A 263,078-nucleotide genomic window follows, 5' to 3' on the forward strand; every position below is an offset into this window, starting at 1 on the left:
AGCTGTAACCGGAAGGTTACAGATGCGATCCCTGGGCTCTCTGTCCTGGTCGTTGTGTCCTTGGGCAAGACACTTTACCCTACTTGCCTACTGGTGTTGGCCAGAGGGGCCGATGGCGCGATATGGCAGCCTCGCTTCTGTCAGTCTGCCACAGGGCAGCTGTGGCTACAACCGTAGCTGCCTCCACCAGTGTGTGAATGTGAGAGTGAATGAATAGTGGTATTGTAAAGCGCTTTGGGTGCCTTGAAAAGCGCTATATAAATCCAATCCATTATTATTATTATTATTATTAAATAATTGTCCTTGAACTTTCTATCATTATTATTGTTGTTATTATTTTATAGTATTGTTCTGTTTATTTTTATCCTGCTGCTAAACTAATTTCCCCTTGTGGGACAATAAAGAAATTGAATTGAATTGAAATTGAATTGAATAAGCTAATATCCATCATGAACAACACCTCCCACCCCCCTGCATGAGACTGTACGAGCACTGAGCAGCTCGTTCAGCAGGAGACTTTTTCACCCACAATGCAGGAAGGAGCGCTACCGCAGCTCATTCTTAATTGCGATAGCAGTAGTTGTAGATTAGTAAACGTAGCATCAGCACCAAAATGCACTTGAACAAAGTAACTTGTCTATCCTTTATCCTTCCAAGGATGCAGCCCAGCCCCCGAGTTTGGACACAGCCCTTATAATCAGCTCACAGCTCAACTGTCAATAAAGTTTGTAAAACCTTTTGACGTTTGTACGTTGTGCGCATGCGCCCTCGCACAGTACTGCAGAGGGCTCGAGCAGCTACAGGAATGTCGGTTATTTCAAACACTGACTCAGTAGGTCCCTGGACTCGAGCTTCTGTTGGGGAAATGGTAGTTTTTGCGCTCTGTGAATGAAACCGTGTAAGGTTCAGGGAATTTATATCACTCGGGTTGCCATGGCCTCTTTAACCGTCACTTCGGAGGCTCGGAGCGTCGAGAAGCATCGAAAGTCCTTCTCGCTGCTCTTCTACCGGGCCGTGCGGGACCTAAAGCCGGTCTGGATGTTGGAGGACATGCGGACGATGGAAACTTTTTACTTGGACGAGGACTCTGGCCAGAGGATTTACAGCCCGTCGGAGGCGTTGCTGTACGCTATAGTTCATGACCACCAGGCGTACGCTCAGTACCTCCTCAGCCGATACACGGATGAAGCGCTAGCAAAACCCGGGGAGCGCTTCTGCCCCTGCCCGTCCTCCGCGCCTCACCTCGCTATGGCTGTTCGCTACGACAGACGCTACATTCTCTGCCTCATCTTACAAGAAACCCACCGTATAGCCATTACCCCGTCCTACACGGACCGAGCCGGGTGTTTTCACATCGAGGACGGAAGAACCCCGCTACATCTGGCTTGCGAGCTTCTGCGTCCCGAGGCGGTCATCTTGCTCCTGGGGAGCGGGGCGTCCCCGTACGCCCAAGACCACAACGGCCTGACCCCGCTGGACATTACTTTGGAAAAGCTCAGAGACTCCACGGTGGTCAGAAGTGGGGAGAAAAGGCGGTGTCTGGACAACCTGCTCCTGTTTATGCCAAAAGTTCGCTTCAAAATGAAGGAAGCTCTGGTTGGAGAATCGGAGCGCTGGAGCAAGATGCTAGGCGAGGAGACCTACCTTTACCTGTCGGGAAGGAGCCCGGCGCCGTTGGTTCTCAGCGCCATGCAGACTGTTCTGCAGCAGCTGAGCCCTGCCAGCTTTCCGGACAGCCTACTCGAGCTGCCCATTCCCTCCTCCCTCAAACCACCGGGACTGCCTGTGAGCCAGCGGGACAGGCAGAGGGTGGTGTAGCATCAGTGACACATGCATGCCCTGTTTGGATACTGCTGTTTTAGCATGCTGTGTGTGAGCATTTGAAGATCCTGTATGGCTATTATAGGCCTGAACAGATAAAACACTAACAGTCAGGGAACAAATAGACTAAATTAATGTGATCTAATGATGCAACATAAGCCACGCTGATTCCACCGGAAGGAATAAAAAAGCCATACTGTAGCGTTTCACATTGATTCAGGTGCCATGAATCATTTATGTGTCTATGAAATGTTGTATCTAGTAATGATACAAGTGTATTGTATCAAAAGGACGGACAGACACTAATACTGACCTGTGTTACTGATTAATTTAATTTATTAAAATTATAGTATTTATCAGCAACATAAAGTAGTCATAAGAAAATGATCAGGTGACTTGAAAACATTTTGGATCTCTGTCTTTGAATAAATAAAAATTTAAGTGACTGTCTTCCTGGGCCTTCATTGACAGAACATGTTTGTTGCTAATGGAAATGAAGAAGGGGGTGCATACTGTAAGGAATCTAAGGAGCTTGGAAAGGAAGAAGCTTCTCCAGTTCTGAAGAAACTGAACTGGAGAAGCTTCAAGAGGTGAAACATCGTCAAGAAACTTAAAGAAGTCTAGTTGCTTTTCTTTCCAAGCTCCTTGTTTTACTATAGCCTGGGTGATTGAGAACCTACACAGACAGTAAGTTAAATATAATTATTAGTATAACAATGATTATTAAAATTAAAGATTTTAATATTTAGTAGTATTCGGTTTGAAAAGGTTTTCTGAAACTTCACTTGTTGGTACACAGAAGGTCTGATGCAGTTTGTAGATAAGGAACAAATTCAGCCTACACTCTAACAAATGAAACATGGGGTTTTTAAAAATTAATTCTTAGTTTTATGTTCAATATACTTAAAATTGTTAATCTTATGGGTGTAATTAATATTTTTAAATTTGATTTAATTAATTCTATACCGTTTTAATGTTAAATAATATTGATATTTCCAATTTATTGAACACATTTAATTAAATCCAAAGAGCCCTTTCCACATCCTTTCGGAGCATGCGCAGAGAATGAAAAAACTGAATGAAAGAACTCTGAATGACCTATTAAATAAAAGTGTAATATCTTTGACACCTAGCGATACAAACGATGATTTTACCAGCACAAACCGACAAACGGAGCACTAACCACCCAGTATACTTGATTTTATTTTTGGGGGCAAGTGGGTCACGTTCACAGAGTGGGCTGTTCCGGTATATAATGGTAAACGTGCTCACAGGAACAGATTTATGAAATGAGTAATAGAAATTTTGGAGCATTTGAAATTTAACTTGTATTATTAATACATTTTAAAAGAAATAGGAGTGTTCTTAAGTTTAGACCATCTCTGTGCTACCCCTTTGCATGTGTCTCACTGTAAACGATTAATTTTTTCTGTTTTTCTTTTTCTCTCAGGTTGCTGGTTGTGGAATTTGGAGCTGCGGAGATTTGAGCTGTGCTCCAAAAGTTCATGTTGAAGGTACCTAATGCTTGCATATTATTTACTTTTTCCTTAATACGCAATTTTACATTTTGAATTCTCTTATTTGGTCTTTTAGGTTATCACCACAGTTCCACTGCTGTCCACATTCATGAGCAGTCTTGACCAGTACTCTGACCAGTTGATGAAGATTCTACGAAAAAAAGGAGGGGAAACAGCGCGGCGGATCACAGCAGCATTGTCTACAATTCACAGGTATTCTGTCTTGTTATAATGTTCTGTAACTAATAGATTAGTTGCAGGTTGATCTCAGGTCTGGTTATTAACCTGTATTTTTAACTTTCTTGGGTCATTTTATGCTTGTTCTCTCCTGCGTTATACTTCTCATCTCGCTTTTGGCTTATATTCTGGACTTGGTCCTGACACAAAGCAGAACTAAGTAACTCATGCCCCTAGAGGCCATAAGTGCCGCTGCTGGCATTGTAGCTTTTTTCTTTTCTTTTTTTTGTTACTCATTAATTGTCCAAAGGAATAATTAGCTACACTGAGAAAAGACAAAGGCAGACAACATTTCACATTTCGCCACAACTCAGTGACACAATAGATTATTTTTTTTCACTCAAACTTGGTATAAATACTGCAAATGTGGTGGTAGCCCGCATACCTCATATTAACGTGACAGTGTGTAGTTTTTGTCATTAATTTTTGGAAATCTCTATCAAAATGTTTTTGATTCCTTTGAACAGCACTCCTATGCAACAACACTTTTCGGGTGGTACACCACGCTAAAGCTGCATTTTCCGCGACCCAATGTATCGCAATCAGTGTAATTGGACTCATAACTTATAATCTTTATGGGAATGAATTGGTAAGCTTCTCATTCTCTAACACAAAATACTACTTGCTTGCAAAAAGCATGTTTAAAATTACTTAGAAACAATTATGAATTGGTTAAACAACAATAAAAATTGACTTAAGTTCTGTGGGGGTCTCTAAAAACTTCAAAAAAGTAATTGCGCTGCATGTGTTGTTTTGTTTAGAGTTCCCGAATCGAAGTGAAGCGTGAATGCATCCTTAAAGCTGTGATTATATACCTGAATGAGAACCCTGAAAATCTCATCAAAGAGTACATGGTAAGTTTATTTTTAAAGGGATATTCCACCCCTCAGTAAAATTTTGACTGTCATAATTCCCAGAGTTTTGTAAGTTGAAAAATGTATTTTCTAAACAAGCCCAGGCATTCTCCTGTTCTGGCAGCAATCAGTTTTCTTTAAATTAGCTTACAACAATAAAGTGCATGGGAAATACTAGGATTTTGTTTCCATTCACTTACATTGTTTTATGCAAAACTAAAGAAAATGACCCTGGTCAGCAGAATATTGATAATATTATTAATGTATACTCCTTCTGCCCTCTGTCCATGTTTCATGTATCTTCTTCTTGGTCTTTATTGGTGATTGTCTTAAATCCACATTTTTCTTTGGTCTGTTCTCCTCAGTCTCATTCAGGGATATGTGTAATTAGGATAGTGTGGACCATTTGAACTAAAATGCAGTGAATAGATAGATGATGCAATGACCAAAATACAACAGATTTAAAATATTTCTGTCCTTTTCAGGATTTCAACGTGATGGAAGCTGAAGAGCTTGAGAGGATGGATTTGGCGTGTTTATAAAATAATCCATGAAGGAGCACAGCCTGATGACTCCCTTGAAGATGTTGGCATCATTATCGAGAGATGCACCGTCTTGCAGGATCTTCACGATGTGGCGAGCGGGTGTGCACTTTTGTTTGGGCTAATTTACTGCCTCAATCTGAGTTACCCAAAGCCACTTCGCATTTGAGTTCTTCCAGAAGGTGCTCATGGGACTGGAAGACAAAAAACTGTCTAACAAAATACAAGTGCTGAAGAACAAACTCTGCCAAAAGGAGACGCAATGACTCTTCTAGATCGAAATGTCTCCCAAAATAAGTGCTCTGTTTCACTGTTTAAAAGTTCATAAATATATATATGTTGATCTTTGTTTGTAAATATTTTGTCATAGCTTTAATATTTAAGAGATTTACTGAATGCCATTTTTCTTTTGATTGTGGAAAAGAAAACATAATTCAGAAACTTGAGTTTTTGGAACTGGGGACAAAATTACGCAGATGGATATATTTCCTTGTTTCACAACATTTTCTTCAGTTTGAGTTGCTGTGGTAATTCTGCAGACTGTAGCCATTGCAGACCTACAACTGTAGATCCTGAAATCATTCTGTCAGGTTTGACATCCTACTCCTCACTACACTGTCACTTAGTTGAAACTGGAAAGTTGTTTCAGATGTTTACATTTTATTTTACACACTTCATTTAATGTTGCATTATGCAGTGTTGTTTCCCTGTTTAAGCTTTGCCTCGTTGAAGGCTTTTGTTCAAGTTGTTAAAGCAACACAATTTTTTTTTTTTGTATTTACACTTCATATTAGTTCTCGTGTACCAGGTTTCCATTGTAGGTCAAGGATCTTGAGTGTTATAAATGTTAAAGTGTATGTGCAAACAAATGTGAAAAGGTTCTAAGGTTGTCACCTGTACTCAAGTTAAGTACTGGATTTTTGGTCTTAGCATTTAATTAAGAATATTTTGAGATTTGCTATATGCATTTTTTAATTGTAAAATTTATTATATAATAGAAAACTTATAATTCTGAATCAGATTTTTGTAACTGGGGACTAAATCGTTTTTACCTTTGTGTCACTTAAGTATTTTCTGTAATTGCATTATACAGTGATTTTTAAGTTGCTGTGGTAAATCTGCAGATCTGACTATAATCACAAGTTGTATTGAATTTGACATCTTACGGCACACTACAATGTCACTTTGTTGAAACTCGAAAGTTGTTTCCAATGTTTAAATTTTGGTCATGCACTTTAAGCATTTAATATTGCCTTATGCAGTGTTGTTCCCTGTCGAAGCTTTGCCTTGTTAAGGCTCACCGTAAATAAAGTTGTTGATGCAGCACCCTTTTTTTGCATTTACACTTTATGTAAGCTTTGGTGTAAGAGTTTTCTATTGAAGTGCAAGGATCTTGAATGTTATAAATGGTAACGTGTGAGCAAGTGTAAAAAGGTTTTTGAGTTGTCACCTGTACTCTGTAGTTAAGTGTTAGACCTTTGCTGAAGACCTCTGAAAGGTCCAAACACCTAATTACAATGTATAGATGACAACTCAGGAACCTTTCTAGACTTGTTTTGTTGATACCTAAACATTTACCATATAGATGAAACTATTAATTAAATCATAATTAAGCAAATTAATTAGGTCCAAAACTCAATCTAAATGGTGCCATTAAATTCAAATTAATATTGTCAATTGAACCTAAAGCAATACAGTTAATAAAATTAACAAAGTATTTAAATTCTATTTAATGGTGTTAAATAGTAACAATGAAAGGAAAGCTGTTGTTTTTATAGAACAATTTCACTTCTGATATACATCACCATTGAAATTGCAGATAATAACCATATTGATTTATGTTTAATTGACCAGGTTTTGTGGAAAAGATTGCCTTAACTTTGTCAATTAAATCCAACGTTTTATTTCTTAGAGTGTAGAAAACATTTGTATATACAGTGTACACAAGAGTTTGTGTGTATAGACTAACCAATACTAAAACTGAAGATATTTCCTCTATTTGTATTGTATTGTAGCTTAGTGATCCAAGCTCACAAAATTGTTTCCAATTAAGTTTGTTTTGTTTTGGGTTTTTCTTGGTCTGGTTTTCATTTAATATTTCTATTTCATATTTATGATAACCTTGGTTTTGAACCTGCTGAAGGGTTTTCAGGAGGTTTTACCTGCAGGTGGTGGGAAGCAACAAAGTAGAAATACTTTGTTAGCTTTTGAATAACTTTTGATTTTTGCCCCAACAGCTGAATATAAACACCTCCTTTCTGGTCATTACATTTTCAGAATAGGCTTGTTCGTTGGGTTTAACACATTTGAGGGTTTTGCTTTTGTTTTGTTTTTTTCCATCTCTGCATGCCTTCAAACATCAGACTTATTTGAGCCAAAATGGAAAAGCACCCTTCAATTATTATCACGGGAAACACAAGGTCCTTGGGCAGTGAGATACAGTGGCTTGCAAAAGGATTCTGCCCCCTTGAACCTTTCCACATTTTGTCTGACTGAGCTGGAGTTGTTTTGCAAAGAAGAATGGGAAAGGATTTCAGTCTCTAGATGTGCAAAGCTGGTAGAAACATACCCTAAAACACTGGCAGCTGTAATTGCAGCAAAAGGTGGTTCTACAAAGTATTGACTCTTAATAATTATGCACACCCCACTTTTCAGTTATTTTTTGTAAAAAAATGTTTGGAATCGTATGATTTTCGTTCCACTTCTCACGTGTACACCACTTTGTATTGGTTTATCACGTGGAATTCCAATAAAATTGATTCATGTTTGTGGCTGTAATGTGACAAAATGTGGAAAAGTTCAAGACGGCCGAAAACTTTTGCAAGCCACTGTACATAAGCTTGTTGCTGCAAGTCTACTGCAGAGCATGAACAGGTAGAAACAAAGGCTGCTACTTTTTGCAGCTCTGTTTGCTGTAATCAGGTTGCACAGTTGTTTTCATAATCTTGTTTAAAGCCTCAGAAAATCTGAAGATGACCATATAATGCAAAAAAAGCAATTTGCATAATGCATCATTTCCAGCTTTAACTTTGGATCTATCCATTATAAATAAGATTAATGCTTATCCAATTCAAAGCAAACTAGAAAAATTTGCATTTCCTGCAAAAATGCAGTGTGGATGCTTTAAAGCTGAAGCTGTATGCAAAAACTAGCTGAAAAAGCTGAAAAGTTGCAGAAATTGTAAAAACTTTGCAGAAGCAAAGGAACTTTGCTAAAATGGAATAACTTAGCAGAACTGCAATATCTTAGAGGAAACATAATACTTGGCAGAAATACAATAGCATAGCAGAACTTAACAGAAATATTGTAACTTACCAGAAACATGATAACTTCTCAAAAATACAAGAATTTAGGAGAAATAGTATAAGATAACAGAAAGAATATATTTAGCCAAAAACACTTAAGCATTACAGAAACACTATGATTTAGAAAAATAGTACAACAGAGCAGAAATACTGTGATTTACCAGAGACACTGTGATGGACTATGAATATTGTAATTTTAAATCAATACTATGTTTTAGCACAAATACTATAATTTGACAGAAATACTATCATTTGGCAGAAATACTATGTTTCAGCACAAATACTCTGGTTTAGCACAAATAGTATAACATAGCAGAAATACAATTATATAGCAGAAATGCTATATTTAGAAAGAAAAATATAATATAGTAGAAATAGTATGATTTAACAGAAATACTACAATATAGCATAATAACAATGATTTAGAACAAATACTATGATTGAGCAGAATAGTAATAACTTAAGTGAAAATACTGGAAAAGTAAGATGACAAGCTGAAAAAAAAAACGGAACATGGTTAAGTTCCCTCAAAACTAATTGTTGTTCACCTGTGAAAAAAAATTAAAGAAATAAAAATAAATTTAAAAAACAAGAAGGACCAGCCAACAGATACACACGAAATCAAGTATGTATACACAAATGCACAGAGAGAGAGACACACGGAGGGTCTATGCCAGTCAACCAGTCTGAATATATATTTTTTTTTTCCAACAATGAGATGCTGCCCTAAAGAGGGTCTCTCTCTCTCTCTCTCTCTCTCTCTCTCTCTCTCATGCACACACACACACACAGGGAGAGAGAAGCATGTTTTCAGTCAAGCAGCCTGGGAGCTGCTGAATTTGAATCCACAGAGGCTGTGTACTTTTTCCCGCCAAAACAGGTGCACATACGCAGCACAGAGACAGGATTTTTGTAGTCTATTTCTCGTAGTGAGGATTCCCCTCAAACAAATGACCATAATTTCCTAACTGTATTGGCCAGAACGGTCATTCTTACACCATTTTGTTCAGAAGAGATGGGGGAATCTTAAAGTGTTGACAATTTATCATTAAAATATTAATTATTAAAGATATTTGACTTCTAATGCACCATAACTGAGTAGAGCAAAGCAAAAACTGCCTTGACTTGCCCTCAAACAACGCTTTCTAACTCTAAATCTACTTGGAGTATCAGTATCATTCTTTCACCGTAAGAGACAGCAGGCTTTGGTGAACAATCATGGAAATTTCCAGGTCTCTGTGGAAATCCAACAAAAAGTTATGACGAGAGAAAAAAGTGGTTCATTTCCAGAGTTTGAAATCTGAAGAAATCTGAGCGAAGGACAAATTTCCTACCCTCAAACAAGTCCAACTCATTTCAGAACGGTAATAGGTGAGTAAATAATTCTTGAATTGTGAGCGTCAGGAGTGTCTGAAGATATACTGGGACAAGCCTTATGTCTTAACTTTGCTTCGTTAAGGAGATATGACGATTCGAATATGCCTCTTATTACAGAAATCAAGCGGTGATTTTGAACAAACTCTCCATTGACTTTCTATGGAGAGTTTTGCAACTTTGTGTTGGTCTGAGGAGATTTGCCAGAATTCTATAAATCCCACAACAATGATAGTGACATTTTCAGAAAGCCAGCAAAAATACCTACGTTTTGATGTATAATTTATGGAAGTTGAGTGAAAATTGAGCAAGTAGCAAGAAGTTGTTCGGACATGAAGAGAAGACTGCAAAACCTTCAGTGGCACACTGGAAGCCAAGTGCAAAGCAACCATAACAACACATGTATTTTGTGAAAAATCACAATTTTGCAACTGAAAACTTTAAGAGGCATAAAAGTAAAACGGTAAAAGATTTGAAAAAGCTGATTTATACCTGAATAGCCCAATAATTTGAGAACATTTTAAAGTTTGAATGGTTGTTCTAGGTGAAAATATGAGGAAGTAGTTAAGTTTCAAAAACAAGCAAATTTTAGCAGAATTGCAGAAGTTTCCCATTCATTTCAATGGGACAAATTAAGCTTAATATTTTAAAAAGTATAATAGTGAAAAATACCAAAAGACTAGAGATGGCACGATACCACTTTTTTATGTCCGATACCGATACCGATATCATAAATTTGGATATCTGCCGATACCGATATGAATCCGATATAGTGTTTTTTAATCAACAAAACTGTTTTTTAAATATCTTGCTGCATTTTGTATAAGTTCATACTCAAGTTTAAAACAACAACTACACTAAAGCTATTCTGTTATACCTGTATGCAAAAAAAAATATTTCATAGTTCAGCAATACTGATCAATCTAATAAACTTAAACCTACACCATCCTCCCTATTCTGGTATTTTAAAGAGTACTTAGCATAAATATTAAGCAACCTAACTAATAGGGTTCCAACTCCCAGCAACGACAAAAATAAATAAATAAAAAATAGGGAACCACCCCTCACGCTCCACCTCATGATGCTTAATCAACGTAATCAACCTTAATTTGATGCAGTGTGAAAAAAAATGCACAGAAATCAATTATTTTTCAAGAAATATTAAATAGATTCAACATCTTTCTTCAACAAAATTGCAGACTGCACAGATGGTACCTTCCCAAAGGAAAAAGTACTATAGCTTACTAGGGTATATATATTAGACTTAATAGTTACTATATACAGTAATTGACTTCTATTCATTTTACATCAAATTGAAACTTTGGGTGTCAGATAATTATTTATTAAAAGCTAGACATTTTAAATGAGAATAAGAAAGAAAAGTATGTCTTTGTGCCCCCTTTTCCCTGTTAATGCCCTATCGGCCCCCCTGGCTAAACTTTGCTAGATCCGCCCCTGCACAGTTACCAGCGTCAGCTACGTAGAAAAAGATCCTGGTGTAGAAAGTAATATTAAATACATTCTAACAACAGCTGATCAAGCTTAAACGTGCTGCTGTTGTTCAGCCCCTGGTTTCCTCTTTCTGGTGCAAAGTGGGCCAAAAGCAAACAAGAGACACGGACTCACGACAGAAAAGCCGATCAGCTGATCGTTAAGCAGTTTCATGATTGAAGTAGCAGCAGGAGAGGCAGTCGCTTGTTAAGCTTAACGCAGGAATGCTTTACAAACATTCAGAGATGGACTTACACACTTGCTGTACTTCTCTCGGGATAACTTTGTCGGAGATGAAATGCCGGGTTGCTAGCGAAGCTCCAAATGCTATCCAGACCACCGACAGGTCCCGCATGCCACAGCCGCTCTATCACGTGATGCATACTGCTCCGACGTGCTAACGTTCTGAGGTGAGTTACGGCGTGTTGCAAGTTTTGTGAGGTGCTTTCGTGATATTTAATGGATCGGATTACATTTTTTATTTTTCTCCGATATCCGATCCAGTAATTTAGGTCAGTATCGGACCGATACCGATACGTAATATCGGATCGGTCCATCTCTACAAAAGACATAGCACACATTAGCAGAATTAACAGAATAGTTTAAAATTTGAACGGTGAAAATCGGCTGAAAATTGTGGAAGTAGTTAAGTGCCAAAAAGTGTACGGAAGTCCCAAGAGGAACTCAATAGTGTGGATGCTTAAAGCATCCACACAATGATAGAAACCAAAGGAGTGCAGGCATAGTGATCAGATTGATAGCAGCAGCAAAGTGAAAGGTGTATTTTACTATAACTGCTGCCAAAAACAGCCAGGGGGTCGAGAGGTGATGGTTATTCTTTTTAATTGATTATTGCCATTTTAGTCACTACTCAACTGCAGCGCTCGCCTGCCGTCTGCTGGCCAAGGAGCAGTCACAGCAAGCTGGAAATTAGCACTCCCAGCAATATATTACACCCTCCCTTCTTCAAAAGAAACACAGACCAGAGCCCTGATATCCACAAGCAACACAGCAAGTCTTTCAGGTGGCTTCAATGTTCTGCCTTACTTGGTGGTGTATGGCACTGAAACTTGAACATTTTCGAAACAGACCTGTTACTTTAGGTTTAATAACTCAGTAAATATCAGGGAACATACAAACTGTTTGTGTACAGTCTGTTGCACTGTGTGTTGCTAGCTAAAGATTCACCTGCTGTATTTCCCAGGGAGATCCACAAAGACGTAAGCGAGACAGGAGAGGAAAAAGAGATATATTTAAAAGATATATTTAATAGTAAGGACTGCTCAGTGACACTTGATAAACTGTAGATTTAAAGATTACATGTAAAGTCATTATTAAGGGGTGGCTGTAACTCAGGAGGTAGAGCAGGTCATCTGGTTATCTACTCATGTGCATGCCAAATATCCTTGGGCAAGATACTACTCAAGATAGAAAGCTTAGAAAAAGTGCTTGCATCAATGGGTGAACAAGGTAATTTGTATCAAGCACTCTGAGTGCTCAGGTGCTGAAGAAGTCTATTTACCATTTTGAATTACATCTGTAAACAGTCTTTAAATGAATTATATATTTTCATATTGTGGCGTTTCCTGCAAAACAAAGTATACTAATTTTGTGTTATTGAAATGTTGCATGAAAATGCTCTGTAGTTTTGTACGGGATAAACGGGTTAGCTGGCAGTACTGTGGTGAAATCACAGTAAGACACTGTGTGGGTGGGACTGGTGCTAATTGGCTGCGGAGAAAGAAGACCCAATTTGAGGTCTAATTGATCTGTGACAAGTAGCAGGGCAGACCTGCAACAGGTCACTAGTCTGTCACTTTAACTCATAAACATCAATAATTAATTACTTAAACTCAAATTGCTATTTTTTCATGAATTTGTTTAAATATTATGTGTGAAACCAGATAAATAGTAAGGTTCATGGACACCACATGCAGTCAGACGAAGAAGTCTATTCTAGTCAAGCAACTTTGACTACAAGCCTCATGCAGCCTTTCACACAGCACTCTTACTCTATGCTTTTAAGCACTTCATTTTACATTAATGCACACGCACTCGCTCTGATGGATGAGTCACGGGCACCTAGGGGTTCAGTGTCTTGCCAAGGATATTTCAACATGCAGACTGGAGGATCCAGAGATCCAACCACCAATTTTGTCATTAGTAGACAACGCGGTCTATCTCCTTAGCTGCTTAGTCTGGCACCCCCTACCTTACAGACCCAATACATGTCCTCAGTGTGTAGGGGTCATGATACATTTAGGTCTGAGAATATGTTAAATGATAATGTAGTAAAATATTTTTATTGACCTTATCCAGCCAACTTACACATACAGTATGTGTTGCCAACTTGTTACATGGTTGGTCTATGAAATTACAGTTGCCAATTCTCATTTTTTGTCACACATCTGTGAGGGTGGATCCTCAACAGGTGACACAATAGTGGTTGCTGTTTAATTTACTGAGCTAACTAATGACATCAGATTTTATTTGAGTGTATTAGGATGGAGTGAAGGTGAAATTTCAGAAAATGTAATGCAACTTTACATAGAAAAAGAAAACAGCTATTTTATTCTTGTGAAAAACAAAGAGGAAGTATTGATTTGCTACCTTTTGAATACATATGCACACTTTCTTACATGTACAAGTGTTATTTCATCTTGTTATTCTGATGCTTTCTTTACTGCCGTCCTGAGCATCCTTTATTAAAACAACAACAAAAACTCTTTCTTCTTTGTTTGCCTCAGTTATGCAGCACACAGATCATTGCTGTCATCCATGAAATTAAGCAGGTAAATACAACTGGCTTACTACCTGGAGTGCACCTACATACATGATGTGTAACGCAAGCTCACATGCAGGCAAAGCATTGCAGAAGTAGGGCACATGCTTCTTGTGCACTAATAGAATTGTATTACATGAATATAGCTCAAGGTTAAGTTAGCATTACACAAAAACACCTTATAGAAACATTGCCAGGAGTTACTTTTTTACTGTTTTTGAGTGGCTAGACTGATGAATGCGTACACAGTTCCCCTGTAAGCCAAATACTTACTTAATGGCAAATACATTTTACGATGATGGCAATTTAGGGTTGTTCTTATTTTAAACCAGTGGAGGTGGTGCAATCCTAATTTATCTTATTTTATCCATCCATCTTCTTCCATTTATCCGGGGCCAGGTCACGAGCCAGCCAGGCACTTAACTTATTTTAACAAAAATAAATACATTTATTGTAAGCTTAGTCTTTTTATCCTTCCAGGGAAATAAAACCCCTAATACAATGCTCTAAAGGTAAAATCAGATTTACAACACTAAAACATTTTTTGACAAGAAACCACATTATTTCGTTTATGTACACATTTCTAAAATAACTGGTCATATTTTATGTATTGTCACTTAGTGTGGTAGCTAGAACATATAAATAAGATGGTTTTGCAACATTTGGAAGGCATAGCCTTCTAGTTCAACTCTTTGAACCTGTTTTTCAGTGAAGTGGTAAGAAATCAAACAAGTCCCAAAACGTTGATTCTGCTCGTCGCTCATCCAAGTGATGAGTGACTGCAGGTTTCCCCAACCACTTAAAGAGTACATTTGCACAATGACTAAAACTAGCACCACTGGCGAACAATAGGAGGTTGGTTTCTTGCATATTGTCGTGACCATTGATCAACAACCACTAATCAAAGACCACTGATCAATGGCTACGAGTACCATGAGTTGAGGAATGGCTGCAATCACAGCATTGTAAGATGGTGAAAGATGTACCCTTAGCCCCCCTCCTCGATTCAGAGAAAGTTTTTCCCTTTTCACGTACAGTGGGGCAAAAAAGTATTTAGTCAGCCACCGATTGTGCAAGTTCCCCCACCTAAAATGATGACAGAGGTCAGTAATTTGCACCAGAGGTACACTTCAACTGTGAGAGACAGAATGTGAAAAAAAAATCCATGAATCCACATGGTAGGATTTGTAAAGAATTTATTCGTAAATCAGGGTGGAAAATAAGTATTTGGTCAATAACAAAAATACAACTCAATACTTTGTAACATAACCTTTGTTGGCAATAACAGAGGTCAAACGTTTACTATAGGTCTTTACCAGGTTTGCACACACAGTAGCTGGTATTTTGGCCCATTCCTCCATGCAGATCTTCTCGAGAGCAGTGATGTTTTGGGGCTGTCGCCGAGCAACACGGACTTTCAACTTTTTGGTATAAACTCAACTCGTCGTGTTTGGAGGACGAAGAATACTGAGTTGCATCCCAAGAACACCATACCTACTGTGAAGCATGGGGGTGGAAACATCATGCTATGGGGCTGTTTTTCTGCCAAGGGGACAGGACGACTGATCCGTGTTAAGGACAGAATGAATGGGGCCATGTATCGTGAGATTTTGAGCCAAAACCTCCTTCCATCAGTGAGAACTTTGAAGATGAAACGAGGCTGGGTCTTCCAACATGACAATGATCCAAAACACACCGCCCGGACAACAAAGGAGTGGCTCCGTAAGAAGCATTTGAAAGTCCTGGAGTGGCCTAGCCAGTCTCCAGACCTCAACCCCATAGAAAATCTGTGGCGGGAGTTGAAAGTCCGTGTTGCTCGGCGACAGCCCCAAAACATCACTGCTCTCGAGAAGATCTGCATGGAGGAATGGGCCAAAATACCAGCTACTGTGTGTGCAAACCTGGTAAAGACCTATAGTAAACGTTTGACCTCTGTTATTGCCAACAAGGGTTATGTTACAAAGTATTGAGTTGTATTTTTGTTATTGACCAAATACTTATTTTCCACCCTGATTTACGAATAAATTCTTTACAAATCCTACCATGTGGATTCATGGATTTTTTTTTTCACATTCTGTCTCTCACAGTTGAAGTGTACCTCTGGTGCAAATTACTGACCTCTGTCATCATTTTAAGTGGGGGAACTTGCACAATCGGTGGCTGACTAAATACTTTTTTGCCCCACTGTAAATAGCCTCCTTCACTCCCCGCTCAAACCAGTGTTCCTCCCTGTCCAGGATGTGTACATCCTTATCACTGAAAGAATGTCCACTGGCCTGTAGGTGTAAATAGACTGCAGAGTACAGAAAATTATCGTTCTGATCTGATATCTTATCAGAGGCAGCAGATGAACCATCCAAGCTAAAGAAGAAACAGTAACGGATGGTTTAAAATTCAATGTTCTTTATACAGGCACATGTTGTACATGGTATGTGCTTTATATTTTACTGTGATTTACTGTGATATTTGTTACCTGATGTTCTGAGCAGGAATGGAGAAACGGAATAAAGGGAGATGTGTTCACTGTCGTCTCATGAAGTGTGTAAGTCTTTATTAATATTTACTTGCTTGGTTATTTTAGGAGTATTTTTTTCTAAACATGGAAAAAAAAAGGGAAGAAACTGATTTAAATTTCACATTTCCTGCTACAGATGATCACTGTGACCTCAGAGGCCAACTGGTCTGCAAAGCTGGAACTGGAGTCAGGGAGAGAGGAGTCATCATCCAGCTGCAAAGAAAACATCCAGGTAAAGTGATTTGGATCAGTGGATGAACCCGTCTCCACTTTCAGAGGAGATACTCTAAGAATGAGACTGTCTGAGCCATTTTAGCCTTAAATTATAGTACAGGAACATTTTTAAAGGACAAAATTAACATCCAACTTTGACAATAATAATAATAATAATAATAATAATAATAATAATAATAATAATTAAGCCCTGAAGACTGTTGATGGGCTGCTTCTGTTCGTAACCACTGCCTGTTTTTGACTAAAGGTTTGGATTTTTGACTTTGAATCTGTCGGGGCGTGTGGGAGAAAAGGGCCCAGGCGCAGAATGCAGACAGTGCGGTTTATTTACATTGCTCACAAATGACAGTTCCAATATGAAAAAACAGTAGTGCACAAAGTCCCCGTTAGCGTTCTCCTCCTTACTCCCGGTGACCGTGCAGTTCGGTTTCCAAAGTGATTATCCAAACTGAGCTTCTCTTCTCCCGACCATCCACTCCGTCCTCCAGCTCCTAGGAAAAGCGAGCGACAAACACAGGTGAGAAAGCTCCCTAGTCAGCTAAATGCCCTTAACACAGAGCATCCAGTACTACCAGGCTTAGAGTACAATCCAGCGTCGACTGCCGTCTGGACACACCCTTAAATACCTCAGCTTCAACTGTAGGATAATTAGCGTCAACTGGACGGACGATTAGGCACAGGTGTGTCGGCTGCCGAGCGGAGGTGCTTCCGGGTCAGAGGCCATTACGCGCTCAGTCTCCCGGAAGTGTGGACTTTCAAAATATAGCCGCCAGCGGAGGACGAAGAGAAAGCGGAGAGAAAAAAAAACCACACAAACCACACAAAAAGCAGGTCGTCCAGGGAGGACCGTCCGACCGTGACAGCATCTGCGTGTCCTCCGTTTGTGTCCTCCGTTTGTGTCCTCGTCCTCACATGTGACAGATTCATTTTAATAACACAGCTTTCCCACAGTGAGTTGCAACAGTATTTATTCACAGCATATTTGAGAAAGATTCAGATTAAAACAGTGATATTAAAGTCAGAATTATACTGACAGTGTGCCACTGTGAATGATTATCTTTCATGAGGTAAATTTTAAAGTTCAATGTTTCAAAGCAGGAGCTATTAGGACTGCAACAATATGAAATTTTCACTTATTTACAAAGTCTAATTTTTCAAATTATGTGAGAAAATTGGAAGAAAAACATGCAGTTAATAATTCTGTTAGTCAAATTCTGGTATAACTTTTAGTGCTTTTTGGATATTAATTATACCCAAATAGACATGGTGACCTTAGTAGTACCTTAGCATACTGAGCAACTGACAATCTCCTCAATCACGATGTCATAAGTCACTGGACACTGTGAACATCCACGGTCACCACTTCATGCATAATAGACCTTCCATGTGTATGGACATGTACAGGTATATATGTATGTATATGTATACATATGTATATTTAGTGTGTACGTGTGTGTGTACATGTCTATAAATAGGAATAGTAGTGGTACAATAGCTATATCAAGCTATATAGTTTATGTCTTCCATATTTCCAACCATATCCATAATCACATACTGTGTATGCTACCACTGTATATAGTGTATTATCTTACCTTTTTTCATTGATTGTACTTTATTTGTATTTTTGTATTTCCTTCTGATATCTGTGAGCTGAGGTGACACAAAAATTTCCCCATTGTGGGATCAATAAAGTCTTATCTCATCTCATCTCACCTTATCTAACATACATTATTGGCCCAAGCTGTGAGCCTGATCCTTTGCTGTGAGAGAACGACAAGTTGTTTCTTTGTTTTTCTTTTGGAATGGGGGGGGGGGGGGGGGGGGGGGGGTTGTCAGTTTATAAGAAATGACCTCACAATGTTATTTTTTTTCTATTTTGCTTTTTGCCTGTTTCCTTTTCTTTTATAATTGAAACTGTGATCCGAGCTACAGGGCTCTGTCCTGGGATCCTTGAATAAAAGGTAGTGTACACTGTGGGCAGGTATCCAGTCTGTCAGAGTCGTATTCAATATTTGGTTCAGAAATATGAATGAAAACAAAAATCCAACTAGGATTCTAGCAAATTGAAACTCTGTCTTTGACTGTATTGTCCAACTGATCAATCAAACCTTCAGCAGGTAAACCTTATTCATGACATAACAAGGTAAAAAAAAATTAAACAGTAACAGTCTACCGGTAAATGAATTATATGAATGTGCAAAGAGTCATTCAGGATTGTAAAACGTAAACTACAGACCCCCAGAGTCTTCATCATTAAACCTCTGGTTGCTTCATTTTTCTATTTTATATCAGACACTTCAAAGGTAAAGTTGCATCCTGTCATGGTTAGGCAAAGTGCTTTGTGTGTGTGTGTGTGTCATAAACAGCTATGAAAGGCCTTTTCTTAAAGACCAAAGTGGAGTTTGAATTCGAGTTACAGCAGACTGTCGCCACTTTGAAACAGGAATCGAACGCACCGTCCACCCTAGTCCACAGCAACCACCAAAGCAACCACCTGGCATGACCTATAAACATATGCTTTTTTCATAACTATCAAAATATGAAATGATTTGCAAACAGTGAAAGTGTTACAGCTGCAGAGAGCTATGGCAGTATCTTTGGAAGCTGTTTACATTGCTAATAATGTACGATATGATGTAACCATGGAGACAGAGTCAATCATGTTATGTAGCGGTGCATGTTTACTACAGTGAATGAGGTGATTGCGTGCACAGCGTCCACACACTGCACAGGGTAAAGACATTGCTTGAATATTGTACATACATACATACATACATAGCTAGTGGATCTAAGGGCTAGTGGATCTGAGGCATATATATACATACATACGTATATGTACGTACGTATACATACATACGTACGTACTGTACGTATATATACGTACTGTACGTATGTATATATACATACATATATATGTATGTATATATACACATATGTACGTATGTACGTACGTACGTATACATACGTACTGTACGTATGTATACGTACATACATACACACAATAATTCAAAGCAATGTCTCAGCGTAGTCCGTTATAACTGTTAATACAAGCTCAGTATAGTCAACCCAATGTCAGGGAACTCCAGTGTGAGAACTAGTGCCTTTTATGTTTTTATGTTTGTAGTCATTTAACTTCTATCCATCCATTCATGACTTGGTTCACTTTGTGGCTGGGCTTTATGTGGGGTTATATCATGTTTTGGGGCTGGAGTACCTGTCCCCTGATAGGTTTAGCAAGTTTCTCCAAGAGTTTCTCCATGAGTAGCACTTCTAGCTCTTCTAGCTTCTAGCACATCTGTGGCTGTGCAGGCTGCCAGTTTTTTGGTTGCTCATTTTACTCCACTGGCCATGAGTGTGTAAATACCCCCACTAGTTATCTTGGGCTGCAGTTAACTCCAGAGAAAGGGGTGGGTCTCCCATGACAAGATGAAAAACAATTATCTGGGATACATAAATTTCACAATGCATGCATATATCTCTATCAATTAAATCTGACCTGAGGTCTGCCATTTTTCAAAGATTCTCTGAAACATTTTTGTAAATGAATGAAATGAGTTCTTCAGGTCACTCAGCAGTCCCACAGTGACAAATGAAACTTCTGTAGATGAAAAAACTGCCAGATACATCCTGCAAAATGTTTAACAAATACAAGATCGCTATATAAATGATTACATTAAAAGCAGATATTAAGTATTGTTGCTCACCTATGTTTCTGATAATGTTACTGTTAAAACAATCGTAACCTATGAGCTCTCAGGGGTGAAATTTGGCTTTGAGGGTCAGGAGCAGAAAAAGCTTTTAAGGACCTTTTGATTTCCAATCCAGTTCTGCTTTAAAGCATAAAAGATGAAGCAACAGTGCTTCTCTGTGCTCCTCTGAAATCTGTGTTAAACAACAACAAACATAAATTAGTAGCAAAAACACAGTGTAGAAGGTAAGAAGAGGTTTTACACCACCATCAGCCATAATGCTAAATTTGCATCTTCAATCTGTTTTCAACAGTCCCACACTCAGTGCAGCCTGACTGCAATCCTGATTATAAATGTGCAGCACACACAGACAGAGAGGTACGGTTTAATGTTTATTGTTAACCTAAGTTACTGATCATTTACAGTATTACAGAGTCTTTGCATGATGTAAAGGTTACTTTACGTTTATAGCTGAGTCTCAGACGTGACAGGTGTGACAGCAGGAAAGAGGATCAATAAACCTGCATCAACCTGCATTAAACGAGCAGGATTAAAGGAGCCAGACTTTGTTCACACAGGTAGGATTGTATTTTACACTGACCCTGGGTCTGCATGAGTACCATACAGTTTAAGTGAAGCACTGGAACTAGTACATATTTATTATAGATGCACTGAAGCTAATCGGGATATTTACTGTGAATCTAGCCAACAGAACTGCCGAATACTCTTAATGTGTCATGCAGAGTGTGAGAGGGATTCCCTAAGACGTATGTGTATTTGGCCAACATCCTCCGAGAAAAAACCCACCACAGAGCGAGCACTCCTGACAAGCTGGTTCGGTGTTTTGCTGTCCGTGGTAGAGGACCTGAGCTTAAATGGAGGGAATTGAGATGGAGTTTTATGTACTGGCTCTGACGTCTTTAATAAACCAAAGAAAGAGATGGCAAACAACTTACCTCCAACAGCTTAAGCTCCATCTGCTCTAATGACCAGCAGCTTGCCTGGTTCGTGTTAGTGTGGTACACCTGGATGTGAGTCAGGGATTAGAGCTGGGCTCAGGTTTTATGATATTCTGTGCTTCTGGTCTTACCCCTGTCTGGGAATCCAGTTCTTAATGAACTATATATTTAAAAAGTATGCATGAGAGATTAGAGAGGAATAATAATCACAATAATAATGATCCTTGATGCTTGATCAAGAGGCAACTATTGTCTGCTCTCACTACTGTAATGGTTTTGCTTTAGTTATAAAGTTTACATACAATATACAGTGGGAGAAATAATTCTTTGGTCCCCTGATGAATTTATAAATTTGCTCACATACAAAAAAATGAACAATTTCTTAATATTTATCATAATTTAATTTAATAGAGAAAGAATATCAACCAACTATGCAAAAAAGGCCTGCACATTACATAAAAGTCATAAATGGATTGATTGTAAACCCCCAAAAAGATTCAAACTAATTCAATCAGATCTAGTAATATACATTGTGAAATCTTTGCTTTGTTAACTTGGTTTTCATTTGTGATTTGAAGCTACATGAATAGCCCCCTTCCCCTTTTATATTTTTAATTATTTTCTATGCAGCATTATTCAGAGACTGAAAACCTTTTAAAAGAAAACACAAAGATTTTGAAAGACGGTTGTTTAAACATCCAATCAAAATCTCCTGTTAAAAAATTGTTCCAAACTGAAAGTACAGGTGATGTTCAAGATGGGACTAGTGACCTCCTGAAGCTTCTAGATGGAGGGAGCAAGAAGATTACACTTGCAATCCAACTCTTACAAATAGCCTAGTCTACTTAGCTAGCACAACACACACCTTATGCTTATAATAGAAGGGAAGATGGGTGATTGTAATGTACTATAACGGTCCTGAGCCTCACACAAAAAAGCTTGCCATCCAACTCAAGATGGGACAAGGATCTAGTTTACATGGAGATATACATAATGCCACTCCTCACTCTTCTAAATATGCTTTCCAAAACCTAGTCTTTTAATGTCGTAGTCCCACAGAGTTGTTTCACAAAGGGATTGACATGTTCTTTATGTCCTAAATGTATTTACACTTGGCACATGTGTTGCCAGCTTGGAATAATTAAAAAAAAGATGAACAGTTTGACTGTTACTATATATTCATTGTGATTGCTTTAGAAGGGTAAAGCTAAACTTTTTTGTGTACCAAACATTTGAGTATTAAGTGAACTTACACTGCAAAATATCAGTAAACAACCTAAAAACCTATACAAGGATACTTGAAGATACATAAATATAACCTTTTCAAGATACGATGAACTCAGAGAATGTGGTTTCATAGATTTTTGTAAGTCATTGTATTGCAAACCATTTAAATCTAATTTTTTTCCTACAACTATTGCTAAAATGTCCTGTGGCCTGACATTGAAGGTCTCAGGTAAACAGAGCTTTTGCATGCAAACCTTGCCAGTGGGTGCGGCTAAAAACACCACCTGACAAGTTTGTCTCTGGTTAATCTGATGAGCTTAAAGTCTTAAATGGAAATGCCCGAGTGTGTACGTGTGAACAGGCCTGTGTGTTTTTATTGATGCACTTAACACAGCCATCTGTGCAAGCTGGCTAAGGGAGAGAGAGGGCAGAACCAATCCGTATTCCCAAACGGTCTTATGCATACCACGTTAGTAGCCACCTCATCAACAGGTTATAGGTATCTTTGCTGCACTGTTTGAGCATAAATTTGGAGAGAATGCCTGAAATGACTGAGGAACTAGAAGTTATCTAGCACATACTGGACAGACAACAAAAGTCGAAGCTGAAGGACTCCAGATAACTTTGCCTTCAAGACCGCCAGACTCCTGGATTTACAATTTTATTTCCTGGCCTGACTTGTTTTTCCTTGAATCCTTAAATCACTTTGAATGCAACAATGGGCTGTTCTCCATCTAAAGGAAAGTTATTTTCAAAGCCAGAAGGATCTCCAAAAGCTTCTCTGGGTGAAGTACCACAGGATGTTAATAATTGTAGACCTGTAGAAGTTGAGAATACATGTTTGAAAACCGAAGTGACCGAAAATGAACTTCCACTTCCGAATGAAGGATTTCATAGCGAAGAGACTGAATTATTTCCATTGGTCTCTGATGCAAAGACTGTACCAAATCTGCAGGACACTGATGAAACAGAAGTAAACACGATGCCCCAAGAAATAATCACCGATGTGGAACAAACCAAAGGAATTAAAAAGACAGCAAAGCAAAAAAGAAGTAAAGGCAAGAAAAGGTCTTTTGAGAATCACAGGAAGTTCTGTCATGTACAGACAAAGGTGGACTTCCCACCTCACATGCTGAGAGCTCACCAGGCAGCCTATAACTTTCTGAACCCAAACATTTCCAAATATGAAACTCTTTTGGGTCTACTAGATCAGGCTGCCCAGACACAGCTGTCCCTCCAGCCCATGATGTCTGCTTTAGTATTGCGCTTTGAGGAGATCAACCAAGCACTAGAGGATATGGCTGATGAGGGGGAGCTGATGTTGAAGGAGCATGGTGAATACATGACCTTACCTTCTGGGATGATTTGCTCAGCTAACCCTAGAATGAATACAACATGTCAAACCGATCCACCTCCAGATCTTTTACAGCAACTACTCCAACAGTCAACTGAAAAGATGAAGTTAGTGGGAGGATCAGTCCAGGCACTAGGTGACACTACACTTGAGGAGGCAGTGGAATATTTTTCTTCTGTCTATAAACTGCTAAATAAGAAGCTGCAGACGAAGCAGACGGCAGAGAAGAGGCTTTTTCAAGTGATCGCACAAGTAGAAAGGGCAGCCATGAGGAAGTTCAACTCAGAAGATTCAACACTGCATAGTGAGGATAGTGGTATCGGAGGAGAAAATGAGAGTCTGACGGGTTCTGAAAGGCATCGCCGGCATCGTGGAAGTGCTGGATCTGAAAGTTGGGGGTCTGGAGTCAACATTCGGAGTACATTTGATAGTCTCCCCAGTAATTCGACCAACCTTGGAGACCATAATGAAGATGAGGATGAGGATGAGGATGATTATGATGACGATGATAAAGAGAATGAAGAGGAGGAAAGTGATACACGAGGAAGGAAGAGGTCAAACTCTTCCCCACCTGATCCCAGTCAGGCCATTCATTATATGTTCACAAATTACAATCGAGATCAGCAGGCAACAGTCAAACAACCGCTGATTGATCCTGTTATTGCAAAGCCTGAACACCTTTCATTAACTACGTGTGGAATGACAGAATTACAAAACAGCCAGTGGGTCTTGGATGATAGAATAAAAATGATGGCTGAAATACAAGGAAACAAGGAATTACCAAGACCTCATTGCAAGCTGGATAGAGCTGAAGTAAGACGGCATTCATTAAATGGATTGTCAGGTTCACACAAAGGCGTTGTGAGACCAAATAAGACAAATTGTTCTGTAACAATCTTAGCAAACCAACCACCAAAACGCCACTCTGTCAGAAGGTTAATTCATACCTTTAGCAAAGTAGCTGATGGGAGACCTGAGCAGAGTCTCACTAATATTCCACCTCATAACAGGATGCCCAGGAAAAGTGGCTTACTTCAGTTATCTGACGCAGTAAATGACAAGGAAAGTTCAGTCAACAGTGGCAACAACAACAACAGCTGGCCTGATAGCAAGGACGAGCTGGATATGGACAACCTACCACCGCCCCCCCCAGAAGTTCTGATGGACAATTCCTTTCAGAGTACTCAGGTCCTAGCAGGAACTGAAGTGGGTTTGCAGAAACCTTTTAGTTCTCAAGTGATAAACCCCAAGATTGGAATCTTCCATCGCCTGAAGGCATCTATCCACAATGTAGAAGTGTTACCAAACCGAGCATGTATGAGGCCAAGGTCGATTGCTATCTCTCCTGCCCATCCTGTTACACAGGATGGTGTTACGGGCACTCAGGATGCAGATCAGCTGCAATCAGAAACAGATCTGAACCTGGAAATTAAGAATAATCTCTACCAAAAGGCATGTAAGATTATTCACCTGCGTGATGCAGCAGAATCTTCTGATAAGAGAAATCTTGTTGAACCAGGCATCAGGGCAACTTCTCCTCTTCAACTCACAATAGATCGGAAATATAACAGCAATGAATTTTATGAGGGTGAATTATCCTCTTGCAGTCTGACTGTGATAGCACCACCTGTATCTAGAGTCCGCCTTCCACCATCTTGTCCTAGTACATGCAAAAGATTTCCAAGTCCCCCTGTAATTAGACCTCAGTCTACATCTAGGCACTCATCTCGTCCTAGTTCTCCCAGAACAGTGACACGCTGTATAGATAACAAGACAGAAGAAATCATTCCATCTGTATCCTTTCGCGACGCACGCTCTGTTTTCTGTCAAAATGAGTTTCAAAACTTGAAGACCTGTTTGCCCCCTGAAAGGTCTGCGCTTCCCAGACAAGGGGGAGAGGTCTCCCGAGGAAGACTACTGACCAGAGCAACAGACACCTCTACTCGTCGCACCCAATCAGACCATAGGCCTAGTGGGACTCTTCATTCAGAGTTTCTAAAGGATGCCAGTTTGGCCTCTATGCAGGAGAAAAGGAGTAACCTATTGCCACAAAATACAGGTAAATATTACAAAAGATTGTTACGAGTTCAAAATTGGGGATGGAAACAAGAGAAAAAAACCACAATAACAACACTGGTCCGGTCGGGTTGAGTCAAACGATGATTTTAATGAACACACGCGTGGGAGATGGACACTGTATGCAGACAGCCTCAGATCTCAAAATGGTGGAGCATTGCTCAAACTCTTATAGCTTCTGGTGCCTCCACCTTATCATAAAAAGCCTAAACATTTACATGCTTTCTCTCACACAGCGCCTAAGCTACGACCTTGGCTCCCTGCTTATCTGCTCTTGCTGCGATGGGGCAGAAAACTCCAGCATATTCTGTTCTCTTCTAATCAGACAAATAAGACAATAACTCTCTGTGAACAGTATTTCTTATAACTCAGCAGTATAATGCATCATAAAGCAATATCCTTCATTCACAACAAGCCAGCAGTTTAATGTAATGCAAATCAGTTTAACTAATGCAATAGTTATCAGCTTCTTCTAATTCAGGAGAATAATGCAAACTAAACTACATAATAATTCACAATCTTCAATTCGGGGTATAACATGGCATAAAATAACACTACAATCCAACAAGATGAAATATGTGATTACATATTTTTTAAAAATGTGCATTTCAAATTGTTTAAAAGTAGCTCACCAAATCTTTATGTCACTTCTGAGTCAATTTTGTGATCATATTAAAAAATGTAAACTACTCAACACTTAAATTACACATCATAGCCTAATGGATGAAACATTCAAACTGAAAATCTTGACTGACATACACTGTAATTTGCTGAGAACAAAATAATGTTACAGCGGTTAATTGAAACCAAAATCATCACCCCTTTGAGACCTGGGTTCAAAATCAAATCAAAAATAAAGTTAACATTTGTTGTTAAAAGTCTTCCCTTGACTTTTTTAATAGCATATATTGAAAACAAACAGATTAGTTTGACATTTGGTGACTGTTTGCTTTGAATCTACCCAGATGGTTTTTGACTCAAACAGCTGTCTTACTTTTCTCTGAATGATATCAGCATATCTGGCAATCTGAATTTCCAGATCTGATATGCAACTGATTTTTCTGTCTTTGTGTCATACTCTTGAGTCTTGATGTCTCACAATTTCTGGAAACCAGCATACTCCAGCAGTACCATACTCGGTTGCCATGAAAGGTGAACTGCAAAGCCACTGCATGTTGAAAGAGAAGCAATAGTGAAAGCAGGCAAATTCCCCACATTCTTAGCAATTATGCACCAATTGTCTACACAGTTGGTGGTGCAACTGGTTACTCTATGAGTTTCTTAGTTGAAAATAATACTGCTATGAACACTTTGCTATGCACTCTTATTTAGGCACCAGTCACACATTTGCCTAGAGAACAGTGAGCAACCATGTGGCCACTAAGGAAAAGTGTATATTCCACAGCTGGTTGGTGAATGGTTGCTGCCAGGTTACTGGCAGTCACTGGCGATTAAAACTGGTTGCAAAGAGGTATGCAGTACTGCACTGAAAACCTACATGCGAGTGTTTTGATTTCTAGCAGGTTGCTGGGGTTACCTATAGCTTGCATAGAAGACATAAACTTGTCTGCAAACACACAAACTGTCACGATCTGGTACAGGGATTCAAACGCAGAGCGGTAAGGTATCTCCAAGGTGTAGTTTATTTACAGTGCCAGTGCAATATATGTACAGTGAAGGGATCCAAAACTCCGGGGGAATCACAGGGTAACTCGCTCACGTCTTCTTCGCTCACACTCACACACGTTCCCGCAGCAGGGAGGTCGCAGGTCCCGGGGGGGGGGGGGGGGGGGGGGGGGAGATCTGAGGCAGACGAGAAGGCAGGTCACCAACTAATCACAAATCACGAATATGAAGCACAAGAGCTGTGAGAACACTAACGTTAGGGGTACAATCATCCAGCGACGAGAGGATCTGTGTTCCAGCCTCAAATAGTGCTCCCGGTGATGATGGGTGAGTGTGTGGGCCAAGGGCAGGAGCCCACAGTGAGCTCCGCCCAGGCAGAGTGGGAGAGAACAGAAACAGCAATTGTAGCCTTGTGGGGCCGACCGGGCAGGCACGGAGACCATGACAGTACCCCCCCCCCCTCAACGGGAGCCTCCCGGTGACCCACCAGGCTTACCTGGATGCCTGCGGTGGAAGTCCCGGAGCATGGCCCCATCCAGGACAGCAGCTCGAGGCACCCAGGAGCGTTCCTCTATCCCGTAGCCCTCCCAGTCAACCAGGTACTGAAAACCCCGACCCCGGCGCCGGGAGTCCATGATGCGGGTGATATTGTAGACCAGCTGACCATCCACGAGCCGGGGGGGCGGCGGGGCCCTGGAGGGAGGGCACAACGGGCTGGAGAGCACCGGCTTGACCTGAGACACATGGAAGACATTGTGAATGCGCATGTTGCGCGGCAGCTTGAGGCGGACAGACACAGGGTTCACAACGGCTTCCATGGGAAAAGGGCCAATAAACTGAGGAGACAGCTTCTTTGACTCAGTCCGTAGCGGCACAAAACGGGTAGCCAGCCATACCTGTTGACCGATGGTGTACACGGGGGCCGGTGTCCGGCGACGGTCAGCGAGGGTCTTGTTCCGCTCCTTAGTACGGAGTAGGGCAGCCCGAGTCGCTCGCCAGGCACGACGGCACCCGCGGAGGTGAGCCTGTACAGAAGGAACGGAGTGCTCACCTTCGATGGCCGGGAGCAAAGGCGGTTGATAGCCCAGGGACGCTTCGAAGGGAGACTTGCCCGTGGCGGAGGACGTGTGGCTGTTGTGGGCGTATTTGATCCATGGAAGCTGTTCACTCCAGGTCGATTGGTTGTGCGAAGCGACACAGCGGAGGGCAGCTTCCAGCTCCTGGTTGGCCCGCTCCGATTGCCCGTTACTCTGTGGATGGAAACCGGAAGACAGACTGACCTTGGCCCCCAGTGCGGAGCAGAACTCCCTCCAAACACGGGACGTGAATTGCGGCCCTCTATCCGAGACGATGTCCTCGGGGATCCCGTGAAGACGGAACACATGGGAGGTGAGGAGCCGGGCCGTCTCCAAGGCAGAGGGGAGCTTCGGGAGGGCGACGAAGTGTGCAGCTTTGGAGAAACGATCGATAATGGTAAGTATGGCGGTGTTACCAGCGGAGGGCGGCAGCCCCGTGACAAAGTCCAAAGAAACATGGGACCACGGTCGGGCTGGTGTAGGGAGAGGCTGCAGAAGACCCGGTGGAGGGTGGTTCGAAAGCTTATTCTGGGCGCAGGTCGAACAGGCCGCTACGTACTCCTTGGCATCCCTAGCCATAGCAGGCCACCAGAAGTAACGTCGGAGGAACGAGCAGGTGCGGAGGACCCCAGGATGGCATGAAAAGCGGGCGGTGTGAGCCCACTGGAGAACCTGAGAGTGGACGGCTGAAGGAACGAAGAGGCGACCAGGTGGACCAGTGCCAGGATCCGGTTCGGTCTCCTGCGCCTCTTGGATGAGCCCCTCGATCTCCCAGGAGATTGCTCCAATTACGCAGGCGGCCGGGAGGACAGGCTCAGGGTCCGAGTCCTCCCCAGTGATGGAGAATTGCCTGGACAGGGCGTCTGGCTTTACGTTCCGTGTTCCTGGCCTGTAGGTGATAGTGAAGTCAAAACGAGCAAAAAACAGCGCCCACCTGGCTTACCGGGAATTGAGACGTCTAGCCGAGCGCAGGTACTCCAGATTCTTGTGATCCGTCCAGACGATGAATGGTTGTGCCGCTCCCTCCAACCAATGTCTCCACTCCTCCAGGGCCAGCTTGACGGCCAGAAGCTCCCGGTCCCCGATGTCATAGTTACACTCTGCTGGGGAGAGACGGCGAGAATAAAAGGCACACGGGTGCAGCTTACCGTCCAGCTGTTGAGACAGAACTGCCCCAACCCCGGAGTCCGACGCATCCACCTCCACAACGAACTGCCGTGTAAGGTCCGGTTGCCGGAGTATGGGAGCAGTGGTGAACCTGTCCTTGAGCAGGGCGAAGGCTCGCTGAGCGGCAGAATCCCACTGGAAGGGAACTTTGGGAGAGGTGAGTTTAGTGAGAGGGAGAGCGATTCTGCTGAAATCGCGAATGAACCGTCTGTAAAAGTTGGCGAATCCCAAAAAACGTTGCACTTGGCGGCGATCAGGAGGAGTAGGCCATTCCACCACAGCCCGCACTTTCTCCGGATCAGTCCGCAAGTCCCCCTTCTCGATAATGTGGCCCAGAAAACTCACTGACGCCACGTGGAAATCGCACTTCTCCCCCTTCACAAAGAGCCGGTTCTCCAGAAGGCGTAGCAGGACCTGCCGGACATGGACCTTGTGCTCCTCGAGTGTCTTAGAAAAGATCAAGATGTCATCCAAGTACACAAATACACAACGGTTAACAAAATCACAAAGGACATCATTAACCATCGCCTGAAACACTGCGGGGGCGTTAGTCAGCCCAAACGGCATCACGAGATACTCAAAGTGGCCCCGATGCGTATTGAACGCGGTCTTCCACTCATCCCCCTCCCTGATGTGCACCAGGTGGTAAGCGTTGCGCAGATCCAGCTTGGTAAAGACGGTCATGCCTTGAAGCAGTTCAAAGGCGGAGGAAAGCAACGGCAAAGGGTATTTGTTCTTAACAGTGATCTGATTAAGGCCCCGAAAGTCAATACACGGCCGCAGCGAACCATCCTTCTTATCCACGAAAAAAAACCCAGCCGCGACAGGGGAAGAGGAGGGGCGAATCAACCCTGCCGCCAGCGACTCCGAGATGTAACGCTCCATAGCATCCCTCTCAGGCCGGGAGAGGCTGTACAGGCGGCTAGACGGCAGCGGAGCTCCAGGAAGAAGATCGACGGCACAATCGTACGGGCGGTGCGGGGGAAGGGACCGCGCCCGATCCTTACAAAAAACATCCCGCAGATCATGATAAACCCGCGGAACCATCGAGAGGTCCGGGGCGTCCGACGGCGAGGCCGTGGGTGGGAGCGAAACGGGGGAAGCCGCAGCCCGGAGGCAGTTCATATGGCAGGCCACACTCCAACCTAGTACGGCACCCTTCTCCCAGTCGATATGCGGGTTGTGGAGGACAAGCCAGGGGTGACCCAGAACCAGCGGAGTGAGAGGAGCCTTAAACGAAAAAAAACAAATCCTTTCTGCGTGATTGCCAGAGAGAGATAATGAAAGGAATTCAGAAACATGAGTGATGTCAGGCAGGCGCTGGCCCGACAGTGCGTGAACGCGGAGGGGGCGTGACAGAGGCTCCAAGGCGATGTTCAGTTTGGCGGCGAGTGAGGTGTCAATAAAGTTCTGCTCAGCCCCAGAGTCAATGAGAACGGAGAGAGAATGAGAAACAGTCCGAACACGCAGAGTAGCCGGCAAAAGAAGCCTGGGGAGAGGGCTTTCACTCGACAGATCGCCCACCAGCACCCTCACGATCACTGGTGAGCGCGCCCTTTTGCCAGCGTTGGGCAGGAGGAGACAGAGTGGCCTTTACGGCTGCAATAAACGCACTCACCGGAGGCAAGACGGCACTGGCGCTCCGCAGGCGACAGCCGTGAGCGCCCAAGCTGCATGGGCTCTTCCCCATCCCCGGTGTCGGCGTCACACGACCCATGGGCTGCAGTAGGGGTCCCACAAAAGTCCAGCGGGGCATGCCCCGAACGCACGCGTGCGCTCCGATGTGCGCGCACCTGATCGTCCACCCGCATACACAAAACCAGAAGCGCATCCAGGGAGGAAGGCAGTTCACGGAGCATTAGTTCATTCTTTATTTCCTCATTAATATTAGTGAGCAATGCACTTTTAAGGGCCTCTTCCCCCCATTTCGCCTGTTCAGCCAAGGTAGAAAAGTCAATAGAAAAATCAGCCATGCTGCGTTTACCTTGTTTAAGCGCAAGCAAGCGCTGGCCGGCGGTGGCAGTTGTGGCTTTCCTGTCAAACACACCTTTAAACTTAGTAAGAAAGTCAGAAAAGGTGATGTCCGGCTCCGCCTGAAGCGCAGCTTGAGCCCAGGTTAGAGCACGGTCCTGGAGTAACTGGACGATATAAGCGATTTTCGCACCATCAGTAGAAAAGGCTTGCGGTTGCTGGCGAAACTGAAGGGCACACTGAGTGAGGAAACCAGCACATTTATCAATCTCTCCCGTGAAAGCCCTGGGAGTGGGGAGGAATCTGTCAACGTGAACAGGTGAGGGAGCAGGTGGCGCGACACTTACTGCTGGAGCTGGCGCCTCCGACGGAGGAGCGGCGACCAGTGGAGCGGCCGGTAGCGGTGTTAGCCGGGCCACGGCCTGTGTGAGGTTCGCGAGCTCTGCTCGAAGGTGAATGAACATCTGCTCGTGGCGTGCCAGCATCGCGGCCAAAGTGGCGAGGGTGGGAGTCGAGACCGCTGGATCTGCTGAATCCATTTCCGTGGCTGGATGATTCTGTCACGATCTGGTACAGGGATTCAAACGCAGAGCGGTAAGGTATCTCCAAGGTGTAGTTTATTTACAGTGCCAGTGCAATATATGTACAGTGAAGGGATCCAAAACTCCGGGGGAATCACAGGGTAACTCGCTCACGTCTTCTTCGCTCACACTCACACACGTTCCCGCAGCAGGGAGGTCGCAGGTCCCGGGGGGGGGGGGGGGGGGGGGGGAGAGATCTGAGGCAGACGAGAAGGCAGGTCACCAACTAATCACAAATCACGAATATGAAGCACAAGAGCTGTGAGAACACTAACGTTAGGGGTACAATCATCCAGCGACGAGAGGATCTGTGTTCCAGCCTCAAATAGTGCTCCCGGTGATGATGGGTGAGTGTTGTCAGGTGTGTGTGTGGGCCAAGGGCAGGAGCCCACAGTGAGCTCCGCCCAGGCAGAGAGGGAGAGAACAGAAACAGCAATTGTAGCCTTGTGGGGCCGACCGGGCAGGCACGGAGACCATGACACAAACTACTTGCAAAGACCTAATAAAACTTTGAAAAGTGCTACACAAAGCAGAAGTAGAGAACCTTCAAAGTAAAAATTACGCCTTTTCAATCAATCAATCAATCAATCAATCAATCAATCAATCAATCAATCAATCAAGGCTTTATTCGCCACGTGCAGGTTTCCCTGCAGTGAATTCCCAGAAGGGAACAAGCATCGAAGGCGTTTGGAAAGGGAGGGGGGATGAGTGTGTGCATGTGTATATGTATGTGTGTGCGTGCGTGCGTGTCCAGAGTTCAGCTGAGACATTGGAACAGACTAAACACAGTCGTTATCAGGGTGTTTTTGTTCGGCTCCAGCCTTGCGACCGCAGCTGGCGCTGAAAAGGTATCCGCATGAAGTGATGGTGCTTTTAACTTTTAACTTTAGTGCTAACAGCTCAGATGAATTTCAAAGCTGTTCTAACAGTCCAACACTGGTCTCTCAATCTCCCGTTGGAGAGCCATGAGCTTCCCCAAGATGTAATCCAATTTGCGCTCAGAGATGTTATTCCGAGCAAGCCCTTCCAAGATGTAATCCAGTTTGCACTCAGAGATCTTATTCTGAGTATTCACGGCAGCCGTAAGCCTTTCCAAGATCTTGTCCGTGCTGCGCTCAATGAGCCCATTTTGAGAAACTCACGCCTCTTCCCATCGTTTCAATCCCAGCGGGCAGTCTTGTGGGGGTTTGAACAGCCGGTTCTGCTTCCTTAATTCTTCGATAAGTCAGCGTCAAGCCAGCTCCGATCAGCAAGAACCCTGTTACCATGGTTCCGAATAGGTAGATATCTTCAGCACTCAGGCTCACCCAAGCCCAAACTTCTCATTGAGAAAGGGGTGTCAATTGCATTTAGGGACCAGTTGATCCAATCCATAATTCCTCTTTTAGGTTTTAGAGAACAGACTGTGAGAGAATGTTCCAGGGAAAAGTAATACAAAAAACACGAGACTAGACAAGGACACAAGAGGCTAAGCAGGGAAGCTAAGGGAGAGGATGAGAAGAGAAAAATGCAACCGCCTTCGTCAAAAGCAAGAGCAGAGAGGTGTTGGTTGCAGTCGTAAAGAAACAAAGTCCTTCATTTCAAGAGTAAACGGTGAGTGTTTGCAGACAAATTTTATCTTCAATATAAACAGTGGGGAATTGCCCAAATCTGCTAGCAATTTTGTAAGCTATCTCACCAGCAACAGCCAGCAACCACTTGCCAACCAGTAGGGGAAGAAACATTTTCGCCCTCACAACCAGTGGATGCTAGGGCATCTCCATCCAGTATAGGCCCATGTGACTGAGGCCTTAACAAATTTTTTATTGTTTATGAGAGATGTGGAGTGTATTATCACTTAAAAGCTGGAACAATAGTTTTAGTCCCCATCTTGTAGTCCCCCTCGCATGACAAATTAACTGCAGGATATATCAAAAAGAATCAAGTCTTCTAAGTCTATGAACCCCCCCTAAATTAATACAACTTCAAGGAACTGAAAAGTTACATTTTTATCCTGATACAGTCTAATTAATGCCCCACTAGTCTAATTAATTTCAGGGAAAATGACTGATTCATCTTTGAAAAATCATCAGAATTTGATATCTGACAAGATAGTAGTTTTGTTAAGGAGCACCAGCCAAATGATATTTAAAATATTGTCATCGTGCACATAATCTAACTTTTAGCATTCCTGTAGTGCTCATTAAGCATTTTTATATAGATATATATATCTATAAGAATATAACAGAATATATCAAGAATATATCATTTATTGGTTAACAAGTGATTTCCATAGTAATAATTCACACATGCAACTAACTAGGAGTACTACCCCAAGATGTAGTTGAGAACTAGAAAAAGGGATTACATCAAACAACTTCATTTAAATTGTAATTTTTGATAACGTAAACTGAGTAAATGTACTTAAATACATTACAGCATTTGCTTTGTCTTAGCCTTCTTTATCTAGAACTGTGCTTGTAGAGTTTTACTTCTGAATAGATTAACATGGAGGATTTAGTCACTCTGGACACATGCAGTATAATCTTTTTCAAACAGTTTAAGTCTAATTCATACCTACAGCTCCTGTGCTCAGATATATGGTACCAACCTGCCTCTAGGAAAGACACCTAGCTTAATCCACATTGGATTAACCCTCCTGCCCTACTCCAGTTATGTAAACTCCCCAGCAAGCAAACCCAACATGATCTACTCATGCACTAAATTTACCCCCCATTATTTCTTGTTCTCTTGCAGGCTAGGAAGCCTTCCGATGACAGGAGATGATGACACCCTAAAGTCCAGCTGTGAATGGCCAGGGTTTCTAAAGTAAAATATGAGTCGGGAAGAGAATAATGAAAGAAGTTGTATATTAGCAGGGACTGGGGTTTTTTTTTTTCTCTTTTCCAGTTAGACTTTTTTTTTTTAAAAGACTGCAGTAATACATGTAATTAAGGATTAAAGCATTTTTCTACTTTATACTGAACCCTGAGTGATAAACCTCAAATAGTTTTAAAGATACATGTATTATATGTGTTTTGTTAAAACAACTATACTTTTAAATCCCTCACAATCAGGGAGTTGTTTTGGGGTTCAATATCAAAATAATGTAATTTACATGATCATTAAATGTACTCATTTGTTGTTGTTTTTTTAAATAAATGGATTCAATGTTGTGTTTGGGTGATTTAATGATGTTTTCTATATCTAAATAAAATAGGAGAATCAAAACCAAATTCATCTTTCAAAAAGAAATCTTAAGGGAAAGTCGAAAAGGACTGATATCCTGTTTTGCAAATAAAGAGCAATATGTCAAGATGACTTGCCTGTGTACACCAAGCTACACATACAGTTGTGGGCAGATGTTTACATTCACCCATGACGGGCATAAATGTCATGGAAATTTGGGGCTTTAAATTATATCTTTAAACTGTTCTTTTTTCAGGTTGGAATGAATGGAATTATTTTGGATCTTCTGTAATCCACACAGGGTCGAAATCATACATATAGCATGGATACATACATAAATATATGTATGCATACATGACAAGCTCAACGCCTAATAACTTCTAGTTAGTGATCATGATTGTCTAAAATTAGCTGATGCTCTTGTTAGCATTAAAAGGATTTAACTGACCACATTAGTTGGACTAACCAATACTCAGATTAACAGCAAAGTCCAAGGAACTCAACGAAGATCTAGGAATTTGATTTGTCAGTTGCTAATTTGGCTCATGGGCTGACCAAGTGACCCAGCAGCCTGGGTTTGGGTCTGACCTGAGGCCCTTGCTATGTGTATTACATTACTCTTTGCCCCTGCTTTATTGTCCACTCTACTGCAAAAATCCCTCTCAACAATGTGAAGAGTAGATTGGCACAAGTTCGGAAGCTTGGTTGCTGGAGCCATTCCGAAACAACTGAAGATTCCAAGATCTTCTGTTCAAACAACTGCACATAAGTACAAGTTATTCTGATGTGTTACCGTGTTGCCAAGGTATGGAAGAATACCCCAACTGTTAGATGAGAGGAAATTAGTTAGGATGTTCAGGAATAAGGCAGAAACCTCCAAGGCTCAAGTCTGCTATGAACTAAAAACTGCAGGAACAGGTGGGGCACTGATCAGTGAGACACCGCTAGTAAACCTTTTGCATGTATGGGGGTTCTCAGCCAGAGCTGCATGGACTCCACACTGGGATGAGGAGAGGCCTGTTGTTGCTGTGTGTCACTGATTTTTCTGCTGCATTCTGTCTTTTAGAAAATAAATCCAGTTTTCCAACCAGTCTCTGTCTGTCATCACAATGCAGTCTTCCATCTGAAATCTTCTACACAGAGGAGGGATATGGTAAATGAACTGGTTCATCTACTCTACCTAAGCACGTTTTTAATGCTTTTTCTACACAAGTGTTTGGAGAGCAACCTGTGGTTAGGTATCATGCCCAAGGATATGCAGACTGGAGCAGCCAGGAATTGAACCACTGACCATTTGATTAGTAGCTGACCTGCTCTACTTCCTGAACTGCAGCCAACTCATGTATAAGTATTGGACAAAGGATGTTGAAGATGGAAGGAAGAAACGAGGAACTTCCGAGAAGATTCATGGATTTAATGCAGGAGGATCAGAGCGACAGAAGATGATATTAGGGATAGGATGAGATGGAGGCATATGATGTACTGGTTTAACCTCTTAATGAAGCAGCCAAAAGAAAAAGAAGAAACGAAATCCACAGTGAGTCTGGCTTGACAAAATCAGAGATTTTGAGGGTGTTTTATTTGAACCTACTCTCGCAAACTAATTTTCGCTAAGTAGCAGGAACTCACATGACAAGCTGCCATCACAACAACAAAGCTGAAATTTTCTGTACGTGCTGACGGGGGGGGATGACGTGAACTCGTAAAATGTGTACTTACGTGATTACGTAGCAGTGGTTACGCGCAGAAGCTGGGTGTGAAGATGGCGGACGAGGAGGCCGAACAGGATCGTAGTCCTGCCATTGGTATCAGTGAAACGACCGAGGAACTTAAAAAACGTTTGCAAGAATTGCAAGAAATCTTGAGTAGAGAAAGCATCGACTCTCCAGAAGAATCATCTTCGAAGTATTGTCAAGAGTTTTGTGGGGTGAGCTGCTTTTCTTTACGCTTAAGCAAACAAGCTAATCAGCTAGCATTGATAACAACGCTACACACATACTGATATTCCTGAGAAAGCCCTGCTTTCAAAACTGAGTAGTTCTTGGAAGCACTCGCTAGTTGTTGTTGTTTTATCTATGTCCAGAATAGAAGCGTGTCTAGTAGTCACAAGTTGGTGAATACACACAGGCTCGTAAACTTCAGCTTAAATGTTGAGCATCTGAAGCAGACGTTAGCTTAAAGCTGTGTCTGCATGAGGTAATTACCTTTGGCAATGTTGGTGTTAAGAGTCGTTCAGGTAAAATGACCTATACCAGCAATAATAAAATGACTTGTTTTATTTACGGTGGCTTCCATTGCATTGATACACTTAGCGCGTCTGGCGGATATGGGTGCCTAGCATCAGTTCTTTACCCTTGTATGTTTGGCTACATGCTCGTGCACGTGAGCGTAATTTGGTCGCCTGTCTCTCGGTAACAGCCCTAAGGCCAGCAAATTTCCGTTCGGCTGGATTTTAGGAGCAGCTGCAGCACATTTGGTACGATTGCACCTGGTAAAAGAAAGGAGTTGTCAGTTAATCCCGCGATAGATTTCTCCTGTGTACGTGCAGAACGGAACGCCCGCCTGCAGAAGGGCGCACGTCGTTTTCTGTCTCAGTTGCACGCTGAAGACAATGCAGCATAAATTACCAGCAGTCTCCCTTGGAGCCTGACCAGTGGCCGTTTGTGAGCTTGTGCACCGGGTGGAGTCTACAGAGGTGTGCTTGTCGTTTTGAGAGCGTGAGAGAGCGGGGATGGGGACTCTACGCGGAGTATCCTCGGGCTCATTGTGGTGGTGGTCTTCAGTGTGTTCGCCTTGTCCTGAGTACAGTGGTTACGTCAGGAAGTGCCTGTGAAGTCAGGCTGCTGATGGTGATGAATAGAAATGCTTTTGCAGATATTTGATGAACCTAATCAGTTTTATCACGTGTCAGCTAACCAGTGACAGAATCAAAAACTGAGAGAAAAGTAAGGACACTAAAATTCAGTTGGTCAAGGGGTTCACTCTAGTGCTGCCCCTGGCTGGAACAATGAGTTTTATGTTCAAACTAAGTGAAAGTGGAAAATATATCCTATCTGTGACTTTAGCAGTAAGCGGCACTACTTTGTTTGGGTAGCTGCTTTTAAAAGTCCCTCCCCGAGCCTTTCCCCCACTGTCACCAGAGTTCATAGGTCATATGATTGCTGGGGTTTTTGCTGTTGTACTATTGTAGGGTCTGCCTTACAATATATAGCTCAATGGGGCAACTGTTGTTGTGATTTGGCGATGTATAAATACAATTTAATTAACATAAAACTCATTGTGGGTAGTAGAAAAGTGGTCCCCTAAACTTTTTAGTGTTAGTAAGTCTATTAGCTACAACCAACTACATGATGTCATGTGGACTTTAGGCACATAAACTTGTGTCATAACGCGACCTCGGGAGGGAAACAGTGTTGTAGAAAGAACACTCTTCACTAATGGGAATAGTTCCAAAGCTTTCTTTTTTTATGTATGAGAGTAGGGCTGCCACAAACGATTATTTTGATAGTCGACTAGTCACCGATTATTTTTGCGATTAGTCGACTAATCAGATCATCATCCATTGGACGTAAAACGTACAGCATATTGCACCAGCAGCATCTGCTCATATATAACTATCATTAGCTTACAGCTTTAAGTGTTTAAGGTATGTGCTAACTAAAAATAAAGACAAGATGATAGTTTATTAAATTTTAATGAATTTTACAGATTGTTTCGGTGAAGTTTAATAAACTCCTTGCTATCTAAAATATAACAGGACACCGGAGTAAATTCTCGAGCATCTCACACTTCTGATAATCAGCTGTCTGCTTGACGTTTATTCAGCTGTGTAAAAACTAACTTTAATCTCAGCCAAACCGATTTACTCAGGAACAAATAAAATACAAAAAAAGCCAAACAATAACATGTTTAAGTTATCTAAGTGACTTATGTATGTTTAACCTGAGTAGCGAAAGACAGCGGTGGGTTTGAAAACGATTTGCCGGGAGTCCGGTGTTCTCACGGGCTCTAGTGAGCCTAGCTAGCTATCGAGCTAGTGGGTAACAGACGTCTCCGAAAACGTCGGCGCGCTTTTGAAAATATGTGGCGTCTTGATAAACTGAGCAAATATTTGAGGTTTACACAGCTACGTTTATTTTGTGACCCAGAAAAGAATAATAAGAGTAATTTTAAAACTAACTAGCTGCCGCCGTTGTTGGAAATTGAGCTGGGCTGCGCTATGAATTCTGGGACACAGCTTCTTCTTCTTCTTCTTCTTCTTCAGGGTTTAACGGCAGCTGGCATCCATGCAGTGCTGCCCTCTTCTGTTTCAGTCCGTTATTACACTCTTAAATCCTACTACTCATTCCTGCGTCTTTTGTGATCTTACAAAGCTTCAAACGACGCGTCGACTATTAAATCAGTCGTCAACGATTTTGATAGTCGACGTAATCGTGACTAGTCGACTAATCGTGGCAGCCCTATATGAGAGATACATACTTCTGAATGACATGGAGCAGGTGCATCTAGTACGCGTGGAGTGGGCACAAAACGGTGACATACAGACATGTAAAAGGTCCTTAACAGGAATGACTCAGGCCAAACTTATGGTCCCACATATGTCTGCAGACGGAGAGCAGTGTGCTCGTCTGCAGTGTCTCTGTGCCACCTCTGTATGTGACACAAACAAAACAAGAATGTACGACATCGAGCCGATTGTGTACCAACTGCTATACCTATCTTAAAAAAAACAGCCTTAGCATCCACTAACCACACCAGGTTAGGAAAATCCCAAGTGATAGTTAATTGTGCTGCTTTTCGTTTGAGGCTAAAACAAAGAGATTGAGGTTTCTATAAGCAGTATATTGTGTAGGATATATGGCTGCAGCAGTTCATTGAGTAATTGGATTATAAAAAAGTTCTCAATACAATTTTTTTGCTTTGCTTTGATGCTTTGTTTAAAGCACAGCTCTGCAGCGTGCCATTGTCACCATGGAAACCCACATTTACAACTAAAAACATACCTGCAGTATAAACTGGGAAAAAAAACTAGAGGGAATCCCAGAGCAAAGTCTGACGTGAAGAAAAGCAATCTTTGTAGCTGCTCCATCCACTGCCAATTGTTTTATACTGAAAAAAATCTGCTGTAAGACTCCAGAAGTTGATAAATACAACAAAATAAAACCGGTACCGGTACCCAAAAAAATATGATTTATTCATAACACATAGGAAAAGACCCAGGGAAACAGAGTTAACGATAAAAACAAATAAAAAAAATGTATATTAAAAACCCAGAAAGCCATAAATTTCACACCCAAGCCTGAACTCTCGCGGCACGGTACTAAACGACTCACGGACCGGTACCGGGGTTGGGGACCGCTGTACTAGATCATATTATTTGAAAGTTCTGTTAAATATTTCAGATTAAAACTGAAATAATGCATTTTGTTAATTAGATTGCATTCATATTTAAAATATGACAAACATCTTTTTCATAAGCCACTTGTAAAACTGTGAGCCTTTGACCTGAGGGTTGTTATTTTGGACAATGAATTATTATTGACATCTACACCATCATAATGCCTGTTTTCAGCAGCACAAAATGTTGATCAGAGAAAAGGGTAAATTACCTCCAAAAACTGTTATTTTCAACCAGATCGTGCTTAAAATTGCACTGGTGTACTAACTCAAATCAACTTCTACATTTTTTTTTTTCTACTGTGAATACAAAAAAATCAGAATGAATTGAACCCATTTTTTAACCTTCAGTTGCAAGCAGAGGTTTTTCACAAATGATGATACTGTCACAGTATGTCTCTTTCTGTGGTCAACACTAGACCTTTAATAGACCTAAATAGTGTCTATAAAAACTACTGGTCAAGAACAACCACAGCTTGTTTATTTAACAAAGCTTTGTCAGCTAGTCAGTAATGAGTTGTTGCTGCTGTGAAGGTCCCTACAGCAAAGATACCCCCTTTGAACACAAGGCAGACCAAGTTTTTCTCGGTAGCTATCTGTGAATCACCTTGTTGGTGCTGTCAAACTTTGCTATATAAAATTCAGACGCTTTCTGGCCTGAAAGCAGAGCTGCACAGGGAAAGCGCTGCAGACTGAGGTGACAGAAAGGCTGTAGGCCGATGTGGATGAGATGAAAAGTTTGAACTTTTCTACTTTTACATTCATTTAATAAAATGCTTTTCTTATTTTATTGTAGCTAGCTGTGAGATCATGATCTAAATCATTTGTAAAACTAGTAAAACCTCTAAATGTGTATTCTAGGGCTGTTCGATATAACAATATATATTGGATGACGATATAAAAACGTCTATCGTTTCATTTTACGGTATCGTTTGTTTCGTGGTGTTGCAAAATAAACTGTTTACGGCAATATTTTTTCATTATTTTGATGGTCACTGTAGTGGTTATATTAATTTCTTCTTTCTCTCTTTCTCTTATATTTAATATAACCAAACTACAGACAGACAAGCGCCTGTTTTTATGTGTTGTCATTAGCAACAACGACGGTGAAAGCGTGTCCGCTTGTTTATGTTCCAGATAAACCTTTCACAATAAAGCTCAAGATCCTGTTCAGACTTTTCAAAATAAACTGAATCACGTGAAAGAGCAGATTATTTACGGATGAGAAGTAAAAAAGAGCCGCCAGGTGCTAAAAAATAAACCTTAGACTCAAACGTTAGAACAGGCTTTTCCCCGCAGCACGCCGTGTAATAAATACTCACAAAGAAAACAGCGGCCGTTACAACTTATGTCTAAAAATGTATCGTTTCATGCATCGGTTAAAAGACTCGACTCCAGGTACATGACGCCCAGCTGCAAACACTTCACGCAAGTCGAGCTCCCCAAGATTCACAGAATTTACAGAAAATGTTACATTTTTGTGATTTATATCGTTATCGGACGATAAATGTCTCATATCGGGATATGAGATTTTGGTCATATCGCACAGCCCTAGTGTATTCTGTTAAATGAGTACACTAAAATTGGATTTCGCGGAAGCAGTTGATTACAATAACAAGTGCTGCTGGTCGCTCAGTGGTTTGCACTGTTGCCTGCTGGTATCAGGTGTTGTACATGAGGATGGAAGCCTGTCATCATGTCAGAAATCTTTTTGTTTTGTTTAACTCTCGTTTCAAGGTTCCTCTATCACATTGTCTGTGACAGGCAGGCTTTTGGGCCATTATCCTGAAGCCTGCCTGTCTTCCCTGCAGGAAAATGAGACGGGAAGATGAGGAATACTTTATTTAAACACCTGTTGTAATATTATTGTCTCTAGAAAAAGCTGCATTTCCTGCGAAAATGCAGTGTGAATGCAGTGTAGTGGAATCTGCTGAAAACAGCTGAAAAGAGGTGTAGAAGCAGAAGTGCTTGCTGAAGATGGCTGTATGTGAAAGGGTACACTGAAGAGTGTCAAGAAAGCAGAGTGCATGCAAGCGGGAAAGATGTGTGGCAACTATCACAGGTAGGGTTCGAACCTTTACCGCCGCGTCTCATGGCAGCTGCTCAACCCACTGAGCCAAACCAGTTCTGGTCCTATGATGAGAGAAAAAATGTGCACTGTGGAGTAGAAGCTGAAATTTGCTGAAAGGAGGTGAAGAAACTGAAATTTGTGCAGAATAGAGTTAAAGAGGCTGAGATTTGTGCTGAAAAGAGGTTAAGAAGCAGAACTTTGCGCTGAAAACAGGTGAATCAGCAGAATTTGTGCTGAAAAGTAGTGGAAAAACTTAAAATTCTACTGGAAATAGGGCTGAACGATATATCGCATTTGCGATAATATCGCGACATGATCAAGTGCAATTTTCTAACCGCAAAGGCTGCGATTATACTCTGGACATGTCCAAATTCATGGGCTGCATCCTCCTGAGGCCGCATTTGTAGACCGATTACGTCACAGTGACGCGCCGAAGGCTGTCCAAATTACTACCATATCCCAGAATTCATAGCGCGGCCCAGCCAAACTCCAGTTTCCAACAATGGCGGCCGCTACTAAGTTTTAAAATTACTCATACTAATCTTTCTGGGTCACAAAATAAACTTTTAAAATATTTTCAGGCGAGAAAGTAGTTGTGTAAACATCAAATATCTGCTCGGTTTATCAAGATATCCCATATTTGCAAAAGTGCTTCGACGTTTTCAGAGGCGTCTGCTACCCACCAGCTCGACAGCTAGCCGGGAGCTCGAGGGTTACTGATGCGGCCGAGAACGGCACAACTCCCGGCACATCATTTTCAGATCACCGCGGAGTTTCGCTGCTCGGGTTAAACGTAATATATAAGTCACTTAGACAACCTAAAAATGTTATTGTTGGGCTTTTTTCAGTGTTTTGTTTGTTTGTGAGTAAATCGGTTTGGCTGAGATTAAAGTTATTAGATTAGATAAAATAAAACTTTATTAATCCCCCGGGTGGGTTCCTCCTTGGTTTTCACACAGCTGACTAAACGTCAAACAGAAAACTTATTAAACAGAAGTATGAGACAGTCGAGAATTTACGCCAGTGTCTGGTTATATTTTAGATAGCAAGAAGCAGACGGCCGAGTTTATTAAACTCCACCGAGACAGCGGTGACGCTAATCAGAACTAGCCTTCTGATTCAGAAGGCTAGACCGTCCAATTTCACGCCTTTAAATTTTAAAGGCGTGTGTGTGTGTGTTTATACAATTGCTATTATGTTTGCACTTTATGTGTAATGTTACTGACTGCAGAGATCAGTAAGATGTGTGTATTTTTTATTTATTAGTTTTATTTATTTAATATTATTTTTTAATTGAATGACTGTCTAGTAGTTCACAGATGTCGAAAAACTGAGTGTGGTAAAGCCACTGATTTTGTTTATGTATATTTCTGCAATCTGCACATTGTACTGACTTTCATTTTAATGTTTACACCAGGGTTCCTTGTCAGCACTTTATGCTCAGATGTTTGTAAGCTAAAAATAAACTATTGTGTATGTTCAAATATACTGTTGTGATTGAAGAAGTTAAATAAAAATGTCAGTCATCAATTCATGCATCACCTCATGTCATCATAACAGAGGTCTGTCTTCCAGGAAAGAACAGTTTAAAATTAATGTAATATAGTATTGGCCATACTATATGATGTATTGCTTGTCTTTGTTTAATAATACAGAAGACAAAGACCTTAAAAAATAATCGCATATCGCATCGCAATCGCAATATTGGGGCAAAAAATCGCAATTAGATTATTTTCCATAATCGTTCAGTCCTAACTGGAAATAGGTGAAAAAGCTGAAATTTGTGTTGAAAAGAGTTAAAACAGTTGAACTGTTAACTGAAAAAATTTTTTTGTCATAAGCGGGATTCGAACCCGGGCCTCCTGCTCTGAGAACGGCTGCTCATCTCACTGAGCTAAAACATGGCTCAGCCTGGCAAGCAAAGCTGGTGATCACACTGATAATGTGGTCCCATTCAGCAAAATGGGCCAAAAAATGGCATAAAAAGCTTAATAGCTCAAAAAGTATAAAAGTTATGAGCACCAAAAGATATAGCAGGCATTAGCAGAAGGAGCAGAACGGTTTAAAGTTTGAATGGTGAAAATCGGATGAAAACTGAGGGAGTAGTTAACCAACCAAGGTCTGAGCAACTAGAATAAGGTGGAAGAATAAAGAGAAACAGGATCACTATAGTGTGAATGCCTCACACAATTAGAATTAAACTGTAGTGAATGGACTGCCTGTTTTCAAACTGCTGGTAGGTTTTGTTTTTTTTGGTTGTTGTTGTTTTTTTTTGTTTTTTTTTCCATTGTTGCTAAGTGAGTGACTTTGGTTCCCCTTGCAGACATTGTTGGAGTACGCAGGTCGGTGGAGGGTGGAGGAGGAGCCTTTGCCTCTGGTGAAAGTGTACACGGAGGCCCTGGTGAATTATGCCCGTGCCTCTCCATACCTCTCTCTGCAGTGTGAAAATGTTTCTCTTGTAGTTGAGAGACTCTCACTGTAAGTATAACTGCACATACACACTTTACATTCATGGAACATTTGTTGGATACTGTCCTGTAACAACGTTGAGTTACACATTTTCCTGTAAAATCAGTCCATCAGAGGTCAGTTTGCTGTTTCTATGGTTCGGTCTACAGGAGTTTCCTCGAGCTTTTACTCTCACTGAAGGATATTCCACATGCCGCATGGAACGAGTTGAAGTCATGTGTTCAGGTAAAGAAGATTTCAGCTTTCCAAATAAAGTATTCAGAATGTCGGCTCTAAGCTGGACTTCATAAGCATGCTTTTGCTACTCACATTCAGACCTCATGGAGTTTTCCTGTTGTGTACAGTTTGCTCACAGCAATCTTAAACAGAATGGAATCACTCAGCTGTCCCCGTTGTCTGCTTTGGGCAAGTATGACGGTGTTTGGTCCAACAGGACGCTGCAAGGCCTTCTGTCCAATGAAAACCTTCCCACAGAACAAGGTGAGTGCAGGCCTCTTTTTCACATTGTGTTATTTGGAAAGATCCTGTGCTTTTAATTAAATACTAGTAAAAATAACAATAATGTGCTTTGTGCAGCACCTTTGAAAACATAGTGTGCTTTATAGAACTGAAATAATGGTCAGAGTGATTAACACTGCAGGTTAAATTAAAAAAGTAACAAAATGTCAGAAGGAATAACAAAATATTTCCTGTTAAATATGTTTGGAGCAGTGATTGAACAGTAAAAATTGAAGTTCACAACCTCAGTTCTTATTTTTCAATTCAAATTAGAGAGTAGATAAAACTTTATTAATCCCTCAGGTGGGTTCCTCTGGAGAATTCAGTAATTTGAGTAACTTCAAATCATCAGATCCAAGCCCAGCGAGGGGCAGCCATTTATTGCAACAACTTAAGCACAGCAGAGATCAGACTTAAGTTAGTGACTGGTGCTTCACCAACTCCAAACAATAAGCTTCACCAAAAAGAAAATTGAAGTAGGATCTTAAAAGAACAGGTGAATACTCTACCTCCCGTCCTGTGCTCTAAATCTCTCCATACATAAGGTGCATGCTGACGGAAGTGCTGTTTGGAATTTGTTGTCAACTTCTTGTGCATTAGTCGAGCCTGGAAGTAAGACTACTTCTTCTGCGTCATTGCGACAGGAAGCTCCAAATTTTGACAGTATTGCTCAGATGAAAGTGTGTAGTCTGTTTTGCTTAATATGAGAGGTAAAGGACATTTCCTGGTTACAAATGACTTTAAGATTCCTCACTGTCGCTGGAGGCCCAATTAATCACAATAAGGGATCTGGTTGGTCCCTATGTTGCACGTCTTCAAGTACAATAAGTGAAAAGGGTTTAAAGTAGATTTTATGCAGCCTCGGCATTAGCAATACTGTGTTTAAGATTTTACTGGAAAGAAAATTGTTGAGCACTTCCATTTAAAAAAAATAAAAATAAAATTTAGATACTTAACATGAATTTTAAAAAAATGCATATTGAATGTTTCAGTTGAGGAATTCCTAGCACAGGAGGGAATCGTACTGTTGGGGATGAGGGTGAAGCAGCTGATGAAGGAGAAGAAGCTAGAGAAGGCTGCACTGCTGGCAAAGACCTGCTGCCAGTCCTCAGCCTTCCAAGTGAACGGATCCTTCAAGCAGCTGTATCTTGTGTGCCTCTGTGGTACTGCAGAGCAGAATCAGCTTATGGAGGAGGTGAGTTTCATTGGGTTATTTAATTATGCATAAAGTGCTGTGGTCACACTTAGTAGCGGGTTAAGTTTTATATGTTTTCATAGACTTTCAACCTGAGGGTTTCATCTGTCATCTGCTGTTTATCCTACACAGGCCAGCAGTTGTGTTGTTGGACTTCGTGTTTGTGTGTTAGGAATCGGGGGTTTGTTTGAAAAAGCAGGTTTAGTGGGAAAACTGAGATTTTATGTGTAAGGTAAGGGGAAAGTTGTACAGAGAGCACTAACTTAAGCTGGTTGGTTCCCTGCAGCTCAAGCACACTTGGGTTATGCATCAGAACATCTATAACACATCAAGTCAGAAAAATAAAGTGCAGGTTTTGGAGTAATCTAGTCACAGTAAGCCCAGTTGAGATGATTTGGCATGGCCTTAAACAGACAGTTCATGCTCAAAACCCCTTCAGTGACCGAAAATGAAAGCAATTCTGCAAAGAACAGTGGAACAAAATTCCTCAACAATGATTTGAAAGAGTAATTGGCAGTTCCTGCAAATGCTGGAGGTTTATTAGGTTTATGGGGCATAAATAAAAGTGCATTATGTATTTAGGCAGGTTATCTTTGTCTGATACTAAAGTGTAACAAATATGCCAAAAAAAAAGGGCAAATAATGTTTTTACAACATTGTATTAAAATTGTGATAATGTGAAAGGTTTCCTGTGTGTGACTATCTAGTATGAGCCTTTCAAGTTTGAGTATTTTCAAACACATTTTCAAGCTACAGTCACTGAATGCTGTCGAGCAACATTTTGAAATGTCTCTAGTTTAGCTCTTAGCTCCCTTGGTATTAAAAAGGTAACTTAGCACATCATGATGTCACTTTGCTGCTAGCCTTATTTGTGCCCTTAATCTATTGGTGCTGTTGTCTTCTTATGTTTTCTTGTAATAGGTAGGCAACATTTAAAAGTTTCTGAGACCTTTGATATTGGAGGGTTGCAAAATTACTGAACGATTGGTTTAATCACTTGGGTGATTCAATATGTGGTTATGTTGTTTCTATCTGTAAAGCTTTCAAAGGAGGACTGCCGTGATGCATTAGAGATGATTTGCAACCTAGAGTCTGAGGGAGACGATAATGCAGCTTTCAGTTTATGCTCGGCCTTCCTGACCCGGCAGCTTCTCCAAGGAGACACATACTGTGCTTGGTAAGAAGAAAAGTTCTCTGATTTGATGCTGACCACTATTTTATTTAATTTTTTAGAAAAATAAGTAAAGTTATAGAATCAGCATACTTTTTTCCCTTCTCTTTTCCTCCATATTGTTGGGTACTATTAAGACAGCGGTCCCCAACCCCCGGGCCTCGGACCGGTACCAAGCCGCGAGAGTTGACGCTCAGGTGTGAAATGTATGGTTTTCAGGGTTTTTATCGGTTTTCAGCGTTATTTTGTTATCGTTTTTATCGTTAACTCACTTTTCCTGGGTCTTTTCACGTGTGTTATGAATAAGTCTTCTTTTTTCGGTACCGGTACTAGTTTTATTTTGTTGTATTTATCCGCGACACGCGACAAGGCCGGTCCGTGAAAATATTGTCGAGCATAAACCGGTCCGTGGCGCAAAAAAGGTTGGAGACCGCTGTATTAGGAGGTTGGTGATGTAATCAGTATTGAGCAAGTTGTCTTTCTTCTAACCAGGGAACTCACACTGTTTTGGAGCAAGCTGCTGAAGCGATTGGAACCATCAGAGCAGGCCTTTCTTGACAGATGTCGCCAGATGTCTTTATTGTCAATTACTGTGTACCACATCCTGTTCCTCATCAAGGTCATTCAGTCAGAGGTTAGTGGAAAGTCATCTGCTTCAGTATATTCAAACATTTGGACCCAAATGATTGACTGCAACTGTTATCTTTTGCCTTTGAGCTATCCACACCATATTGCCAAAAGTGTTCACTCACCCATTTAAATTGAGTTCAGGAGTTCAGATCACGTTTGTAGAATGAAGCACTTAGGCATGCAGACTGCATCTACAAACATTTGTGAAAGAACGGGTGGTTCTCACAAGCTCAGTGAATTCCAGCTTGGTATCGTGATAGGATGTCTCATATGCAATCCAATGTAAGGCCAGTCGTGAAATGTCATTGCTACTAAATATTCCACTGTCAGCTGTTACTGTAACAAAGTAGAAGTGATTGGAAACAACAGCAACTCTGCCATGAAGCGGTAGGCCACATAAAATCACAGTCAGCATATAGGTTGCCAACTTTCTGCAGAGTCAGTCAGAACAGAACTCCAAACTTAATGTGACCTTCAGATCAGTTTGAAAGAACAGTATGTAGAGAGCTTCATTGAATGGGTTTCCACGGCCGAGCAGCTGCAGTTCTTCTGATTAATTGCTCCTTCCATAATTCCTCTTCTAGCCCACTGCTATCTGGAAATATTGAATATTTAGGTATTAATGTCTCTCCTAAGCTTGCAGATTTAACTAAATTAAACTACATCCCACTAGATGGAAATCTCTACCCATATCTTTCATGGGAAGGGTCGCTTCAATAAAAATGATAGTCTTGCCAAGAATCAATTTTGTTTTTAATGATCCCGAGTAAACCATCACCAGACTGGTTTAGGTCTCTAAATTCCTTTGGAAAGGTAAGCCCCCACATATTATCTTAAAAATGCTACAAAGGAGGACTAGATCTGCCTAACTTTCAACACTGTATCTTAGCCAACAGGTTATTGTAGTAACTTAATAACCAAATAACGTCTTTTTAATGAAATGGGTCTTCTTTATTAATATAGCCAGAGCAGTTCAGAATAAGTTGAAACATGCTTAAAATAATTTAGCTTTTTTGTGTGTGTGTGTGTGTGTTTGTCCCCTTCACAGATTGACCGTGTTGGCCTGCCAGTGTGCATCGAAATGTGCATCAGGGCTCTACGGATGGAATCAGGTGATGGGAACAGTAAAGCCACTGTGTGTAAAACAATTTCCTGTTTGCTTCCATCTGACTTGGAAGTGAAGCGAGCCTGTCAGCTGACAGAGTTCCTCCTAGAACCCACTGTTGAGTCTTACTATGCTGTGGAGACTCTTTATAATGAACCTGATCAAAAACTAGAGGAGGAGGATTTGCTGGTTCCCAACTCGCTGCGATGTGAACTCTTGCTAGTGTTAAAAACCCAGTGGTCCTTTGACCCAGAATTTTGGGATTGGAAAGCGCTAAAGCGTCATTGCTTGGCACTAATGGGCGAAGAAGCTTCCATAGTGTCGTCGATTGATTTGCTGAATGATACAGAGAGCCCTGAAGAAGAGGACGTCATGAGCCTAAGGGGGTTTAATAATGTTCCAGACCACTTAGTTACTGGCACCTACGAACTCAAAGATGTTACAGACAAGAAACAGAAAAACAGAGAAATGAAGAAACTGAGAGAAAAAGGTTTTATATCTGCCAGGTTCAGAAACTGGCAGGCCTACATGCAGTACTGTGTGCTGTGCGACAAAGAGTTTCTCGGCCATAGGATTGTACGACACGCACAGACTCATCTAAGCAAGGGAATGTACACCTGCCCAATATGTGCTCAGACATTTACCTCAAAAGACACATTAATTCCCCATGTAACATCACATGTGAAACAATCGTGCAAGGAAAGGCTGACTGCACTGAAAACAAGCAAAAAACTGGCTAATCCCAAAACAGCTGCCCCTGTTATTGCAGCCTTTGAATCCAAAACGCAGCACAATCTTTCTGTAAATGGTGACCCCTCAGGGTGTAACCGGGGGTTGGCTTACAAGGGTCAGACCAGTGGGCCTAGGCTTAATGTGGACTGTAGTGAGGACAACATGTGCCCTGTTGGAAAATGCAGGAGGAGCTTCAAATTTTTCAAAAATCTTATTGCACATGTCAAAGCTCATGGGGATAATGAGGAAGCAAAGACGTTCCTTGAGATGCAGAGCAAAAAGGTTGTTTGCCAGTACTGCCGTCGCCACTTCATTAGTGTCACTCATCTTAATGATCACTTGCAGGTCCACTGTGGTGTAAAACCTTACATCTGCATACAGTTGAACTGCAAGGCAAGTTTCTTGTCCAACACTGAGCTCCTAATACATAGGAAAACACATTCTGTGTTTAAAGCTAAATGCATGTTTCCAAACTGTGGAAAAATTTTCAATGCAGCCTTCAAACTGTATGACCACGAGGCACAGCATTATAAAACTTTTACCTGTAAAGTTGTGGACTGTGGAAAAGTATTCCATTCACAACAGCAGCTGGATTTACACCAGGACAGGCATGTGACTCAAGAAGAGGAAAACCAGTCCTCTGAACAAACCCTACAAAATGGGCAACCCAGCCCTTCACTCGCTGAGCAAATGCAACAGGAGAACTGGAGCACTGAAACGGAGAGTGTTGATCAAGATCGTGGACGGCTGCCGGTACCCACTGAGACTTTGCTGACATCTTCAGAAGAACCTGTGGACACATTAAAACAATATACAAGCGAACATGAAGACAAAGCTTTTTCAAGCAGTCATACACACAATTTAAGCAATTCTGTGATTCAGTCTGTCTGTTCCAGCTTGTCTGAAACTCAAAGATATAGAGATAATTTGTCTGATTATCAAAGAGCGCCCCAACAGAATCAGTCTGTACCTTCATTTGAAGCCAGTTTAAATAATGTCTTACATAGCCAACCGCAGATGTTCTCTAATATTCAGAATACTGATTCAGTTAATTACAACTCTAACTTAAATTTGCCAGTAAAGCAAGAGCCACCGTCTACTAGCAACTGCTTAACAGTACAGCTGCCTCACAACTCTGTAGAGCCTGCAGTTTTGCAGCCACTCCCTCCAACAGTAAGTCCTCAGCAGCGAGCTGGGAACAGAGCGGACAACTCTCTAGAACAGAGAGAGCGATTTCATTGCGCATTAGAAACCTGTCCGAGGCATTACAGCTCCTACAGGAGTGTCACCAAGCACATGAAAGCGGTTCACCCAGATTTCTATGAGCAATGGAAAGTTGCTCGAACTAACATCAAAACAACCTATGCTCCAGCACAGAGCAAATCGTCTGTGGAGCATCTCAGTTCAGTCTCGCAGCTTCAGAACCAGCAAAACGGTAGAGTAACAATTCATGGAGTTCAGAGACAGAACGTTATCCAATCACCTTATACCAACATGGGTAACAGTTTAAACTATTCTGACCTGCACTCGCTTTCTTCACCAGGCCTCACCCATAATGGTTCGCTGCTAATGGCAAATGTTTTGAATCCCATTGTTCTCTCTCAGTTAGGGAGCAATAGAAATCCCACAATTGAACACGCTCAAGCTTCAGGCAGTCACAGTTGGCATACAGTTGCTGGAAGTGAACAGGTTCAAAACTGTGGTTCTTCTCAAGTCTATCCACCTAGCCTGCAAGCGAACCTGCAAATGACTCCTAATAGTTCTGTTGTGTCGCTTGGTGTCCCATCCTGTTCTGTGATGGGATCAGTTACGGAGAGACCAGCAGAGTCCTTGCAGTCACCACAGAACAGTAGGCCCCAGCCAGTTCGTCCCTCGTACGTGAATGGTGCAAAGGAAGTGTTGGAACAAACTGATGCCTGTCCATCATATTCATCACAGATTCAAAGCAGTTTAGCCCCTGGTGCCAAGATACCTGAACAAACGCAAACTGTGCAAAATCATCTACAGATGAATTTTCCTTCTGCAAACAACGAAATCCAGAAGAGTAGTACGGTCCTTCCTATAGATGGCCCTATTGTCGCCGAAGATGAGGTGCGACGCAGAAAAAACAAAAGGATTAAATGGCCAGCGATTATTAAGGATGGGAAATTTGTTTGTCGGAGGTGTTTTAGACAGTTTGATAGTCCTAAATCCCTCGGAGGCCACTTGTCCAAACGAACAACTTGCAAACCCTACAATGATTCAGAACTGAATGCAGATTTGCCAAGATCATTCCTTGATCTTAATTCAGAGCAAACAGTTGGCACCCCTCAACTTTCTTATAACCCTGCTGCTGTGTACCAGGAGAAGCAGCATCAATCTTCAGCAGCTACAAAAGATTACCCCACACGTAATTATCCACCAAATAACTTGCAGACATATGGCAGCAATGAGGCAAATGATGATATTCTTAAACAAATTATGACTGAATCCAACATGTCTGATCTCTTTGTGCACACACCTGCCCCACAGACAATGTTCCAAAACCCCTGTGTTCCCCTAGGAGCTGGTGAGCGTTTGACAGGTAGCTCAGTAATACAGCACACAGAAAATGTTCAGGTGAAGCAAGAATGCTCATACAGTTCAGCCCATTATCCTCAGCCAAGTATGGATATATTTTCTGGAACAGAATTCCCAGACCCTCTGTTTTCACAAATCCTCACAAAAAACCCTTCTGCGGCTGTCCCCAGATCTGCCCCTAAAAACGAGACTGCTGGGGAGATCCACAATGAAGGATATCAGTCTGACAATATCCACACACCAGATCCAGATTTAAACTCAGTGACACACACACTGATACCTGAAAATCAGCTTAGTCCAGCAGCAATAAGTAGCAGTCAGATTGAGGTGCAGAGAAAAGCTTTTGACCAAGGCATTAAAAAGAGACTGCGTGAGCAGATTTTGGCTGGCGACTTGCAGCGTCGGAACAGCACGTGTAACTCCTCCAACGCTGATGCTAAAGCCATATCGCTCGATCCAGCAGGTACCTCTTCCAATAATTCTGGATATAATCCATTGTCTAATGATGCAAAGACAGATTTTATTAGTCAAGGACAATTTTTTGAAGAAAATTCTGTAGTTATGCCACAGACCTCTGATGAAATTAAACTATTGCTGAACACACAAAGTTTTACTTGTTTCAGAGATACTGTTATACCACAACAGGAGGTACCAAGTCCCAGAGTCATTGTGGCAAATGATCCAGAGCCTGAACCATACCAACTGTCAGCCAGCCAACAGCAGTACATGACCGAAATTCAGAGTGCATTTGAAAGGCTCAACTTGGTCAGAGAAGTTGCTGATCAAATGTCAAATGTTTCTGTGCAGCAAGCTGCAAACAACCAGACCAAATGTGCAAAAGTCAAATCGCGTAAGTCAATTTCATCAGCCTTGATTAAGCCATTTGCTTGTGAGAAGGAGGACTGCACCTTTAGTTCCATTTCCAGTGAAGCACTGTGGAAACACCTCTCAAAAACCCACAGCTACAAAATTGAGATGGTGAATGTGGTTAAAAAACGATATGGCCTATATGCTCCTTTTAAATGTCAGAAATGTAGTAAGGCATTCACTCGAAACTCAAACCTCAGAGCTCACTACCACTCAGCTCACAAATTATCAGCTAAAGAAATTGCGGATTTAGATTTGAAGCGCAGGCTGGCCAAAGATGCTGCGTCCGCTGCTATTCAAAACCAACCTGTGGGTATAAACTCTGCTCCAGAGGCTCGGTACCACACGACAGTGGAGAACGGGACACATATGTGTCCGCTCAAAGATGCCACACAACGGGATTACCCATCACAGGTTCTGGGGCCCTGCACTAACACAGTCATAACGAATAACAAGTTTCAGCAAGACATTCGCTCCACAGTGATCTGTCCTTTGCAAGCAGCTCACACGCATAACCAACCAGTGACTCCTTCGAGACAGGCACAGACTTCAACTACATCCTTCCCGTCAGTAAAAGCAGCAGAACAATGGTTACATGAACAGCAAAGAAACTTGCCTTTTCAGCATCCAGTGGTTGGCGACTCCTTACCTACAGTGTCACCTTTGCTCACCCAGGCTCTCTTGGGCACGGCTCAGGCTAAGGAGCCACAGTCCTCCAACAAGCATTCAGCTTTCAATAGGCACTCAATAGTTCAGCCAAGTACAGATGTTACAAAGAAGACTAAAGAGAGGAAGCCCAAGTTAGGTGATGCAATGAGTCCATACAGACCATATTGCTGTGTTCATCAAGGCTGCGTGGCAGCTTTTACTATCCAGCACAATCTGATCCTCCACTACAGGGCTGTTCACCAGTCTGCCCTGTCGGCACTGGAGGTAAACAAAGAGCAAGACCAGTCTGAGGCTGCGAATGAACTGGACCACGAGGATGAGCCAGAGGCAGAGTTCCCTCAGGTTTCTGAGTTCAGATGCCAAGTCAAAGACTGCTCCCGTGTTTTCCAACAAGTACCCAACCTCTTTCAGCATTATGTCCAGCTCCACGAATTTAGTCTAGATAAAGTCGGCAGTCTGTTGTCCAGCGTCAGGCTCGGCAAGTTTGCTTGTGGCCATCAAGGATGTAAGGAATCCTTCACTGCTTTCAGGAGTTACGTAGCTCACATCAAAGGTGAGCACAAAGATATAAAGCTGGCCAAACCAGAACATTTAAATGGTTCTTTCAAGTGTGAAATTGAAGGCTGTGACCGTTCATATGCCACAAAGTCAAATCTGATCAGACATATGATGAAAAAGCATCAGGATCTGCACCAGTCTAAATTAAAGAGTCAACAAATAAAAGATGGCACAAAACAGACTTCAAAGACACTGCATTATCAAATTACTAAGACAAGTAATGGGAAAGAAAACATTGAAACGAATAAAAAGTTTTTGAGAGCAAGTGACACAAAGAGGGCTAGCAAGTCAAAGAACAATCACTGGGTTAAATATGGAAAACCCTCACTGAAATCTAAACTGGAGGCGTCCGCTTTGTGCACGAAGAAATTACCTCTGCAGTACCCCTGTATGATCAAAGGCTGCGAGTCTGTAATGAAGTCAGAGCGGAGTATAATGAAGCATTACATTGGCCACGGACTTTCAGAAAAGTACCTGGAACAGCACAGAAGTCACTTTATCTTCTGCAAAAAGTTTCCGCGGCAGAAGTGTCGCTCAATCAGGAGTGACGACTCCAAATCTGACAACACCTCAGACATGTCAGACGTCGAGACGGCTGCAGACGCCAGCCTGGAGGGTAGAGAGTATGGATGCTCAAAGCCGATCCTACGCAGAAGGGCTGCAGCAGGGATCCCTGTAGCATTGTTTGACAGCAAATTATCAAATGATGGCATCTCTGATGGTTCTGTGATACTCAAACGCAAGCGAGGGCGTCCACGAAAATACATTGAAAAAATTGTGAAAGGCAAGAAGATTCCACATCCAACCAAGGCGGACGTGGTTTGCAGCCGTTCCAATGAAGCTGTCTCCTCATGTCCCGCTGTAATGCAGGAGGAGAGGACTGAGCAGAGCGTGCCGCTGGCTTCTTTTAAACCAATGGGATTTGAAATGTCCTTCTTAAAATTCCTAGAACAGTCAAATAAATCTGAGCACCCGTTGATGAGGAATGTCTCGGAGGCAGTAAAGTGCAGGCATCCGTTCAGCCTGAGCACCAAAGGCAACTGTGTCAGGTTCAGCAACCGTCAGAATCTGAAATCACTGAGCAAGGTGAAAATATACCTGGACACGGCCTTTTCATCGTCTGTCTCTGACCTGATGTTAAAACAGCTGCAGGACATGCGCCCTGCTGTGTTGTTAGAAAAATATAATTAACACTTTTTTCCTTTTTTTTTTTTTTTCTTTTGGAAGCAGAATCTCAGGATTTGAATGAGTAAAATCTGCTGCACACTGGTGGCCCTACATGTAAAATGTTTTTTATACAGCCATCTATAAACACTTGTTACCTGTACATGGTTGTCTATTGTTTTTTAACTAGAAAAATGTAAAGCATGTTTTTAAATACAAAAAAGAACATTCGGGTTTAGTAGATATAGGACATCAGGTTAGGGTGTCTTGATTATCCCTGTGGAACTTGGAGATTGGTGGACTGAAATTGACTGTGTAGTTTGTGGTTGAAGGTGTTTGTGCTGTGTATAGTTTGAAATTACCCACTGCAGCCAGCAGCCTGATTTTTTTTTTTTTTTTTTTTTTGTAACGTATGTGTGTTGGGGGTGCAAAGAATTGATGCCTTTCATGATGTAATGTCTGGAGCTCCTGCATGCACACTGATGATGATAATGATTTTGTGGAAAGGTTTTTTGAATGACAAACAGATGTTCTCATATTAAATATTCACCAGTGTTTTGTAAGTGTGTGTGTGTGTGGTTGGTTTTTTTGTTTTTTCCTGCATTCACATATCTTGCATAATGCAATTATTTGAGTAGGAACAAATATTTAATCAAGCAGTTTATGGGTTTAACTTTAAAAAAAAAAGTGGAGTTGCAGCTGTTTTTATAAATTACACATATATAACACACATATAGGCCCAAATGTAATTGGACAATTGCTTGATAAATTTTCATGGGCAGACAGAAAGCAAATTCAGGCAGCAAAGAACTACATCCCCATTGTATGAATACTGGATTGAACTGTATGTTCAATTTCAGTTTTATTTATACAGCACCAAATCACAACAACAGTCTCCTCAAAGCACTTGATATTGTAAGGTAGACCCTACAATAATACATGCAGAGAAAAACCCAACAATCATGACCATCTATGAGCAAGCACTTGGCAACAGTGGGAAGGAAAAACTCCATCAGAACCAGGCTCAGGGAGGGGTGGCCATCTGCCACAACTGTTTGGGGAGTGAAAAGGAAGACTGGATGAAAGACATGCTGTGGAAGAGAGCCAGAGATTAATAACAGGTATGATTCAGTGCAGAGAGGTCTATTAACACATAGTGAAGAAGAAACATCCAGTGCAAGCTGGTTCTATAGAAGAGGGGCCTTTAAACTGAAGGCTCTGCCTCCCAGAGGCACTGGTCCCATTTAAACTGAAATAACTATGCGCTTAACAATTTGAAAATTGTTAAAATGGAAAGTTATTTAGTGTGTCACTTTTCATTTGAACAATTTTCAAATTGTTAAGCGCATAAAGTTATTTCAGTGCAAGTCATCTTATCCTGTGTTTCAAATGCTATACTTTTACTGTGACCAGTGCACTGGTCAATTTTAAAAATAGATGATATGGCCACCTTGTTTTAGAACACACTTCATAACTGTCCATCAAAGCAGGGAATCAGAAGGAGCAGACAGCAGACTTTGTTCAAGGGTCTTCTAATCATTCTTTATTTCACTTCAAATGTTCATAAACAAGTATAGCATTTTATTCATACAGATTTAAAGAAAAAGAATAAATTGTTAATGTTATCTATGCTAGCTAAGCAAAACCTGTCAGTGTTAACTATTACTGCAGGGGGTTTCAGTTGAAGTCATCCTCTCAAACATACCAATAAAGGACGTTCCTGTGGAATATTATCTAAAGTGCTTGTTGATATCAGTTCAGTTACAGAAGGACCGTTTAGAAATGTGAAAGACTCCCCCCCCCCCCCCCCCCCCCCCCCCACAGCAGACATCATAGCTTTGCAGATTGAGAAAGAAAACAAAAGACAAAGCATCGTAAGTTTAGCATGACAATAGCAGCAGCCACAACATTGTCAGTATATGGAGAACATTCAAAATTCCTCAAAAGAGAATAGGGATGTACCACCTCATATCCCTTTTCTACAAGAACTAGTATATGTATTTAATTAAACCATGCAAAATGTTATCTTCACACTATGAAAACATTTCAAGAACAGAGGTGGAGGTCACATTTGGTTATTTGTGAGACCTGGGAGCATCTTTACGGAGGTCTTTAAATAGAGTAACAAACAATTCTTTCAGGCTAAATGAAGATTTTCTAAATTAGTGAGATGCCATTTAATGTCAGGTTTATGGGTTAAAGTGCACGTTTGAGAGTTACGCCATGGAATCCAACTTATGATATGAGGCTCTCTATTCTCTGGAGCATCCAGAGTCATGTGCAATAAGGATGTACCACTATTAACAAGGTAATTGACCTCTCTGGGAGTAGAGTGTAGTTAGCTTCTCTGTACTGTGTTCAGACAGTGATTCCAATAACAGGAGCAAATCTACAACAGACTGGCTGAAAAAGAAAAGAATAAATGTTTCACAGTCCAGACCTAACCCTGACTGAAATGATCTTAAGAGGGCTGTGAGAATATAAATGCCTGTCAACTTCACTTAACTGGGGGAAGAAAAAAAAAGAGTTTGTCAGTATTTTCATATAGAAAATGTTGCCTCCAAAGGTTATTCTGCAAACTATGTAATCATGGTTTGTAGTTTTTCAAGGCCTGTCACAACTTTTGAGATTACCTTTCTCAATCACTATACACATCTATACATACAGCAGTTAAATTAAGTAATAAACATGTCACCAGTGAATATATTTTCAAACTTGCTATCAACATGAAATTCTCACCAGATGTCGATAACAAACCCATCCAAAAACAACAAAAACAAATGACACACATGGTAAATGGACTGTTTGTCATATAGCACTTTTTGACTCTCTCGGAGCGCTCATACTGAAATTTATTTAATACTTTTGACAGCTTAAAGACACCTCCTGTATGGAGAAACTAGTTACAGACTTTGCTCGGGTTTAATTTTGGCCTATTCTTCCACACAAACTGTCTTCAAAAATCCTGAAGTGGGCCCCTTCTGTGAACTCTCAGCCAGGGGTGTAATTTCCAAGGGGGTTAGGAGGGTTATGTCCCCCCAAAAATCAGACCCAACCAATATAGCCCCCCAATAAAATTATGAATTATCTTGCATAAATAGGCTGTTGATTTTCTTTACTCATTTTAGGTATTACCAGCAAAATAGTTGCATGTTTAATCATCTGGGAATCTAATTACTGATAGATTTTAGCTGGTGTCATGACTGTCCATGCTGTTTTTGCACTTATCTTACCTATCTTCAATACTTTTCCCTGTGTCATTTCTCATTATTATACATAATGTATGGACATCTGTGCTTTGATTTCTTTGCACGTGTGGATTGGATGGTGTGACAGAGCTGTGGTCTTTGACTCAGCAGCAGGGGAGAGGTGGTGCAGCTGGCTTGAGGGGCTGTGCCAGCTGCAGCTCATCAAGCGATCACAACTGTCTGGAACAAGAGTCAACAACAATAAAAGCTACTGATAAGCACACTGTGTTTGAGTGTTGTGAGTGGTGACTGGGGTTTGTTACCTTCACCCTCCACATCTTCTCAAGCTCTTCTATGAGTCCTTGGTACTTCTCCAGCTTCCTTTTTCCTGATGTTGCGGTATTTCGGTATTGCTACCTCTATCACTACGGCCGTCTTCCTCTGCTTGTCCACCACTACTATGTCCGGTTGGTTAGCCATCACCATTTTGTCCATCTGTATCTGGAAGTCCCACAGGATCTTAGCACGGCCATTCTCGACCACACTAGGGGGCGTCCCCCAATTTGATCTCAGGGCTTCCAGGCCATACTCGGCACAGATGTTCCTGTATACTATGCCGGCCACCTGGTTATGGTGTTCCATGTATGCCCTGCCTGCTAGCATCTTGCACCCTGCTGTTATTTGCTGAATTGTCTCAGGGGCATCTTTGTACAGCCTGCACCTGGAGTCTGTATGGCTCTTGTACTTAGAGCTTGTTCATATGCTGCCATAATTAGTGCTACTGTGCTCTCTTTCATTCCAGCTTTGTCCAGCCACTGGTCGGATTTGTCGATGTCAGCCACTTCCTCTATCTGCCAGTGGTACATTGTGTGCAGCGGCCTGTCTTTCCATGATGGTTCCTACTCTTTCTTGGGTTTCTGCTGCCTGAGGTATTCATTGAGCACACGGTTGGTCGTGGCCATCTTCCTTATGTACTTGTGGATGTTCGTTGTCTCATCCTGGAGTCCGCAGCCTCCTTCCTTACACATATCATACAGTCAGGAGCTTCCTCGTGTTGATGTCAGTGACTTCTATCTCCTCGTTTGGCTAGCTTATATATATATATGTGTGTGTTGTGTGTCTGTGTGTGTGTGTTTGTATTGGGTTTCATTTGAGGTTCTTTCAGTGTCAGATGTTGGCAGTGTCCCAGCCCACTAGGACTGGTCAGGCAGGTTTTCCTGAGCAGCTGCTGGCTGTGTCATACACACCTCTGTGTTTGCTGTGGGTTCATTTGAGGCAGACTTGTTGACAATGGAAACAGATGGCTGGCTGTGGCTGAACATCTTCTTTTCCATGGGAATATACTTCCTCGTTAAACATTTCCAAAGCTGTTTCCACACAATGTACATGAGCTCAGTGAAGTTCAGAACAATGCATAGTACGGAAGTGCAACCCATGATGTAGAGGAAGATCTTCTTCTCTGTGGCTTTGGCAATGAAACAGTCCACTGTGTTGGGGCACGGGCTCTGGCTGCACTGCAGCAGCATCGGGACCTCAAAGCCATTATACAGGAAGTAGAAAGCCAGCAGGGAGCCCACCTCAAAGGCTGTCTTGAAGATGAGGCTCACAGTGTAGGTGCAGAAAAGACCTCCATCGATGCGCCCCTTGTCCTGGTACAGTTTTCGCTTGTGTTTAGCCTCTCGGTACTCCCGGTAACCCACATGAAGGGCTACTAGCAGTGAAGGGGTTGACACCATGATGAGCTGCAGAGCCCAGAGACGTACCTGCGAAATAGGGAAGAAGTGGTCGAAGCAGGCGTTCTCACAGCCGGGCTGCTGTGTGTTACAAACAAAATCCTTCTGCTCGTCCTTCCACACCTGCTCAGCTGCTGCCACATACACCAAGATCCTGAAGAGGAAGACCACAGAGAGCCAGATTCGCCCAATTCCAGTGGAGTACTTGTTGACCCCACTGAGGACATTCTCTAGAAAACCCCAGTTCATCTTTGATCTCCTGTCAGGGAACAAACCAGTAGTCATGTACAACCAAAGTCATAGGATGTCAACTTAACTTTAAATCACATGCATTATGTATGCAGTTTCCTTGTTTCTTTTCATTTTGCAATATGTATTATATACATACGTTTTTGGACAAGCATAATGTATAAAAATGGCTATAGTTCATGCAATCGTTTTTATTTAAGCTAAAGTCTGTACTTCAGGCATGATTTAGTATAAGATCCACTGTAAAGCTTGCCACACATCAATTCACCAACTTTAGAGCAACATTACAGAAACTGTGTCAAAGTACCGATGGATCTAACTGCACTTTGATTTGGACCAAAAGTCACCATCAACCTGACTGAACCCCAAGGGGACATTTTGGACCAACATATTAGTGCTCTACCATCATCCAATAATCAAATGAGAGAGCCTCTGGTTGTCTCTCCTGTACAGTTCCAGACGCATGAAAGATCATTGCAAAGAAGCGCTGAGGCTGAGGCACCTTAGAAAAACATGATTTTTACCGATTAATTGGTCTGATCTCATCTGTATGGGGCTAGATTAATTACAGGAAATTACAAGATCATTTATGGTAAAAACAAATATTTATAATTGATATTAAAATTTTCACCCAACTACTTGTGATACATGATTCTTATATAATAGTAAAAGTAGCTCTGTGATCCACTGAAACTAATTTGCAGTTATTCAAAACTGCACAAAGCTTCCCTACGCCCTTTCCCCAGCTGGTTATCCAGCCTTGGACACTGGCAGATTCTATACAGGCTACATCAAAGAAGGATTACAAGATATATTGCAACTGACAATTTTTGGTATCACACTTTGTCACAGATGCAATATTCTATTCTTAAACACGAAACAACAAACACACATACATACACATACGTGTGGAAATACAACCAAGTTTCTTTTTCTTGTTTCCGAACCTGCTAAAGTGTTGTCAAAGTCTAATAACATATTCTCAAAGGTCCTTCCACTTTTCTGTAGTGATCCAAAAAAGCTTTTTACCTTTTGAATGCCCCCAAATGTCACGTATGATATACTCTTATGGTATTGTATAACTGTCCAAACACAGAGAGTAACATCACCCACAGACACAGTGAGGAGGTTGTATTTCTGTCATACAGTAAAGAAACAGCAGATAGCTTACCGGTGGTGCTGGAGGGCGTTCTTCTCTCTGGTAGCGGATTGTGTCGAGTATCAACTACGCGTCCTTCACTGCTTACTTGCAGGTAAGAGCTCAGTGCCACACCTTTCCAGGAAGACATAACAGCAGCCTGTGGCTGGCTGGATCACACACTTTTTGTTTTGTTTTCCTACCTGTGAGTGTCTGTGTTTGTGCAGAGATAGACACCATCACCATGGAGCTGTCTAATGTAAATATATGCTGCCTGTTCAAGCTCATTGTGGGGGGGAAACATGCACCGTTTCAGCTGTGTTATCTTTCTATCCTCTTCTATCTGGCAGGATGGAAACATGCAACTTTGATGAGAATGCGATCTCCTTACCTGCTGATAAATTAATCATACATCAAACCTAAGGCCTGAGTCTTCAAGCTGCCATTTTCATGCCTCATTTTCATTTAAGTTTATTCATATAGCACAAAATCACAACAACAGTTGCCTCAAAGTGATTTATATTGTAAGGTAAAGAGTCTACAATAATCCAGAATTATACAAAGAAACTCCAACTATCAGATAATTTCTGAGGCTTGTTCAAAGGCAAGTGCAGTGGTAAAGATTTCCCTTCCCACTGTTGCCAAGTGAGGGTCAGGCAAAGGCAGCCATCTGCCATGACTAGTTGAGTGAGAGTATCGTTAGCCCCCACTATACTTGGGCACCCAAAACCTAACCAGTGACTCAACTGCATGCCAGCAGTCAGCACCTTGTCACGTATGAATGTTTTCTACAGCTGTGAGCTTGAACTTTGGGTGACTTTTGTGTTGGTCAGTTGCAGATGTTACAATAACCTGAGCTCAGGGAATAATAATGTTGAATTAAGTGAACAACATTAAGGTCTTTATGTCTTTAGTACTTCCTTTACCACTAGGATCACAGGCGACAGGATGTATCGTAGCTGTTCTCGTCCTTTAGTGCTCTAACAAATGTAGATGTAAATGATTAATAATCACAGTAAACAAGACATGTTGGTGTGCCATCCTTACTTCAATACTACTGAATACTACATTATTACTCTACTACTTTTAAAAAGGTAATTAAATCAATAAATTAATAATTTTTCTGAATTACTAAACTTCATAATATTCTTTTTGTTATACTTTTTTCTGGGTAGAAATCCCTTAGAAGATGTGGCGTAGAATAAATATCTTGAGATCAGAATACTTTGTTAATACCAGAGTAAATGATGTGGTCACAGTTGCTCCAAGACAGTAACTAACTCTAAATTAAATAATGCAATATATTCAAAAGTTACAAAATATAACAAACAGCTCTAATTATAAATATCCCAGTATATTACACAAATTAGATACAGGTACAGGTGTTCCACCTATAATGTGAAGCCAGTATATAAAAAATGTTTTTGTCACTATGTAACCTCAGCGACAGTAAAACTCAGTTATGCTGTCTGCAGTCTTTGGTGTTATGTAATTTCCGTGAAAGTGTCCTTGGAAATGTTTTAGAGGAACTTCAGACACTATGTCCAGTCGCATATTTAGCTGCCTTGTTTTTGAGAAAATGCAGTGCAGGCTGAAGACGCGTGTAAGAAATTATGCCATTTACCAAAAAGTTATATGGCAGAATTAATAATAAATAAACAGCTTACTCAATATGACACAGCAGTTTTGTATATATTACTGTATATATGGCATGTAATATCATCATGCTTTGAGTTCATTCAAAATATATTGATAGTATTTTGCCCATGGCATAACAAAGTAAAGAACATAAAGAACAGCCTAATCTGGCCCTCAGTGTAACATTCAAGAAGGCCTCTCTTAAATCATATGTTTGTGGTGGTAGTCCTATGAGGCCCACATATCTCTGGAAAGAATCTGTTCTTCATGGATTCAGAAACACAAGCCTAAATTTTGATATTTTTTTAAAGTATTTTAAAATATATAATTAACAAAAGAAACAGCTCATGCAAATGCTTACACGTATCAATATTATCTTGAGACAAAAATGAAAATTATTTGAATTTATAAAACAAAACAAAAAGCCTTCCGCCTGGTCTCACACCTCTGCGTTTCTGTAACATAAATAACGAGTGACTGATCTGACTTGAAATTAATGAGTATGAGCTTTTTTTTAAAATACTTTCTCTTTATTGATTTTCATCTTATTTTACATACAGAACTAAAGAGGGCAAGGGAAACCAACACATTCACATATGTTCACATATTCCAAACTACACATCGCCTTGTTTTACTTACACATATTACATATTACACAGGTGTATGTTGCATTCAAACAAAATCACGACTACTCCTCTGCATCACACAGGTATCAGTTTCTAGTCTTTTAACATATAACGATCCCATCTTTCCCAAAGTCTCTCTCCTTTCTCCAGCGAGTACGGGCTTCGAAGGAAACTGTCCGTGACTCGCTCTGCTCTGTGGTTGTGAATGGCAGACAGCGGGGTGTCCTGCTTTCTGATTGGCTAATCTCCACTCCTGTTCCTTCCGCCCCATCCTCCTTCGCTTATAAGTGCGAGTTTCGCAGCTAAATTCGGAGCGCAGGAGGCTGCATACAAGCAGTGTTGGTCAAGTTACTTGAAAAAATTAATCAGATTACAGTAACGCGTTACTGCCCATCTCTGTATACAAGTAGTTAAAATATAGTAAATTTTGAATTACAAGTTTGCAGTTTTCATTTGTGTAAATACAACTCTTATTATGACAGCCACACAGATACTTCCGGTCACGTGTTTTTTTTTTTTTTGCCTGGACTTTATTTATGAACATCAGCATAAACACAAATACACTAAAGAACGCACTCAAGAAACATATGTCCACAAGGTTGAGCATTAAACATCAGAGCCTCCCTTTCAGTCTCTGTTTCCTGAATGCGTCCTGCACATGTTTTTCCCGCTCACACCCACAGAGAGCGCTGTGATTGGAAAAGCGCTACACTTGTTTTCCTGGCTGTCTTTGACTTTCAATATGGCTGCGCTTAGTTAGCTAGCTTAGGTGGTTTAAGTGTACTGTACTCTGTTTTTGTGTGTGTAGAAGTGTAGGTCATGGCGGACAAAGAGGCTGGAGCAGGGGTGGAGAGTCACGGTGAAAAAGGGTTCAGGACACCTGGGCTGAGGAGCGTACAGACCACCACGCTGTTCCGGGCCGTGAACCCCGAGCTCTTCATTAAGCCCGTGAGACACACACACACACACACACACACACACAGAGAGAGAGAGAGAGAGAGAGAGAGAGAGCTGCAGGCCAATGAGTTGTTATTACCTTGGAATGTGAACTAGCTCTTCTCCTCTAAGTGACACGGACTGTGTCCGGCCTGCTGCACTGCGGGGGGGGGGGGGGGGGGGGGGGGGCTTGGTGGTGAGAGAGGCTGGAGTTGTGGATCGATGCTTTGTTTCTATTATTTAAGCTCAGTTTGGAGCCTCTGATTAGTTTTAAATACACAATTTTGTTTTTGTTCATAAAAAACCCCTCAAACATCCACTGCGAAAAATGTCCTAAGATTTTTTTTTGTTGACAGGCACATTCAGAGTCCAAGTAGCCATTAAACCCAGTTTCAATACAATTTTAAAATGTGTTGAGAATTTGACAAATTGACTATGATTAAAGTATATTTGTTTATAGTACATCTGTATATTTGCTCTCTGTATAGTAATGTACAGATTATCTGTATATAATCTGCTCTTTGCTCACTCGTTACCCTGTGTTTATACATGTGTAATGACAATAAAGTTGAGTCCTAATCCATCTCTTAAACCATGACACTACTCTCCCTTACAGAAGCTCTCTTCATAGTATAAAGTATTGGTACTGGTATCAGCAGTATTGGCCCAGTATTTTCAAGGTATCGATACCAACAATTGCAGTACTAGACTACTGTAATAAAGGTTTCTCCTGTTGTTTCTCTACCAGCAGTATGAACTTCAGCCCTCACACAAAGCATGGACTGGAGCGCGCTCAGTAACATCTCTATTTCACTTTGCAGAATAAACCTGTGATGGCCTTTGGACTGCTGAGCATCACGCTATGTGTGGGCTACTTGGGCTACCTGCACGCAATGAAGGAAAATGACCAGCAGCTGTATGAGGCCATCGACAGCGAAGGAGAGAGAACCACGAGGAGGAAATCATCCAAGTGGGACTGATAGCACAGCCTTCATCACTGAGTGTGTCTGTGTGGGGACATCGCATTTACTGGACTCAAACAAGGACACCTGTGTGTGTGTGTGTGTGTACATTAAAGTGTGTTATACATACATCTGCTAGTCTTTGTCCAGTCTGTGCATATATATGCATTTCCTCATTGCCTCAAATATTTGTTTGCAACCACATCTAATTGCCCCCTGGTGGCCATTAGAAAGACTGCAGGTTTAATGCATTACCATGTGCTACAACAATATATTGTATAGATGGCAAACACATCACATGAATCATTTCGTTTTATTGAACATTATGGAAAAACTGGATAAATACCCCAAATTACAAATGACACTTCTGAATTTCAGCCGTTTCCCTTTTATTAGTATATTATACTTGTGAAAAGGGGCATTTAAATCCATTGATTTGTATAAAAAGAGCAAAGAGAGCTCGAGCTCATATTTATATTCCGTGAGCACTGAGCTTGAAAGGCATTAAGAGAGAATTTCAGCCACATTGAAACTAAATAAGATCAACCTTTACAGGAAGTATAATGGCACTTTTCTACATTTAATGTGTTCCAATGCACACAGTGCCATCTACCAGTGCACGTGGATGTTATGAGGATAAGATTTGTGGGTCTGCCAGTAAATCGACAAGATTATAATTGAAGAATATATTAGCAGCTCCCAGCCAGCTTTGACCTACGATGCATGTAATTGAAGCAGCTCTTTTGGTAGAACAGTGTCACATGTTGGTAAACTGCAAACGCTGAGAACAGCACCCTGATCCATCCTCCTGCTCAGATTTCTGAAGGTTTTTTTCCAGGTGTGGTCTGATATACAGCAGACTAACAAGCCACGTCTTTCAGTTCTCTTGGCAAACTCTTGAAATGGTGCATGTTTTATCGCCTTATAATTCCTGCTTCTCTTCAAAGTCAGCATGTGTTTATGGATTTCCAGAAGACTACATGGCTCAAACATGAAGAGTGCTCATGAGACAGCGAGATGTGATGTCATTCTGTGGATGAAATGCGCCGCAGTAAAAGTCCTGACGTGTGTGAAGCCAGCATCATGGCCAGACATCAGCTGGCTCTCTCCTCCTGTGGGCAAACAAAGGTACAATTAAAACAGCGTCTCTTTGTGCATTTTAACGTTTAACAAATTGGTTGAGGTAGCACCTTGATGACATCAGCCAGCTTCTGCAGTGCCTTTTCATATTGGCCTTCCATGCTCCTCAGGTTCTCCGGTTTAACCACCTGCTTCTGAATCCCAGGGCTTCCTGCTTTCACCACCATCTGCAGGAAGTTTTTCTCCTGTGTGCAGCCACAAACACCATGAAACAACCCGCACCTTTGCTACTTTCATCTCATCATCTCAAAGAACGTTATGTACCTGCACTCTGAGCAGAAAGGTAAAGGCCAGGCCTGTTTTCCCCGCTCTCGCTGTTCTTCCAACTCTGAGGACAGACACAGGGTCAGAGCACGTCAATGAGGGCAACAGCGAAGCATTACTCACGGTCTGATGGGCCTCACCTGTGAATGTATGTTCTGATGTACTGCGGTGCATCATAGTTAACCACACATTTGACCCCGCTGATGTCGATGCCTCTGGCCACCGCGTCTGTGCTGATCAACCTTCCAAAAGACAGTTTAAATGTGGTATATCACATCTTAACATGGACTTGGTCAGTGAGCACAGATCTCAAAGCCAATTTAGAAATATGCGCCTGGTCAGCAGTTCCTTTCTGCATGGAGCCTGGATGTTCTTCATGACGTGGCCCAAAGGCACGCACATTAGGCTAACTGAGTGTGATCTTGCCAGCTTTGTGAGCAACGCTTGCCACCAGGAAGGACTACTATATCATATGCTTCCTGCCCACTGGCACACTTAAAACCACATTCTGAGTCTGAAAAATTTCTTTGAGCGCCAAACTTTTTAGGACCTGCATTTTGGTCCCCACAAAGATATGAATACAAGCTCACACACACAGACACAGACTTACAGTTGGATCTTTCCCTGTTCAAATTCCTTCAGGGTCTTCTTCCTGTCACCTGGGGAGAGTTGAGAGGAGAACTCGGCAGCCTGGACTCCACCAAAGAGCTGCAGCAGCAGGTGAAGCCTGAGGAGGAGGGAGGTGGAATCAGCACAAGAAGCCTTCAGTCATGTGATTTCAGGAGCTCTCCTACCTGTGCGCAGTCTCTCTGGAATTGGTGAAACAGAGGACTGGGTGGAGCTTCATGCGCAGGATGAAGTGGAGGAGTAGGAGTGGCTTACTGCTCATGGTGCAGGGAACATAGTACTCCTAAAACACAAAGCCACATCAGTCTGTACAAATCAAATTCTGGTTTAGTTCCACTCCCTGCTAAAGGTCAAAAGGGCAGCCCTCACCGTCAAACCCTGGGGGAAGTTGAAGCGGTCATGCCCATGGGTTGGCGAGGCTGCAGCGCTGTCGGCGTGGCCGTAGGTGGAGCTGAAGAGTCGGGGCTGGTGAAGGCCCAGCTGCTGCAGTTTCTCTGGGTTCTGTGTGAGCGTGGCGGAGAACAGCAGCTTCTGCAGTGGCGTCTGAGGTGGAGACAGACTACAAGGACAAGGCGGTCAGCTGAGCACCGACCTGGAACCTAAGTCCTGGCTGCAGAATTGGAGTTCTTCTGTTATGGTTGACACCACCGTGTCTGGTGAGCACACTGACTCTTTTTTTATTTAAAAACTTCTGCATCATTCTTTTCAGTTAATTTCTCATTTTGACAAACTGTATCAACACAAGAGACCTTAAAATCCCACAAAAACATTAACATAACACTATGAAAACCTTCCCAGCTGTCTTTTTATTACTTAACTGTAACCTTTAAGCTTTTCTTCGCCTCTGTCAGTGCGCCCCAGGGCAGCTGTGGCTACAATGTAGCTTGCCATCGCCAGTGTGTGAATGTGTGTGTGAATGGGTGAATGACTGAATGTAGTGTAAAGCGCTTTGGGGTCCTATGGACTAGAAAAGCGCTATACAAATGCAGGCCATTTACCATTTACCATTCTGCTGGCCTGAGTTTGTGGCCAAGTATGAGACTGACATCATCTCAATCACCCCACAGTAGATAACACACACACACCTGGCTGATGTGATGCACGCTGCTTCTGTCCTTCTGAACACTGACCCGGGTTCAGCTCTGGATCGGTACACTGCTCCCATCACCTGACTGAGCCAGGACTGGTGCATGCTGTCGATCATCCTGTCCGCCTCATCGATCACCTGAGCAAGTAGCAGACACACACTGTGTGACACACACTGATGAGTGAACTCACTACTGCAGCTCGACAGATTTCAACAGCACTCACCAGAAACCGCAGATGTTCCAAACATAAGCCTGAATTCTTGGTCATGTGGTCAATGAGTCGTCCTGGAGTGGCCACAACAATGTCTGCTAGACTACGCCTCATGTTCCACCTGCACGGACATGACATAGATGCTGAGCTCAGCCTTTTCCCCACTGCACATGTGCACCGAGGACTCTGACAGGAGATGTGCCGCTGCGTTTCTGTGAAGCTTTGTTAGAGCCAGCTCGATTTCTCACCTGTGTTCTGACAGTGATGCCTGTTCTGCAGCAAAGGACTTCTGACCTGCCAGCATCACCACTTTGAGCGTGGTTCCCTCGGCATACGATGCAAACACCCTGTGAACCTGCACAGGAGACAATGTGAGCTGAGTTTCGGGCTCTGTGGAGCACTGCTGGGACGCAAACAGCTTGAAAAGGGTCTCACCTGCTGGGCGAGCTCTTTGGTCGGCAACACGGCTAGAGCCCGGACTTCACACACCACCCTGTCCATCAGCACCTGATCACAGAAAACACCCTCACTGTCTGTGTACTCCAAACAGGCGGCAGACAAAGTAAATGGTAAATGGACCGGTTCTTATTTACACAACTTGTACATTCACCCAAGTGCTGTTTCTAAGTGTTTCCGATCTAACATTCAGACACATTCATACTCTGACGGATGCATCGATGGGGTGGGTTTCCAAGGATACAGACTGGAGCAGACTGGGATCAAACCACCACCTACTAACCACCGGTTAGTAAGTAACCTCCTCTACCACCTGAGCTACAGGTGCAGCAAAGACATGGCTCTCACCTGTATGATGGGGATGACAAATGACAGAGTCTTGCCGCTGCCTGTTGGTGCAGACACACAGATGTCTCTGGGCTTATAGCCCCCTTGCCCAATCAGCAGGCCCTGCTGGGCGCTCTCCAGGATGGCTGGGATCACCTCTGCCTGCACTGTGGAGGAACATTTAGTCTCAGGTTAAGTGTGTGTATGAGTGAGAGCTGACACATGGTTGTGGAGACCTGTGGAAGTCAAGACAATTTTCAGTAATACTGCAAACTACTGTACAAAGAGCCTCCTTGGCACGGCTCCATTTGAATCAAAGGCTGTGCTCTAACGTGGCTGCACAGCAGACACATTTACTAGCCTCACCTGGAAAGAAGTGCTGGATTCCATTACTGTGCAGGTTTTTCAGGAGCTGAGCACATAGCCCTGGGACATCAGAGATGGAGATTAGGTTGTTTTTAATGTCTGTGTGAATGACGTGAGGCTCAGCAAGCCACTGGGGCAGAACTCTGTCGACCTGTGAAACGAATGCAGTGTGAGGGTAAGTAAAAAGCCCTGTGGCGCTGCGAGTAATCGTGCTTCTCTTTACCTTTGGGACAGGTTTGCTCTCAAATCCTCCTATGAGTGTGAACCCAGGCAGAGTGTCTGTGGTAGATTCAGGCGAAATATCTGCAACCCAGACATTTAGATGTAAGCATACCGACCATCTACAGAGACTACAGCATGAACTAGGTTCTTTTTATCCTTGCGCAACTTTTTACTGGCTTGATCGTCACAGAAAAAGTCTATTGTCAAAAGTCGTGGATTACTTGTCTGCACACTGCCCATCTCTGCTCCGACCAGCCGGCTGTCGCGTTTGTGGCGCTCCAGACACGTGTTGCACAGCATAGCAACACGTTATTTTTGACCAGGAAATAAAAAGCAGGATATATACCATATAGCCAAAAGCAGTCCCTTGTCTGTCTTTATATTTTTGGTAATATAGTGTATTTTACAGCATATGTACCAAATGTGTGATAAGCTGATAATACCCCCAGGCTCTTAGACAGGCAGAATGAAAGATTAACTCAATGTCTTCAGACCTACATCACATGTGAGCATTGATAATTAAAAGAACCACCTGACTGGATCTCCTCCTGGTGTTGTATATTTGTCTGTTCAACAGGCTCCACACTGCATGAAGCTACTGTTTCTGAGTGCCTCTTCTTGTGCTGCTGAGGCTCTAGTCCACCATCTACGTCAGCCTTTCTTTTCTTTTGGGCATCCACCTGCTCTGCTGGGTGTTCATGGAGGGGTTCTCTCTGCTTAGCTGAATGGCGTTTCTGCTTTTCTTTAGCCTTCTTCTGCAGTTTAGCCAGTAATGCCTTTGACAGAGTCTCTTTTGACACACTCCCATCTTCCTCCTCTCCCAGATACCTGAGAGTAACACACATCCACAGTCACAGGTTGACAATTTTTGGTCAGTTTAGAAACAGGCAACATTCAAGTTATTAAAGCTCCCCCCCCCAACAAGAACATTATGCAAAGCTAAAGAAATGCAGCAAACAGAGGAACGCAGCAACAGAAAGAACAGCTACTGTCATTTTCCTGCATTGTTCGTATGGTCAGCATCCTGGAGATCCGGGATGACCATTCTAGGGATTTTCTCTCTGCATCACGTTATAGGGTCCGGGTTCAAAGCAGTCTGAGCTCAGCGTACTTAATGTGACCATTCAGCACTGGAACACCTGATATATGACAGGACACCGGTGTTCCAGATTAACTGGTAGACTTTTAAGGAGCCGATACTAACAAACCTACTAATAAGCACTGAATACTTCATCTATTACGTTTGTGAAGTTACCTTAAACAGTACACGATTGTCCCAGATGACTACAGTTAAACATATATGATATCCAAACTCACTACGTCATCATTACAGATGATTTTCAAACTGAATTCATTTCCAGAGAAACGACAGAGGCAGACTATGCTAACGGGATGTGATGTTACAACACTAGTCTAATATTAATGTGTAATATTTGTTCAAGACGTATTTCTTTGTTATGGAAAACAACATTAAACTCATCATGAACAATAGGAGTGGGGATTTCTGGAACTTTGTGTATATCATTTGGCACTTCTTACAGGTGTAGACTGAAAGTAAACACGCAATAACATTTAATTTAATTTAAAGGTTTATGTGCAAGACGCGGCTGCCTCGTGCATGGGAATATCACCAGGTAAACTCGAGACAGTTTTTAATATTTTATTGTTCAAGAGCAATAAGACTGACGGAGTGTGTTTCAGGTAACCTCACAAATGTCACAGATGAAATACTCAGTGTTTATTTGCTGGCTTAAATGCATGTGTGGCAGACTTGCATTCCTTAAATGCAAGTCTGCCACACATGTGTTTGACCGTCACTAGTTATTTGGCGACACCGGTTAAATCTGGAACACCGAAAGCTTCCACAGGCCAGTTTTATTTACTCCATCAAAGCGAGACAGAGTTATAAAGTGGGCTGTGACAATGTTCACATCTATCTGGATATGTCCGTAAAGTGGCACACATCTGGATAAAAACTTTGTAAATGAAATAAGATCTGAAACTGGCAAAGCAAACCTACCTATTCACGAGAAACAGAGACATGTTAGCAGCAGAACAACGCGAACTTTATCAGATCTCCCATCCAAGGGTTTCCAAACGTGACAAACACCGAACCCAAAACACCGAACCCAAAACACCTCCACTCTCTCGCGTGGTTCTGCACAAGGTGCAATTTGATGACGCCACCAAGGCCGGGCGCACATGTTTGTCGTCAGTCGGGCACGTCAATGTTGGTTTTATGTTCAGTCTCTAAAACTAGACTACTTTAGTCTCATTGAGTGTCATATTCAGATCCATCACCTCAAACTCTCAGTTAAGATGGATTTGTAGAAGCACAGCATTAACCAAAACCTAAGCCGATCATTTATCGTCCTCGTTTCACAAACACAAATGGTCCAGTCCACGCGGAGATGTTGGCCAATCAAACGTCAGGAGCAAAAATTCAAACTGAGAAAAGCGCGTTGGTCTTCCTGCTCGCATTTTGTGTTGTTTTTGGAGATAGACCGAAGGAGCGAAGATGACAGAGGAGTCAGCGGTAAAAGTCTGCGTTCGAGTCCGTCCGCTTATTGCGAGGTGAGCCTGGACGGCGGCGCCGCCGCCGCGTTAAAAATTCCCGTTAACTGTTGACATTGCCCCGGTAGCATTTTGAGCTCGTCAGTTATTTCAACCTCAGAGTCGGCTCTGGCGCTAAAGTGTTAGCAGTTAAGGCAAGTAAACGTCGCGTCTCTTTAATGAAGTTTCACAGAACCAGGAAAAAAAAGTGTTCTTTGTTTCCACGGTGTCCCGACCAGAACAGACATGTCATACTATTACCACTATCAAGCACGAAAAAAGGAAAAAGGTTTCTGAGCTGAAAACGAGTGCGAGGCAGCTAGCAGACTGCGTTACCGGGGCTAAAAAGTGATTTCCGATGTTGCTGTGTGTTGTTTTGTGTAATATCTTTACATCATATCAGAAAATAGACTGTAGTGAACAGGATTTCTGAATGGATTATATATAAAGTAAAGAAACGAGCTGTTTTTCATCTCTATGACTGGGCTTCGTTGTACCCACATTATAATCAAGTCTTTTTTTGCTCACTAAAATATGCTTATAGAAATGTGATGTAATATTTCTTACAATTTCTGCTGCCCTCTTGGCCAGATTAAATCTCTCTTGAAAAACGTATTTTTAATGTCAGTGACATGTTTTACCCGGGTAAATAAAAGATATGTAAAAGACACTTGCCAAATATTGATTGATCTTGTCTGACTCAAAATACGTTTGATGTATTTTTGACAGATTATAGGTCAACAAGTGTTTTAAAATAGTTTAATTCCCACAATCGCTTTTTGCCACAACACTGGAACAGCTGGCTGTGAGCTGATTCAAGGAGTGCCAACTTTGGGATGCTCAGAAGGATCAGGGTGGTTTTCATATCATCCGCAGTGAAGTGAGAGTTCTCCGTCACTGTAAAAATGCCTGTTTGCTCCCAGCCTGTTCCCTTTGCTGATTTAAAAGTAGACAACAGGTGGTTAAATCACACTTGACTAACATTGGTTATGTGACAGATGCACAGTTTAGACAAAAGACAGCAAATACTCTTGGCAATGGGTTCTGCACAACCCTCAATGCACCTCTTGCCTCAGCCCTGTCACTTACCTGGGCTCCAGACTGACACTAGCAGTAGATCAGCTTGTGACCCCTGAGGCTGGGTTTGTTTACTCCCAGACGCAAACTGTCGATGTAAGACAAATGTGTTGACCACTACAACATGAAGCGATCCTGATTTTCTTTAAGATAATGCTTGCCTTGCTGATTGAAAGCAACAACAGGTTTGTCAGTGCAGAGCAATAGTAACCTGTTGTTAAGAAAGCATCTCACTGTTTGTGCTTATGTGTGTGGAATGTGTGTCTTTGTTCAGGGAAGAGAGTGCATCCGAGAATGCGGAGCCTGTCCAGATTTTCTGGAAAGCTGACGAGAAATCAATTCACCAGATTGATGATGGAAATTCCACCAAGAGCTTCAGCTTTGGTCTGTATTCAAACATACAGAAAAAATCAGCGATTTATTTTGGTTTTGTTTCACAGTAATGGGAATGCGAACACTAACCTTTCTCTGTTAACAGACCGAGTGTTTGCCGCTGATGAAACGACCAGTCAGCTGTACAATGGCATTGCAAAGCCTCTGGTTGTTTCCACTGTCGAGGGATACAATGGTATGTGCAGGAAACGATGTTTGATCCCTCGTTGGGCGGCATGGTTTCTTCTCTTACTTTCTGTGTTTGCTGTACAGGAACCATATTTGCTTACGGGCAAACTTCTTCTGGAAAGACCTTCACCATGATGGGGACCAGTCGCACCCCCGGAGTGATACCTCAAGCTGTGGAGGATGTCTTTCAAAGCATTAAGAATGTAAGAATGGTGACACATGTTCGAAATTTGTTGCGGTTGGTATCAGTCTCTTTTCATCCTAAAGGGTCACTTCTCTTTCAACCCAAGTTTCCCAAGAAGGAGTTCCTTCTCAGAGTGTCCTACATGGAGATCTACAACGAGACTGTGACGGACCTGCTTGTCGACAGCTGGAAAAGAAAACCTCTAGAAGTCAGAGAACAAATCAATGTAGGTTGATCATTTAGATGACTAGATTCAGAACGCTACTTAGAGGTTTGGTTCTCAGCATTTCTGTGTTAATTCCAAATCGCTAGCAGTGACGTGTCTCAGACTCTAGGAGTGCTGTAATGCTATGAAGTGTAGTGTGCTGTTTTACATGAGCTTTGTATGTTAATGATTACTGTTTGCAGAAAAACATCTATGTGGCTGATTTGACTGAAGAGTTGGTTACATCTCCTGCACAAGTCCTAGCATGGATTCGGAAAGGAGAAAGTAAGACATGCGATGAATTCCAAGAGTTTTTTGTTTTTTTTCTTCTTAGTACAGGCCATAACAAGCAATACATTTTCTGTATCGTCCCTCTCCAGAGAACCGACATTATGGCAAGACAAAAATGAACCAGCGGAGCAGCCGATCGCACACTATTTTCCGGATGGTAAGAAGCATATAGCTACAGTCATGTGGGAGTCTATGGAAATGCATTTCTCACAATGGACTTTTTCTTAGATCCTGGAGAGCCGGGAAAGGAGCGACCCAGCATCAGGTGAAAGTAGTGATGGAGCCATCATTGTGTCTCATTTGGTAGGCTACCTCTCTTTCATTGTTGGCCTGGTTTGTCTTCTTTCCTTTGTTTGGTAGCTAACGGTTTTGCTTCATCTTGCAGAATTTAGTGGATCTGGCCGGATCTGAGAGAGCAAGTCAAACTGGAGCTGAAGGTAATGTGGATTTAAATCCAGCATTTTTTGTTTGTTGAATATGGTTGGATATCATTTTGGGGTAACCTTGCAAGTGTATGCTGCAGTCTACACATTTTTGAGCAATCCAGTTTTCTGCTTTATGTTCTGTGTCCTAGGTACACGTTTCAAAGAAGGCTGTAATATAAACCGCAGCTTGTTCACGCTCGGCCAAGTGATAAAGAAACTGACCGACGAAAACCAGAAGTAAGTAAATAATTGAGCTGACGTTTGGTACTCGATGTGGGAAACGCCACACACCCTGCAAATATGATATTGTAACAGTACTGTCCTTCCCTCAACTGCAAATTATTTCCTATTTTTTCCAATAACAGAGTTATCTTATTTCATTCATATTGAAAATGTGACTGAACCATTAGCTTGTGGTAGCTTTGTCAAGATAAGTTGTCCCGTGTTGGATGGTTCTTTGGTTGAGCCGATTTAATGCAAGTTTGTTACCTTATCTCAGGATGGTTATGCGTGAGATGAGTTTGTAGCATTTCCAGAGTATTTTAATGGTGCCCAAGTGTTATGTTTTCATACTGTGTACTCCCAGCCCCCCCCCACTAGCAGATGGTTCTGATGGAGGTTTCTTGCTGTTAAAAGGGAGTTTTTCCATCCCACTGTCGCCAAAGTGCTTGCTCTTAGAGGGTTGTCTGATTGCTGCCTTTTTCTCTTTTTTATTGTAGGGTCTCTGACTTGCAATATAAAGAGCCTTGTAGCAGTTGTTGATTTGGTCCTATACAAATAAAACTGAATTGAATATGGCATTCGGTATTGCAGCAGAAATCAGGCAATGTTTTTCCAATCTTCTATTGTCCATTTTTACTTTGAGTTTTTAAACCAGTGGCAACCAGTCGGAAAACTGCTTCTCACTGAATATTTCCTTTTGAGATCTTTCTTTGTAAAACCTAGAAAAACGAATGAAGTACTCTGACCAGCTCATCTGGCCATGGTCAAAGTACTGAAATCATTTTCAAATATAAGCGGCGTCTCTGTGAGCAATGAGCTGTAGTTTTGTCTCATCTAACCAAAGGATGTGCTCCCAGTCCAATTTTTTTCAAAGGGCCAAAGAAGCCTTTAGAGAGCACGATTTCAGCCACAACAAAAATTAAGTGTGTATTTGTGTTGAACACTAAATGGAAAGTGCAGATATTACCTAAATATTTTCTCTTCAGGGGTTTCACCAACTACAGAGACAGTAAACTGACCCGCATCCTGCAGAACTCATTGGGTGGGAATGCTAAAACTGTCATTATCTGCACCATCACCCCGGTCACTCTGGATGAGACCCTCAGCACTCTACAGGTAGGGAGAACATGACTGACTGTTATGTAATCCATTTGAAAAATGCTTTCAGACGAGAAATTGTGTAGTACAAACTTTATTGTCTTACACAGATGATAAAGTTTGTGTGAAATAAAAGTTAGCTGAAGCTTTGACGTGTGAACCACTGAGAACATAAACTGCTAAACACTTTAACCCACCTGCTGTGACTTCTTTGCAATAGTTTGCAAGCACAGCAAAGAAAATGAAGAACGACCCTCACGTAACAGAGGTGTCAGATGATGGGGCTCTGCTCAAAAGGTATCGCAATGAAATTGCAGAACTCAAGCGACGACTTCACGAGGCAAGTGTCTCCACTTTTCCTCTTCTTCCTCCAGCAGCACTGATCTGCACACACTGACCCATGCACATCTCATGCAGGTTTCTTCAGTCACGCAGACCACTGTGACAGAGAAGGAGGTTCTCTCCCAGCTGCTCCAAGAGAAGGATCAGCTGCAGAGAGAAAAAGAGGGCCTGAAGAGAAATCTGGCCAATCTCCTTGTGACAAGCTCAAATCTGGTCCCAGTCCAGAAGGTAACTGTGCTGAACCATGAGCTGCAGTTCTCTGTATGTTCGCTTTAATCACAACATGTGTTCTTTATCAAGATTCCAAGCCGCAGGGTTACCTGGGGAGGAAAGATGGTAAAACTTGGCCATCCATCTGGCTGTGTGGGGAGTTTCTCTGATCTCAGCTTTGCAGAATCTTTCACTCAGAAGAGAACTCAGTCAGATTTCTCCTGCCTGATGGAGCTGGGTGAAGGTAACGAGGAGCACAAAGGATGAATATTCATGCCACGATGGAATTTTGCTGGGGTGTTATTTTTATTTTTTTCATATTCTTGCTCTATTTTAACAGACGATGAGGACTTTGACTCCAACTGGGGAATTCCAGATGAGCCGTCAGATGAAATGGAAATGAGTCGAAGCTCTGTGACTGTTCGTAGCTTGGGAGACAGGTACGTGTCTGAGCAGTTCTGTCACCAATGAAGCCTCGCATTCTCAAACTTAAAAGCCATATCAGACACCAATCATTTATTTGTATTTATTATCGAACGTGCCTGTGGGTTACCCTCAGTCGTCCAGAATTCACTTTACCCACTTGAAATGAGGAAAAATGCTCCCTTGGTCTGTACTGCTGCATTGTATCGTGATGGGTTAGGGGCCTTCTACGGCCTGTCTTCTTGAGATTGTGCTGGGAGACACAGCAGCTGTTCAGGCAGTGACATGTATTGATGTGCCAACCTGGAGGAGTCAGACTATCTGTGAAACCTCTGTGGGGTCCATGTATTCCCCTGTGCTACTGACTGTTGCCAAATGAAAAAGTAGTAAAGGAATGTTGTTGTTGAGTCAAATGTGTTGCTTATGAGTGGGTGCTGGTATTCCTATTGTGTCCTTTAAAAGGAAAAAGGTTTTTTGTGCTCACCAGCTGAACTTCGTTGTGTGAGTGTTCGTTGCTTCTTTCACCTGACTTTTTTTGAACTGTTAGTCTGTTGGTTGCTTAATGGGCAATCTTCTGAATTGTTAAAGGGCTTTGACAAGTCAGTAAACAGTTTCCATGGTAGCAGCAATGACTCTTGACTCTTTTTTTTTTTTTTTTTTTTTTTTTTTTTTTCTGGTGTTTTCTTAAGCTGCAGCAAATTTACTTCTCAGAATCACTGTAGAGAGGGTGAGGTGCAGAGTGGTGTAAGTGGACTGATTCTTATTTAGCACTTTTAACTCTCCGGTTTATACAACATGCCACGTTCACCCAATGCATTTTAAGTGCTAACATTCCCACACATTCATACTCTGATGGATGCATCGGGGAGCCAGGGATTGAACCACCAACCTTTCCAGGCAGTAGATGACCTGCTCTACCTCCTGAGAGTTTAGCAGGACTCTGGGTCTGAGTTAGACTGTTGAAAAAATTGGCGTATCCATTTCCTAGTGTCAGAGGTTTATGATGTCTGTGGTCTTCACTGGAATGTGTTTGAGCTCATGTGGTCCATGAAGAAGGACACTGTAAAGTCCAGTCTACCAACTGCATGACTTTGAGAGGTCTGACAGATCTGTGTCACCCCAGCCCCAAACATTTGTGTTGTTCATCAAATAGATGGCAACACATTTTTCTTCACCTACTTCTAAGGTGCACGGAGAAGAGAAAGATCTGATGATGTGAAGACTCCTTCACATCATTCTCCTTTCTACGTCTTAAAGTAACACATACTCAAAATTACACACAAAATGCAAATAAGCTAATATAAAGTAAGTACAGGAACATTAAAAGGGGGAGGTCCACCTGGACCCTGATTAAGGCCACAAGCCGGAATGCGCCGGTCACTTAATAAAGCTGTTCCCTAATACTTCAAGTGCCGCTGGAGTCGTCGCATCATGCGCCATCACTGTGTGCTGGTGTGTAACATAAACATGTCCCGGTTGCTTTTTTTTTTTTTACAGTCCCAGAGACTTCATGTCTCCTGATCGTCTGCAAGAACTTTCAGGCAAAGTGTCCAGTCTGGAGATGCAGCTGGAACAGGAGAGTCAGGAGAAAGAGACGGCCCTGTCAAATTTAGATGTGTTAAAGGGCAGAGTGGCAGAGCTGCAGCTGGAGCTGGAAACGGAGGTGCAACATAGACAGGAAGCACTGGAAAAAGTGCAGACTGGAGAACAGAGGAGAGCAGCGCTGGAAGCGCTGCTGCACACTGAAGCTCAGCAGAGGCTGGAGGCCACACAGAAAGCTGACACGTTGGAGCTGAGAGTGATGGACTTGGAGAAACAACTGGGAGAACACAGTGACGTGGACACTGAGACAAATGAACAGGTATGCTGTGTTTGACTCGGGCTCTGTCTGCCAAGCGTCACATTATCATCACTTGTCTTAATCTTCTGTTTTTCAGATGAGAAAAGAGTTTGCTGAGACCATCCAGCTTTGTGAAACTTTGGCGTCAGAGAAGGTAAGTGTAAGGTGAAGAGGTTAGAGCAGTTACAGCAAATATCCTATGCTTTCTGTAAAGGGGCAGACGGATTTTCAAACAAAGCCCATGCTGCACACTGCTCTAAACTCACTCTCAGCTTTCTTAACACTGGAGTGTTGAAAGCCCTCAGTGCAGTCGTCTGACGTGGAAACTACAGCGGTGTTAAACTGGATGATACTGTTACAGGACTTGGTGGCTGCAGAGCGAGACTACCTGAAACAGGAGCTGGGCATGTTTATAGAGCAAATGGAGCGTCTGGAGACAGAGAAGGCTGCTGTATTACAGGAGCTAGAGGAGAAGAGGGAGATGGACGAGTTCAAATCTCTAGAAGAGGGGTGCAGGAAGGAGAACGAGGTAACGAGGAGAACTTTCTCAGATCCACTGACAACAAAGTTTCACAGAGCTGTTTATCAAATATGTTTTCAGCTCACTATGTTCACTTTGCTTCTGGAAACTTGCAGAAAGAGTTAGAAAATGAAATTGTAAGCTTGAAGAAAGCTGTTGAGTCCTCTGAACTCCAGCGTATGCAGCTCCAGGTAAGATGAGTGGACGTGTAGAGTTTATTGATCCGAAACATTTTGATTTGATTTGTCTTTAAGCTTTTGTTTCTTCTTTTGAAAGAATGAAATCAAGACTCTGACTGAACAGCTGAAGAAGAAGGAAACAGAATTTGCACATGAGATGGAGAACCTGGTACGGCCAGTATTTCAGTCACGTGACGTGGAACATCATGTAGATGTGACACTGTGGAGTGTGCATCTGTCACATGTTAGAAACCAGTAGCACCTCATGCTCCGAGCATCCGTCTGTCTGGAGCAGTAGATGGGCCAACACTGCAGTCTTACCGATGTGTGTGTGTTTGTGCTTAATATCAGTTTATGTCATTAACCTGGAATAAACCAGGCTGTTCTCACGCAAAGTGTGCTTGCTTACACTTGCTTACAGTCTTAGCAGGCTAACATGTCCCATCTGAGCGCTGACAGGGTGCTGAAAGCAGCAGCAATCTAACGACGGCACAAGCTAACTGTTTCATGTTTTCTTGTTTCAGGGCAGTAAGGACTTGGTGCAGGAGGTGCTGAAGCTTCGCCGCTCTCTGGATGATGCAGAGCTGCTGAGCAGAGACACAAGGAAGGAGTGGGCTGTCCTACGCAGTCGCAGCATTTCTTTGGAGGAGACGAATGTACGTAATCAAACACTAAAATGACAAAAAATTATTTTTTGCAGCACATCTATCCTCATTTTAAAAATATTCCAGGAAGTGTGAGCCAACAATGGCAGCTGTAAGCGATTAATGCATCTCCTGCTTCTTGACGATCTCGTCCAGGTGACTCTGACTGCCAGCCACGAGAAAAGGGAGGCGGAGGTGAAGAGTCTGCGTTTTCAGCTGGAGACGGAGAAGTCGCGTTACAGAAAGATGCAGAGCGATCTCCAGAAGGAGCTGAATGTCGCATTTGATGAGAACACAAAGCTCACCACTCTGCTAGATGGCAATGTGCCTAAAAGTAGGTTTCCACGTGTTGCATTTATAGACTGTAGCCCATCATATGAACCTGCCCCTCGTAACATTTGCTCCTTCTCCAGATCTGATTGACAGCATAGAGCTTGAGAGAACTGTTGCCAATCTAAATAAAGAGTTGATGGCATCTCGTCAAGTGGAGACGGCCTTGAGAGCTCAGCTAGATGAGCTGGCTGTATGTCAGACTCTCCCAGATAAAGTGGACGCCTTGGTAAAGCAGGTGAGGCCCAAATATCCTCTAAAGCCAATCTGACATCATCCAGTTGGGGGGGAGGGGAGCATGAGCACGTTTGCAGAGGGTCATAACTAGCACCAGAGGTTATTCAAATAGAAAGTGAAGCAGCTACTAGGCTCTTCATTTGCTGCAGCTGCTGAGACAAATGTGAGGACAGGTACTTGTTTGGTGTACTTGGTGGAAACATTGGGAAGTACAGGCATGCTATAATATATATGATATAATAATGAGTCAAAGGGAAAGCCTTTCAGTGAGGCTGAGGGAAGTGTCGGCTTAGTCGTCCAGGATAAAAATCTCTGGATCGGGCTTAAAATGATATCAAGTTTAATAGTCCTCCAGAGTGTGTGCAGTTATGTCTGAAGAGACAAAACATTTATACGTACGGCTTTCCAAACAACTGTTGTCATGTTTTCCTTCAGCTTGAAGGAAGTGAGCAGAAGCGAGGAGCTCTGGAAGGAAAACTGAGCGACGTGCAGCAGCTGATCAAGGATTTGGAGGAGAAGCTTGCTGACAGCGAAGCTTCCAGAAGCACTGAGGAGGAGATTAGCAGAGAGCTTCAAGAACAAGTATGACACTGATAGCTGCTCTTATTACAGCTGAGCACATGTGCAACCATTAGCCCATCAACAGAAAAAGAGTTAAAATCATTCGATAATACAGTTTTACAGTTTAGCTGATATCATTCAACTGCACATGTGAGTGTCTTGAAGACTGTGATTCGTATAGCTATGACAAAAACAGAATTGTATGTATTTATTTAGATCAGCCAGTTAAATGAAGAACTTCGGTGTGTGCGAGCTGAGAAAGCCGAGCTCCTGTCCGAGCAGAGCACTGCTGATCAGAGGTTTGCAGAGGAGACGGAGAAGCTGCTCTCTGCTGTAACATCTGTGACCGCAGAGAGAGACGAGCTCAGGTTGAAGCTGCAAGAACACGTGGACAAGGTGAGAGAGTGGTCAGTGTTTCTGTAAGAAATGTAGGACAACCAGATAACACTGGAGTATCTGTGAATTGCCCCTTTACTGCGGTGGAGGCGTTTGTGGGTCGCGGTAAACTCAGGGGCCATGTTGTCAGGGGTCTTAGAGATGGGTTGAGAAGTTCAGTCACTGGGGTGGAGTTCAGTAGAGCTGCTGCTTCTCCGCATCAACAGAAACCAGCTGAGGCACTTCAGGCATGTGACAAGGATGTCACCTCAGCTGGTCTGGGTCCTACTGAGAGGAAACCCAGCGTGTACCCAGGACACGCTGCAAAGGTTCCATCTCTCGACTGGCCTGATCTGACCTGTGCTACCCTGCATAAGTTGTAGGGGGAGGTCTGGCTCCTCTGCTTAGACTGCTGTCTCTAACCTCACCTTAATGAGCATGAAAAAAACAATTTTCCGTTTTATGAGGCCTTCTGCTGACATGTTTATCTGTTCGGATATGAACTGTGTCGTACTTGAACTTTGTGACTTTTATGTGTGAAAAGCGATACACGAATAAGTTGTTACGTGATGTTTGCTTGTTTTCCAGGTTGCTGAGATGCAGGTTGTTCTACCGTCTGTTCAGGATGAGCTTCAAACACAAAAAGAAAAGAATTCAGATCTCGTGAAAGCTCATGAGCAGAAAGAGTCTTATTTAGGGGAGAAGGTAAGTGATATGTTATTTCAGGCTTGTTGCTCAGTGTGTGGACTCTAAATGAGTCCTCGAGTCAGAGTTGTGACAGCTGGAAATGTGACAGATGCTGAAGCTATCACAGGAGCTGCAGTGTGTGCGAGATGAGAAAGAGGCTCTCCTGATGACGACCTTTCAGAGGGAATCGGAGGATGTGGAGAAGCTGAGCGCTACCTTGGCTTCTCTCACTGCTGAGAGAGACCAGCTCAGGACGGACCTGCAGGAAAATGTGGAAATGGTAAGTTGCTGTTTCTACTCTTCCTTCGTGCTACTGTTCTTCTATCAGGTTTGTGTCAAAGCAAACTTTTTTTTTTTCTCTCTTTACAGATGATTGTGAATCAGGAGGAACTGAGGACGGCCCTGGGGCAAAACTGCGAGCAAAAGAAGCAGATCAAAGAGCTAGAAGAACAAATATTGAAGCTGGATAGGCTTCCCAGTGAGCACAATGATAAGCTGGTGGAACTGCAAACACATGTAAGACTTTCGGGGTGCTTTTCTCTGTGTAGCATACATGGTCAGGAAGACGTGCCGATCTAATGTCATCTCTAACCACACCCAATTATAAAAGTCAATTTTTCAGTGACTGCTGCCTCTTTTAAGTAATAAAGTATTAAGCGCATGGGAAGAGACACATTGCAGCACTACAGAATGCACAGATGAAACTCTTTTGTGTGCTTCAAAATGCAAGTGGAGCTTGTTGGGGTTGTTTAGATTTATGTTTTCACTGACAGGTAAAGGCTTTGACTGAGGAGCTGGAGAGTGTGAGAGCAGAGAGAGACAGTCTGCTGTCTGAGAAGGAGCTCAGCACTCAGACCTCCACAGAGGAGATGGAGAAGCTGCTGTGCAGAGTGACGTCTGTCAGCGAGGAGAGAGACGAGCTGCAGGAGATCCTGGAGGGTCTGACGCAGGAGAAGCAGCAGCTCCGGGCAGAGCTGGAGGACAGGGTGGAGATGGTTTGTAATCAGTCCATTTATTTATTGATTCCACCCCCTTTTTAAACACAGGCATGTGTTTGCTTAGCAGTAGACTGAAACATTATCTTGAGATTTTTTTGACAATAAGAAAAATGTCACTTAGCAAACAGCATGCAAACCTGCCTGTTCGGGGGCAAGAAATAAACAAAAACCTTGCTCTTTCCTTTCCCCGATTGAGCAGCTGCAGGGTGCTCTGCAGGCTGTCACAGAGGAGAAGAGCCAGTTGGAGGGTGATCTGCAGCGTAGTACAGTCACGGTGAGGGTTTTGTTTTTGGTCACACTGGGAGTGTCAAACATTTTGTCTTTCATTTGTTGAACAAATACCTTATTTTCCCCTTTTATTTTTAGGCTGCTGAGGCTCAAAGTCTCATGCATTCCCTTCAAGAGCAGCTCAAAGAACAAAATAAAAACTGCGATCTCGAAAGAGTTGGTCAAGAAACGCAGGCTCAGCTGAAACTACAGGTTTGTTCCCTGCAACATGTTTCACTAAGCTGGATACCTGCTGTGCCTTGGAGGTAATTGTCCATGTTTTCTTACTTTCAGGTCGAGGAGACCAACTGTCTACTTCAGTGTCTTCAAGAGGAGCTAAAGGAGCAGAAACAAAAGCTGTGTGATCGTGTGCAACTCTATGAGCAAAAGGAAGTGGACTTTACACATCAGGTGACTTACATTGAATAACATTCATCATTAATGAATGAAGTTTTTAAATTTGCTCTTTTGTCTACAACAATAATTTGGGTACCTTCCCTTTAACAGTTAACGAACCTCTCTGAGGAGCTTGACAGCGCCCGAGCAGAGAGAGATGCCCTGTTGCTTCAGAAGGAACAGACAGAGAGCAGACCGAGCAGTGGCAAAGATGCAGGCAGTACCCTCCAGTTACAAGAGCTCACAGACCAGGCAGGACTAATTTTCTATACTTGCTTTATTCTAACATGTGTACAGTCAGCAGTTTTACTGTGTGCATCCCTTTGTTACATTCAGCCACCATTTTCATGTCTTTCACTGTTTAAAGTCACAGTTTGGACTGACCTTTGTGTTTCTGCACAGATTCAGAGACTGACTGAGGAGCTGGAGAGTGTGAGAGCAGAGAGAGACAGTCTGCTGTCTGAGAAGGAGCTCAGCACTCAGACCTCCACAGAGGAGATGGAGCAGCTGCTGTGCAGAGTGACGTCTGTCAGCGAGGAGAGAGACGAGCTGCAGGAGATCCTGGAGGGTCTGAGGCAGGAGAAGCAGCAGCTCCGGGCAGAGCTGGAGGACAGGGTGGAGATGGTAAAAGCTTAACCAAAATCAGAATTTCAGTATTTATTTTTTTAGCCCGGTTGGGTTTTCTGATGAGTGCACACAGTATGATATTTGCCCTGTATGCCATCACCATCATGATCCTAATTGTTGGATTTTAAATCAATTTTAAATTTAAAGATTGTTTTTACTCAGGACCTTCTTGCTGTGCGGCAACAGTGCTAACCACCGTGCCACCGTGCACAGCAAGAAGGTCCTGAGTTCAATTCCACCATCAGGCCGGGGTCTTTCTGTGTGGAGTTTGCATGTTCTCCCCGTGTTTGCGTGGGTTCTCTCCGGGTACTCCGGCTTCCTCCCACCGTCCAAAGACATGCAGCTTGTGGGGATAGGTTAATTGATTAATCCAAATTGTCACTAGGTGTGAATGTGAGTGTGAATGGTTGTCTGTCCCTGTGTGTTAGCCCTGCGACAGACTGGCGACCTGTCCAGGGTGTACCCCGCCTTTCGCCCTATGACAGCTGGGATAGGCTCCAGCGCCCCCCGCGACCCTGAAAAGGATAAGCGGAAGCGAATGGATGGATGGAAGATTGTTTTTACTGGCCTGGGTCTGCTGGAGGTTACTTCATGTTAAAATAGAAGAAACCTCCAGCAGAGCTGTCACCAAAGCGCTCACTCATAGGGGGTCATGTGATTGTTGGGGTTCTCTGTTTTCTTTGTATTATTGTAGAGTATTTACCTTACACTATAAAACAGAAAAGCGCTATATAAAAACAATTTGCTTTTATGTCAAATCAACGTGCACTACTTTTGTGTTTGCATTTGACTTACAGCATCTCACTGGATATATTGTTTGTTTCAGTAGATTCATACTTGGTATGTCATCAGCAAATGTTAAATGGACTGGTCCTTATGTAGCGCTGTTCTACTCTGAGCACTCGAAGCGTTTCATACAACTTGCCTCATTCATACAAGCACTTTTTTCTTTCTATGCTTAAGTGCTGTCTATCTAATATCCACATGTATTCATATAGCAACTTCTTGTTGGTGTCTTGCCCAAGAATATCTGGCATGGAGAGAAATGCCAAGCTGCAAGCGTCAATGCTCACAACGAGATTGCTCCTGGCATCACTAGAATACCCCTCTACCACGATGTGGTGGTGGTCATTCACTATTTGCAGCAGTATTGAAATCAACTGTGTTGCCTTTGCCTCCTTTAGCTGACACACAAGTTCACACAGACACAGAGCTCCTCCCCTCACTAACTAATGAAGTAGTTGACGTTTGTCAACACTTCAGGAGGAATTTTAGAGATCAGTAAAACTAAGCTAGTAACCTATTAAGCAGTTGTCAGTCAGTTATATATGAGCCTGTACATTGTTACGTTGCTCCGCCTATCAAAAAGTCTGCACCTGCACAAGTATATCACCTATCAACGGTTATCGGACTGACGATTGTCAATTGGAAAATTTTTACATATCGCCCAACCTTAATTTAGTGAGTTCTCTGATATCTTTATCGAGTTTGAATTTCTAACATCGTGACGGGATATCAGATTTAAAGAGATCCATCCTAAACCAGAGCAGTAGAGCCAACTGCATCACTGGTCTGTGATGCCCTTAGATGTCCGGGGCTGCACGCGCGCCACACTGAGTGGATCAGCATGTGTCTACCCTTCGCCGAGAGGCGTGGGTAACCCGTTGAACCCCACTCGTGATACGGATTGAGGATTGCAATTATTTCCCATGAACGAGGAATTCCCAGTAAGCGCAGGTCATAAGCTCGCGTTGATAAGTCCCTGCTCTTTGCACACACCGCAGGGTGGCTGTAGCTCAGGATGTAGAGCAGGTCACCTACTGTCGGTGGTTCGATCCCTGGCTCCTCCAGTCTGCATGTCAAGTATCCTTGGGCAAGATACTAACCCCAACTTGCTCTCCGATGCATCCATCGGAGTATGAATGTCGTTAGAAAAGCACTAAGTGTAGATAAAGTGCTTGTGAGAATGGGTGTGATTGGGTGAATGAGGCATATTGTCTTGAGCGCTTTGAGTACTCCGTGAGAGTAGAGAAGCGCTATATAAGAATCAGTCCATTCAACAATTCAAACCAGTGTTTTATTCTCTGCAATATCGTGATCAATAAGGCATATTAACTATTATATTAAAAAAACTTAACAGAAGAAATTTTAATGTGGTTTTTCTTAAAACATCAGTTATTCGTGGCAAAAATTCTAGGAATCTTGTACAAAGAAAGAAATTATACCATAGCTACGGCATAACCACAAACCCATTAATAAAACCCTTTATTTGTAACCTGCACCTCCCTACAAGTGTCACACACGGCCTGTTCCGTGCGTTGAGTCCTCGCGTGCATTTCTAGCCAATGTTTTACAGAAGTTTTTGAATTCATCAGTGAGAGAAAAATACTTCTCTCTGTGTATGGAATAACCGTAGCATTGCTGAAACTATCAGAGTCGACTTGTATAGTCATGGTGGGTAAAACTTTTCAGATGACTGAGAACCAGGAGGAGCTGAGGGTTTCTCAGGAGAACATCAGAATCCTACAAGATGAGATCAACCTGCTGAAGAGTGAAAAGGCAGACCTGGAGAGCAGGCCGAACAGTGGCAAAGATGCAGGCAGTACCCTCCAGTTACAAGAGCTCACAGACCAGGCAGGACTAAGTTTCTATACTTGCTTTATTCTAACATGTGTACAGTCAGCAGTTTTGCTGTGTGCATCCCTTTGTTACATTCAGCCACCATTTTCATGTCTTTCACTGTTTAAAGTCACAGTTTGGACTGACCTTTGTGTTTCTGCACAGATTCAGAGACTGACTGAGGAGCTGGAGAGTGTGAGAGCAGAGAGAGACAGTCTGCTGTCTGAGAAGGAGCTCAGCACTCAGACCTCCACAGAGGAGATGGAGAAGCTGCTGTGCAGAGTGACGTCTGTCAGCGAGGAGAGAGACGAGCTGCAGGAGATCCTGGAGGGTCTGAGGCAGGAGAAGCAGCAGCTCCGGGCAGAGCTGGAGGACAGGGTGGAGACGCTGCAGTCTGAGGTCTGATTGACAGCTCCAGCTTTTCTTCTCTCCTTCTCTTCCTTACCACCAAACAAGTGGCAGCAGATGGTCGCCCCTTGCTCAGCCTGCTTCTGCTGGAGGTTTCTTCCTGTTAAAAGGGAGTTTTTCCTTCTGTCCTTTGCCAATTGCATGTTGATAGCGGCTGTCTTTATGGTACAATATGAAGCCTCTTTTCTACACAGTGATGTGTGTTATATAGACCTATATTACTGTCCACATCAACTGTGATGAAGAAGTAAATTCAACACATGCACAGTGATGAGGAAAATGTGCTCCTTCATAGAAAAACAACATCTTTGGTGTTTTTTAGCTTCATCAGATTTTCAGACTCCGTACTGTTAGTTTCACTGATCCATCTACATAATAAGTGTAGTGATTCTCCCAGGACTGATACAGGTGTAGCAGTCCAATAGTAGCTTTCTACTGTACTTCATGTATTTGTTTATTACTGTAAGACTCGCTGGTATTCACCTTGTCCACTGGATTGATGTCTTTCTGTCCTTCCAACCATCCATGTGACCGTAAGGAATAATACTGGTGACGAACGTGTCCCTGTCTTATTCCACGCTGCTAACAGCAATACAATACTTTCTGACCTCAGGAGGTTCTCAGTCGGTCTTCTAGCGTCCGTAGATCCTAGTTTTCACTGGGAGGTGTTGTACTGCAACGTTAGCTGCGTTTCTGTCTCATGGACTTGTTGTGTTTGTGCAGAAAGACAGGGTCATTGATCTGCCTGTGTTCTTTAAATCAGCAGGTTCATGTCTTATCTTGCTTCTTTAAATATCAATGACATTTCATTTAAGTGAAAAAGCCAATCGTGTCTTTTACAGATAAGGACTCTGACCGATGCATTGAAAATGGCTGAAGCAGAAGGAGCACGGCTGCTGTCTGAGAAGGAGCTCAGCACTCAGACCTTCACAGAGGAGATGGAGAAGCTGCTGTGCAGAGTGACGTCTGTCAGCGAGGAGAGAGACGAGCTGCAGAAGATCCTGAAGGGTCTGAGGCAGGAGAAGCAGCAGCTCCGGGCAGAGCTGGAGGACAGGGTGGAGACACTGCAGTCTGAGGTCTGTGATTGACATCTCCAGCTTTTCTTCTCTTCTTTTCCCCTCACCCCTTGGTCGCCCCTCCCTCAGCCTGCTTCTGCTTTCTTCCTGTTAAATGGAATTTTAACAAAATTTATTTATTTATTTTTGTTAAGGTCTGGTTACAAATACAAAGCAAAAAAACTATATGTGTAAAACTCTGCACTCAACTTCCTTGGCTGTGTGTGAGTTTCAACTTACGAGTACAAATTTTGACCCAATTTTTCCTCCTTTCAGCTGATTGGGCAATGTCATGTAAATCACAAACTTAACAATCCAATCAGAGAACAGATGAGTTTGGCTGTTAGTGGGGTGCTTTACTGCTTTACCTCAGGTCCTGGTAGGGTAAATGCCCTTTCACGTGCCAGCGTTTTCCTTCATCACCATGAATGAAAACATTCTGTGTATGTCAGAGTTCAGTTAATTTTTATGTCACAGGTTTACGTGCTTACACAGGGACCTCCAGAGCCTTTTCAACAGCTCTGTGGACTTCAGAGGGAAAGCTGTATTGTGGAAATGACACACTCTTCACTGGTCGGGATAGTTACAAAGCTTTCTTCGTTGTGAATGTGCAATACATGTTTTTATTGAACATTTAAAGATAATACAACACAAACTCTTGTAGAGGATATAAAGTCGGAGAGATCCATGCTTTGAAACGACAAGGAGCAGGCGCATCTAGTACACTTAGAACTGGTGCAAAAAACGACAGAGTGCAGCGGTCAGTGCAACAAATTTTGGATCCTTAGCTGCCACGTCTGTTGTCAAAGGGCCTTTATGCTGCGCAGTGTGACTCGCAGCAATGGTCCCTGGTCAGCCCTGACTTTGTGTTAAAGTAGTACTAAAGTAATAATAGTATTTCTAACCACTGGTACACCACAACTTTATCCGTTCAACAGCTACTGAAGTTGTAGGGGGAGGTCTGGCTCCTCTGCTTAGACTGCTGTCTCTAACCTCACCTTAATGAGCATGAAAAAAACAATTTTCCGTTTTATGAGGCCTTCTGCTGACATGTTTATCTGTTCGGATATGAACTGTGTTGTACTTGAACTTTGTGACTTTTATGTGTGAAAAGCGATACACGAATAAGTTGTTACATGATGTTTGCTTGTTTTCCAGGTTGCTGAGATGCAGGTTGTTCTACCGTCTGTTCAGGATGAGCTTCAAACACAAAAAGAAAAGAATTCAGATCTCGTGAAAGCTCATGAGCAGAAAGAGTCTGATTTAGGGGAGAAGGTAAGTGATATGTTATTTCAGGCTTGTTGCTCAGTGTGTGGACTCTAAATGAGTCCTCGAGTCAGAGTTGTGACAGCTGGAAATGTGACAGATGCTGAAGCTATCACAGGAGCTGCAGTGTGTGCGAGATGAGAAAGAGGCTCTCCTGATGACGACCTTTCAGAGGGAATCGGAGGATGTGGAGAAGCTGAGCGCTACCTTGGCTTCTCTCACTGCTGAGAGAGACCAGCTCAGGACGGACCTGCAGGAAAATGTGGAAATGGTAAGTTGCTGTTTCTACTCTTCCTTCGTGCTACTGTTCTTCTATCAGGTTTGTGTCAAAGCAAACTTTTTTTTTTTCTCTCTTTACAGATGATTGTGAATCAGGAGGAACTGAGGACGGCCCTGGGGCAAAACTGCGAGCAAAAGAAGCAGATCAAAGAGCTAGAAGAACAAATATTGAAGCTGGATGGGCTTCCCAGTGAGCACAATGATAAGCTGGTGGAACTGCAAACACATGTAAGACTTTCGGGGTGCTTTTCTCTGTGTAGCATACATGGTCAGGAAGACGTGCCGATCTAATGTCATCTCTAACCACACCCAATTATAAAAGTCAATTTTTCAGTGACTGCTGCCTCTTTTAAGTAATAAAGTATTAAGCGCATGGGAAGAGACACATTGCAGCACTACAGAATGCACAGATGAAACTCTTTTGTGTGCTTCAAAATGCAAGTGGAGCTTGTTGGGGTTGTTTAGATTTATGTTTTCACTGACAGGTAAAGGCTTTGACTGAGGAGCTGGAGAGTGTGAGAGCAGAGAGAGACAGTCTGCTGTCTGAGAAGGAGCTCAGCACTCAGACCTCCACAGAGGAGATGGAGAAGCTGCTGTGCAGAGTGACGTCTGTCAGCGAGGAGAGAGACGAGCTGCAGGAGATCCTGGAGGGTCTGACGCAGGAGAAGCAGCAGCTCCGAGCAGAGCTGGAGGACAGGGTGGAGACGCTGCAGTCTGAGGTCTGATTGACAGCTCCAGCTTTTCTTCTCTCCTTCTCTTCCTTACCACCAAACAAGTGGCAGCAGATGGTCGCCCCTTGCTCAGCCTGCTTCTGCTGGAGGTTTCTTCCTGTTAAAAGGGAGTTTTTCCTTCTGTCCTTTGCCAATTGCATGTTGATAGCGGCTGTCTTTATGGTACAATATGAAGCCTCTTTTCTACACAGTGATGTGTGTTATATAGACCTATATTACTGTCCACATCAACTGTGATGAAGAAGTAAATTCAACACATGCACAGTGATGAGGAAAATGTGCTCCTTCATAGAAAAACAACATCTTTGGTGTTTTTTAGCTTCATCAGATTTTCAGACTCCGTACTGTTAGTTTCACTGATCCATCTACATAATAAGTGTAGTGATTCTCCCAGGACTGATACAGGTGTAGCAGTCCAATAGTAGCTTTCTACTGTACTTCATGTATTTGATTATTACTGTAAGACTCGCTGGTATTCACCTTGTCCACTGGATTGATGTCTTTCTGTCCTTCCAACCATCCATGTGACCGTAAGGAATAATACTGGTGACGAACGTGTCCCTGTCTTATTCCACGCTGCTAACAGCAATACAATACTTTCTGACCTCAGGAGGTTCTCAGTCGGTCTTCTAGTGTCCGTAGATCCTAGTTTTCACTGGGAGGTGTTGTACTGCAACGTTAGCTGCGTTTCTGTCTCATGGACTTGTTGTGTTTGTGCAGAAAGACAGGGTCATTGATCTGCCTGTGTTCTTTAAATCAGCAGGTTCATGTCTTATCTTGCTTCTGTAAACATCTATGAAATTTCATTTAAGTGAAAAAGCCAATCGTGTCTTTTACAGATAAGGACTCTGACCGATGCATTGAAAATGGCTGAAGCAGAAGGAGCACGGCTGCTGTCTGAGAAGGAGCTCAGCACTCAGACCTCCACAGAGGAGATGGAGCAGCTGCTGTGCAGAGTGACGTCTGTCAGCGAGGAGAGAGACGAGCTGCAGAAGATCCTGAAGGGTCTGAGGCAGGAGAAGCAGCAGCTCCGGGCAGAGCTGGAGGACAGGATGCAGATGGTAAATTAGTGCTATTCTAAAGTGACCGAGAACAGGAAGAGCAGCCTGGAAACTTGATCACATTTTCTCATTCATCTGCAGATCTCAGCCATCCAGGACAAGCTGAGTCAGCTGAACATGCAGCAGCAGCCTGAGAGAGGAGAGCAAGAAGCCAAGCTGCAACAAGACGTAGGTCCCAGTCATTTTCTGCTTGTTTCGACTGTGGATGCTTACATTAGTATGAAAGCTGTGGGGAAGCTAGCCCGACCACCTACCACTGACACACATTTAATGTTACAAATGCACGTCGGCATTCCCTGCATAAGTGTATCCTAACCTCTGCAGCCTTGCCTACACCGAAGAAGTGCATGTCGATTTACTGAGTGCTCTCGGTTTTTGATCCTCCAGCTGGTGGTTTTTGACAATTTTTCTAAACATGGATGAGCCCCACTTTCAAAACCTTTTCCATTGGTCTAAATGGGTTCCATCCCAGTTAGCACTGTTGTTAGCTGTGTTGCATGCTCACACCTCGACCTGCTCTGTTTTTGTCAGATACTGCAGCTTAAAGAGCAAGTTCAAATGCACACAGAAAGACGCGCTCAGGCTGAAAGTGAAGCAGATGCAGTGCAGCAGGTGAGTCTTTGCTCTCATTTGTTTCCTCTTTTTAGAACCATAATTTTGGATTATGATAATGCAGTCCACAGCTCCTCTAATCTGCATGCTGAATTATCCTTGGGCAAGACACTGAACATAGTGTGTGGATTACTGAGACGTGTGATGTAAGCACCAGTCCATTTATGATTAAAAGCTGAGGACTGAGTTGGAGAGTGCTGATACTTCCTGTCTTGTATGGCAGGGACACAAACATGGTGCTCTGTTCAGTATTGCTGTAAAACAGTGGTTCCCAAATTGTGAACTGAGGCCCCTAGTGGGCTGCAGTAATAATGCCCCTTTTCCATTATTCCCGACTTGGATTGACTGGTGTGAACGTGTGTGAATGCATTCATCAGAGCTCAGGTAAAGTAGAAAGGCACTATATTTAGGTGGACTGGAGGGAATCTCATATTTTAGCTAGCTTGTCAGAAGTGACATTCTTTAATAGAGAGTTTCTACGCAGATGAAAAGCTGGAATGTCAATTACACGCAAGAATAAATCGCTGGCATAAAGTTGAGGATGGCTAAATGCTGACTGTGATTTTATTTTCATTTCCAGTTGCTCAGCGAAGCGAACGCAACCATCTCTGCTCTCAGAGAGCAGCTCAGCAGGTCAGAGCTGAGCACCAGCGGGGCTAAGGAGCTGCTGTCGTCACAACTGCAAGACACACAGCTTGAGGTAACGGCTTCACTGACTGCTCTGCAGCTCAAATGTCTTTCTAGCATGCAGTGTGATCATAACTCTGATGCTACCTGGTTCTTGTCATTATAGGAGTCCTTCAAAAGGTTCCAGCAATTCATAAACACTTGTTGTAGTTATGACAATATAACTCAGGACAAGGGCCTGAGGGAGCGGCGTTCCCTGAAGCATCCTCTTCCCAAGGCCACCAAGGATGCCTATGATGCGGTCTTTCAGCTGGGACAGTCAACTGATGAAAATCTCAGAAAAATTCAAGTAACTGGCTGTAGTTTGACTGTACTACAAAATTTCCTAAATATGCTGGTCTTTGAATGAAGTCATCTCTGGTCCTTTTCCCACAGGAGCTGCTGCGTGTGAAGGCACTTGGCTACAGGAACATTTTTGAGGAGCTGGTGAAAAACGACTTGGCCGTCTTCGAGGAGAGACGGCTGCAGGATGTGCTTCTATGCAGAGCGCAGGCGCCCAGCCACTCTGTTCAAGTCGAGGGCTTTGACGCACTGTGGCAGCAGAGACTGCCTGAGCTGCTGGACAGGAGGCAACTTTACATGGAGGTGAGCCTTCTGCCCTGCCCCCTGAAACACTTGGACGCTCTCTCTGTCCCATTCAAAGAAACCAGCTTCTGAGAAGTTGAGAAGAAGACTGTACTTTTCTGGTGTCTACTTTATCATTATTAGTCACGTGGTGTATAACAAGCTGTATTGTCAGTCTTGCAACAAAGGTTGTTACTTGTTGAAGCTGGAGATAGATTTGATTTTACTCCCTCCTGTTCATGTGCATCCACTTCTCCATCACTGGTACTTTATGGTGACTTTGCTGATTTTTGTAGAAAATGAGCAGCATTTTGGACAAGCTCTGGGACCACATGACCTCCTACCTCCATGAGCTGAAGGATGAGATTCAAGAACGATTCAAGTTCAATAAGCAGCTGCAGGTCCTGATCACCAACCAGCCAATTAGCTTCAGTGGGCTGGACAGCATCCTGGAGCTGGAGTCTGACCGCAGAACGGCGGGGATACAAAGCAAGAAATGTCTTCTGCAGGTCAGTTGACGTGTTTGACAAAGATTTCTCTGAATGGATAATTCCAGCTCTCAGAATGAATCAAATGATTGGCTCTTAATCTAGATGCACATCACAGACTGCTTGGGGGGATTGGTTAGTTTGGATTAGAAGAAATCTTTTAAATGATATTTACCGCATTGCTCTTTTTTTCCACCTACCTCCCATAGAGTATCACTGATGAGCAGAAGGGTCCGTTTGAAGAGCTAAAACAGCTGGAGGCTGAGGCAGCGTCTCACCTTAGGGAGGTGAAAAGCAAAAGTTCCACTTTGCTGCAGGCGCTGGAGGAGGGAGCGCTTCTGACAGTCGCAGCTCTGCTGAAGGAAACCCAGCAGCTAGCTTCTCAGCTGAAACACGCAGAGGAAAAAGTGAAAGTGTGTTTGCCACACGGTTTCTTATTTCTTTCCTTCTCTTGTTCAAAGCAGTTGAAACATCAGTTAGTACTGGGTGATGTGTTCCTTCATTACCATGAAAACACACAGTCTCTCACACACACACACACGCTTACAGACACCAGCTTGCTACTAGAAATCGGAGCATCCAATGGTGGATTCATTCACCACCCAAACTAGTCCCCGACCAATGCACTGTTTGTTTTGGTGAAGTTGAGAGCCACAGATAATAATGAAGAATGTGTTTCACTTTCAGGCTCTGCATATTCAAACTGAGCAGCTGGAGGAGGCACGCATCAAAGCTGATGCCAAAGTTTCCAACCACAAAGAGGCAACACAACTCCTGCAGACTGAGCTGCAGGACAACCGTGCACTAGTTGAAGAGAAAGAGAACGCTATACAAGCTCTGAAGAGCAAAATTCGAGAATCTGAGGTTTGTTGGTTTCATATAACAGCGCAGCTGCACTTCAGTTTGGTTATCTGACGAATGAGTAGCTGGTACGATGATCTTTGTCCTCCTTGGTTCAGAAAAAATCATCACCCAGTGTGGCTGAGCTGGAGAAGCTTCAGACCAAGCTGTTGCAGTTGGAGATGAAGCTCAGCTCAGCATCCGACGAACACAAACGAGAGTAAAGAGCTATTGAATTCGTTCTTACACTTTTGTTTGTTAGTTTTTCTCCACTGTGGTTTTCAGGGTCAGTGGTGTCAAGACCTGTGGCCTGCTGCAGGACTGCTGACTCTAATGACCGGCATTCTGTCTTCCAGGATCCAGGCGATGAACACACTGTTGGAGGAAAAAGAAGAGTTACTGAGGAAGCTTAAAGAGACTTTGAGAAAATCCCAACAGGAGGGAGAAGAGTCATGTAAGTGTCAGCGCTGTGCATGTATATCTGCTAACAAACAAAGAAATCTGACCGATGAATAACTAATTCAGGTGTAACCATTGAAAGAGGAGCATGTTTAAATGATGCATTCATGTTGGAATCAGTCTTGCAGGGTAAAGACCTTCATGCCAGACTGACCAACCCCAGGAGTTCTGTGGTCAGCAGCAGTATTCTGATGGAGAAATCCAAGCTGGAGAAGGAAGTCAGCCAGCTTCACATGAAAATCACAGAACTGGAAAGGTAACGGCATCAGCACTGTCTTTGCAACCGATACAATCGCTACGTGTGTTTAAAGTAGAAAACACTTTGAGTGATGTTTACTGCTGTGGAATCATTAACATTCTACACACAGCTTGTGTTACTGTGGCTCTTCTTCCAGCTATCATGGACATGATGACTGAAATGCCCGTCTTAGCAACTGTTATTGGTTCGAGTTGACTGTAACAGTGTTTGGTCGGCTACAACATCAAACATTTTAGCCCCCTCTTTGACTCAGAAACCCACTGAGTGATTAACAGCAATTCCTCTTGCTGTGTTTTCTTAATTTCTCTTCTCTACTATCAGCAGATTGTACTACCATCTGCATACGTTGCAGTGCCTTCTTTAGCACACGCAGCAGGTCATTTGTAAATCTGACATACAGTAACACTCACTCTGAGGAATCCTACATTATAATGATTGGAAATTTGATGGTGAACTGTAAAAATACAAATGCACTGCTGCCTGTTTGATAAATAACCACCCATTTGATTAGTCATGCTTTAGTGCCATATGCAGACATTTTGTCTGCATATGGAAGCAGCATTAAAACTTAATATAATAGCATCAGTATAGCATTATTAACCTTCAATCATCTTTAATTAGCTTAAAGCTGACTGACCCATTTTAAATGCATGTTGAAGTTCAGAGTTTTTATTATTTTACCGTGAAATGATATCAAATCTGTTTGAGTGTAAATCTCCATTTGTTCCAATAAGACACTTTTCTTTTTTCTTTTTTTTGTGGTAAAGGAGTAACATTTGTAGAACAACTCCCTCAAACAGGGAAACATTGAACTGGTATAAGATCTTGAATCTAAAATGCTACTTTCCATATTTACTTCTGTACTGTCTATGCATATGTCCCTGTATTGCTCCATCAATATCATCTATACCTGCACTGTGCTGTACTCGCCCATCCAAATCACTGAATTCAGGTGTTCAGTCATTTCCATGGCCACAGGTGTATAGAATCAAGCATCCAAGCATGCAGACAGCTTCTACAAACATTTGTGAAACAACGGGTCGCTGGTATTAACACAAAAATGGGGAACGACATCAACTCTGCCATAAAGTGGTAGACCAAACTTCATGTGACCTTCAGATCAGCTTGAAAGAACAGTGCATAGAGAGCTTGAGAGCAGCTGCATCCAAGCCTTAGATAAACAAGCACAATCCAAAAACATTGTTTGCAGTAGTGTAAAGCAGCGGTCTCCAACCTTTTTTGCGCCACGGACCGGTTTATGCCCGACAATATTTTCATGGACCGGCCTTTAATGTGTCGCGGATAAATACAACAAAATAAAACTAGTACCAGTACCGAAAAAAAGAGAATTTATTCATAACACACGTGAAAAGACCAAGGAAAACAGAGTAAATGATAACAAAATAACGCTGAAAACCGATTAAAAACCCTGAAAACTATACATTTCACACCTGAGCCTGAACTCTCGCAGCCTGGTACCAAAGACTCACGGACTGGTACCGGTCCGAGGCCCGGGGGTTGGGGACCGCTGGTGTAAAGCACGTCGCCACCTTTTGCATTATATTTATTTATACAACAAGGATGATTCATATTAACATAACTGCTGCATTAAAAGCTAATTTGAAGATATCACATCCTTCTTTGTGGCGCATCGGCCGATCGTGCACCTCTTGATTTTTGTAACTTGGTGCGTTGTACGTGGCTGTCGCGTGGGCTGAAGACGTGTATGATCGTGTCCACCCTTTAGGAAAATATTGCAGCTGCTTCTTGCATCTTTAATGGCAGGCAAGAACTGAAAAGGCTCGCCTGACCTCATATCAAACCTTATGGATTAAAAATGGGATGACACTCAAGTTCATATGCATTTTTTTTGCTGATTAAGCATTTCCTTAAGCGTGAACAATGTTACAAACTGTGTCTCAATCTCTCACGTTTCTGGGATTTTTGTTGTTGTTTTTTTGTGTTATTTAAGTTTTCTCTTCTGTTTCTTTCTAATTGGTTTTGCCGTACAGTTATCCTCTGAAACTGGTTTAGCAACATTAATAGTCATCAAATTATTTCCAGTTGATAGACAGTGCTATTGTCTCCCAAGACAACAATACAAGTTGTTGTGTCACTAGGATTAAGATCTGATCAGATATTTAGACAAACTGTCATTCAGATGAAGCCCGTTGCTGTCCTGATGGTGGTTTGGTTTGAACGCTCACTGCACAAACACAGATCACATTCCATAGTTATCACTTTGTGACATAAAAATTGAAGTCGAGCTCTAATCACAGACTTCCTTTCTCATCAGTGTGGTTGCCAGTCAGCAGGCTGAGATTACCAAGTGGAAGAACAGAGCCATCAAACTAAAGGTGAGGAACAAAGTGGAAGAGGACAAGCTTCAGTCACCTAGCACTCCCACCAAGAGGGGCTTTCCCATGACCTCTGACTCCTCTAACCTGCTGAGCTCACCTAAAAAGTTTTTGATACCTGCCAAGAAGCTCCTGGACACTCCCAGGAAGGGTTTGGAGTCACCCAGAAAGCTGCTGGATTCGCCAAAGGCCTCTCTCCTCGAATCCCCCAAAAGCAGATTCTTTGATGTGGGCGGAAGCTCTGAGACACTGTCCCGAAACTGTCCCAAGCAGTTCTTCGACAACTCGAGCCTTGGAACCATTCCAGGTAAACTGCAGCGTAGGCTACTTTGTCACATTCTTTCAAAAGCTTCAGAATATCATAAAGATGTTGGCCGTTTGTTTTGTCAGAGGTTTCCCGTGTTCCTGAAACAGCAGCTCCAGAACAGGGTAACAACGTACAACATGTGGGGATGTAGGGTTCAGTCACTTGGGGTATACTAACAGAAGCACGGGTTAATGGCACTTCACCGGTCTTCTCAGAATCACAGTAACATGTTCTTCTGCCATGGCCACCTTGTTCAGTGGGGTCTGGTCCCTTTCATTTGAGAATAAATCCAAAATAATAGCAGGAGGAATAACGCTACTCCTGTTATTTTAGTGTTTTAAAACATAGAACTCTATATTTTAAAGTGTTCCATAGTAGAGATGCAGTTTTTGTATTTGTAACAAGCAAAAATCAGCCTTGTCAGAGACGCATGCATTAGGAGACCCAGCTCCCTGTGACCAGTATAGTAACTCTTACAGCTGCACTTTAGTGGGTTTTGTGGTGACTCAGTGGCTTGAATGAGGAAACCATTAACAGAATTTCAAACCTCGACTTCAGGCAGGTGCTTTATTTATGAACATGAGTTGGGTACACTCTTTTTTTTTTTTTTTTTTTTTTTTTTTTTTCTTTTTTTGGCATGGAAAAAAATGATTGAAAACCATCATTAACAACATTGCAGCGTTTTAGAGTAGGTTTCAGGGTTGGTCTGCAGTTTTCTTGCAGACAAACAAAAGCTAAAAAGTCATCCACACAGAGATGCACCATGTATCTTCACCTGCTAATCGCATGTTTGAAGTCTTTTAAGAGCAGCAAGTTAGCTGTTGTTCACTAACAGCTTGCTGTACATTACAGCTATCTGTAAATCAGTGGAGGAGTGTGACATCACTGGGTAGGACTGTATGATGTCACTAGCCTCTGCACAAAAACAGATCTTTAGAATAAATATAATAATATTTCTAAAATTCCCATTAATGCTTCAGTATTTGTTTTTCATTTAGTGGTGTTTGTCTTGTGTATTTACAGATGTTACTGTGGACACGGACAAAAACGAGTGGTGGCCAAAGTCTCCAAAACAGGAAGAAATGTGTAAAACACAATAACGTGTTTGTAAAGAGCAGTATTTTTACCTTTGTTTGTAATGTTTATGTACTTTTATTTCCCACTTTCATTTTTCCCTTTTCATCCTGTTCTAAGAAATTTAATAAATGTGTTTAATAAGGTGCTTAAATGGTGTCTATGTTACATTTCAGTCAACTGACCTTGTTCCAACAAATCTACACTGTGAACGATGTATCTTAGCTTAGCTCTAGTAATGTTTTAGATTTATCAGCTTCTTTAGGTGCTGTGGTTTTAAACAAAAGAACCTGAACATTGATCAGAATATGAGTCAGCAATGGCAAGTTTGATTTGCTCCACTAAACCCAAACAATTGCAGAACCAGATTTAGAGTGGTCCTAAATGTGTCTTTGTGCGCTGGACCCTAACAGAACATGTCTTTCATCTGTGGTTTGCCATTCGGAAAAACCCCCTTTTAACAGGAAGAAACCTGGAGCAGAACCACTGCTCAGGGAGGGGTATCCATCTGCGTCAATTAAAATGCAGAGTTGTATATCAAAGGTTTCAGATTTGCACAGCAAACGTTTTTTTGTTTGTTTGTTTTTTCACTTCACTTTTGATGGCCTGTCACTTACAATTGGCATATTACACTGTTTACTCTAATATTTCCAGAGTCATTTTCAAATTCAAAAGCATTCTAATGCCCTACTGGGTATAAATGTACGCTGTGACCACAGACCCCTCTGAAACCTGTGCAGCCCACAACTACTGTAAGTGCCCTTTTTAGTATTGCTCTTAGCAAACGGGGAACGTTCCCCAAAGGTTCTCTGACAGTCACACTTTTGTTCTAGGAACATTGGCTGAAGGCTGAAGTGTAAAGCCCCCCGCTCCCAAAGCTTTCCCTCCATGATCACTTATCCATGTGTTTATGGATCATCTTAATGGCTGAAATGGACCTTTTAAACACAGTTTGATCAATTAATATAACTTTATCTGAAAGGAACACTCTTCCTGCAGGGGAACAACTTGACAAGAAACAAATTTAGAGGTTCAAAGTTCAGCTGTGTGTTAACAGGCTGCTATTAACATTAAAACATATCATGAATATGAAAACAAAACATGAACTGGCCACCTATGGCGGTTTTGACCCCGTAGAACACCGTATTTTACGCCAGAGAGTTGCGCCTTGAACGCTCCTTCTGAATGGCTGAAAAAGCGGCGTTTTTCCCAGGCGTTCAAGGCGCTACACTTTGGCGTAAAACGCTGCGTTCAGTCGGGGACAAGTTCTGACTTATTAAACGGCGATTAAACGGTTACGTAATTTCGTAACCAGAAGCGTTAAAAAAGTGGTGAATTTTGTCCTAGACGGTTTGCCATACTATGGTAATAGCGGGGTCACGCACCTACTTCCGGTTCCAGTCTCTCACGACCCTTCTTTCACGCGCCCATTGGCTCCGTTTACGTACAACGTCATTGAATCTGAATGTGCGCGCGGGAGCTTCACACCGAGGAGTTTGAGGAAAACAAGAAAACTGCAAGAAGGTAAGGGCCGAAGTCGCGTAGAAAGGACCGCTTTTAGCCCAGTAACTGTAAAAACTAACAGCAACTGTGACAGCAGAGTGCGCGGGCAGCTTCACGGTGACAGCGCCTGGGCTGTCGGTCACATAAATAATGGGCGAATTTGTCGCTAAAGTGTGTTAACGTGAATTTGTCGATTTACTGTGTTAGAAAAAAACGTTACATTTTTACTGGGTATTAACAGTGTGTAAGTGTAGATGGAATAGTCTCTTAGATGTTTTAAATGTGAAAAAGACTTAAGTTTGGTTTTAGGGTAGATGAAAAGGTAAAGTAAAAAACCTGCCGTGTGACGATCATCATGAAAACATAGTTGTATCAATCAGCTTTTCCATGCTAGCTCTCTGGCTTAGCTTTCAGTATTAACCGTCAAACAATCAGCAAGCCGAGCGGAGCCGATCTGGTTCTCCTTGGATCATGGCGATGAGGAGCGAGGCCAGAGTGGAGGTGGAGGAGGAGGAAAACTACGGGCCACAGCCTCTATCCAGATTGGAGGTACGTATCCGTCCTTAGTGCACTGTGGTTTCTGTAACATCTGATTTTGTGTGCTATAGAAGCTCGGAGCTGTGGGTTCGCTAATCCTGCTCCTCTTGGTCAGATCACTGCCAACTGCTGTTGCATTCAGTTGGGAAGAGATGGGATACATGCACTGCAAAGACCAATTTAACTGATCCACAGATCGGCGGGTGCGATGGTGCTCATTGGTTTCAGTCGTTTTTGTGGCCAGTATGGCTTCATTTAGTGTGTGTGATCAAAAATGACTTCATTCACTAAACTTAAATGCAGATGGACAAGTGTACTTGCTCTTAGTCTGCCGTCTAAACTCAATTTAATACTTTTCTATTACTATGTCACATTCAGGTACGAGGTGAAATTTGGTCACCTTATTTTTTGTATGACCTTAAGTACAGAACTATTTAAAACGATCATGGCGTGGATCACAGAGGATCTCAAATCCACCGACACACTCAGACTGCAAGGATTAAAAAAATATGAGTATGGTATGTTCAAAGTATTATGTGACAAAACTGACAACGTTCAAAGTGTAAAGGAAGGTGGCTTCATTACATATACTGAAGTAATTGTAAATGACCTGATTCTTCTTCTACAATGAGCAATAAGCTGATTCTTGGAGCACCAGGTGGAAACCATTGATTGATTCATGGAAGGATCCACCCGTCTTTGAACTTGGCCCTTTTTAAAAAAAAAAAAAAAAAAAAAAAAAAATCTGACTGCAGTTTGTATGCCTATAGTGTTACTGATAGTAAGCTCTGCAACTGGTCAGTAAGACCGAAGAAGCACTTTAAACATTAAATGTATTTGAAGCTTGGATTTAGAATGGGCTGATATGTCAGACAGCATTAGATAATTTCTGAAATATCACTATTGCCATTTATAACGACTGATAAATAAAAATGTAAAAAGTAAAGAAGAGGAGGTAGAAAACCCCTTCAGTGAGTCGTGGTTAATGCATAGATTGTCCACTAGAGGGTGCTCTGCAGCTGCACTGTTTAATACAAACACACCGCTGATATGGAAAGAGCACAAGTGAGTAATCCACAGCTTTTTGTGACAGTGAAACCCATTGATTTCTAAGTAGTTGGGTCTTATTGTGTTTGTAGGGATTCATAAATAACCACATGTAACGTGTGTGTGTGTGGAGGAAAAGTTATCCTGATGCATCAGATTTTTAAATCACCAATTGTTTGTATTGGTTTTAATAATCCTATATCAGTCAGGCTCTAATCAGAATTGAGTGGTGGCATTAAAAAATCCAGATTGTGTCATTTCATTGACTTCCTAAAATTACCGCCCCGTGACACAGGTAAAAAAAAATTAAGCCCCGATTTAATGACATTTCTCCTGTTGTCCTCTATGCCTTCACTGCTTGGTCCCTCACCAGGCTCGTATATTGTGTTAAATGAAACTGTCAGTGACTTTGTTCCTAAAATTCTGTATTTCTTACTAATGCCTTTAAAAGCCAAAAGCCCTCTCTGCATGATATCTCATAAATGGCTCAACTATGTTATTTATTTTTTAACTGCTCTATCAAAAATTAAACTGGCTTTTAATCATGGAGTGTGCAAGACCCTCCAGCTTCTTGAAAAACTCTTTCTATGAATTTAGCTTCAGCTCTTTGTTTTGATGCCTCTGCACACAGCAATGCGGAATCAGTGCCAGTGACATCAAAAAGCTGGAGGATGCAGGATTCCACACCATTGAAGCAGTGGCCTACGCTCCCAAGAAGGAGCTGCTCAACATCAAGGGCATCAGTGAGGCCAAGGCTGACAAGATCCTGGTAAGGAACGACAGTCGTTTGATTCGGTATCTCAGAGGAATGTGAAAGCTGGGATTGTGTGGAGGAGACTGCATATGGTCATATCTGATTGACAGATAAAACGGATACATTGTAGAGGCACATCAGTGTGCTTCTGTACTTTCTCCAAGTGCTGCTGGTTTGAACATCAGTGCATGCTGTTAAAGAAGACATGGTTTCCACTCAGTAGTAATATCCATGTCGGCCTTAATGGATGTTTTAAAACAGGAAATGAGGAATTCTAATATGAAATGCATCATAGGAATTGAGTTCTTCATGGTCTTCAGCCAGAAGGCTCACAGCTGTTTGGGAGGCTGCAGGCAAAAGTGCCGGAAAAACCAAAGACATGCTTCCTCAAAGAGCTGCGTCTACACCTGCACATCAGTGCTCAGCCCAAGTGGGCGTGGCCCATTAAGAGGGTCACTGAACCACTACTAAGGTTAGGTCTCACAAATGAAACAGCTGTGAACAAGGTGGTACAAAAATGTAGCAGTGAGAAACATCTGATAGGTGTGTGTGTGTGTGTGTGTGTGTGTGTGTGTGTTGTTTTTTTTATTGGGGGGGTTTCTTTTAAAGAAAGAGCTTCGGATAAGAAGATCTTGAGCCCCTGGTATAACTCTCAGATGTACACTTTTACAGTAGATGGCCTGTAAGCTGGAAAGGAACTGGCATCTCACTAATTTAGAAGATTACCATTTAGCATTGAGCCACGCATTCCTTTAAGGTCAACTAGTAATAACTTCAAAAATGGTCATAACCATCTGACAAAGGTAACATTATGTACAGCTACTTTCAGTACTGTTAATCAAAGAAAAAGAGTTAATAAATATTTATACACACCTCTCTGTATTTGGATAGGAGTTATTATTCATCTCTAGATCTCTTCCACAACGTCTTTGTCCCGTCTTCCTCCCTTCAGCCCCAACCGGTCGCGGCAGATGGCCACCCATCACCGAGAGTGTTTCTGCTGGAAGTCTTTTCCTGTCAAAAGGGAGTTTTGCCTTCCCCTGTCACAAAGTGCTTGCTCATAGGGGGTCATCTGAACGTTGTGGGGTCTTTACTCTCCAAGATAAAGTGTCTCAAGGCCACTGTTGTTTTGATTAGGCCCTGTATAAACAAAACTGAATTGCTTTCATTTACCTTTTCCCTCAGACTGAAGCTGCCAAACTGGTGCCAATGGGCTTCACCACAGCTACTGAGTTCCATCAGAGGAGAGCTGAGATTATCCAGATCTCTACAGGCTCCAAGGAGCTGGACAAACTCCTGCAGGGTTAGTCTAATGTAGCTCATGCTTCATTGAGATCTCCCTGATTAGCAGTTCAGTTATGCAGCAAACACAATGCCAGTGATGGTTATGTGCCCTAAGCTGGTTTTATTAGATTTAAACTAGGGATGTTCCTCGTGACCACCATTTAAATAAAGGTGCAAACCAAAACAACAAATCATGCAGCCATTTTTTGTTTACTTATCAGAACTCGGGAAGCAGCAGGGAGGCCCAGTCTCGCACATCAAATTTAAACCTTTTTGCTCTCCTACAGGTGGGATTGAGACGGGTTCCATCACAGAGATGTTTGGAGAGTTTCGGACGGGGAAAACCCAGCTGTGCCACACACTCGCCGTCACCTGCCAGGTACAGTGTGTTCAACAAACCGAAGTGGTCCCAGAAGAAGTTAAAAAGCCAGTTTCTATCCATCAGCGTGTGTTATGGAGGATCACAAGCAGCTCGCTCAGAAACTTTTAGGATTGCTTTACAAATAAGTTGTTGATCTAGAGAGATGTAACCATGGTGACCGTCCACAGCTACCCATCGATCAGGGAGGCGGAGAAGGCAAAGCCATGTACATCGACACAGAAGGAACCTTCAGACCAGAGAGACTGCTCGCTGTTGCCGAGAGGTGAGATGGTGCTCCTTTGTTTTCAGCATTCAGTTCAGAGGTCAAAGAAGAAGTAACTGACGCAGAATAAAAATCTATAAACCTGTCATTTATTTCCACGTTGTTGATTTTATTACTCTTATTGGAGCTGTATGTGTTGTCTGTCTGTGCTGTCAGGTATGGGCTGGTAGGCAGTGACGTTTTGGATAACGTGGCCTATGCCCGAGCCTTCAACACAGACCACCAGACTCAGCTGCTCTATCAAGCTTCTGCAATGATGGCAGAGTCCAGGTTAGTCACAAACTTACAGACCGTGTAGAAGTGTTCAGGTGAATCATTGAAGGATAGTTATTTTTATTTTTTTGCCTAATTTCACTTAACCAGAAACTAGGAAGTGCAGTGAGAGGACATGTGGAAACTTGGCTCCACGGTAGGACTGAAAACTGGATGTAAATGTCATGATTTATGTAAGATGCACAGAGCCTATATTGTATAATGGTTTCAACGTGGAATGTCTTCATGTTTGTCCATCAGCTCGAGTGAATTTCTGAATTCAATTTTGAGTTTTAGTTAACCCTAGCTGTGATGGTGAGTTTGGACTGACTCGAGAAATGAAATTGCTTCTCAGTCATTTCTTAAACATTAGTCAGATTAAAAAACGAGAAAAATGCTGAGAAAGTTCACGTTTGATTTTAATCAGATTATAAAATGTCTTGAATCACAAAATCACACAGACAGATTTAATATTTTCCAATGATTGTAGAAGTAACGAAGTAATTTCTTATCCCGATAATAACGATCTGTATCATAATATAGTGCCTTTCTTTGTAAATTCAGTTCATACTTTATACTAATAAACAATAATACTGTTTTCTTTTTTACGTTTAATTGAAATAATCAAAAATGAAATGAATATTGGCCTTAGTGATACACACTGGCTGCCTCTCCTATCATCACTGCTCCTGTACGGTCGTCAGAAAACCAGCCTGTGTGCAAACGTCAGAGTGTGCCGTCTCTGATGAAGTGCACCGTTCAGCTTGTCTAGATATCTGTTGTCGCAGTGAGTGCTGGACAGACACTTGTGATATAAATGTGGGAACCCGACTTGTCGAGTGTTTCGACCAATGTATAAAATTGTAATGGCTGCAATTTTCTCAATGAGTCTTTATTCTATGATGCGCCACAGGTACAACCCCATTTAGGAACAGTCCCCATTTGTTTTTGCTGGTGGTGACTATTGCAAACTGTCATCTTGCAGTAAACGCTGTGTTTTGCAACACCACGAAATAAATGATAGACGTTTTAATAGGGTATCATCATACAGCCCATCTTAGCTGGTTTGTCTTTTTAATCAAGGAAACTGACTAAAGAGTGTTTTTTTTCATGTAGTCTGTGAAAAGCATGATCTTGTTTGTTGTAGCTTGCCATCACCAGTGTGTGAATGTGTGTGTGAATGGGTGGATGACTGGATATGTAAAGCGCTTTGGGGTCCTTAGGGACTAGTAAGGCGCTATATAAATACAGGCCATTTACCATTTGTTTGAGTTGTTTCATCATTTATGTATCATAAAGGTTTTTAAGCCCGACTAGGGTCTGACATTGGCATGTCACACATACGATAAAAAACTGTAAGATCTGAGTGTGAACGTGCAGGCTAACACTATTTGTCCCTGTGTTTGTCAGGTATGCTCTGCTGATAGTAGACAGTGCCACAGCTCTGTACAGAACCGACTACTCGGGCAGAGGAGAGCTGTCAGCCAGGCAGGGACACCTGGGCCGTTTCCTGCGTATGCTGCTCAGGCTGGCGGACGAGGTCAGCTCTCACACCCTGACAGATTCTTTAGTTTGAATTGTACACTCCACGAATCAGTGATCGCCTCAGGTGCCAGTAGTGTACAGATACTTGTGTTAACTATACTGTGGTTAAAGTTAAAGTACTAATTGAACTGATATAATAAAAGTAGAAAGTAGGTATTTGGGGCACATCTTGCCCAAGAATATTTGGCATGCAGACTGGAGCAGACGAGTATCAAACTACCAACCTTTCAATTAGTAGGTGACCTGCTCTACCAGCTGAGCTACAGCCACCCCCAATATATAATAAAATCCTATTCAGATCTAATATTATGGATCCCAAATCCGCTGTAGCAGGGTCTCTGTTCACACATGCTGCTTATCAGGCACCTGACTGTCAGCACCTGGGGTATCATGGGCGCATCCAATATGCTCAACTCTGCTGCTCAACCCACAAATGCATTTTCCTTACTAATGTGGCACCTTTTAAAGGAAACTAATAAGCTTTCTAATGGTATACGATTTGTCATCAAGAAGAATTGTTACAAAGAAAGACCAAACACAAATTAGCTTCATTTTTCTTAATCATAAGATCAGTTTTAGTGGTGCAGTGTGGGGAATTAAATCACTTGGAATAATTTCTACTGTGAGTACATTTAGTGTTTAGGATTTAATCAACTGAATTTAAGATGATGTAAGCAGACATTCCCTGAGTTATAAAGGTGGAATTCAGTGAGTAAATCTAATCAGCATGATCTCTGAGTGAACTTAGTTGGATCAGATAAAAACATACTGTCTATACTCTGCATGGAGCTTTTCACCATTCTGCGCTTGTGAATGGCTGACAAATTTTAAAACATTGCTTCTATAGTTAAATATATGCTGCATTACCAAAAATGATTACTTTTAGTGGGCAGAGACATAAATCACTCTTTAGGAAGAAAAGCAAGAAAACGCCTCAGTAAAATAAATTGATGTAACTGGAAAATATACATCAATGAAAATAAATGTAAAAAAATATTTAGAAGTAAAAATGTTCAGATTAGTGTTAAATGTATGTAAATGGTTGAGCTCATTTTAAATAATTTATATTCTGCTAAATATACAGAATCACTCTATAAATTACGTTTGCAGCAGCTGTCCTGTGAGGATCTGTTATCAATCTATTTGACTATTTTTAGTTTTTGTCAAAAGAATGATAGTGAAGTCAGTGAAGTGTGTGTGTGTGTGTGTGTGTGTGTGTGTGTGTGTGTGTGTGTGTGTGTGTGTACACAAAGTTTATAAAGTGTGACTGTTGACAGGTGTTTAAATCTACAATGGATGAGCTGAAGCTGCCTCACTCATGTATCTAAGACATAACTTTTGCCCGACCTGTCAACAGTTTGGCGTTGCTGTGGTGATAACCAACCAAGTGGTAGCACAAGTGGATGGAGCAGCCATGTTTTCTGCAGATCCTAAGAAACCAATCGGCGGCAACATTCTGGCCCACGCTTCCACCACACGGTGTGTTTTTATTCACGATGGAAGTATGATGTCACCACAGGAAGATGACACTAACAGTGCTCTCTTCTTCACAGCCTGTACCTGAGGAAGGGCAGAGGAGAAACGAGGATCTGTAAAATCTATGACTCGCCCTGCTTGCCTGAGGCTGAAGCCATGTTTGCCATCAACGCTGACGGAGTGGGCGATGCCAAGGACTGAAGCAGCAGGATGTGAGGCGCACCTGCTGGATCTGCGTGTGTTTGTCTCGTCACACTGTCACGTTTTATTTAATTGTTTGAGAAAGACGATCTAGACAGTCTGTGGCGACAGACGCATAACTGTATATATCTATAAAACGTAGGCTGCTCCTGATCTGATGGGACATTTTTATTCTATAACTGCATCAACATGAAGCTGACTAAAGATGAGTCATGAATAAAGAGTTGGATGCAGGAGAGGTCAGCAGTCATTCCATGTAAAGTATTTCAAGTAGATTTTCTTTCTTCATTTCAGATTTAGCTAATGTGTTGCCATAAATGGAAAAAGAACTTTATTAAACAGTATCTGCATTTCACACAGTGCATAATAACGTCTCTGAGTACTGAGTCTTTGTCTCACTCCAACAGCAGACACTGCAAAATGGACATGTGATAACATAAACAGTTCAAAAATATTCAACTTCATACTGATGAGCACACAGGGCTCCATGCACTTACAACAAAGACTTCAAACAAGTGGTCCATTTTAAACTACATGTTGCACCAGGGAGTCCATAAGGTTTGAAAGAAGCCAGTGTGCTTCACCTGATCACACCTGAAGGCCCAATCTTTACACAACAAGCATTATAGTACAGAACCGAGTGAAATGGTCTTATTCCAGAGCTTCCTCCTTCCCTTAAAGCTCTGCACGTGTCCCGGGATTAGTAGTTTCAGTCATCAAGCTTGAGTCAGTCGTTTTTCAAACCAAACACAGCATGCCCGTTGAATTCAGATGGGAGGTGCTGAAGAACGTTAAATATAGCAGGTTGAATACATGGTGATGCAAAGAAGTTGACAGAAGACAAAAATCACACTCATCCATCAATGAAGGAAAGTTTTTCTGCAGCTCAGCTGTTTCTGGCAGTTAAGTCCTGAAGCTCTGCCTCCAGTTCACATGTTTCTTGATCCTTTGAATAGAAAAGGCATTGTGGTGAAAATGCTGCAGCTATGAATTCAAATGTGGACAGGATGTGTGCTCTTACATTCTCAGTATTTCTAGGCATCTTCAGAGCCAGCTCAGCCCAGTTTGTGGCTTCGGAGATGTTCCCCAGCTCTTTGTGACACTGTAAACCAGACCCAGCCACAGTGAGTTTCACAGTTCCTGATATGACCATCAAAGAAAAAGACCTGACGGCAACAACTGTGCCGTGATTATTACCTGCCTTTTGTCATTTTCAGTTCAGTGTTTTTGGATGTAAATGAACAGATGTGTCAGTAGATATGGGACCTATTAACTCGCATCATCGTCTTTTAGGCATTACAAACATTTCAGTCTCTTCCGGTCCCAGCTTCACTAGCTTTAAAGATTCAAAGTGAACTTCCATTTTTCACAAAATAATGAGGACATCATGTTAACTCACATGAATGCAAACATGTAAAAGTCACTGACAGATGATCCCAAGAGTCTGCTGTAGGGTGTGAGTTTGGACTTTAGCACTTTAATGTGTGTGAACCATAAATCGTAACTGTACAGTGTGAGATCAGCTGATCTGATAGTACCTTGGCGATGTAAAGTCTCACAGTCTTGGAGATACCTGGACTGAGCTCCTCTGCCTGCAAGTTAACACAAAAGCATTTCATCCATCAAACATCGTGTGTGTGTGCAGTCACACATCTGCTCAGAAATTGACACAAAATGAGGCTAACTAAGATTTGAGACATACAACATCTACTTTTCTTATTTCCCAGGCCGCACATTCATCTTAAAGAACTGAAGCAAGTGAATAATAAAGACGAGTTGTTCAGAGTCATCCTCTCTCAGTGGTACTGCACCTGTGCATCCTTTGATTATAGCTCCTTCTATAAGCCTATGAGATTCAACTGATTTCTGAGACACGCCCAGTCTGTTACACTGATCCCTCCTCCATCCTACTCCTTCACACTGCCAGTGTGTCCTTATTAGATACAGCACATACTGCACATCATTGCTATAAGCCACGAGGAGAATGTATTTTGGGTCACCAGTCTACCACCGATTTGAACTCAAAAGTCAGGAGATTCATACCTTGAGGAAGCTCTCAAGGGCATCATGCAGGGTGGAGGTGGGGGTGCTCTGGTAGTGGGCAGCAGCTGCCTTCTTTTCCAACCAGTCCAGAGTGGCTACCTACAGACACACAGACAAAGCACTGAAGCGCGCAGAAATCTCTGACATCAGGAGGGTAGCAGGTGCGTGCAATAACTTCAGAGTCACCTGATAACACCATCTGCCAAGCAGGTAGAAACACATGGGGTCATCATCTCTGAGAGCCAGTGCTCGGTCCAGATGCTCCTAGACGGGGGAATAATGATCACAATAAGTCCAGCTGCTCTACGCCTACACTGCTGCCGTGCAGCAGGTCTGCCTTTCTTACCTTCAATATGCAGCTACTCTTCAGCTTGCTATGCATGCTCTCATGCTGTGAGGTCAGTCCAGCCAGCATGGCAAACCTGGAGCCACAAACAGAAAAAGCAAATGCTCTCTGATGGGAGCTCAAACCCACTGCTCGCTAGAAGCTCTGTGTTCACAGGGATTTACCATTTGTGACACTCTGCATTCAGGCCATTCTTCTTCAGGGCCAGCTCTGCCTCATCTCGACCTGCAACATGAGCTCACAGGTTAACAACAGCCTGTCTATGAAAAATCAAAGAAAGCATGTCAGGAAGAGTAGTTGTTGTGGTCTGATACGGCAGCATGGTTTCCATCAGTTTGAAGGAGCACATGTAAACTCCTAGCAATGATTCACCCAGTCCACCGGACGGTTAGTATATTACTTAAACACTAATATAAAGGTTTTCTACACCCAGACATCTCTGAACACACAACATGTGGAACCTTGAACCAACAGGTTAGGGCAGCAGAAGACCAGACCAGACCCCCCTCCTGTCAGCTAAGAACAGGGAACTGAGTCAATTTTTGCTGCAACATTCAAATGGTACTTGGTGGAAATGATGCTATGATATCGTTATGAGAGGCTCTGTAATACTGTACAACAGATTAATGGGACAGCAGCGCAGAGGCTTCAGAACTCGCCTTAGAATCCTCTGGTTTCCATTAAATAATCCAGTGACAGTTGTCAGTATTTTATTTGCTTTCGTTTGATAACTAGAAACATTTCAGCAAATGCTTTGTGGCAACTGTCATGTTCAGGCTTAGATAGAATCTAAGAATAAGGACATTTAGCCCAAAGAGCCAAACTTCAGAGATTCCTCACTAATAGTATTTGAAGCTTTTTGTAAGGTGCAGTAACAGTATGTGTTTGTCCATTACCCTGCTGTGCATAGGTCTTCTTCTCCTGTTTGTCTTCAGTGGAGTCATACATATCCCTGTAGGCTCGAGCCAGTCGCCATAGAAACTCCCTGCTGTCTCCATACTGCAGACCCAAAAAGAGGAAAAAAAGAGCTCCTCATAGACGAGCACCAGCTTACATCAGTGAACTTTTACAGACACACGTTTCCAGCAGGTCGCTGAGGTCATGTAATGTGGGGCCTACTCGTTGTGCATCATACGAGGATTAAAGCTGACGGTGACAGAGCTTTTTGTCACCCTGGTTCCAGAAACTGAAGCTCTCTCCCTCTGAGCTTGAGATCTGTTGACTGACTGGTCTCTTTTAAGAAATAACTAAAAACTCACCTTTGAGACATACATTTAGTTAACTCTTTCTTTTTTAATACTCTGATATTTTTGTTGTGAAGCACTTGAGTACGAGCTCAGTCAGACTGTGTTTGTCTGTAGTTCTGACTCGGGCGAAGATCGGAACACATTTTATTGCTAAAAAATTCCAAAGTGTTCCATAGTTTTCATACATGTATATTTTATTTTAATTTTATTTAAGATATGAGCAGTGCCTTTTCCCTTTGAGACCATTATTTGATTTGAATTTTCATTGGTTCACTTGATATATTTATTCTTCTATGTCTGCTCTTTGCAATGACCCATTGTCACAAACAACACTCATATCAAATCAGCGTTAATGGTCATTACACGCATCATTAGCTTCTTGTCATGTGACCACCAACAAGCATCCTGTTACTCACTTCTGCTCTGTTGTCCATTAGTAGTCGAAAGCCTTCTGCTTTTAAACTGGCATCTCCTGTGTGGAGGATGTCACTCTGAGCCAGGAGGAGAGCCAGCTCCCCACTGGGAACCTCGCTCATTAGCTCCTCCTCCTCCTCATCTTCCAGCCCCCTCTCTTCAAGCTCTTCCTCTTGGGAGACATCCTGGCGGAGGGTAAGGACTGTGGCACAGCTCCTGTCCTCATCCTCAGACTCTTGCTCAGGCTCCTGCTCACCCTCCTCTCTGTCCGTGTCACGATCAGTGTAGTCTGATTCGGCATAGGCCGTGGAGTACCTGGGATACAGCGAAGACCACCTCATATTTATTTGGTGACTATATAAATATGTTCTCAAGGGTTTCATCCAGGTTTTATGTATTCACTATTTCTGTAGATAGTTTTTGTTTCACAGCACGTTCTGAAATATAAGTCTCTGACATTTCTGCCACTGTTCCAATCAGAGGTGATCCGGTTGAGGTATATGTTATTCCAAACATTGAAAGTCTATATTTTATTTTGAAAGGTCAATGCTGCCGACCTTCCTGTTTCCTGTCATTGTCAGCTAGCTGTCAATGAATGGCAGCCAGCTGACAGGAGACCCTGAGAACCCCTTAACAGCACCGTGCGAGCCTGTCTTCACATAGGGAAACACAGAAAAGGGACCATGCTGCCTCGTTAGCATGTACCAAACGCTGCATCAAAAACCTGAACAATAATAATAGTTTGATGAATTAGTCCCATTCTGGAAAAGAACACAACACTGTTTAAGATACGAGCTGGAGACTCCAGTGAGAGTTAGCATCTCTAATTGTCTTACAAATTAACAGCAATAAGCTTATGAAGCCTGCAAACAAACCCATTTAAAAAGCCACACACTTGAATCCTTGCCCGACTAAAGCAGCGTACTACAAAGCCAGATTATTGGCTTAGTGAGCTCTGTCAAGTTTTCTGTGTCATGAAAGTGGCTGTTTTACCTGGTTCAATCACCATGGTAACTTTGGCTAAACACTAACATGGAGAGGAGCAAGTTTCTGTTCAGAGTGTGGATTTAAAATCGTCTGGAAGCGCCATGTTTTCACTGATTCTCATTGAGCTTGCAGCATGTTTTCAGTGCTTTTAAGTAAAGAGTCTCTGCATCTATGCAGGTTTTAGTCATCCCTGACTACAACCACTGAATGGAGCTCAGCATTGAGCCAGGAACTCCTCGTGGCCCCGGGAGCTAATTGTGGCTCCATGAGCTCCTCCTGTATTACTTATTCATGCATTGTCTAAATAACCTGTTGTGATAAACGATTCTAATCTGCTGATCAGCCTCTTTTACTCTGCTGGAACTGCAGCTGCAACAACACAGAACACATGTTCAATGAATCTCATTCATTTCACTGTGATCTACGCCAAACGTCAGTGATTTCCATGTCTTCTTTATCAGGCTTCTGTAAACTGGAATTAAAATATTTATTTTACCACTCAGAAATCACCAGATTAATGATTTTCTGCAACATTCATCTCTTGCCTGATTTACAACGCATTTTAATTTCTTTCGAGATTTTTCATCACTATCGCATCACCATCACCAGGCAACATCTCTGATTGGAGTAGGTGACACTCGGAGGGATCATTTAATGTGGAAGAAGAGTTACATGAGCCTCAGAAAGCCCAATTTCATTGAGACAGCTCATGACCACTGTTGTGACACCTGCTATATTTTACAGAGCAAGCCTGGCTATGTTGACCTTTGTTTGTAGAGTACCCCTCAGAGACATTTTATCACATGGTTTGTCCAGAAGATCTTATTCAGCTATCCTCTTTCAAGTCCTTTCACTGAACAGAGTCTGGTGTAAAGCTGAGAGCCGTCTTCATGGTAAGCTGCTAACTACATTAACCATCATTTAAGATCCTTCTTACACCTTCAGAGCCTTTACCTTAATAATGTTCAAATAGAGTGAAAACAAGCAGAACATATATCATTTCCTTTTCAAACAGGGACTGAAACACAGTGAGCTTCTTAGTGTTTTCAGACTGAAGGGTTTCTGTTTTCTTGTCATGTGACTTATGTTACCTAGTTCACACTGCCTGCCTTGCAGAGAGACAGCATATCTATGGATCTTTGCTGTGCAGAGACAGGAAGAGAGCACAGTGTCTGTAGTTGAAACAGTCATGCCCGATGCCCATAAACTACTTGCTGATCAAAATCAAAGTTCACACAGGCCTCTGGGAAATATCCTGCTGCTCCCAATGAAGGTCTGTGTACAAAACACCTGACGCATAATGTAAGAATTTATCAAAAGTGAGTAAAGCATACTGTGCTGAGCCAATGACATACCCCCCTTCACTGGTCTCTCCACAGGTGCTGGCCATGCCCTGGCTGGCAGTGAAGTAGGTAGAGCTGGACGAGTCGGCACGCTCTCTGTGGACCGCATGACGCCGCCGCCGTACACGCTGGCTGTCCTCCACTCCCTTTCTGAATGGGAGGAGGATCATTACCCAAACAGCCCAAACAGTTCTCATATAAGCACTCAGCCCCCTGATATGCACACTTAACAATGTGATGCACCTAAATTACTTTTTTGAAACTGAAACCCACATATGTATTTGTGCAGATGGAAAATCCAACTGGAACGAGCAAAACGCAAACTTTGGGTTGATTCTGTTCACCTGCACGTGGCGTTCCCAGTCTCAGCTGAGTGCAGGTTTCCAACCTTATAAACAGTGAGTGACGAGACGTTTCTCCCACTGAAAACGTGACCCACAGCTGAACAGAATCCACCTTTTGGGATTTACATACCTGGATGATTGTGCATGCATCAAGACACAAACTTTGGAACAGTGTTTACTAAGACTGAAGATTTCCAGGGTCCTCATTTCAATACATTTGACTTCCAGACTTTGTCTTTTTTAAAGCAGTCTTGTTCTCCAGCTTTGCAGATCCTGTTTATTTGTTTGTTAAGCTTCTGTACTCTGAAATATGAATCATTAAAGCATAAAAAGAAACCTAACTTGAGGGATGAACCAGTGTTGTCTCACATGTACAGATGACTTAGCAAAGAACCAAGTTTGATGCAAAAAACAAAAACACATTATTTGTTCCATTACTTTACTCAAATCGATGAAAAATATCAAAGATAACACAGCGTGAAAGACACTAAACAGTTAGTAGATGGAGGATTTGGATTCTTGATCCAGTGTCATCTGAAAGTGTCTGCTTGGAAACACACTGATAATGCAGTAAAAGCAGACTTGGATACAAAAACATGCAGTGGAGAACTATCAGTCATGGATGGGCCTCCCCAGAGCCCTACCTCAATATTATTGAAGCAACGTGGAATCATCCACACAAAGAAGAGCTTTGTCCTTCAGGAAGCTAGGAGTGCTGTTCCTGAAGACTACTTAAAGAGATGACAGAAAGCTGCCTCAGCTGAAGAATAAAGGTGCTCACACCAAATACTGACTATGGCCCAGTAAAGAACTGAGGGGCGACACAAGACCTCTGCACAGTACTGCAGGACAGATTCTATGTAGCTCACCATAGTTCAACTCACTTGACATCCTGAATGATCTGCCAGGCAATGTCCTGTAGACCTCCCCTGAGCTCAGCTACCTCTGAACGTAGAGACGCCACGCAGTTTAGCACTTGGTCCAGCTGGTTTCTCAGCTCCAGTTGCTGTTCTGGGGAAAGTCCCTGAACCACAGCCTCCACTGCTGCCAGAGCCTGCTGCTGGGCCTCCATCTCTGAAGACGGAGACAGGAGTTACTTGTTTCAATTTAATAAGTACTGTACCCATATCTCCAACCTGCCTCCAGGTTGCAGTGACAATGATACTTGTGGCCTGGGCTAACTGGAATACCTCCACTGGGAGATTTTAGTCAGCACAAAAGACATTACAACTTAATATACAGGTACAGTTAACCTATTAATAAGTTTATAACAATAATGTAAATCTTATTTTTAAAATGCCAGTCTGAAAAGGAGACGTGCTATGATTTGTTTTACACTTGAATACATGGAAATAAAAGCCAGTCTCAAGTCCAAAAGTCATATCCAAAAGTGTTTGGCCGGAAACGGTTGCCTTTCTTTAAACTATTGTAAATGAGTTCTTACAGTGTATCCAACATATCCACTCTCATGAATGACATCAGGCCATTCTGAGCCAGAAAGAACATTCCCATCACAAATAAATAAATATATATATATATATATATATATATATATATATATATATATATATATATATATATATATATATATATATATATATATATATCAGAAAACCTGTTGACTGCAGTCTCCTTAAAGGTCCTACACATAGAGCATCCTGAAAAATGGAGACGTCCCTTTCTGGAACAAACACTAGCCTGGCCATCACCGCGATAAGAAAGACGTGATACTAAATATTCAGTGACGTTGCCATGTTAAATTGAATCCATGGCAACCATGTAGCTCATGGTTATCCTGGGCAGTTGAGGTCAGTGCCAGCCTACCCTGGGCATCCAGTGTGTCCCCCAGCAGCGCTCCTCCATCCACCCCGATGAATAGCCGGGCCGCTGGCCGTGTCTCCAGCACAAGGCTCTGGGACCTCCTCCTGCTGATCTGCCTGTAAACTAAAAAGGCAATCAAGCCCAAACCGGCCGTGGCCCCGACAGCCAGCCCGACTAACCCGTTCCTCCCGAGCGGCACGCTCATGACTCTACACGATGCCCATTCCTACGCTGGTTCCGAACAAATAACCACTCTTACGTCATCAACGTAGACGCCTTGGAGTCAGAATAGCGCTTCAGAATCTGAGACTGCACACGCACACACGCACGACTGAGCGTGCGTAGCTTCACCTTCCTCGGAAGGAAAGCCTTAGCTGTGTGTGCCCAAGGCTCTATCGCTACAACCTGGACCACACAGTCAACATGCACCGCTGTGACGTTATTGAAACACAGCAGCCGTATGAGCCCACAGCAGGGGAAAGGAAAAGAACTTCCGGTGACACCTTACAAAATAAAGTGTGTTTGAGATGGAGGCCTACAAGAATACCTCTGAGTATGAATGATTGTGTCTAAATTCTCTCTTAAATTCTGTAACGGCACAGTCACATAATATTGTTGATCATTTAGGCATTTGAATATAAAAATACATCAATGACACAAAAGGCTTCCCAGCAACAGGAACCTTCAGGGAATGTTCCTGACATGGTTATGAAGGTGGGGCATTAGGGAAAAACATTCTCTGATAGTTATTTTGTTGAAACTTTACATATTTCACATAACACAGTAACTAAATAAAAGTCTGTTTCCGAGTTAGTAGTATAAAATGCTCATTCTCAGCATTTGTTTCATCGTAATGTTTTGATCTCCAGTTCAAATGATGTTGACATCCTAATTATATAACTGAACTAAACTGAAAGGTGTAGGGCTGGATCAGGTGCCCCTGAATCCTCCTTTAGTTATGCTGCAATAGGTGTTGGCTGCTGGGGGATTCCAATGATGCACTGGGTGTTTCTTCTTCACTCACTATGTGTTAATAGACCTCTCTACACTGAATCATATTTGTTATTAATCTCTGGCTCTCTTCCACTGCATGTCTTTCATCCTGTCTTCCTTCTCCCACCCCAACTGGTCGTGCCAGATGGCCGCCCCTCCCTGAGCCTGGTTCTGCCGAAAGGTTCTTCCTGTTAAAAGGGAGTTTTTCTTTCCCAAAGTGCTTGCTCATACGGCGTCATATGATTGTTGGTTTTTTCTCTGTATGTATTATTGTAAAGTCTACCTTACTATATAACGCACCTTGAGGTGTCTGTTTTTGTGATTTGGCCCTGTATAAATAAAATTGAATTGAAATTAAAATGTATATAGACTACACATTTCAGTTTCGTTTTTTTGTTTGAAAATGTTTCCTTTCAGTCTTTAGTAGCTGAGTAGTTTTTCTATATTAACACTTGCTGGGTGGGATGATAACTGAATGGTTTTTGTAGCTTGAATTGCGCAAGATTTGTTGGGTGCATAAATGAAGAAGTTCATAAAAGGAATTATTATGCAAACACAACACTTGTTGAAGGCATTCCACTGGCAAATATGAAGTCATCACAGTTTCAGTATTGAGTAATAAATATCCAGGCTGGTTAGGCAGACACATTTGACCAAACAGCAAACACAGGTACATAAGAGTTTTCTTTGTTTGTTTTGTATTTTTTTCCCCCTGTACAGCACAACGGATGATTTTAAATCAAACAAGCAAGATGTGTGAAAAAGTGTGACTAGTTTAGGATAAAGTTATGATAGGGTCAAAATTAATGGAATGACTGCACGAAGAGCAGTTTGCTAGCCTGATGATCCCTGTTCCCTTGTTATTGTGTGATGAATTCATATAAAAGATCTGGAGTTGATTCCAAAAGCTGATCTTGCATTTCATAGTTTTTAACATGAACTCTTTAGGCCCAAAGAGTTAATGCAAGTGAAGGATGCTATAATTAAGCTGAAAAACTATAATAGCAAAAAAGCAACAAATTTACAATTGTGAAAATTCATATTAACATTAATAATTAACATCCTGAATTACATTAGTCCAGCCAAGAATTAATAAATGCATGAACTAGTTTTTCAGCATCACTCTGAGACAGGGTATTTCTAATTTTAGAGATGTTACCCAAATGGAAGAAAGAATGTGCATTGAAGGACATGTCCTGGTCAAAAATGACTCCAAGGTGCCTCACAGTGTTACTGGAGGCCAAGGTAATGTCATCCACAGTAAGAATCTGGTTAGATACCATATTTCTAAGATTTTCAGGGCCGAGTACAATAACCTCAGTTTTATCTGAATTAAGGAGCAGAAAGTTAGCAGCCATCCAGGTCTTTATGTCTTTAAGACATTTCTGCAGTTTAACTAATTGGTGTGTGTTATCTGGCTTCATAGACAGATAGAGCTGTGTGTCATCAGCATAGCAGTGAAAATCTATGCTATGTCTTCTGATGATACTGCCTAAAGGAAGGATGTATAATGTAAACAGAATTGGTCCTAGCACTGAACCCTGTGGAACTCCATAATTAACCTCAGTGTGTGAAGAGGACTCAACATTTACATGAACAAATTGGAGTCTACTAGATAGATATGATATAAACCACTGCAGTGCAGTACCTGTAACATGTACAGCATGCTCTAATCGCTCTAATAGAATATTATGGTCGACAGTATTGAATGCTGCACTGAGGTCTAGCAGGACTGAGATGAGTCCACTGTCAGAGGCCATAAGAAGATGATTTGTAACCTTCACTAAAGCTGTTTCTGTGCTGTGATGAGCTCTGACACCTGACTGAAACTCTTCAAATAAGCCATTCCGCTGCAGATGATCTGTTAGCTGTTTGACAACTACTTCTTCAATGGTTTTTTATATGAAAGGAAGGTTAGAGATTGGCCTATAATTAGCTAAGAGATGGCTAGAGATGGCTTTTTAAGTAACAGTTTAACTACAGCCAGCTTGAAGGCCTGTGGTGCTTTGCTGATTATTAGAGATAGGTTGATCATATTTAAGATTGGCAGGACTTCTTTGAGCAGTTTTGTAGGAATGGGGTCTAAAAGACACGTTGATGGTTTGGAGGAAGTAATTATTGAAGTTAACTCAGAAAGATCAATTGGAGAAAAAGAGTCTAAATGAATATCAATTCATGAAAGTAGCTGTAGATAATATTACATCTGTGAAATGATTATGAGTAATTTTTTCTCTAATGGTTAAAATTTTAGTTGTGAAGAAGTTCATGAAGTCATTACTAGTTAATGTTAAATGGTTGATTCAACAGTGCTCTTACTTTTGTCAGCCTGGCTACAGTGCTGAAGAGAAACCTGGGGTCGTTCTTATTTTCTTCAATCAATGATGAATAGTAAGATGTTCTGGCTTTGCGGAGGACTTTCTTATAAAGCAACAAGCTATTTCTCCAGGCTAAATGATGATCTTCTAAATGTGTGACATGTCATTTCCTCTCCAGCTTACAAGTTATCTGCTTTAAGCTATGTGTTTGAGAATTATACCACGGAGTCAGGTACTTCTGATTTGAAGCTGCATTTTTCACAGGAGCTACAGTATCCAGAGTCATACGTGGTGAGGAGGTAAAATTATTATTAACAAGATAATCGACCTCTGTTGGAGTAGCATTCGGGTAGCTGCTCTGCTCTGTGTTGGTACAGAGCATTGACGATGATAACAGTGGGTGGATTATATTCTTAAACTTAGTTACAGCGCTTTCAGAAAGACATCTACTGTGATAAAGTCTACTCTCCACTGCTGTGTAATCAATTATTGTAAATTTAAATGTAATCAGAAAATTATCCAACAAGAGTGGCTTCTCGGGAAACACTGTTAAATGTTCAGTTTCTATGCCATATGTTAAAACAAGATCTAGAGTGTGATTAAAGTGGTGGGTGGGTTCTTTTACATTTTGAGAGAAACCAATTGAGTCTAATAACAGATTAAATGCTGTGTTGAGGCTGTCATTTTTAGCATCTACATGGATGTAGATGCTAAAAGGAAGAACAGACAGAAACTCTGTGTAAGGCCCAGGTGGACGATAGATGATAACAAATAAGACTGGCTTTTGAGTTTTACAGCTGGGGTAGACAAGACTAAGCATCGGGCTTTCAAACAAATTAAAAGTCTGTCTTGGGCTTTGGCTGATTAATAGGATGGTGTGGAAAATTGCTGCCACACCGCCCCCTCAGCCTGTGCTTCGAGGTTTCTGATAGTTAGAATGACTCGGGGGTGTTGATTCATTTAAACTAATATAATCATCCTGCTCTAACCAGGTTTCTGTAAAGCACAATAAATTGATTTGTTGATCAATTATTAAGTCATGTATTAACAGAGACTTGGAAGAGAGACACCTAATGTTTAATAATCCACATTTCACTTTTTTACTCTTTGGTGCAGAAAATATTGGAGAGCAGTGAGATCTAGCTATCACCTGATGGGGCAGAGACACCAAAACGGAGTATAGGGTTTCAGTATCATTGTAAGCCTGTCATCATGAACTATCAAGTCATGCAGAGCACACTGAGTTCACTATGCACAACACCAATTGGGTCCTACCCAGACAATACCATCTTTTTGGCATGCTTATTCCCTACACTGCTCTGGCTTAAATAAAAAAAAGTAAATGTTTAAATAAAACGTGGCTTAAACACTGGTGAAGAATCTCTGGAGCTAGAGAAGAGCGAAATGGCTCAAACCTGCCACACGACTTGCTCCAGCTGTAGCACACCTGGGAGAGTGAACTTAAACTGCTCCATGCTCTCCCTCTTCGAAGATGTTATGTGCATCCCAGACCTGTCAGACTCCACACACAGCATTCATATCTTTTCAGATGCTACAGAGAAAGCATATGGGTCCATAACATATATTATTCACTACATTACCCCTGACCCATTTTCATGTAATGCCAGTGTACTGCAGATTGGAGCTACAAGTTTAACTCTAACAGCAGATAACCACAAGCAAGGTGAACTATATCACTTCAGGAAAGTACAGAAAGACTGAAGTTTCTGTCCTCCTGTCATCACTAGTACCAATACTACTTACCTTTACTTCTGTGTATGACCAAGAAACTCAGCTGACTGGAGTTGCACTTGGTGAAAAGGGGTGGGCAGGGGGAGGTTCCAGATCCCAAGCTGTTGAGGTAAGCTCAGTTATATCTAGCCAGTATTTCTCAGTCTCAATCACCAGCTCAGATCCCTTCCCTGCCAGCGATGGACAGATCAGAGGCACTTTAGATTCTTTACTTCTTCCACCAGATACGTGATGTCATACTCCATGCCTCCATCATCCTGTTTGTGGGAAGGGCATGGGCCTAGGATTCTATCACAGACCCAACAGTGGCTTTCCCTTTGAGCTGGAGTAGATGCACCAGCATCGGCTGCATAATGGCCTGGATCATTTTTTCCAAACCAATTTGAAGGCTGGCTGTAGCTCAGGAGATTTGGCAGGTCGTCCACTAATTGGAAGGTTGGCTGTTCTAGTCTGCATGCCAATGTATCCTTGGGCAAGTGTTCGTATAACATTGTAGCCCCAGGGTGACTGTGGCTACAATGTAGCTTGCCATCACCAGTGTGTGAATGTGTGTATGAATGGGTGGATGACTGGTTGTGTAAAGCGCTTTGGGGTCCTTAGGGACTAGTAAAAGCGCTATACAAATACAGGCCATTTACCGTTTACAGGCCATTTAAATGGGTAAATGGGATAAAACATTTTGAGTACTCCAGTAGAGTAGAAAAGAACTAATCCACTTACCATTTACAATCCAAAGGTAGATTTGTCAACCGGAGGTTGGACCACAGGACCTCTGCCCCTGACCACCGCCCAACCCACAAAATAGACCAATCCCACTGCAATGTCTCCAGAAACTGCATAGTTGAATGGTGCTGTTTAGCTTGACCGTGTTAAACAAACACTGCCTATCATGAGACATACAGTCAGACCAGTCAAGTGAGGAACAATGGAACTTGTTCTTACACAAAAGGAAACACTTGAGGCATTAGTGGCCTGCTCTATGGAGGTAAATAGTTTCAGTTCAAGCCTCAAAGTGATGAAAAATATTGTATCTGCTGATCCAGCTTTCACATTAGTATTTGTACATAATATGAGGAGGGATGGGAATGTTGTGCAACAAAAATTTAGAACCGGATGCTCTGAAGTTAATAGTCTCTGAATGATTTTTGTTTGTTTTTTGTCTATTTGAGGTCTTTTGGTGTCTCTTTATTGTGTGTCTTTTTGACTTTTCTCTTTGTGGTCTTTTTTTTTGGGGAGTTGTGTTCTGTCTGAGTCTGACTGTCTCTGTCGGATCTATTTGCAGTCATTTTGTGTTGTTTGTGTCTCTTGCCATTATGAAACAAGAAACGTTAACTTCAAACACATATTTCTCACGGGCTTAGTGCTGTATATAATAATGACTTGCTTGTTGAGCAGAGTCGGTTGGTGGGCTTCACTTTTTGTCCGTCCTTCTCGGCGTTTCCTCCGCCCTCCTGGTTTATAAAAGAAGCGAGCAGCCCTCAATCATTGGAGCTGATTCAGTCAGGTGGATTGGGGTGGCTGTGAGATGGCGGAAAGAGGCAGAGAGCAGCCGGGGTTAATCCGTCTTTGTTTTGCTGCCCCGCAGTAGAACTTCTCAGTGTCGAGTCCGGTTCGGAGACACACAGAGAATTCGCTTACGGCGCAAACATGTCCTGGAAACGAGCCAGGAGTGGAGAATCTCCGATAAGCCGACGCGCAAAAGGTAGGAGAGAGACCAGTGTCGCTCGGTGAGGGTGAGCCGGTCAGTGCTGCTCCCATGGAGCCACAGCACACAGACACCTCGCTGGGTTCATGACTGAAGCACTGATGAACTTTTTAGCCAACTTTTTGTGTGGAGCTGAGGAATTTGCTGGAGCGGTCAGATATTATGGACTGTTGGAGTTTTCGGGTGTGAGCCAATAAAAATAATTTCTTCCCAACCCTTTCAGACGTCCCGGAGCCGCTGCAGGAGAGTGCTCCCTCCCCGACCCTGCCTGCGGATCATGTGCTCAGCTCCGGAGCGGTGTTATTCCCTGGTAGCTATTAACCCACATTTGTGTATCATGTGCCTGGTGTATTCATAAATGTTTGAAAGTGTGAGACCTAAGAGAGCTTGTGTGAAGGCTTTAGAACTCCTCCACTCCTGGTGATACTCATTCTTTTTTTAAATGTTTCATTTATTTTGGCAAAACTGGCAGCCACATGAAAATGTCCTTAACTCGGACCGGATGTCTAGGCCTCTTTCATTTTATTTTCCTTCTTCATCCCTAAAATTTGCACATAATGGGTTTATCTGGCTTTTTAGGTACTTTTGATCAACATGGTTGCCCTCTGGTTATGTTCCCAGTGGATGGGCAATACAAACTCTCCTCAGACCTCAGCAAAGCTGAAGTGGTGGACTTCATAAATTACTTTCAGTATCAGCACAAGTAGGTGGAATTCAACAAACACGTTTTTTTGCACTGTGTTTGTGTGTACAGTGATGTTTGGACTGTTTCTCTCTGACAGTAAGAAACTGGAAAAGCAGAGCATGGTGTCAGTCGTGGCTGATCTGAGGGATGTCTCACTCTCTACCATCAGTTTCATTGTCGAGACTCTACTGCTGCTTGAGGTATTGTTATGATGAAGTGGAGTGTGTGGCTACATTGTGAGACCTTTTCAAGATGATGGTTTACTTTTTTTAGACTGAAGTTCTATGCTGAAATGCTTTTAGACATGATTTTATTACCCAGCAGGCTGCTGTTGAATTGTGATGAATATGAATTGTATTATTTACTTTTTTGTGAACAAAGTATAAACCCCAAAGTACTCTGAAGAATTTGAGTCCCAAATAATAATGAAATATTGTTTAGATGTCAGCTGTCTAACCTGTGGAAGGACAAAAATGTAGAAACCCAGAATGAAGGTTTTCATTTAGCGATACATTTTTTACATTTTATGTGTTGTTGCTTTTGGGGAGTCAAATTGGAGAAAATGTTGCATGAATCTAATGCCTGAAGAATTGAAGATGAGGCAAAGGGTTTCAGAGATGTTTGCGTTTACTTAACCAATGAAGCCATTTTAAAAACTCTTGCTGCTGTGTGATTGAGTGCTGTATGAGCAACCATGTGTTTTCATTGAGGAAAACAAAGAATAATTGTTGGTGCAAATTTTTATTTTCCTTTTTTTTTTTTTTTTTTTTTTTTTTTAGCTACAAAAGCGCACAGTCCACACTGTGTACATCCTTCAGCCCAAAAAAAAGGATCTTGAGAAGCTAATGCTGAAGCTGCTGGCTCCATCGAAGGATTATCCTGCTTCTTTCAAAGTGAGTATATCAAACTGTTATGCACAGACTTTGTTGAGATTTAATGTACGTGAGCAGTTCTGATCTCCTTTTATAAACATTTTGTAGAGGGTCCTTCTGAGAGAAATCCCAGAGCTCCAGAACTACATTGATCGAAGCCAGCTACCATGGTCACTGGGTGGATACCTCATGTACCGTCATCAGAGCTGGGTTGCCTTCATTAAGGTAGTGATGCTGCTTTCTGCGAGACCAGTTTCATTTAGAAAGTGTAGAAAAATCACTGTGAAGAGGATACAGAGGGTAAGGGCCTGTGGTCTTGATCACATATCTGTGGTGATATATGGGACAGAGGGAGTGGACTTTAACCAGATGGAAACAATCCCAGAGAGTAAGTGTGCCAGAGGAATGTGATGTGCAGTTGATGAGCCATACAATGAAGATATGAAGGAGTTGCTGTGAACAGCAGCATGCTGAGAAAGGGCACTACAGATGTGATGTTTGCTTTGAGAATATTGATGGAGAAGTTCTGAAGGAGCTTCACTGTGCAATTGTGGATCTACACAAAGTATATGATAAGGTGCCAAGATGTGGTACTGTATTAGGAAGTTAGGAGTGTCAGAAGAGGAATGAAAATCAGATGATTAGAAACGAGTCCATCAGAGAGACGGCTGAGATGGTTTGGACATGTGCAGAGGAGGGATAGTGGGTAAATTATATAGAGGATGATGAAGATCGAACTGCCAAGCAGAAGGAAAAGAGGAAGACCTCAGAAGATTCATGGATGTAATGAGAGGGGTTGGGGTGACAGAAGACAATACTAGTGATAGAATAAAATTGATGCAGGTGACAATTGTGAGCCCAAAAGGGATCAGCTGAAGGAAGAGAGAAACGCCTGTATTAAAATGCTGCTGCTTCTCTGGGGAACAACTTGTCATGCACCAACTGTAGCAAAGGTAGCTACAAATATGGAATTTAACATGAGCTTTTCTACTTGTAATGTGTGCATCTATAAAGAGGTATGAGTAAGATGAAGAAATGAATGTCTGTCCTGCCTGTTATTTAGATGTATGACGATGTAGTCATGTTTCCTTTCCAAAGCTTTTGGTCATAGGAATAAGCTGGAAGAGCAGCTGAAAGTTCAGTGTTTAAGGATACTTTTTTTTAATGGGTGATTATGTTGATGATTGTCTGCTCCAACCAACTTTAAGCCAACCATTCTAACTAATTTGTTATATTTGTTTAACACAACCGTTAGTCTGATAGCAAGACTTAAGAATCAGTCTTATGATTAATCGGGGGATTTGTGTGTATGTTGAAATGTTTCTGCTCAAGTGTGACGTGAGAAACTGTCTCTCTGGTAATCCACTAATAACTAACAATAGGTCAGAATCCATTGAATATTTATTGCGAGCATAGATGCAGAGATCTGTTTGAGCAGCCAGCACCTCTTATTGGTCACCACCATGAAGCTTGTGCAAATGCCTTGCATAATGAGCTGATCTTATTAGCCATTGAAAGGAGCCCTCTTTCCATTAATTATCCATTCAGTCATATTCAGCTGGGCCATGACTGTTAACTGTGGCACCTCTTTGCCTGTGGGGAAACCTATTTAGGATACTACTTGGGATACAATCCCCATAGACTGAATTGGGATTTGGTTAACTTAATCGACTGTTGACATAACTAAATCGGGAAAATGAGTAGCCTTAAACTCATGCTCACCTTAAAGCTGTCTAAAATAAACAGTAGTGAAGTCTCATATTGTGAAATCCTGGGTGCACAGATGTATTTTGATGATCTCTGACTCATGCTGCTTCCTGCAGGAGATTGATGCATTTGTCCAGGAGTTTGTGTCTGTAGTCCAGCGGCTGCCTTCATGCATCTCTGCACTGCAGGCTCTGTCCAGGCTGCCACTGCCCACCACCGTCAGCGAGCTCCGGCAATTCTGCTTAGGCACTGAAGCCAAGTTTCAGCAGCTCAGGAGGTTAGAATTGCCCCTTCTTGGTTATGATCTTATCAAGCAGCTGCAGTCTAAAAAAGGGTGTGGCACTTTCTTGTCTGCAATATTTTTGTCAATCAAATATTCACTGAAATATAAACCTTATAGCAGCAGGACGGCAGAGGGGGATGTGCACAGATGCTTGTTTGGTGTAACACTTGTTTTGTCTTGTATTCATGGTATAATATTAGTACCATCAAGAGTAAATAATGTGCTCTAGTTGCTAATTCGGGCCCTATACTAGGAAACTCATTCAACGTGCTGTGGGTATCTTTCTGTTATGTGAAGCGGCTTACTCTAACACTGTCGATCAGGATAAACTGTTTCAGAAAGCTGGTTATCAAGTTAACCCAGGGTTACCCCTGCACGTTCAGATGAAAGAGGTGGTGTTGGCAGCTTCTGACCAATCTAGGGGCGTTTCACAGGTAAACATTAAAGCTTACAGTCCCACATGTATGATGTGATCAGGGAGTTGGGGCTGGAGGAGCTACTGAGGAACTGTGAGAGTTTGGTGGGGAAGCTGCGTTGGCCTGACAGGGAGCCGTGCTTCCAGGATATGGCTGGAACTGCCCTCTTCACTCAGATGGCCTTTGATATGCTCCAGAACCACAGCAGGTACTGCAGGCAGCCAGATCTCTGTGTCAAGTCATGAAAATGGGTTCTTTATCTTAATCCACCAAAAAGTCCATACAGCAGTTTTGTAATGATCCCATTTCACATCAGCTAAAGCAAAATGCCAGTATGACTAAGGATTATCCAAGATTAATGTTTTTTGCTACTCTAAGAAACTGTATCGGACGCTTTTAAGAGTTGATGTGCCATTTAATTACAGGATAACTGCTGCTGTGGAAAAAGTGGAGTTGCTGTGGCAGCAGCTGTTTTCTAAAGCTCGTTTAAGGCTACGTGTGTTCCAGTTGCGTGATAATGCGCTGCAGGTGGGTCTAACAGCAAGTCCACATGTAATGGTTTCCTTTAAAAAAAATTTTAAACCTAGTGGTCTAAACCAAAACCTAAATGACCTGAGTCACTTTACTCGGGCTGTTTTGGTTTGAGCAGAGTGGGGAATGTTTGACCACAAAACTGAGTATCCACAGGAAAAATGTGGCTTTGTACATCTGGATAACCTTAAAATATGAACTATTAAATCATTTTCTGATTGTGAATTGTCAAGGGTGCGGTTCTCATCTTTAAAAATGGCCTTGGGCGTGTAGCTAAGTACAGAACTAGATAAAAGTACAGATAATCGTGTTGGTATAAACGGCTCAGTGTTTGTGGAAAACTACTTTGAGTGACCACTTGAAGAAAATTATCAGCTCCCCCAGTAACTGGGGAACAACAACCGATCCGCAAATAAAGGCAACCGGATGTTGGGTTTTCTTGACGCTTGCTTACAGGTTTCTGAGAAGATTGAAACTCTTCTTCAAGAGAAGATCCAGCCCTTCAAAGTAGAGATTGCCAAGGACCCTACAAAAGCTGTGATTCTGGTGTCTGAATTTGAAGCATCCATCCACACTCCTGCTATGGTATGGCTTTAGCTTGCATGTTATGAATCTTACCTTGCAACATAGATCGACCTCGATTAGATTACACCACGGTTTAGTTAAATCCTAGTTGTTTGTAACATTAGTGTTGCTAACTGTGTTACGGATGCTGTTAACTTATGCTTGAAGTAAAGGTTACCTCTCACCTACCAGGCACTTGTTCGCTGGGCTGAAGATGTAATCCAGGCTTCAGCAGAGATTCTCCCCTTGGACAGTCAGCCCACAGGGAGCTGGGCTGCAGATCTGGAGAGGCTGAAGGACAAACTTGACTCTGCCGTGAACTTGATTCTGCAAACCCTCAGAGCAGTTTCCAGCTACCATCGCTACTACAGCAAGGCAAGTTGTGGAAAACTTACAGACGCGGTAATACCAAGTGCTCGTAACTGTGGCATGAACATCAGCAGCGCATTTGATTCATTGGAAGAACTTTTGTTTTGGAACCTAAGCTAACCATCAACAGCTTTTTGTCTTGCTCTTGTGAGGTAATGCTTGCCACGTTAAACAAAACAACAAAAATACCTTTACTGACTGTAATCACTGACAGTAGTTTTTATTTTTTTCACTCCACATGTGCCAGACATCCTCTTTCAAATCACACTGACCTATCATCCAACTGGCTTACTAACATTTTTCTATCATCCTGTGCTGTCTAATTACAGCCGGTGTGCATTTTTAATTTCAAGGACAAATGCTTTTTAACTACTTAAAGATGATGTTGATCAAAAATTTGAGTCTTTGTTATTGCCATACCTGGTTACTGTTGTCTAAAATAAATTGGCCCCACCCCCAAGAATAGCAGAAATTATGCCGTTTACCTGTTTAGGCCAGCTGCTGGTACAGTCTGGTCCTTTGCCAGAACTTCCTCCAGGAGCTCCTGTCGGGTGTTCGTGAAGAGGCTTCCTCCATCCAGCTGCAGCAGAAGAACTGGGGGATGATGCCTGGGTGGAGATGGAGGCTGTCCACTTTTCTGAAGAACAATCCCCCTCCAGAAATGGAGGAGCTGCTCCATCTGTCTCATTTGGCAAATGCAATCCCAGATGATGAGATCCAGCAGATGGGGAAACAAATGTCTCAAAGGTGATGTGATTGATTCCATTTCAACTGTTGTGTACAAAGTCGTACCTTGAGTGCAAGCAAATAAGGTGTGCGTGTGCATCAATTATCAACTTTCTTGCAGTTTTGTGCAAAAATTTGTTGAAAAGTAGCAGCTTTCTGAGACATCAGACATGTCAACCACTGCCGTTACCAAATGTCATTTATGGGCTGTTAGCAGGAAGCTTGGTCCTCTTCAGGAAAGCAGACTTGGTTAAAAACTGAATATGTATAAGTATGTTGTCCTTTCATAAAAGATCATCCAGTGTGTACTCTTGTAGGAAGGGTAAGGAATGAAGCACTCAAGTGCAGCTCCTCATTTTGAGAATTTGACCTGCTATGATGCTATGAATCAACTTTATTTTTCAATAGTAATTTACTCAAACTTGAATGAAATATTCTAATTTGAGCTGCTGAATTTGTGATTTGCATGAGTTACAAGCCACAAAAAGAGGTGTACCAGAGATGAAATCAATTTCTATCAAAGTTTAACCTTTTAATTAAATGATGAGAAACAAACATTCATCCATTTTGTTTAGTTTTTTATTTTTGTTGACACTTGAGTGACTTTTTGAAAGATGAAATGTCTTCACTTGGACTCAGAATCGCCAAAATGAGTCTTTGCTGGGTGAAATATCACATCTATAAGTTGTGTCCGTTGTGTGATCTATATTTTTATCTTCAGTTGAACAACTGATTCAGCAATCAAATGCAAGTTTGACAGATGATGGCAATTTAAATGGTTTTACTCCAGTGTTGTTGTTGTCGTCGTCTGTATTCATTGGTCCACTGGATTCTTTATTTATTCATGCTGTCACTGAATCATATAATTTATTTTCTCCTTTAGCAGATGGAGTAATATTTGGAATAGATTTAATCGGCTGATCAGCGTTTGTAGCTTATGGCTGCTCAATTAGTTTTGATCCCATCACCCATTCAACCCAAATATTCAGTATGTCAAATAACATTTGACAGTTTGGCTGAGCAGCCAGCCACACCAGTTTACCACATTAATTTTTTTTTTCTGGTGCCATTATTTCATTTTCTATTTATTTTTTATTCGCCAGGTGCTTGACACTGAGGAAACTTCTAAGCTCTTCAGGACCAGTGGCTGTCGAACAACTCCAGATGGCCCTACAGTGGCAGTATGAGTTACTGAGGGGCAACCATGTGAATCTCTTATCTGCTGATTCTACCACGTCAAAACCTGTGCCACACCATGTTTCAGAGTCAAACCTCGCTAAATGTAAAGGTGGTAAAGAAGTTGCCCATGTCTTTGGAACATCTCCCTTGTCCGGAGGTTCAGGGTTGGTGTCAGCTACGGGCAAACCGTCCTCCCCGTTTGCTGCAACCAGAGACTTTGCAATACCTGCCTCAAGCCCGCCTCAAATCCATGACATTATTTCCAGTGTTTCAGATAGGGCTCACAGAGAGGAGCATGACTTGGGCTCTATAGGAAGCTCTCCTAAAGCTGATTTGCTGAATCAGTTTGAGATCAAAGTAAAGCGCATAGCTGCTGTGTCCAGTAACCCTTGGCTTAGCTTGCCGGTAGAGGATTTGGAAAACTCTTACACTGTCAGCAGTACACAAAATCCAGCACCTCAAAAAGTTGATCACGATTCTTCAGATGAGCATGTCAGTGGCACCCAGGCTAGCAGGTCTCAAATTCAGCCTACACCGGAGGTTTTAAGGAGCACAGAACCCAAAGGATCACAGAGCAGGGACTGGATATTACATCCACAAAGTTGTGTGGAACATCCTGAACTAAGTCCCATTTGCAGTGTTCTCTCCAGCACCATTATTGAAGGAAGAGACAAGTCCATCTGTTCCACAGAGGGGGTTCCCACTCTACTCTGGGATTCTTATGACCTCCATGACCAAAATCAAGATGATGATGACGATGATGATGATGATGGGTAATTTGTTTGGCTTCAAATGTCAAAATGTCAATCAGTATGTTGCTTCTCCTACAGTGTGCTATTCTCAAAGAAATTTCAGCAGTGGTATTGAAATTTCAGTTGTTACACAGATCCTACACGAGTAATCTTTTTTTAATTTATATTTTTTATTGTTGGTCACAAGTGACAAAATAATTAGATTTGTCACATAAGGGGACTCTGATTTATTGCAATTTATGATGAGGACTGATCAGGCATGATCACCTGCCAAACTGCATTCTGAACCAGTAAAATTCCTCCAGTGGCACCTACTGTTACATTTCATCATAACATACAGACACTGTATTGTCTACTTTGATTCCTTATGGCAGCAAATTAATGAGGGTCAGATGAAAGAGTTGAAGGAAGGATGGTAAACTGGGAAAAGGCAAATTGAAGAATTGCCTAATGCCTTATTTTATTTCCCCTCGCAACTTTTCAGCGAGTTGTCCATGAAGGACTGGGATGTGAAGGAAGAGGACGGTCTGAGGGAAGTGGAGAATATCTTGGACAAGGCTGATGAAATATTAGAGGTGAGAGGGGGATCGTTTGAGAAATGAAGACAGTGCTGGTTGTTGTGACTTCTGGACAGAACGGATTCCCTTTCAGTCGATTCACTTGGTACAACGCATAAGTATGGGATATCACGCCCTCGCGTGTCCAGTGTACCGAGTGAATCAACTGAAAGGGAACAGAAGTTATAGACATAACTATTCGTTTTTATTTTGCAGGAGGAGGAAAATGTTCTGGCTCAGGAAGCTGTGCTAGATGCACTGCTGAGGACAGAGGACAGGCAGGGTGTCTGGCGATTGTGTGATGGTGAGGACCAGCTTGATACGGTGGGTGAAGCATCTAGCAGATCAGTTCTTTGTTACAGATTCTATTAATTTTCGATATCGGTTTGTTTCAGTTACTCTATGCCTCTATGGCACGGAAAAAGAGGTAAGTTACACAAGGCACAGGTCCAGGGATGTCTTTGGACTGTAAGAGGAAGATGGACAAAATGTGAAACTGATGTGTGGTTTATAAACTATTGGGGGAAACCTGGTCTTGTTAGGAGAGACGGGATTTATCCCACTTTGGGAGCAACTCTCCTTTCTGGGAAATCTGGCTAAATTTATTAAACGATCCAAACGGGAACCCAAGTTGCCGTCTTACACGCCTCTCTGCAGCGTCTCCTCTTCTGTCATTCCCACAGACCGTCTACATTCAGATGATCAAAACACACTTGCAGTTTGTTTTTTAGGATTTTATATCAAAGGACTAAATAAGATCCTCTGAAAAAGAGCAGAGTTTATTGAACAGTCATGCAAAAACAAAGGAGCACATAACTACACACAGAATAACGAGACAAAGCAACCCTAGGGTTTAGAGCCTTAAGCATATGCACACGTAGCAGAAAGCTAGAGAAAAAGACAGAAAAAAGAGTGACAGACTAAAGTAAGAACTCCTGGATCCTCTTTAGGGTGAGGAGCCTCTGACTACTCCTCTATGAAGTATAACCCATGAGTTGTACAGCTTTCAGGGTATTCTTTTCAGGTTTATATTTATACTCTCCTTTTTGACAGATCTGTTATGCCAGCCTTTTATAGTAAGAAGTAATTAATCTACTTGATATTTTTATTACCCAAAAATAAAAATTTATTTCAGTAATTATTGGTTTTCTCCAACTTCAGCCATGATTCATAGTAATCACCAGGTGGACCCCTGGATTTTTAACCATTAGAGGAAAATTTAATTGGTCATTCCCAGATGTCATGAAGTACAAGGACTTTGGAAACTGCTGTATAGTCAGCTCAATTATTGACTCAACTTCAATAATTTTATTTCCTATGATTTGCATTTGCCATTCTTTCACATATAGTGTAATATTACTTTGTCCTGGCATGTATTTAGTTGGCAGGTAACGGTAAATAATTTTGCTCTTCACCAAGAAGATTGTCCGGCCATCAGTTTACGCCCTGAAGTTAAAGTGCTTTGGTTAAATGATCTGAATTTGTCTGGCAAGTCTACGTCTGCAAGTCAAGTCGGCTTTATTTGTATAGCACATTTAAAGGACCTCAAGTGTCGGCCAAAAATGAATGAATAAATAGGCTTTTCTCATAAAACAAAATTCCCCAGTAACATGAAAGACTCCGTGCCAGTTCTCCCAAACACTTTACTGCAGTTGTTACAGCCAGTGGCACAATGATTATTAGGTATGTGAGGCAAATACTTTTTTACACAGAGCCAGGTGGACAACTGTCATCTTTTGTAGCCCGGTTGTATTGAGCTTGTTTCAAGTAGTGAAACAAGCTTGTTTCCAGTTTTGGCTAAAATATTTTTCTTATGTAATTTGCAAAGTACTGTGCTATGTTGAAATGGCTAAACCCTCATCAGAGGCTGACAGACATGCTGGGGTTTGTCTTATAAAATGTCTGACTCAAATAGATGTTGATTCAAATAACTTTTCATATTAAATACAAATGTCAGTAATCCTTAGCTTGTTAATGTCTAACTCACTCCTTATAATTATTGTGCTGATGGTTGTTCTGAAAATAATTCCAGAATAGAGTAGATATCAGCCCCTGTTAAGGCCTGATATCAATCTGAGTCTTACCTGTTCAAACCTTTAAACCATGTTTAATTTACTGCTGGTTCCAAAAAATGGGTAGATGATGGCCAGAATGGAAAAACTCAGTTTGCCTGAAGGGAAGCCTACAAACCAGTGGGTAATGTGACAGTAGGTTTGTCAGCTTGTTTTATAGTCCCTTGGTATTCACTATATTTTTCCTTATTCTTTTAAGATGTCGTCCTACGAGCTGGCTGAAGCTGGTGTTCTTTGTTTCGATGACTGCGTTGACTCTGCAGAATCTGACGGTTTCATTGACCTTGTGTCGGCTGGGTCTGCACGTGAAACTAAAGCTAATGCGGATGGGCTTTACAGTGAAGCTCCAACGGTATCTGACAGCAAGCCAGACCTGCTGATGGAACTGAGAAAGGTTCATATCCTGGACGGGTTAATCATGGACGAGAACTTGCAGATCAACAAGTTTCGATGCAGTAAAGAGAAACTCAACACTGAGCTCTGGGAGAGCAAACCTGTGGGTACAAATGTGTTACTGACTTCACGCAATGAGAGGGAGGCTTCACATTTGCAGCTGGAAAAGGAGAAGAGGGAGGTGGAGGAGCTGGAGAAACAGAATGAGGATATTGATGAAAGGTTTAAAAAATGTTCTATAACTGAAAGGCCTAGAAAAGAACATGATGATCGAGTGCTCTGTGATCTCTTTCCCAATGGTTCTGGAAGATCAGTCGCCAGCCTTGCCATGGATGGGTCTGTGAATACACGTGTGACTAAAATTATTCAAGATGTTTCAGACCTTAAGGTAACCAAAGGGGCTTCACCACAAGATGTGGCTCAACTGCCACTTCCCCAGTGTCAAGATGCTAGTGGTTGTACAACTGGTCTGTCAGTATATTACAAAATTACCTTGAACAATGTATTTGATTTACAGGAACCCTCAGAAGAGGCAGGTGTCCAATCGCAATACATCGATGGGAATGAATTGGCCAGGTCTGCTAGTTTATGCAGTCCAGAAGCATCTTTAATCCCTGAAATGAGGGTAGATGATGGCACCTTTGACCCAGGTGGAAAATCACTCCTTCCCCCTGTAGCTAAGCCAAGAAAGTCTTTGCTTCCTGTGAATGAAGCCCGTGCTGAACTTGAAGCTCCTCACTCCACAGAGGAGTCCTTAGATCATTATTTTGTAGGTGAAGGCCAACTTCATCTACAAAATGAAGTACTTGAAGAGCTGCCAGAGAATGTGCCTCCAGACACCAGCCACAGCTTGGTTTCCAGTCCAAATGTAACACAACATGAAAACGATAACCATGTACCCCCAGAGAACTGTTGGGCATCATTACAGCGCTCGTCTGAAATAATGACTAAAAATGAAAAGATGCCCACATCTTTACTCAAACTACATGTGCAGTCAGCAGAGGAAATCCACACTTCACCTCCTGCAGATGACCACCAACTCGAACAGTCTGTATCCCAAGTGACTGCTGATCAGCCTCTAGAGTTTGACTCGGGTGGAAGAGACGAACCAAATGAAAAGCTACTAGATGGCGTTCAGAGCTCTGAGGCTCTGAGAATCTCTGGGTCACCTGAAAGTCAGATCCAGTTTTATAGCCCCATGACGGAGGTACGTGGGCACATCCTACTTCAGCTGTCACCTTTTTGTCTTCATTTAGAACATCAAGTATATCTCGTATTTAAAAGCCTAACATCAACATTAGTTTTTAGTTCTTATGAAAGCTTTCTCCCAACCCCAGGCTTTTAAATTGCTGTGTGCCATGTGTAACTGAGCGCACATACTTTGAATGTATGACTAAAATGGGGCTTATAGACTAAAGCGCTGGCCAGACTTGAAAACAAATAAAGTTGTAGTCACAATATAAACTTAAAAGATCATTTCAGTGCTTTTGAACCTCTGGAATTTTATTTTTTTTTAAAAAAGGAAAAAAAAAAAAGCTTGTGTCTGTATCTCTAGATTGCAGATTTCAAGAGTCCAATTGTACTGGATTCAGGCTCTGGTTTGATAAAGGCAGGATTTGCAGATCAAGACCTACCAACCATTATATTCCCCACAATAATTGGGGTGCCAAAGTATGAGGTAAGTGCATTCGTTGTTAGAAGCTTTGATTTTAACTCGTGTCCCTTAGGTTGGCCCCTACATGTTTGAACATATTTATGGAGCGTTTCTTTTCAAAATATTTTCAGTAAATGTATTCTATAAATTGCCTTGGTCTTTGCATCCTTTGTCTGTTCATTGCAGCAGCCTCATGATGTGTGTTTATAGTTGGTTGGCATCTGCCTACAGCTACTTTGAGCTATAAGGAAAACTATGGGGATTTAAAGTGTGGGTATAAATATACTTTTTTTTTTTTTTTTTTTTTTTTTTTTTTTTTTTTGTCCTGTCTTTGCAGGAAGTACTGAATGGTAACCTTGAAAGAGAGGCCTACATTGGTCACGATGCAGAACACATGAGAGGGGTTCTGACTCTGAAGCACCCCATAAAGAATGGAATCATTCACAACTGGGATGAAATGGAAAAGGTGAGACTCGTGTTTGCATAACAACTAGAAAATGAAAAACTCATGTCGGAATCATTCCCCTTTAGTACTTAAATGTTACGTATATTGATGTGTCGTCTGGAACTCGATTACTGACTACAGGTTACAGCTGTTCCACAGACCCAGCTGGCTGAAGATGTTGGATGTCTTTTCCAGCAATATGAGGCTTAGTTTGAAAGAGGCACGACCCAAAGCCTTTTTGTTTGTAGTACTTGACATGTGAGGAAAATGTGTACATTCAGTTTAAAAACATGTTATTGTGGTCCTGCTGTGCATATATCCATAAATGGACTAGAAAACTTTACACTTAATATGCTGTTTTATTTTGCTACTGCACTGGTTTTAATATTTTTACCCCTAAGCCATAAAAGGCTGAGGGGGTATTGTTGTCATCGTGTCAGGCCTGCGGGTGGCGTGTACACCCAGCTTTGTGAACACAGTAACCTGAGAATGAGGTAACATGAGGTGCAGCTGGTAGGAGGCTGAGCAGTAGTGATGGTGGCCGTCAGTATTTTTATCTACTGTGTTAAACAAAGCGAGTTTACACGTAATAATGAAATGTGCTGTATAAATAAAATTGCTATTGGCATGTGGGAGAGTCTGTACAGCCTTAAAGGCTGCAAAAGTTTCATTTTATACTTGATCGTTACAGGTACATTTGCTCATCTATCATACAGTCTCTGCTGCTTGAAACTTGCTGGCAAAGTGGAAAGGCACAAATGGTTTTCTTATGTTCAAGTCTCAAATATAACAAATCCGTTCAGCAAATACCCTGGTTTTATCCCATCATTGGTCACACAGTGTATATGTGTTGATGCTGTCAAAAGCCTCACTTCATAGGAATATGTTCCTGAGGCTTAGAGGGCAGCTGCAGACCTATTTGTCCCTGTGGATTACCGGTAGTCTAGTTTGAATGTCTGTGTTTTGAGAACTCACCCACTTTGCAACTTCCCCACCCATTAACATGCTTCCCTCAAGAGAAATAAAGTATTGGTGGTTGTCCACAAGCTCATTTACTCTTGGTGCTTGACTTTTTGTCTCTTAGATCTGGCATCATACGTTCCAGCAGCTGCGTGTGGAACCAGAAGATCACCCGGTTCTTTTGACGGAAGCGGCCATGAACCCTCTGAAGAATCGGCAGCACGCGGTTGAGATCATGTTTGAGTGTTTCAACGTGCCTTTCACCTATGTAGCCATGCAAGCAGTGCTAGCGCTCTACGCAGCGGGAAGAACCACTGGTACTGTAGTCGCTCGTCTTCCCGCACTGATTGATGCACACGGATGATGGCTTGTCTGAAGACTTTGTTCAGCTTGGTGTATTTAAACCACTCAAATCTGATCCTATGATCCTACTTGTGCGTATTTGATATAGGTGTGGTGTTTGACTCTGGGGATGGAGTGAGCCACAGTGTGCCTGTGTTTGAGGGATACTGTCTACCTCATGCTGTGCAACGCTTTCCCCTGGCTGGATTAGATGTTACACTGCATCTTAAAAAGGTATTTAGCACTTCTGTTAATGCTCCAGTGTAGGAGCTATGTTATTGATTGCTTGGAAGGCATAATCCCTGGATGGTTCCTAACTTAGTTTAAAGACGAGGCAAAACCAGCTTGCTGTGCTTGTTCTTTAAGCTTCTCCGGGAACAGGGAGTGTGCATGCGTACCACAGCAGAGGAGGAGATAGTGAGGGAGATGAAGGAGAAGTGCTGCTGTGTCTCTCTCAACTATGAAGATGAGCTAAATCGGGGGCAGTCATCCTGCAGAGAGATGCATTACACCATGCCAGATGGGCAGATTATTACCCTCAGCACAGAGAGGTTCAGGTAATGTTGGGGGGCTGCTTCCTGCTTTTTACCAACACTTAAGTTTTAGAAATGATCTTGTGGTCACCTTGCTTGTTGTATAGCACAGACTCTTTAGCAGAGTGTACCCCCTGTTCATCTAGGGCACCTGAGATTCTGTTCAAACCTGAGCTGATTGGACGGGACCATTATGGGATGCACGAAAGCATCTACAGGTCAATCCTCAGCACAGACATTGACCTGAGGCGCTGCTTCCTGGGAAGCATTGTACTTTCAGGTAACATTTGGTTCTTGGTAAGGTGTTGCACTACAATCTGAAGTACAATGGTTTTCCAAATTCTGCTTCCATTTGTTTTGTCCTCTCTTCCTGAAGGTGGGAACACTCTGCTGCCCGGCCTGCCTGAGCGACTGCAGGATGAAATCAAAGGCCTGCTGCCCTCAGACATGGGGGGCAGTGTTTGTGTAACCAGCCCCAAAGATAGAGACTTCTCAGTGTGGAGAGGAGGAGCAGTGTTGGCAAATATGCCTACCTTTACCTCTGCATGGATCAGTCGGGACGAATACGAGGAGTATGGACCGCAGATAGTCTTCAGGAAGTGCTTCTGAATCGACTGAAAGGTTGATGGCTCATTTCATCAACAGTGCTGCTGGCTGCTGAGCCAGCGGGACTCAGCTGTTGTCCCTCTCTGTGGAATCTTTTGTGTTTTTCTTAATTTTCTCTCCCCTGTTCTTTAGTGGAGGTTTCCTGCTTACACCTTATGCACTTCCTATACAGCCCACTAACACGGCAATAAGGAAGTTGATCAAAACGTTCCAATCATTACTATTGTCATTGCTATCACTATAAAACCTCTAAGTGTGCCTTAAATTCTAAATTTCTGTGTCCCAAGAACTTAAGCCTAAATATATTCATGTTCTGTGATTAAGGGGCTGAAACTGAAGCTGCCCTTTAATTCATGTCTGTCTTTGTTTCAAGAATATGCAATTGAGAAACATGAAGAAATTTTGATGTGTCAGCTTTAAATTGTGCATTAATCTGATATTGTCAAAAACCTTATTTATTGTTTTTGCTTTTATGTGAAACATGATACTTGCTTTTACACATGGTAGTCCAGCTGTAATCTGCTGTGGTTCTTTATGCACTGAATGTTGAGTATTAAGGGCTCTGCAGAATTTATTCTTAAATCTTCTGCAATAATGGATTTGTCACAATGCAACTTTCAATGATTCCTTTAGTTAATACCACATTTTCGTTGTAATATGACTCAGATTGTCATCATAACACATGACAGAATATATTTGTTTTTAATTTCTTTTTCTGTGCAGAATCCTTTGAATGGAGTGGCTCCTAATACTCATCAGATGGGTGCAGTGTACATGAGTTTTTCCTGAGGTCATTGTTGGTTCTTAGACCTCGTTGCACGTGTTGCTCTGGTACATTGTGAACTCTGTATAATTTTTCAGTGTGGAGGTTTTTTTTTTTTGGTTTTTTTTGTGTAGGGGACCATTGTGTGTTTTACATGCATTCTTGCACAAGTTATCCTTTTTGTGGACTCTGTTCCAGTGATGCCAAACTGCTCAATTCCTGTTAAATTCTGAAGAAAAACAAACAGTGGCAGCCCGTGCTGTTAGACTTGGTGAACATTTAAAGATTTTTATTATTTATTCTGTGCATGAAATTCAGTTGCATGAGTTTGAATTCCACGTGTGTGTCTATGTTGTTTTGGACTTGTGTGTGTACTTTGCATGAATTTTGTATTTTTAAGTGTCTGTCTAAAAGCAGAGGGTTTGTCATGTGGCCTAGAGCTCTGCTCTTATGGGGAAATTACTGAGCGGTGACAGCAGAAGCTGCCGTTTCAGGCAAGTTTGAAGTGAACAGGCTCATGGATTGTGTGGTTCTTCTAATTGTAGTTAAACGGCTGGGCCGAGTCCAGCAGTGTTTTTCCTGAACCATGTCTTTTTTTTTTTTTTTTAAATAAATATTGTAATCATCATCCTGCTGTGCTGACTTTGTTTCAGTTGTAGACGTCCCTGAATGTTGAGACTAAAACGGAAATGGATCTGCTTTTTCATATTTGCCTAAATGTAACCAGTGTGTTCCTGTGTTGTATGATGAAAGGTAGGGCAAGTTTATTTATATAGCACAATTCAACAACACGGTGATTCAAAGTGCTTTAGAAAAAAAAAAAAAAAAAAAAAGGAACAGTAGATAAAATCAGTAGTTAAAATGTAAGTTTAAGAATTTAGGCTTAAAAGTAAAACTGGATTTGGTGCTTTATTCAAATGCAGCTGGGAATAGGTGAGTCTTAAACCTGGATTTAAATAAACTGAGTGTTTCAGCTGATCTGAGGCTTTCTGGGAGTTTTGTTCCAGATATATGGAGCATAAAAGCTGAATGCAGCTTCTCAGTGTCTGGTTCGGACTCGGAACTGATTTTAAAAAAAAAAAAAAAAAAAAAAAAAAAAAAAACTGGCTCCAGATGACCTGGGGGATCTGGAAGGTTCATACTCGGTCAAGCCTACTAAAGATGAATGCATGGACTAATTTTTCCAGGTCCTGTTGAGACATCAGACCTTTTATCCTTGAAATATTCTTGAGGTGATAGTAAGCTGATTTTGTTATTGCCTTAATGTGTTTTTCTAAGTTTAGGTCTGCGTCCACTTCAGTTTTGTTTAGCTGGAGAAAATTGTGGCACAGCCAGTCATTAATTTCCTCAATGCATTTATCAAGAGCCTGTACAGGGCCTCAGTAATATATCTGTGCTTATCTGCATAGCTATGATAGTTTATTTTGTTCTTTATAATCTGTTCCAGTGGGAGCATGTAAATGTTAAACAGAAGAGGTCCCATGATGGAACCTTGGGGAACTCCACATGTGATACTTGTCTGCTCAGATGTGAAGTTACCTATTGATACAAAGTATTTCCTGTTTTCTAAGTATGTTTTGAACCAGTTTAGTACAGTTCCTGAAAGACCTGCCCAGTTCTCCAGTCGTTTGAGTAATATGTTGTGGTCAACTGTATCAAATGCTGCACTGAGATCCAGTAAAACTATAAGACTGACATTTTTCCACTGTCTGTATTCAGACATGTGTCATTAAACACTTTGGTCAGAGCGGTTTCAGTGCTGTGGTTCTGTCTAAAACCTGACTGGGAGGCATCATAGCAGTTATTCTGTTTTAAGAAGTAATTGAGTTGTTAAGAAACTTTTTCAATGTTCTTACTTAAAAATGAAAGATTTGAGATCAGCCTGTAGTTGTTCATTTGTGTCTTGTCAAGATTGTCCTTTTTCAGTAGAGGATTAATTTCAGCTTTTTTTTTTTTTTTTTTTTTTTGTGCTTCTGGAAACACACCTGACATTAAAGAAAGCTTGACGATCTGTAACAGGTCTGACTCCAAAGTCTTTGAGACCTCTTTGGAAAAAATCTGTTGGCAGGACATCTAAGCAGCAGGAGGAAGAGTTCAGTTGACGTTAAATTTCCTCCAGGTCCTTGCTGTTAATAGGGTGAAACTGTTTTATGGTGTTTAAACAGTTTTTCGGTGGACACAGTACATATCCTAAATCTGCTGTGATGTACCGATTGCTTGTCTAATCTTTTGAATTTTGTCTGTGAAGAATTTGGCAAAGTCATTGCAGGCCATGGTCGAATGAAGTTCAGCTGCCACTGACACAGGAGGGTTTGTTAGCCTGTCAGCTGTTGCAAATAAGACCCGAGCATTATGACTGGTTTTGGTGACGATGTCAGAGAAGTAGGACCTCCTTGCACTCCTCAGTTGTAAAATATAATAGAAGTTTCTCTTTATAGATGTCATAATGAACCTGGAGTTTTATTTTTCTCCAAACAGTTCGGGTTTTAGAACACATTTTGTGTAATTACAACAATATGTAACTTATGACCTGGTTGCATAAAGAAAACAGACACATGCATGGCCTTTTGCCACGTTCTATGGGAACTGCAGAAGACTGTGTCTTAACACCGATACTTGAGGTTTCATCTATGGACTAAAGCATTGTTTAACTGTAGCGCACTCTAGTGGACAAATTTGCACCGCTACTATGGCAACTGCTTATCAACAATCCACCGTAGGTCCGGCGGTAGAAATGTCTCAGGCTGGTGCGGAAACCCTGCTTAAAACCGTAATCGGGCACATTGTGCACGAGTGCAGGCTGAGGGGAGATGCGGTGTCGGAGACGCTGGCAGCTTTTATGGTCGGTAAAACGAAGTAAGTACTTAGTCGTTAAGCTAACGCTGCTGCTGCACACGTTCACGATGTTCTCAAACATCCACAGGTGTCTGCTGTGGTGCTGGACCCAAGAAATGGCTTTAATGTTGACAGGACCCTTACTAAAGATGATGTTCAAAAACTCGAAGAGGTGAGCTGCTTTATTTCTTTTTCTAATTGGTGTTAGTGGTTCTGAAAATCACTGTGTATGTTTGAGTCGAAATTCTGTTCTGTTACAAAATTAGGAGGTAGAAGGGGGCTTCCCATGATGCACTGCATTTCTTCTCCATTTAGTGAGGTTATGGGAGAAAGGCCAAGAGTCAGACGTTTCCATTTAACAGGAGGCAACTTCAAACAGGGAGTGGCAGCTGCGCTCTCCTCTTCTGAGTCCTGATTTTTTTAGATCCTGGTTTTTTTTTTTTTTTTTTTTTTTTTTTTGTTTTGTGGCTATTTCATTTACTTCTGTAGTTTCTGTTTTGTTCCCTTGTCTTTGATTTCTCTTTATGACTACTATTGTATGACAGTAAAGCCCATTTTTATTAACATATATTACACTTGTTACACTTGTTACTGCTGAATCTGAGTTCACCCCTTCTTCTTTTGGTGTAAGACTAACACAAGCAATGATGGTAATCTATTCAGTTCAATTTATTTTTATTCATACAGCATCAAATCACAACAGAAGTCGCCTCACGATGCCTTATATTGTAAGGTAGCCCCTACAATAACACATACAGAGAAAAACCCAACAATCATATGACCCCCTATGAGCAAGCACTTTGGCGACAGCAGGAAGGTAAAAATTCCCTTTAGCAGGAAGAAACCTCCACCAGAACCAGGCTCGGGGAGGGGCGGCCATCTGTTGCAACCAGTTGGGGTGAGAGAAGGAAGACAGGATTAAAGACATGCTGTGGAAGAGAGCCAGAGATTAATAACAAATATGATTCAATGCAGAGCGGTCTATTAACACAGAGAGAGTGAGAAAGGTGACTGAAGAAGAAATACTCCATGCATCATGGGAGTCCCCCAGCAGCCTACACCTATTGCAGCATAACTAAGTGGGGATTCAGGATCACCTGGTCCAGCCCTAACTATATTCTTTAGCGAAAAAGGAAAGTTTTAAGCCTAATCTTAAAAGTAGAGATGGTGTCTGTCTCCCGAATCCAAACTGGAAGCTGAGAAGAAGAGGGGCCTGAAAACTGAAGGCTCTCCCTCCCGTTCTGTTTTTAATACTCTAGGAACAACAACAACAAGTAGGCCTGCAGTGCGAGAGCGAAGTGCTCTAATAGGGTGATATGGTACTACAAGGTCATTAAGATAAGATGGGGCCTGATTATTTAAGACCTTGTATGTGAGGAGCAGGATTTTGAATTCAATTCTGGATTTAACAGGAAGCCAATGAAGGGAAGCCAAAACAGGAGAAATATGCTCTCTCTTTCTAGTCCCTGTCAGGACTCTTGCTGCAGCATTTTGGATTAGCTGAAGGCTTTTCAGCAAGTTTTAGGACATGCTGATAATAATGAATTACAGTAGTCCAGCCTGGAAGTAATAAATTCATCAACTAGTTTTTCAGCGTCACTCTGAGACAGGATATTTCTAATTTTAGAGATATTGTGCAAATGGAAGAAAGCAGTCTTACATATTTGTTTAATATGTGCGTTGAAGGACATGTCCTGGTCAAAAATGACTCCAAGGTTCCTCAGTGTTACTGGAGGCCAAGGTAATGCCATCCAGAGTAAGCATCTGGTTAGATACCATATTTCTAAGATCTTCAGGGCCGAGTACAATAACCTCAGTTTTATCTGAATTAAGAAGCAGAAAATTAGAGGCCATCCAGGTCTTTATGTCTTTAAGACATTCCTGCAGTTTAACTAATTGGTGTGTGTTATCTGGCTTCATGGACAGATAAAGTTGTGTGTCATCAGCAAAGCAGTGAAAATGTCTCCCTCTGCAACATGTCTTCCAGCTGTGTCTGGATAAACTCACAGAAAAGTGCAGCCCATCCCTTGACACTATCAAAATGCAGGTGTGCTTTGACATGAATTATACCACGAAATGTAAGTATAACCTCATTCTGATTTTATGTGGCACCAACACATGTATGTAATGTATGCTAAGCTTGCTCGAGGTTGTTCAATTTTTTTTATTTTTTTTTTAGATTTATTTTGCTATACAACATCTGTCTAGTCGTCTACAAATGCCAATGACCAATTATTAGCATCCATCTAGTTTCATCTGCTTATCTGGGTTCGGGTTGCAGGGGCAGCAGTCTAAGCAGAGAAGCTCAGCCCTAACTCTCACCAGCTACTTTTTCAAGCTTATCCAGGTTACATAATCTTTTCAGCGTATCATTGGTCTACCCATGGTCTCCTCCTAGTGGGACATGCCTGGAACACCTCACCGAGGAGGCATCCTAGCCAGATACCTGACCCACCTCAGCTGGCTAGTTTCGTTGTGGAGGAGTAGTAACTCTACTCTGAGGCCCTCTCAAATGACTTAACTCCTGTTTCTAAGGGAGAGGCCAGCCACCCCTTGAAGAAAGCTTATTCCTGTCGCTTGTATCTGCAATCTCATTCTTTTAGGCCCTACCCAGAGCTTGTAACCATAGTGATGAGACTGTAGATTGACAGGTAAATCAACAGCTTCGCTTTTACAGACCAATCTTTTTCAGCAGTAGGTTTTCAGTACGTATGCAAGGAGAGGACGTAATGCTTTCCATGTCTTCATGTGCAGCTGCTTTGTAACAAATAAATGGCATACCTAGTGCTGCAATCAATAAAATCATCACATTGTTGCAGTCTTGTCCTATTTGTAGCAAAAGTGTTGCTTTTTGCCATTATATATTTTTTGTTCTTTACAGATCAAAGTAGGCTATGCTAAGTTGGTTCATTTTTGTGTCAACCAACGAGTCCAATCAATTGATAACCACTGTTGCATTTCCCATTATCTCCAACTTGGGTTTTATGTTTAGATGAGCTGTCTAATGCATAGAAAGCCTGGATGTGTTAAACTGCAGTTCAGCATAGCCATGCTGAACTTGTTTAACAGAGGCACTAGAGGTCATAAACCCCGATCTTAAATGATACATTTCCAGACTAGTTAAAACGTGTGTTGGAAGCTGATTATCTGAAGCTGTCATATGTGGGTTTATTTAGTCTTGTTTGTGCTATTGCAGTGCTCTATTTGAGTCACGTACAGACTTCAGACTGCAAAACCTTGCCACAATGACTTTTGGTGATGACCATGTGTGTTTGTGTAGGTGAGTTTCTTGAGGATATCCACCAGTCAGAAGAGTCCAAGCTGAGTCCACTGTGCAGAGAGATCACTGACAACAGGGTGAAATCAAGGAAGGAATTGGATGGCCTTTACCAGAAAATCACCACTTATATCCTGCAGCGCTCTGCTATGGGTTCGCCTACAGATACCAACACTATGGAAGAGGCTACAGGTCTCATACTACTTTTCATTGTTCCAACTACAATGTCATGTCTGCATACTGAAAATGTAATGCCACGTTACACCAAAGGCTGCGCTACTAATTCTAACCCCAGATCATCCAGACAGCACTTTTTGCTATTCTCAGTGATTCTCCAACATATGTCTTGTGAGCTGACTATGAACTTCAAAACATTTCTGATGAACCACAAGTCTGTTCATATTATGTAACATCAGACTTCCAGTTAGAAAGATCAGGTTCTGAAAGGGAGCAAATTGTCTGCAGTTTCCTGAATGGAATCTCTTCTATTCACAAAATAAATGAACAATTTTACATAATATGGTGCAGAGGTTCCCGGGGGGGTATAAAAAAAAGAAAAAAAGAAAGCTTGGACACTGGCTTCACCTGCACAAGTGCCGAGGTAGGTCTCTGCGACAGAATTAGTTTCCCTTGCATCGGCAGCACGCGCTGGGTTGTCCAAATCACGGACAAACAGTATCCCACATTCTTTATTTTTAGTTCACAAACACTTGTTGTAATAAATAACTACTCCTGACAGTTTGGAGATGTTAGCTCTTTACAGTGGGGCAAAAAAGTATTTAGTCAGCCACCGATTGTGCAAGTTCCCCCACCTAAAATGATGACAGAGGTCAGTAATTTGCACCAGAGGTACACTTCAACTGTGAGAGACAGAATGTGAAAAAAAAATCCATGAATCCACATGGTAGGATTTGTAAAGAATTTATTCGTAAATCAGGGTGGAAAATAAGTATTTGGTCAATAACAAAAATACAACTCAATACTTTGTAACATAACCTTTGTTGGCAATAACAGAGGTCAAACGTTTACTATAGGTCTTTACCAGGTTTGCACACACAGTAGCTGGTATTTTGGCCCATTCCTCCATGCAGATCTTCTCGAGAGCAGTGATGTTTTGGGGCTGTCGCCGAGCAACACGGACTTTCAACTCCCGCCACAGATTTTCTATGGGGTTGAGGTCTGGAGACTGGCTAGGCCACTCCAGGACTTTCAAATGCTTCTTACGGAGCCACTCCTTTGTTGCCCGGGCGGTGTGTTTTGGATCATTGTCATGTTGGAAGACCCAGCCTCGTTTCATCTTCAAAGTTCTCACTGATGGAAGGAGGTTTTGGCTCAAAATCTCACGATACATGGCCCCATTCATTCTGTCCTTAACACGGATCAGTCGTCCTGTCCCCTTGGCAGAAAAACAGCCCCATAGCATGATGTTTCCACCCCCATGCTTCACAGTAGGTATGGTGTTCTTGGGATGCAACTCAGTATTCTTCGTCCTCCAAACACGACGAGTTGAGTTTATACCAAAAAGTTCTACTTTGGTTTCATCTGACCACATGACATTCTCCCAATCCTCTGCTGTATCATCCATGTGCTCTCTGGCAAACTTCAGACGGGCCTGGACATGCACTGGCTTCAGCAGCGGAACACGTCTGGCACTGCGGGATTTGATTCCCTGCCGTTGTAGTGTGTTACTGATGGTGACCTTTGTTACTTTGGTCCCAGCTCTCTGCAGGTCATTCACCAGGTCCCCCCGTGTGGTTCTGGGATCTTTGCTCACCGTTCTCATGATCATTTTCACCCCACGGGATGAGATCTTGCGTGGAGCCCCAGATCGAGGGAGATTATCAGTGGTCTTGTATGTCTTCCATTTTCTGATGATTGCTCCCACAGTTGATTTTTTCACACCATGCTGCTTGCCTATTGTAGATTCACTCTTCCCAGTCTGGTGCAGGTCTACAATACTTTTCCTGGTGTCCTTCGAAAGCTCTTTGGTCTTGGCCATGGCGGAGTTTGGAGTCTGACTGTTTGAGGCTGTGGACAGGTGTCTTTTATACAGATGATGAGTTCAAACAGGTGCCATTCATACAGGTAACGAGTGGGGGACAGAAAAGCTTCTTACAGAAGACGTTACAGGTCTGTGAGAGCCAGAGATTTTCCTTGTTTGAGGTGACCAAATACTTATTTTCCACCCTAATTTACGAATAAATTCTTTACAAATCCTACCATGTGGATTCATGGATTTTTTTTTTTTTTCACATTCTGTCTCTCACAGTTGAAGTGTACCTCTGGTGCAAATTACTGACCTCTGTCATCATTTTAGGTGGGGGAACTTGCACAATCGGTGGCTGACTAAATACTTTTTTGCCCCACTGTATATAGTAAAGTTACAGTGGGATACAAATAATATCCGGCCTGTCCTACCACGATTTGTTTCCCCAGTTCAAATCAAGGACAAACAGTATAACACAGTTGTTTATGTTTTTGAACCCATTTTGCACACAGAGGCATTTTTTGAGAAATGTATTGATAGCAATGTTGAATATTACACAGGAAAAAAAAACAACTACACGTAAAATAATTACACCGTGACGCCTCTGCCTTTCTAAATGGAGGGACAGTAACTGCGTGTGTATACGTAAGCGTGTAAAACCTGAAGATAGTAAGATTAACAGTATTTTGTCTATCTGCCATTCTGCAATTCATCTCATGTAAACAACGTGGCGCACAGCGTGACGTGAAAAAAGGCACCACTCGTTGCGTGACTAACTCTGTATTCCTTGTCCACACGTAAACGCAAAAAACGGCGTTTTTTTAAAAAAAAAATCTGTTTTCAGTGATTCGAAACTCCGTTTACGTGTGGACGAAATGTCCAAACGCGTAGAAACAGCTGCGTTTTCAAAAATACCCGTTTAAGTGTGGACGTAGCTTAAAAGAGTTCTGAGATTATTTTATAACTACCTGTAATTTATTGCAGTTTACTTGTATTTGCTTAATTGTTTACTAAATGTTTGAGGTGTGAAATAAACCGCAACGGAGTTTGAAAACAAAATATGGGTGTGTGTGGTTGGAGGATATGTTTGTGCGGGGGGGGGTGTTTAGTTGGTGGGGGGGCCCGAACATTTTTCTTGTAAAACAATGGGGGGGCCCAGCAAAAAAAATTTTGGGAAACACTGATATAGTGTAACAATTAGCCATGCAGTGAATGATGGTGGTGGTGGTAATAATGATTATACATGCAGTGTGTCTAACGTTTGACTTCTCTTCTTCCTTTGCCATAGCTGTCCTGCAGAGCGTCTTCCCTCAGGCTGAACTGGGAAACTTTCGAGTGGCCTTAAAGAGAGACCAGGAGCAGCAGCTCAAAGAACTCACCATGATTGTTACTGGGATCCGACTCTTCAACAAAGCCAACAAGAGGGGTGAAGAGGAGGTTGACATCCATGAACTAAGTACAGTTTTTATGCTTATTTTTCACTTTGCCAGCTTGAGATTGATTGTTAGAAGACCTCTACTGTAGATTTAGCTCAGTGACTGTCTCTTTGCTATTTGAAATTATAAGCAGTCGCATGCAGTTAAAATACTTTTAAAAACATTTGTAGGCCGACCAACAACATTGGCCGACAGTTCACCAAAATGAAATGAAATGTCTTCATGAACCAAAAAGTCCAGCTGTTTTTGTTTCAAGCCTGTAACACTATAGACCTTGCTCCATAATGGTGGTTTGTGAGTGTTGTACGACTGGGCAGAGGGGAGGGAGAGGGGACACCTCTGCAAAACGCAGTTTCAGTTCAGCAACATCCACTCTGTAAACCTGTGACAATCTCCCCAGTGTGTGTAGCTTTGCCCTGAGGGTTAGAACGTACACATCTTTTTTTTTTCTTGGTTGGGCTTGGACCTTTTTTGCAGTTTTCTTTAATCAGGTTGACAACTTAAGTGTCCGAGACATGAATGAAGTGTCCTGGTCAGTCAGTATCTCTTTCGATATGCCGACTCTGGAGATGACCTGAAACTGTGTCTACACGACACTCTTTGGTAAAGTGGTGCACAGCAGCATTGCTTCAGGTTATCCTGTTGCGTAATCCACCAGAACTAATACAAAGTGATATCCCTCTGCACTCCAGTGAAATGGCTTCATGGTATGTGGCTGCAGAATGTGTGAAGTGATGATGAGGTGGACCCAAAAGGAGAGAATCAACAGACGTGAAACTGGGACTTCACAAAAACAGAGCCGTTTTATTCATAGATTGCACGAAAACACAAACAAGGAGATAGGACTAAACTAGCAAGACAGTTAAACTCGGGAAACTAAACACTAGGAACCTAAAACATGAAATGCACATATGGGACAAGACGGGCTGGTGAGAACACACGTGGATGCACATGACAGACGGGGGAGACAAAGAATAAAGCACAATGAGAGGAACACGTGTACAGAAAAAGGAGACAAAAACATAACGACTGGACACACAGAGGGCGAGGGAGCTATATGCACAGAAACGTAAACACAGACAACAAGACAGATTCTCACAGGAGGCACAAAAAGGACCTAGCAGACGAGAGACTAAACTGGGAACACAAGAAAACTCAGAAACATAGAAAGAATAAACTCAAAACGAACTAGAGAAACTTACATCATCATTATAATACAAAAACACAATAAACTCAAAATGCTGGGTCCAACACCTAGAATTACAAATGGCCTGATGAGGTTTGCACCAGTGTGCTCAAACGGGACGTCCATTAACAGGAGTGGGTGCAAGGGTGCTTTTGGAAAGGGTGGCTGGTTCACCAGCTGACATTCTGGGCAGGGCGCACGCTATTGGTGCATGTTTTCCTGTGTTCTCCTAGTAGTTTTCTATCTGTTTCCCAGTTTAGTTCCTTAGCTTCCCAGTGTCATAGTGCTTTGATTTTAGTTCATATTTCTAGTTCCTCGCTTTTGGCTTTGTTTGTTGTATGATTAAAGAGTCATTTACAGCCAAAATAAAGCTGCCACTTTTAGTTCTCACCCTTGCGTTTATGAGTCCTGCATTTGGGTCCTACATCCTGCCTGCCACACAGTGAGCCTTGACATGTAAAGGCACTCAGCCTGGTCTTGTAGCCAGTTGAGCTGCTGTTGATGCACCAACACCTGCTCCCAATGCATCAACTCCACCACAATATCTGCCAGCGTCACTCAACTGCGTTAGTCATAGGCCCATCATCCCACAACTGGATTTCGGTACCAATCGTGACAAAAAGATCCAACGCACTCAGCATCACAAAGTAAGTGAACGTTTTTTTGTGGTGCTTCACACTCTTTAGTTTCTGCAGGCCTCCAGCTGCCTCCTTCAGCACAGCACACAGCTCTGGCATCAGGTAATTTTGTCCAACTCAAATAGGGGAGGCATGATTGATGATGGAGAGCTGCTGACCACACCCTGAATCTATCACTCCACCCCTCCATTGCAGCTGAGCCACAAATCACACCCCATTACATATGCATATGTGCACCTTAGATGTTGAGGGTTTCTGTGGGGAGGTTTAACTGTGGACAGTACTGTTTTAAAGAATCTGTCAGGTTCAGCCCCTGACACAAGTTGTTACATCAAAAGAGGAAACAAACAGGTTACTCACAGGGCTGGGGGAGGCTTCAGGCTCTTACCCAACTCCACTCTGTCAGGCCTCTTTCCAGTGGTGATGGCAGCCAGCTCCAGCTCCAGCATCTCCCACATGTCAGCTTTGTGTTCTGTGTCCTGTGCTGTCACAGGGCTATCACGCCCTGACTCGGGTCCTCTCTTCTCTCCAGTTCTCCTCCTCCTATTCTTGCTTTCTAGTTCCCCTGCTGGATTTTCTCTTCCAGTCTTTCTTCAGCCTACTCAATCTTAATTTGGGGCATGATAAAGTCCAGCTGAATGTATATAGATTCACAAAACACACAGATCTAACAACAGTGATATTTATACCTTTTTGTGTTCTCCTTGCAGTGCCTGCAGTTCTTCAAGAGGCTCTTCCAGTCACCAGTAAAAGCATAGCAAATGAGCTGTGTGTGACACAGACTTTGGTGTTCAAGTACACTGTTGTGCTGGAGAAGCTAACAAGCTCTGATGTTCAGCTGGGACATTCTGACATGCCCGTTATTCTCCTCAAACAGGCTTTGTACAATGCCAGACAGCATGAAGTTTTCCTAAAAATGTTACTGGTAAGGTGGCAGTAACTTTAAACAAAATGTTAAAAACATGGTATTTACATGGAGACTACACCTGTTATAACAGTGATATCAGTCATTTAATAATAACAATAGTACCAACTTTTAGTGCTTTACAAAAGTCTTGAGCTAGGAAAAAAGAAATGGGTGCAGTAATTAATTGAAACATGTGTACTACAGTATATTAAGACAGTGTTTTAAGCTGTGTACACACTGAAAGCTATTTGATCACCACATGATCATCATGAAGCTGACCACTGGGTGACTGGCCTGAAAGTTGAGCGAAGTTTATCTTGGGTCACGCCCACTTTCTGACTGGAGAGGTTCACCCATAGACGGCTGAAGCCACCGAATGTCATTTGTATGATCTCTCGTAGTGAAATCACTACAAAAAGCATCCAGTGCGTACATAGATAAAAGCAAAAACTGATTGTATAATTCTGAATTTAAAAGTCGGCAGCATTTAAGAGGATAAATAAATTTTTCCAGTGGGCGACTATCACGGACTAATGTGAAGTGTGTATCAATTAAAGCAAGATGCCTGTATAATTATAGAGTAGTGGTAACAACACAACATGAAGTGTACATTTTAAATACACTTATAAAATAACTGCATAATACTTTAACAATAACTAAACTAACAACCTTAAATTGCAGCTGAATAATATTGTCAAATAATAAAACTGAAAAATATTTTCTACCTGGATGTTGCATCCTGGGTCGAGCGCTTTAACCAGCTGTTTTACCAACCATATGGTCACAAAAGTGATGATCAGGCTGAAATAATTGAATACTGTTATTTCAGCCTTAGTCTCATTTTGGTTATTGAGTATTTTTTCCTTGAGATACTCACTATTAAAAGTTTGGACAATAAAAAAGCACAAAACGAAACAAAGCATGCACAATGTTGTGTGTACACCCACTGCTATTTCATATGTACCACTGGGCATTTTAGGCTATTTTCATCTTATTTAAGGTGATTTTTTTTTATATTAAAATATTTAGTGAAATATTAATTTTCCTGTACCACCAGGCTGATGCAAATTCATGTGCTAAGCATGTTGAAACCCTGCTGAGTGACGTCTCATCACAGATGAAGATGCTAAAAGAAACTGTGCAGTCAAAAACAGCAGTACCAGCTGCAACAGTTTTCGTAAGTTGCTTTGTTTTGAAGTGTTCTTAAGTTGTTACAGTTAATGTCTTTTTATATTTCATCTGAAGGAATAGATGGAAGTGTGTACAAGATTTTCTTTCTCCTTGATTCTTATATTTGTCTGTAACTAGAGTCTTTATTTTGTCATTTCTCATTATTCAAGATGCTGTCAAAGTTATGGTTTGAACTTCGGGATGAGGGTGAGTTCCTGAACATGCTCAATAAAATCATGCTCAGACTCCAGCCCTTCTCTGCCTCCCAGGCCAGGATTTTCTCTGAAGCATATCTAGAAAGTCTGTTGGAGGACTCAGAGGTGAAGACAGACGAACAGAGAATGCTTGAGTCTTCAGGTATGGCTTTGGTCACCCACAGAAACAAAACTGCATTTTCCACAAGAGTTACAAAAAAGAGAAATTAAGATCTATGCTTTTGCCAGTCTTAAATGTGGTTGTGATTTATTTTGTCTTTCAGATAACTGCGTTGATCCAGCTTCCCTGAAGACACAGGAATGGCTTTTTCCTGAAACAACAGTCAATTTTGAGGAAATGCCCCTACAGTATAATGGATTCTGTGGCTACACACTTGTAACCAGAGATGGCCTTCTACTTCCAGGTACGATTCCAGTGTGATGGTTTTTTGCTTAGGTAAAACACATTTAGGTGTGTGAGTAAAGGTGTCAGCTTTCTTTAAAAACACTCATGAAGTTGCAGGGAATTATGAAGTTGTTCTCTGAATGGTCACAAAGGTGGTGACCAAAGCCTCTTCATAGCTATAATTATACTGCCTTCCTGATCCCATCCATTCCATCCATCCATCCATCCATCCATCCATCCATCCATCCAGAATTTAGGCTAGTATTGTAATTAAAATGTTATATTATAAAATTCAAAAATGGAATGCAGTCAACTGTGTCTGAGACACCTTTTAGAAGCTCTAGTTAAGAATGTGTAATGCCTTTGATTTTCCAAGTATAACGTTTTATTGTTGATTGTGAAGTCACGATTATTCCAAACTGGTGAGTGAAGAGGACGAAGCTGCTGACTTGGTGCTCAGTCATGCTGACAGAGTTGATGCTATAACATATATATATATATACAGTGATGTGTGTTAATAGTCTGCCTACTAAATATAGGTTTGATAACAGTATGTCTTGGCATAATGCTTGTTCAAGTTTGTAACTAGAATTAATCAGATTTAGGTTTATTGAACCAGGTTCAGCTGGACAAAGGTAGTGATATTTGGGGTGGGGTTTGGAAGTCATTTGCCTTCTGTGGGTGGTTGGAGAGCTGTTTGAATGGTCACCTAACATGTGTAATACTAATGATAGTCTGGACTCTCTTACCTGTCTGTAAAACTTGCTTTTGGCCTTAAATGTACTGCAGCTATTTTCCACAGATTTGTTGAATTTGCTGTATTTTAAAAGAATGCAATCCCTACAATCTACGTAATATATTTTACAAATCGTGTTTTTCAAGTATTTATTTTTTATTTTATTTTTTTATTCCCTACACTTCGGTTGAGGGATCATATGATGATACTGCTTTAATTGCACAGAATCAGTATAGAAATAATATCAGTTGTTGATCATTCTTAGTAGTCTGTGGGAGCGCTGTTTGGCGTCACTCATTAAGACCAGGCTGAATGCTAACAACGTGTTAATTCTCTCCTACATGTCAGCACATCAAATTTTTCCACCTATGACTAACTAAATAAATAAATACTGCAGTATTAGGTTGACACTGATTTACAGGACATGTACCTGTTTTTGCAGCTGGACTGTCTCTTTCACAGCCCTGAATTTCTGAACCAGAGTATTAAAATTAATCATAAAGGTGATATACTAAGATTAGCAGCAGACAACTTGAGTAAAGCTGTCCATCAAGTAAGCAGGCATGGCTGTGATTGTTGCCACTATGATGTTATTGGAAAGCATAAATGGTGGGGATTACCAATAGTTTTTAAGTACAGTGTTAGCCAATACAAGTCTTTGATGATAAGGCTAATATGAGTGTTTATCTTAGTGAAACTTCTCACCTGTGTAATTAGATACATTAATCGGTTAGTTAACTGGGCACTCAAAGCACTTCATCACATAAGACTTCATAGAAGCACTTTTTTCTATACTTAAGCACCTTGTCTAACATTCAGTCTCCTTCTCTGATGGGTGGATCAGGGGGAAGATTGTTTCATTAACTTCAAATTAAATGAACATAGAGTAGATCAAAGGGAGGCTGTAGACCAATATTATATTAATGTTTATCTCTTGCAGGTAATCCATACATCGGAGCCCTGAAACACAAGGAGAAGCTCTATGTTTTTACCTCCAAAGAAGCTGCCATGAAGTTTGCCCTTAGTCCAGACAGCTTTGTTGCAGAGGTTGCAGAAAAAGCCAAATACTCCCCTGAACTCATTCAGCTCCTCAAACTCCACCAACAGTTTTCCTGTATTAGTCCATACTCTGATGTGAGCAGACTCTCACAGGTAACTTTCTAATAGCCACAACACACACTTCAAAAACATTTAATGAAATTCACAGGAGCTTTTAAAACTTTCTTATGTTTGGACAATCTGTTGGTAGTAACTGATTTCGACTTTTGGTTTGGCAGACCCAGCCAAGAAAGGGTTTACCGGTGAAGCCAGGTATAAAATGTGAGTGTGGCACTCAGACTGAAATTCACCCTGTGGAGAAAAACATTGTCAAGTCATATGAGTGGAATGAGTGGGAGCTTAGACGAAAAGCTCTCAAATTGGTGAGACACGTTCATTTATTTTTCTCACTTTGTAGTCTGATGTGTGCTAAGTGTTGAAACCTATAGTAATACTTAACGGTGTTATAACTTAAAAGTATGACATTTTCTACAAACAGCGTTAGGTAATATATTAAACTTGGGTTGCTTGTAACCTTTTTCAGAGAGAAGTGTTTGTCATTCATTTAAAATGTACAATGTAAACTGTTCTGTTTTTGAATGATTCATGAATGTGAAAAGACTTATCAGCAGTAGCAGAATATCAAAAGTCACAGAACAGAATAGTAGTATTGGAACAGTTGAGAGGCCACCCTGCCTGGAGCTGTCCAGTGGATTGCACAGATTTGTCACTTCCAGACAGGTTCAGCCCGTTTAATCACTTTCCATAAGAAAGCCACAACTCAGGGTGGAAAAAGCCATAAAGTAAGCAGCGGATCATGGCCTAGACTCGGCATTGTTTATCCCACTCAGTGAGTCTACAGGTTAGATTAGTCTCACGTTTGTGAAAGGCATTGGAGGCAGACAATGGAGATGGAGAACCTCAGGAGCCCACCTGATGGTGACGAAGACCCTCAGGAGACCCTGGAATTCTCTGTCAGCCACGGTCAATTCTGACTACCTTCTTTCTGGCCCATAAAAAGGGAGTAAATGGGCTAAACCTTTCTGGAAGTGGCAAATCTGTGCAATCCAACTGGACGGCTCTAGGCAGGGCATGGAAGTAAGTGTCATGAACGAAAACAAACGCGCATATGCAGGGTGGCCATCCGACGCTCACAGTTATAGTAGCTTTTTGTTTGATGTGTCCTGATGCTCTTTCTTTCTGTCTCCATGTTTTACAGTTTTACAATTTGATGTGGTTTTATCAGAAGTTACATTTTCCTTCATAAGTGTCTTTTCTGATTGTGCTTGGATTATCTTTTCAATTACTGTATGTGCTATAGTGTTTTTTTTCTTATATAATTTTCTTGTGTACTTTATAATAGAACTTCATAGACCTCATAGCACCCCAATGACATGCAGAAATGGTCACATTTACACGTTTTAGCAGATATTAGTTTACTGTACATTTATACTTACTATAAATGCAGTAAGTTTATAGTAAGTATTTTAAGTGCTTAAAGTCTTTGTAGTATTGTTGACCTTTCCCATCCCTTTATAGCCACAGTGTAACCACCTTCAGATGGCTTAACACATCCTGTTACAAAGCTTAAATCATCTCAAAAGGATTTTATGAACATGACAATGAGTTGTCATTGTAGCACTGAAATGGGCTTCACAGTCACCATCGCAGTCCAACAGAGTACTTTTAAGAACTTTTATAGTGGATTATATAGGATAGGATTTCGAACGGGATTTTCATCATGTATGTGGAAGCCAATGAACATGTAGCAGCTATGTGATGCTATTGGACCAAAATCCTAAAAGGATTGTTTCCATCACCTTGTTGAGTATATGCTACAAGAACTGAGGGAGTTATGAAAGGCAAACTCTAACCTGGTACTAGCAAGATGTAACTAACAAAGTTAACTGGACCTTACTGTATTACAGTGGTTTCAAGAGTTGGGTTCTGTTTTGTTTGTCTCAATGCACGACTTTATTTACTGACCTTTCATTTCCATGCTTCATATCTCTAGGCCAATCTTCAGACCAGAGTTACCGTTTCAGTACAGACTGACCTGAGTCACATGAGGCGGGAAAATGTCACTCAGACCTGGCTTCCTAAGAATGCTGCCTGTCAAAGCAAGAGAGATGGTGCAAGCCAAGTGCCTAAACCTCAAACTTTTGTAGCAGGTCTGAGAGGACAAAGGGGTGCACATGTTGTCAAAGCAAACCTGACCAGATCTGTGGATGATTAAAGAGAAATAGTTAACAAAATAAAAGTTGATGTAAGAATCTTCTTGTTGTTTTTATCCTTTTTCTTTTATATAGCCTATACCCTCTGGACACACCACCTGCAGTGCTTTTGTTTACAGCACTTGACCCTAAAATTTTAAACCCTGGAAACATGATTCCTGGACTACACCAGACAAGATGCCTAGCTCTAGTTTGAAGGTATGATTCCGTGGCACTATGCAGATCAGCATCCACTAACCCCGCTCTGTGATTTTACATGCCTAACAAGCCTAGGTGCTTGATTTTATACACCTGTGGCTGTGAAAGGGGCCATTGGAAGACCTGAATTAAATGATTTGGATAGGTGAAAGCTCTCATATCTCTCTCTCTCACTCACTCACACACACACTCACACACACACTATTAATAAAGTCTGTGTGATTAGTTTCAGGTTCATGCTCCGGTCACAGCTGGCTTTTTTGATACACCTGGGGTATTGCATGTCATGTTAAACATACATTATATCTTTGTTAAGAACAGCAGAAACTGATCCAACATGCCCCAATTTCTCCTTGTTTATCTGAATGCAAGTAGCTACCCTTTGTAACCAAAGAGTCAGGAAGTGTATCTGAAAGTGATGCAGGTCTGTGGTGGATATTTTTCAGAAACAGACACAGGAAACAATAACTAAAACTAAAACCAGGACAAATTGAATCTTGACATTTGCAAAATCATAAATAGCACTCATTTAGTGATCTTTAATTCCAAAAGGCAATCACTACCTTTAATGTAATGGTTGCACAGGAGATACTGTGAGCAGTGTCTAAGTACATAGCTTGTGCATCTTATTAACACAGGCAGTTAAAAACGCCATCCTTTGAAGCAAGTGGTCGTATACAGTCAACATCATATACATTATAATAATCTGTAATACAGCATGCCTTATTCCATGTCTTGGTTTTCTTTGTAAGCTTTGCATTTTTGTATCACTTGGAAGCATTTTAAAACACACCTTCTTGCATTGACACTAGCCTAGAGCTTCACTTAATAATGTGAACAGTAAGATAAGACAAGAGTGCATACACAGATAGTGACTACATTAACATGAGGCTAGGAGCGGTGTTTAAAACAGTATGAGCATCATAATATCACAGTATGATTTAAGCACGTTTTCTTTTTCCCCCCTTAAAAGGTACACAGTGAATACGAGACTATTTTATTTTGGGGGAAATTATCTGCTCAAACAGCCAATACGATGGCTGAAGCTGCAGCCGATGCACAAGTTCATGAAGATGGAGTACTGGCAATGGCCATCAGATGCTGGCTGCACAGAAATCTCCAACTGCATAGAATTTCATTGATAATGTCCCAAACTGTCCAATCCCATGTTTTTCACATCAAGATTGATTCTCCAGAGCTAAAATCCATCAAAAAGGTATTAAGGCTAGAATTGTATGTTTTGGACCACATTTACTCGTTTGACAGGTGTCACAGCCTATCAGGTGTCAGTCCTGGTGGATCAGTGTTCCACTGACGTCCATCCATTTGAATTTTCCAGACTGCAGGCGAAGGGGTAAACCCAAGTCAAATCAAGATCTGTAATGTCACTGCCACAGACAATCTACACCTCCTAAATATGTTCGTTTAAGGTACAATAACAAGGGCACGATGCACACTGACAGTAACAGCAGTCCATTTTATACTCTCAAACCCATCGTCTCAAACCATGTTTCATGGAGAATATGCAATAGACATTCCTCTTTCATTATGGCTCTTCTTCCATTCTATTTTCATTCTTTCATTGAGAACAGGTATAGTTACTGACCCCTCATTCAATACTTAGGAGACAATATCAGGCCCTGAGATAGTGTTAAAAGAGGTCAGACATTGTACAGAGACAATGGCTAAGGTTGGGGATCATGCACAGACAACATGTGGCATGTTTTTAGTCACATTTCAATGCACATTTTAAGAATCAATTTTTAATAGGCAACATGACAACTAACACATCATAAGAAAGTCAGGCCTTTATGTTTTAATGTTCCACACAGCATTTTTTTTTCTGTTTTCATATTTATTATGCTTGAGACACGGATGAAGTCACAACAAAGTTGTACGTCTGTGTGTACACATAAGACCTCATTTAAGACACCTCCAATTCTGTCACTGACATCCAAACTTTCATCACACATCTAACAGTGCCAGTTCTCTTTTTAAGTCTAATTTTTTAATGCTAACACTTTTGAATCTGGAGAGTGATCTGCATCAGCTTATTTTTTACAATTTCATTTGGTTCTTTACAAACCACATCATCTGCATGGTTGGACACATTGGTAATTGCTGCCATGTCTAAATGTTTCTGGATCATTTCTAAAAGCGGGGCCCCGTGTAGATGGTCAGAACAGTTTCTTGTAGCTCCGCCCATGCCAAAACTTTATATGTTTGTTTATATTTCATTTCAAATTCAAGTGAAAGTGCAGTGTACAGAAGAAACAGTGCTGACTAACAACTTGTGGTTGTATATGACATGTACTGTATACTATGACAAAACAGAAAATTCCCTTTCCCACTTGGACAATTGAAATCTCTCCATGGGATACGTGTGTATCTTTATAGATTATAGCTGAGTACAGTACAATTGAGAAAAACAATGGACATAGCTGACAACTTTTACTATAACTTAACAATCATTTGTCAAAGAACAATGACAGAAACCCTTCCAGGTCTTGATTTATAGAAAGTAACATCTATGCCTCAGATCCATAGAGCCCATTGAATATGTGACCATTACTGTATATATCAAAAAGGAAAGGTTCTGTCCTTGCTCAAGCACACACAGGAATAAGGGAGAGGCACTAATGGTGGTATTTAAAAACCCATCTGTAGGATCATGCAGAGTCTATCTTAATATGGAGATCTGTATCATGGGTTTTGTCATCCTCGTTCTCTTTGGTGTGCTCCTGTATAAGCCCATTTTGCAGCTTGCAAGCTTCCACAAACAGTGGAAAATCCGACAAACTGGTGTTGCATTCCTTGTCTTCGTTTTCATCCTCTCCTTCGTCTTTTCTTCTTCCTTCATCTGTCGTAGGTATGCTGCAGTCAAAAGCAGGTATGCTGTAACCGTACGCTTCACTATGAGGCCGGCGAGTTTCATCTGGGATGTTTTTCTTTAGGTCTCTATTCCTGTTACGCTTGGCTAGCTTGGTGACGGAGCCAAGGCGATTAAAAATGTTGTCCTCAGACATGGTTTGGGAGCTGGAGCCTCGGTCACACTGTTCGGCCTCTCGCAGTCGAAGGTTGTTTAGCTTAGTGTCGATACTTTCCTGGGAAGAAGTCTTATAGTTGTTGGCATCCAGACTGTTGAAGATGGCACGCCGTTCTGGGGAAAGCATGTCCAGGGACACAGCACGCTGGTCCAGGCCTAGCTGCCGTCTCTCCATGCTTCGGATGGTTGCAGCTCGCTGTAACTTGTCGTGGACTTCTATGCTCATGCGCCGGCGTGTCTCTCTGAACTCAGCTCGAACATTTGCTTTCCACTCAGCTGCATGAGCTTTGATCTCTCCAACCTCAGGAAAAGAATATTGTCAGATATAAGGTTTAGTAAATATACTGCACTAGGTTCCCTTTACCTTATTGTGTGCACCCCACCTGCAGAGCCCCTGAAAACAGAATGTCTGTTTTCTTATCACATGGTAATCAGAAACATACTTCTCTGAGTACTTGGAACATGAGACAAATTAGATTAGATGTTAATTCAAAACAGAAGGGATTCTCACTGGAATATGTCACCAGTCAGAAATAGGTTGAACTGTAAGGATGAATAACTTTGGCAGGCAAAATCTGACTAAATACAAATTAATGTATATGACAGAATAAACAGCTGTATAGTAAAATTATGGCAATTTGGTGGCACCCAGATTAGAGGTTTAATGTGAAAACGTACCTCTTCTTTTGTCTTTTTGGACAGCACCCTCAGCCAGTCACTGATCATGTTCAACACTGCAGCAAAATAAGCCAGGCCACCCAAGATCCAGAACCACACTAGCGGTCTGTACCACTCCCGGTACTCAATTCTCCGGTCTCCACCTGATCAGGAAAAAACAAACAAACTTGTAACTGCCTGCAGGTGTCCTCTCCCGAACCTTTCAGGGATTGAAAGGGGGGAATTCATGTATTTTGTTTTATCTGTTTTGGGTCCACAAGCACAGACAAAAACATAACTGGCATAAGTATTTGTTATAGGAGCAGGTGTTGTTTTTTTCTTTATTAGGAAATGTCACAACAGGACCGAGGCCTTCATCCATTACAGGTAAACCTGTCCTTAATGGAGAATTGACATTTCAGTCCAGGGCTGATTTTAGTCTTTGCACAGAATAAAGACAATGCTATCTGACAGTTATAAAATATGTTGAATTACCAATGTGCAGAAGACAATTTACATACTGTTACTAAAAATTGTGGTTGTAAAGCAATCTACATATAAAAACACCAAAGCAGTGACTCAGTTACTCATTACAGTACTTCAGGCTTCCCAAAGTACTTGAAAAACTAGGTGAAGAGAGGAGCTGAGCTATTGCTTGATCACCACTAAGTACACCAAGTGAAGGTGTACTGAGAGCATCTGGCAGAGGCTTTGGTCCACGAGATCTTCGATTCCAGTCTCCAGGAGTGCTTCAACAGCATTCCTGGAGGGAGGAACCAGATGGTGGACAGTGGAGTTGAAGGGAGCTGTCAAGCTAAAGCGTGAGTCCACAGGCTAACTGTGCCATTCCAGGAGGCAGCTGACAGGTACTGGCAGGCCAAGCACAGTATGGCTCTGGCAGTAGCTGAGGAAATCTTTGATCCAGGTGCAGGTGGCATGGGGGATGTGGAAGTGGTCCAGTTTGGTGGTGAGGATGTCTTGTATTATAGTATTGAACACTGAGCCGTAATCCATGAAGAGCATCCTCACCATAGCTCTTTCTGTCTGTGAAGGTTCTCAGTCATCCAGGTTATCGTAGTCAAAGGAGCTCTCATCTGAGAAGCTTCTTCAGTTCTGAAGAATCTTCTCAGATGAGAGGTGAAACGTCTTCAAGCAACTCAAAGAAGTCCAGACGCTTTTCTTTGCAAGCTCCTTTGACTACGATGACCTTCACAGACACATGTCAAGTGCATTTATACACTCTGAATATAAACAATACTATGCTACCCAAAAGCACAATGTACATTTGTAGATGACACTATATATTTCTTTATTCTTTTTTTATTCCACTGGTTCTAAAGTTGTTCTGGCCTAGAGTGCTTTTGATGTGTTATGTTATGTGTTATGTTAAACTCTGCTGAGTGTTAAAAATACTCAGGACCCTTGTTGGATGATAGACTCACTTTTAAAATCCAAGAGGAACACCCTACAAGAAACTTTTCATCAGATTTTCATATAGAAACAAATCTTGTTTCTCATTCACAAGTTGTAAGATCTTGTCTGTGCTTGATTATGAGATATTGTTAGTGGATTACCTGCTTTAGATTTATCCAAAACAACCTAATTGTTGGGTGTGGTGTTCTGTGTGAATAACAGAGTGTGAATGACAAGGACTTACCTGCCACATAGTCACCTATTCCAACTGTTGTCAGAGTAATGACGACAAAATAGGTTGACTCCAGAGCTGTCCAGCCCTCAATGTGCTTGAAAATCACAGCTGGGATGGTGACAAACAAGATGCAGCCAGCCAGGATAAAGAGCAGCGTGGATGCCACACGGATTTTAGTCTGACTGATTTGGTTTTGTTTATTCTGAGAGGTAAAAGCAGGAGAGGAGAGGGAGAAAGAGAGACATACACATTCTATCAGGAGTATAAGTTATTAAACCAGTCTCATTTTCAGCAGGGCTCTAAGTGTGACTGTGATCTGACAGAGGATTTTGTTCCTCATCTCTTCCCACCTTAGATTAAGATGCTTCTCGGACGATCACCTCAGCGTGGGAAAAGGCAATCTCGATGAAAGGGGTGATGCTACTTTTGTGGCAGCATCACCCCTGCTCATCGAGATTCCTCGTTCACCTTTTGGTTTCCCGTGCATAGTCCGTGAATAGTCATAGTCTTCCCGTGCATTTGTGTGGCTTATATTCTTCACTTCTGCCAGCCAGCCATCTCCCATTCAAGTCCTCCAATGACTGCGTCTCAGGAAACTTCCTAACTTACCTCTCAACATATTTCTGTCCATCTTTGAACTTTGTCAAAAACCTTAAATTGTTTCATGGACAGATATATCCTGCATTTGAGTCTGCCCGTTTTTGTGAATCTATTCTACATGGAATAAATTAAAGTATCTTAATAAGAATAAGTTGAAATGATTTTGTAAACCGCCAAACCAACACATTATTGCATAAAACAACAAGGTTTCAACTTTTTTAGTTTAGACAATTTATGTGTTAGGGTCTTGGTCTGTTACCCAGTTATTTTAATTGAGTTTTGTGGGATTTCTGGTCTAGTTTTCTTTATGTAAACCTGCGATTCTTGGTTTTCTTTTGATTATATTAATGTATATTTTTCTCTTACTGTATCAATTCTGTTCTTGTTCCCTAGTTTTGTATATTATATTTTCCCTTAGTGTTCCATCCTTTTATGTCAAGTCTTCATCAAGGATTTCCCGTTGTTTGGTTATTTCGTGTTTTATTTATTTTATTTATGTTTTCAGTTTTAATTTTGCTAGTATTGTTTTCCCTCATGAGTTTAAGCTGTGTTCCCAGGTGCGGCGGAGGTGTGGTCCCGGGCGCGGCTGCAGGGGAGGAGTGGTGCAGTGAGCTCAACTGGGCGGTGCTGGAGACGCAGGTGAGAACAGCTGATGGCGTTTGGACTGATGATGGTTTCCTTCCCCTTTTATAGTGAGACGGGAGAGGAGCGGAGGCAGAGCTGGAAATCAGCTGAGACCGGAGCTGTCAGACTGTGGACGGTCATAACAAATGAAAACTAGAAATAAACGTGGCATCTGGCGACAAACAACTGTGCGTGTGTGTACGTGTGTGAAGTGCATTTCACACCAGGTGTCACCACTCTGCCTTAACCACCCTTTTGTGTATTTATAGTTGCAGTCTTCCCTTTTATCTTTGTCTGATCAGCTGTTGTTTATCCTTATTTTTACTGTGTTCCTGCTCCCGGCTTTGTACCTGTTCTCATCCCTTCTTATTCTGCAGTGTAGATTATTATTAGTTCCTGGTTTTCAGTGTTTGACTTAACGTTACTTTTTTGGATTCAACTACTAATCTGATAATAAACAGCTCACTTTAAATTTACCTGTGACTGACTCACACGCCTGCTTTGGGTACATGCATCTCTGGAGAATTACAACCCTTAAAAATACACAGCAGCTGTGTATTTAAACTGAACATAAATAAGTAGCATTTGAACAAATTCTACCCAGTGTGTTTCATTTTCATATATATATATATATATATATATATATTTCAGTTTTTTATGTTAAACCAAGGACCCCACATGAAAAACATCTTACTGACGGCCATTTCATTTTAAAAGGCAATAAGTTACATAACACAACAGGACCACTGTGACTCACCCGAAACATTTTTTCCACTTTGGCAATGCTTTTGACAAATATGGTACCTAGCTGGTCCCCAACACCTGCGAGGAGGAATCCAAACAGCGGGATCCCAAATATTGCATACAGAATGCAGAAAATCTTCCCTCCCTCTGTGCTTGGAGCAATGTTACCATATCCTAGAGGGAAAAATGGAGATAGAGGGGGCTATATAGATCTACAATATGCAGGAAAAAAGCAGTTAAGCAGTTAGAAAAGAAGTTAGTGAGACATTCTACTTTGTATGTAAAGTTCATAGCAGGCATTGGGGTGGTTTACTAAAGACTGTTTAAACCCCTAGATCCTCCAGTCTACTGTACGTGTGAATACATGAATCCAGCTTATAGTGTAACACTCGGTAAGTTGGATGAAGTGGGAGAGTCTTCCCGGGGGAGAGAGCAGTGATTAGAGCAGACAACAAAGGACATGTAGATGAAGGGAAGAGAGGTGATGAGAAAGTGTTGTGTAGATATGGTGTTAAGGAGAGAAATGCAGATGGCAGTGGATTTTGTGAAAATGATGGAAATGACTGTGGTCAACACATACTTTGAAAAGAGTGAGTGACAAGCAGTGACATACAAGATGGAGGTAGCTGTAAACACGCACACTACATCTAATGCAGAAGGTACAATTTGGAAGTGATAAGAGACTGCAACGTGGTGTCAGGGAAGAGTTGCCAGAAGACTGGGAAAGTACAGCTGTAGGGCTTAAGGAAACTACTAGCATGGTGTTTGATGTATCCACTGACAGAGGAACGTGGACAAGGAGACCTGGTAGTGCAATGAAGAAATTCAGGAGTGTATTCAAAGAAAATGTGAGACAGTCAGATGAAGTACACAAAAGCACTGGGAGGCAAGGTGTACAGGAAAAGAGGTGGCAGTGGCAAAGGAAATGCATTATAGTGAGCTGTATGTTAAGGTGGACACTAAGTGTGAAGGACTACTTTGAAGAACTGATGAATGAAAAAAATAAGAGCACAGAAGACAAACGGAGGAAAGTTATTGAATCAGAAGTGAAGGGGTAAGTTTAGTATGGAGTTAACTTAACGGTGAGGCATCTATGAGGAGAATGAAGAGTGAGTTCGACCAGATAATGGACTGAGAGGATACCTGAGGAATGGAGCAGCATGTGATTGTATTGTATTGAGCTAGGTTAAGAAGACAGGTGACGATCAGTGAGCAGTAGTATGACTTCATGCTGAGAAAGAGCACTACTACCAAGGAGGCTGTGTAGCAGGCAGCAGTAGGACCCAAATACAGGACTTGAAAACACCAGGGTTAAACAACAGGTGGTTTTATTAAACTAAAACAAAGTACAAAACAAGGAAATCCAACCTTCAACTCCACAGGGCAACAAACGGAGATTCAGACAGCATACACACCAGGTAATTAGGGTGATTGGGAACATAGCTGATTGGTATCCGACTAACAAGACAGGGGAAGCAAAACTGAATATGACACAAATGAGACGGGATACTATCAAAATAAAAGAGGATGGAACCACACCCACAAACTGAGTCCAAGACTGAAACACGTGAACTTGACACAGATACTGGAGCTAAACAAACATGCACATATGACTGACCGGGGAGACAAAAGCATAGCAAAACACGGAGACTACACAGACTACAACATGAAAAGACACAGAGAGGAGACTAGGAACAGACTTAATTGCCCCTTGGGGATAAATAAAGTCTCTCTGACTCTGACTGCCTGGATACGAAAGTGAGCTGTAATAAAACAAGAGCCAGGAACTAGAAATAATAAACTCAAGACCTACTAATACAAAGATTGAACTTAAATTCAAAGAAGTGAATCAAAAGTCATGAATAAACCCAAAATGCTGTGCTGAAGACAAAGGACCATACCAACTAAATATGCAATGTGTGCTTTGAGATTGTTGATGAAGAAGTACAGAGAAGGTCAGAAGGAGCCAAAGTGTGTATTTGTGGATCTAAAGAAAGCATATGATAGGTTGCCAAGAGAGAAACTGCATTAGGAAGTCTGGAGTGGTAAAGAAGTATTTGAGAATGGTGCAAGACATGTATGAGGACAGAGAGACAGTGGTGAGTTGTTTACTACAGATAGGGTCAAGGTGGAAGTGGGATTACATCAGAGATCAGCTCTGGGCTCTTTCTTGTTTGCATTAGCGACTAACAGACTGACAGATAAGGTCAGTGTGATCTCTAATGAGAGTAGGAAGCAGGTGGATGAGAGCACGAATAGATGGAGGAATGAAATTTTGTAGAAGCAAGACAGAAGATATGTGTGTGAAAGAGAGGGAAACTGGTGAAAAGGTGAACGAGATGGTAGTGAGGCCTGCTATAGTGCGATTTGGCGACTAGCACTGACAAAAAGACAGGAGACCGAGCAGGAAATGGAGCTGAAGATGGTGAGGTTTTCATCGGGAGTCACCAGAATGGATGAAGAAGATTAGAAATGAGTACATCAGAGGGACGACTCAGGTTGAGTGTTTGGAAGATAATGTTAGAAAGAAAGCCTGAGATGGTTTAAGCGTGTGAGGGCAGGGATAGTGAATATACACTACCAGTCAAAAGTTTGGGCACACCTTCTCATTTAATCATTTAATGGTTTTCTTTTTTTACTACTTTCTACATTGTAGATACTGAAGACATCAAACATATATAGCAAGATATATGGAATTATGTAGCAAAGAAAGAAATGATAAATGCGCCAGATGGCCTGGCCTCTACAGTCACCTGACCTAAACTCATCGGGATGGTTTGGGATGAGATGGACAGCAGAGTGAAGGCAAAAGGACCAACATGTGCTCAGCATCTCTGGGAACTCCTTCAAGACTGTTGGAAAACCATTTCAGGTGACGACCTCATGAAGCTCATCGAGACAATGCCAAGAGTGTGCAAGGCAGTAATCAAAGCAAAGGGTTGCTATTTTGAAGAATGTAAAATATAAAACATGTTTTGAGTTGAATTATTTCACACTATTTTGTTTACTACATAATTCCATATGTGTTCATTCATAGTTTTCATGCCTTTCTTGACTGACTGGCATTTGTATCCAGGAATGAAAATGCTGATTTTGTATGGAATTTATCCTTATATGTGGTGGGTTACACGTACACTGCATCCAACTTCCTTAAGTGGAGAGTTATTTCTGTTTACTTTTTTATGTAAAGAGTCAAAAACCTCTATATTGCCCATGGCTTCCATATGCTTACATGCAGTTATACAGGCACAGTACTGAAGAATCTATTGAAGGATAAACTCTGGTGTATATTCAGAGGTTAAAGGTAATACAATGAACTATGCATTCCCTACATTGGACCATATTAAAATGTTCAGTATGTTCAGTTCAGTCTTTCCAAATTTTTATTACCTATAGTGGTGATGACAGTTCCAGCAAAAAAGAAGGCACTACCCAGATCCCAGTGGCTTGAGTTGTAGGAGGTATCACCAACAGGATTCACTCCAGCATTCACAGCCTCCACAGAGTGCTGAGAAGATAAGATAAGGAGAGAGAGAGAATCATGAAAAATGCTGACTGTGCTGTGGTGTTGATTCAGCTAAGTCTTCATATTTTAGTTCACTCTGAGGAGACAGGTTACACACAAGTGGCAACAAGAACGACAAGGCAAGACCTAAAAAGGGAATTGTTTTGTAGATTGTGGCACTTCACCAGTCCCTCACCCAGAGCAAACACCAACAGGCCTAAGGTCAGGGACTCAAAGTGCTACCTGCAGCCTTGCACCCCTGTTGTACCACCAATTCAATTCAATTCAATTCAATTCAATTCTATTTATATAGTGCTTAATCTAAACAGTTGCCTCAAGGGACTGTAAGTAAGGCTACTACAATAATATAATAATAATAATAATAATAATAATAATAATAATAATAATACATTTTATTTAAATAGCGCCTTTCAAAGCACCCAAGGACACTGTACAACAGATAAAAACTGGAAATATACACAATGATAAAAATAGAAGATAAAAGTTAAAAACATACAGAAATTTAAGAATAGGCAATTTTAAACAGATGAGTTTTGAGGGTGGACTTAAAAAGAGAGAATGAACTAATATTTCTGAGGTCCGGGGGTAGGGAATTCCAAAGTCGAGGGGCAGAGCAGCTAAAGGCCCTCCCTCCCATTGTGATCAGACGAGCAGAGGGAACAGAGAGAGAAAGAGAAGATGAAGATCTGAGGCAGCGGGATGGGAGCTTCATCTGTAATAAGTCAGAGAGGTACGGTGGAGAGAGAGAATGAATAGCCTTGAATGTATACAGAATTATTTTAAAATGGATGCGAAATTTGACCGGGAGCCAGTGAAGTTGCTTCAGGATTGGGGAGATGTGGTGGGTAGAAGAAGTCCTAGTAATAATACGGGCAGCAGAGTTCTGGACACGTTGGAGCTTGTTGATAGATTTTTGTGTAAGGCCAAATAATAATGAGTTGCAGTAGTCAATTCTAGAGATAACAAGATTATGGATGAGAATGGCAGTGGCGTGAGGTGTGAGGAAGGGGCGGAGGCGATTAATGTTACGGAGTTGGAAATATGCTGCACGTGTAATATTATTGATATGTGAGTTAAAGGATAATGTGCTATCGAGAATGACACCCAAGCTTTTCACAGAGGGAGAGATAGGGACCAGCGAGTTATTGATGGTGAGAGAGAAATTGTTAATTCTGGATAGCAGTCGTTTAGTGCCAACCAGAAGAAGTTCCGATTTATTGCTGTTGAGTTTAAGAAAGTTGGAGGAGAACCAAGAATTAAGTTCAGCTAGACAGAGGATGAGGGAGGGTGGAGGAAGAGTAGAGTCAGGTTTGGTAGAGAGATAGAGCTGGGTGTCATCGGCGTAGCAGTGGAACTGAATATTATATTTACGAAAAATATGTCCGAGTGGAAGAAGGTAGATGATGAAAAGAAGGGGCCCGAGGACAGATCCCTGGGGCACCCCAGTGGATAAAGGAGAAAGCTGAGAAGTGAAGGATTTTAATTGAATGAACTGAGTGCGGTCAGATAGGTATGATTTAAACCAGGCTAGTGGAGTGTGAGAGAGACCAATAGAAGCTAATCTGCTAAGGAGAATGGGATGAGAGATGGTGTCAAAAGCTGCACTCAGATCAAGAAGGATAAGGATGGAGAGGAGACCAGAATCAGCTGCTATAAGAAGGTCGTTTGTTATTTTTACAAGAGCAGTTTCAGTGCTATGTAGAGGACGAAAGCCAGACTGGAACTGTTCGTAAAGGTTATTATCAGTTAGGTGAAGATGGACTTGTGAAGCAACTATTTTTTCAAGGATTTTTGAGAGAAATGGTAGATTGGAGATAGGACGAAAATTATTAAATATACAATACAACGCAATAATAGAAAACAGGGAAAACCCCAATAATCAGATTACCCCTTATGAGCAAGCACTTTGGCCACAGTGGGAAGGAAAAAGAATCCTTTTTAACAGAAAATAACCTCCAACAGAGCCAGGCTCAGGGAGTGGCAGCCATCTGCCGCGACCATTTCAAGGTTCAAGGTTCAAGGTTCTTTATTTGTCACATGCATAGTTATACAAGTATAACACACAGTGAAATGTAGCCTGACACGCTCCTCGACATGTGCAAAAATTGGGGGGGGGTGTAGAGGAAGAACATTATGTATATATATATATATATATATATATATATATATATATATATAGTATATACACTGGGTGAATGTGCAGTAGTAGCAGCAAGCAGGTGAATTCTGTACATTAATATGAATAGACATCTGACTATTTTACAGGATAGACAATATAAACATATTTAAAATTAAAGGAATTGAAATGTACATTGTGCCTTGGTTTAGAGTGTCTGGAAGAGAGTCCTGTCTCAGTCAATTATAGATGATGTGAGAGGGCGGGTGTGTGTGTTTAGGGCACGGATGGCTTGGGGATAGAAGCTCCTCTTGAGTCTCTCTGTCTTTGCCCGGAAGATGCGGAACCTTCTACCAGATTGCAGAAGTTGGAACAGTTTGTTGCCAGGATGGGACGGGTCCTTCAGTATCTGCGCTGCTCTAGTCCGGCATCTCCTGGTGTAGGTGTCCTGAAGCGGGGGGAGAGCAATCCTGCAGCAGCGTTCTGCTGTACGGATCACTCTCTGGAGAGCTTTTTGGTCCTTCACACAGCTGTTCCCGAACCACGATGTCATGTTCTGTGTGAGGATGCTCTCCACAGCGCCTGTATAGAAAATCCTGAGGATCTTTGGAGAGACCCTGAACTTCCTCAGTTGTCGTAGGTGGTACAGGCGCTGCCTAGCCTTTTTGGTCTGGACCTGAATGTGGGCAGCCCATGTCAGGTCTGAGGAGATGTGGACACCAAGATACTTGAAGGACTGCACCCTCTCCACTGGAGCTCCATTGATGATAATGGGCTTGTAGTCTCTGTGCTGACCCCTTCTGAAGTCCACCACCAGCTCCTTGGTCTTGCTGACGTTCAGCTGGAGGTGGTTGTCCTGGCACCATGATGCCAGATTCTTCACTTCATCCATGTAGGCCGCCTCATCGTTGTTGGAGATGGCACCCAACACCACTGTGTCGTCAGCAAACTTCACAATGGTGTTGGAGCCATGGGTGGCCACACAGTCTGAAGTGTAGAGGGAGTAGAGCAGTGGCGAGAGGACACATCCCTGAGGTGCTCCTGTGTTGATGGTGATGCTGTTGGAGAAGCACCTGCCCACCCTCACCACCTGAGTTCTGCCAGTGAGGAAGTCCAACACCCATGCACACAGACGGCTGTTAAGTCCCAGATCCCTCAGCTTTGTGAACAGTCTGCAGGGCACTATTGTGTTAAACGCTGAACTGTAATCAACAAACAGCATTCGCACATAGTTACCCTGTTTCTTGTCCACGTGGCTGAGAGTGGTGTGTAGGACGTGGGCGATGGCATCCTCTGTGGATCTGTTGGATCTGTAGGCGAACTGCAGTGGATCTGTGGTGTCTGGGATGGAGGAGGAGATGATGTTCTTCAGCAGCCTCTCAAACACCTTCATTACTACCGAGGTCAGTGCAACTGGCCGGTAATCGTTCAGGGATGAGGGTTTGCTGTTCTTGGGCACAGGGATGATGGTGGATCTTTTGAAGCATGTGGGGACCACAGACTTCGCCAGGGACTCGTTGAAGATGTAAGTGAACACACCTGCTAGCTGGTCAGCACAGCAGCGCAGCAGACGGCCGGTGATGCCGTCTGGCCCCGCCGCTTTCCTTGTGTTCACTCTCCTCAGTGCCGCTCGGACGTCATGCTCCGCGATGCTGGTCACCGGTCTCTCGCTGATGACGTCACTGTCCTCGGTAGTCAGGCGGTAGATAGCATTAGCCGCCTGGCTAACCTCGAAACGGGCGTAGAACCGATTCAGCTCGTTGGTGAATGCAGAGTCGGCGTTGATCGGCGCAGTGTCCCTGGCTTTGTAGTCCGTAATGGTGCGTAGTCCGTGCCACATACTCCGTGCGTTGCCCTGGTGGAAGCGGGACTCCACACGTTCCCGGTACCGGCGTTTGGCATCTCTCACTGCGCGCCGCACGCCGTATGAGGCCGCTTTGTAGGCGCTCATATCGCCAGTGGCGAGACCCGCGTTGTAGGAGGCGGTCCTGGCGTTTACTGCAGTGCGGATCGATCTGTCCATCCACGGTTTCTGGTTTGGGAATGTGGTGACTCTCGCAGTGGGGATAATCTCCTCCGCTAGCATATTGACGAAGCACACTGCTACTTCCGTAAACTCGTTGATGTCGACTGCGCATGCTCTGAACATGTCCCAGTCTACGTCGTTGAGTGCGTCCTGTAGCGTAGCTTCTGATTGGGCAGTCCACCGTTTTACTTCCCTCTTGGTCACGTCTTCCCTCCGTATGCTTTGTTTATACTGGGGAATGAGGAAGATGGCGTTGTGGTCAGACTTCCCAAAAGCCGGGTGTGAGACAGCTTTGTAGCCTGCTTGTATGGCGTGTAGCAGGGATCCAAAATCCGATCCCCTCTCGTTGGACACGAGACAGGTAAAAGTTTGGCATGACTTGTCTGAGGTTCGCTTTGTTAAAGTCTCCTGCTACAATGAGGGCTGCGTCCGGGTCCTTGTTTTGAAGCGAGCTCAGCACATCATGTAATTCGGACAAAGCCATACCTGTGTCCGCTTGGGGTGGGATGTAGACCGCCGTGGCGATGACTGAGGTGAACTCACGGGGCAGATAGAAAGGGCGGCACTTAATGCTCAGGAACTCCAGATGTGGCGAGCAGCCGCTGGAGAGAGTAGAAATGCTCCTGGCATCACACCACTTTCTGTTTACCATGAAACACACTTTGGGGGTAAGGGGAGGAAGACAGGACAAAGACATGCTGAGGAAGAGAACCAGAGATTAATTATACCTTTTAAAATGCAGAGTGAAAAAAGGTGAGTGATGAAGACACAGTCTGTACATCATGGGAATGCCCCAGCAGCCTAGACGTATTGCAGTGTAAGTAAGGGAGGATTCAGGGTCACCTGATGCAGCCCAAACTGGTTTGTGAAAAAGGAAAGTTTCAAGGCTATTCTTAAAAGTAGAGAGGCTGTCTGCCTCCTGAATTCCAAAGGGGGAACTGGTTCCATAGAAGAGGGGCCTTGAAACTAAAGACAGTGCCTCCCATACTACTTTTAAATACCCTAGAAACCACAAGTAAGCCTCTAGTCTTAAAGGGACATGCTCTAACGGGGTGATACAGTAGTATGAGGTCTTTAAGTTAACATGACATAACTGATTATTTAAAACCTTGCATGTGATGTGAAAGATTTTAAATTAGATTGTGGATTTAACAGGGATCAAAGGAAGAGAAGCCAGGATAGGAGAAATATGCTCTCTCTTTCTAGTCCTTTTTCAGCATCATTCAGAGACAGGGTATTTCTAATTTTAGAGATATTGCGCAAATGGAAGAAAGCAGTCCTATTTTTTTAATATGTGCATTGAAGGACATATCCTGGTCTAAAAAACAACTCCAATATTCCTCACAATGTTACTGGTAGTTAAGGTAATGCCATCCAGAGTAAGAATCTGGTTAAATGGACTGATTCTTTTATAGCACTTTTCTACTCTCCTGGAGCACTCAAAGCACTTTATACAACATGTCACATTCACCCATTCACACAAGCACTTTCTTCTATGCTTTCTAAGTGATTTCTACCTAACATTCACACACATTCATATTCCGATGGATGCATCAGAGAGCAATTTGGGGTTAGTATCTTGCCCAAGGATATTTGGCATGCACACTGGGGGAGCCATGGATTAAACCACCAACTTTCCGATCAGCAGATGACCTGCTCTGTCTCCTGAGCTACAGTCACCCCAATGGTAGCCAACCCAATAACCTCAGTTTTTTTTCTTATGTCTTTGATATATTCCTCATTTGTAACCTTCACTCTGAAACCTGACTGTAGCTCTTCAAATAACCCACTCCTCTGCAGATGATCTGTTAGCTGTTTTGCATCTACTCTTTCAAGAATGTTTGAGATGAAAGGAAGGTTGGAGATTGGCCAACAATTAGCTAAGACAGCTGGCTTCAGTGATGGCTTTTTAAGTATCAGTGTTTGTATTATTGTAGGGTCTTGAGGCAACTGTTGTTATGAATTGAATTGAAATTAACTTTTTCTACCACCTTGAAGGCCTGTGGTACCTAACCGATAAATAGAGATAGGTTGATCATATTTAAAATTGAAGCATTAATTAATGGTAGTTCTTCTAAAAGACATGTTGATGGTTTGGAGGAGGTATACGGCATATCTATCTTTAATATTATCATCACAATCTTCTAATAATTCACTGTAATACTGGTTTTTACAGTGTCACAAAATATTAGTTAACTTATATTTCCAAGTTCTTTTGTTCAGCAATTTATAAGTTCTCTATATAATCCATGACATTATTATGTGATATTTGTTTTCTACTAAATTATTTTATTGGGCAATTTTTAATCATGCAATAATTTAAATACTTAAAAAAAATGTATTGGCATCTTTTTCATTCCATTACCTGTTCAATTCTAACCCATTTACAAGTTTGATCCTTATCTTGAAAATCTTTCTTTGCCATAACTCCCATAATAAACTATAAATACTGGAAGGTGGTCGGTGATGTTCTCTTGATTCCTGGTAAATATATAATCAATCACTGTTGAATAATGAGAAGTATAATAACTGGGTTTGATGATTTTGGGATATATACTGAGGCTGTATATGGTGTTGATTCATCTTTCAGTTTGTGCTTATTTCAGGTAAATATTGATATCACTATGTCAGAGGCTGGGTCTGTGACCAAGCGTTTTCAGTTTGTTTTGATCTATTTTGTGGTATTTTGAAGATGATAAGATTTAGGATTATTATTAGTTTGCCTCAAGTTTTAGTCTACGCTGTTTCACCCAGGCCTTCTGTGTTAGTCGTCATGTATTTCTTGTGTGCGTGTTTCATGTGTCTTCATCTCTACATCACTCCATGTTTCCTGTTTTATTTTGAAAGTTTTGTGTTTCTTCGTTCAGTGTGTTTAGTTTTACGCTTCCTCTGTGACGTCGTTATGTTCATTTGTGTCAGCTGTTTCCCCGTGTGTTTCCACTTCCCCTGATCACCTCCTGTGTGTATTTAGTCTGTGTATTTTCATTCATTCTTTGTCAGGTTGTTTGTCTCCCTCGATGTCACAAATGTTCTTTTTCGTGGTCGTCACAGTCTAGTTTTTCCCAGTTTAGGTTTTAGTTTTCGCCATTGTTCATTTTTGCCTTTTTTATTTTCATGTTTTCAACCCAAATAAATGGCTCGCTCTTTGTTTAAATTTAGTTCAGTCTTCTCTCGTGTTCTGTCCTCCTTTGTCCTCCTCTCTCACACTACAGATAATACCACAGATAAACATTATTTTTAGGTTGTTTTTTTACACCACTACTGACATTTCTTCCACCACACTTATAAAATTACCATCAATAAAGACAGCAACATCACATTCAGTTGTGTTTTCTCTGCTCTTGGAAATAATTTCATAAGTTGCTTCACCCAAGTCCATACCTGTCTCACTTTGCTTTATTGAAAGGGTGTAAGACCTGACCGAGGCAATGTTTGATCTTGTGAAAGTTGGTATACAAGCTTCTGCTGTTAAAGTGAATTATTGAAAAATGTATCTTCTGTCCTAACAGTACTTCAGAGCCCATATACTCCTTCCTTTTTCTCCTCAGTACATCCATAAAAGCCTAATTTATGAATATTTTAGATCCTTTGAGAAACTTTGCCAATTGGAGAATGGCCATTCTGTTCTTGTACCACAGTTCTTCCATCTTGATCTCCCGCTAAAGTTATATACCTTTTTCAAGAGGATTTTCATCACTTTCTTCTCTGTTTCCACCTAGGTCTCTCTGTCAAATACCAGGTTTTTAAGTTTAGATTGTGCTTCCAAATATTCAGTTTTGTCAGTGCACCCAGCAGAATGTCACACGCTTTTAAATTGTTTGTAATGAGTTGTTGCGTTCAGTGTGTTTAGCCCTTTCAGCTTTTATGGACATCCTTTTTTGTGAACTAGAGGTTTGTTTTAATGTCTTACACCTCAATTCTAGAGTTTTGAATGCTTCTTGTGGTTCAGGAAGTGTTGAAAAACATTTATTTTTGCTTTTGCAGCAGTTTATTTACTTAAGTAACATTCAAATAGTCCTTCTCCGATTTGACCTCCATTATTAGCATTTTACAGCTGTTTGCCATAGCTTACCAAATTTTGTGGCTCTGTTTGAACACACAAGAACAGCTCGTGACACCTTCTTTGGCACATTCATGCCCAGGATGACTGTATGTAAACGTCTTACTACAGCTTCATGTTCTCCTTTTGAATGATAGATTGATAGATAGATAAAATAAATACAACACAAAACAAAATATATCAAGTACATACAAGCTCATGAAGGTATAAACAAATGTTTTGTCTGAAAAAAAAAATAGGTCGAATTTTAACATTTTCCCTACAATCATGTAGCTATAGATATGTACATAACAATAATAATGGAAAACAGTGGTATCTCAAGGGATTCCAAGTGTTCCAAGTCCCATCAGCATCTTGGAGGGGGTGCAGAGAGAGGTTGAGGCCCCTCAGACGGAGTTCCCCGTCTCGCTTGGGAATCAACAAATGGCGAGAGAAGAACCCAGCTTGGTGGTCCCCAGTCTCGAAAGGTAAGCAACATAGCATTTCCACAACACTGCTCTTATTGTTCATCTTGGTGTGAATAGGAGTTATAAACTGTAAATTCAAAGAGTGAAAATTCGCGAAGCGAGAACAAGTTAGGCTCCCTTAGCAGGCCAGAGACGCTCTTGCTTGCTGAGCTAATGCCTTGGCTAAAAGGACCCGGCTAGCTGGACTGGGGAGGCCATAGCAAGGATGGGTTAGGTGTGTGAGCCCACAAGAATGAAAATAACTATGTAAAGCTGTAGTTGAACTGACAACCTTCAGCTTTCAACAGACTGAAGTGGAGGAACTAACCCACTAAGCCAAACAGCAACACACAATAAAAGTCAAGCTTGCATGTCACACATGAGCCAGTGGTAAGTGTGAGCCTGAGGCCAAAAGCCAAATCAGTCCTCAAATGATATTCAAATGTGGGAGGCATGACATGAAAAAAGAGCCCCTTTTCTCTCTGTCATGTCTGTGAAAGAAGCACTGCGCCATATAGTATAAATTACCTTGCTGCTGCAGAGTTAAAGAAAGTGTACTGTTGCGAAATCAATTTTACCCCTGTTCTTTTATTCGTCGAGGCATCCAGAGACGGCACCGGACCTCAGTAGTTATTTCACAAAACCTTTATTCATCTTTATTCATCTTCATTTAAGCATGCACTTCTAGAAGGGAAGACGAGGCCGGTGTGTCCTTCTGCAAAATCTTCACTCCGTCTGTGAAACACAGTTTTGTAGGGGCGACCCTATCATTTCTCCCATGAAAACGCGACGTCCAGATGTACAGAATCAACTTTTTTGGGAAAGGCGTCATCAGTGTGTCTAGTACAGTGGTTCTTAACCTTGTTGTTGTTGTGCGCTGCGCTGTTTCGCAGACTTTTTTTGTGCAATTTTGCTTTTTTTAAAAAAAAAACACAAAACAAAACAAAAAAACAACGCATTGTGTTCTGTGTCCTGATTGGCTGTCCAGTACAGAATGCATTCAGCTTGTCAAATTAACATACATCTTCGATCGCTAGCAGTGTGACTCTGAAGTGCTGTACTGTATGCTTGTAAGTTTTCTCCCCAACAAAACAACATCGACAAAACGTTTTGCACCGTCAAAGGCACCTGCGGTAGCACACAAAAGGCAGAGGAAGATGCTAACCATCGCACAAAAAGTTGGACTTCTGGACATGCTAAAGGCAGGTAGAAGTTACCGTATTTTTCGGATTATAAGGCGCATTAAGCGAAACAAAACAGTCGGATATGTCAAACTTTACTCAACTCATTCTTCTTGCTTCTGTACCATTGATTCATTAATGTTGAAATCGCAGCTCCTCTATTTCCATGTTCTGGACCTGAAAACAGGGTTTGATCTTTGCTTTCATTCTATAATACTGGACTTATTTTTCTATGAAGGTGTGAACTTTGAGAGTGTTTAAACAAGACAGAAAAGTGTGAAAATGTTCACCTATCGAAGTTAATTTTTAGAACGTAACTCCCGCAATAAACGAGGGACCACTGTACCTCAAAGAAACCCAGTCAAACACATTTGTGTGTTTCAAATTAAATGCTACATTCAGTATATGGCTAGATCAGTACAGTCTCTTTGCCTGGGGCAAAGCAACACCTTTTAGGAAACTGAAAAAAAGAATCAATTGCCCTGTTTTTTTCTGTTACATAACACTGTACTTTCTTCTCTCTGTGTGCATCTCCAAGTTTGTTTGCAGAGGTGCTGGGAGAGGACAAGGAAAGGGAGCTCATGTCAAGTGTCACAGTCAGCGCTGCGCTACCCTGCAAGTGTCTGTCCTGGCAGATGGAGTCTCAGTGTAATGAGTCACACTCAGGGTGTGACAGATAGCTGTTTGGCTGGCTGAAGGGCAAATACACAAGGACACACTGAAATTCTTACTGTCAGGACTAGAAAGGTTTGGTTTACAAAACCCGTGCTGGCAAATGGTATGGGGACTGTAATTAATTTCAGATCACTATAATAGTTCATTGCACTACTGAGCACTCAGAATAAAATAAGTAGAAAAGTTACAGATTCCCATGACTGAGAATTGTTTGTACAGACTTAGTGAAAGGAATGTGGGAGTAACTAGAGCGAGGTCGGGAGATGATAAACACGGCATTCACAGACAGATTTAGGTGCAAGAAACTGGGTAACAGGTCAGGGAAAAGTGTGTGTGTGTTCATCCCTAGATGAAGCTGCAACTGAGGGAGGAGAAGAGTGCAACCTGTTCGCCAATAACGGGGGCTAAAGTCTAACCTATGTCTCCGTCAATGGTTTTTGACAAATCTGATAGATGCAAATTCTCTTTTATAAATATGCATACCACTAAGTTATGAGCATTTCTCTTCCGGTAGTTGGCTACAGCAAACTGCTGCAGATTGTGGTTTTTGGACTTGGCAGCGCTTCCTCTTACACAGCTGAGCCACATTTGGCTTGAGGGACGAAGCAACCGAGATGCTTAGTATGGCTTTAAGAAGCTTATCTGTAAGTTTGGACCTGAACTTTGACTTAAGCTCATTGTGGAGAAGAGTTTTTCACACAGATTGGTGGTGCCAAAAATGCACATGCTCCGCTTGAACATCCTGTAAAGCTCAGGAGAGGTGGGGGGCATTTCTGACAAATTGTCCTAGCTTGTCTGTGTGATGTCAACAAGAAAAGCTAAGTCCATTAGCCATTCAGGATCACTTAGTACAGAAACAGCCATCCCATTCTTCTCCATAAAGGCTTTCACTTCTGCTCTCAACTCAAAAAACCTCTTTAAGACCTTCCCGCTGCTAAGCCAACGTACCTTGGTGAAGTAGAGCATATGCCCATATGCTGACTCTATTTCCTTGAAAAAGGCACAAAACTACCGGTGCTTTAAGCCCCTGGATCTGATATGGTTGATGCATTTCACAACATTGGACATCACACTGTCAAACTTCAGGCATTTGCTGCAAAGGGCCTGCTGATGGATAATGCAGTGCAGAGCAATGGCTTCGTCCACATCCTCCTCCTCCTCCTGAAATTGTCTGTGCTCATCACCAACCTTTCTCTTCACGGCAGGGTTTGAAAAAAACATGACTGTGGCTGGGTGACAAAAAATGTATTTGCACTGTGTGACAGGATATATTTTTTCTCTACTCGGTGACAGTTCATGAGCCTGACCTACGGTAGCACACACGTGTTAAAAAATATAAACCACCTAGTGCAACGACTCATGCAGGTGCCTGTGAGAAAAACCCCTCGCGTGGGCCACACTAATATCAAACTTTGATTTCAGGTAAGGGGCCGCTAAATATCGTTCTTGGGGCCAGAATTGAAACACATTTCAGGAAGATAGCCCCAACTGATAAACATGCTCACTGAATACCTCAGTCAGCAGAAACCCAACAAAGAGGAGCAAGTGGAGGAACCATCATGGAAGGACAGGCCCCTGCATGTTACGTACCACCGGCAGATAGAGGAAGTGGCTGACATCCAGAAATCCTACCAGTGGCTGGACAAAGTTGGACTGAAAGACAGCGCAGAAGCACGAATCATGGCAGCACCATGGCAACAAGCTCTGAGCACAAGATCCATAGAGGCTGGGGTCCTCTATGGATCTTACGCCCCCTAGAGTGGTGGAGAATGACCGAGCTAAGATCCTGTGGGGTTTCCCATTACAGCCAGACAAAATGGTGATGGCTAACCAACTGGACATAATAATGGTGGACAAGGCGAGGAAGACGGCCATAGTGCTAGATGTAGTGATACCGATTGACAGCAACATCAGGAAGAAGGAACGCAAGAAGCCGGAAAAGTACCAAGGGCTCATAGAAGAACTGGAGAAGAAGTGGAGGCTGAAGGTAAAAGCGGTCCCAGTGGTAATGTACACTGACTCCAAAAGTTAGGCAAGTGGCTCCAGCAGATCCCAGCAACAACATCTGTGATCTCTGTCCAAAAGATCGCAGTTGTAGGAACAGCTAAGATACTGCGTGGGACCCTCAAGCCAGGGAGTTTGTTATATATATATATATATATATATATATATATATATATATATATATATATATATATATATATATATATATATATATATATAAATAAAAAGAATACATCTGGAGGATAAGGACCAAGCCTAATCTGTCACAACCACATGAAAAAACTTACTGCAAGGAAGAAAAAAAAAAAATACAGGCAACAGCAACACCCGGTGGAGTGACAGCAATACCTTATCAGTATTTTATGGCTGAGTGGGTAAAAAAGAAAAGAAAAACAAAATCCAGATTCTCCTGAATTCATACGATAGTCCCAAGAAATTAAAGTATACATGATAATATCTAGCAATGACAGACATAAGTTTTAATGAAAGAACATACATAAGATGAGACAATGGATAATGAAATATTTTTCAACAGACGAATTGAGGTGAAGCCCGTGATCAGCACTGGTCCATTATGGTGAAGAGAAAGCTGAATGTAAAAGTGAAATGTTTAGTGCTCCTAACTTGGAAGAGGTGGCTGGGGAGAGGGAGGCCTTGGCTTTTCTGTTAGGTTGCTGCCAGGTGACTGCATATAAGGCAGCCAGGCTATAATTTTGTTTTTAAAATATTGATAAATCATGGATTTTTCTGTGAAACATTTGTAGGCCTCACTAAGAAACACAAATGAGGCCCAGTTTTTTTAAAGTAACTATGTAACCAGGAAAATTACATTCTTGAAACTAAAAACCTCTTTTAGAAGTCCTAGACTATCTACAAAAAACAAGTATCAACAAATAAATTTTTTTTTAAAGGTCTCTGGTAATTGATTATTTTTTTCCTTCTTTTTCTTTCTGCCACCTCTCTCACTTTATTTTGCTAACCTCTTCCTTTGAATACTTTCCAGTAATTCTTCGTCGCACCTCCAAGTCTTTGTCACCTTTCCTCTGTCCAAAGGATACACCAAACACTAGTTTCCTCAGCACTTCAGATGTGCTTTCCTTACCACCCAGATTCTGTCTTAACTCCTCCCTGAAATCTAAGCAACACTGTTTCTTCTTTAACTTCCTCCACTTAATCCACGCCTCTGTCTTCACTCACTCACATCCAACAGACTACTTTCTAAAGCTGCCTAGCTACATCCCCCCTGATACCAACGTGCAGTCTCCTATCTTTTCAGAATAAAACCAACACTCAGAGGACGGTGCAGACACAAGCTGGAGCAGGAGGAGTGGCACCTGTTAATCTAATTCTCTGTAAATCTGTTTGCTCTAATATGGATCCAGGATGGCAGGGATGGTGCTTGCTGTGGAGGAAATACAGTTTACAGGGTCACTGGCTATCCTTTAATAGTCAGTGATATATATATCGTTTATATATTTTTCCACATACAGAGGGGATTATTTTTACTGAACAGCTAATCTTTCTATCTTTAATTCTGAGTTTATGGTTAGGCTTTGCTGCGCTGGCTTCATTGGTCAACCACTGCTTCTTAATGAGGAATATGTTTTCCAGATAACAAAAATCTTGTTTTCTAGGTTCACTGTTCAATTTAGAGCCTAAGCAATGTTTTACAGATGGCTGTAGACACTGACTGACCTCCTCAGTACCTACTGACAAATATTTGATTAAAAAAGTTCATAGATTCATTACGCCATAAGATCTGTTGGGATGTCTCCAATGGTTTAGTGGATAACACATTATCTTAATGTCACTGCTTAAATCCCAGCTAGAGACACAATTCCCCATTAAGCCTGCATCAGGAAGGGAGCAGCAGCGAAAAGTTGTTTTTATGCTTGAATAGGTCAGTTATAAGTGGCTTAAAAAAAAAAAAACACCTCTGAAAATAGTCACATAAAAATGTAATTTCTACCTTTTATTCTTTTTTCCAGCATGCGTGAGTTTTTTAATACATTTCAGAGCTCATCAAAACACAACTGTTAGAGTTGTCAGAGAGTTGTCTTCCAACCACTAACAGGAAGGTTAGTGGTTGAATCCCTGGCTCCTAAAGTCTCCATTTTGAAGTTGTGGTGTGACCAGGCCTAAGCCATCTGAAAGTCTGCTTTTTAAGTATGAGATAAGAAGGAAGGAATTCTCTTCTACAAAGTGGCGAGATCTGATCTTTTTGCCTACCGCTTACTTTCCCTTAACAACATAAATAACCACTTTAGGTTTTACTTTTATCCAATCACAGTTTTTTTTTCTCAAGGATTGGTGGTTTTACTATGCAGCTTTTGTGTTTCCCTTGTGCGCAAATGTGTTAGGCTGTGAAACCAAGCTGGCAACAATCCACAACAGCTTTCCAGATTTAGCTGCAGCAGCTGTGCTCTGCAATATCCTGTCCATTATCATACAGGGTTTCACTTTTGCTGAGGTCAATAAGTGTCCAGACCAAACAACTGGCTGTTACTATAATGCTTTATTAGCTGTGAGCTTTTGGCTGTGAAAAGCCCTGGTGTTAGCAAAGTTGAAAGTGTTGGGTCACAACTCAAATTAAGATCTGCTTGTGAGATCTGGCTTTCAAGCCTTGTTTCATTTCCCCTTAAATCATCTGTCAAGGTCTGCCCTACATGAGTTTCCAGGGAGATCATCTTTGCATTTTGAACTGTGGATTGTGAAAGTTTCTCACCTAAAATGCCAAAAAAGAAGAAAATTAGAAAAAAAAGGGCTCAGAAGCCCAGCAGGCTTTTTTCTTTACTACCACAATTCTCCAAAATCCTAGAAAACCTGTTTAATAAACAATTAGACAAATTCTTAGATAAATATAAATTACTGTCTGACAGTCGATATGGATTCAGATCGAAAAGATCAACATCACTGACATTAATTCAGTCAGTCAATCAAGGAGATTACAAATGCTATTGATCAGAAACAGTATGCAGCCAGATTATTTCTACAGGTTGTACTGCAGTGGGTTAAAAATTATTGAAGTGACAGGAAACAATTTGTGAAGAATATTCCTCATCATGCTTGGACTATACTAGGTCCAAAGTTATTTATTATTTATATAAATGCTATTTTTAAGGTATCTGATATATTAGTATTATTTGCAGACAACACAAATATTTTTGTTCTAAAGGAGCTGCTGGATACAACAACAAACTCACTAAATTTAAGTAAAACTAAAATTGTCTCATTTGGGAATTCCCAAAGAAACTCACAACTGCAGATTCATGTAGATGATGTGGAAATTGAAAGAGTTCTTGAACACAAGTTTCTTGGTGTGATAATAGATGATAAAATAAGCTCTAATATATATCATATACACAACAAAGTATCAAGAAATATTTCAATTTTGAGTAAAGTAAAACTCATTCTGGACCACAGATCACTCCACATTCTCTATTGTTCACTGATTTCACTCTATTTGCATTACTATGCAGAGATTTGGGGCAATACTTATAAATGTTCCCTATCATCAATCTTCATATTGGAAAAAAGGGCCATGAGGATAATCCATAAAACTGGCTACAGAGATCAAACAAATCCACTATTCTTTAAATCAAAAATACAAAAATTCCCAGATCTGGTTCGCTTCCTTAATGCGCAAATTATGTATAAAGCAATAAAACAACCTACTTCCTGACAATATTCTAAAATTGTTTTTTAAACAGGAACGGGAATACAATATGAGGGGGGAATTAAATTTAAAACATCCCTGTATCCGTACAACACTAAAATCTTTTTGCATCTCTGTGTGTGGAGTGAAGCTGTGGAACAGACTAAGTGAAGAAAGGAATCAACATCCCAGCATGACTCAGTTTAAAAGCGGTTCAAAAATATGGTTTTTGCAAAGTACAGGGAGGAGGTGGGGGTCTAAAGGGGGGGTTCTCACCCACTATTTTCACAACAGTGATGTGTATACGTGTGTGTGGGTGCACAAGTATGTTTATATGAGTATATATGTCTGCAAATTGTATCTCTTTTGACAGGTTACTGGGGTTATATAGGTATATATATTTAAAATAAATAAATAAATAATACATGTAACATGTAATTTAATGGTAATAAAGAATTTCTGATGGACAGGGCATAAACAGGAAGAAAAAGTGCAGACTAATAATTACTAAATAGTGGAAAGGGGGTAAGTGGGGGTAAATAAGCTTATGCTTCTTCCTACTCCTTTTTGAACATGTAAGTTATTAATAATTAGTATTATTTTGTTTTCCTTTCCTTTTGTTTTGCTTTGTTTGTCTATTTTTTCTCTGTTGCTGAACTGTTTTAACATTGTCAAAATAAAGATTCAATTCAATACAATACAATAGAGGCTGGGGTCTACCACACCAGGCAAGACCCCTGGAGCATAGATGCCGCTGAGACAATCCAGCACATAACAGCAGGGTGCAAGGCAGGTGAGGCATACATGGAATACAATAATCAAATGTCTGGGATAGTATACAGAAACATCTGTGCTGAGTATGGCCCGGAAGTGGCCCTAGGGTGATTGAGAATCTCTCCCGTCACTCTGTGTCAATTTTTTTTGTGTCTGTGTTCATGGGCAGGACTCCACAAAGGTCCCTGCTTTTGAATGAACACACCTGCTCTGATCACCCACCTGTCCCCTCAAACCCAAACCCCAGGAACTGCCAGTGGCCTTGGCAGATAGGAATCTGGAAGTAGGCATCCTTCAGGTCAGTGGTGGCAAACCAACCGCTGGCACTGATGGCCTGCCTCACCCCAGGGACCGTAAGAATTTTGCATCTTGGATCTCAGGGTTCACAACCTCTGAACATGTCCCTTGACATCTCCTGAGGAACACGGCGGCTGTTTCGAGCATGCTGCAAAAATTGGGGTGCCCCTGGGCCAAACATGAGTGTGGGTCGACAGGCAGCCTCATCAGCCTCACCAGCTGGGACTGAGATAACCAAAGATGGAACTGCACTACCCAGAAAGAGCCCAAGGACCTGCCTTTGGTGACCACCTGCTTTTCATCATCTTCCAGAGGCATACAGATGTTGCATCCCACACTTTTTTGACACATTCGAGCTGCCATGGTTGCACAGGGTGAAGGCAGCTGTCACCCAAACAGGAAGACAACACACAAACTGAGTTTCTCCTGTTTCACTGTTTGTCTTGGTGTGAATAGGATGCTTAATGTTATGTGTTGTAATTTGGGAAGCCAGAGACTGAAAATTGCAATGCATTAGCAGGCCTGAGAAGCTCTTGGTCCCAGAGCTAAGGCTTTAGCCACACTTTTGAGCCTTGGACTATCATGGGGTGGGGTGTTTAAATGCATCTGTGGCTCAGGAGGTGGGAGGGATCATTTTACTAATTGTTCAACTATCCTTGGCCAAGATATTGAACCCTGGTTTGCCCTCAAGGCATTCATGAATTTGTGCGAATGTGTGAATGTTAGGTTGCAAGTGCTTAGGCATAGAAAAAGCACTTGTCTAGATTTGTGTGTAAAAGAATGAATAAGAAAGCATTTTCAGTGCTCAGTAGAAAGGTGCTATATAAAAACCACTCTGTTATATTTGACAATGCTGTTGCTCCCAACTCGCAACCTAATGGTATGTATGGTGTCAGCCTAACCTGACTTGGTCTTGGTGCATTTAACTTTTGAAGTTGCAAGTCAGAATTTCTGAGTTCCCAGATAGAAATTTCAATTCGAGTTCCCGAACAGTCTGAGTTTCAACACAGATTTTGCAGCAGCGCATGTAAACAGTAGCAAAACTGTAAAACCTGTAATCTATAAAACCACTGTTATGTATTTGTGACTGGTTAAATAAGCCAAGGACAGAGTCCTGACAAGGATCTATCCATGAATGTGCAGTGTTATTACATTTTTAAAAAGAAGAAAAAAGAAGGAAAAGCTGCTACTGAGTCATGAATGTCTGCACCTTAGAGCAATACTTACTCTTGCTCTTTTTCCTCTCCTCCTCCTCCTCTCCCTTAGCTTCCCTGCTTAGCCTCTTGTGTCCTTGTCTAGTCTCGTGTGTTTTGTATTACTTTTCCCTGGAACACTCTCTCACAGTCTGTTCTCTAAAACCTAAAAGAGGAATTATGGATTGGATCAACTGGTACCTAAATGCAATTGACACCCCTTTCTCAACGAGAAGTTTGGGCTTGGGTGAGCCTGAGTGCTGAAGATATCGACCTATTCGGAACCATGGTAACAGGGTTCTTGCTGATCGGAGCTGGCTTGACCCTGACTTATCGAAGAATTAAGGAAGCAGAACCGGCTGTTCAAACCCCCACAAGGCTGCCCGCTGGGATTGAAACGATGGGAAGAGGCGTGAGTTTCTCCAAATGGGCTCATTGAGCGCAGCACGGATAAGATCTTGGAAAGGCTACGGCTGCTGTGAATACTCAGAATAAGATCTCTGACTGCAGACTGGATTACATCTCGGAAGGGCTGGCTCGGAATAACATCTCTGGGCGCAAATTGGATGACATCTCGGGGAGGCACACTGTCGTGAGTTCTCAGAAATCAGCTCCTTGAGCACAAGAAATGACAACATCACAGAACGCAAGTATGGCGAAGCTCGTGGCTCTCCAACGGGATATTGAGAGACCAGTGTTGGACTGTAGAACTGCTTTGAAATTCTCATGAGCTGTTCGCACTAAAGTAAAAAGCACCATCACTTCATGCGGATACCCTCTCGGCGCCAGCTGCGGTCGCAAGGCTGGAGCTGAACAACAACACCCTGATAACGACTGTGTTTAGACTGTTCCTTCCATGCAAGGCCACCTGGGTTGGCTGGAAGACTGTTTACTTAGCCTAGCAGGGCGAAGGACACTGTCTCAGCTGAACTCTGGACACGCACACACATACATACACACTGATATGCACACACTCATCCCCTCTCCCTTTCCAAACGCCTTCGACGCTTATTCCCTTCTGATGCTGACAGTGGATCAAGGAGACCAGCGCACAGGCTGCAGGCCCGGATGTACTGTCTAAATCGGCTGTCTCTCACCCTTTACCCACCCCTGTTGCTTGTCATGTGTTTCTTTGGTGTATTAAGAGTTTTTTTCATGTGCTATGTGCAGAGGTGTTTTTTTCTGTTCTCAAACTGATCTCCCTGTTGGAGCTCAGTCTGGGGGGGGGGGGGGGGGGGGGGGGGGGGGGAGTTATTTTTTTTCTCCTTATCTTTCCTCATGTGGTGCATTTTCCATTGTTATACCTCTCTGACCTGTCTTCCCCATATGATGTTTTGTGTAATGTATGTATGGTCGGAGGGTAAGATGGCGCCGCCATTGCGTGCAATAGGTCGGCAGCCTTATGAAATTTCCCCTTGTGGGACTAATAAAGGTATATCAAATCAAATCAAATCAAATCAAATAAACAGCCTTTCTTTCCTTCCTTTTCCAACCTTACTACTTTGTTACTTTTACTTTTGTTAATGGCCTTTCATGTTGTCAGTCAAAACATGGATGAAATGAGATTATCAATTTTGCATTGACCTCTCTCATATTTCTACTGAGAAAAAAAATATTTTGCAATGATTATTTTTTATCATTTTAGAACCACTCCCAAATATGATATTAAACCTAAAAGATTATGCTTTACACAAAGATGACTAGTTAGTAACATATAAACAGAGGTCTATGTTTTTCAGATTTACTAAGAAATACTCCAACTTTACCACTTTTTAATTTTTTTGTAATGATCTTATGTACTATTATTTGCCATTCTTTTCTGAATAACATCCAAAAGCCAGTACACTCAAATTTCAACAAATTTATTGAATTAACCATAGTCAGCAGGCTTTCCTTCCAAACACATACATGCCCAGTCATATTCTTTCAATAAAGTACATCATTAAGGAAATTCTTCAAGGATATCTGGAAACATTGAGCAATCTCCGCATTTGTACCAGACTATTCAGTGTGGTCTGTATCCACACCAGGGTGCCTGACAGAGTATGTGCTCGAATGGCGGCAGATCAATGTGACGCTTAGGTTTCAGTTGACCTGAGTCCCCACTGGGAAAACCAGTCAAAGACTGAGGAAAGGCAAATCTATCAAACAGCAGCTGCTCTTACCTTGATGATAGCCTCCAAGTCTTCTGCGGACACACAGGGGTGTTTTAGCAGGAAAGCTGCCTTCTCTGCTGTGATGGTGATCTTCTGGTTATTTTCAAAGGGTTGCTCAAGCGCTTGGAACACCAAACCCCCCGCCACCAGGTAGGTCACCACCACTACAAACACAGCTAGCACAGTTTTCAGCTTCATCATGGTGAAGGGAGCTGAGCCATCGGCCACCGCCTCCATGCTGGCCACCATGCTCGGCGGACGGGAGGAGGCGGAGAGCCTTGGCAGAACGCAGCCCATTGGGTTCTGCATAGTGGCCACACTGGCATGTACTAGGCTGGACTGAAGCATGCCTGGCTGCACCTTCTTTGGTGAAACCAGGTTGGTCTGGACTTCCACTGAAACAAAGGGGAAATGAAAAATAGAATGATGTGATATTTGCATGATTGAAGTGATGTTTTCCACTGACAAGTGCTCTGATAGAAAACAGGTGATCAGCAGGAATAAGCATAAGAAAGGACAGTTTGTTTGATTTTAAAACATATGCTAATAATTTTGCAGATGAAGAAAAGCAGAAAGACCAAACAAAGTCCTCAGGGTACTCAGTGGTGGTAGTTAACAGTGATGCAATGGGAATTCACTGAAGTACAATTTGTTAGTCTATATGCTTATGAAGTGCTTATAAAAATACTTTTTACATGTTACTTGAAACCAAAGAAAAAATATTTGATCATCATGGATTTATCTTTGTTATCGTTATTTGTCAGTATGTTGGTGGGCTGGAGCCTATCCCAGCTACCACAGGGCGAGAGGCAGGGTATACACGGGACTGGTCGCCAGTCTGTTCGCATTCACATCTATGGCTAATTTAGAATTACCAGGTAACCCCACTAACTGCATGTCTTTGGACTGTGGGAGCAATATGATGTTTGGAAGACTAAATAAAACAAGCACTAAGGTGCTGAGGTTACTTTCACTTTTAACTGACACTAATAAAATTTCTCACCACTGTCTCTGTTATAGAAACAAAACACTGAGTGGATTAATGGACAAGTGAATAAGTAGATTCAATTCATGCCTATTCAAAGTCACAGAACTTGAAGCAATAATGAACTCTATAGGTTTTGAATGAACAAACTAAATAATTATTTAGAGGATGTCAGCTATTAAACCACAGCAATAACAGGGTGCAGCACTAGAATGTTCCTTCTTGACCTTGGGCAGAAAATCACAATTCAAGTTTTGACAGTTGTTCAACTGCATCTCAGATCTAGAGGCTTTCTGATTTGGTGGATAGTGTTTAGAGTAAATTCTATCGATATCTCTTTTAAACAATCATTCTCTGAATATAAGTAACTGCTGTTTATTATTTGCTACGCCACTGAAAGTGTTACTGTAAAAAAAATCCCAACATATTAGTGAATGTCACACCTTCTTCTGTGGTTGACAAAAACAGATCGTGATGAGCTCTCAGAGTAACAGCCCAGCAAAGCCAAACAGGTGGATTTTGCATTTCTTCTATTCACGACACAGTGTTATGTAAAAGCAGCACAGGGAATCATGACAGCTGCAACACATTTCACTGACATTAGTACACTTGTAGAAACCAGCAGAGACGGCTGCTTTGATTTATGTAATCAGTCAGCTGCAGTGTGTACAGTTAAGCTTACATGCAGGTGTACACTTCAGAAATCCCGCAATTAATGATGTGCCAACAGCACTTGAAAATAATAGAGGGGTGCCATATAAAAGACTTTGAACTGATCAAGAGCTTGCAAACACTCGATAAACATGCGCATGTTGACGGTGTGGGAGAACGTGACGGTCATGCGGGATTCGGGGGGCTATTTCCACGGGGGTGGATGAGGTAATGTTACGACAGACCTCCCCGCTGCATCACACCGGAGCATTTGTTGACTAACAGCCTCAGGCTAGATGTCCCTGCGTTGCCCCGCTGTGGGCATAATTATCTTTCTGCCATTAAATGATTTCTCAGGTATAAACACCACAGAGTACCGAAGACGCCGCGGGGTGGATGCGGCTGCAGTGTTTGCCCATAGTAAACTTCAGCATGCAGCTTCCTGTGGAAATTCAATGTCTGGTCAGCATGTTAAGTAGCCAAGCCAGTGGGAGATACTGGACCAATTAGTGTTTACAGAGCAAATAAAGGTCACAAAGAGCAGTTTGACTTCAGCAGTTCATTTCAAAACATGCAGTAATGGGAGGATGTGAACGCCAACTTTCACCGAATCCAGAACGACATCTAACGCGAAAGTGCAGCATGAATAAAACACACCAGCACCTTCACAAAAACAGCATACTGACTGACGGGCTAACCTGGTGGAGGGTTCATGTTCCCTGGTTTTCTTGGATTCTCAGTGGGAAATTTCATCTTGGCTCTTCTGGCACTGCCACTATTAGAAGAAATATATATCCAACTTTCAGGGTCTTTCTGTTGATTCCGTCGCTTTTAACCGGGAAAGAATGGAAAATGGCAGGGAGTAAAAAGACATTATCCGCAGCGCGTGGTTCCGCTTCAGTGGCTGAGAGACTTGCTGCTTGTATGAAGCTTCTCTTCTCCCCAACGGTGGCGGTCTTCAGAAGCGCACACCCACCGCTCGCCGCATCACCGTCTGCATTGTGTAGCAGTAAACACCATGGGCGCGGGTAACGAGAAGCGATGCTCCACTGAAGAATCTAACCATCACATTGCGACGGATTTCTGTTATACATTTACATCACGGTGCATCTGAACAGCTCTGCGCTGCTAGTTGTCAAGACCCACCACTCCCAGATGCTGCTGCTGGTGCAGTTTGGCTTAATCTCCACACCGTAGCGCAGCGTCGTGCCTTTACCACTAGATCACGTTTGTCCAAATGAGAGGAGCAAGCAAAGAGAGGAGAGATGCTGAACCACAGCAAGACGCGCTTCAGTGTTTATTTAACAATAACACCTGGTAGCTGTTGAGAAATATAAGCATTATATAAGAAGTCTGTGCTAAATTAAAATATGTTGACTCCATTGTTACACGAATTAGGGTTAGGATTGTGGAGTGTTAAAACTCTAACCCTCTCCTTTCATCTCCAACAGCATTCAGTCATATCAGGCCTATTTGATGGCACAAGATTGCTGCCATCTTCTGACGCAGTTAGCTATTGGCTCTGGAAGCAGGCTTGATTCTGCTTGACTACAATTTCATAGCCAAGTTTGTTGCTGTTTCTTTCTTAAGAGCCTGTCCACGACCTGTTAACGAAGGCGGAGCTTGTTAAGCTGAGAGGTCAGCAGTTTCTTTGATTGTTTGGGCATTCACATTGTGGATAAATCTGTGGTCTTTAACAAGAAACTAATGGGAGACCAGTATGCTAGACAAGCTGCCACTGGCTATGCTTCCTATGCTCTGATCAATCTACACACAGTACAGTAACCGAGCTAGAATTAGCAAGTAAACAGATGCGATAGCAGAGTTAAGAGTAGTGTCAAGAAGTTTTAGTAACCCTTCAACATGTTAGCAAGTAAACTCTTGTTGCTATAGAAGAGAGAATCAAATCCGGTTTAATAAAACAGCCACGCTGAACAGGTGCAGTTTGTCATTTTCAGATTTTAGATCTGAGAACTCAGACTTCATACAACACCTTCATTTCTCATGTATGATTTATCCCTCTTTAGATTGTCAGTTAACCATGTCACAGTGCAGGTGCCTGCGTTTTTTAATTTTATAAAAATATTTAATATACATTTAACATCAAGAAGTTGTTCCTGTGTTTCTGAGTTAACAGCTGTTCCTTTGAGAAATATCTGGTCCTCACAGCAGCCACAAAAAAACACACATTTTTTAACCTCATCTTTTTTGATACCGGTGTTCAATCAGAAGCAATTCAGTTTTGTTTAATTTTTTTTAGTTTTGTGTATACGGCCCCAAATCACAAGCTGCTTAAAGTTGCTTTATGTTGTGAGGTAAAGACCCTTCAACAACACAAAACCTCAACAATCAGAAGACTTACTATGAGAGAGTACTTGGTAAAAGTGGAAAGGAGAAATTCCCTTTTAACAGGAAGAAACTGTCAAGATCTAGACTCTGGCAGGACTCCTTAGTCAATTATTTATAATTATAATTAAGTATAAAAAATAAAATTACAGATTATAATTATGAGTCAATTATTTACCATTATTTACAGTGAATATGAATAGTCAAAAGATTATACAGTAGTGACAATCCCAAACTCCTCTGATGCTTTCCAAAGTTTCCAAACCATTTCCCAGACTCCCTCTTTGCAAAGACATCTCACCACTCTGCATCTCAGGTCTCTCCAGGTAGACCAGAAAACAAGGAAAGGCAGGTAAGTGTCACGTAGGTGGCTGAATGAGGATGTGGACACTGTTTATTATGAAGGCAAAATGAACACAACATGATAGGTTGCACTAAACTGAATGACTGGACATGACTGAGCTAGATGTGTTTCATTAAAAAGACAATGTCAATAGAATAGAAAGAGGTAAGATGACAGATGGACTGTGACAGTACCTTTCCCCAACCTATAAAGGGAGTCTGAGGAGGAATTCTCTCACCATCTTCTTGTCCGGGATGGCGGGATGCACGACCTAGGATCATTCCTCTGGGCCATATTCCTCACAATCAACCAGGTACTGGAAGCCCCTTCCACGACATCTGGTGTCCATAACTGAGCAACCTCAAATGGGGAGACAGAGAGGATTAATCACTGTATCATTTTCAAACGGTCCAGTGTATTTGGTTGCAAATTTCTTAGGTTTCATTTGCAGAGGGATATTTTTTGCAGATAACCAAACTTTCTGACCTGATTGATAAGAAGGTGCAAGTATCTGGTACTGATCAGCCAGACATTTGTTTTGCTCTTACATTCTCAGGAGTGCAGTTCAAGTTGACTTCGAGTCTTTCACAAAAGATGGCCACCATAACAGAGCCAGGAAGTATATTGTGTGGTTGATGACCCATACATTTGGCAGTATGTGCCCACTAGGTTACTTTTGACCGGACTTTCACAGGGATGAGGAGTTGAGGTGTGTTACCTGGGTTCTACTCTTTTCTTTGGGCGTTTCGAACCAAGGAATCTATTTCCCAGGTTAACAAACCAATTACGCATGATGTAGGCAAGATAGTTTCTTCCTTGGGCAGTCTGAGGAGGAGAGCAGTTTGGACAAGGCAAGATTTATATTTATATTTATATTATGCAATCTGGATCTGTAAGTGATGGTAAAGGAAGGCTAGCTCTGTGGTTGGCATGAAGCTGGACACTCTGGTGACAGTGGCAGAGAAAAGGACACTAAAAAAACTGCTGGACATTATGAACAATGCTGGGCATCCTCTGCACACGGCTATTAACAACCAGAAGAGTCTGTTCAGTGACAGGTTGCTTCTCCCCAAGACAAGAACTAACAGACTTAAAAACTCCTTTGTCCCACACGCCATCAAACTGTTTAACTCCTCTCTGGAGGGGAGAGGGAGGGGAACAACTAAGCTGTAGTGCCTCTTCACCTCACTGTGCAATACTTTTGTTAATAGTCAACGGTGCAATAGACTCCATACTTGAAATGTGCAATTCACTTGTATTTTTATTTTTATTCCTATTTATTCTATTTATCCCCTTCGTATATTTTATTTATATATATGTGTGTGTGTGTATATATATATAATATTCTGTAACTGTAACTTCTGTCGGTGCTGTGCTTTTGGAAACCGAATTTCCCAGAGGAACCCACCCGAGGGATTAATAAAGTTTTATCTTATCTTATCTTAAAGTTGAAGCAAGTAAAGAAAAGAGCCCACCTGGCCTGACGAGCCTTTGATCTCACAGCTTACTGTAGGCAGAGGTGGGAAGTAATGAAGTAAAAATACTTTATTAGTGTACTTAAGTAGAATTTTCAGTACTTTACTAGTTTTTTTGACAGTTTTTTACTTTTACTCCCTACATTTTTAAACAAATATCTGTATTTTCTACTCCTTACATTTTCAAAATGGGCTTGTTACTTTTGGTTTAATGGATTTGAGGGGAGTTATTATTTTACATCACTGCGAGCCTTCAAACATCAAACTGATTATATGCCTAAACAGTAAAACATGAAAGACTGTCCATATGTATAATTCATATTGCATAAAAAGACTGTGCCATAGTCAGGGGTTAAAGTGAGTCTTTTTTGTGTGTGTGTGGGGTTTTTTTTGGCATAGCACAGGAATGACCACAGGTGACCATAAGTAACAGTTGCGGTACTTCACCATCTAGCTAGCCCTACAGTAGAGGAGTGAACATAAAGAATGGTAAATGGCCTGTATTTGTATAGCGCTTTACTAGTCCCTAAGGACCCCAAAGCGCTTTACACATCCAGTCATTCACACACTGGTGATGGCAAGCTACATTGTAGTCACAGCCACCCTGGGGCGCACTGACAGAGGTGCCACCAGGCCCTCTGACCACCACCCGTAGGGAACGGGTGAAGTGTCTTGCCCAAGGACACAATGACCGAGACAGTCCAAGCCAGGGCTCGAACCGGCAACCTTCTGATTTACAAGGCGAACTCCCAACTCTTGAGCCACGATCGCCACCGAAATAACATGCTGTGGAAAGGTAATTTAAAATACAGTGTTTCTATCAGCTCAAACACACAAACTGTTTTGTGTTCAGCTTGTTGCACACAAAAAATCCTCCTTTTCCCCCACATTATTCATATTTCATCGAGGCATTTTTTTTTTCAAATTTTGCCCATTTCTTCTTTTTGATTTCCCCTTCCAGCATTTGGTTCTTTAAAAAGTCTGTCTCAATTTGCTGGGGGATGCTGGTTCTTCTTCTTTGAATGTTGCAGGGATGGTAGTTGCCTTTGTAATTTCTCTTTTATGTTTCTTGCGGTTCAAATTCTCTAATTTATTTTGTCTTGATGTTATGTTCTTTCTAGATAAATAATTTAAAATTTTTTTTAAAATCTTATTTATTTTTTTGCTTGTCTATATATTTCCTGATTTTAATTTGTTGTTATTACTTATTTCACCTTCACCTTTGTTTATTCTTCTTCTTATTAATTTCAGGTTCTTTCTTTCATTACTTTAAAAAAAAAAATTGTCAGTCTTTGCTTATGCGTTGTCATTACTCTGTCTTTGTTAATCAATCAATTAAAACTTTTTAATCCATCCATCTGCTTATCCTTTTCAGGGTCGTGGGAGCCTATCCCAACTGTCATAGGGCGAGAAGCAGGGTACAACCTGGACAGGTCGCCAGTCTGTCGCAGAGATAACACACAGGGACAGACAACCATTCACACTTACATTCACACCTAGGGGCAATTTAGACTTTTCAATTAACCTATCCCCACAACATGTCCTTGGACGGTGGGAGGAACTCCCGCAAACACGGGGAGAACATGAAAACTCCACACACAAAGACCCTGGCCTGATGGTGGAATTGAACTCAGGACCTTCTTGCTGTGAGGCAACAATGCTACCGTGCTGCCAACTTTTTTAAAACTTTTTAATCCAGTCCTCAAAATATATTCTTAAAATTGTATTTAGTGAATTTATTTATTATTCTTGTTTTAGTTTATTTATTCCTTTTATTATCTGTTATCAGTTTCAATTATGTCTACCAGGCCTGGGGAGTGACCTGCAGTATCACCGTCCTTCCACCGGATGGTGCCAGATAGCACTTAAACTCAGTCCAACCACTTTTTATTTATTTTTTAATTTTTTAGCTCTAATAGCCTCTTTGGACACACGGTATCGCACTCTAAAGAATAGACTAGTGCCTACTACTTTCTCTTCAGCGCTCCACTAATTCCGGTTTTACACCTACCAAAGAAAACAAATGCACAACGTAGACTAAAACAATGACAAACAAATACATACATTTACACGGCTATCCTCAAACAGCACTATGGGTTGTTTTTATTTATGGGACTATTATGCTCAAATGCCATATTAAACAATTATTGCAAACAATTATTGCACACTTTCTGTAAATCCAATAAACTTCATTTCACTTCTCAAATATCACTGTGTGTGTCTCCTATGTGATGTATTTAACTGACATATATGTGTGTGTATATATATATATATATATATATATATATATATATATATATATATATATATATATATATATATATATATGTGTGTGTGTGTGTGTGTGTGTGTGTGTGTGTGTGTGTGTGTGTGTGTGTGTGTGTGTGTGTGATTTTTTCTAGTTACTGTTCATAATGAATATATAGTGCTGCACAAACTGTGCACCTCACCCCCCTTTCTTCTCCCACATGTTTGCACCGAGTAGGAGATGCTCTGTATCTCATTGTATATCTGTATAGTGACAATAAAGGTATTCTATTCTATTCTATTCTATTCTATGCATGGAGGGAAGGTGCCTGGCATAGATGGACTCTCAGTCGAATTTTATAAAGCTTTTTGGTCTGAGCTTGGTGATGGTGTCATAGAGGTTTTTGAGGAGAGGTTCACTGAAGGATCTTTACCTCAGAGCTGCAGGAGAGCTGTTCTAACACTGTTACCAAAGAAAGGTGATCTCCAGGATATTAAGAACTGGCGGCCTGTCTCTTTATTGTGCACTAATTATAAAATACGGTCAAAAGTGCTGGCAAACAGACTGAAGAAGGTGATGGATCTGAATGCCAGGCAGATCTATTGTTGATAATGTGTCACTAGTCAGAGATATGTTGGAGGTCTCCAGTTCATTGTGATGTGATATTGGTCTGATTTCTCTGGACCAAGAAAAGGCTTTTGACAGGGTTGAGCACTGGTTGAGTGTGTTAGAAAGATTTGGTCTCGACTTAAGTGACTTAAGTGTAGGGGTAGGTTTTGATTATCGATTAAAATCTTTTCACAGAATGCTCTGTCATATCAGGGAGTGAGCTTCTGGAATAGTCTTCCACTGTCAGTGAGGGAAAGTACAAGTTTACCCATCTTTTTTTTTTTTTTTTTGTGTCCCGTTTGGATCTTTAGCCATCAGAATTGTTGTCTTGAGGCCAAGAAAGATGCCAAGCGGATTTATTTTACCAAGTGGATCATCATGGCCTTGCCATATTGGTCCATTTGATTGACCTTTATTATAATTATGAATTCATTTTATTTTCAGTTGCTACAAACGGGACAGACATGACTGGGGGATAGGACAGGGAGAAAGAATGAAAGAAAGAGAGGGAGAGAAAGAAAACCAAAGGGGAGAAGAGACGGTGAGAAGGGGGGGAAGAAAGAAAAAAAAAAACAAAAAACACCTGGGTCACCTGTATGGAGAAAAAAAACAGAAGAGAAAGCAAACAACAAAGAGCAACATAATAAAAAAAAAACGGCACCATCACAATAAACTAGCTAGCAGTAGATATCAGTAGATACTAAGTAATAAACGATATTGTGCAGCACGCAAGATAGTGTTTACCCATCTTTAAGAGTCACTTAAAAGGGCGGCTGAGGGACACACAAACATGTGATCATGTTTAATAATCATGCTTTATATTGGACGTGAAAAAGAGTTAGTGTATTACAAAAAGGGAAACAACTATTAGTGTAATGGGTCAGTGCAATATCAGGACAGTCAGGGCATGTGCAATACTGGGGTTTGTGCAATATAATTGATGTGTTTCCGTTATTGTTATCTATACTGTCCTCTGTGTCCACTCTTCTTGTCATTGTTTGTTCTAGTATAATGTGATCACTGTTTTTATCCTTGTCACATGACCTGTAAATACTGTCTCTGTATGTTTTTACTAACTTGTGTTTAACACCAACCTGCCAGAGGGTCTGCAGATGGAAATTAGCCCAACGCTATAATCTGGCATATTTACATTTGTTAAAATGTTCATTAATATGTATTGCCCCTCTTTCTAAATAAAATTAAATAAATAAATAAAACACAGTCTAAAGGCCAGACAGAGAGACTAAATCAGGAGTTGGAGTCTGCTTTTCACTGTATAACTTCCCACAATGCTTCCACCTGGTCACCTCTGCTCTCTTGGATAGAATATGCTCATAACTCACTCACCTGCTCTGCTACCGGTCTCTCTCCTTTCAAGGTCTCCCTTGGTTTCCAGCCTACTCTATTCCCTGAAGTTGAGATGGAGTTGGCGTTTCCTTCAGTTCAACACCAAGTGACGATGTCAACGTGTCTGGACCCAGGTTCAGGTGGCCCTCCTCCAGTTCATTGAGCACTAATGGGTATGGCATGGCTGTCTGGTAGACAGATTCCTCTGAGGGTCCTCTCTCGCAAACTTTGCTCGCCTCATAGGACCATACAAGATCGAGCCCATCATCAGTCCGTCTGCAGTTAGACTAAAGTTGATCCTGGTGCATCCATCCCACTTTCCTGAAGTGGTTGTGGTGTAGTAGAGCAGGTCATCTACTACCGGTTGGTGGTTCAATCCCTGGTTCCCCCAGTCTGCATGCCAAATATCCTTGGGCAAGATACTAACCGTTGCTCTCCGGTTAGTATCCATTGGAGTATGAATGTGTGTGAATGTTAGCTAGAAAGCACTTAAAAGCATAGAAAGGCTTGTGCTTGTGTGAATGGATGAATATGGCATGTTGTATAAAGCAGTTTGAGTGCTCCAGGAGAGTAGAAAAGCCCTATATAAGAATCAGTCAATTTACCATTTACTTTCCACGTTTCCCAGATCAAGCCTGTTCTCAGGTCACATCCTCCAGGACCCGTCCCCTGCTCCATTTTCAGTCAGGCACTGGTTTCACCTGCAGTACTCTTGCAAAGGATCAGCTACTCATCTCACCTAACTGCCTGCCCTCCTGCCCACTGTTCACCACCAGAAGTCCTCCAGAACCCAGAAAGAGATCCCCCACCTTCTCCAGTGCTTGCTCGCAGCCCAGACACTCCCTCAGTTACCCTCCTCAAAGCATCTCAGCTGTAGCTTGCAAGTAAGCAAACATTCCTCAGCCCACACTCACCTATAGAGCATTTTTCTGCCATTTCAGTCAGTTGGTGTGTAAATAATGTCTGGTGAAGAAGTGAATCAGCTCTTGAGTCTGCTTTTAGGTCTGCCTCTCGTATGAACCCTCTGGGTTCATGACAGGGGCAAGCAACATGAATGAGCAATGTCACTTGTTCTGGGACATAAGAATGCACATACATGCACGCGCATTTCACATACATGAGAAATCACATGTACTCTTGGGGCCTGTGTAGGTACACTGTGCAGACCCTCTTTGGAAAGAAAGTTGAATTCAGTTTCATCAGAATCAGAATCAGAATACTTTATTGATCCCTGGGGGAAATTCTTTTTTGTTACAGTGCTCCATTATAAACCAACATAAACCAACATTAAGACAAGACAGACAATACGCTAACTAAGAATAGTACAATATATACATATATATACATACATAAGTCACTAAATAGCTGGAAAAGAAACGTGTAGTTGTAGCAGTAACCAGTGTGTTAAGTGGATGCGTTGTACAGGGAGATGGCCACAGGCAGGAAAGACTTCCTGTGTCGTTCAGTGGTGCTTTTCGGTAATCTCAGTCTCTCACTGAACGAGCTCCTGTGACTGACCAGCATGTCATGGAGTGGGTGGGAGGTGTTATCCAACATTGTCTTTATCTTGGACAGCATCCGCCTCTCCGACACCACCTTGAGGGAGTCCAGCTCCATCCCCACAACATTACTGGCCTTACAGATTAGTTTATTAAGTCTGTTGGCATCTGCGACCCTCAGCCTGCTCCCCCAGCATGCAACAGCATAGAGGATCGCACTGGCCACAACAGACTCATAGAAAATCCTCAGCATTTTCTGGCAGATGTTGAAGGACCTCAGTCGCCTCAAAAAATAGAGACGACTCTGGCCCTTCCTGTAAAGTGCTGTGGTGTTTTTAGCCCAGTCCAGTTTATTGTCAATGTGTACTCCAAGGTATTTATAGTCCTCCACAATGTCAACACTGACCCCCTGGATTGAAACAGGGGTCAAGTGTTTCCTGGTCTTCCTGAAGTCCACGATCAGTTCCTTGGTCTTTGCCACGTTGAGCTGCAGATGATTCTGCTCACACCACGTGACAAAGGAGTCGACCACAGCCCGGTACTCTGTCTCATCATCCCTGCTGATGCATCCAACCACCGCAGAGTCATCAGAAAACTTCTGAAGATGGCAGGTCTCTGTGCAGTGGCTGAAGTCTGTGGTGTAGAGGGTGAAGAGGAAGGGGGAGAGGACAGTCCCCTGTGGTGCCCCTGTGTTGCTGATCACCTTGTCAGACACACACTGTGGGAGACTGTGGGAGACATTCATTAGCCGCACCTAGGCCTGATTACTGCCAGACTTGTTAAATCACGAAATCAGTTAAATAGAATCTGACAAAGTGAATCAGGCTAAAAGATTACAAAAGCGACATCATGCCACAAGAACTAGATGAGAAACAAAGTCACTGACATCTATCAGTCCGGAAATCATTACAAAGCCATTTCTAAGGCTTTGGGACTTTCAGCATCATAACCCTGACTTTCCAAATATAACTCCATTTACTGCTGTAGATGATCTGTTGAAGCTGACATTTAAGCCTAAAGGCCTTATCTCAAGAATTAGCAATTGTATAGCCTCCTTTAAGAATATAACAATGCCAAAGATCTAAGCAGACTGGGAGAATGAGCTGGGGGTGGACTTAGAGGAGGAGACCTGGGAGAGTGCTCTTTTAAGAGTAAACAACAGCACTTTTTGTGCCAAATTAAACATCATACAGTTCAAGATTCTACACCGCATTCATTACTCCAAGGCAAGACTGGCTAAAATATTTCCAAACATAGATGCAAGCTGTGACAGATGTAGAAATCCCTCTGCAGATTTAACACATATGTTTTGGTCATGTCCAACTTTAAAAGCCTACTGGTCAACAATTTTCAAAACGTTATCCGAAGCATTGAATGTTGAGCTTCAACCCAATGCAGCTATGGCTATATTTGGTGTCACAGATAGAGGACATAGAACATTAAGCAAGAGTCATAAAAACATAATTGCTTTCACTACACTGCTTGCACGCAGAAGGATATTGTTGCATTGGAAGTCAAAAAAGCCACCCAAAGCAGCTTTGTGGTTTAGTGACCTGACACAATTTATACAGTTGGAAAAGATAAAGTACGCTGTCAAGGGGTCAAAGGAAAGATTCTTTGCTGTTTGGGATACATTGCTTTATTTTTTTTTTTTTTTTATTTTTTTTTTTTTTTGCCTGTCCCATTTGGCTCTTTTGCCATTAGAATTATTGTCTAAAGGCGAAGAAAGATGCCCAACGGATTTACTTTGGGATACATTGCTAAAACATTTAGAGAAAATTAAAACCATACCCACCTGAAAGATGCTTGACAGCTGCCGTGAATCCTTTTTTTGTGTGTGTGTGTGATTGGGATTAATTTTGTGCAAACTATTCCCCTTTAGGCAAGGCAAGGCAAGGCAAGTTTATGTATAGCACAATTCAACAACAAGGTGATTCAAAGTGCTTTACAGAGACATTAGAAACAAAAACAAATAAAAAGCATGATTTAAAATTGATTAAAACAAGCAAACAAACTAATTAACAAACAAACAAAACAGTATATAAAATCAAAACAGATAGAATCAGAACGATAGATAAAATCAGTAGTTAAATGTAAGTTTTGAAATTTAAGCTTAAATTTCAAAACTTTAAGTGCACATCTTCAAATATGGTGAATTTCCTTGTACCTCATTTAAATTCACTTTATTCATTTATTTATTTTAATTTTTTTTCCCTCTGGATTGGTGTCCAATATGTTCTTGGGGTGGGGTAAATATATAAAAAGGAGCGTTGTGGCCTTGCTATATGTATGTCTTTGTACTACATTGTTGATGCTCAATAAAATAAATAAATAAATAAAAATAAAAATAACTGGCCAGCCAATTTGTCAGTGCAGGAGAACACTAGGTGATGTGGGTGAACTTTGTGGCTGTGGGGAGGGTAATCTCACATTTATTCCATGTGGACCCCAAATGGATTTGCCAACACAAGCCAACAGGATTTTTTGGGGTCCATATATGGGTGTTCTATGGACAAGCCCCCTGTGGGTTGCCAACAGAAAACCATGATGTGGGCCCCTTGGTGTAAAGCTAATGTGGGGCCTGCACAGACTAAGCCACTGAGGAGAAAATTAGGGTTTTCTGTGTTGAAATAGAAATAGAAATAAATAGAATAAATAGCCTCTCCACAAATCGCTGCCTTATCCTGGTGGAGGGGTTTGTGTGTCCCAGGTATCCCAGAGACTCTGTTGTCCAAGGGGTTTTGCCCCCTGATTGGGTCTCCCATGGCAAATTAAGAGACCAGACAAAGAGCGATTGAGAAGACCCCTATGAGTATACGATCAAGGGAACTAAAAAACAAACTTATGGAGAAAACTCAGGTTTCAATGCATTTGCGGTAAAGCTACATTTGCTAGGACACGTAAATATGTCTATAAATATTAAAACAAATAACATTTAGCTTCCAAACAAAAGAAACAAATTTATATTGTGATTTCTCACAAAATCACAAAACTAGTGAGCTGTTATCTGATGGGGAGTTTATGAAACGGTGTCTAATGGCTTAAATATGACAGATGGCTTGATGTATACTTGTATTCTTCTATATGTTTGAATCCAAATTTCATATTGCCCTCATGTGGGTGGTCAGGGATAACCAAAGGACCAAATGTAGACTTAGAGCCATACAATCCCTAGGTCTGTTCTATACTGTCTGTAGATGGTTGTCTCAAGACTTTCCATTTGGTTAGTTTGTCAAAGTCATGTTACACTTTTTCAGCTATTGCTGCAATTTGAAGTTTTGAACTTAGTTATGAAGCTGCCATTTTCTGATAATTTTGTTTCCAAATTTAAAGTTCTGCAAAATGAAAGTTATTACACAACTGAATAAATGGTAAATGGCCTGTATTTATATAGCGCTTTTACTAGTCCCTAAGGACCCCAAAGCGCTTTACATATCCAGTCATCCACACACTGGTGATGGCAAGCTACATTGTAGCCACAGCCACCCTGGGGCGCACTGACAGAGGCGAGGCTGCCGGACACTGGTGCCACTGGGCCCTCTGACCACCACCAGGCAACGGGTGAGGTGTCTTGCCCAAGGACACAACGACCGAGACTGTCCAAGCCGGGGCTCGAACCGGCAACCTTCCGATTACAAGGCGAACTCCCAACTCTTGAGCCACGATCGCCCCGATATAAGTAGTTCTGTTTGTCCTCAGGTAATAATTGGTGCAAAGAGTTATTTGATGTTTTTTTCCTTCCTCGCTGCCACTGCAGATTTATTATTAGACAAACTGTCATAACAGAAACTACAAGACCGTTGGCACCATTATGAACTTTTTGAATTCATGAGTTTGTAAGTTACTGCAAATTCAACCCAAATTCTGGGTTGAATTAGTAGCAATAGCAACAACAGTGTCAAGTTAATGATGGGGGACAAATAGACTTAATTTATGGCCAAGGGCATCTCAGAAACTGATGAGAATTGTCCGGTGGTTTCTTTCTATTAATTTGCTGTAAAAATAGATTTTGCATGTAAAAGGGTTTTGGCCACAATGTTTGCTTTAAACAGCATGCTTTCAATGTCTGCAGAGTTGTGCAGAAATGTCAGATGAGTTAAGCTAAGGCTGTGTTTGTGATTAATTTCCAAATTGTTATGAATAATATTAAGAACTTTTATTTTTTCATTGTCACCTGATCCATCTCTGTATCATAAAACCAAGCAGTGGAGATCTATGTGACCAGCATAGTTAGTCCTGGTCACACGTTTGTTTCTCAGTAGTGTAGTGTAATTGCCATACATCCAGTAGATGGGGATATTGCTCTATGTAAACGGAAATGTTAATTACATGCTGAGCCACGAGGGGGTGTATCCTATCAATGTGGTAGATGCTTCAGATAGTCCATCAATTTAGATACAGATTTTATCTAAATTTGCATGTAAATCTAAGGCAGATTTCAAGATGTGACAGCTCTGAATTTATGCCCAGCTCTGTGCCAAAGGCTGAAGAACAATTATGAGTTTTTAAGTATGTTTCTTTGAAACAATGACATTTATTGCCCTTGTTTTTGTATGATTGACCAGTCAAAAATATATTTTTCTTTCAAATTTCCTTTTGCTTAGGACACTTGAAACGTCCTTATATTTTAAAATTATTTAAACACTTTATTGCTATTTTTATCTAATAGAGTTATTCTGTTCTTACTGTCTTGGGGCAACTGTAACCACATAATTTCTTCTAGGATTAATAAAGTATTCTGATTGTGATTTTGCTTTGTTACTTTTAAAAATTTAGACAAAAAATCATTACTACATCATATCACCATAACATTCAATTTATATTTTTAAACAACTTTTTAAATGCCACTATATATTTCTTTATTTATATACAGTCCTTCAGGAAACTCACAGTTGTTTTACACACAAAAGTCAAATAAATGGGCCTCAGTGAATAGGTGAAAATGTTCAGAGACCAGTCACTGCAGTTCCCATAGTGGAGCTGATTCCAAAGAGTAGGCGTAGCACCACTGAAGGCTCTGTCTTTGTAAGACCACAGCCTGGTGTGAGAAATGGAGACTAAGCCTTTGTCTGTGAAAGGCAGAATCTGGGACGGTGTAGGAGAAGATCAGATAAACACTGGGGAGTAAGAACATCTAGGGATTTGTAAGTGAAGAGACTCATTTTACAGGATATCTGGGAATTGATTAGGATTCACTGGAAGTGCATAAGGGAGTGCGTGACTTATCAGGACTTAGTGTAGGTAAGAATTCTAGCAGCTGAGTTGTGCATACTGCAACATGTCCAAGAAGTGTTGCAACAGAGGTGTGCAAAATACAATAACACAAGAACAAGCAAATATAAGAATGGGTAAATCTGAGAATTATAAGAATAAATACATGTACAAATATAAGAGTGTATGTGCATTACTAAATATGTATACTAAATATGTATATACACGTGTGTGTGTGTGTGTGTGTGCGTGTGCGTGTGTGTGTGTGTGTGTACATATATATAAAATAAAAATAAAATATACAGAGGTCAGCAGTTGGCTGTTGTGCAAAACAAGTGGCATTTATGTACAGTATGAATTGCATAATGTTGAAGTTCCGGTAAGTGACAGTGAGGCGTCTATGAAGTGGGGCGATCGTGGCTCAAAGAGTTGGCAGTTCGTCATTTAACTGGAAGGTTGCCGGTTCGAGCCCCGGCTCGGACAGTCAGTCTCGGTTGTTGTGTCCTTGGGCAAGACACTTCACCTACCGCCTACTGGTAATGGCCAGAGTGGCCGATGGCACGATATGGCAGCCTCACCTCTGTCAGTCTGCCCCAGGGCAGCTGTGGCTACAACTGTGCAAACTTGCTAATGGAGATTTGTCGCGTTAATGCGGTTATGGCATTAACGTCATTTTAATGAGATTAACGCTAAAGCACTAATATATATATATAAGGTTATATATATATAGCCCTGAGACTCATGAGGTTTTGCGAATAGTGGCAATGCTCCACCCTAGATAAACCCTGTGGGTTTGTTATGGTGATTCTGTTTGTGCATCCTCAACATTGGGCAGACAGCCCAATGTTGGTCTGTGTCTTTCATCACAACAGGATAACTAGTGTGTGTATGACTCTCAGTTTTATGATGTTAAATCATATTCAGTTAGACAGGTCATTTTTCCTTACCTCCATGTACTAGATAAGGTTTTTAAATGAATATGAGGTGATAGTCTCTCTCATCCAGTGATGCAGATTGGATGGTGCTCCCTTGCTTTCTGTAGCTGACTGCTACAGGGTGATTAATGTGTTCATTCCCCATTATTAAAGACTTGTGCAGTGCTGCAGGCTACAGATATAGGGCCTCATCATAAATCTTAGCCAAATGAACAGTCAAATAATCGCTCATCGGAAATGAAATCTGGGCTCATTAATACTGCCGCCTATACTGGGGTAGAGTACACATACATGCACACCAGTCTAGCTATCTTATTCTCATGCTGCCACACACATGGATGACTACATGCACGTATAGAAATGCACAGAAAAAGGAGGGGGCTCTGGTCTGGTCTGTCATCTTGGTGTACCACTCCACAATGACAGGACAGGAATTATTGGAGAACACAGATACAGGTTTGTTGTGGGTCTAATCACAGGCTAAGACTGGAGCTCTCAATAATAACCTCACCATGTTGTTTAACTTCCTTAACAGGATTTATCAAAAATTCAACTGATGGAATCAGTGCTCATAATCTAGGCTAGCAAAGAACCAATAAACATTCAAAATAAAACATACAGTTTGGATGCTCAATGTGGAACTAAGGCATTAATATTGTACATTGAAAACTTGATGTACACAAAAATAAAATTAGATATCAGAATTCACTTAGATTCTAGAAATATAGTTAAACAAAGAAACAACAAAGCTGTGGTGTGAATGTAGTGCCTGGAGCACCTGTGTTCACTGGGGAACGACCCTCATAATCTGTCTCAACTAAACAGTATGTCAGTCACTCCACACTGGACCTGCCAAGCAAGCCAGTCGCTCATATTACATGTCATTTGACAAAAAAACAAACAAACATATGGAATTATTTAAAAATGACAACAAACACTCTGATGTGATTGATCTGTTGTAAAATTGGCTTGATTTATTTTCTTGCATGCTTTATTTTTATTTTTAAGGCACTGTCTTTGCTATACTACTATCCCTCTTCTATGACATCTTCCTTCACACCCTACACACGCCACATACACACACCACATCGATAGAGACAGTTTGTCGTGGTCTGGGTGAGTCAGTGTTTCTCTATAGTGCCTGGCGCCCCTCCTCTGGGTGGAGTCATCATCACTCCTCCCAGGGCTCCCACCTGGAGCTGATTAGACCGGCATTACTTAAGACCAGCGCTCACAACTAATCCTATGTTAGTTCGTGGCTTCTCGTATCCTGTGTTCATCATAGTGCTTGTATCTTACCTTGTTCTCTTGTCTTCTCAGTTGTCTCACTCCACCTCGCCATAACTCTTCCAACCTGGATGCTGGTCACTTCTGCTCCACCTAAGCCGGTAATCTGTCATTGAATACTCTCCAGAAACACCTACCTGCCCCCCTGCTTACCTGATTCATTTTCAAATAAAATAGTATCTACCTATTTGCTTGTTGTTATTGTTAACTCATTCACTGCCAGCCATTGGCAGTGAATGAGTTAAACCCATTGACTCATTCACTGCAATTGACGGCTATATCAGAATCAGAATCAGAATCAGAATACTTTATTGATCCCTGGGGGAAATTATTTTTTGTTACAGTGCTCCATTTTAAACCAACATTAAGACAAGACAGACAATACGCTAACTAAGAATAGTACAATATATACATATATATACATACATACATACATACATAAGTCACTTATAAATAAATATTTGGAAAAGAAACATGTGTAGTTGTAGCAGCAAACAGTGTGTTAAGTGGATGCGTTGTACAGGGAGATGGCCACAGGCAGGAAAGACTTCCTGTGTCGTTCAGTGGTGCTTTTCGGTAATCTCAGTCTCTCACTGAACGAGCTCCTGTGACTGACCAGCATGTCATGGAGTGGGTGGGAGGTGTTATCCAACATTGTCTTTATCTTGGACAGCATCCGCCTCTCCGACACCACCTTGAGGGAGTCCAGCTCCATCCCCACAACATTGCTGGCCTTACGGATCAGTTTATTAAGTCTGTTGGCATCTGCGACCCTCAGCCTGCTCCCCCAGCATGCAACAGCATAGAGGATCGCACTGGCCACAACAGACTCATAGAAAATCCTCAGCATTTTCTGGCAGATGTTGAAGGACCTCAGTCGCCTCAAAAAATAGAGACGACTCTGGCCCTTCCTGTAAAGTGCTGTGGTGTTTTTAGCCCAGTCCAGTTTATTGTCAATGTGTACTCCAAGGTATTTATAGTCCTCCACAATGTCAACACTGACCCCCTGGATTGAAACAGGGGTCAAGTGTTTCCTGGTCTTCCTGAAGTCCACGATCAGTTCCTTGGTCTTTGCCACGTTGAGCTGCAGATGATTCTGCTCACACCACGTGACAAAGGAGTCGACCACAGCCCGGTACTCTGTCTCATCATCCCTGCTGATGCATCCAACCACCGCAGAGTCATCAGAAAACTTCTGAAGATGGCAGGTCTCTGTGCAGTGGCTGAAGTCTGTGGTGTAGAGGTATAGACGTCAATGGCAGTGAATGAGTTAATGTTAATGTCTCTTAATGCTTTTCTTTTCTCCTTTTGCGTTCTTCTTACCCCAACCACTGGCTGTGAATTAAACTGAATGAGACAAACTGTTAGGTCATGTAAATTCTCAAATGATAGTGAATATAAAAACGTAATCAATACGAGCTACAATGCTTAGAGCAGGGGCCTCAAACTCACGGCCCTGGGGCCACTTCCAGCCCATGTCACCCTACAGAAAGAAATCTAATGCAATCTGGCCCTTGATGTTCCTTTTTTTGTTAGGGACGATCTGTTTGTTGTCGAGTGCAGTATTTAAATAAGTTCTTTAAAAAGCCCAAACTGATTTAATATGAAGGCAATATGAGCAGAGAGTACAAACATCCTGAGGGATTGGCTGTGTTATTTCGGTGAGAGAGTCAAAAACTAATGTGTACACTTCTGTCTGCATTTTGATTTTGTTGAATACGAACAAAATAATAGCAGAAGTACTGCTATGTGTCTGGCCAGATGAGAGGACCAATGTGTTTATTATAGTTCAATGAAAGGCTTCAGTTAGTTACGAGAGAAAAATAATTTGAGTTTACATTTGCAGTTTTGTCTTGTTATACAATATTTAAAATAATAATAAAAAACAAAACAAAACACTACATTCACTACATTTTAGGAAATATTTGTGGGGTTTTTTGTTTGTTTGTTTGTTTTGTAGATCTTCTGTTTTTCGACTGCAGCTAGTTCAGAATGCTGCTGCACGCCTTTTAACTGGCACACGTAGATGCGAGCATGTCACCCCAGTTTTATTTTCACTTCATTGGCTGCCCGTGCATTTTAGGATCCATTTTAACCTGCTTTTATTTGTTTTTAAATGTTTGTCCAATGCTGCCCCTCTGTACCTCTCTGAGCTTCTTCATCCATACATAACTTCCCGGTCCCTCAGGTTGGCAGACCAGCTCCTCCTGAGTGTGCCCAGGACTAATCGTAAGCTCAGAGGGGATCGGGCGTTTGCTGTGTGTTGCCTTTACATGTTAGACAGGCACCTTCCTTATCTGTTTTTAAATCACAACTTAAAACATATTTATCTACCTTGGCTTTCAGCACAGCAGGACTTGTTGATGTCTCTTAATATGTTTTCTTATTAACTATATTATTTTTAATTTTAAGATATTTTATATGTAATTTAAACTGTTTTCTCTCTGTTTTATATTTGTAGCACTTTGGTCAACATTGTTGGTTGTAAAGTGCATTTTAAATAAAGATGCTATGTTATGCTACTTGAACACCAAGGTGGCCCTCCAATGAGATGACAGTGCCAGCACACCCACAGCTCATTTAGGGTTGAAACCCCTGGCTTAGAGCATATATTTTATTAAACTATATTAATAGAAATATGACTTGTCTTTTTACTGGCTAAATACAAAAGTGCAGAGAAAATGGCTGTGCAACCTGTACTAATATCGAATTACTAATCACTTAAAAAAACAAAGGAGAAATAGACATGCTAACTATTCACATATGTTACGTGTTTTTTTTCTAACTCATGAACAGAATGTAGTCTAATAACTAATAGCATGCAGAGGATTGATTATCAGAAAGATTAATGGCATACGCAGGCTGCAGTGACAGATTTATAAGAAGTACAGTTTGATTTATGGATTATGGAAATGAAGAGGACTACCTTTCTTCAAAGGTATCAACGAATCAGTGATCACTGACTGTGACTGTGTGAGAGAAATACACATGTACTGCAGGTGATGGTACATTTAACCAGTGGTTATCAAACTGTATCAGGATGACAGAGTGCACAGATGGACCATGGAGAACTGTCAGGGACATGTGAGACCTTTGTAGGTTAAAACACTGTGGGCAAAACTCTTTTTTAAACACTCTTCAATTGTGAATTATTTAGGTTATTCTGTTTGCTGAACATGTCTTCTTGTAAATACTCCATGCAAGTGTTTTTTTTTAGTACATGTTGTTGAAGAAATATAAAAAATACTGGCCCTAACCATGAAAGAATATATAAATAACAACAAATAAAATTGGGTTTTTACATAGGTTTGGAATGTACATTACACATATCAGGTGTAACTGATTAATATTTACATTTATTACATTAATATTAATGTTTTAATCTAAAATATGATCAGCCTCTCTCTATTTATCGGCTATATACCACAGGCCTTCAAGCTGGCAGTAGTAAAACCGTTACTTAAAAAGCCATCTGTAGACCCAGCAGTCTTAGCTAATTATAGGCCAATCTCTAACCTTCCATTCATTAAAAAAATTCTTGAAAGAGTAGTTGTCAAACAGCTAACTGATAATTTGCAGAGGAATGGCTTATTGGAAGAGTTTGAGTCAGGTGTCAGAGCTCATCACAGCACAGAAACAGCTTTAGTGAAGGTTACAAATGATCTTTTTATGGCCTCTGACAGTGGACTCATCTCTGTGCTTGTCCTGCTAGACCTCAGTGCAGCATTTGATACTGTTGACCATAATATTCTATTAGAGCGATTAGAACATGCTGTAGGTATTACAGGTACTGCGCTGCAGTGCTTTACATCATATCTTTCTAATAGACTCCAGTTTGTGCATGTAAATGGAGAGTCCTCTTCACACACTGAGGTTAATTATGGACTTCCACAGTGTTCAGTGCTAGGACCAATTCTGTTTACACTATACAGCTCAAATAATTAGCAAAGCGCTATTGACTTCATGAACTTCTACACAGATGAAATTTTAACTATTAGAGAAAATAATTAATCATAATCATCTCACAGATGTAACATTATCTACAACTTCTTTCAGTACCATTGATATTCATTTAGAGTCTCTTTCTCCAATTGATCTTTCTGAGTTAACTTTAGTAATTATTTCCTGTTTCAGAGTGACTCTGACAAGCTAGTTGATGCATTTATTACTTCCAGGCTGGACGACTGCAATCCATTATTATCAGGATGTCCTAAAAAACTCCCTGAAAGCCTTCAGTTAATCCAAAATGCTACAGCAAGAGTGCTGACAGGGACTAGGAAGATAGAGTATATTTCTCCTATACCCGCGTCCCTTCATTGGCTCCCTGTTAAATCCAGAATTGAATTCAAAATCCTCACTTACAAGGTCTTCAATAATCTGGTCCAATCTTATCCTAATGACCTGATAGTACCATATCACCCCATTAGAGCACTTCACTCTCGCACTGCAGGCTTACCTGTTGTTCCTAGAGTATTTAAAAATAGAATGGGAGGCAGAGCCTTCAGTTTTTAAGGCCCCACTTCTATTGAACCAGCTTCCAGTTTGGATTTAGGAGACAGACACTATCTCTACTTTTAAGATTAGGCTTCAAACTTTCCTTTTGCTAAAGCATATAGTTAGGGCTGGACCAGGTGACCCTGAATCCTCCCTTAGTTATGCTGCAATAGGTATAGGCTGCTGGGGGATTCCCATGATGCACTGAGTACTTCTTCTTCACTCACTATGAGTTAAAAGACCTCACTGCATTGAATCATACTTGTTGTTAATCTCTGGCTCTCTTCCACAGCATGTCTTTTGTCCTGTCTTCCTTGTCTCTCCCTAACCGGTCGTGGCAGATGGCCGCCCCTCCCTGAGCCTGGTTCTGCTGGAGGTTCTTCCTGTTAAAAATGAGTTTTTCCTCCCCACTGTCGCCAAGTGCTTGCTTATAGGGGGTCATATGGTTGTTGGGTTTTTATCTGCATGTATTATTGTAGGGTCTACCTTACAATATAAAGCACCTTGAGGCAACTGTTGCTGTGATTTGGTGTTGTATAAATAAAACTGAATTGAATTGATCTTACTCATTAACCATTTCTGCACATTTCATCAGGACACCTTGTTAAGTCATGTATCCACTTTGCTCAAATGCTGCAGCTGCCACATACATTCTATTTATTACCACTCTATGTCTGCATGCAGCACCAGTTCTCTGTCTCTCTCTCTTTCTCTCTCTCTCTCTCACACACACACACACACACACACACACACACACACACACACACACACACACACACACACACGCACGTGCAGGCAAACAGACGCACCAGCCCTCACAGACATTCGCACTCATGAAATAGCCACATACGAAAAAGATGAACATTTGTTCATAAACCTACAGTGTCTGTATGCAAACACATAGCTATGAATACTTGCATACTACCACCCACTCTTTCACTCTCACAAACACAGATATCCCCCACTACCCCTTCAACCAGGTCTCTGCTGGCCTCCTTTCCCAGCCAGTTATGACAATGCTAATGATTCTCACTGGAGCACTGGATGATGGCTGACAGAGCCAACCAGACCAGGACTAGCTGATGATGGAGGGGGAATTGGAGGTTGTAGTGTCTGTGTGTGTGTGTGTGTGTGTGTGTGTGTGTGTGTGTGTGTGTGTGTGTGTGTGTATGTGTGTGTGTGTGTATAAAAAGTGGGGGTTAGAAGACGAGGTCAAGGATGGTGGTGCACACGCTCCTTCTCTGGTGATGTGTTGGGAAGGATGCACCTCAGTGCTAATTTATTACATTTAAGACAGGGCCTGACACCCTGAATCAGCCTCTATTCAGACCATATTGGCTGGCCAGGGTGGTGGGAGGGTGTGTGTAGCTGAAGGGAGGAAGGGGGAGGTAAACACAAAGGAGGAGAAAGCACGGAGCGGAGAAAACAGAGAGTGACTACATGGAAATTATATGCAATGAAGAGACGTAGCCTCAGGCATGGTGCATGTTTTGCCTGTTTTCTTATAGTTAGTGTATTTATAATTCAAATATATGCCTTTAATAATTTACAGACAGGACATATCAAAAGAAAATGTGTGAGATATTTCTGAGCAATGTGCTGAAAATATTTCACTTTTTAAGCAAACACTTAATCACACGAATGTGATTAAAGGTGATTGCTAACTGAAAATGTGGATACGTTTCATGGTTTAATAATTAATATACTGATTTAGAGTTTATTATACATATTTCTATACATTTTATCAAGTGTGAGAGCAAAATATTTCACTAAGTCTATATCTTATCTGTTTGCTTGTGTGTTCTTTCTCTACAATCAACAACCATCCTTTCAATCCACTTTAAAGTAGGGGCACAGTGAGGATCCTGAGTCAAATCTGGCATCATTTTTATAGTGTGGACTCATTTTTGGGGTTCTTTCGTAAAGGCAAATGGACTGGTTCTTATATAGTGCTTTTCTACATGGTGAATATATGATGTCATGTAATGATGTCAAGGCTGTAAGCTCATGCTTGAATTCTGATCACAGTCCTGGTGACAGAAAGAGTTAGCAATGAAATAAACCTTTGGGAGGTTTTAGAATAGAGCATACAAACAGTAGTTCCATGTAAAGGAAGGCATTCATGTCTGTCAACAGTGGCATGTATCCCTGATGGTGAGGTGTCTGTACAGAGGTCCATTGATCCTGAAAGACAGCACTCAGCACAGCCACAACCTGTTCTTTATTCTGCTTTTTATTTGTGCCTTACCATGTCTGCTGGCTCTATCATTTCTAACTCATCTCTGTCTGACCCAGCAACATTTAATAACTCAGTCAAAGCATCTAACAGCATCACTTAGGGGTGCAGGTAGAGCACGTCATCTACTATTCAGAAGTTTGATGGTTTGATCCCTGCCTGCTCTGGTCTGTATGCCAAATATAGTTAGCAAGATGCTAACCCCAACTATACTAAACCATGCTAACACCTCTGAAGCATCAATCAGAGTGTGAAAATTAGACAGAAACTACTTATGCATTAGCTAAAAAGTGGTTGTATGAATGAGTGAATGAGGCATGTTATATAAAGTGCTTTGTGTGGTCAGACTTTAAAAGAAACACTATTTACCGACTTGTGCAGGTACCACACAGGCAACCTTCAAACATATTGTGTCTGACACAGATGTCTGTAGGCAACTGCCAGTTTAAGGGACTATGTGGTATGGTAAATGGTAAATGGCCTGCATTTGTATAGCGCTTTTCTAGTCCTTAAGGACCCCAAAGCGCTTTACACTACATTCAGTCATTCACCCATTCACACACACATTCACACACTGGCAATAGCAAGCTACATTGTAGCCACAGCTGCCCTGGGGCGCACTGACAGAGGCGAGGCTGCAGGACACAGGCGCCACCGGGCCCTCTGACCACCACCATGTGATGGGAAACCAATGTGGACTAATCTCTGGAAAGTTGCTTGTATAGTAAAATCACACATATAATAAAGGCAATTAATATTTTAACGCAAGGCAGTAATGTGTTCAGCACTTGAACTGTTGTTCAGTAAGACTCTTATTCTGTCAACTCAACAGATTGACCTTTGACTTCTGACTTGCACACCAAAAAGGTAAAAAAGAGAATAGAAAATCAATATGAAATAGTATTGAAACTTACACACACACACACACACACACACACACACACACACACACACACACACACACACACACACACACACACACACACGTGCGTGTGTACATATACTTGAAGTTATATTTCTTCTACCATACTATCTTTGCATAGTATGGTTCTTAAGTGTACTGCATTTATTTATTTATTTATTCTGCCTTGTCCACTTTGCTGCTACAACAATGTGAATTTCCCATCTCTGGGACTATCTTGCTCTCATCTCTCTCTTCTATTTTGACGGCTCTTCTGCCTCACTGATCGTTTCATCCGATGCAAAGCAAACCTTGAAGCTGGTGGCGTGTCACCGGCTCAGCTTCCTCTAACGGTTTAGGTGCTTGGTCTTCAAAATAAAAGCACGGAGACTAAACTTTGTGGCTATATATGCTGCAACTGATTTCGAAATTGAAAATTATCAAGTGCGGTCCATGTGTGTGGCCCTCAAATGATTTCCCATAGAACCGTCGTAGTGTACATGGAACCAGCTGTACACTTAGAACTACTTTCCTTGTTTGATATCGTGAGCAGCACTGAATTTATTTGACTCTGACACGTTTAATAAAAAACAAAAACAAAATACAGTTCCGTGTAAAAGGAAGTTCCATCTTAGGGATATTGTAAAAAAATGCAGTAGCTGGAGGGTTGGGGTATGAACTACTGTCCAGTGGCAGTAGGTAACATTCTTTTCATTTCTTGTTTAATTTGAAGACTTAACTGATGTAGAAGATGAATAAGAAGAATAAGATGATCTCTCTTAGACTTGAGCAGTTTTGTCCAGAGTCCTTTCTCCTGCTCCTAAGGCGATGAATGAATGAATGCATTTCGTGGCGTTTTATTTCGAAATCAGTGACCCTATAAAAACATTTAAAACCTCGCAGATTTCGCAGAAGGCTGGGGGCGGGTCCGTCAGCGCCGTGTTCTAAAGCGGAGTGGACCTGCGGACAGTGAGCGTGTTGGCGCGCAGAGGCGTGGGCATAGGGACGCAGTGAGACCAGAGATCGGCGCATTCCCGCGACAGGCACAGCAAAGCTGGGAACAGCATCACAGTCGCAGATCTGGCAAAGCGGCACCACGGGAACGTGTCAGTGTGCGCGAGGACGTGTGCCGTCTTACTCCCATTAACTCCGGACTCCATGCTACAAAAAAGGACACGGTTGCAGTTCCTTCGTGGATTCAAAAGTTTAAAACTTAACTAGTTATCCGCTCCAGGCTCCTGTGTACACGCGTGGTGACTGCGCACGGACATGGCGCAAAGGGTACGTCTAACGACCATTATTTCAATTGTTTGCACAATGACAGTCCACTTAATCACTAGTCACATTACATCCTTGAAAGAAACCTGATGAACCTTTGAAAAACGTCATGAAGTTGCTATACTTATCAAAAAATATCAAATATGTTGTTTTTTTTTATCATGAAATCATCAATGTCGACTTTGAAATTTTCCTCTTATGTTCGTGCACTGACGGAACTCTAACTTTCACTCCAGTATGATGAGCTGACTCATTACGGAGGCGCGATGGACGGAGTCCCCGGCTCCATGTACGGAGACCCGCACGCACCCCGGCCCCTACCGCAGCTCCACCACCTGAGTCACGGGGCTCCCCCACACCCGACACAGCACTACGGAGCCCACGCTCCGCACAACATCATGGGCAGCTCCGTCAGCGACGCACTCAAGAGAGACAAGGACCAAATCTACGGGTGCGGACACAGCAGCAAACATTATTATTATTATTATTATTAATGTGCAGATTTGTGTTATAGAAAAAGGCGTAAGTTATTATTGTTTTTGTGCGATCAGCCTCTGAACAGTTTCATCTAAATTTCGGAAATTAAATATATTCAGTCAATGTACGTGTTGCAGCTCGTGTTGAGCTCGTTTTTGGGTGTCTACAGGTAGTTGGCGGCGGACGGATGAAATCCTCTCTGTGTATTAATATATTTGATATTTCAGTGGCATTAAGGAGGAAGACATAAATATGCGTGACAGGGCCGAGCGCTGGTTTGATGCTTCATGTGTAGGCCTCTGCGGCCTGTGCTCCTGTGTGTTGCAGCCACCCTTTATTCCCTCTGCTGGCTCTGGTGTTCGAAAAGTGCGAGCTGGCGACCTGCACGCCCCGAGAGCCCGGTGTGGCGGGAGGAGACGTCTGCTCCTCAGATTCCTTCAACGAAGACATCGCTGTGTTCGCAAAGCAGGTAGAACACACAAGCGAGAAACCAAGTGTCACCATTGCGCTCAGCACACGGCACTCTGCGTGTCACCGTGATGGAGGGAACTCCTGAAAAGTGGAAATGGAATCAGGTCCACAGCATTTACTCACGCACTCGGTTTCCTTTTGCTCTGCAGATCCGCGCAGAGAAACCTCTGTTCTCGTCTAACCCAGAGCTGGATAACCTGGTGAGCTCACCTTTCATTCTCTGCTGTCCACGCGCAGTAGGGCGTTACAGAAGTGTCCGCCCGCGTCAAACGCATAGCTGATTATGAGTTATGAATTATTATTATTATTATTATTATTATTATTATTATTATTATTATTATTATTATTATTATTATTAGGCTATTATTATTATTATTGGATGGGTGCTAATATTTTGAGGTTCTAGAAAACAACTACAACGAAAGCATCAACAAAAAAATATTTGTGATTTTTAGATGATTCAAGCCATTCAAGTCCTGCGGTTTCATCTGCTGGAATTAGAAAAGGTAAAGATTCATTCTCACGTGGCTCAGTGAAAACAGGTTTTTAATCCAGTATTTCAGTCTCGTGGTGTTCGCTAAATGTGAGCTTGGCCTCGGCAGGTCCATGAGCTCTGTGATAACTTCTGCCACCGCTACATCAGCTGCCTGAAAGGAAAGATGCCCATCGATCTGGTCATAGAGGAGAGAGACGTCTGCAAGTCGGACTTTGACGACCTTTCAGGATCCTCCACTAATCTCGCAGATCATGTGAGTCACGGCGTGGAAACCTTTTTTTTGGGCGTTATTCAATATATATATATATATACTCTCATTGCTCGTTATTGTTATGATCTCTTTAAATATATATATAGATCATAAAAATGATGAAAAACAGGAAATAAAAGAAGCCCGTAACAGGTGCTGTTAAGGCAGCCTGTTCTATGGAAAGGCTTGAAAGAAAAGGATGATCAGTGCCGGTGCTACGGCTGCAGCTTTGAACAGAAACGTTAGAGCGCAGGGCCTGTGTCAGGCTGTCCTGTGTGCCTCACACAGGACTTCCTATTTTTGTTCATTTACTAAGAAAGTCCAATTTTGAACTAATGTAGAGTTACATACAGCATGAGGATCTTAAAATGATGATGGCTGAAGTTTTGACACAAAAAAATTGGACTGGTAAAGAGTAGAATTAGAATGTAGAATTCCTGGGTTTACTAATGTTCCATTGTGGAGTTCATAGTTGCTGCAGATCAGATAAAAAAATTAATCTGAAATTGATGAATATTTATTTAAATAGATAAATAAAAGTATAATTTTTTCAAATGAGTAATTTCAGTAAATATACAGAAGCTCTCAAGAAATGACACTCATCACAATCAAGGAGGATAATGGTTAAACTGTGGTACAGCATGTCGTCCAACATCAGCTTTAGTGTGTCTTTTCTCTTTGGCTTTACTGGGTACATTTGTGTCAGAATCTCATTCTAATTTAATTAAATCTTATCCTTTTCAAATGTTCAAGAGTTTTGAGGAAAACTGTTAAACAGTGCTCATATTTAAACACTGAGTGAGGGAAGAGACACACTTTCCAGAGTTCTGAATGAGAATCAGTGCAGAGGAGCACTGAAACTGATGTGGAATCTCATTTGTCAGCAGTCTGTATGCTATATGCATTATTTTGTCTATTTAGTTATTGTTTGGTAAATTTGTTCATAAAAGATTTACATTAGGACATCCCGGAAATAGATATTTGATGTCGTGTATGGTTCTGTTGACGCTGCTTCAGTGATGTCAAACCTTCAGCATGAGCAACGACGCTGCTAAACTGAGAGAACATTTAAAGTCGAATGAAATGAGATGATCTGAATGAAAACAGGAAATTTCTACTCATTCAGTAGTTTGCAGTTTCATGAATGCATGCAGCTGTGTCATCTTAAAACGAACCCCAGTCCAAAAGTTACGTCTCTAAATATATATATTTAATGCAACTGTTTCCAATATTCAAGTGTGAGGAAGCACTTTGATTTTACCAATCCTTCTGAACGATATATGGACCTCAACTCAGTTTTACGTTCCAAGAACCTGAAGGACGTGTTTATTAGCTGCCACTGCACAACTGACAAGTGAATATGGTGTTGTAATATTCCATTACTTATTTAGAGCACGTGCTGGGTTGGAGAAGACAAAGCCTGTGTACTTTTTCATAAGTGCCTCATGTGCTCTGCAGTTGGTCAGTGTATAAATGATGGATGTAGCAGGACAGGACAGTGTGAGACACAGAGAGACTGTACAAGACTGTTTTTTCCTGTGTGAATGAACACAACACTATATACTAGGCTCCGTTCCTGTTACCAGATGTTCTTCATTAGCTTGATGAACATGAAAACACATGTCACCTCTTTTGAGTAGCTGTGTGTACCAAGGAGTTGTAATTATTGCATGGCTGGGTATGAAAAGAGGCTCCAGCATTGAGAGCCTTATTCATACTGTGCCATTGTCCCGGTGCTTCTTCTTGTCATCTGCTGAGCCCTTCATCTGATCACCATTTGCCAAACAGCTGACGCAGAGAGTGAAGAGGGTTTAGGCTAAAGTCTGAGTGGCAGGCCAGTGAGCCCAATAAATGCACGTTTCTCCCCAACTCTGGTCACAGAAACAGTCGGGACACGGCAGGATCCACATGCTGCAGGGTTACTAAACTGTTGCTGTTGTACTTTCTGCTCAAACCTTCCTCATGGACAAACTGGTATTGTCACATTACTTGTGTTTGTGCCTTCGCTTAACTGCATAATGGAACTCATACTGGACTTTACTGGACATTCCTTTTGTCTTTACCCTCGTCTTTCTTCCCTGCTTCATTTCCTTGTACCTGTCCACTACCTCTCAGAACCCAGCGTCCTGGAGAGACATGGATGATTCCCATTCCACTCCCTCTGTGGGTACTCCAGGACCATCCAGTGGGGGACACGTTTCCCAGAGCGGAGACAACACCAGCGAACTTGGTAAGAGCGCCTTCAGGCCTTCATAACAAAGGTTTGACTTTGTTGTGACCTCACCGGGCCCAGCTGATTGGTGATTCTGGGGGAGCATTTCAAGAAAGACAACACTCTTAGTTTATCTAATCACTTTAGCTTAATTGCATTGATTGATAAAACAGATGATTTAAGTTCATGGAAGCCTGCTCTAAGACAGTGCCCAAGCTATAAAACACATACAGCAAATACACATATGTGTATTTACTCCCGGTTTTCTATATAAAAGGATATGACTATTAAGTCATATGGCCACAAGCATCCTCACGCGCTCTGGCTGTGGACCTTTTGGCTACCAGTATTTAGGTATGCAGGCATATCACTTAGCAATTTGTCTTTTTAATGTCCAGTTTAACCAAGAAATCAAAGCCTGACTATTTTTATATCAGCAAAATGATGACTTAATAATTCTTCCCGAATTGATTTTTGTCACAGTAAGTTTTCAAACATTATTCAGACTCATAAATTGTTCCTGTTTAGAATATAACTATTAAGGATTTGTGAGAATGGCAATAATGGTTTTGTTCTGGTTTGGTCTGCTTTCTCTGTTTAACAAACATACACAGAATATATTTTATTCATCCTTTACACTTTCTAAAGCATACATTTTCAAGAAATAATATTGCACATCGATACCTCTGTATTCTAGTAATCTTTTTCTTTAGTTCATTATGAATTGCTCTAGTAAGCACATATGCTGGTTGTCCCCTCACATCAGTTGTAGTTGATAAAGAAAACTGAGTTCACTGCTGTTATTGCCTGCTTCTGTCTCCCCGTGCTTGTGTCCAGCCCCGCTCTATCTTTTGTCACTCTGTGTCCTGCCTGTGGTTTCTGTTTGGAGGCTGTAACAGATTTATGACTTGCTATTTATGACTTTTAAGAGACTTTCTACCTTCTGCTCATCAGGTAGTAGTGAGCAGAGCATCGAAGAGAACAATTGGAAACTTAGATTCGATTATAAGAACATGGGAAAGTGAATAAGAGTCTTACTTTGATTATAAACACAGCAGTTTACAATCTTCACTTCTACATTTCAACTAAAATGCAGTAAGAGAGCAGTTTTGGTAAATCTTAATTGACACTTTAATGATCCAGAAGTTGGGTGCGGAGGTGAGCTGAGGAAGTCCATAGTCTAAATAGCCTTATGAATAGTTTCTTTCCTTTTGGCTGTTGTTTAAACAACAGCAGGGAAAACCCAAGGTCCATGCCCTTTGACCTGGTAGAGAATGGATAGTGGATGGGGGTGCAGAATGCCCCTTCATAGAGATGAAAGGACAGACTGTTTTCTGTATAAGGAAGAAAAGAAAAGATCCTTCTTCTCTAACCTGAAGAGCACACAACCTTAAAGGAACAAAATCATACTAAACTCAGTCAGAGCAGGCGGATGATCTTCACTGAGTTATAATATTGTAGTTATATGGGAATCGGTCCAGTCCAATAAAGAATGATTAATGTTGTGAGTATTTGGTATTTGGCAACACAAACCTTGCTTCTATTTTCTCACTGTAGAACTTAGTGTTGTGTATATTTTTAATCCCCCAGTTTCTGTCTTTGCCTATATCGCCTCCAAAACTCCTCATTATTAACATTTTCTTTGCAGTAGTTTTACATTTGAAACAAACAAGGGTGTGGTTTGTAATATACATCGAACATTAGTGGTTCTGTTTTCTTTTCTCGAGTCGGTGATCCTAACCAAATCACCAGACGCACTATTTAAGCTCGGTAGCAGCACTTGGCATCAGTGCAGAAGTTGTAGCTGTAGCAGAGGGGAAAAGGAGAGTGTGAATGAATGGATCAATATTTCTTAGCATTCAACCAAGATCACAGGTATTCCACATGCTTCATTAAGGGCTTTGAAGCAAAGTAAACATACAGTAAAGTCTGGAAAGGAGCAACTGGGGAAATATCAGCACCACTTAATCTTATTTATTCATTATTTATTATTCAACAGTTTCTGAATGTTGTTAGACAGCAAATTTCATATTATGTCATCATAAGCTTGTTCTGTATGGGAGTTTTTAACGATGGCTTTGCTGACGTTTTTGTCCAAGATGTCCATCAATCAGTCTCCGCTGTTCATTATTGATTATTGGTTCATATATACATCAGTATATAAATCAGTCACAGTTTGACTACAGAAGAAATGAGATCAAACATAATTTCAACAACAGTGACATTTGTTCAGAAGCACACGTGGTGAAAGAGACTCTACAAACTGGCAGAATTATTTAAAAACATTCCTAACAGGAAGTGATTATGGTATCGTCATCATTAGCCAAGCTTCTGTGGTCTGATGAAACCCACAGAAAAAAGAAATCCACTGTGACTGGGGAATACTGAAGTGGTTTGGTGGTACTGGTAGCCTCGTACATAACTGCCTGCTCCTCTGTAACCTCCCACTCTGTGGTCATTGCCTTGTAAGCTGTGTGATATGCAGAGAAGGCTGTGTTTGATAGCTCAACCGCTTGGGTTGACCACAGCTAAAAGGACCGTGCTCTCCCAGGAGTGTGGAGGGGGAGAAGGTGTCCATTCAAATAAAACAAAAGGCAGTGGGAGAAGCTAGAAAATCTCCTCACTCTTGCTGAGAAGTGGAATGTGAGGGACAGGATGTGTTGTACTTTTTGAGGTGCTGATATGTTAGTGACACCTCCCTTCAGCATCTATCTTACAAGTTATTTATTTTAAAAAAGATCACATTTTTGTATTTTATTGCCTGTAAGTGTGCATGTTTTACTTCAGTTTGCACAGACTGCTTACAAAAATGTTATTCAAAATTTTTGTTGTAATTAGCTTGAGGTCACACGTGAAATTATGCTCTAACTGGTCAGGAGCCACGTGTTCACACAGATACAAACAGTGTGCACATTTGTTAACAACGGATTTTGAGCCTATAATAAAGTGTATGTCTGTCACTGGATTTTGCAGTTTGAAGTTTTCAATGCTGTGGAGAAGCCATTTTTATTTTTGCTAACCTGTTTAGGTAAAACAGCGGATGATGAGAGCATAATTTATAGTTATACTATAGTTACTGCAAGCACACACATCCTCTGTAAATCCTGCTTATCTTAAATTGTCTCTGTACCTCAATCATAGGTGAAAAACATGATTTTTCACCTATGATATCATCAATCACTCAAAAAGTGGATTCATACATATATATATATATATATATATATATATATATATATATATATATATATATATATATATGGAAAGAAAGAATAAATAGCTCTCACTGCCACATGGTGCTGCTACCATGAAAGCTTCCTGCCGTCAAACAGATGCTCCTCCGTATCAGAGTTTCTAACTGTCATGTGTTCACTTTCTGTGTTGGAAGTCTTCCCGGCTGCTCCATTCTATGCTCTGTCTCATGTGTAATAATGGGAGGAGTCTTGGGGTGTCAGTGATGATGAATCAGGGCCCTGCTGAGCTCATTAGGTAGCCCACGCTGGCTTTGCATCAGTGATGCTGCTGGGGGGGTGCGACAATCAGTTCTGCTAGCTGCTTCTCACTTACCAACATGTCCAGTGGGGAGATTAATATAAAACAATTTAAATATCTAGATGTTATTTTTGGGTTTGTTTTTTTTCTAAAAACATTTCACTGCTTTTTAAAAATGATTATTTTCCTTTAAACATATAATAAATATCACATTTACTGTGGGTCACACCATTTACGTACCAGACCAGATGAGCAGCCAAAGGGCTGTCTGACTGTTTGGTTTTCAGAGCGGTCAGTAGAACCAGATCTATCTATCGAGTAAGCTGAGGAGGTATAAAAAAAAAAAAAAAGGAAGACTTGTGTTGATATCTCAGGATGCTATTTTTTGTGTGTGTTTTTCTTCACCCCGGGGCAATACTCCAGTCATCCCTGCGGTATCTTCCCCCCTCCTTGTACCCCCTCGTGTGTCACGCGTGCAGACACTGGAAGGCAGACTTAACTAGGGAGGGGGAGTAGAGATGAAAAAGGGTGGGAGCAGAGGGGCATGGGAGACTTGCACGGGCATATGACTTTGAGACTGCACTGTCACACACTGGTTAGATTGGCTGAGTTGCCGGAGAACAGTCAGAAGCGATTAGTGTAGCAGAGGATATGCCCTGCGGCTTTTCCCTCTCTGGAGCAGAAGAAAGGAGAGGAGAGGAGCAGACCAGTGATGAGGATGAGGGGTGGAGAGGGAACAGTGTGCCTCCCTTTGATACAATTAAGCTGAGCAAGACCTTTTCTCTCTGTCTTTCTTACAAAGCTATCATTTTAGTGGAGATTTGAATATTCTTTGGGTTCAGTTTCTCTGGCCGCTATATGTCAGTGTATGTAGTTAATTAGAATGATTAGGTCAGTCTGAATCGAATGTGCTCGTGTTACATTTTTTCCTAAAGAGTTGAAGTAAGAATACAATTTTATGCTGGTTAATTATCATCATGTTGAAGTTAGCAGTGACAGCAGCTGGACAAACAAACAGGAAGACAGCAGCAGGGGACGGAAGCAACAGGAACGCTATCCTGTCTGTGACTTACAGCTGGTGGACACCATCCGTAAAACTCCCACAGCCCCTGGAGCCTGACCCTGGAACAGGGCTTTTTAGTGTCAATATTCATTAGCTGAAATATTTATGCATGAATATGGCTCATATAGGCACATTTGATTGATGCATCTCTAAAAACAAAAAGACATACTAGGGCATTTCTTAAGAAAAGTAGGGTTCCTGTCTCGCCTCAGGGGAGGAGTCTCTCAGATGCATTATTCACATACCCTCCAGGCAGGCTTTCAAGGCTTCTCTGCCCCGAGGGCAAGAAAAATAACCACCACTGTTAAAAGTAAATCATCTCGCATGATGCACAATTAATGTCAGAGAAGGAGAGAGACCAGAGTGCCCCTTGTGTTGCAAGTTGGAGTGAGTTAGCTTGTGGGAGCGGAAATCTCAGCTTAAAGGAAGCCTCCTGCTTTGACCCGCGCCAGCTTCCTGCTGAAATCAAACAGAGATGCTGCTAATAGCAGGATCCAGAGCAGGAATGATGCTGTGATGCAGACAGCCTGACACTTGTATTGTTGATGAAGGAAGGGGGAGGGGGAGTGTGTGTGTTGGATGGTCATACTGAACTGCAAGGTGAAGGATTCACGCGCTAACAACCCATCCACCCACACCCCCTCGTTCTGCCTTAGTCGCCCATACGGACACATCGCTGTGACTTTAAACACACTGGGTTCATGCTTCATTTACAAGCTTGGCTTTCTGTTTTTGTTTGTCCCCACTTTTACTTCAGTCCTGCTTCAAACAGAGGTCACATACACATACGAGTACATAGAACACAGTCTGACTGCATTTTGAACATTCATTATCTCATGTCAGCCGCACAGCTCCTGCAGTCATTACCTCATGTCAAAGCCGTGGCTCACATTGAATTAATAACTCTTGGTTTTACTGAGCTCCTATGCTACAAACTCCTCTTCATTATCCAGTGGCCGGGAAGTAAAGCAGAGGTGAGACAAAGAAATTTGTACTGCCGTGCCATAAAGGAGAACGTGGCTCTATAGAGAGATCGGGCCACGTTAAAGCTTCCTGATAATATGACTCCTTTTGTTTCTGATTGCAGGTGACGGCCTTGACAACAGCTTGGCATCACCAGGCACGGGAGATGAGGATGACCAAGACAAGAAGAGACAGAAGAAACGAGGCATCTTCCCCAAAGTGGCGACAAACATAATGAGAGCGTGGCTATTCCAGCACCTTACAGTAAGCGAACAGAGCCTCATTCAGACAAGCCACATCTAGCTGTGGCTTTTTATACAACTGCAACATTTTCTCCTCTTTGTAATAGAAACCCTACAATGTGCACGAGGACAGAATGTAATGTCGTCCAGCTAAGGCCGCGCCATCAGGCAAAAGTTGTTTGAAATGAGTCCTCACTGTTTTTCTGTGTTTTCCGAATGCATCTTGAAACCATGTTCGTCTTTGTTCCATTGCAAGAGAACGGAGCAAAGAGGAACTTGTGACTAAAGGTCCCTTTTTTGAAATAGCAGTCCAGGCATTTTCTTCAGAAATCAACATCAGAAGCCTTTCATTCAAAAGAAGCTCATCTCTGTAAAGATGTTGAGCACATCCAACAAGGACAGCATCACGTTTTATCCAATGATCACAGCCTCCTCACCTTTTCTACCTCTTATACTCTTAGATGTGCTGTAACCCCTCACTTGTTTAGTTTGTAAAAGGCCCACACAGGTCCTGGACTTGGAGTAATCCCTTCCTTTCCAAAGCCCACCTTTAGATTCTGTAGATAAAGACAAGGATAGTTGAATTATCCCCTCTGTGTTCCCATCTCCTTTCAGGCCTAATTTGTTAAGCACAAGTATTTGCCATGGCAGGATGTGTCTATGAAAAGTGTGCAAGGGGACTTTGGCCCCTCAAAGGCCTTTTGCAACACCCAAGCGCTCAAGCATTCATCACTTGTTGAGGGTGTGAAAGGAGCGGGATTATGTTTTGTCAGACATTACAGTGTGAGGCCTGTGGTTAGATGTCTGTGGGGGCAGTGGGGATGTTTCTATCCATCAGTAGCTGTCCCCTCCTGCTTTTGTTATCTCTTCTTAAAGCTCTTAAAGGTTTTGCGAGAGTGCTGTATAAAAAGCAGCAGTGCAAGGATTTAATTCAGTAGATTATCCGTTACCTGCTTATTAGCAGAACGATATCTATTGGTTTCCATGCAAACCTTTATCTCTCTACATTCAAAGATTGGTGTCAGAGTTTGTAGAGCAAACTTTCATAAGTGTTCATAAGTGTCAGCTGAAAAGATGTTCTCTCACCTTGAATTTAAGCACTTGTTTGCATGTAACACCCATGAATGGGGTTACATGGAGGTAGAGCAGGAAGGTTGGTGGTTCAATCCTCCCCAAATATCCTTGGGGAGGTTTCTAACCCCAAGTTGCTCCATCGGAGTGTAAATGTGTGAATGGCTTTGAGTACTGAGTAGAAAGGTGCTGTATAAAAAACATTCTGTTTGCTGTTTACTAATCATTTACAGCATCTTTCTTGGAGTGAATTTCAAACACGAAAAAGTCATTCTCAGTGTGGCCATTTGTACTGGAAAAAGCTGAGAAAATGAGTTAAGTTATCTAACATTGAATCCAAAACAACATTATCTAAAGTACATTATGTTACTTCTTTCAGAGTATTTTAAATGCTACTCTTCTGCCAGCTGAGAGCTAGGAGGGGGCAAAAAGCATCCTCAGTACATAGACTGTGTGTTTTATTACAAGTGTGTGACTATCCACCATCACACACTTGATTTCACAAAGCTAACTGTGCATTTTCCCCTCTGGTTATTTAAATTGGTGTCTCTTCTTTCCTCTCTGTGCATCTCTCGTGATATTTGGAGGCCTACTGTACAAATGCTTGCGTGTGTGTATTTGTAATATATATGGTTGTGTTTAAGCTTGTAAGTATATGAGTGTGTCTTTGTGGACGTCTGAATGTAAATGTAATAATATACAGTGCTGTGAAAAAGTGTTTGCCCCCTTCCTGATTTCCTGTTAATATTTTGTGTATGTTTGTGTTTGATGACCTAAAATATTTAAGTGTGACAAACATACAAAAAAAAAAAAAAAGGAAACCAGTATGTGTGTGTGCTTGCACTGACTTTCCCTGAAAAGTAGTTTAAAGCTCATCCTTCAACGATGACTGCGGGAGATGGCCTGACAACAGCAGAATGGAGACTGGCCCACGACCCTGCTTTGAGTAGACAGGTCACCTCTGTCTGCCATCTGCCACCCTTCTCCCAGAGTCTCACACACACTCAAACACAGAGTTTGCAAAGGGACTGGGGCCAGAGGAAAAGAGGTTGAATCAAGACAGGGAGGGTTGGGGAGTGGCCTGGCCTTACTGGGTCCCAAATAAAAGCTACCATTGTATACCATCCAATAATTTTATATACCACCCGGTTAATGCTAAATGCTGTGGCACAAAGCCACATGCTTTAGTGTAAAATGTTTGGGAGCCAAAACAGGACCAGGTTGTGTGTTTGCAGAGTTAATTTGTGCATCACTTATCTATTAGTCTATCTTCCTTTTTGCTAATAGCACCCATACCCATCAGAGGAACAGAAAAAGCAGCTAGCACAGGACACAGGTCTCACCATTCTTCAAGTGAACAACTGGTAAGTTGGTGTAAAACCAGATAAGTAAGCATCTTCATATGTTCAACATTTTTGCTTTGTGCAGTGCAGAATATACATAAAACCTGACTTTTGCTGCTGAAAATGCCCAAATTACCTATATTTAACACATAAGTAATGCTTATGAGTTAAATACAGGTAATTTTAATACTTATAATAAGTATTATCATTACTGAATGAACAGGTGACACAGGGTGGTGCAGTGGTTAGCGCTGTCATGTCACAGCTACAGGTCTGAACCCAAATCAATACATGTGTAGTTTGTGTTACTTTCTCAAAGTGACCCAAATTATTTTAATAAGGAAAAAACAGGCTTTTGGTCAGGTCCCTGGAGACGCACGGAAAGGTTCCAAATTACAGTGAAAGTGTTCATAAATACTGACTTTAGGTGACAAAACACTTCGTCTTCTTCATTTTTGATAATTACAAGAGGGATGGCATTTTAGAGGATGTGTTTTTACAGAGAATGCACTTAATTTCTGTGCAAAGTTATCAGAAATCTCTGTGTACTAACACCACTGGGAAAGAAACTAACTGTAATTTATTTTCTAAAAAAAAGTCGAAAAAAGTATTCTTTCACGTCAGGGTTTTTTTTTCTTTTTTTGGATCATGTATCTGTTCTCAGGGTCAAGAATATTGAACTTAATAAAAAATATTTAAGCATTTTCATTGTTACTGATCTTTGTTTTCCAGGTTTATCAATGCAAGGAGGAGAATAGTCCAGCCTATGATTGACCAGTCGAACAGAGCAGGTTCAGTGTTCACTATACTGCTAATAGTTCCTTTCCTTCAGTATGAATTGGGGTCGAAATTTAACCTCAAGTTAACCAATAGTCTTATTTCTCATCTTCTCTCACAGTAAGTCAGGGTACAGCTTACAGTCCAGATGGCCAGCCAATGGGAGGCTTTGTTCTTGATGGGCAGCAGCACATGAATCTTCGACCTGGTGGTGAGTAATCGCTCAAACATTTATTTAAAAAAAATAATCATGACGGACAAAATCAGTGTAACAGGTTTCATCTTGTCCTCGTGAGTTTCTATGGTCTAGTAAAGTAAACCTTGTTATTTGTCCTTATCTTAATGAAAATGAGGGCATGGTTAAATGCAGCCCCAGTGGACAGAAAATAAGAGTATGTGGGTCAGGCCAGTGCATAGGTCAAGAAAGTCCATCTGCATGCGTATAAGTGTATTTTTATACATTTACAGAGAGACATATAAGTAATACTGAACATAATACAAAAAGAAGGACAGGATAAAGATATAAAGTGACACAAAGCAGGTTTTATATGTTAGGAAGTGGCAACAACCATAGAGGAACATGTCTATATTATCTATGTCTATAGTCTTCATTGAAAATGCAAAAAAGAACCAAAAGTCAAAGAAGTGGCATATATAATAAATGCAACATTTGATTCAGAGCACATCACTTTATGAGTGAAACCTATCATTAAACAAGTAAATATAAAAGTAGTTATGTTGTGTATTTTTACTCAAGAAAGGTTGATGCTGAACTTAAAAGTCCTTTATGAATATTTTGAAAAATTCAATTGGTTTCTGTGATACTGTGCAGGACTGTTCTGTCTTGTGTTGGTGGTTCTTAACAGTGTATTTACTTTACTTGCAGGGCCGATGGGTAGCATGGGTATGAATATGGGGATGGACGGGCAGTGGCACTACATGTAAATTCACTCCACTGAGGCAAGCCTGAACAACAGGGTGAAGTAAGAAGTAAAGTTTTTGTCACTTTTCATTTTGTTTCATCCCAGAAAAGCAATTTTGAACTCTTGAACTCACTTCTCCTTATCTCTTATTACTTGGTCTTCCACTCTGCTCTTTCAGTTTGTTTACAGTCTAACATAGACACAGCAAGGTCTTTTAATTGTCATGGTAATGCCAGCGTTAGGTATCTCAGCACAAACTTGTGGAATTAGAGATTTTCAGTTATTCTTTTACAAATAGATATGAAACTGAAATAAGAAAGAATGTCAGTATCTTCTTAATGGTTTCACAAATGACATCTTTTTGGCTCAAGTTCATGCATTGCACAAGGCTTTAGGATTGGTGCCTTGTCAGACTCCTTTCTTCTTTTTTTTAAAACAATTATTTACATATAAACTATATTATTTTTGTAGATGATTATTTCAGTCAGTTCAGATTTTAAACATCCGTGGGGTCAGTCAGACCATCTTTCAGAATAAAAAGCTTTTTTTTCTCTCAGTAAACATCAGTAAACAAGTCATTGTGGGGGAAACAGATTCACACTCCATTTTAAATCTAACTTCAACCACTTTCTCTCTCCTTCTCCACCCCCAACCCGCCAGTTTTGTCCTCATTCTCTTCTCCCGCTGCAATTTGATTAAGAATCGGGTAATGCTCCCCCCTCTGTCTCCCCTTCCACCCTCTATCAGCTTCTCACCTCTGCTGACAGTTCTCAAATCAAGACATATCGCCTGCCGGAGGCACCAACCACAGAGAATTTTATTTAACACCCACTCTCCTCTGCTCAATGAGCCATGCTGTAATGACACTTACCTTGATTAATAGAGCTTTTTATATGTAAATAGGAGCTGCATTTGCTCATTTTTTTAGCAGGGTGATTTTTTTTTTGCCAGTGCAGCCCTCTCTTCCCTGTCTAATAATTCCAGGGCTCTGTTAATGAAGTTCACAAGGCTTATTTTAAAACATACATCTACATAGAAACATTGAGCGCTCTGAATCAGTGCTATCTGTATATTTTTGTAAGGTATTTAATGTAACTATTTCTCTGTGAATGATCACTGACTGTCTAGTTTCTCCTGATCTCTGGTGAGTGCATATGCTGATAGTGGCAATAAATCTCTTCCAGACTGCATCAAGAAAGAGAGCTATGTTTGGAGTAATATGAGGGTTTTTCCACGCACAATAAAGCCTGAACCATAACATTTAGCCATTACAGAACAGATGACTGAATCTACACAATTTTATACTCCTCTGTTGTGCACTCTTTTTTGATTGGTCCACCATATGCTATGTTATGTACTGCACATGTCAGTTTTAAACTAATAGCAATTTTTGTTGGATTAAAACAGAAACACTCTTTGAGGTAATGTTTGAATTTACAGAATCAGTTTAGTTTAAAGCTACTCAGGCAATAGTTTAGTCAGTTAGATGTATTGTGTCACAGCAGACAAAATATTAAAACCCAAAACAAAATAGCTTCAGTTCATTAAAATATTGCAATGCAAAAATGAAAAAATAAGCGACTAATTTTAGTAGAAAAAAAAAATCAATTCAGTTTATGTATATAGCACAAATCACGTTGTGCTATAAGGACCTTGAGGGAACAAAGTGAAATAATGCAAGAGTCCAATCAGCTAAATAATTATAATACAAAATATAATCAAAAATAAACACAAGTATTGTGGTAGGCTTAAATGGAATAGACTCCAACCGTACCAACAAACACGCACACACACATTCTGATGACTGTATCAGGTATAACTTCAGTATCTTGCTAAATGACACTTTGACATGTGGATTGCTGTTCCACATGTTCCCCTCAACCTCCTGAGCCACAACTGTCCATTTAATCACAAACTTCATCATAGCCACCAGGGGAATCCAAGCAGTGCATATATTCAGATTGAATTCAAAATGATTTCAAACGACAAAAACAAAATAGAGTTCCTTCAGAAATATGGATTCATTCTCACAGCTAGCAGTTCATCAGTGTTACATGAAACATATTAGTCCGCTCTAATGTGTGACATTTCCCTGCACATTTACTCTTTAGTACGAAAGAGGATTAGGGCCACTGGAAAAAAAAAAGTGGGCACGTCTTTTTTTTTTTCTTCTTCTTTTCCAGAATTCTAAGAAAAAAGTCAGGATTCTGACTTTTTTCTTAGAATCCTGACTTTTTTCTCAGATATCTGATTTTTTCATCAGAATTCTGAGATTAAAGTCAGAATTCTGACTTTTTTCTCAGAACTCTGGAAAAGAAGAAAAAAAAGACATGCCCACTTTTTTTCAGTGGCCCTAATCCTGTTTCGTACCTTAGATTATCATCTTGTCTGAGAGAAAAATACCGAAGACAGGTGGGTGTTCTTTCTCACAGTATTTCCTCTGGGTCTTCTAGGACCTATATAGTTCATATTTTGTCTCATACATCTGTGAAACAGAATTTGATTTCTTCCTGATTTCTAATTTGTTTGCATAGTTGCCGCACCTGAATGTTTCAGATTATTGTTCTGTTGCATAACCCAAGTGTGCTTGAGCTTTAGGGCACAAACTGATCTTTGATGAATTCTGCTCTCTACCAGAAAATCATTGGCCAAGTCATCCAAATCCTGAAGCAGCAAAGTAATCCCAGACCATTACACTACCACATTTGACTGTTGCTATGATTTTTTTTATGAGAGGTGTATGCTAGTTTTATGTCAGATGTAATTGGATGCAAATCTTCCAAAAAGTTCTCAATGTGAAAATGTGAGACAAGCCTTTGTGTTCTGTTTGGTCAACAGTGGTTTTTACCTTGGAACTCGCAACAGATGCCATTTTAGCCCAGTCACTTTCTTATTGTTTAATCATGAAAAGTGGGACCTGCAGGTCTTTGGATGTTGTTATAGGTGCTTTTGTGAGTTCTTGGAGACTTGTCAGTCTGTCTTGGAGTAATTTTGATAAGCCGACCACCCCTGAAAGGTCCACCACTGTTCCAAGATTTTCTATTTATGGATAATAGCTCTCACCATGGTTTGCTAGAATCCCAGAGCTGTAGAAATTATTTTGTAACACTTTTTAGACTGATAGATGTCGGTGATTTTGTGTGTCATCAGTTTCTTTAGATCATAAAAGATTTTTGAGATCTTTTATTCTGCTTCACTTTGTCAGACAGGTTCTATTTAAATGATTTATTGATCCAACGGGTCTGTCAGTACTCAACCCTGGTGCAGCTAGTGAAACTTGAGCTTTCCAGAAATTGCTGGTTAATCTTTGTGACAAGGGGGTTTTAATTGTTTTTTCCCCTTAATAAATGAAATAATTCTTTTAAACTGTATTTTGCATTTACTTAAGTATCTATCTGTAACATTAAAATTTGTTTGATGATCTGAAACATGTATGACAAATATGCAAAACAACAACATTTTTTTCACATTACTTTATTTTATGAATTCACTCCTCTAGCTGACAAAGCCCATCCTCAGTAGCTCCTTGAGGATTGAAGGCCTTACTTCAATCTTACTAAAAAGCAAAATCCTAAAACAAAACACAAGTAGACTTGTAAAACCTGACTTGGAAAAGAAAAGTAGCTGCTATCCCTCAGGACAATTGAGAGCAAGATAAACTAAGTTTGTCAGGTCATTAAGTGTTGTGGAAATGGAAGCTGCTGTGTTACAAAACATAAAAGAAAAAAGACCTGCACTGCCTTTGCCACCAAACCCTTCGACCGCACAGAGGCTGTAAATGACTTTCATAATAAAAGCTGAAAAGCATCAGTAGCAGTTTTTTTTTCTGGCACTTGTAAAATATGACAGTTTCTTTGATATATATTATTCACTATCGTGTGGCTATCTCACTACTACTATTGTGACTACTACTGTGTGAACAGGATGCCTATGAGTGGTTTGGCCTTTCAAAATAAAATTCTCTTGAATGCTAAAAGACAGGACAGAACAAAAGCCACGCTGTGGAAGAGAGCCAGAAATAAGTAATGATTCAAGACAGAGAGGTGTATAAACACATACTGAGAAAGGTGACTGAAGAAGAAATACTCAATTCATCATGGAAATCCACCTGCAGCCTACACCTATTGGAAAAATGATCTGAATTTCCGGAGCAGGACCACACCTCCAAACACGGCCCTTCCAGTTCTTATATTATATATGACCCCCAAGTTCTACAAGCTGTTTGTTCCCGTTTTCGTGAGAACACGTTTCGTTCTTGTTCTTTCGAGAAGATCTTTAATACAACTTATCTCACAAGAGTAACGTAATTTTACTCACCCTTCCATTTGCTTACAATCGCCCTCTTGTCCGTCACCACATCAGATGAAGAACTACACAGCTCTGCTTCATCGATTTCCCTCCAGGCAATCCAAGAAACCCAAACACTCTGAACGTCAACGCGGTGCTTCAGAGTAACCGAACGCCGCTGACACCTGCCGTCCCAGTAACTCCGGCTGCTCGCCACCTCTGTGAAATTCAGCAAAGTCACCCACCAGCAAGTGTTGAGTTAACCCTTCCAAAACTGCTTACTGTCACCTTCGTTTCAGAAATTGGCACAGTAGTTATCGCTGCCTTATCCAAAGTAAATTAACCAACCAGGCATCCCCTTTCCATCTTCTACTCCAAGACAAGCTCACGAGCCGTCAAGCCATTACCACAAGTCTCAAAATCCCGGCATGTGTCACTGTCAGAGCTTCTGTAGAGTCTAGCTACCCGATCGAGAGTTCCCCTCATTCATCTATCAAGGTCTTTCATTGTCTGAAATTTTCTTTGATCTCCTCTCCCACCATTTCTTCCCGATTTTTCTGAGCCCATCCGCTCCACTCTATGGAATCCTCGACAACCTTATTGAGGCCACGGGCTGCTTATCTGCGCTATGCCTACCAGTGATGTTACTGCAGAGGTCTTTGGCCTTCATACCGCACAGTATGAATAGTTATTATTACTGTTATTAGTAATTATTATCACAGTTGTTACTGCTTCTCATGCGAGATGCCTTCATTGGGGATCTGCCAGGCCCAGGAGCCACCACCAGTCCCCTCCGAGGCCTTCCCCAAACGGCAGCTCAATTCATGTTTAAGCCATTCACCTTTATCTACTAAAAAAAATGCTGTCAAAAATGAGGATGTGGGCCTAGCAGGGAATTGTAGCATAACTAAGGGAGGATTCAGGGTCACCTGATCCAGCCCTAATTATATTTTTTAGCAAAAAGGAGTGTTTTAAGCCTAATCTTAAAAGTTGTGGTATCTGTGTCACATCTGCTGAGGTCTACGCAAACAAACTAAAGTGAGGGAAGAATGAGATAGAACTAACAAAACCTAAACTGGGAGAAGCTAAACACAAAAGCACGAGATGCATAGAAAAACAATACAAGAACCTGAAAAATGAAACCTGGGTCTTGGGGAAACATGAGGGAAGACAAGCAGATGGACCAACAACAGACAGAGGAGAACAGAGGACTAAATACACACTGATAATGAGGGGATGGGAAACAGGAGGGAAACACAGCTGTGGCTTATCAGAAGCAATGGGACAGGGAGGAAGCAAAACTGAACACACTAAACACAAGACGAGAGACTATCATAATAAAACAGGAAACATGCTGAGACACAGACGCGACACTGGAACTGGGGAACAGAACATAATTAACTTGACATGATACATGGACCACAGAGGAGTAGTGAAACCTAAGAAGTAGAAACCACAAAATATAAAAAGAGAATAACTAAAGAAGAAAGAAATACAAATTACTAAACCATGAAAAACACAAAATCGAAGAATATTCAAAAACCAGAATCCAAACCGGAAGCTGGTTCCATAGAAGAGGGGCCTGAAAACTGAAGGCTCTGCCTCCCATTCTACTTTTAAATACTCTAGGAACCACAAATAAGCCTGCAGTCTGAGTGCTCTAATTGGGTGATATGGTACAGCAACGTCAATAGAATAAGATGAGCCCTGATCTTTTAAGACGTTGTATGTGAGGAGCAGGATTTTAATGCAATTCTGGGAGCCAATGAAGGGAAGCCAATACTGGAGAAATCTGCTCTCTCTTTCTAGTCCCTGTCAGGACTCTTGCTGCAGTATTTTGGATTAACTGAAGGCTTTCAGTGAGTTTTTAGGACTTCCTGACAATAATGAATTACAGTAGTCCAGCCTAGAAGTACTAAATGCATCAACTAGTTTTTCAGCGTCACTCTGAGACAGGATATTTCTAATTTCTAATTGGTACTGAAAGTAACCGTACATACCGTTACATCTGTGAGATGATTATGAGTAACTTTTCCTCTAATGGTTAAAATCTGCTGTGATGAAGCCTACTTGCCAATGCTGTGTAGTCAATCATTGTAAATGTAAATGTTATTAGGATATGATCAGATAAGAGACAGTTTCTATGGCATGTCTTAGAGCAAGATCTACATTAAAGTGTTTTTTCAGAGACAGGACATGTTGTGGGTCAGTGGGTCAGAGCAGCTGTGGACTCATCTCCTTTCTTTGTGTCCAGGCCTTCATGGTTGGCTCAGGGATCTCCTTCTGGCTGCACAGATCTGTTGACAAGTCACACTTCTGACCGTACATCTACCTGACAGTACCACTCCCACGTCCTGCGTGCGCCTGTGGAGGATCACCACGGAAACGTGTCATCAACTCAGCCCACAGATTTTTGATGTGAGCTGAGGAGCTTTGCGTCTGCACAGGAAATTAGAAGAGCAATGACTATAGAGAGGAAGAACCAAACATATCCTCTGTTTCATTTTAAATTATTTATTTATTTTTCTACAAAGACAGACTTCTTTGTTTTTCCTGTCCACCCTCCCCAACACACACACCCCTACCTTTTGACCACCTCTTAAAAAAAACTGTACAACGAAAACCACACACACACACACACACACACACACACACACACACACACACACACACACACACACACACACACACACACACACACACACACACACACACACACCTTGATGAGAAAAAACCCATATGTTTCTAAAACGATGGGAACTCGATTGTGCTGTAGAGATTTGTGCTCTTTGTTTGGCTCTTTCAGTCCATATTCGTGCTTGTGATCTGTTAGACGTTAGACTGCAGCTCTTCTCACGGACACGTTTTGTAGCCAAGCTCAAAGCAAGATTTTGTAAGAAAACTCTGTGATTGTTTGTTTCTGCATTTCTTTCTTCTGTTTGACATCTCACAGTTTTTAGACTCCTGGATGGAAGGATCTGGATGAGGGAATATGAGATGATGGTTGTGAGTTGAATTCCTGACAATGTTTAAAATCATTTTGTAGCACCAAATCACGGACAACAAATCTGCACTAAAAGTAAATAAAGACTTTACGGAGGAAAGCAAAAACGAGCACGGAGCAGAGCTTTGTGTTTTACTTGAACAGCGGGCCTAAGGAGAAAGCAGCTGAGGCCGCAGCAGCGGTTCGTGGAGCAGGTCACGTATCTGTGGTTCGATACGAGACGAAATTGCAGTTGTCTCGTATTATTCGATTGATGGCGGCAGAGATGATGGATGGGCGATTTCAAGAAAATCTGAAACAAGGCGGAAGCTCCAGCTTTCACTCCAATATGACTACCGTGGCTGCTGCTCTGGGTGTATGTGTGTGTGTGATAACACTAATTATTAACAGGACAACATTATTAAATTAAGCACATATGGAATAATAAATAAATACATTAATGCAGCGAACAGCTCGTTTATCACTGTCAGCCTGCACCGATTATCTGCGCTTTGTACTGAAGAGCAGCAAACTCTTAATACATGTTTAATAAATGCTAAAAAAAAAAAAATCGATCCATTATTATTATTATTATTATTATTATTATTATTATTATTATTATTATTATTATTAGCTATCTGTTGTTGTAGCACTAGTAAAATACCTACGGCCAATTTCAATTTAAAATACCCTCATACATGTGTTTAAACCGTGGGAGGGAGAGCCCGGAGAGACCCACGCAAAACGGGGGCAACAAACCCCACACAGAAAGGCTGCAGACTGGATTCAAACCCAGGACCTTCTTGTCGTGATGCGACTATGCTAACCACCAAATAAAGAAGGAAACACATCGTCTTTTAACTGTGGCTTTAATCATCAGTAAATCAGTAATAACAGAGTTACATGTGAAGTGCCAGGCCTCTGTTTCGATCTGTTCACATTTATATACAGAACACCTAAGCAAGAAAATGGAAAAGAAAAAAGTGGTTTATATTTAGTATTTACTGTTGTTTAACAATTAACACGTATCGCTTATTTCATCATCTTATTGTATTCCACGGTCTATTTTCCGTGTGTGTTCAGTTAATATTTTAATACTACCAGAAACGAAAGGTGCAAAACTGCATTTAAAGGCCTCACAGTGACAAATTGTAGCCAACTACAGTGAAAGAAAAAAAGTTTAAAGAATGTCGCAGGAAGCGATTTTGTGCGTGTTCTTTTCTAGGCCGAGGAGCTCCGCTGTAACGGGCCTAATTCGTGCATCTCCTATGCTGAACATTAATGCGTTTTGAAGGCTGTCGGAAACGAAGGCAAATCTATTTGAAATATGGGTCAGAGCTCGAGCAGAAAGCTGTATCACATGATGCACGAGCTTTGCTTTTTCCTCATAAAAGCAAAGCGCCGAAGCCGACGAAGAACAAACCTTTAATATTATAGGTTGAAATAACGGCAAACCTACGGAACTCGCAGTGGCTATGAGTTAGATAAAATGCTTACCGTGCATATAGTGAAGCACTATATAAATGTGGCTTTTAAGTGCTTTGAGCCTAATTATGTTTTCATTTCTATAAGATAGCTAATAAATTCAATAGCCCCAAATTAGAAGAACCGCTGTCAGGGCGAAACAAAACAATGAAAAAAATGTCTTTGTATTTTTCTTACTCAGTTGAGGCAACAGTAACAAGAGTCTTTATTTTATTTTTTATTTAAACAACCCTACAATTTTAAAATAGAGGCCTCAACTAAATTGTTGAAATTCTGTTAGTGCTAAAACTCCGAATACATAACCAGATAAGAGAAAATCAAATAAAATTCTTGGACTCTCTTAAAACTTCCCAGCAAAAGCTGTAATCCTTGCTCAAGAGAACCACCTGAAACATTAAGTGTTGGGGCTTTAGAATCCTTATATTTGTGGGAGGTATTTCTCAAAACACTGTTGGTGTACATTCAAGTCAAGAAACATATTGTATTTCTGGGATTTACACCTTTACAAACAATTGTGACATAATTAGCACCATTCCAGTTTGTCACATCGACATGGCAAATGTCTGCACTTGTGCTAACACACATTTGATAGTGGTGGTGAGGGTCTGGCGATGTATCAATGTGTCTAGAGGAGGATGATGGTTGGTCAGTTCTAGATGCTGTCATGTTGATTTGCTTCAAATTGTGGTTGACTGCAATCAAATCCTTTTAAGAGATATTGGTTTCTTGCTCAATAGGTCATAATCTCCCTTACAGACAACTTAGCTGTATTTGGTGCATAGGTCAAAGATGTATCCAAACATTGATAAGTGGAAGGATGGACATATATATCTTGACCATGCTGGTATCTTGTACATGTGTACTAGCATGTCAGAAAGATCAGTACCTGCTATATGTCGACTTTAGGCACAAATCAGCCATCAGCAGTGTATGGATATCTTTCTCTTTGCTCTACAGTTTAACAGTCAAAAGAGGCATGATCCCACAGACATCAGACTGCATGGCCTTATCCTATCCTATCCTATCTATTTGTTAGGATAAAATAAAAACCAAAAATGATATGCCATGCAGTGTTAATAAATTTGTAACATGTCAGTGCACCAATATATGCCAGGCACTAGAATTACCCACAATGGAAATAGATCTGCATATTTTTCTCTAGACATTTAACATATATTTTTCAAGTATTAGATCAAATAGGATTAAATGTGATGAACAGTAAATTTTCAGATTTTACAAATTTCTTCAGCATTATAAGTTGATCATCTCAGCATTGCTACCTGTGCACCTAAATGACAATTTAATTATTTGGTTGAAAATGTTTTTAGATATGCTTTTAAGCATACTTATGAAATCATTCTAGTATTAATTTCATGTAGTAGAAATAAACGTATAATATAAATACCAATAAATGATCAGGAGAGTTTTTATTTCTTTCTAAAAAAACAAAAGTCCAAACAGAGTCCACACATTTCTAGCGTCCCTTTGTTGTTGTTCAACTTCCTGTAAGGAAGCTAATAGATGAGGTCTACCACTTAAAGGCAGATTGACATCCAGTGGATCTTTTGACAATAACAGATCAAAAGCAAGTGGTAGAAATTGCTGAAACAGCTTAAGTTAATTTCAGTGCATGTTTCAGAAAAACATAGGGACTCAAAATGTGCTCTACCAAATGACTGAGCAGAACATTAAACGGTAACTCCCGGGAAAGTTCATGAGCGCACAAACTGTGAGCAGGAGATTGCTAAACACTCTTTCCCTTTAATTTCCCTTTTAAAAGAAATGGTGTCATTCATGACATAATACATATTTTATGACAGAAATACCACAATTATTTACTGCCCACGACAGAGTCACATGCAAAAAACCAACAAACAGAATATTGTAAAACAGTCCATCATCCATCGGCTATTTCAGAAAGTAAAAAAAAAAAAAAAAAAAAAAAAAAAAAAAAATCAATATTCTAGTACATGGAAGCTACAATAACTCTGATAAACTTGGCCTACTGCTAAAAAATTCCGTAACAGTATTTCAAGTTTTGTTACATTAATATTCAAAAAGTATAAACAGCACGTACCTGTCTATTTCAAGACACACAACCAGAATCACTGAAAGACTGCTGCTGACAGTTGCTTACAGCTTCTACAAGTCAACTAAGTCACAAAAAGTCAGCAAAGTAACCTGAGCTACAGTATTGCCTCAGCAATGCCACGATGTGATGCCTCCACACCACACTACATTTTATACGATAAAGAGTTATTGAGTATTGGGTTTACAAATTAATGTAATTTTCAAAAGCTGGACGTTTCTGTACTGTAAATACTGTAAATCATTTTTGAATCATCTTAGGAATTACTGTAATAATTTGAATTTTGATGATTTCAATCATCAAAATATAGAAACATCCTGGATTCAGGCATGTTGAGGCGGCTCGATGGATTGCGCCTGAGCCACAGGGTCCACTCAGATGCAGCCAGAAGAAGTAACATTGGCCCATCCTGTTGTGAGCTCATCACCTGCAGAAGGTGTCATAGAGATCGGGTGCAATGTGGCCAGCACCCAAATGTGGATGCCCTAGAATTCAATTTCTACCATTGGAAATAGCTCCTGGGACATGGAATGTCACTTCTCGCATGAAGAAGAAGCCTGAGCTTGTCTGTGCAAAATATAGGTACGGGCAGGCCAAGTGGAGCCTTGGACTAAGCCTTTCAGTTGGCCATGAAGCAATTCTGACAAACCATAAGTGATCCAGTAGCACTGTGTATAGTGGGGATGGGGTGCCGCTGACTGAGGATGTAGTTATGCATTCAAAGGAATACTTCAATTCCTATGACATTGAGGAAGCAAGGTCTGTGGACAAGGGCACAACTTGACCATCACAAGGACTGAGGTCACTGAGGCATTTTAACAGCTCCTTAGTAGCAGGTCCCCTCAGGTGGATAAGATTTGCCTTGAGCACTTCAAGCATCTTGATTGTGTTGGCCTGTCTTGGTTAACATGTATCTGAAGCATTGGGTGGAAATTTTGGGCAGTGCCTTTCAGGCTGGGATGGTGGCTCCTATTTTTAAGAAGCGGGACCAGAGAGTGTGCTCTAATTACATGGGTCACACTAAGAGAAACTCTTTGCCAGGGTACTGAGCAGGAGAATCCATCCGTTAATCACACTCTGTAGTTTGGACATTGCTTTTAAATTAGCCTAGTTTGGATCAGTTTATATGATTTTGTTAGTAACCCTACTTTTGAGAAGTTGGAGATGTGTACTAAAGAAAGTCTTCAACTCACTGTGGAGAAATATCCATATTCAAGGTAGGAACCAGGGCATAAGGAACCAGTTGTGTTCAGCATTGACTGACCAACTGTATTAGTTTCTGATCAAGACTGTAACATATTTCTTAATCACACTGTAAGTAAAGATTATAGACTTGAGGTCTAAAAAGTTCCTCCCTTTATGAATATGGGCCTCAGTGCCCTGAGTCGTTTATCAATTACGACTCAGAGCACTGAGGTGAAACCCTCTTTGAACATGTTACCTCCTTCTGTCCTATCTGGGACTCTCGCCAACACTGATTCCACATTGCTGTCTATTATTAATAGCTCATGGAGGCAAGCTTGTGATTTAAACATGCTGAGGTAACTCCTCTACTAAAGAAAACTAATCTTGATGCCAGCTCAACTGATAATTATCAGCCTATTTCAAAATTGCCATTTGTTAGTAAATTATTAGAAAAATTGTAGAAAGTCAGTTGGGTTCGGGTAATTGGCTCTGTAACAATTACCTTGTCTCAAATGGCAGCAAGGCTGAGACCATGAGTATACTTCCAGCTGAATATCATAAGATCAGTCTGTCTCCAACACAGTGCACTGCAAAACTCAAAATCTTATCAAGTATATTTGTCTAATTTCTAGTCAAAATATCTCATCACACTTAAAATGAGACACAATCAGCTACAGAGTAACATTTCAGTGAGATATGGGAACTTGTTTTTAGACAGTGCATCTTGGATCTGAAGAATTTTCATTTGTTCCATTGGCAAAAAAATTTTTAAACTTATTTCAAGCAAAAATATCTTGCATTAAGTGCAAAAATCATTTAAAAAATCATTTTAAAATCATAATGAAGTATGCAGTATTGTGATACAGTATAAGAGACTAATGGGACAATAGTGTCGAGGCCTCAGAACTCACCTTAGAATCCTCTGGTTTTTAAGATTTTTTGAGCATTAAAATAATCCAGTGAAAGTTTTCAGTATTGTCAGTATTACCCTCCTCTCTTTGTGCTCTGCCCTCCAAAGGGTCAAAAGTCAGGTTGGTTTGAGAAAGCAAAATTAAGCTTTGACACTCTTGCCAGTATGATGGCTTCTTTGTGTGCATGGTTTCTACTAATAAGCACACAAGTTGTTAAAATTATGTGCAAGAAAATTAATTCCATGAATGGCAATACATAGATTATTTGCTTTATGCATGAGCTGGGGAGTTGACCAAGGTGAAAGAGGTCTGGGATTTTCTGCTTAGACTTGCTGCCCCACATCCAAACCTGGATAAGTGGAAGAAAATGCATGTATGTATGGATGGATGTTCTATTTATTTACATGCACCTGTGCACATAAAAGTGAAAGAGTGAATGAAATGGTCAAAAAACTGGACCTTGTATCCACCACCACATACCAGTGGAATGATGGCACCTGCCTTATTTTAAATAATCCAGATGCTTGTCCTAAACAGTTTATCATAAATACAAAGACATGAATAATTTAATTAAATGAAGAAAAAAGCAAAGAGAATTAGTCCAAAGAGAACTGAAACCCCCCACATGGTGAGTTTACTGTGGGTTTCACGGCAAATGATAAGACATAAATACATCGAAAGAAGGTGTTTTGAGAAAAGAGTTGGTGGTGCTGATGACTTGGTCATTCCTTGAGGTCTCATTTTCTCAATCATGTCTTCATCCTGTCAACAAGCCCTAGCCACTGTCCTAGATAATATACTGCTGATGCACTGCACCCATTACTTAATGCATGCGGTATTTGCGCCAACTCAATCTTTCTTTCTCTGAATCATTTTGGTTTGAGCATACATGTGCTGATGAAAGTAAATGTGGAGTATTAATTAACACTGCACATTTCTCCCACTGAAAACACTATGTCCAGATGAACAGAATCAACTTTTGGGGATTTCCTTACCTGGATGATTGGGCATGCATCAACACAGTGTTAGTTTACGTGTGCTTCTGGGATGTAGTGTGACTGTTTCCATATGGTTTACCTCTTTGATTCTCCTTAAATTTCTCTTGATGTGGATGAATATTTGAATGGGACAGTGGTTGAGCACGCTTGCTGCGTAAATGTAGAATAAGTAAAATAAAGTGTGGAGAGAAGCCTTTATCTAAATTGTGGTTAATGAGACTAGAAAATGGCTATATAAGTCCATTTAATTTTATGATTCCCAACAGCTATAAACACACATGTACCCAGCATATAGCATAATAGAATATTATAGTAGTATTTTTAGTAGTATTGTATGCACTGACATAGATGAACATTTAAAAAAGAATAATATAAATCTTAATTATTTAATAAATAGCTTATTGTAAGATGGGGCAGGAGTAATAACAGGAAGAGGAGGAAATCATGGCGGGCGTGATCCCAGCCGGTGTCACTCTCCGGTGTCTTGTCAGTGAAAGATATTCTTGCCTAACTCAGACCATCAGTGTCACATTCCCTGAGTTTTATAAAGAAATCAGTATTTTATGTCAGCCAGACCCTTCTTCCCCTGCAGCTCTGTCCACGAGGCTCTGAATATAAATGTTTTCCTACTGATTAGTGTGAGACAGATGAGGATTTGGACAGGCACTCTGGACATTAAACTTGCAGCAGTGGCCTTTGCTCTGGAATTAAAGTGACACATGTCGTCCCAGTTTTTTCACCTGACATTTTTGTAGCCACTGTTGTCCAGTCTGTTTGACAGTTCCTCACACTATAGTTAACACATCTCTACAACCCCTGACCCCACTGCTCCCAACCACCAACCCTCCGTCTCCAAACTCCTCATGCAGAGAAATTTACTACTGGCTGTATTGTTTACCTACACAAGAGGTCTATTAAATTCCATTCAGATAATTTACTCTCTATTTGATATCTATTGATCCAAGTAAGCTCCATTTAGGCTGCTGGCATAAAGCAGAAAATTTCTTTACAGATTAAAAAAAAAAAAGAAAGTGTTGCAGTTCTGTGTTATGTTCTCCCCAAAACAAAGGATAACCAAAATAAATGCTTTTTAAGGAATGTATCCTTCATTAACAAAAAATATAGACTCAGAATACCGAAGTGAGTGAATAATTTGTGAATATTTCCATAAATACATCTATTAAAGGGTGGAACATTTCTCACTTGTCACAAAGGCCAACCTCATATCACATTTGGTACAGCTTTATGTTCCTGAATGCGTAAAATGAGAACAACTAATTGGAAGGTTCATGGTTTGATCCCTGGCTGCTCCAGTCTTCATCCAAGATACTAACCCCAAATTGCTTTCAGATGCATCCATCAAAGTAAGAATGTGGCAAGAGATACATTCAATTTCTATTCAACTTTATTTATATAGAAATATCACAACAACAGTGTAAGGTAAAGACCCGACAATAATAAAAAGAAAACAGAAAACCCCCAAAATCATATGACCCCCTATGACCAAGCGCTTTGGAGATAATGGTAAGGAAAAACTCCCTTTTCACAGGAAGAGACTTCCAGCAGAACCAGGCTCAGGCAGGGGCAGATAGAATAGATACAAAGCATTTAAGCACAGAAAAAAGTGTTTGTATGAACTGGTGAATGAGGCATGTTGTATAAAGGGCCCCGAGTGCTCCAAGAGTGTAGAAAGTCAGAAAGTCAGTCATGTAAAACCGCTCCACTGCAATTACAGCTGCCAGTCTTTTAAGGAATGTCTCTACCAGCTTTGAACATCTAGAGACTGAAATCCTTGCCCATTCTTCTTTACAAAACAGCTCCAGCTCAGTCAGATTAGATGGACAGCGTTTGCAAACAGCAGTTTTCAGATCTTGCCACAGATTCTCGATTGGATTTAGATCTGGACTTTGACTGGGCCATTCTAACACATGGATATGTTTTGTTTTAAACCATTCCATTGTTGCCCTGGCTTTATGTTTAGGGTCGTTGTCCTGCTGGAAGGTGAACCTCCGCCCCAGTCTCAAGTCTTTGCAGACTCCAAGAGGTTTTCTTCCAAGACTGCCCTGTATTTGGCTCCATCCATCTTCCCATCAACTCTGGCCAGCTTCCCTGTCCCTGCTGAAGAGAAGCACCCCCAAAGCATGATGCTGCCACCACCATATTTGACAGTGGGGATGGTGTGTTCAGAGTGATGTGCAGTGTTAGTTTTCCACCACACATAGTGTTTTGCATTTTGGCAAAAAAGTTCCATTTTGGTCTCATCTGACCAGAGCACCTTCTTCCACATGTTTGCTGTGTCCCCCACATGGCTTGTAGCAAACTGCAAACTGGACTTCTTATGGTGTTCTGTTAACAATGGCTTTCTTCTTGCCACTCTTCCATAAAGGCCAACTTTGTGCAGTGCACAACTAATAGTTGTCCTATGGACAGATTCCCCCACCTGAGCTGTAGATCTCTGCAGCTCGTCCAGAGTCGCCATGGGTCTCTTGGCTGCATTTCTGATCAGCGCTCTCCTTGTTCGGCCTGTGAATTTAGGTGGACTGCCTTGTCTTGGTAGGTTTACAGTTGTGCCATACTCCTTCCATTTCTGAATGATGGCTTGAACAGTGCTCCGTGGGATATTCGAGGCTTGGGAAATCTTTTTGTAGCCTAAGCCTGCTTTAAATTTCTCAAAACCTTTATCCCTGACCTGTCTGGTGTGTTCTTTGGACTTCATGGTGTTGTTGCTCCCAATATTCTCTTAGACAACCTCTGAGGCCGTCACAGAGCAGCTGTATTTGTACTGACATTAGATTACACACAGGTGCACTCTATTTAGTCATTAGCACTCATCAGGCAATGTCTATGGGCAACTGACTGCACTCAGACCAAAGGGGGCTGAATAATTACGCACACCCCACTTTGCAGTTATTTATTTGTAAAAGATGTTTGGAATCATATACGATTTTCGTTCCACTTCTCACGTGTACACCACTTTGTGTTGGTCTTTCACGTGAAATTCCAATGAAATTGATTCGTGTTTGTGCCTGTAATGTGACAAAATGTGGAAAAGTTAAATTTAGTAACCAGCAGCATTGTGGAATATTTGTGGATGTCCCCATACACACATTTAACCTTCACCCACTCTGCCTCCAGTAATGCCTTGGGATGAACCAGAGTCTGGTGGATCATAGTCTGCATGTAGCCCGTGTCCACCAAAGCCTGGTGACACCTTACCAGAATGCTGTACGTCCTTTTTGGTGCCAGAGCCCCAGCGATGCGGAACACCTGTGCCAACTCAGGTGTCCCAGCAGCCCACACTTCCAGCACTTGTTCCCTGGTATCTGCGCTGCTCTCTGTGGCAAGAGTGACCCCAACTTCCAGGTTCGCCGGTCTATAGCAGCGGTGTGCCACTTCCCAACCAGGCCCTCTGCAAACTGTTCCAGGGCTACTTTTGCCAGCATGCATGCCTCACCCTCCAACTCCCCAGGCTGCAGTCACCTAGCTGCCGACGCAAGCAGCCGATCCTCCCATATAAATCACAATATCGTACATGTGGTGTCTGTATGCTTTTCAGCGTCTTATAAACCGAGCGATTTACCTGAAATTTTAAATCTCGCAAGATCTTGTGATATCACAAGTCCAGGACTCTAACCACTCTCACTAAAAAAAAAATAATAATAAAAAAATAAAAGAAATTTAGTTTTAAGTTGTTGAATTTCATTCAGATTGTACATGATTAAATTACGTTCACTATAGAAACATAAAAGTATTTTGTTTTACAAATTTTACAAATTACATGTTAGACTCTTGTGAATGTATCAACCACTCAATTTCACTTTTGTGAGTGTGTGGTCCAATATCTTGCCCAAGGATACTTTGGCATGCAGACTGGAATAGCCAGGGATTGAACCATCATTTTGTCTTTAAGCTGTGTGTCTGGGCTGATGGATTGTCGGGGCACACAAAGGACAGATGTGCAGGGCTTTGGTGTACATGAAGCAGCAAGGGATGAGGAAGGGGGCAAGACTGTAAAGTTTCTGAACTCACAGCCACTTTTCTCGATCCTTACATTACAATAGTGCTCACCGCTGTTGCTCACACAGCAGTGCTGATGACAGCAGCACTGGGGTGGTGTGACAGCATCTGATGTGAAGCATTTCCAGATCCTCCGGGTTTTTAAAAAAAAAATTAGATTACAGCAACGAGCAGTGCTGCTTGTGTGAGATAGTACTGTGTAGAAACAGACAGTTTTCCTCAGAGTTTCTCGGGCTTCAATCCAAGTAGTCAAGGGTGGACTCAGTGGAAACAATTTGGCTCCACAATGAATGCTCTTCTTGATGAAATGAATCCTCTCAATACGAAGTTCTCATGGGTGGCAGTGCCTCTGTCCTTTGCCTGCAATGACACCTAACAGAACCATTTCAAAGAGACAGTACACCACGACCACTTACATCAGATTCTCAACAGTAAAAAAGAAGAAGAAGAAGAAGAAGAAGAAGAAGAAGAAGAAGAAGAAGAAATTGGTGTTTTACACACCTCAGTGACTGACATTGTTACCTGTGGAACCATACTGTTGATTGATTGGAATTGAGAATAGTTTCTGCTTAAATACGTAAATGTGTGTACTTAAACTCTTAGTTGCTGCATATCTGACTGTGTTGAATGATACTGACAGTCATAAATATCTATTACTTAAAAGAATTATAAAAAGATCTCTCTTTAATTTCGAAAATCTCCTAAAGCATAATTGGCAAAGTTTGCCACAGGCCACTAAGTTTTGTATGAGCATACATTTTCTAGATAGGAACTTTCATTTGTTTTTCCTCAGTCATTGGCTATTTGTGCAGTTTATTTTCATGTTTTATTCATGACTGATTTCACATCACACTTTTTTGCACTGCTCTTGTGGCATTTCCAGTCACTTTAATGAATTCAGTATTATCATAAGTGAGCATGATGGCCAAAGCCATTTCGTTAACATTGATCACGTTGGCATGAATTTTATTTTGGCTGAAATGTGGCTTTTTTGCCTCTGCAGTCCCTTTATAAATGCCCCATTGGACATGCAAGAACTTTCATAGATTCTCATTTGGGAATGCTGACTGGGATATGAACAAGATTTACAAGTTGGTAACCAAAAATTTGCAGCCGTACATACAGTACATATACTTTTTAAGAGAACCTAGATTTTTTAGTTTGTCTTTGAACTTTTGAGTTCAAAGACAAACTAAAGTGAATTTTAAAAGATTAATTAAAATTACATGTCTCATACCCAAAATGACAAACTATGCTTCAATAGTTAAAGGATGGATGTTGCTTTGGTGGATGACTCATACCAGTGCTATTAATGCATAGTATGAATTTCGCATCTGGTTTTCAGATGTGGTAAAGTATAAATACTTTGTTAAAGTATTTAAGTAGAATTTTCAGGTATCTGTACTTTACTCTCTGTACTATTTACATTACTGAGTCCAAATGGCATAACCAGCTATTCAATTCCATTCATCTCCCTCTCTGATTCTGAGAGGATGGTAAGAATTACGTAAATGAAGCTTGGTGAACATAGTAACTCCTTGCAGTAACTCAAAAGCTGAAGACAAAAGAGGGCAAGGGTACTTGTTCTTTTTCCCATGATTTTGCTCAAACCACAAAAATCGGTACAGGGGCAGAGAGACTTGTCTTTTTTTTTTCTACGAAGAAAAAAAAAACCTGCACCAAGTGGGAACATGGACAGAATTTTCCCGGCAGCCCAAGAATCGGTAATATAATGCTCCATGACTTTCCCCTCCATTTTAGAGAGACTGTATAGACGGATAGTAGGAAGGGAGGGCCCCGGGAAGCAAATCAATGCCACAGTCGTGGGGACGGTGACGCAGGAGAGAGAGCTAGGTCTTTGCTAAACACTTTAGCTAAATTGTGGTAAACTGCAAGTACAGCGGTTAGGTCAGGTGGGTCAGCTGGGTCGAGTGGGGCTGACAGAAGACAAATTTTGTCTTGGCCTGTGGTGTGATATACAATTTTCAATGCAGTATTTACAAAGGGTGCTCGGCTCCCTCCACACTCTCCTCACAGGGTTCCTGGCAAAACAAGACACAATGATTAGTTAGCTTCTCTCTGAAAAATGACAGGTCCACCTTAATGAACCAGCATTTTACTGACTGTGAGACTCAACAATCCACCACTGACTGAACCTAAGCCCCTCTGTTAAATAGTGAGGTCCTGATGAGGATTATCAACAGCAGGTGAGTTTGATTGTTGACATGTGTGGCTGGCTCCAGGCCCAGTGTTGCACGTAAACACACACACACACACACACACACACACACACACACACACACACACACACACACACACACACACACACACACACACACACACACACACACAACACTAACACTAACAAATTCTGACCTTTTAAATGAAGTATTACACAATAAACACACCGAATATGCACTGGGTTTAATGAAATTACAAAGATGCCAACACATGTGGGATGGCTACCTGTGAATCTAAGAATGGGTGTGTCACACTGGACAGATTAAATATTTGGTCTTGCGTGTCTCTTTATTGTTGATTATATTTACTGCAATAAGGCAGCGCAATTATTGTAAAAAATAAACTCTTAGCATTATTGCTTATCGGAAAATTCAATCCTGGTCAGTGATATTTCATCACATAAGCATATTTATACACAGTGTGAGAAAACAGTAGTAATTGTGAAGAGAGCTGGATTGATTACATATATTTTGTTCCTGTTCTTTCAAGCATAGCTGGTTAAGAAGTCGATTTACATTATTAAAGAAAACGGTGACTAACAATTTATGAACTTTCAAATTAAATTTTACACAATAAACACACCAAATGTATAGTAATTTTACCCAAAACAAAATGAAACGGAGAAAAAAAAATCTTTATTGAAACAAATCAAAAATCACAGAAACCCTTAAATTATTGATACAGCACAAAAACACAAGTCAGCAGGTGATGAATGAGTGCCCAGAGCTAGGCTCATCCATCTCCTCACCGGTGCACTTGGCAGCACCAATGTGACAGGAACGGTCAAATAACATTTAGCACACTTGGAGCCCTGTGTTTGGGGAGAGATTATTACTGTCACCGCTTTAATGGATTAGCTTGGACCAGCACACATTCAGCCAATGGGGCATGAGGACTGCACATTAGCATAGCTATCAGAGGTCCAGCCAGGCAGCAGCAGGTTGTTGATTGACAGATGGAGGTAGCTGCCCAGCAGACATGCAGGCAGTCTAAGACCAAACAGCGAGTAGCCAATTATGTGGGGAGAAACAGGGCCATTCATCATTCAGTTAGACACCTGTCCAGCCACACAAAGAAGATTCAAGAACCACAGCCTGCATCCCTAGACAGAGATGATGCTCATTAGATTGGATTGGAAGAAATAAACCACATCCAGATTTTGCATTTAGAGCTCAAAGCACCTACACAAAATAGTGATAGAAACATGAGGTGTATGCAGTTCTGGTTGCACAGATGATGGCGCAGAATTTTTTTTTCCAGTATTCACAGTGAGGGCTCCTAATTCGCCACTAATGCTAAAACTGTTTCTGCGAGTGTTGCAGGAGTTGTCTGGGTGAAAAGAATGTGTCAGATTACATTTTATAAAGATTTTGAAGGAAGACTCAGACAATGTCACTGTCGCCAAATCAGATGAATACTTTAAATGCTATCAGGAATATGGGTTAATTATGTACCAGACCACTAAAAGTGACTCATATCTCAAACTTTAGCTGGCGTAATATATGACATTTCAGTTTGTTGCCTCTTTCTCCTGCCAGATCATTATACCGGTCAATACTTTGACTGAAGTCAAAGTTTATTGACTGAAGTCTCCCTTCCTACCAAACAGAAAAGTTTAAAGACGTCTTATCCAGTGTGTATATTTATGAAATATGTGAATACAAATGTAAGTCTACCTTGCTATTTCAGACAAAATGCTAATATCAGCACTAACATTTTCAGACTGACAATAATGATTTTTGACCAATATGAGACAAATTCCCAGCAAGGCTTCCCAGCATGGTTTCCAGCTCTAAACTATATTGCCACAGCATTCACCTTCCTGCCTTTACAAACCTGCTCATCTATGTTTGCTTTTTGCACTGGTGTCTCTTAGTATTCTAAAGCATTAAGAGTTCCTTTCACCTGGAACTAAGTCCTGTTCTCCTTGGGTCAAAATGTTGACATTTAATTAAAATTTTTGTCTTGTTATAAACGTTCAGTAATTAATTAATTTAATGTAAAAAAGGGAGTGGCTTTCAGTAGGATTGTAACTGTTCTCCGGTATAGGTTTTCTCTAGGTTTTCTGGTTCGCTCTCACAGTGCTAGAAATGCTATTTATTTTTTAGTAATTTTTGGATATCACATTCCAGTCATATGACTGAATTCGTCACCTAAAGACAAGTAGCACCTTTTCTCACTGAGAACAAACAGACATGTCTCATGTCTGTCCTCCTTCACTGATCACAAACTATGAACCCCCACATAATACTGAAATTAACAAATGCTTGACATTTGCTCCACAACCAATTACTCAATATCCAAGGCTGAGCACATGTTTAATCAACATTCATATCCCCTAGGGACGGACAGTGACTTCTCTGCTCCACCACCTCAGTCACATTAAGCCCTGTCCCCTGGGTTCTCTTGGCAGGCATCACTGTTACCTTCAACCAGACTCAGCTGGAGATGGTATCATCCCCTCCTCCTCCTTCTAGGTCCCGCTTTGCACATGGTGGTGCCAAACAAACTGCATGGGGGTGGCTGTAACTCAGGAGGTAGAGCAGGTCATCTACTGATTGGAAGGTTGGTGGTTCGATCCCTGGCTCCCCCAGTTTGTATGCCAAATATCCTTGGGCAAGATGCATCTATCGGAGTATGAATGTGTGTGAATGGTAGATAGTAAGCACTTAAAAGCATAGAAGAATGGGTGAATGTGGCATGCTGTATAGAGCGCTTTGAGTACTCCAGGAGGGCAGAAAAGCGCTATATAAGAATCAGTCCATTTGCCATGTTGGCTAGGGAGCAAAAGATTGATTCACCTACCAAAAAGGGCTTAAGTGTACTAAGTAACCAAGTCCTTATTTAGGACAAAGGACTGCTGAGGTTATTAATTCTGTTACAAAGATTATAAAGGGCAATGAACAAAAGCATTAGTTACACCAGCATGAGCCACATCCAAACTAGCATTGTGTGTGCGTGAGAGAGACAGAGAAACAGAGACAGAGAGAGAAGAGTAAAGACTCCTGCATGCCTTCCTCACAGTAGGAAGCCATGCAGGACCGATGACTCCACAGCATCTGGGCTGTGCCAGGCACATGCATGAGAGCTTTACAAAAATACAAGTATGATAATGAGTCCTTATCTATGTGTTAGCAGTGAGTCTTCCAAAGCCTTACATAAAATCCTTACAAAAATCTTTTTACACCAAAATTATTGTGTATATGTAGGTTGTTCCTGCTTCTGCTGTTTGTTTATATAATGCACAAGATGCTACCATAGCAACTGACTTTTTTCTCAGTGTTAGCAGGTGAGTTTGATCTGGCACCTTTTAGACTGAAACATACAGTGTGTAAGAGTGCACGAAGGAGCACATAGAATGTGCAGAATGTGCAGTCTGAAATAGATAGGAGACTGCAAAATGGTATCTGCAGCTAGGTAGTCTGCAGGATTACTATTAGAAACCAAGAGAAAAGTAGACAAGTGTACTGGGAGGCTTGGTGTACAGCAAAGACAGAGGTGGCAAATGAAAAGTCTTATAGGGAGTTGTGTGCGAGGTTGGGGATTAAAGGAGAATTGATTGGAATTGAGTGACTGGCAGAGCAGGTTAGAGAGATAAATAGACTTTTCTACTCCTTTTGAGCACTTAAAGTGCTTTATACAACATGTCTTACTCACCCATTCACACGTGCTTTCTAATGTTCACACACATTCACGTTCCGATGAACACAAGAGGAGCAAGGTAAATTTAGGGTGCTGACTGGAGCAGCCAGGAATCAAAATCAGAATAATCTTTATTTGTTATACACACAAGTTGTGCACACAAGCAAGAAACTCTGGTTCAACTTTTCTCTTTTCATCCAAGAAAAAAAATAGAAACATTCGGTTTAATAAAGTCTTAAAAAACTAAGGAAACGATAAGTGCAAAACTGAGTAGTGGGATGTGATGCCCCCTTAGCCTCACCTGCTGCTGCCTGTCCATCAGGAAGCTGGTAATCCACTAAAAGGTGAAGGCGGGGACAGTGTTAGCTTTCGGTGGAAGACATCTGGGATTATGGTGCTAAAGGCAGAGCTGAAGTCCACAAACAGTATCCTGGTGTATGTCCCAGGTTGGTCAAGGTAATCCAGTATGTTGTGCAGTCCCAAAGCACTTCATGACTACAGACATTAGGGCGACAGGCCTGTAGTCACTTAATCCTGTGATGGTGGACTTCGTTGGGATCAGAATGGTGGTCGAGCGTTTCAAGCAGGAGGGCACTTCACACAGCTGTAGAGATGTGTTAAAGATCCAGGTGAAGATGGCGGGCTAGTTGGCCGGTAAAAACTTTCAGGCACGAAGGGGACACACCAACAGCCTTCCTGGTTTTCTGTCTCAGCAGCCACATCCTCTTTGCAGATCCTTAGTGCAGGTAGGGGATCAGACGGGAGGGGTGAGGGCTGGAGGTAGTTGTTTTGTGTAGGTGTGAGGCAAGGGTGAGCGTTTCAATTAAATTCTGTTCAAATCAGTTTTATTTACATAGCACCAAATTACAACAACAGTTGCCTCAAGGCAAATTATCATATTACCCCCTATGCACAAGCGCTTTGGCGACAGTGGGAAGGAAAAACTCAGGGAGGGACAGCCTTCTGCCATGACTGATTGTGGTGAGAGAAGGAAGATCGGATAAAATGACATGCTGTGGAAGAGAGAGAGATTAATAACAAGTGTGATTCAGTGCTGAGAGGTCTATTAACACATAGAGAGTGAGAAATGTGACTGAAGAGGAAGAAGTGCATCATGGGATGCAAGGTAGCACGAAGGGAGGTTAGCCAACTATTAGAGCTGCAGAAAGGTGCGATGAAGTAGGTGCCTAGGAAATACAGGAAGCTGTCCATACCTGAGGCCTTGGAAACTGCCAAGGAAACACTCACAGCCTTGGACAGCCGCTTGAAGAGGTACACCAGAGAGATAGAAGGCAGGAGAATAAACCAGCTATTCTCCACAGAACCAGCACCCTCAGTGGCAGGGGTGTGGTCCATGGCTCAGTTGCAGGGGAGGGGTGGTGAGGTGAACTCAAGGGTCAGTGCCAGGGAGGTTGGTGGGGCAGGTGTGTGGGGTCTGGCTAGAATACCAGAGGCGCAAAACACCAGCTACTGGCAGACGGCGTAGTCAGCCAAGATTGCAAGACTAGGCTGACCAACCTGTGCACTGCCTGGATTGACTACAAGAAGGCCTATTACTCAGCGCCCCACATCTGGATCCTGGAATGCCTAGAACTATACAAGGTCAACAGGACCCTAAGAGCCTTTATCAGGAACTCAGTGAGGATATGGTGTACAACACCGGAGGGAAACTTCAAGCCCATTGTACAAGTCACCATCAAGTAAGATGCTCTGTCCCCACAATGATCTCACTGAATGGCATGAACCCCCTCAGTGAGATCATTGACAAGACTGGCTACAGATACTGACTACGGAATGGAGCAGTTGTCAGCCACCTCCTGTACATGGATGACATCAAGCTGTATCCCAAGAGTGAACGAGACATCGATTCACTGATCCACACCACCAGGATATACAGCAATGACATTGGAATGTTATTCAGACTGGAGAAGTGTAGTCAGATGATAACAAAGGGAGGGAAGGTAGTCAGAACTGAGGGGATCAAACTACCAGAAGACAACATTGCAGACATAGAGGACAGCTACAAGTACCTGGGGATCCCACAGGCAAATGGGAACCACGAAGAGGCCGCTAGGAAAGCTGCACCCACCAAGTATCTGCAGAGGGTCAGGCAAGTCCTGAGGAGTCAGCTGAACATTAAATCAAATCAAATCAAATCACTTTTATTGTCACATCACATGTGCAGGTACATTGGTAGAGTACATGTGAGTGAAATTCTTGTGTGCGAGCTTCACAAGCAACAGAGTTGTGCAAAATACAATAATGTAAACAAGCAAAACACAAGAATGGCTACATTTGAAACTAATAAATATATGTACAATATATAATAGTATATGCATTTCTGGATGTGTATACATTAAGAACATGATCCAGGCTATCCACACCTACGCCCTGCCTGTGATCAGATACCCTGCTGGGATAATAAGATGGACAAAGGAGGAGATAAAAGCCACTGACATCAAGACAAGTAAGCTCCGGACCATGCACGGAGGGTTTCACCCCAAGTCCAGCACCCTGAGGCTGTACACTAAGCGGAAGGAAGGAGGCCGGGGACTAGTGAGTGTCAGTACCAGAGTCCAGGATGAAACAACGAACATCCACGAATACATCAGGAAGATGGCCCCAACCGACTGTCTGCTCAGTGAATACCTCAGGCAGCAGAAACCCAAGAAAGAGGAGGAAGAGGAGGAGCCATCATGGAAGGACAAGCAAAGTATATTAATCTGTCCCACTCCCATTTAGCTGGCAACCATAAAAGGAAGTCGAAACATAATTATATTATTCACAAGAACCTAACGCATAATGTAATGCAGTTTGATCACTAAATGCATTCTAGCAAGGACATTGTGGCGGAGGTGTGGTCCCGGGCGCGTCTGCAGGGGAGGAGTGGTGCAGTGGGCTCAACAGGGCGGTGCTGGAGATGCCGGTGAGAACAGCTGATGGCGATTTGGACTGATAATGGTTTCCTTCCCTTTTTATAGTGAGACGGAGAGGAGCGGAAAAAGAGGGAAATCAGCTGGGACCGACAGCTGTTCTCACCGGCATCTCCAGCACCGCCCCGTTGAGCCCACTGCACCACTCCTCTCCTGCAGACGCGCCCGGGACCACACCTCCGCCACAAACATGAAGGCTACCACACATTTTGTATGAGCAAACTGTTCTTATTTGTATGGTATATCATATATTTGTAATTAAATGTGATGGATTTTTTTCCATGCAGTATTTTTATGGGGGCAGTAGCTTAGCACCCTCTATTGATGAGCTGCTACTGGTTTGAACAGGTAAAGATGTGACACCACAGTTCACCAAATAGATGAAAAGGTATAAAATAGTAATATAAAAAAGCATCAGAAGTACAGATAATGTTTTCGGTAGACAAATATAAAGGACTAACTATATTGCAAACATGGACAAAAGTAGCCGGTATTCCACATTATCTACAGGGAGTGCAGAATTATTAGGCAAGTTGTATTTTTGAGGAATAATGTTATTATCGAACAACAACCATGTTCTCAATGAACCCAAAAAACTCATTAATATCAAAGCTGAATGTTTTTGGAAGTAGTTTTTAGTTTGTTTTTAGTTTTAGCTATTTTAGGGGGATATCTGTGTGTGCAGGTGACTATTACTGTGCATAACTATTAGGCAACTTAACAAAAAACAAATATATATCCATTTCAATTATTTATTCTTACCAGTGAAACCAATATAACATCTCCACATTCACAAATATACATTTCTGACATTCAAAAACAAAACAAAAACAAATCAGCGACCAATATAGCCACCTTTCTTTGCAAGGACACTCAAAAGCCTGCCATCCATGGATTCTGTCAGTGTTTTGATCTGTTCACCATCAACATTGCGTGCAGCAGCAACCACAGCCTCCCAGACACTGTTCAGAGAGGTGTACTGTTTTCCCTCCTTGTAAATCTCACATTTGATGATGGACCACAGGTTCTCAATGGGGTTCAGATCAGGTGAACAAGGTGGCCATGTCATTAGTTTTTCTTCTTTTATACCCTTTCTTGCCAGCCACGCTGTGGAGTACTTGGACGCGTGTGATGGAGCATTGTCCTGCATGAAAATCATGTTTTTCTTGAAGGATGCAGACTTCTTCCTGTACCACTGCTTGAAGAAGGTGTCTTCCAGAAACTGGCAGTAGGACTGGGAGTTGAGCTTGACTCCATCCTCAACCAGAAAAGGCCCCACAAGCTCATCTTTGATGATACCAGCCCAAACCAGTACTCCACCTCCACCTTGCTGGCGTCTGAGTCGGACTGGAGCTCTCTGCCCTTTACCAATCCAGCCACGGGCCCATCCATCTGGCCCACCAAGACTCACTCTCATTTCATCAGTCCATAAAACCTTAGAAAATCAGTCTTGAGATATTTCTTGGCCCAGTCTTGACGTTTCAGCTTGTGTGTCTTGTTCAGTGGTGGTCGTCTTTCAGCCTTTCTTACCTTGGCCATGTCTCTGAGTATTGCACACCTTGTGCTTTTGGGCACTCCAGTGATGTTGCAGCTCTGAAATATGGCCAAACTGGTGGCAAGTGGCATCTTGGCAGCTGCACGCTTGACTTTTCTCAGTTCATGGGCAGTTATTTTGCGCCTTGGTTTTTCCACACGCTTCTTGCGACCCTGTTGACTATTTTGAATGAAACGCTTGATTGTTCGATGATCACGCTTCAGAAGCTTTGCAATTTTGAGACTGCTGCATCCCTCTGCAAGATATCTCACTATTTTTGACTTTTCTGAGCCTGTCAAGTCCTTCTTTTGACCCATTTTGCCAAAGGAAAGGACGTTGCCTAATAATTATGCACACCTGATATAGGGTGTTGATGTCA

General features: G+C 41.6%; 13 protein-coding genes across 27 annotated transcripts in view; 9 read left to right on the plus strand and 4 right to left on the minus strand.

The window, feature by feature from the left end:
• The window catches only part of LOC308397554 (ankyrin repeat domain-containing protein 9), a 37,207-nt gene extending 30,704 nt beyond the window's left edge, over positions 1–6,503 (plus strand). For 2 of the 9 annotated variants that reach the window (XR_013971805.1, XR_013971808.1), the window contains 4 exons: positions 3,272–3,335; positions 3,415–3,551; positions 4,337–4,429; positions 4,915–6,503. Coding sequence is in view for 2 of the 9 variants with exons in the window: in XM_080883518.1 (XP_080739644.1) it covers positions 889–1,818 (930 nt within the window). In the remaining 7 variants the exon portion in view is untranslated. Of the gene's footprint in view, positions 1–752; positions 3,336–3,414; positions 3,552–4,042; positions 4,165–4,336; positions 4,430–4,914 lie in introns of those variants that run through there. The other 7 variants (XR_013971806.1, XR_013971809.1, XM_080883518.1 and 4 more) reach the window with 6 other exon arrangements.
• A 16,362-nt stretch (positions 6,504–22,865) lies between these two features.
• pcare2 (photoreceptor cilium actin regulator 2) lies at positions 22,866–35,264 on the plus strand. The gene is made up of 2 exons (XM_080882450.1): positions 22,866–25,960; positions 35,135–35,264. The coding sequence occupies exons 1-2, from the start codon at positions 23,266–23,268 to the stop codon at positions 35,137–35,139; spliced, it is 2,700 nt and encodes an 899-aa protein (XP_080738576.1). The 5' UTR covers positions 22,866–23,265; the 3' UTR covers positions 35,140–35,264.
• Positions 35,265–37,302: 2,038 nt separating this feature from the next.
• On the plus strand, positions 37,303–57,214 carry znf292b (zinc finger protein 292b). The gene is made up of 8 exons (XM_080882449.1): positions 37,303–37,493; positions 45,358–45,512; positions 45,653–45,728; positions 45,848–45,983; positions 46,994–47,196; positions 48,237–48,373; positions 48,860–49,001; positions 50,046–57,214. The coding sequence occupies exons 1-8, from the start codon at positions 37,329–37,331 to the stop codon at positions 56,676–56,678; spliced, it is 7,647 nt and encodes a 2,548-aa protein (XP_080738575.1). The 5' UTR covers positions 37,303–37,328; the 3' UTR covers positions 56,679–57,214.
• A 155-nt stretch (positions 57,215–57,369) lies between these two features.
• gjb7 (gap junction protein beta 7) lies at positions 57,370–63,169 on the minus strand. Of its 2 annotated transcripts, XR_013971704.1 has the most exons (3): positions 62,993–63,169; positions 60,163–61,831; positions 57,370–57,742 (listed from the first exon to the last, which is right to left on the minus strand). XR_013971704.1 is itself a non-coding variant. In XM_080883025.1 (2 exons), exon 2 carries the CDS (start codon positions 61,819–61,821, stop codon positions 61,033–61,035), a length of 789 nt encoding a protein of 262 aa, XP_080739151.1. In that variant the 5' UTR covers positions 61,822–61,831; positions 62,851–62,950; the 3' UTR covers positions 58,471–61,032. The 2 variants fall into 2 exon arrangements, 1 of the variants encoding a protein (XP_080739151.1); XM_080883025.1 differs by lacking the exons at positions 57,370–57,742; positions 62,993–63,169 and adding an exon at positions 62,851–62,950 and having other exon boundaries at positions 58,471–61,831.
• Positions 63,170–65,780: 2,611 nt separating this feature from the next.
• On the plus strand, positions 65,781–67,252 carry smim8 (small integral membrane protein 8). The gene is made up of 2 exons (XM_080882244.1): positions 65,781–66,171; positions 66,981–67,252. Exons 1-2 carry the CDS (start codon positions 66,043–66,045, stop codon positions 67,137–67,139), a joined length of 288 nt encoding a protein of 95 aa, XP_080738370.1. The 5' UTR covers positions 65,781–66,042; the 3' UTR covers positions 67,140–67,252.
• A 163-nt stretch (positions 67,253–67,415) lies between these two features.
• Positions 67,416–73,981, minus strand: ddx51 (DEAD (Asp-Glu-Ala-Asp) box polypeptide 51). The gene is made up of 16 exons (XM_080882243.1): positions 73,843–73,981; positions 72,355–72,650; positions 71,824–71,903; positions 71,601–71,751; positions 71,256–71,401; positions 70,887–70,958; positions 70,700–70,806; positions 70,464–70,572; positions 70,238–70,377; positions 69,522–69,711; positions 69,320–69,435; positions 69,136–69,252; positions 68,666–68,767; positions 68,526–68,589; positions 68,312–68,446; positions 67,416–68,233 (listed from the first exon to the last, which is right to left on the minus strand). The coding sequence occupies exons 1-16, from the start codon at positions 73,863–73,865 to the stop codon at positions 68,216–68,218; spliced, it is 1,866 nt and encodes a 621-aa protein (XP_080738369.1). The 5' UTR covers positions 73,866–73,981; the 3' UTR covers positions 67,416–68,215.
• A 258-nt stretch (positions 73,982–74,239) lies between these two features.
• On the plus strand, positions 74,240–102,294 carry cenpe (centromere protein E). Of its 4 annotated transcripts, none has more exons than XM_080882239.1 (55): positions 74,240–74,396; positions 75,727–75,836; positions 75,931–76,020; positions 76,098–76,216; positions 76,304–76,423; positions 76,606–76,687; positions 76,783–76,850; positions 76,922–76,996; positions 77,079–77,130; positions 77,268–77,355; positions 78,327–78,456; positions 78,659–78,778; positions 78,856–79,008; positions 79,081–79,234; positions 79,331–79,430; positions 80,911–81,274; positions 81,351–81,407; positions 81,615–81,782; positions 81,890–81,964; positions 82,050–82,121; positions 82,477–82,608; positions 82,753–82,930; positions 83,010–83,164; positions 83,599–83,745; positions 83,941–84,120; positions 84,688–84,804; positions 84,896–85,066; positions 85,156–85,302; positions 85,560–85,781; positions 85,984–86,058; positions 86,151–86,264; positions 86,346–86,462; positions 86,559–86,699; positions 86,850–87,071; positions 89,547–89,708; positions 89,859–90,092; positions 90,944–91,177; positions 92,315–92,431; positions 92,523–92,693; positions 92,783–92,929; positions 93,187–93,420; positions 94,272–94,493; positions 94,575–94,661; positions 95,025–95,105; positions 95,686–95,805; positions 95,899–96,081; positions 96,168–96,377; positions 96,653–96,865; positions 97,054–97,257; positions 97,532–97,708; positions 97,804–97,904; positions 98,041–98,138; positions 98,264–98,399; positions 100,699–101,066; positions 102,090–102,294. In XM_080882239.1, exons 1-55 carry the CDS (start codon positions 74,341–74,343, stop codon positions 102,164–102,166), a joined length of 7,947 nt encoding a protein of 2,648 aa, XP_080738365.1. In that variant the 5' UTR covers positions 74,240–74,340; the 3' UTR covers positions 102,167–102,294. The 4 variants fall into 4 exon arrangements, with proteins under 4 accessions (XP_080738365.1, XP_080738366.1, XP_080738367.1 ...); XM_080882240.1 differs by having other exon boundaries at positions 86,352–86,462; XM_080882241.1 differs by having other exon boundaries at positions 86,355–86,462.
• A 1,215-nt stretch (positions 102,295–103,509) lies between these two features.
• rad51b (RAD51 paralog B) lies at positions 103,510–111,755 on the plus strand. The gene is made up of 10 exons (XM_080883752.1): positions 103,510–103,664; positions 104,051–104,192; positions 105,859–105,996; positions 107,167–107,284; positions 107,553–107,644; positions 107,815–107,909; positions 108,066–108,179; positions 109,572–109,701; positions 111,064–111,185; positions 111,260–111,755. Exons 2-10 carry the CDS (start codon positions 104,115–104,117, stop codon positions 111,381–111,383), a joined length of 1,011 nt encoding a protein of 336 aa, XP_080739878.1. The 5' UTR covers positions 103,510–103,664; positions 104,051–104,114; the 3' UTR covers positions 111,384–111,755.
• A 145-nt stretch (positions 111,756–111,900) lies between these two features.
• Positions 111,901–120,411, minus strand: rmdn3 (regulator of microtubule dynamics 3). The gene is made up of 12 exons (XM_080883751.1): positions 119,932–120,411; positions 118,992–119,181; positions 117,776–117,913; positions 115,436–115,748; positions 114,669–114,771; positions 113,937–113,997; positions 113,773–113,848; positions 113,613–113,690; positions 113,427–113,525; positions 112,922–112,975; positions 112,405–112,485; positions 111,901–112,329 (listed from the first exon to the last, which is right to left on the minus strand). Exons 1-12 carry the CDS (start codon positions 120,131–120,133, stop codon positions 112,270–112,272), a joined length of 1,455 nt encoding a protein of 484 aa, XP_080739877.1. The 5' UTR covers positions 120,134–120,411; the 3' UTR covers positions 111,901–112,269.
• A 6,018-nt stretch (positions 120,412–126,429) lies between these two features.
• On the plus strand, positions 126,430–143,742 carry LOC308396666 (uncharacterized protein). 2 transcript variants are annotated; one of them, XM_080882164.1, is made up of 24 exons: positions 126,430–126,690; positions 126,917–127,003; positions 127,273–127,396; positions 127,476–127,578; positions 128,158–128,271; positions 128,359–128,475; positions 130,074–130,234; positions 130,718–130,864; positions 131,082–131,184; positions 131,644–131,772; positions 131,944–132,126; positions 132,614–132,867; positions 133,950–134,798; positions 135,262–135,352; positions 135,551–135,658; positions 137,606–138,187; positions 138,317–139,006; positions 139,355–139,477; positions 139,791–139,919; positions 140,983–141,175; positions 141,310–141,434; positions 141,567–141,757; positions 141,880–142,013; positions 142,110–143,742. In XM_080882164.1, exons 1-24 carry the CDS (start codon positions 126,636–126,638, stop codon positions 142,340–142,342), a joined length of 5,025 nt encoding a protein of 1,674 aa, XP_080738290.1. In that variant the 5' UTR covers positions 126,430–126,635; the 3' UTR covers positions 142,343–143,742. The 2 variants fall into 2 exon arrangements, with proteins under 2 accessions (XP_080738290.1, XP_080738289.1); XM_080882163.1 differs by having other exon boundaries at positions 137,606–139,006.
• A 2,054-nt stretch (positions 143,743–145,796) lies between these two features.
• Positions 145,797–161,202, plus strand: cfap206 (cilia and flagella associated protein 206). Of its 2 annotated transcripts, none has more exons than XM_080881977.1 (12): positions 145,797–145,944; positions 146,026–146,109; positions 147,925–148,015; positions 149,218–149,406; positions 152,490–152,657; positions 155,172–155,386; positions 156,426–156,545; positions 156,808–156,895; positions 157,017–157,157; positions 158,815–159,026; positions 159,152–159,295; positions 160,927–161,202. In XM_080881977.1, the coding sequence occupies exons 1-12, from the start codon at positions 145,837–145,839 to the stop codon at positions 161,146–161,148; spliced, it is 1,782 nt and encodes a 593-aa protein (XP_080738103.1). In that variant the 5' UTR covers positions 145,797–145,836; the 3' UTR covers positions 161,149–161,202. The 2 variants fall into 2 exon arrangements, with proteins under 2 accessions (XP_080738103.1, XP_080738102.1); XM_080881976.1 differs by having other exon boundaries at positions 156,709–156,895; positions 160,927–161,201.
• A 1,347-nt stretch (positions 161,203–162,549) lies between these two features.
• Positions 162,550–195,556, minus strand: kcnk10a (potassium channel, subfamily K, member 10a). Its single transcript, XM_080881978.1, has 7 exons — positions 195,107–195,556; positions 192,782–193,167; positions 172,054–172,171; positions 168,677–168,837; positions 166,705–166,897; positions 165,069–165,211; positions 162,550–164,691 (listed from the first exon to the last, which is right to left on the minus strand). Exons 1-7 carry the CDS (start codon positions 195,159–195,161, stop codon positions 164,014–164,016), a joined length of 1,734 nt encoding a protein of 577 aa, XP_080738104.1. The 5' UTR covers positions 195,162–195,556; the 3' UTR covers positions 162,550–164,013.
• A 24,710-nt stretch (positions 195,557–220,266) lies between these two features.
• Positions 220,267–241,391, plus strand: meis2b (Meis homeobox 2b). Its single transcript, XM_080883654.1, has 13 exons — positions 220,267–220,620; positions 220,854–221,068; positions 221,422–221,563; positions 221,715–221,765; positions 222,021–222,071; positions 222,168–222,314; positions 224,427–224,541; positions 230,163–230,302; positions 232,639–232,715; positions 233,427–233,485; positions 233,593–233,682; positions 234,358–234,454; positions 240,936–241,391. Exons 1-12 carry the CDS (start codon positions 220,609–220,611, stop codon positions 234,414–234,416), a joined length of 1,158 nt encoding a protein of 385 aa, XP_080739780.1. The 5' UTR covers positions 220,267–220,608; the 3' UTR covers positions 234,417–234,454; positions 240,936–241,391.
• Positions 241,392–263,078: the final 21,687 nt, after the last annotated feature.

The sequence above is a fragment of the Rhamphochromis sp. 'chilingali' genome, assembly GCF_963969265.1.
Source record: "Rhamphochromis sp. 'chilingali' genome assembly, chromosome: 5".
Lineage (NCBI taxonomy): Eukaryota > Metazoa > Chordata > Actinopteri > Cichliformes > Cichlidae > Rhamphochromis > Rhamphochromis sp. 'chilingali'.

What these genes read in the sequence shown, in the direction of transcription:
- pcare2 (XM_080882450.1), top strand. Translation starts at nt 23,266, where the DNA reads ATGGGCTGTTCTCCATCTAAAGGAAAGTTATTTTCAAAGCCAGAAGGA.
- znf292b (XM_080882449.1), top strand. Translation starts at nt 37,329, where the DNA reads ATGGCGGACGAGGAGGCCGAACAGGATCGTAGTCCTGCCATTGGTATC. An exon ending in AGTTGAAGTCATGTGTTCAG is followed by an intron (nt 45,729 to 45,847) that starts GTAAAGAAGATT and finishes TGTTGTGTACAG; the next exon opens with TTTGCTCACAGCAATCTTAA. An exon ending in TCAAGGTCATTCAGTCAGAG is followed by an intron (nt 49,002 to 50,045) that starts GTTAGTGGAAAG and finishes TCCCCTTCACAG; the next exon opens with ATTGACCGTGTTGGCCTGCC.
- gjb7 (XM_080883025.1), bottom strand. Translation starts at nt 61,821, where the DNA reads ATGAACTGGGGTTTTCTAGAGAATGTCCTCAGTGGGGTCAACAAGTAC.
- smim8 (XM_080882244.1), top strand. Translation starts at nt 66,043, where the DNA reads ATGGCGGACAAAGAGGCTGGAGCAGGGGTGGAGAGTCACGGTGAAAAA. An exon ending in CCGAGCTCTTCATTAAGCCC is followed by an intron (nt 66,172 to 66,980) that starts GTGAGACACACA and finishes TTCACTTTGCAG; the next exon opens with AATAAACCTGTGATGGCCTT.
- ddx51 (XM_080882243.1), bottom strand. Translation starts at nt 73,865, where the DNA reads ATGTCTCTGTTTCTCGTGAATAG. An exon ending in TGGAACATCTGCGGTTTCTG is followed by an intron (nt 70,378 to 70,463) that starts GTGAGTGCTGTT and finishes CTACTTGCTCAG; the next exon opens with GTGATCGATGAGGCGGACAG. An exon ending in GCGTGCATCACATCAGCCAG is followed by an intron (nt 69,712 to 70,237) that starts GTGTGTGTGTGT and finishes TTGTCCTTGTAG; the next exon opens with TCTGTCTCCACCTCAGACGC.
- cenpe (XM_080882239.1), top strand. Translation starts at nt 74,341, where the DNA reads ATGACAGAGGAGTCAGCGGTAAAAGTCTGCGTTCGAGTCCGTCCGCTT. An exon ending in TGGACGCCTTGGTAAAGCAG is followed by an intron (nt 83,165 to 83,598) that starts GTGAGGCCCAAA and finishes GTTTTCCTTCAG; the next exon opens with CTTGAAGGAAGTGAGCAGAA. An exon ending in TGCAGGAAAATGTGGAAATG is followed by an intron (nt 92,694 to 92,782) that starts GTAAGTTGCTGT and finishes CTCTCTTTACAG; the next exon opens with ATGATTGTGAATCAGGAGGA.
- rad51b (XM_080883752.1), top strand. Translation starts at nt 104,115, where the DNA reads ATGGCGATGAGGAGCGAGGCCAGAGTGGAGGTGGAGGAGGAGGAAAAC. An exon ending in GCTGGACAAACTCCTGCAGG is followed by an intron (nt 107,285 to 107,552) that starts GTTAGTCTAATG and finishes GCTCTCCTACAG; the next exon opens with GTGGGATTGAGACGGGTTCC. An exon ending in GCCCACGCTTCCACCACACG is followed by an intron (nt 111,186 to 111,259) that starts GTGTGTTTTTAT and finishes TCTTCTTCACAG; the next exon opens with CCTGTACCTGAGGAAGGGCA.
- rmdn3 (XM_080883751.1), bottom strand. Translation starts at nt 120,133, where the DNA reads ATGAGCGTGCCGCTCGGGAGGAACGGGTTAGTCGGGCTGGCTGTCGGG. An exon ending in GGAGAGACCAGTGAAGGGGG is followed by an intron (nt 115,749 to 117,775) that starts GTATGTCATTGG and finishes GCTGTATCCCAG; the next exon opens with GTACTCCACGGCCTATGCCG. An exon ending in GAAGACCTATGCACAGCAGG is followed by an intron (nt 113,998 to 114,668) that starts GTAATGGACAAA and finishes CTCATGTTGCAG; the next exon opens with GTCGAGATGAGGCAGAGCTG.
- LOC308396666 (XM_080882163.1), top strand. Translation starts at nt 126,636, where the DNA reads ATGTCCTGGAAACGAGCCAGGAGTGGAGAATCTCCGATAAGCCGACGC. An exon ending in TTTATAGCCCCATGACGGAG is followed by an intron (nt 139,007 to 139,354) that starts GTACGTGGGCAC and finishes CTGTATCTCTAG; the next exon opens with ATTGCAGATTTCAAGAGTCC. An exon ending in CTCAGCACAGAGAGGTTCAG is followed by an intron (nt 141,758 to 141,879) that starts GTAATGTTGGGG and finishes CTGTTCATCTAG; the next exon opens with GGCACCTGAGATTCTGTTCA.
- cfap206 (XM_080881976.1), top strand. Translation starts at nt 145,837, where the DNA reads ATGTCTCAGGCTGGTGCGGAAACCCTGCTTAAAACCGTAATCGGGCAC. An exon ending in ATGTTCAAAAACTCGAAGAG is followed by an intron (nt 146,110 to 147,924) that starts GTGAGCTGCTTT and finishes CATGTCTTCCAG; the next exon opens with CTGTGTCTGGATAAACTCAC. An exon ending in GACGAAAAGCTCTCAAATTG is followed by an intron (nt 159,296 to 160,926) that starts GTGAGACACGTT and finishes TCATATCTCTAG; the next exon opens with GCCAATCTTCAGACCAGAGT.
- kcnk10a (XM_080881978.1), bottom strand. Translation starts at nt 195,161, where the DNA reads ATGAAATTTCCCACTGAGAATCCAAGAAAACCAGGGAACATGAACCCT. An exon ending in GAACATGAACCCTCCACCAG is followed by an intron (nt 193,168 to 195,106) that starts GTTAGCCCGTCA and finishes CCTTTGTTTCAG; the next exon opens with TGGAAGTCCAGACCAACCTG. An exon ending in CCAAAAAGACAAAAGAAGAG is followed by an intron (nt 164,692 to 165,068) that starts GTACGTTTTCAC and finishes TCTTTTCCTGAG; the next exon opens with GTTGGAGAGATCAAAGCTCA.
- meis2b (XM_080883654.1), top strand. An exon ending in ACCCAGAGCTGGATAACCTG is followed by an intron (nt 221,766 to 222,020) that starts GTGAGCTCACCT and finishes TGTGATTTTTAG; the next exon opens with ATGATTCAAGCCATTCAAGT. An exon ending in GGCTATTCCAGCACCTTACA is followed by an intron (nt 230,303 to 232,638) that starts GTAAGCGAACAG and finishes TTTTGCTAATAG; the next exon opens with CACCCATACCCATCAGAGGA.